The sequence below is a fragment of the Cynocephalus volans genome, chromosome 9 (genome assembly GCF_027409185.1).
Source record: "Cynocephalus volans isolate mCynVol1 chromosome 9, mCynVol1.pri, whole genome shotgun sequence".
Taxonomy (NCBI): domain Eukaryota; kingdom Metazoa; phylum Chordata; class Mammalia; order Dermoptera; family Cynocephalidae; genus Cynocephalus; species Cynocephalus volans.
Genome location: NC_084468.1, coordinates 74,672,666 through 74,929,162, shown reverse-complemented (window position 1 = coordinate 74,929,162; position 256,497 = coordinate 74,672,666). Strand labels below are relative to the sequence as shown.

The following is a 256,497-nucleotide window of genomic DNA, read 5'->3' as shown; positions in this document are numbered from 1 at the left end:
CAACCCCTGAAAAATCTAATGAGTATACTAGGCTTTGGCAAAAAGTACCAAAGGAGGAAGGGGAAACTTAACGACTAATTAGATAGATGCCCAATTGTTACTATGAACATACCAGGGAAAGCAACAAGATGTCTTCATTGAGCCATATAGCCTTCTTCCCTAAAAGAGATGCAGAAAGATTATATCAAATGGTTCAGATGGGTCCCCCCCCCACAATATCTTAGTGGTTTTAAAATGGGAAAAATCATTTTGATGAAGAAAATCACTTTATTTAAATGTAATATAACGTATGAGGGGTCTTCAAAAAGTTCATGGAAAATGCTATCATGAAAAAACTATGCCATAGGTTGCCAATTTTTTTTGCACCAAAATAAACTTGTACTAATTTCTTATAACATGTCTGAATAGGATCTAGTTTGAGGCACTAAGCATGGGACATCAACTTGAAAAGAGCCCCTATCCGAGCAACGTGAATTCTGCTAAAATTGAAGAAAGAAACGTCAAATTGATAGTGAAGCTTGAGTAGAAGAATGGTGAAATCATTGATGCTTTACAAAAAGTTCACGGGGACAACAACCCAAAGAAATCAGCTGTTTACAGATGGATAACTCATTTTAAGAAGGGATGGGATCATGTTGAAGATGAAGCCCTTAGCTACAACCATCTGCATCATTTGTGAAGAAAAAAATTCATCTTGTTGTGCCTTCATTGAAGAGGACCAATGATTAATAGCAGAAACAATAGCACCACCATAGATATCTCAATTGGTTCAGCTTTCACAATTCTGACTAAAAAATAACAGTTGAGTAAACTTTCCACTCGATGGGAGCCAAAACTGTTGCACCCAGATCAGCTGAGACAAGAGCAGAGCTTTCAATGGACATTTTAAACAAGTGGGATCAAGATCCTGAAGCATGTCTTTAAAGAATTGTAACAGGAAAAAAGAATGATAATATTTGCTTATTATGAGAGTGTTTTGAGAAAGTTAACCAAAGATTTAGCAGAAAACACCCAGGAAAGCTTCACCAGAGAGCCCTTCTCCACCATGACAATGTCCTGCTCGATCCTCTCATCAAACAAGGGCAATTTTGCAAGAGTTTCAATGAGAAATCATTAGGCATCTGCTTTACAGTCCCCATTTGGTTCCTTCTGACCTCTTTTTGTTTCCTAATCTTAAGAAATCTTTAAAGGGCACCCATTTTTCTTCAGTTACTAATGTAAAAAAAGACCTCATTGACATGGTTAAATTCCCAGAACCCTCCGTTCTTTAGAGATGAACTAAAAGGCTGGTATCATCGCTTACAAAGTGTCTTGAACTTGATGTGGCTTATGTTGAGAAATAAAGTTTATATTTTTTTATTTTCATCTTTTAATTCCATTTTCCACGAACTTTTTGAAGTACCCTAATATAAGCATAGTAATATTTTATAATCTGAAAAGTTTTACTGCTTCTATCTGAAATATTTTCCTTTTTCGTGTTCTTTTTGTATCATTCCATAGTACCTCCTATAGTGATCTTCAAACTGTAGTCAACCTAGTAAGTGATGTTGACAGTGGAAGTTTGATAATCTTATTTTCCTGCCTTTGGAGTTAAGGTATGCAATTTTACAAAATTTTGTTGAAGATGATGTAGTTTTAGTACAGAGTGTGGTTTATTCCATTTATACAAATATTCTTAAGGCAATGTGCTAGGTGATGGGCCACACTAATAACAAAGACAGAGTTCCTGTTCTCATGAGATTCCAGAAACAAGCAAGTATATAAACAATTCCAATGTAGACTTCTATTGATTTATTTCCTGAATGTTAACAAGTTATTCAAAAATACTTAAAATTAATTTTCTCATAATAAATAAGGAAAAAATGGGATAATCAGTCTAGTGAGGGTTTTTTTCTTTTTCCTTTTTTTGGCAGCTGGCCAGAATTATTTTTCTTAAAGTTGCCTTTCTCCCATTTCTCCAGGTCACATTATGTAAATGGTTAATCAGCAGGCTATTTGAAAAAGTGATTACACTGTATTTAATTTTTTTATTTAGGACATAAACAAAAGAAAAGTAATTATGCAACAGAGCTGCAGACATTTAGCTTCATTTGCTACATTTTCCTGCATCTTCATTACAGGAATTCTTAAATTACATTTTTAGCACACTCAATGAAATTCTAGTACTTTCTTAACCTTAACAACTAGTCATATACATTTCTGATTATGTTTCTGCTAAAGAGAGGCATGTCTCTAATATCAGTGACTTTTTTTAACAACTGAAAAAAAAAATCTCCCTTTTTAATACAATGGCGGTACTTTTCAGCTGCTTCTTTATGTGAGCACTCCTGGGATGTTATGTGACAATTTTACTTAAAACTTAAAAACAAACAAGTGAAACTCCTGGCACTCATAGAAGCCCATAAGCTGTACTGTCAAAGCACCTGAACAGTCCTAGGGGATGAGAACACATTAAGATAGAGAAAGGTGGGGAATGTGCCTGGCATCACAACGTGGACAAACTGTTTGCTTGGCCAACCTGAAGTGTTTCTAAACTCTGCAGTCAGCAAGATCCAAGCATTTTAAACCAGCTGTTTAAATTATGTTATTCCAAAATGACCACATGTATATCTCAAAGGTCATTAATTTCTTTGCCCCAAGTGTAAATAAATCCTAACCAAATTGACTTCTGATAAAAAAACAACCAGCCCAGACTTGGGGGAAGGTGGTATAGATGAGGAGAGGGAGACACTGACACTGAGGAAGCAGGAGAAAGGAGGAAGGATTAGTCTAAGACAGGTAAAGGGCAGTAGAAGAAGAGCCAGTTCCCAAAAAAGGACACAAACCAAGAGGGGGAAGAAGGAAGTCAAGGCAAAGATTATAAGGCAGCAGTGATAAGAAATAAGATAGAAAGCTCAATGAAACTGATGGTGAAAGCTCAATGAAACTGCATGCCAGCCTATGGAGTTTTCCTTTCATCCTAAATGCAGTGGGTAGATTGATTTGAACATGTTGCATTTTAGAAAGATTATTGTGGCTGCCATATGAAAATGGATTGGAGATAGTAAGGCTGCAGTCATAATCCCTGAGGCCATGGAAGAAAATGTACAGAAAGCCAAGCATAGATTGAGGGCAGATAGAGAAATTCCTAGTTATAAGACTCTACCTGGGAAGCAGATACGCAAATATGAACCTGCTGTAAAAAGAATGAGGTGTGCAATTATTATAATTAAAATAACAGTCTTTTTTGTGTGTCATGAACACTGCAGAAAACATGGTTACTAGTGACCTGACATAACTTTTTCTAATGAGTTTCACATTGTGTGTGAGTTTTTACTCACTGCTACACACTACTCCCCAATCCCAGTGGGGATTATGAATGATTTTTAATCATGTAATTGTATTGTTAAATTGATTTCACATTTGAAATAGTAATTTGCAAAATCGCAGTGAATCTGGAGCAAAACACAATGTGAGCACAACCACCATATTATTTCTCCTCCAAAAATAAATGTAAGGATTTAACTGAGTTTCTACAATTTGCCAGACATTTCACACATATAATTTTATTTAATCCCCTTGAAAGTATGTATATAATCTCTAGTTCATCATCGCTTCTAGGCCTTTTGGCTAAAATCAAGTGTAGTATCTCTAGTTCATGTATTACAAAAGAATAAGATCAGAGAGATCACTCATCTTGATCATGATCATACAGCAAAGGCTGGCCAGTCAGCTCAGATGGTTAAAGTGTGGTATTAAAACACCAAAGTCAAGGGTTTGGATCCCTATCCCTGTACTGGCCAGCTGCTGAAAACAAAATCAAAAACATAACGATAATGATTATTCAGCAAGTAAATAGTAGAGGCAAGATTTGAACTCAGCTCTTCCATGACTGAAGGTCATGTTCTTACCACCATACACAGAATTAGATTAGGATAAATATTCCAACTAATGTCTGTTACAGTTCAGTTCACATCAGCAGGCCCAAGGGAGCTAGCAGTGAATTTTCATTCCGACAGTAATTTCATTCTGACAGCAGGTCCAAGGGAGCTGGCAATGGGAGTTTCATTATGAAGGGTAAATAAGAAGACAAGGAAAGCTAAATGATTATGGGGAAATCAAATAGTTGAAAAGTGGGAAAGAGAAAGAAAATAATAGGCAGAGCCAGAATAGAAGAGCCGAGTTATGGCGACCAGCGGAACAGGATTAGGGGTGAGAGCACTCTAAAGACTATGGCACAACTTCAAGAACTAAGTTCTCAGTACTGTGATTCACCCCAACTGATATCTGTTTTGAAAATTCCAGACTATCGCCCTCATTTGTTTTGCAAGGGATTTGCACATGGTTGTCCCACATGCAAAACAAACTCAATGTGTCTAATATATCTAACTCATACCTTATTCACTCTGTCTGCCCATTCCTCCACAACCCACCCAACCCAATTCCTCTTATTTGGTTCCCAACTTTTGTTAATGGTATCATTATAGACCCAGAATTCAGGTTGAATTGTCCATTACTTACCAAGTCATATTTAATTTTCCTTTTAAATATGTCCCTTCCCTTTTTGTCTTATTTATTCTTTCATCAAATAGTTACTAAATGTCAGGTACTAATTCTGTTCAATTCTGGGGCTATGAAGACAAATAAGAGACTGACCTTATCCTTGGAGAGCTCATATCTAGAAGGAGAGTGTGGTCAGCAGAAGTCTAAGAGGGCCCCAAAGGTTCCAACTTCTGGTGTGCATGCATTATTCAATTTTTTCTCCTTGAGTGTGGTGGGCCAAATCAGGTAAGCTCTGTTTTAAAAAAAGGATCTATACGCCAAAGAAGGAGAAAGCCAGAGATTCAAAGCTACAGCAGATGCTCTTCTGTTGGCCTTGCAGAAGCAAATTACCATGTTGTGGAGAGGGTCATATAGCAAGGACCTGAGAGTTGCCTCTAGGAGCTGAGAGTGGCTTCTGGCTAACCAGAAAAAGAAAAGAAAAGAAAAAGGACCCTCAGTCATATGACTGCAAGGAAATGAATTCAGCCAAGGGAACTTGAAAATGGATCTGCCCCTAGTCAAGCCTCCAGGCAAAGATACATCTGGCCAACACCTTAATTTCAGCCTGGTGAGATCCTGAGCAGAGGACCTAGGTAAAATGTGCTGGACTTCTGACCTACAGGAACTGTGAGGTAATAAATGAGTGTTGTTTTAGACTGCTATATTTGTGGTAATTTGTTATGCAGCAATAGAAAACTAATACAGGTAGCTAGCCCAGCAGCGAACACCAAGTCACCGCAGGAAGCACCCCAAGCTCTCCTGAGCTGGGATGGTGGGGGGCCACGCTCCTTGGCCATGCCCCACTGACACATGCAACCAGCCTGGAGATGACCACCAAGCTGCAGCAAGAAGGGCCCCAGGTTCCTGAGCTGGGATGGTGGGGGGTGAGGGCTTTTGCCACAGCCCCCTGACATCTGCACCCAGCCCAGCAATGACCAAGCCACCACTGGAAGTCCCCCATCTCCCCTGTGGGAATGATGGGGGTGCCACAGGCCTCACTCCTGTCCCTCCTCCTTTCTTCTTCTTCCATCACATTTCCTTCCCCTTTCCCCTCTCCCTCTCCCTCCCAACTGCTCTGCAACAGCATCCTAGAATGTAAAAAATATTAGTAAAATTATATTTTCTTAAAAAAAAGAAAACTAATAAAGAGAGATAAAAGAATAAATAGATCATCGTCATATAGTCCACTTCATGCTGTGTTAGAGGCACGCATAGGATGTTATCATAGACAGTAGCATCTAACAAACCCTGAAAACTCTGGGGAAGGCATTCTACCAGAAGTGATACATAAGATGAATCCTAAATGAGAAGAGGGAGTTGGGTAAGACAGGTGTGATCAGGGGAGGGTGTAATGCTGTGCGGGCAGAGAGACTAAACTGGATGAGTCCCAAAGTGATAGAGTTCATGGTGACTTTTGGAAACTAGAAACCCTTCAATCTGTGAAATTAGGGGATGAATGGTAAAAGAGGGGGATAGAGACGTGAGAAGGGTGAAAAAAAAATAGCATTCACTATTTGCTGGTTGTATACTATGTGTAGTCTAGTGTGTCACCTCATCATACCTCCCAACAACCCCAAATCAGATATCCATGTGACTGGTCATTTGCTTGTTTGCCTTAAATCCAGTCTTTGCCCTTCATCTACTTTACCTTGAATCACAGAGCATGGATTCTTGCAAACTACCTTTTCCAGGCTTCTTTGCTGGGAAACTGGCTTCCGGCTAGGTTTGGCTAATCGGAAGAACTGGGAGGAGATTGGGCGTTGAGAAGAAAAAAACTCCAGGGTGTTTCTCTTCTTTGCCGCCTCTGGGCAATGGTTCTGACCTAGCACCTGCTCTTCCACCATAGCTCCAGCTGCTCCTACAGACCCCAGCTCTGCTTCCTGGGCTCAGGTAACACTATGTCCATTAATCCCTGCTTTAGGGGTGGCAGTTGCTTAATCCCTGGGTAGCCTCACATTTCCTGTTTGGTCTTTCAGTTCTTCAGTCTGCACCCTTGTAACTAGTTCTCTGTATTAAATTCTCTCTATTGAGCTGCCTGGCATGAGTGTTATTTTCCTAACCAGATCTTCACCGAATCAGCATGTTTTACCGATAAAGAACTAAGAATCAGAAAGATGGAGCAACTTGTCTGTCACACAGTTAGGACATTGTGGAGCTGGGATGTAAATACGAAGTCTGATCCAGCTGCATTGTCTTTCTGAGCTTGCCATCCTTGCACTGTCAGCTCCTTATTATTTCACTGTTACAGCAGCCTCTGAACTGTTCTCCATACCTCCTCTCTCCTCTCTCTAATCTGTCCTCTACAGTGCTACCAGAAGAATCCTCCTTAAGCCTGTCTCTGGTCATGGGATATATCGGGAATTATAAAGAGAATTAAGTATCAACTCCTCATTCTAGACTCAAGATTTTCCAAAATATTTCTTAAATCAGTTTTTTTGGCTTCACTTTTGTTAGACAGTTTGCTGTACTAGTAACTTTGCTTATACTATTTCTGTTCCCTTTAACTAGAATGCTCTATTTCCACATTTTGAAATATCTGTCCTTTGAAACTTATTTATTTATTCATTTATTCATTCATTCAACAAACCTGTGCAAGGTTCATTCTAGGCCCTCAGGATGGAAAGAACAAGATTATTTCTATCCTCTAGAATAGGGGTTGGCAAACTTTTTCAGTAAAGGGTCACATTGTAAATACTTTAAGCTTTGTGGGCTACATAGTATGTGTCACAAGTACTCAATTCTGCCATTATAACACAAAAGCAGCCATAGACAGTACATAAAAAATGAGTATGGCTATTCCAATAAAACTTTATTCACAAAAACAGGTGACAGGTTGTAGTTTGCTGTAGTTTGCTGACCCCTCCTCTAAAAACTCACAGCTCAACAGATGGAAAAGCCAGCAGGAAATGGTAATGAATAAAACAAGCACAGAGAGATGGAGGATAAAAGTAGAAGTGCCAGCACCAGTACTATGTAAGATGAGTCCCGAGAGGTGAAATTAAAAAGAAAAGGAGGGGCTGGCCCTGTGGCTCACTCGGGAGAGTGCAGCGCTGGGAGCTGTAGGTTCGGATCCTACATAGGGATGGCCGGTGCACTCACTGGCTGAGCATGGTGCAGACCACAGCGAGCCAAGGGTTGCGATCCACTTACCAGTCGAAAAGAAAAAAGAAAAGGAGGAGGAGGACATATTTGAAGAAATAATAGAGTTAAACTTCTTATCATTAAAGATGAACAATTTTAGATTGAAAGGGTTGATAAAGCACCAAACAGAAGACATAAGGAAAAACCCACACTAGACAGATTATAGTGAAATTTAAGAGTATCGTAGATAAAGAGAAAATTGTGAAACCTTTTAGAAAGAGAGAATATGTGATCTATGAAGGAGTAAGGATTATACTGACATTAGATCTCTCAATGGCACACTGGCTGCAATAAGACAAAGGACTAGTATTTATTAAGTAACGGGGAAAAAAACTTTGAGCCTAGAATTTTATATTTAAAATTCTAAATTGTCATTTAAAGCTAAATTCTCATTCAAATATAAAGGCATATAGGGGCCGGCCCGTGGCTCACTTGGGAGAGTGTGGTTCTGATAACACCAAGGCCACGGGTTTGGATCCGTATATAGGGATGGCTGGTTAGCTCACTTGGGAGAGCGTGGTGCTGACAACACCAAGTCAAGGGTTAAGATCCCCTTACTAGTCATCTTTAAAAAGTAAAAAAATAAAGGCATGTAAAACTGATATTAGGCCTCATGCATACATGTTCTCAGAAAATTTGTCACGAAACGACCCACATTGAAAACATTTTTGAGGAAGTACTCAAATGAGAAGAGAAACAAAAATCCAGATGTGCTTTAAAGGAGATATCAGAAGTAAGCGTATCAAATATCAAAGTAAAGTTTATTGGAGCCTTAAAAAAGAAAAAGCAGCTAGGACCAAAGAAAAGAAAGAGAAAATACTTCAGTTATAACTCAAAACTAAAATCCTAGAAAACATTAATATGATGAATACTTTGGGAGGAATTGAAAGGGACATGAGAGCATACTGATATATTTACTTTGCTAGGATAACAATATGGATTTGGCAAGTTCAAGAAATAAATAAGGAGAAAATAAATAAGTTTATGGTCGTTTTACTGAAGAGACAGAAACCATACCAGTAATTGATCAGGGAAAATTTAATACAATGGTCATTAACTAATAAAAAGTGGTTAACTGTTGAGAGGTAAAATAATAGTAAATGTAAGCAGCACTACTACCTCTAAGGTTGAGGGAGAATTTCTAAGGGAGGAACAAACTTGGAAGAGACCTTATCCTCAAGACTTCAATTCAGACCTCCTTGGAGAGGATGGGGTTGCAGCCCACTAAATGGCAGAGAAATTTACTGGACTGCTGCAGCCCAGAGGTGGTGTGCGGCCACAGGCCAGAGATGGTGAGCTAGAGCCATGCACTTTGGTCATGGTGGAAACTTGCTGGAGGGTGAGTGCCACTGGGTCCCCACAGGAGACACCCCAGGAACAAGCAGATGTATAGGAAGGGAATCCTCTGCTGTGCCTTGCGGCACCCCTCCAGTGCCCTCTGCTGATAAGGCCTAACGTTGCACCAGCTGGCAAATGAGAAATGTTCACAGGTTCCAGATCCAGATCAATAACTCAAAGCCAGACAAAGAAAGATGGCTTTGGAGCAGAGAAGCAATACATTGATAACTGGCACAGTCCTCCCTCACCTTTTTTTTTTTTTTCCACCTGTCAGTGCTATATTGTCAATATCTATCCATGTTCTATGTGTGTGGTTCTCAGATATTCTTTTTTTTTTTTTTCTTGGTGGCTGGCCGGTACAGGGATCCAAACCCACAACCTTGGGATTATAAGGCTGTGCTCTAACCAACTGAGCTAACTTGCCAGCCCTGGATATTGTTCTTGAGCACGCTTTCTGTTGTCTTAAAGTTTCATTGTTTCGGGGCTATTTTACAATTCTGTAAGTTGTAAGAAAACTAATAATAGTTTTTAGCTATTGTATTTAGCATATTAGTCCATTTCCGTGGGCTAATATGACTTTAGCCCATAGAAATGGAAATTAATTGTGTCTAGTGAAATACAATTGATTATTTCCCCATGCTTAGAACATTTTGTATCTTTCTGGTAAATTCATTCTAGCATTCCTTGCTGCCTATACATGTGTGGGTTTTTGAATTCTCCTTTAATCTAGTTGTAACATCTTTATGGTTCCCTTATTTATTAATGAGGCAAATAAAACTTCTGACACTTATTCATTTTATATTTATATGAAAGTTATGATTTTACCTTTTTAAAAACTTATACTTCACAAAGGGTGCATATTGTACGATTCCACTTAGATGAGAGAGCTAGAGGAGTCAAACTGGTAGAGACAGAAGGTAGACTGGGGTGGTGGCCGGGGCTCAGCGGGGAGGGCGAAATAGGGAGTTACTGCTTAATGGGCACAGAACTTCAATATGGAAAGATGGAAACGTTCTGGAGGTAGATGGTGGTGATGGCTGAACAACAGTATGACTGTACTTGATGCCAATGAACTACATACTTAAAAATGATTCAATGGTAAATCTCATGTTCTGCAACTTAAAAAATTAAAATAAAAAAATTGTATTTTAACACTGGCTATATTAATTGCTTTTAAAATTCAGCCACAGTTTTACTAAATATTTTGTTACCTAAAGCCTAATTGTAAAGTTAACCTCTAACAACCTGTCTATGAAATAATAATGGAGATAAAGAAGAAAATGGTTAATATTTGAAAATAAGCACATACTTGGGCCAGCCTGTGGCTCACTTGGGAGAGTGTGGTGCGGATAACACCAAGGCCACGGGTTCGGATCCCACATAGGGATGACCGGTTGCTCATTGGGTGAGTGTGGTGCTGACAACACCAAGCCAAGGGTTAAGATCCCCTTACCGGTCATCTTTAAAAAAAAAAAAAAGAAAGAAAGAAAATAAGCACATACATCTAACAAGCAAATAGAAAATATGCAAAGCTGCTAGAGTTCTTGTTTTTATAACTGGATATGAGGCTGTAGTTTCTACTCATGACTTCCTTCATTCACTACCTACTTCATGTTTCCTTTGCCCTCAGCCAGAAGCTCAGCTGGTCAGGTGACCTAGTGGAGTGACCTAACCCTTCATTCCTGAAGGGATGAGTTTTCAATATTCCCACCTCTTTTTGGTTACAGTCTTCTATTAATGCCTACTATTGGGCTTGGAAATATTAAGAGATGCCCCAGGAAATCCCCTGAGTTCCATACACAGTCCTGCACGTACACATGGTTTAGCAGCAACCTACGTTCCTCCTTGGTCATCAAGATCAATCACTCTAGCAGTAGACAGATCCCTTTTTCTCCCTGTTAGTTTGTGACATAAGAATCCCAAGATGGCCAGGTGGCAACCTCATCTTTCAGTTTTAGAGGATACATTGCTGTGTCCCTGGTAGAAACATTCTACTCTTAGGAACAAAGAATTTTAAATCAGCAAATCTCAGGGCCGGCCCATGGCTCATTTGGGAGAGTGTGGTGCTGACAACACCAGGTCAAGGGTTATGATCCCCTTACAGGTCATCTTTTAAAGGAAAAAAAAAAAAAAATCAGCAAATCTCAGAGTGCCAGGAGGGGAACCAAAACTTTATGAGTAGGTTATTTGATACAATAATGAGAGGAGCCATTCTCACTTATACCACCTTGATTCCCAGACCCATGTGTCCTGGCTATGAAGGAAATGGCTCTATATCACGGTCTCTGATCCAAAGTATATACTGTATCTTGCAAGACAGACCCTATCTCATATCTGGCACTGCTATGGTCTGAATGTGTATGTCCCCCCCAAACTCATATGCTGAAGTCCTCACCCCCCAGGTGATGGTATTTGGAGGTGGGGCCTTTGGGAGATGATTAGGTCATGAGGACAGAGCCCTCATAAATGGGATTAGTGCCCTTATAAATAAAGGAGGACTGAGAGGGATCCCTCACCCTTTCAGTAATGTGAAGTTAAAGTGAAAAGAAGGTAGTCTATGAGGAAGAGAAGCGTCACCAGACATGGAATCTGATGGCACCCTGATCTTGGACATCCAGCCTCTAGAACCATGGGAAATAAATTTCAGTTGTTTATAAGCTACACAGTCTACAGTATTTTGTTGTAGCAGCCCAAACAGACTAAGACAGTCACCATACATGAGTTTTGAGTAATCAATCCCACGTTGAAGTTAGGGCAGCTACTTCTAGATGATGGAGTATCTTAATTCCATAGGCGTGAGTTCACTGCTACATTTCCATCACTGTGAAATGAGTCTGATGATGAGAGCAAGCTTGTGTGGAATACCATGATGGTGGATTAGGCATTTTGTTAGTCTGGAGGTCATGGCAGAATCATTGTGGGTAGAGAAGTCATCTTCTCTACCAGAGAATGTGTCTATTCTTTTTTTTTAAAGATGACAGGTAAGGGGATCTTAACCCTTGACTTGGTGCTGTCAGCACCACGCTCTCCCAAGTGAGCCATGGGCCGACCCTCAGAATGTGTCTATTCTAATGAGGATGAATTTCTGCCCTCTCAGTGATGGAAGAGTTCTAATGTAATCAATCTTCTACCAGGTGGCTGCTGATCCTCCTGGGCAATGGTGCCATATCAGGGGGTCAGTGCTGGTGTTTGCTGTTGGCAGATAAGGCACTCAGTAACAGTGTTATCTCAGCCAGCCTTGGTAAGAAGTCCGTATTGTTGAGCTAATGCCTAGCCTCCATCCCTGCCATCATGACCACTTTATTCATAGGCCCACTGAGTAAGCATTTGGATGTCTGACATCCACAGAACATGATATGTTGTCCGCTTGGTTATTTAAGAGCCTCCTCTGCAGTAAATGTCCTTTGCTGAGCATTCACATAGACACAAATGTTTGCAGTCTGTGTCCTTTCCAAGAGGCCCATCCACATACCTCTTCCCCCTGCTTCTTTTCACCAGTCTTTCAATCTTCTCCCTTCTCTGACCATCCAACCAAATTGTTAGGAACTGCACATGAATCAGTGGAGGTACATACTTTTGTCCTCTCACTTCAGGCAAAGGAGATGTATCATTTTCCTAGAGATGCTGTAACAAATTACCACATACCAAGTGGCTTAGAACAATAGAAATTTATTGTCTTCTGAGGCTAGAAGACTGAAATCAAAGTGTCAGCAGGGCGGTGTTCTCTCTGACAGCTCTAGGGGAGGACAGTTCCTTGCCTCTTCCTAGCTTCTGGTGGTTGCTGGCAATCCTTGATGTTCCTTGGCTTGTAGACATAACACTCCAATTTCTACCTCTATAATCACATGGCATTTTCCTTGTGTATCTGTGTCCAGATTTCCCTCTTCTTATGAGGACATCAGCCATTGGATTAGGACCCACCATCAGCCATTGGATTAGGACCCACCTCAATGCAGTATGACCTCATCTTAACTTGATTACATCTGCAAAGACTCAATTTCCAAATATGATTACATTCACAGGTTTTGGGTGGACACGAATTCTGGGGAGACACTATTCAACCGAGTACAGTAGATAATCCTATTTGAAAGATTTTCCTCTACCACTGTCCATTAGGGTAATTTTTTTCTTTCCTTTTTTTTTTGCTAGCTGGCAGGATGGGGATCTGAACCCTTGAACTTGGCATTATAAGGCTGTGCTCTAACAACTGAGCCAACTGGTCAACACCCCATTTGGGTAATTTCTGAGTGAACCTTTGTCTAAACATATAGCAAAGAAATTAGTATTTAGTTACAAACGGATAGATATAATTTTGCATATTTGAAAATTAAGTTACATTTTACGTTAAATTAAATAAACTTTACGTTAAAAAGTATAAATTAATACTTAGAATTAATAAATAATATTAGGTAATATTAACAGATAGATTAGATAATAAAAATACTACATGTAAAAATTTATGGGTCACAGCTAAAGCAATTTTTAGAGGAAAAATGATCATTTACATACATTTATTAAGAAACAAGAAAGTTTTAGGGGCTGGCCGGTTAACTCAGTTGGTTAGAGCACAGCCTTGTAACACCAAGGTCACGGGTTCAGGTCCCCATGCCAGCCAGCCACCAAAAGAAAAAAAAGAAACAAGAAATACTGTCACTTGCAACAACATGGATGGACCTTGAGAGAATTATATTAAGTGAAACAAGTCAGGCACAGAAAGAGAAATACCACATGTTCTCACTTATTGGTGGGAGCTAAAAATAAATAAATAAATTCACACACACACACACACACACACACACACACACGCACACACAAGACGGGCGGGGGGGGGGGGAAGAAGACATAACAACTACAGTTCCTTGAAGTTGATACGACAAGCAAACAGAAACGACATTGTTGGGTGGGAGGGAGGAGAGGGAGGAGGGAGGGAGGTTTTGGTAATGGGTCACAATAATCAACCACATTGTATATCGACAAAATAAAATTAAAAAAAAAAAAATCTAGGCCTTGAGGTTTGCTTGTTTACTAAAAAATATTTACTAGTCTATTCAATTCTGTGTTTCTTCTTGCAATGTTTTTGTAGTTTTGTGTTTTCTCTTGGGTTTTCAAATGTATTTACAAATTCTTATTGATAACACTATTTGAAGTTTTAATTTCTGTTGAGACTATGGTTAGTTTCCTTTTTCATATTGTTATTTATTTGCATTCTCTCTCTCCCCCCCCCCTCTCTCTCACACACACACACACACACACACACACACACACATCAGTCTTGCCAGAGGTTTGCCTTTCTTATCTAATATTTCATTACTATTTTCTATCTTTGAAGAAAATATTGGTGGGTTTTTTTCATAATATTTCTATTATTTATTTTCTTCTTATTTCTTTGGGTATTACACACTTTTTCTTTTCTTTTTCTTTGGCATCTGGTCAGTTGGGTATTACTTTTATTCAAATACAATAGTTAAATGATTAAGCTTCCTTGTATATTCCCAACAGTGGGATAGCTGGGTCATATGGTAGATCTATCTGCAATTGTTTGAGGAACCTCCATACCATTTTCCTTAGAGGCTGCACCATTTTGCAGTCCCACCAACAATGTATGAGAGTTCGTTTTTCTCCACAACCTTGCCAGCACTTATCGTTCAGAGTCTTTCGGATTTTAGCCATCCTAACTCGGATGAGATGGTATCTCAGTGTAGTTTTGATTTGTATTTCCCGGATGCTGAGCGATGTTGAGCATTTTTTCATATGTCTGTTAAGGCCTAGATGTTTATACAGAAAATTTCAACCCAAGTTTTTTTGTTTTTTTGTTTTTTTAATTTAATTTTGTCAATATACAATGTGGTTGATTATTGTGGCCCATTACTGAAATCTCCTTCCCTCCTCCCTCTCCCCCCTCCCTCCTAACAATGTCCTTTCTGTTCTCTAGTTGTATCAACTTCAAGGAATTGTAATTGTTGTGTCTTCTTCCCTCCTCACCCCCCTGGTTGTTTGTGTATTTATTTATTTATTTTTAGCTCCCACAAATAAGTGAGAACATGTGATATTTCTCTTTCTGTGCCTGACTCATTTCACTTAATATAATTCTCTCTAGGTCCATCCATGTTGTTGCAAATGGCAGTATTTCATTCGTTTTTATAGCAGGGTAGTATTCCATCAACCCAAGTTTTAAGATACAATTAATGCATAGCTTAAACTCAGTAGCAAACATGAAAACAAATGGAGAAATCTTAGACGTAGTCTCTTTAGATCAGGAAAAAGAAGAGTGCACACTATTACTGATGATATTTTGTATAGAATTAGAGGTCTTGGTTAACACAATTAGAAAAGAAAAGAAAGAGTGGAAAGGATATAAGGGAAAAGATAAAAACTGATATTTTTGCAGATAATATTGTCATCTTAGAGAACTACCAATTGAATCAAGTCATAAACTTATTAGAACTAATAAGAGTTGAACAACACGTCTGAATACCAAAGCAACACACACAAATTAATAGGATTTCTCTACACTGCAATAACAAACTAGAAAATATAATTTGAGAAACTATACCATTTACAATAGCAGCAATGCCTTTATGGAGAAAAAATTTTAAACTACAATAAAGGACATAAAATATTATCTGAATAAATGAGAAGACATTCTATACTCTTGTGTAGAACAACTTAATATTATAAAGATAATTAATTTCCCCGAAATTAATCTATGAATTTCATACAAACCAAATCAAAATTTCAGTTGAAAATTTTAAGGAACTTGATAAACTTACCTATAAAGATGTGTAAAAGTCCCTGTATAGTTATGTCAACTAGGAAACATAGAATAGAAAGTAGGTCTTGCCCTATCACATATTAGGACATATTACAAGGTTATAGACTATTACAAGGTTACAACATATTATAAGGTTACAATAATAGACAGATAGATAAATGGGAAACTGGGTTGCCATATGGGATAATAAAACTGGATCCCTTTCTAATATTATGTACAAAGGCAGACTACAGATGACTTCAGAGAATAATTGTGAAAGACCAAACTATAGGGCCGGCCTGTGGCTCACTTGGGAGAGTGTGGTGCTGATAACACCAAGGCCATGGGTTCGGATCCCTATTTAGGGATGGCCGGTTAGCTCACTTGGGAGAGAGTGGTGCTGACAACACCAAGTCAAGGGTTAAGATCCCCTTACCAGTCATCAAAAAAAAAAAAAGACCAAACTATATATTAATAGAAGAAAATGTAGGAGTTTTTTTTTGTTGTTGTTGCTTTGTTTTGTTTTGTTTTGTTTTTACCTGGGGCAGGTAGGTAAGAATGCTTTAAAGAAAACTGCAGGGCTGAGCCCGTGGCGCACTCGGTAGCGTGCTGCGCTAGCAGCGCAGCGACGCTCCCGCCGCGGGTTCGGATCCTATATAAGAATGACCGGTGCACTCCCTTGCTCAGCGCCGGTCACGGGAAAAAAATAAAAAATAAAAAAAATAAAGTCCCACAATCCTTTAAAAAAAAAAAAAAACTGCAAAAGCCCAAATAATAAGGCAAATTAATGACAACTTTACACCAAAATTAAGGATTTCTTGCAGACCAGGATAGCATGGGCAAAATCAACCAAGAGATAACATATTGGGAGAGGTATTGTAATGTGTAAAATGAACATGGAACTAATATCATATTAGAATATATGGAGAAATTATGGTAAGTCAATAAGAAACAGGCAGTAACCCAAGAGAAAAATGGGCAAGTCAAATTTCCTGAATAGGAAATCCAAGAGGCTAAAAAAGATGTGAAGAGATGCTCAAATTTATCAGTAAGAAATGTTAATTAAAACAATGAAATAATACTTTGCATATACTAGATTGGCAAAACATTGAATGTAGAGATATGGAAACCTTCATGCTCTGCTGGTGTGTGTTGATTCATGCAGAATTTTGGAGAATTAGTTCCTGGTGCCACAGGTTCTAGCATCTTCTCAACCATACTTCAGTCAGGCTCCTCGGAATCTTCTTCCCAGCTAGGCCTCGACTTTTGGACTTCCATGTCTATTTATGCATTGCCCAATTTCAGCAAGAATCCTGCTAAGTCAATTTAGCTAGAATCCCCCACCTTTGATATCCGGCCAAATTCTTCATCTGCCACCATCTCACAGGTGATGTGTGATCACTCTGGCCTGCCTTCAGCAAGAATCCTGTTAAGTCATTTTAGCAAAATTACTACCCTGTTAGTAATTTCCATTCATTGACACCCTCCTTGGCCCCGCTTTGTTATAAATCCTCATTTTTCCTTGTTGTATTCAGAATTGAACCCAATTCTATATCTAGGTCTCTCTTCCCCTATTACAGTAATCCTGAATAGAATCTCTTTTTACCACATTGCCTACTGTCCAGCTCTGGTATTCTTTGACAGTACATTAAGAATAGGCATTGTCGGGCGAGCCCATGGCGCACTCGGGAGAGTGCGGCGCTGGGAGCGCAGCGACGCTCCTGCCGCGGGTTCGGATCCTAAATAGGAATGGCCGGTGCACTCACTGGCTGAGTGCCGGTCACGAAAAAGAAAAAAAAAGAAAGAAAGAAAAAAAAAAGAAAAGAAAAGGACACATATTAACACCTTAAAATGGTTGTCTATATGAGTGGAAAGGGACAGGTTGCTTTCTACTTGCATGAGGCACACAGCCTAAGAGACAGAAAATTTTGGCTGTATCATCCCTTAGGGATTTGCCTGATATATTCAGAAGTGTCATCATTATTCTGTAGGTCAAGAGGAACTGCTGTAGTGTTTTAGTCAAGAACATAATAACTCTGCCTGAACTTTGGAGGAAGGAATTTGGAGGGCGAGGGTTAACCATAGACAGTGATAGTGGAAATGGAAGCATCAGATGGGTGATATTTAGGAGATGAACAGTGACAGACTCCCATCTACTTGACTTTCCCTTATGCTGCTATGTCAAAATTTAGAGGGGAGAGCTGAAGTGGCATTAAATACGCATACACTGTTTTATAGTATGTAGTTACATGTAATAGTTTTGTGGCACAGTGTTATAATGGGAATAAAATGTCAGGCCGAAGACTTGAGTTTAAGTCATGACTCCTTATTTACTGTGTGACTATCAGTCTTAATTTTCTTATCTCAAAACTTTCAATGTACTAAATAGAGAGCTTAAACCTATCAATATCCTTTTCTTCTACTTGCATATCCTGTATTGTTGGTTTTTTTTTTTTTTTAAAGATGACTGGTAAGGAGATCTTAACCCTTGACTTGGTGTTGTCAGCACCAGCTCTCCCAAGTGAGCTAACTGGCCATCCCCATATAGGGATCCGAACCCATGGCCTTGGTGTTATCAGCACCACACTCTCCCAAGTAGCCACGGGCTGGCTCATGTGCTGTTGATTTTTGGTATACTTCTGTACCTGGGATTATTCTGTCATTCACAAGTCACTGATATAATCCAATTCAAACAGGATTTTTAAAAGTTGGAGGGTATGGATTGTTAGCTCTTGTAGCTGTACAGTACATGAGTTGATCTAGCTTCTAGCATGGCTGGATTCAGGTGCTTGACATGTGTCTTAGGAAGCTGTCTCTCCCCATCTATTGGCTCTGTTTGTCTGGGTCACCTTTGCCCTATCTGGTGATCCCAGCAGTCTCAGGTTTATATCTTCACAGTTCCAAGAAGGAGAGAGATGCTTTTGCTATAAAAGCACAAAAGTTCTGGGATATATGCTGGTTAGGTTAACCTATTCCTTTTTTCACCTCTGATCCAATCACAGCAGCCAAGCAGGTAGCACTTATATTGATCAGCTTAGGGCAGTTTCACATGATCATCCATAGAATTTGGGGTGGGGTCAGTTCCACCCAAACTATGAGTACTAAAAGTGGGGGAGGGGTAGTTTCCCAAGGAAGCACAGGGTTCTATAACAAAAAAGGGTGGGGCGAGGACATGGGTGGTGGACAAAAATAATAGGTTTTTGTTATGCTATCTCTTCCCTTTCTTCTGTCTCATTATTTTGATGACAGAACATACATGGAAAAATGTTATAGGTGACTTGCCATTGGGGGAGCTTGACTTGAATTCAAGAATGGCTGGTATATAAGAGACGAGGGTGTGCAGGAAGAGTGGCTTGGGAATTGAGAAAGCCCCTTCTTTTCATCACACAGTTAGAGGACTGTTTTTCCTAACAATCTTATTGTACATTTTACCCATTTGAAGTGGACAGTTCAATGATTTTTAGTAAATTCACAGAGTTGTGCAGCCATAATCACAATCAATTTTAGAACATTTCATCACCCCAAAGAGAAACTCTGTATTCTTTAGCCATCAGTCCCCATCCCGTTCCCTCATTCCCCACCAGCCTTAGGCAACCATTAATATACTTTTTGTCTCTATAGATTTTCCTGGACATTTAATATAAATGGAACCATACTCATATGATTCTGTGTCTGGATTATTTCACTTAGTGTAATGTTTTCAAGATTTATCTATGTTTTAACTTCATTCCTTTTTATGGCTGAATAATATTCCATTGTATGGATATAACACATTTTGTTTATCCATTAATCGATTGATGGACATTTGGGTTGTTTCCACCTTTTGGGTATTGTTTTTGGGTGGACATATGTTTTAATTTCTCTTGGGCATATATGTAAGGGTGGAATTTCTCAGTCAAATGGTAACACTATGTCTAACTTTTTGAGGAACTGCTAGACTCTTTTCCAAAATGGCTGTGTCACTTCACATTCATAGCAAGTGTATGAGAGTTCCAATTTCTCCACGTCCTAGCCAGACCTTGTTATTATCTGTCTTTTCTTATTATTATTACAGCCATCTTAGTGGGTATGAAGTGATATCTCACTGTGGTTTTGATTTGCATTTCCCAAATGACTAATGATGTTGAGCATATTTTCATGTGCTTATTCACCATTTATATGTGCCTTTTCATACATATCTATATCTATATTTACATACAAGTATATACTTTACAAATATTTTCTCCTATTCTATGGCTTATCTTTTTACTTTTTTGCTAGTGTCCTTTGAAGCACAAATTTTGAAATTTTGATGTCCAAATTTTTTCTTTTGCATCTTGATCGTTTTAAATGTCACCCTTGTTGCTTCTATACCTGTACTTTATATGAAACTTAGTTTTTTGGTTTTTTTTTGTCATTTTTTCGTGACCAGCACTCAGCCAGTGAGTGCACCGGTCATTCCTATATAGGATCCGAACCCGCGGCGGGAGCGTCGCCGCGCTCCCAGCGCAGCACTCTACCGAGTGCGCCATGGGCTCGGCCCGAAACTTAGTATTTTTTTACACATAACATCTCACAATTATTTCAGGTGAGTCCTAAGAATGTTTTAAAAAAATATTTAAAACTGTCATAAGACATACATGAGAGCCTGAAAGAGGTGAGGATGACATCCACATGGGGGTGGCCAGATGGGCAGAGTCAGAACCCAAAGGGGATAGGAGGACATCTATGCATGGGGATGGCCCAGCGCTGGGTGCTGGAGCCCAAGACAGGAAAGGAAGGCATCCGTGCCTGGGCTCAGCCTGGCCTGGGGAGTCAGAACCTGAGTGGATGATGAAGGGTGTTTATGCAGGGGAGCAGCTCAGAGTATATGGTGTGAGAGGGCTTCCCCACAGGGGGCACAGTGGCCAGGCATAGCATAACAGAATACAAGTGAGGTGAGGAGGGTTATCTGCATGAGAGAGAGGGCGGTGGAGGTGATGGGACATTGGTCATGTTCAGGAAGACTGATCAAGTAAGTTAAGGATAATGAAGACCAGGATTCTTACTGTCAGAGAAAAGATTAAAAGTATAGAAATGGAGAAAACTAGAATGAATCTTGTGGTGGTGGATTAGAATTGGAGGTATTGGAGTGAATTCATGATTTTTAATATATAGAGATAGATATAGATGTAAATATGTGTACACATATCTACATATGTGTATTCATATACATATATATGTGCATAAATATATACACGCATATTGATTATGTCTACTGAAAAGACCTGGGAGTAATGACATCTCAATAGCAATGAGCAAAACCCAGATATTGGTTTTGAAATACCATTTTGGGAGCAGGCAAAGCAGTTGGCTCACAGATGAAAGCAGGCATTGATTACTGGGAAACCTATTAATTCCAGGAAGGCAGAAGGTGGAGTTGCTTACGGTTAGAGCTCAGGGGCCTATGGTGATTCACAAACCAAGATCTGAATTCAGACCGAGATGGTTTGATCCCAGCTCTGGGTTTATGAGCTAAATGATGTATGGGCATCAGCTTCCTTAACAATTCTGAGCCTCAGTATCTCCTTTGTATAATGGGATATTATGAGGCCAAAACGAGACAGTGTAAGTAAATGTTGGCATGTTGTGTGCATTCATCTTCTCACTAGGAACACTATGAAGGCATGCTGCAGTAGTGAAAATCAGTCAAAGAAATGAATGAAAACAAAACCCCTGTGAAAACTCTCCAAAATCTTCATCTGAGCTCAGGGACTTGGTGAAACTCCAGGGGCTTTCCAGTCCCATACATCAGCCATAAAATTAATATGCCGCACTTTTATGTTAATTAAGCCTATCAATAAAATTCGAGGTAAGAGATCTGACCTGTGTGTTGGATATTCCTAAGAGTGGGGGTGTCTGATGGGTGGGATGGGAGGAATTATGCCAATCTAATTTTATTCTACTAAAGAGCTGGGGAAATTCCCATGAACAGGCCCTAGTATCTCACCAGAGTCCAAGGTTCCTCCCTCCCCTTGTTGTGAGGCACCCTCCCACAAGAAATGCACTTACACGCCACTCATGCAGAAAAGGGCAGTTTATTCACTCCAGCTGGCCAGCATCCATCTCCCAAGGAGCAACCAAGGAAGAGCGGCCTTGGGCCTTGGTCTTGTGGGGGTTTTAAAGGCAAAAACTCCATCCCGTTGGCACACGGGTTTGTCCAGGTGCACAGAGCAAGCTAGGGAGCTAGGTTGCAGAAGCCAAGAATGAGCCGTTAGAGCAATAAGCATACAACGTTTCATTGTGTGTGTTCCTATGCAATAGTTCACTGTGTATGGCTCCTGATTCTATGCAATGGCTTTTGTTTCTATGAGAAGGTCAACGGTTTCTCATGCAGAAGGGGGGCTAGTCTGCAGGTCAGACGGGGGTTAAAATGGAGTTACTTAGGTTAAGCAAGCAATTCTACAGAAGCAGATAGCATATGTTATGAGGGTGTAGGGAGCTCTATTTCACCCCATGGTGCCTATGTCCAGCCACCAAGCCTCCCTCCTCAATTTCCCCACAGCCATTCTGCTTCTCTGCACCTCCAAGACCACTCCTTGCTTCCAGCCCTGTTTTTTGTTTTTCTATAAACATGATCGGTGAGGGGATCCCAACCCTTGACTTGGTGTTGTCAGCACCACGCTCTCCCAGGTGAGCCACGGGCCGGCCCTCAGCCCTCAGTTCTGACTAGATTAATTTAGGCAAAACTTTCTCACTGTTTTCCTGTCCCTAGTGTTTATGTCCTCCAGTACCTGATCTCCACCGTGCCGTGGAGCGGTTTCCTTTTTCCCAAGCATTAATCTGGTATGTCACACCCACACCGACTCCCCAAATCCTATATCTTCCAGGATAAATTTTGCACTCCATGGAGGACCTCTTGACATATAATTAATGTGCTACAACCAATAGAGGCCATTCACTCCCTGTCCTGTGGGATGATATTTTCACATTTCCACCTAAGCATTTTATCCTAAGTCTTCCTTCCTTTTCCCTTTTGCAATGATTATTTCTTTTCACATGGTTCCATTAAAAATTTTCTTATCACAGTCAAACATACCCATAGAAATACAAGGAGTTCCAAAAGATCATTTTGTAAACAGCAGTCCCTGGCTCCCTGCCCGTCACAATTTCCCCGTCCTCAGACGCTACAACTTTCATTCTTGTTAGGTGATTATTTTTGTATTTTCCTTCATATCTCTAAATAAAATGCTTATGTTGCTACTTATTTTTAAACTTTAGGCATTATGTATGGGCTTCGTATTACTGAAGATTTTCTCTTTTATACTCTTTCTTCCTGTCTAGACATCCTACCAGTAAAATTATAACATGATTTTGCACAAATCAGTATTCATGTAAATGTTATTCCAAGTGGAGTCATGTTACTATGACAACTTTTCCTGTTCTGCATAACTTCCATTTCCTCTAATTCTCTTTCAGTTTTGTAAAACTCCTTTTGTCATCTTCAAATGCATTAGATATTTTTTATAATTTCGTTATCTTGAAGAAATCTCCTCTGGAGCCTTGTGCTCACCCCTTACGGGAATGCCCTCAAAGTCTTGTCCACCACTACCATCCTGGGACCTCTCTTCACCTCTCATGATGGACGTCTTGTCTACTGGATCCCACATCTTCCTCTCTTTTGGAGAAGCACATTCTCTAGTAGCTTCCTAGAAAGAATTCAGTGTAGGTATATTTCTATAGACCTTATATGTATTAAAATATTCTTATTCTAGGGCCGGCCTGTGGCTCACTCGGGAGAGTGCGGTGCTGATAATACCAAGGCCGTGAGTTCGGATCCTACGTAGGGATGGCCGGTTCGCTCACTGGCTGAGCGTGGTGCTGACAATACCAAGTCAAGGGTTAAGATCCCCTTACCGGTCATCTTTTTAAAAAAACAAACAAACAAAAAAACCTTTCTTATTCTACTTTCATACTTGAATAATAATTTGTCTGGGTAGAAAATTCTAAATTGGAAAATATTTTCCTTCATAATTTTGTCAGCTAGCTTCCAAGGTTGTGGCTGAGAAGACTGACTCCTGATTCAGCACGTGGGATCTGGCTCGCTTGCCTTTTCAGCCTCATTTCCCACCGTATCACCTGTTTTAGTTAGGACGCCTTGAGCAGCAAGTGAATGAAAATCAACTCAAAGTGGCTTAAAAAATAAGAAAATTAATCTCACATAAGAAGTTCAAACGTAGCATGGCTCCCAAGATGGTAAATTCATCGATAAGTGACATTATCACTGACCCTGGTCTTTCTACTTTCCAGCTTTACCCTCTTTTTCCTTAGAGTAGTTCTCCTCATGGTTACAAGACAGCTGCAGCTGTTCCAGGTATAACCAATATGCAGACAAAGAAGGTATAGAGAAGGAAAAGATAATCTCTACATCTGTATATATTTTTTAAAGTGAGAAGACCTTTCCCAGAAGCTTCTAGCCCATTTTATTTTCACATCTCATTGGAGAAAATGTCACTTACCCAAGCCTAACTCAATCAGTGGAATGGTACCACTGTGATTGGGTTGGACTAATCACGATTCACCCTCATGGGCTTAGGAAGTAGCCAGCATCCACATAAGCAAATGACCAAGTGCAGGAGAGTAGATACCTGACCAAAACTAGAGCTCTAACAGCAAGGGAAGAGGAATGCTTTTGAGAAGGCAATCAACAATATCTGCCACACTCCTGGAAATACTTTGCTTAATTATTGATCATAATTACAGTTCCTCTAATGCTTATATCCTTAGGCCTCTGACTTTGCATTGACTCCTGCTGTTCCTGGCACCCTCTGTAGAAAGCTGAAGAGTAGGCTTTATTTTTGAAGTCTCCCTAGGAAGTCATTGTAAGGAAAATGTGAACAAATGGTCAGGCATCCTCAGCTGTTCAGAATCTTGCTGAGTGTGATTCAATATGTCTGTTGTAAATACGTTAACTGCGCACGTGTGCTCAGGTGTTCCCTCGTTATCTGACTTAAGTATAAAGGACAAATGGCTCTGATCTACAGTACCCCTGGATGGCCCCCGGGAGGCCACCAGGGGGACACTAGGGCTGCAGGAGGCTGCTGTTACGGGGCTGGGGGCTGAGCTCCTGTCCAAATGAAGCATGTCAACCTTGCCAATGGCTCCCAGGATCTTTCTCCAATTACCTAGCTTGTGACCTGCATATGAAGGGTCTTGTGACCCAGTCTGCACAGCATATGAGGGGTCTGTGACCCAGCCGTAATGGGTTTGAAGGGCTGTGACCTAGCCCAACAGTCATTCATCTCTGTGCACTTTACTGGCATTGGGTTACCATGTGTCCTCTATAAGTAGAGAAAGTCCGAGTGCCGATACCTTTGGAAATGTCCACAAAGTCTTCTATCCTCCTCTAACTTCTTATCTAAGAATGGATCCTCCTCTATGCACAGGGATGGGCCCATGGCTGCAGGTTTGTACTGAAGCTCCCGCCCTCTCCCTCCATCACCACCAAGACTGATTGGTTCGGGGAAGGATGTTTAGCCCAAGTTTAACCAGTTAGGTTTTCCCTATCTGGTATTAGAACTGAAGGAAATTTTCCATGCACTTCAAATTCAAGAGGGGCAGCTGTACCACATCTTGTGCTTTGAAGATAGAGAAATCAGCTTGCAGAGAGAAACAAATGCAGAGAGAAGCAGAAATGAGATGGAGTGGAGTGCTCCTGGCTTTCCACTCCTTGGTTTCCGTCCCTGCCTGAGGGCTGCTGCATTCCTGTGCTTGTGTTCCATGAGATAATCCAGTATCCTTATTATAAAGCCCCCTTTCGGTTTAAACCAGTTCCCTGCAAGTTCTGCTAATTTTTTTGTTTCATTTTTGTGGCTGGCCAGTATGGGTATTTGAACCCTTGACCTTGCTGTTACCAGCGCCATGCTCTACTGCTCTAACCAAATGAGCTAACCAGTCAGCCCAGTTCTGCTATTTTTTAATCAGATCACCTTAATTTAAGGAGTTATGGTCAATTCTTCTGGACTACAATGATGAAATCTCAGTGCTGTGGCTCTATCACATGGCTCAGGGCGTCTCTTTCTCTCCCTTATTGCCAGGTTTTATTTATAACAAATCTTGTGGGGAATCTGATAGGGTTGGGAAGGGGGTTTGAGGTGTTGCAAGCAAGGACTGATAGAACGGTGTGTATTTGGTTTATGCAGAGTTTAGTAGGATGTCTCACTTTCATGTGGTGTATAGTAAGCACTTAAATATTTGAACAGATTAGCATTCCATACCTCATAAATCTGAATCTGATAAAAAATTAAAATTTGAAGTGATTTTTTTTGGCTTTGCTTTAGTTTTTGGCAGCTGGCCAGTAAGGGGATCCAAACCCTTGACCTTGGTGTTGTCAGCACCATGCTCTACCATCTGAGCTAACCAGCCAGCCCCTTGAAGTGATTTTTTTTTTTTTTTTTAAGATGACCAGTAAGGGGATCTTAATCCTTGACTTGGTGGTGTCAGCACCACACTCTCCCAAGTGAGTTAACCAGCCATCCCTATATAGGGATCCGAACGCATGGCCTTGGTGTTACCAACACCACACTCTCCCACGTGAGCCATGGGCCAGCCCCTGAAGTGATTGTTAATGGCTGTTGTGTCACACTGAACTACAAAACTCAGTGATCATCCTTAATTGTTGCACCTGTGTTCACTGTGTTGGGGTATCAGCCTTACATTTATTTACCAGCTGACTTGTACCTTCATGCAGCCAGTTTGCTGTGGGCAAGACAATTCCAGTACTGACACAGGAGACCACCCAGAGAAGCTGTCAGGGAGTTGCAAACAGCTTGGGACCTGAACAAGCACTTTTACTCAGAATCTTTGCATTACCACCCTCAGCCATGGTTGGCCTCCTGGGAGTTCTTTTATCACTTTTTTGGGTGTGTGGCTGGCCAGTAAGGGGATTTGAAGCCTTACCTCGGTGTTACAACACTGCACTCTAACCAAGTGAGCTAACCAGCCAGCCCTCTTTCATCACTTCTTGACCCTACTCCTCATGTGTATGGTAGTTAGCTTGGCCAAACTATAACTACAGTTCCTAAAATCCCCTTCCTTGTATGGCTTGTGTTACAGATGGAAAAAGAGAAGCTTGCATGAGATTTGGTAAATAGGGCTGGCCGGTTAGCTCACTTGGTTAGAGTCCAGCCTTAAACCCCAAGGTCACAGGTTCAGATCCCCCTACTGGCCAGCCACCAAAAAAAAAAAAAAAAAAAAGAGATCTGGTAGGTAGAAGTGAACCAGCCACTGTGCTGTGGGAGAAAAACACAGAGAGATTAGCATATCCCAGCTTATCTCTGCCATACTGAGAGACAGACATAGTGGCAGGTGCCATATGCCCTTGCTCTCCCCTGCTCCACCCAGCTCTTCTTCCCAAGTACAGGCCCTGCTGACCAAGAGTGACCCCAGGCTGCGAGGTTCCACTCTGACAGCTGGAAGTGCCTGGCCTCCCGGCCTGGAACTTGCCCACCTGTGCCAGTGCTTCAGGAGGGTGGGTTAGTGACTTTTCTCTGATCCTCCTGCTTTCAGACCCTGTATTCTCCAGCTTCTCCAACAATAGTGTGTAGTCATCATGTCTTGTTTGCTAGCCCAGAAGTCATTACAGATTCTAGCATATAATAAATTCTTAATAAACATTTACTAAATTAATGATCTTCTTTTTTTTTTTTTTAAGATAACCGGTAAGGGGATCTCAACCCTTGGCTTGGTGTTGTCAGCACCACGCTCAGCCAGTGAGCGAACTGGCCATCCCTATATAGGATCTGAACCCGTGGCCTTGGTGTTATCAGCATCACACTCTCCCGAGTGAGCCACGGGCTGGCCCGAAGTTAACGATCTTTATAGAAAGAAAGAGAAGAAAAGAAAGAAAGAAACTACTTCTCTCATTGAACTGGCTCAGATGGTGGAAATTCTCTTCTGCACACTTTTGTCTCAGAGGAAAAGGTGCTTTCCAATCTCTTATTACTTACTTATTAAAATAATTCCACAAGGCATATTCCTTTAAAAAAAATTAAATAAAAGAGGCACACTTGAAATAGAGAAGTGAAAGAGCTTGCTTAAGATCCCAGGGCTAGAGAGGAAGTAAACCCAAATTAGAACTTGTAGTTATGTTTTCCCTAACTACAGCTTAAGTGTAATCAGCAACGCACTGGATTTTATCTCCCTTCCTTTATCAAACTCACTTTCTTTCTCCACCAACTCTTCTGTCTCTGCACATAGACACACATATATGCTCATTCAAATACTGCCAATTATATATATACACACACACATACATATATATGTTGAAAGTATAGTTCTCCAAAGGGGAATACATTCAGATCAATTCAACAGATATTTATTAAGCATCTATATGTAAGAAAAATTGTGGTGTAGGCAAAGCAAGGCTGTGTAGGGGGCAAATGTGTTGTGGCACTCCTACTGGAGAAACTGTACACATTCGTTGATGTGTTACCATTTTTGGTTATCACCTAATTCACATTCTCAATACCCTGTCTCTTTCTCATTCCTCACTTGAGTCTTAGGGTTGTGGTTTCCTCATAAATGTACCCCCAAAGTAGCTTAATGAGATTCAGCAGAAATAGATCCCTCAGGTCATGGCACATTCAAGAAATCATTTTATTATTCCCTCCCTAAGCAGATGGTTCTTAAAATTTACCTGAAAACTTTTAACTGGGAAACTTCTTTAAAATGCAAAATCCTAGGGCTGGTCCGTGGCTCACTAGGGAGAGTGTGATGCTGATAACACCAAGGCCACGGGTCCAGATTCCTATATTGGGATGGCTGGTTGGCTCACTTGGGAGAGCGTGGTGCTGACAACACCAAGTCAAGGGTTAAGATCCCCTTACCGGTCATCTTTAAAAAAAAAAAAAAAAAAGCAAAGTCCTGGGCTCCCTGTCCCCTACTGCAGATTAAAATTCAAGAAGTTCAGGGAATTTGTATTTTTCGCAAGATTCTGGGTGATCCTCTCACACCAGTGGTCTTCAGGCCGCTATTGGTGAAATGTCCAAAATCATTTGAAAGCAAATCACATGGGGCACTTATTTTTAAAAAGCTGATTTTTGATCCCAGACCATCTGAATCAGAATATTTGGTGGCAGAGCCTGGGAATATGCATTTTAAACTCAATTCCCACTTGATTCTTACAGAGTCCAGAGATCTCCTTTTGACAAGTATTGTTCGATCTCCTGTACATTAAACCCATAAAAACCCTCTGGAGAGAGAAATAGGAAAAAATGAAGGCCCTCTTCTCTAATAAACATTGATTTTTAAAATCATCCTTTCCCAACCTTTAGATTCTGTTCCCAGTTTACTGCTGATCTGACCATTTCCTGGGATATGGCCAAGTTCCCAAGGTCAGCCAGCTCTCATGCCCTCTGAAGTGGTCAGGATTGCTGATGGGCCCATCCAAGCTGGATGTGATTTGCCGACTAAACATGATCTTCATGCCCATCAAACAGTAATCAGAACCTCAGAAGCCTAAGTGGTGTTCAGAACTGTCTTCTGAATGATGGGGCCTGTGGTCTTGCTGGGACCAATTTCAGGTTGTCTGCCTCCCCACCCCACCCCAAAGCCCTGCCTGACATTTCATACCAGATGCCAGCTTGGTAAAAAAATAACTGTCGCTTGGGTCCTTTGAAAGGCACGATGTGGCTGTGTGGAATGAAACAGGATCCTGTGATGGATGTAGCTTTGAATATTGGCCTCGCCCCTGAGTTTGGGGTCTGAGGTTGGACCAGCTACTGGGCCCCAAGGGCAAGTCCGAGTGATAACAGTCCTGGTCAGGAGAGCCACTGTGGAGAGCGTTGAGAGGTTCCACGCTTGGTGCTTTTCTTTTATCCAGATTCCACACTTCCCTTTAACATCTGTCCTTCCTCTTCACTCACCCTCCCTGTCCCCCACACCTGGACCATTTGTGAAATTGGGGAGGCCATCTTTGGTGCCTCCCACCTTCCCTTTTCGAAGGACTCTGCCACATAAATCACTATGTCCCCTCACCAGCTCCCACAAGCAGGACCCCACTCTCTGTCACCTCTACCTCTATAAAACCTGCTTCTTGGATGGAAAGGGCACATTTGCTGAGCACTAAGCAAGGGCCAAGTGCCAAGGACTAAATAAGATATTGCAGGAAAAGTGCTTAGTGTAGTGAACAACTTGTTTAGTACATTATAATTACTACTCATCATACTTCTTTCTCACAATGGCCCTACACAGTGGGTCAGGGCTGCTGGTGGCCCTTTGCAGGTGAAGAAACTGGGGCTCAGGGAAAGTAAGCAACTTGATCCTAATCCAGAGCTAGGAAGTGTTGAAACTGGAATTTTAACCCAGTCTATTCTGCTCCAAAACCCATACTTTTTCAACTACAATTATTAAGACCTCGGTCTGAGGTCTTACATTCAGAATAAACATAGAAAAACTACAAATTGCTAGTTCCAGAGATATACACACATATTTGATTTTTAAATGGAATTAAAGTGATATAATTAATCAATGACTTTTAAAAAGCTACCCAGTGTTTATGGGGAAAGCAACAAATAGTTAAACAAGATTGGAAAGGTGTTGAGAGTTGCTGACTCTAGGTGATGGGGAAATGAAGATTCGTCATATGAACCTCTTTGCTTTTGTTTATTTAAACTTTTCTTCTCTGAAGAGTTAAAAACAAATTCATTCCACATCTGTCCAAGATCTAGTGATCATAGTAGCAGATTATCTGTAAACCTTAAATCGGTGATTGATAGACTTCTCATCTTTGTGAGGATTCTGTTGCTTTTAAAGAGTTTTTTTTTTTTTTTTTTTTTTTTTTGGTGGCTGGCCGGTATGGGAATCCGAACCCTTGACCTTGGTGTTATATAACACCGCTCTCTAACCAACTGAGTAACTGGCCAGCCCCTGAAGATTAACTTTTTAAACTCTCAAAATAATGAGAATTTATATTTGCTACATAATACATGCAAAGCTTTCTTTTATGTGTATTCTCAATTAATGACCAGGATAGTCCTGTGAGGTCAGTATGATTTTCTTCATCTTGTAGAAGAGAAACTGAGGCACAGAAGTAACTAACTAGCTCCTAGACTGGGGCTGGGGGCAGGGTGTGGGGAGAAGAATTTGATCTTGGGCAGTGTATCTCAGGTCCATCCATATACTATGTTGCTCCACTTGAGTGCACCTCCTTTTTTGGGGGGTGTGGCGTCTGGCCCATACAGGGATCAAACCCTGGACCTTCGTGTTATCAGCACCATGCTCTAACCAACTGAGCTAACTGGTCAGCCCTTAGTGCACCACCTCTAAGCAAATATTGATCTTGAGTATCGATTAGTAACGGTTCTACCACAAATAACAGAAAACCATACTGATTGTGGCTTACGTGGCACAGCAATAAAGACTGTTCGGCGCTCTCACTTAACAAGAGTGGCGCAGGCGGGTCCGGTTGCTGCAGCGGCTCAGCGATGTCTCTAAGCATCCTGTACTTTCCCTCAACTCCATCTTCAGGTTTGTCTTCTCACTGGCACAAGACAGTGGCCTCACGCAACCTTTCAAGACACTTTCAAGACAGGAAGATTAGGCAGGGGCAGTGCTAGCGAATGCTCCTCACGTGTGTTTCTCTACTCAGCAGGAAACGCAGTGTTTCCCAGAAGCTCCGGGCAGACTTCCTCTTACGTCTCACGGGCCAGAGCTTTGTCCATGATCCCCCCTAGTGGTGAGAAAAACTGGAGATTGAATGTCCAGTAAAGAAGGATGAGATTCCCAGGGGTGACTTAAACAAGTGGGTCATAAACCTGAGCACACATTAAATGGCTGAGAAGTGCTGGATTATTATTATTTTTAAAGAACAATATAGATCTTTACTTAAAGTTTTTCGGGAACACAGAGGAGAGGTTTATGTCACAGACTACAGCAGATTTTCCTAAATATGCCTTTTAACATCACTCTGTTTTCAAAGTCCCATTCTTTGGGTTCTCCTCACCTTACCCTGTTTCTGCTTCTTTCTCTTCATAACTCCTCTTCCTCTCCATATCTTTCCTTCTGTTTCTCTATCTCTTTCTTATTTAAGAGCAATGTAGCCTTTTGTGTTTGTTATCACAATGTTAAAAATTCCAATTCCAGCATTGGAATAACAAATTACTCCAATTTAGTGGCTTAAAACAAATTATTTTACCTCCCAGTTTCTGCAGTCAGAAATTCAAGAGCAGCTTAGTGGGATGTTTCTGGCCCAGGGTCTCTCATGAGGCTGCAGCCATCTGAAAGCTTGACTGGGGCTGGAGGATCTGAATCTGGGATGGCTCACTCATATATGGCTGTTGGCTAGAGGCCTCGGTTCCTCACCCTGTGGCTTTTCTGTAGTACTGCTCGGCATGGCACTGGCTTCCCCCAAAGCAAGTGATCTGAGAGAGAGAGAACACGCAGGTAGCCACAGTGCCTTTTATGACCAAGTCTCTGAATTATGCACTGTCTCTTCTGCCTTGTTCTATTCATTAAAAGAGAGTCACTAAGTCCAGCTCATACACACGGCAGGGGGATTAAGTTTTTCTTGAAGGGAGGTGTATCAAAGGATTTGTGGACATGTTTTTAAATCACCCCATGTATATATCACTTAGCTTCTTTATCACACATTAGTTTTTTTGAAGGGGTGGGGGACAAGAGGGTAGAAGAAGGGACAAAGGAATGGGTTGGTAGCTGTATTCATCTGCTAGGGCTGCCATAACAGAATAACAGACAGGGTGGCTTAAGCAACAGAAATTTATTTTCTTACAGTTCTGGAGGCTGGAAGTCTAAGAGCAAGGTGCCGGCAGGGTTGATTTCTGGTGAAGCCTCTCTCCTTGGCTTGCTGATGACCTCTTTCTCATTGTGTCCTCAAGTGGCCTTTTGTCTTTTTGGGTACACTTCTGGTGGCTCTTCCTCTTCTTGTAAGGACCCCAGTCCTATTAAACTGGTGTCTGCACAGGTCCAGCTACCTGTCCTAGTCTAAAAACAAACTACTCAGAAATCAAATGTAGGTGAAGTGCCCTGGACTTGTGAGCCAGCATGGTGCAAGGGCTGAGGGCCTCATGTTTGCATGATGTCTGCATCCAGCCCAGTGATGACCACCAGGCTGCCACTGGAAGCGCCCTGGGCTCCTGGGTTGGGGGGATGCCAAGGGCCTCAGCCATGCCCCCCAAAGTCCACATCCAGCCAAGTCACAACCGTGCTGTCACCAGAAGCCCCCTGAGCTCCCCTGCCAGAATGAGGGGGGTGCCATAGGTCTTGACCACACCTCCCCTTTCTCTTACTTCGACCCTATCCCTTTCCCCCTTCCCCTCTCCCACTCCCCCCAACTGCTCTGCAACATCTTAGAATGTAAAAAAATAATAATAATAATAAATAAATATTTTATAACAACGACAAAAATGTTGGTGAAAATGGAAGCCAGCTTTTATTTAGGAATACCAATGACCTGAGGAGAGATGTTAGGCTAACCCATCTCTCCAGTAAACCTGAAGGAGAACGGCCAGACCAAAGCCATCTCACAGACTCAGATTTACTGAGGGGTTTTTAAAGAGTTGCTGAGGGACTGGAATATGGGCAATGAAAAGCAGGAGGGAGGGGGACGTGTAAGAGACCAGGTGCAAATGCTTGCCAAGGCTCAGTCTGGTTTCTGCTCCCGTCTTTCCTGTTATCTCAGGATCTGGGTAGTACGTGCAAGTCTGCAGCTTCAGGCTGGCTGGACAACAACTTTACATTCATGTAAATAATGTCATCTTGTCCTGTAATCAAGGTTCAAAATATCAAATAACAATGGGGAAAGAGGGAACTCAGAGAAATGCATGCCAAGAAAAAAAACTGTATCCTTTTAAAATTTGCCTATAGCCCATGGGGTTTTTTCCCCCCAACATGGCTTCAGTCCTGTTCACTCCAACATTGACTTCATTTAACCTTTTTTTTTTACCTCCTTAAAGGCTCTGTCTACAAATGCAGTCACATTTGAGTAAGGGTTCAACATATAAATCTTGAGGGGGACACAATCTGTCCATAACAGTAGCAATGTGTGGCATGTTGCTGCTTTGCACATTACTTATATTAAGATCATATTTTAAAATAAAATGGCTTTGTAGCTTTTTTGGGCATTATGAATATATTGTACATTTTAATGTTGCAATCAATGAACTTTTAACATTTTTATAAACAATATTTTAAAGCAACAACATCCCTTTCTTCATAGAAGAAATGTGAAAATAATTCTTAAAGCTTCATTTTATTGTAAAAAATAGCACAGATTGAAAGATGCATAAAATGCAAATGTACAGTTCATTTTATTTCCTTTGGCCGGTATGGGGATCCAAACACTTGATCTTAGTGTTATTAGAACCACTCTCTCCCAAGTTAGCCACTGGCCAGCCCTAAATGTATGGTTTAACAAATTATGTGAAAGCAATCATCCCTTTGACTGCTAACCAGGTTAAGAGACAGAATACTGCCTGCAAGTCAGAAGCCCCTACAGGAACTTCCAAATCACAGCCTCCTCTATTCCTCCAAAGGTAAACTGTCTTATCTTGCAGGATATTCACTCTGTTGCTGTTCTTTAATTTTATTATGTAAATATGCATTCCTATTGAGTGTTCAAGGCCCTTGGGACGCAATAGTGAAAGAAGCAAAAATCTCTATCCTCATGGAGTTCACATGCTAACAATAAACGATGATCATATAATGTAACAAACTATAGAGTATGCTAGAAGGTGATCAGTGCAAAAAAATAAGCAAAACAAGGTGAGGGGACTGGCAGTACAGGTGTGAGGAGTGGCAGTTTTGAATAGTGTCATTAGCAAAGGCTTGACAGGGCAGAGAGTGTTGTCTGACTGGAGGAAGGATGTTCCAGGAAGGAACAGTTAGTGTAAAGGCCTAAGGTGGTGTATCCAGTTTTGTAGGGCTGCTCCAGCAAAGTACCATGCTGTGTGGCCTAAAACAATGGGAATTTGTTCTCTCACACTTCCAGAGGCTAGAAGTCTGAGATCAAGGTGTGGGCAGTGTTGGTGCCTTTCTGGAGACTATGAGGGGAAATCTGTTCTTTGCTTCTTTTAGCTTCTGGTCCTTGCCAGCCACCCTTGGTGTTCCTCTGCCTGTAGACGCATTACTCCACCCTCTGCCTCTTTTGTCACCTGGTGTTGTTCCCATGTGTCTCTGTGTCTCATAGGAACATCAGTGATTGGATTTAGGCCCTACCCTAATCCAATATGACCTCATCTTAACTTGATTAAATGAAGTCATCTGCAAAGACCCTATTTCCAAATAAGGTCACATTCACAGGTACTGGTAGGAAGGACTTCAACATATCTTTTTGGGGGCACAATTCTACCCATAACAGGTGGGAGTATGCCAGACAGGCTTGAGAAACAGCCAGGAGGCCAAGGAGGTGAGACCAGAGTAAGCAAGGGAAAAGTGGTATGAGTAGAGGTTAGAAAAGCTCCGTGTGTGTGTGTGTGTGTGTGTGTGTGTTGGTATGAGTAGAGGTTAGAAAAGCTCCGTGTGTGTGTGTGTGTGTGTGTGTGTGTGTGTGTGTGTGTATGTGTGTGTGTGAAGGTAAGATCTGTGGGCCATTGTGAGGACTTTGGCTTTTCCTCCAAGTGGACTGGGAGCCATTGCATGGTTTGGGCAGAGTGAAATGATCTGACATAGGTTTTGAACATATCACTCTGGCTGCTGTGTGGAGAAAAATTGTAATGTTCAGCATTTACAGATCTGACACTAGGTAACCTAGTAAAGTTGACTGATACTCAACTTGTCAGAGGCAGAGCAGGGACTCAAAGCCAGGCTGTCTGGCAGCAGGGCCCATGCATCTACCTTTGTCACTGTTGCTACCTGTTGTGTGCCTTTACTCCTGGTGTTGACCTCCGATGTTATCTCAGGCACCACCAGCAGAATAGGTTCTCTACTCTCCCTGCTTCTTTGAATTACTAGCTTTAGATTCCAAAACCCAGAAGGGAGCCAAGACCAGGCGAGTGAGAATCTGTGTTCTGACCAACAGAGCCAAAGAAAGAGGGGTCTGGTGTTTTTATAGTGTCAGCCAGCCCCGTTTCCTCTCAAAATTCACAGACACATTCTCCAAGTTAAGAAGGAGATTGGGTCTTGGGTAGCCAAAAGAATGAAAACTGTCCACTGTAATTCTGAATGGACAGTGTGGTACTTGAAAAGGAAATGGGAAATTTCAACCTAGAATTCCAATTAAAAAATATCAGGAACTTATTAAGACACCATGGGAAAAGGAATAATCTTCCTTGGCTTTGGGTCTTCTCTGAGATGTCATAAATTAAATGACCTTGAATTATACACAGCGATGACCTAACTCTTAGGTTTGTAGCCACTTCATACTGTGTTAGTTTTCTGTGCTGCAAATCAGTACCACAACCTTTAGCAGTCGACACCACCACCCAATCATTATCTCACAGATCAGAAGTTTGGGCCTGGAATGACTGGGTTCTTTGTCCAGGGTCTTCCAAGCTGAAAGGAAGGTGTCAGCTGGGCTGCATTCTTATCTGGAGCTTAGATAAGAATCCAAGCTCACTGAAGCTGCTGGCAGAATTCAGTTCCTCGTGGCTTTAAGACTGAGTTCACCATTATCTTGCTGGTGATCGCTGGCTCTCAGTTCCTAGAGGCCAGCCTCAGGTCCTAGCCACAACACCGCACTTACTTCTTCAAAGCCAGTAAGAGAATCTCTTGTCTGATATGACAGAGTCTTATGTAACCTGATGTAATCACCCGAGTGAGACACCTTTGCCACGGGACAAAACGTAATCAAGGAAGTGACTCTCCCATCATAGTCACAGGCTCTGCCACACTCAAGAGGAGGGGGCTATACAGGGTATATACACAGTTAGGGGAGAACTTTGGGAGCTGTGTTAGTCTGCTATGTCTGCCACATCGAAGTACCACAGACTGGGTGGCTTAAACAATAAAAATTGATTTCCTTGTCATTTCAGAGGCTGAAGTCCAAGATGAAGATTTCGGAAGGGTTGGTTTCATCTTGAGGCCTCTCTCTTTGGCTTGTAAATAGCTCTTTCCCCGTTTCTTAACATGGTCTTTCTACTGTGCGTGTCTGCGTTCCAATCTCCTCTTATAAGGACATTGCCCATATTGGATCAGGGACCACACATATGCCTTATTTTACACTAATTACCTCTTTAAAGGCCCCATCTGCAAAAACAGTTGTAGTCTGAGGTACCAGGGGTTAGTACTTTAAAGCATAAATTTTGGAGAGACACAAGAAAAGCCATCTTAGAATTCTGCCTACCATCCATACATTTTGACTAGAGTTTTAAGGCCAATATTAGTTCTTATGAAAGTTCCTAGGAAATCATTAATTGTCACACTCTGCTTGTGGGGTTTCAAGTCTTCTTTTAAAGGCTCACAACTTGCAAAATGGAAAGCATTCCCTGGAATGCAAATTATTATTCTGAACATTTCCAATTTCCTGAAGTTTAGAATACCTGATTTGGAAACTCAAATGATTTCCTGAAATTTAGAATACCTGATCTGGAAATCAGGAATACCTGATTTGGAAACCCAAGGAAACTCTATAAAGGTACTTAAATGCATTTGAGAGATTTTGCTTAATGTTAGGATAGAAGTGATCTTGTTCTAGCATTATTTTATCTCTAGTTTCTCCTTTCTCAAATATGCAGCATATAGAAGCTCAACCTTCAAAATTAAAAGCATATTAGATTGCAATGCCTACTAATGAATTGCAGGCGTGTCCTTTGATTTATTATTGGTACTTTGAAACCAGGAAGCTAAAATAATTAAGAATTTGTCTTAGAAAAAGAAAACAATACAAAAAAAAAAAAAGAATTTATCTTAGAAAATCAAGCAGACAAAAAAGAACTGAGTAAAATTCTCAGACATCTATCATTAGGAGGTCAATGCTTGAGCAAGAACAAGAAATTCTACATTTTGAAATACCAATTTTTTTATTTTTAAATTTTGAATTCAGTTAGGCTGATATTTATTGCCTATGGGGACTTACATGCACTCCAATTTTAGATTTTGGCTTAAAAAAGGAATCTTAATTTTTTCAAGACAACTTTCACAACTGACCAAGGCAATCATTTTTTTCTTCATGTATCCCCAACCTGAAAATGTATATTTTTCATTATTGAGAATTAAATCTTAAAGGAAAAGAGAGCCTTTCTTACATACAGGGGTGTAGGCAGGAAGGTAAACAATTTTTAGACTGTAAGAGACTATCACAGAGCCTTATTGTATTAGTCCATTTCTTTTTTTTTTTTAACTTTTATTTTGTTGATATACATTGTGGTTGATTATTGTTGCCCCTTACCAAAACCTCCCTCCCTCCTCCCTCTCCTCCCTCCCCCCCAACAATGTCCTTTCTGTTTGCTTGTCGTATCAACTTCAAGTAATTGTGGTTGTTATATCTTCTCCCCCCCCATTTTTTTTTTTTGTGTGTGAATTTATATATTAATTTTTAGCTCCCACCAATCAGTGAGAACATGTGGTATTTCTCTTTCTGTGCCTGACTTGTTTCACTTAATATAATTCTCTCAAGGTCCATCCATGTTGTTGCAAATGGCAGTATTTCATTCGCTTTTATAGCTGAGTAGTATTCCATTGTGTAGATATACCACATTTTCCATATCCACTCATCCGATGATGGACATTTGGGCTGGTTCCAACTCTTGGCTATTGTAAAGAGTGCTGCAATGAACATTGGGGAACAGGTATACCTTCGACTTGATGATTTCCATTCCTCTGGGTATATTCCCAGCAGTGGGATAGCTCGGTCGAATGGCAGATCTATCTGCAATTGTTTGAGGAACCTCCATACCATTTTCCATAGAGGCTGCACCATTCTGCAGTCCCACCAACAATGTATGAGAGTTCCTTTTTCTCCGCAACCTCGCCAGCATTTATCGTTCAGAGTCTTTTGGATTTTAGCCATCCTAACTGGGGTTAGATGGTATCTCAGTGTGGTTTTGATTTGCATTTCCCGGATGCTGAGTGATGTTGAGCATTTTTTCATATGTCTGTTGGCCATTTGTATATCTTCCTTAGAGAAATGCCTACTTAGCTCTTTTGCCCATTTTTTAATTGGGTTGCTTGTTTTTTTCTTGTAAAGTTGTTTGAGTTCCTTATATATTCTGGATATTAATCCTTTGTCAGATGTATATTTTGCAAATATTTTCTCCCACTCTGTTGGTTGTCTTTTAACTCTGTTAATTGTTCCTTTTGCTGTGCAGAAGCTTTTCAGATTAGTCCATTTCTGTTGCTTATAACAAAATACTCGAAACTGGATGATTTATAAAGAAAATGAAATTTATTGCTTATAATTTCTGAAGGTGGGAAGTCCAAATTCCATCTGGTGGTGGTGACAGTGACCCAGGGTCTCACATTGCAAGATGGTAGAAGCAGAGAGAGCAAGAGAGAAAGCAGAGAGACAGACTCTTTGTGCTCCCCTTTTAAAGCCCTCCAAACCATGCCCCTGACCACCATTTTTAATCCATTCACTACAGTGTGGTCCTACAATCTAATCACCTCTTCAAGGCTCTACCTTTCAATTACCATAATAGGATTTCCCACCCTCAACAGTTACAGTGGGGGCTAAGCCTCAGTGAGGTTGGGGGAGGGGCATCCAATCTATAGCACTTACATAGAGAGAGCTCAATAGGCATGTGTGAAGCTGGCTTGAATCCAGTTGAATTAAAGGATGAAATACGAATTACTGAAATGCATAAAATTAATGAGTATATGGACATGGTAAACCTGGGATATCCACTTTCAAAAGAAGTTGTAGGACAAACAAAATTTATATCCTCTTATGTACTAATTTAAAAATAATTTTTTTTTAACATTTACTTGTACATATACATGGGGTACAGTGTGTTGTTTCATTACGTGCATATACTGTACAAGGATTCGCTTAGGGTAGAGAGCACAGTTTTGTACCCACTTCTCCCCACACCTCCCCCCCTGCCCTGACCTCTGGTAACCATTATTCTACTCTCTACTTCTATGAGAACCACTATTTTTTTTTTTTTAAGATTTCACATGAGTGAGATCACGTGGTATTTGTCTTTCCGTGCCTGACTTAACTTCACTTAACACGATGGTTTCGAGTTCCTTCCATGTTTCTGCAAATGATAGGATATTATTTTTTATAGCTGAATAGTATTCCATTGTGTTTATGTGCCATGTTTTTTTTATCCACTTGTCCATTGATGGGCATTCAGGTTGATTCCATCTCTTGGCTACTGTGAATAGCACTGTGATGAACATGGGAGTGCAGGTGTCTTTTTGATATATTGATTTCATTTCCTTTGGGTATATACCCAGTAGTGGGATAGCTGGGTCATAAGGTAGATCTATTTTTAGTTCTCTGAGGAACCTCCATACTGCTTTCCACAGTGGCTGTATCACTTTACAGTCCCACCAACAATGTAGGAGAGTTCCCCTTTCTCCGCATCCTCACCAGCATTTGTTATTTTGTCTTGTTGTTAATAGTCATTCTAACTGGAGCGAGGTGATATCTCACTGTGGTTTTAATTGGTATTTCTCTGATGATTAATGATTTTGAGCATTTTTTCATGTGCTTCTTGGCCATTTGTATGTCTTTGAGAAATGTCTGCTCGGATTCTTTGCCCATTTTTTAAATTGGGTTTTTTGGGGGTTTTTTTGCTGTCAAGTTATTTGAATTCCTTATACATTCTGGATATTAGCCCTTTGTCTTATGTGTAGTTTGCAAACACTTTCTTCTATTATGTAGGTTGTCTCTTCACTTTATTGACAGTGTCCCTTGCTGTGCAGAAGCTTTTTAATTTGATGTAGTCCCATTTGTGTATTTTTGCTTTAGTTGCCTGTACCTTTGTAGTCTCAATCAAAAAAGTGCCACCCATGTTTTTTTCCAGTAGTTTCATAGTTTTGGGTCTTAAATTTAGATTTTTAATCCATTTTGAGTTGATTTTTGTGTATGGTGAGAGATAGGGGTCTAGTTTCAATCTTCTCTGCATGTGGATATCCAGTTATCCCAGCAGTATTTATTGAAGAGGTTGTCCTTTCCCCACTGTACATGGTTGGCACCTTTATTGAAAATCAGTTGACTGTAAGTGTGCTCTTATGCACTAAATTTAATGTATTTCTTACATAAATCCACCAAACCATAAAATAGGTAAAATCATTAAAATTTAATTAATAACTTATTAAAGCCTTAGCACTATAGTACTTATATGAAGGATATAGACAAATTCATAGAATCAATCAAGAATATTTTAAAGAACTATACATTAGGTTTCATATATATCACAAAGAGGCTCAGAAGTTTTCGGTATTTATGAAGAGTCTACAGATCAGGTTTTTTTGAGTTTTGTAGTTAGACCTATCAGGGTACACAATCTCTTTTTCTGGTCTCTACATTTTCAAGAAGAGTTCAGTTGAATGTGATTTATAATATATTTTAAAAGTAAATAAAATGTGACTTATTTTTAAAAATATTTATTTAATAACTAGAGAGCTCATCTTAGTTTCTAATTGCTCCTAGTTTTGAGCCAATGATATACTCTTAAAGTAACTTATTACCAATTAGCAAGAAATTGAAATTTTAATTGGACTGAAGCAGATAAATCCTTTAATTAGTACTTTGCTGGGCCACATTGTAACACCCCAAAGGCATTATATATTAAGATGTGTAAAGAAAGACCTTTTTTCTCCCATACAACCAGCCACCAAAAAAAAAAAAAAAAAAAAAAAGACTTAAAAAAAAATTTCTTAGAGCTAATGCTTTGTGCTTGTCCAATGGAAGAATTCAAGTATAGCTGCCGGGGGCTGAGTGCTGGTATAAACCACCCCATGGCAGAGGCAGGTTTGATAGTGCCAGCAGGGAACCAGCCAGGGATCACCACTGCTCCAAAGTTTGTCCTCGAGGAATCTCAGGCTGGAAATCACACGCCATCACAGAATAATGGATTCTGACCTGCTCTGCATCCCAAAGAACAAGGCCTCTAGTAGATGGGAACTTCTGCCTCTAAGGAGAGTGAAGAAGCCTGGACACTAGCTGCAGCCACTATTTTCTGTTCTGGTCAGGCAATAATGTGTATAAGGTACAGAAACCCACTCTAGCCCAAACAAAATGGGTTGGGGGTGAACATTATTGTAAGGATGCAGTGAGAATCTCATGAATACAGGAACATGTCTGGTCAGGGGAGTCAGAGAACTCAAAGGAGTAGCTCAGGAGTGAGTAAAACCGACCTGGGTTCAAATTTGGCTCTGCAACTTACTAGTTGTACAATCATAAACAAGTCATTTTATAGAACTTTAAAGTCTTTTTTACCTTAACTATACTATGGAAACTATTATCTTTTCCCTTCCTAATCTGTGAGGATCAGATGTCACGTAAAGTGGCCCAAAATGATGCTGGTATGGAGTGGGTGCTCAGCAATACACTTTGTTTATTTTTTCAGGGGTGCTGGCAGATATGGGATCTGAACCCATGACCTTGGTGTTGTAAGGCTGCCTCCTAACCAACTGAGCCAGCCCCAGCAATCTGCTTTAAAAACAACTGCAATGCTTTAAGCCTGGCTCATGGGAGACTCATGGGCCATTCCCAGAAATAGAAAAGAGGGACAGAGAAGATGGTTTAGGGAGCAGGTGATGAATTACATTTTTGGTTATATTGAAATTTTCATCTGAACAGGATGGACAGATAGGAAGGTCCTGCAAACTGATGGAAAAGCAGGATATGAATTCAGCAGAGAAGCCAAGGCTGGCTAAAGAATCAGATTTGGGACCCATGCAAAGAGAAGTGATAGTTGCATTACTGAGAGCTGCTGAGTGTACTGAGGTAGAAAGAACAGAGGAAGAAGGGACATACACAACTCTGGGCATACACAAATTTAAGGGAGGGGAATGAGGGAAACAAGCGAAAGAGTGTCTAGACAGGTGAGAGAATTAGGAAGATGCTAGTACAGAGAATATTTAGGGCTTTCAGTGCTGTTAAGTTCTTTGGTGATTTTTAAGTTTTTGCAGATGTATTTCTTTGTAATATCTTAGAGTTGGTGTTATAATTAGAGAAGTTTTGGAAAAAGCCATGTAAAAAGTTTAAGCTGTATCTGTATCACATTAAATTAAAAGAAATAAAATATTGCGCTTTAAAATTAGAATGTCTACACATGCGCACATATATATATGAAAAATTATCAGAATATTTAAAAAGTGCAGTTGCAAAAATATTTACAACTATATAACTAAATCCTTGCTGTAATTATAATTCTTGGAGAATTTGTAGTGTAGTAGAGAGCAAAAAAATCAGAATCATGTACTCTTGGGTTCAAATCATGTAACCTTGGAAAAGTTATTCATGCTTGAGGTGCCTCACTTTTATTCTTCTCTAATATCCCTAAAATCACATAATTAAATTGATAGCAACATCTATTTTTGTGATAATTAAATGAGGCAATGTATATAAAGTACATTGAACAGTACCCAAAATATAGTAAATGTTATCACACTATTGTTTTTCTTATGATTATCTTTCACATTCCTCCTTGTACCTTAGTTTTAACACTAGGTGGCAGCAATGCTCTCTCAACCAATTAAAATGAACCGCTAACTTTCTGGAATGGAAATCGGTCAGGACTTACCCAATAAGTGTGTAGGGCACCACCAAAGCAGGGGGAGAGGGGTCCATAGAAATAGAGATATAGATATATAGAGATAGAAAGGGAGGAAGAGGGAGAAAAAGGGAGAGAGAATTTTTAAAGAATGATATTTCAAAGAAAACACTAAGTCACTATGGGAGAAAACCAGATCGTTCTCTTTTTCTGGCAGCTGGCTGGTAAGGGGATCTGAACTTTGACCTTGGTGTCATAACATTGTGCTCTAACAAAATTTGCTCACCAGCCAGCTTAAAACAAGATCTTTATTGGACATCCTTCTAACTTCTAGAAATTTTAGTGTTTTTTTAATTTTTTTTTTATTTTAGTGTTATTTTTGTTTTTAAATACATGTGGGAGAGTGGTGGATACCACATATTTTTTGTGTTGACAGTCTTTAAGGATCTTAAGTGATCCTGGAAGTGATTTAGCAAAATCAGCTACACAGCAAATGTTTGTTAGGCATAATATGTTTTCCTGTTCATTTTTATCTTATTAACCTCAATCATAAAAATATAACTATTTTTCTCTTTTTAAAACATTCGTTTAACAATAAGATATTGAATGGCATATTAAATGTTATCTATTGTTGTGTAACCATTACCCCAAAAGTTTGTGGCTTAAAAAAACCCATTTATTATCTTATATTTTCTGAGGGCCATGAATCCTGCAGCAGCTTAGCTGCGTGGTTCTGGCTCAGGGTCTCTCATGAAGTTTCAGCTAAGATATCACCTGGGGTTGTGGTCAACTGAAGGCTTGACTGAGCCTTGAAGGATCTGCTTCCAAGATGGCTCACTCACACGGTTGGTGTCAAAAGGCCTCAGTTCCTTCACACATGAATTCCGCCATAAGTCTGCTTGAGTGTCCTCTCTGACATGGCAGCCAGCCTCTCCCAAGCTGAGTGATCCAAGGAGAGACTGCACAAAAGAAGCCACATACCTTTTATGACCTCATCTCAGAAGTCATACACTGTAACTTTTACCATATTTATTCAAAGTGAGTCACATAGGAAATAACTAAACACAATTGTTGACATTTTATATATATAGGAAATGGAGTTCCTACATAGAGACATCACAGGCTGTCTGATCTCTTTCAGTGTGGTCCTGGACCACATCTTTCTGGCCCTTGATTTCTTTCTTTCCTTTTTTTTTTTTTTAATTTTGCGAAGTTTATTGGGAGCCAAATGTGAGGATCGACCTGGGAAACACCATCCAGCAGAGCCAGAGGAGTGCTCCCACCCTTGAGTTCTTCATCTATAAGAAGAGGAGAGGCCATGGATCCAGGAGGTACCTTAACTCTAAGGTGGCCTATCTAGATAACTCCTCTGTCTCTGATTTTTCATCTCTAAAACAAAATAATCTAAGGCAGTGGCTTTCAAACTTTTTAGACCCACTGTAAGATTTATATCTTACATTGAACATGAATATATACACAGGAGTATGTGTATGTATGTGCATATGTGCATGAGGGTACTTCAAAAAGTTTATGGAAAAATAGAATCTGGACCAGCCCGTGGCTCACTTGGGAGAGTGTGGTGCTGACAACACCAAGTGAAGGGTTAAGATCCCTGTACAGGTCATGTTTAAAAAAAAAAACGAAAGAAAAAGAAAAATAGAATTAAAAGATAATAGGAATCTTTCCATGAATTTTTTGAAATACCCTCATATATATTATAACAGAAATGAACTTTCCGCTAAACAATACTTCCTTATACTTATCTGTGTGATGTACTCTCATTTAATTCCCCATTCTATGCTAATTAATTAAAAAAAAAATTCAGGTCAAAATCTACTACATTGGTCTCACAATCCATTAAGAGCTTCACCATTCTTTGCATTAAAAACCAATGCCTACTTTCACTCCTTGGTGCTCATTTTCCATTGGTACTAGAACAGAGATGCTGAAGATCCAGTGAGTCCTCACCTTCTAGTTTCTGGCAAGGCACAAGAGCACCTTGTAAAGATGGATCAATCCTGTGAGCCTTATTCTCATTAGGCAGGAGCTAGTATCAGAGGTAGCTTCTCACGTGGAGAGGTTACTGTGTTTAACTTCAAAAGATGGCCCTGAGGGCTGCCTGGTTAGCTCGGTCGGTTAGAGCATGGTATTATAACATCAAGGTCAAGAGTTCAGACCCCCTTACCAGCCAGCTGCCACAAAAAAAAGAGTTGTTCCTGTCACTTGCTATGTGACTCTGGGTAGTCTTTAACTTCTCTTCATTTATACCTTTTCTACACAATTGGAATAAGTAGTGTTCCCCTTGCCTATTTCATAAAGTTGTTACTAAGCTCACAGTTAGATATTAACCTTGCTTTATAGATGAAGAAATTGAGGCTTAGAGAAGGGACATATGCAAAATCTTAGCAAGTGGCAGAGCTAGAACTCCAAACTAGTTCTGACAGCAAAACCCTCATGCAAAGTGGAAATGTAAGCTATTTGCATGTGACGTTAAGTGGTGACCATCTGATGTATTAAAATATAGACTCATACTGAGTCACCATAGTGTAATAACTTTAGAAACTGGTCTATCACCAAGGCCCAGGATTTGATCCCTGTACTGACTGGCGGCACAAAAAACAAAACAAACAAGAAAGAAATTGGTCTATGAGGTCACATTTCTTGATCCCATTGTATTAGTCCGTTTGTTGCTTATAACAAAATACTCAAAACTGGGTGATTTACAAAGAAAACAAAATTTATTGCTTACGGTTTTGGAGTCTGGTAAATCCAAAGGCCAGGGACCACATCTGGTGAAGGCCTCGGTGGTGGCTACAGTGAGGACAGAGTAACCTCGTTAACTGACCTGTTAAAGCCCCTCCAAACCACCCCCTACAACCATTTTCAATCCATTCACTACAGCATGGTCCTATAATTTAATCACCTCTTCAAGGCCCCGCCTTTCAACTACCATAATAGGATTCCCCACCCTCAACAGTTACAGTGGGGATTAAGTTTTGGGGGGACATTTAATCCAAGGCATCTGTCTTGCTCTTAACAGGAACACGTAAAATATCACCCGTGGGCTTCGAGCTCCTGCGTGTCAAACTGCCTTTACTCACCAGAGCATGTGACCCCTAACAATCGGGGCTTCTGCTCCTCCAGTGTCACTAGTGAGAACTGCTCACGGTGAACACGTCAAAACCGGGCACATGTCTTTACCTGGCGCCACCAAACGAAGTCCCCAAATGGCTTCGATACCCCCTCCCTTACATTTGGGGGTGTCGTTTTCAGGGACAGGCCTAGATCACGGCCCTGTCTTTGGCCCCTTGGTTTCGTCGGTCGAGCGTGTGCCCTTCCTCGGCCCGGCACCCGGAGGCCCCCGCCCCGAGCGGACCCGCGGGGCGCTTCTCCGGCCCGGGAAGGGCGGGCAACACAGAGCCCTTTGTTGAGGCCCCGCGTGACGCCTCGGGGGCCGCGCGCAGCTCGCGCCCCAGCTCCGGCCGCCAGCAGGAAGGAGGCGCGTGCCCGCGGCGCGTGCGCGACCACGTGCGCCCAGCCCGGCGCGCGCTCGGCCCTCTTCCGCCGGCGCGACCCACCCGGACCCACGATCCCCGGCAACGAGGCCGCCGGCGCCGCCGCGCGCGCAGTCCGGGACGGAGGAAGGGTGGGGCCCGGGCGTGGGTAGGTGCGGGGTGGGGGCCCGCCCCTTCGCCCCGGGCACTGCTGGCGGCCGACACCTCCGCCCCTCGTGGGAACCGGTTCCGAGCAGGAACGGCGGGTCCCGGGAAGAGGAGACTCGCCCCATCAGCGTGCGAGGGCGGGGACGCGGGAGTGGTGCTCAGAGGTGGCCACTTTTTCAGTTCAGATCTTTGAATGAGGGAGGACCTAGGAAAGATTGCTTCGTTTAAAAAGCTCGGGCTGGGGGCGGGAAGTTCCTGTGCCGGCAGAGCCATTTGTCGCTTAACATGGGCACAATCAGACGTATTTTGGTGATGCGGTGTTTGTGCTGGTTGGGCAGGCTCAGGCAATGACAAAATGCCATGACAGGACACTGACGCTGGTAACCGAAACCTTGTCTCAGGATGACAACTCTTACCTGCGTTTCTCCTTATATGGGGGCAAGATATGATAAAATGAGTTCATAGAAAATAAAAGAGAATACAGTTTTACATTCGGGGTTCAGGTTCAGTGAGCATTTATTAGGGACTTTCTGACATTGAGAAATGCTTTTTCTGAATCATTGTTACTTGGCTATACAAATGTTTAAGTGAAAGAATTAATTAGCTGCGTTGCAATCATTTCAGGCAAAGTGAACAGAGTATCTGTGACATTATATCAGGCACCTATGCAAGGAAATTGGACTGTAATAATTCACCATGGCGTATGGCTTGCCAAGAAAGAACACAGCGAAAACCATTTTGCGGCACAGTTGTTATGAAGTGTAAGTGTTTTTATCATGGTAAGCATTGACTGGGGTGGGGAGAGTCTTTGTTAAAAGTGCTGGACACCCTCATGCTCCTCATAGGGACTATATGAAGTATTTTCAAGTGTCTGGATACTGATTTTTTTTTTTTTTTTAAGGCAACTGCTTTTATAAGAATATGTAAATTATCTTAATTGGTGTTTACAACAAAACACCTTCAAATGAGAAAACTGAGGTTCAGAGAAATTTGAGCAAAGTCACAGTCACGTGGTAAAGAGGTGCCGTAGCAAGAGAACCTGAGCCTTCTTATTCCAAAACAACATTTTCTGCTACCATCCACCGTCCTAAAATACTTCTTTAGGTAGTTCAAATATACCTAAAAATGTCCTGGTGTCAGGTGTATCTTAACAGAGCACTTAATTGGCTGGCACAAAGAGTCAGTTTTGCGTCCTCTACCCTTTGGCAGGCAGTGTATGGACAACATGGGCTTTGCAATCAAGAAGACCTGGGCTCCAGCCTGGTTCTGACCCCGGCTCCCTGTGTGAGCTTCTCTGTGCCTTGACCTCTGCATCTGTCTGTGAGATGGATATAACATGACCCACCTATGTGGTGTGGATTACAAATGAAATAATATATGTAAAGTACTTGCACACTGCCTGGCATATATAATGAACGCATAATGAACGCGTATTGCTATCACATGGTCGTTTTACTCTCTGCTGCCTTTTTCTTTAGTTTTGGGGTTCGTTTTGTTTTGTTAACCCCTCTACCACCGTTTATGATGTATTTACCATTATGAGTCAATTGAATTTTTCTTTTTAATAATATTCTAAGAAGTAAATGGAGATTTCCTATATGGTTATAAAACTAGAGCTATAGGAAAATCAGAGAAAACTCACCATTGCATTTTGTTTAGTTTTGTCAGCTCAGTATTTATTTAGACCAATAACTATAGGCAAGTACCATTACAGTAAATATCATTATAAACATAATTTTTACATGAAGATATTCCTACTTCTGAAGAATGAGTTGAAGCACTGATTCCTAGGTTTCGGTTATGCAGAATTTTATATCATGATTAATCTCTGCAAAACCAGGGCTTTCTCTTTATTTCAAGAAACTATTTGATATAAGAACAGCTCACTTCAAGGGAACAGAATGGTAGTAGCACTCTTTGGAATTCATTTGCTAAGGTAACTCCTTACCTTGGGCTTTTTTTGGTTAAGTGTTTTTAAAAGATTATAAAAATAATATGTTAAAAAATTCAAATAGTATAGAAGTGTATGAAAGGAAAATAAAAATGGTATCTCTCATACCCTGTTCCTATCCCTGAGTCCCACTCATAAGTAAAATGTCTTTATTTTTTTCTAGAATTTCAGCTGCTATGCAAGACACACACACATGTATACACACACACACGTATCTTTGTAACACATAGAGTCATAGTGAACTCTCCCTATGTCCAATATATTTTGTATAGCCTATAGATTAAGAGCATAGATTCTGTAGTCTGACTTTTTGGGTTCAAATCCCAAGTTCACAACCAACAGCCTTGTGACCTTGGGCAAGTTGTTCTCTGCTCTGCAGTTTCCTAATCCATAATATAAGGATAGTAATAGCACCTGCCTGCTTCATAGGGTTGTAGCAATTAAATGAGTTCACATGTGTAAACTGCCTAAAACAGTGCCTAGCATATAGTAAGTGCCGTATAAACGCCATTTGTTTTATTGCTCATCTTTCCAAATTGACGTATGAGGATGGACCTTATTGTTTTATTACATGTATGTACCACAGTTTAACCAGGCTTTTCTTGATAGGACATTAAGGTGATTTTCATGTTTTTTTTTTTTTTTTTTTTTTTTTAGCAACGCTTCAATGAACATTCTTATAAATACATCTTTGTGACTTGTTCATGTACATCTATAATAATTGTAGACTTCAAGTCATTTCTTAGATGATGAAGTATGAAGGAAGGTGGTGGAGGAGTGATGTGTGTGTAACAGGTCACTCCCCTACTTGGACCAAGGAAGATCTTCCATTTTCTTCTTAATGAGGCCTTGATGAGAGGCTGAACTCATGCTGACTGCAAATGAGAAATTAGCCGATATTTTTTATTTCAGAATTAGGCTAAATAAAACAATGTTTCAGCTTCTTCATGATGATTTTTAATGTTGTAGTTTGGAATTTCATCCCCTTCCCCAGATCATACCCTCAAAGCTTTGGAGTGTGCCAAGCATCTTGCTCAATATGTGATTGTGCCCTTCTTTACTTCCTTAATGTGACCATATTTTTGATGAGTCATAAAAGACTTTGGAGCTTACTGTTCTTATGTATATCCTCTTACATGGAAAGGTTGGATTGACTTTAGGGAGGCTGCATTGTGAACAAAAGTATCTGGCATAAATTCTGGTTGTTTTTAAATATATCTTTGCATTAGTTAATGTAAGGTTCCATCTCCTGGATAGAGTTGCAACTCCGGAAAATCCTGAATATCCCACTATAAACCAAAATGTCTAGTGCCAAATGATCTGAAAATTAATGAGATGCAGGTGCTCGATAACTGTTTATTGAATGAATTAATGAATTTTTGCCTCAGACAGGACCCTCGAGATCTTGCACTGCTTACAAAGGCTTGGTACACGAGCCTGGCCAACATCAAGTTGCCTTTCTTAGGAGAAATTGAATTTGGTAGTCCTTTAAAACTCACTAAATGCAACACCATTAAGGATGGTCTGCTCCCTTCAGCAGAATGTAAGTTTCTTATGATTTGCTTTAATAAATTGTAAATTGTGTGTGTCGTTTGCTTCTTATTGGAGAAGTGTTTAAATATGTTTAAATATGCTTATCCGTACCCCTACCTCCTATCTTTGTAGCCCTGTCACCTTTTTTTTATTCAAGAATGTGAATTTTGCTGTATGATATTCACTTTTGACTACATTATGCCTGGTGAAAAATGACAGTCAGATTGCTTTGTACCTTTTATTTTTCAGGCCTCAAACTCGAAAGGGAGTATGAAATGAAGCGACTAAATAAACTTAAATGTCAAGAGAATGTATCTGAGGACATTCAGTTTTCCCTAAGGGAAAGGCAAGTTGGTTTGAGAAGACCTCTTCCACCTAAGTGACAGTCATCTCATAATTGAATCTGTACTCTGTTTCCTGCATCAAAAGGGGATAAAGGTCTCTGAATCTTTCACTGTGTAAAGTTTGGTGCAGACATATGAATGTCCACTGGTGGATGCACCAGCGCCCATAGAGTGGGTTAGTGGACAACTCTGATGGATCTTCTGGGTTCCTGCCACGCTCTTGTTCCTTTGCATCACAAGCAACAGCACCGTAAGTAGATGGAAATGCATTTGGAATTGTGTCATTTGTGCTCTTTATTCTGATTTTTGTTAAATTGCACTTAGGGAAGAGGAGACGTTTTTGTGAGGCATTATTTTGAAGAGACATTTTGAATTTGCATCTTTGACATCCCAAGGAGGGACCAAAATAAAGGTGAGAGAGAAATTCTCTTAAAAAGTGATAAACTTGGCAAATAGTTGTAAGTCTGAAAAAAAAAGATAAACTGAAAAATTTTGTTTGGTCAATAAAAGTGATAGATGTTATTTTAGTAACTCTCCAATTTTCAGTTTTCAGTGAAACATCATTTATCATTCTCATGTGGTACTTTAAGGTAGCAAGTAGAACTTACTTTTTGTTTTTGTTCTCCTGAAAAATCGTCAGTCTTTTTCCTTCTCCCTAATTTTATATTTTTTCTCTGGAATGACCCTGAAGCATATGAAATACACATGCATATGTGAAAGTGACGTGAAAATACACAGAAGGCCTTATTATAAAGAAAACACAGAGTGGCTGGGGAATGGGAAATTGATTAACTGGAAAGTATTGGCTTTAGATAAACTGACTTTCATAGAATTTGAATTCAGTAAATCATACTTGGATATTAATGTTATATTTAAGCACAGTTTAGTGTTTTAAGATGATTCAGTAGGCATTTTAGAATCTTTTGGTATCTTATCCTCATTATGAAAGGCAATAAGCCATAGTGCTTAAGAGTACAGACTTTAGACCTGACTGCCTTTCTTCAAATCCCAGCTGAATTAGTCCATTTCTGTTGCTTATAACAGAATACCTAAAATTGGGTAATTTATAAAGAAACAAAATTTCTTTCTTTCAGTTTCAAAAGCTGGAAAGTCCAAGGTCCAGGGCATGCATCTGTTGAGGGCCACCTTCTTGGTGGGTGGGGTGACTCTTTACAGCAACTTAGGGTATCACATGGCAAGAATAGGCTGAGCAAGAGTGAGCTAACTTTCTATTTGCTCTTCTTTTAAAGCCACCAGAATCATGCCTATTACACCATAAATGGATCAATTCATTCACAAGGGCACAGTCCTCACAATCTAATCACCTCTTAAATGCGCCACCTTTCATATACCATAGTAGGTTTTCCCACCCTCTTAATGTTTGTATAATGGGGGTCAAGTTTTCAATACAAGAACTTTTGGGGGACACATTTAACTCATAGCACCAGCTCACCTGCTTATAGCAAAATGACCAGACATAAGTTACTTTGTCTCTGAGTTTAAGCTTTTTCTTATGTGTAAAATGGAGGTAATACTGGTACCTACTTCTTAGGGTTGTTATGAGCATTAAATGAAAACTGCCTGGCACCCAGTGAGAATTATTCTAGTGTTAACTACTACTGTGAGTATGCCTACCCTGTACCACTGTAATCTAGGTATAGAAGATGAATACTGAGCTGATTCTGTTGTACTTTGTGGAGACCAGAAGTCTTGAATCTTCAAAAATTTGGTTTTGTTCTTGTCAATGTATATGTACAAGGGTACTTCAAAAAGTTCATGGAAAAGTGGAATTGAAAGATAATATGAATCTTTTCATGAACTTTCTGAAGACCCCTCATACTTGCCACAGCACCTGACTTGATTTTTCAGTTCAAAATATGGCTTCTGTACCTATGGCAAATCCTGATAATTTTCATTTAAAAACAATAATCCCTGATAATCAGCTTGCTTCCTATGTCTTTCTTGCATAGATATCAGTGTGTGGTTTGCCCTCAGAACCCACCAGGGAACCTTAAGCATTTCATACTTCACCTCAGAGACTTGCACCCCTACTTAGTGACATTAATTGGGGGTGCAGTTGGCCATCTGTATGAATGGGGGATTGTTTCTAGGACCCCCGTATATACCAAAATTCATGGATGCTCAAGTCCTACAATTGGACCTGCCAAACTTGCCTCTACAAAATGTTGGTATTCTATATAAGGGGCTTTTGCATCCCAGGAATACTGTACTTCTGATCTGCTGTTGGTTAAGTCACGGATGCAGAACCCTCATATAGGTGGACTGGTGCAGTTCAAACTTTCAAAGTTCAACTGTTATAAATTATATGCTTTCATGATACTTCAGAGCTGTTGTGAAAATGAATGAAACGTGTCTCTTTACAAAAAGCTTTCCAGAATAAAACATTTTAATATTCCTTGAGAAAAAGTGGAGTTTGTGAAAGCTTTAGTTCCTCCTCATTTTCTTGAGAGAGCTTGCAGCTTTAGATTCTTCTAATTATGTTATGTTTTTAGGCAGATGTTTTTGAACCTCTTAAAACTGCATGTATTGAAATAAAATTACATTGCAAAATAAACTGAGTAATATGTGTTTATGTGTGTCTCTCTCTCTTGAAATGACATAAGAGCAGGACTTCTTTCATACTTATGTTAGTACTTCATTGTCTAGCTCAATGCCTAACTCATGTAGGTACTCAATATACATTTATTGATTGAAAATTTCCATATGGTCAGGGCCGGCCTGTGGCTCACTTGGGAGAGTGTGGTGCTGATAACATCAAGGCCACGGGTTCGGATCCCATATAGGGATTGCTGGTTAGCTCACTTGGGAGAGCGTGGTGCTGACAACACCAAGTCAAGGGTTAAGATCCCCTTACCGGTCATCTTTAAAAAAAAAGAAAGAAAATTTCCATATGGTCAAAGGTCTGTAACAGAAAACACTTGATAGTTTTATCCTTACTTCTTGTGATAGAATACTTTTTTATCAGGAGATAGCTATGTTCTGATTGAATATGGGCTCAAACAGTTCAAGACAAGGATCAGAATGAACAAATATACAACTTTTACATAAAATATGTTAAAGTTATAACAATTCAATTAAAACTGACAGCAACTTAACAACTTAACTTAAATGGCTTACTAAAACTCTGTTCCTTTACAACACTGTCCTCCCCCACTTTGCTGTTGATGTCACAAATTACATCTTTTTATATTGTGTATCCATTAACATAGATTTGTAGTTATTTTCTATGCTTTTGTGTTAGATCGTATACCAAACTTAAAAGTGATTTACACACCAACATTGCAATACTATTCTGTATTTTTCTTATATATTTACCTTTACCAGAGAGCTTTATATTTTTACTTGGTTTTGTATTGCTGTCTAGTGTTCTTTTGTTTAATCTTGACTCTCTTTAGCATTTCTTGCAGGGCAGATCTAGTGTTAATCAGCTCTCTCAGCTTATGTTTATATGGGAAAATTTTAACTTCTGCAGTTTTGAAGGACAGTGTTGCCAGATACAGTGTTCTTGGTTGATAGTTTTTTCCTTTCAGCACTTTGAATATATTATCCCACTCCTTGTGGACTGCAAGGTTTCTGAGGATAAATATGCTGATAATCTAATAAGAGCTTTCTAGTACATGACGAGTTACTTTTCTCTTGCTTTTTTCAAGATTCTCTCTTTGACTTTTGACAGTTTGATTATAATGTGTTTCAGTGTGGGTCACTTTGATTTATCCTGGTTGGAGTTTGTTCAGCTTCTTGAATTTGTTTATACATTTTTCTTCCTCAACTTTGGGAAGTGTTCAACCATTATTTATTCACCTGAGCTCATACCCCTTTCTCTTTCTCTCTCTTCCTTCTGGGCCTCCCATAATGTATAAATTGTTCTGTTTGATGGTGTCCCATAAGTCCCCTAGGCTTTCTTCATTTTCTTCATTCTTCTTTCTTTTTTCTCTTCTGATTCAGTAATTTCAAATGTCTTTTCAAGTTCACTGACTCTTTTTTCTGCTTCATCAAGTCTGCTGTTAAACCCCTCTAGTGAATTTTTCAATTCAGTTTTTGTATTCTTCAGCTTCAGTTTTTAAAGACAGTTTCTGTCACTTTGTTGATATTCTCATTTTGTTCATGTGTCATTTTCCTGATTTCAGTAAGTCGTCTATGTTCTCTGTTAGCTCACTGAGCATATTTAAGATGGTTATTTTGAATTCTTTGCCAGGTATTTCTTGGATCTACATTTCTTCAACATTGGTTTCTGGAGATTTATTTTGTTCCTTTGATTGGGCCATGTTTCCTTGTTTCTTTGTATGCCTTGTGATCTTTTGTTGAGATTTGGGCATTTGAGAAAACAGCTACCTCTCCCAGTCTTTTGATACTGGCTTTGTGCAGGGGAAGAACTTCACCAATCAGCCCAGCTAGAGTTTACAGGGACCTTGCAGACCTTTGTGGGGATGCATCTTCTCTGGGCCTGTGTGTGTAGTTTCCCAGTTAAAGAGATTTGCCTGCTTATTCATTGGAGCCCATAATCTCTTGGTCCCCCTGGTGTCTGACTGTGTCACTATAGACTCTCTGGTGCTGTAACAAACTGTGGTGCTTGTGTTTGTTCTCAGTGGCACCCAACCTGGAATCCAAACTGCTATTCTGGTCAGCACTCCAAGTCAGGCAAAACAGAATCTAATTCCTTGAGCAGCTCCCTGAAAAAACAGAATATTGGACACACAGCCTACTATTTTTCCCTCCTGAGGGAATAGTGGGAGTTGGGATTTGTCTTCTGATTTTGCCACTCTGTGCAGGGGAGAGGGAATATCTAGGACAGGTAAAATGCCATGAATTTTCCTACCCACTTCAATGCATCTCTTCTTAGCTTTGCACTTACCTGGGGTTCTGCAACCTCTTAACTAATTTTTGGAATTTGGTTTGTATATTGTTGTTAAGTTGCTATTTTCCTCGAGGAATGAGAGGGTGGGCTGCCTATTCTGCCATCTTCCTGAGATTGCTCCACAGGAAAACATTTTTTGATATGTCGATATGACTCTGGGATTTTAGGGTTATGGATAAGTTTGGAGTTGCAAGCCCATTATATTAGTCCATTTCTGTTGCTTATTACAAAATACCTTAAACTGGGTAATTTATAAAGAAATAAACTGTTCCTTTCAGTTTTAGAGGCTGGGAAGCCCAAAGTCCAGGGGATACAGCTGGTGAGGGCCTTGTTGGTGGATGGTGACTTTTCACAGCAACATAGGGTGTTATATGGTGAATGGCTTGAGCAAGAGAGAGTCTAACCTCACTTGCTCTCCTTTTAAGCCTGTCAGAACAATCAATGTCCATGGCTCCATAAATGGATCATCTGTTCATGAGGGTACAGTCCTCACAATCTAATCACCTCTTCAAGGTCCCATCTTTCAGTTACCTTCATAAGATCCCCCACCCTCTTAACCCTGTCACAGTGGGGATTAAGTTTTAAATATATGAACTTTTGGGAGTCACATTCAACCTATATCACTCGTGCATCCCAATATTAAGTAGGTAGCATAAATGAGCAAAGTGTGCCAGTGAAGCCATAAAAGGAGTGCAGACTGGAGAAGTGGGAGCATCTTCTCAGCTCTAGCCTGTTGATGATATGCTAGAGTGGCATCAGTGGGAAAATATTCCAATTCAGTTTCCCCAAGGGGGAAATCTTCCAATTTTTCAAGAGAAGCTGGAAATGAAGATAAAAAAAGAAAAGAACTTGTTAGTGTGGAAATTTTCAAATATGAAAATGAACCTTCATGTCTCCATCCTTTACCTATAATACTTATCAACTCATGGCCAATTTTACTTCACTTAGGATTACTCACTTTCCATACTGCAGTCTCCACCACTGGATTATTTTGAAATAAATTCTGGACATTATATCAATTCATCTGTAATTATAGAAATGCAGATTTTATAAGTGAATATTTCTAATTTTATATATGTATGCACCAGTCAGAGCATATCTAGGGAGGTCCATAATCTACAAGGGCCCATAGTTTGACCTCAGATTAGGGATCTGTGTTTGGTGCTTGCTGCTTTAAAATATTTAAGGCCATTGTCTGAATTATCCCGATAGTTTCTTCCACCTGGGACACGATGGCTCAAATGAGGATCAGTTGCTCTCAGGACTTGTCATGTGAGTGGTTCATTTGATTTGGTGATCCTCAGCCCTGGAAAAAGTTGTCAGGAATCCAGGCTCTATGTGTAGCCTTGGCTGTGTGACTTTGAGAAGGTGGAACTTTCACATTCCTAGTCCAAATTTGCCTCATAAAATTCAAATGTGCTTTGTGTAATATGCTTATCTGCCAACCAGAAACACTTCCACAGTTTCTTGGCTGAAAGTCTGGGGAGTTGGAACTTTTAGTGTGTTGTCTGGGTCTACCCTTTCTTCCCACTTCCTTTGTATACCTGTCCCCTCCTATTTGTTCTTTCTGCCGTTTTGACTATTTTTTCCCTCTAAGGGGAAAAAATAAATATGACAGCTGAGTTGTTAACTGGTTAAAATGTGGAAAAAGACCATTTTATGATTACACAACCAAAGATCAGTGTTTGGCAAAAATTCAGCATGTTTCTATTTCTTTGGAAATCAAAACAAATTCACTGTTTTCTTTTAAAAATTAACGACATCCAGCTGTATCAACATATGTTTTGGACTGTGACAGGATAATGCAGTGTGTTTACTTTTCTAGTGAACATCCTACTGAGTGGCCTATACTCTTCTTTTTTAGGGTCACTGTGACTAATCTATCTAGTCCCAGGGATAATACCTTCAATAGTTTCTTTGAAAACAAAATATTTCCTAATCTAAAGTCCACACATATACTGCATAATGTATCTGACATTGTTGCTGTTAGTTTTAATTTCTTAAAAATCAGATTTAGGTAAGATAGTAATATCTCTAGGTTTTAGTTAATAGATCTGGGTTCTAGACTCTCCCCTCCCCTGATTAGATGTGTATTATTGAGAAAATCTCTTAATTTCAATGAAACTCTGTTTGTTTTTCTTTTTAAAAATTGCCAGTTATAAATGTATTTTAAAGGGTTAAATAAAGATTTGTTTTTAAAAACAGTAGTTTCCTATAACCCTTCCACTCATTTCTACCTCTACAGTGTCAGCTAAGTTCACCTCTTTTACCTATTTTATGTATCTCCGTGTCTCTAAAGAGCACATTGTTATCGCTAGTTCTTGGTTTTTCTATTAGGCATAATCTATTAAATTCCCTGTATAAAAGATGACATTTTTTTATCTTTCCCCTAACCTCCCCTAACCTTACCACACATGCATAACATTTTCATCTCCCTGTAAATATATAGTTAGATTATATTATAATTTTGCTTAAGTCAGTATTAAATGTTAACTTTATTATGACTGTGTCTTAGTCTATTCAGGCTGCTATAATAAAATAGCATAAACTGGGTGGTTTATAAATAATAGAAATTTATTTCTCACTGTCCTGGAGACTGGAAAGCCCAACATCAAGGTGCCAGCAGATTCAGTGTCTGGTGAGGGACTGTTCCTCATAGACAGCAACTTCTAGCTCTGTCCTCACATGATGGAAGGGACTAGCCAGCTCTCTGGCACTACTTTTATAAGGGCACTAATTCCGCTCATGAGGGCTCCACCTTCATGACCTAATCACCTTCCAAAAAGCTCCTAATATTATCATGTTGGGGGTGAGGATTTCAACATATGAATTTTGGTATCGGGGGGAGACAAACATTCAGGCCATAACACTATGTAAACATTTCATAGCTGAGCCATTTTACAACTGAGTTTAATTGTAGTAAACTAGGATGATTTTCCTTTCCTATCATCTTTTTTTTTTCCTGCAGGATTTAGGAATTTAATAGTTGGATTTAGTAATTGCTTAGTTTTCAGTGTATTTATCATAAAACACTTTATTAATTAACCCCAAGTTCTTTGCCAGTTGTGAGCCTTCTCAAAACATTCTGATATGTTTTATCATTTCATTTTCCTCAGAAGTCCCCTAAAAAGTCTTGTTTATTTCTATACTCAGTGAAAGCTCTCATTCTATGATTTCTACATTACCATCATGGGGATTCACTTCACACTCTTCTGGGCAGGTGCCCCTGTTTCCCGTATGTCTGATCATCCTCTTTCTCGATTTACCCCTTTATTTTGATGGAGTATATCCTCCAGTAGTTACCTGAGAAAGGGTGCATGAGAAGAAATTTTTTTGAGGTTTATTGTTTAAAGTCTTTATTTCACTCTCAGATGTCATTGATAGATTGGCTGGGTATAGAATTCTAGGTTATAAATAATGTTCCTCCAAAATTTTGAAAGCTTTGTTCATTTCCTTTGATTGTTATTATTGTTAGCATTTTGAAGCTATCTTGACTCTGGATCCTTTCCTTGAGACCTGCTTTTTCTCTTCGGAAGCTTATGGCATCTTCTAGATCCCAGTATTCTGATAGGAATCAGGGTATAAGTGTATGCACATTCAGTGTAGCACAGTGATTTAGAGCATTGGATGTAGAGAATGGGACACTTGGGATTGAATGCCAGTGTCATCACTTGCGTTGCCATCACTAAACAACAAGTTATTTAATTTTTCCCAGCTTTAATTTCTACATCTGTTAAAAGTAGATAATAATGGTTTTGACAAGCGAATGAGATGAATATGTTAAGTAGTTAGAACAGTGCTTGGCACAGAGTAAGCCCTAACACTGACAGTGTTAGCTTCTCTTAGGGTTATTCACATGTGCTTGGCACTTCTCAAACCCTTGAAATCTGGAAATTCATGTGCCTCAGTTCTAGGAAATTATCTGAAATTATTTTGTGGACATTTCCATTTTTTCATTTTCTCTATACTTTCTAGAAGTAGCATTCATATACTAGACCTCTGTAATGGCCTTCTAATTTTTTTATCTTTTCTTTTCTGTTTTTCATCCCTTTGCCATTTTCTTCAATTTCTGGGAAATCCTTTCAGTTTTATCTTCCAGCTATCATAAGTTTTTCAACAGCTCCATTTCCATTCTATTGCTTAGGCCTGAAGCCTGGGGGTTATCTGATTCCTTGGTATCTCTCACCTCTTCTTCAGTCTAATCCATCAGCAGCTCTTGTGGGCTCTTCCTCCTGAGTATAGCCCAAACATATCAATTTCTTTCTCCACCTCTATCACCCTCATCCAAGACTCCATCATTGTGTTAGTCCATTTCTGTTGCTTATAACAAAATATGTGGAATTGGGTAATTTGTAAGAAAACAATATTTATTGCTTATAGTTTCTAAGGCTGAGAAGTCCAAAGTCCAGGGAACAAATCTGGTGAGGGTCTTTGGTGGTGGCTTTACAGCAATGCAGGGATCTCACATGGCAGAAAATGGTAGAGCAGAGAGACAGTAACCTTCTCATTCACTCTTTTTTTAAAGCCACCAGAACCATCCCCATTATTCCAAGAGTGGATCAATCTGTTCAGGAAGGCACAGTCCTCACAATCCAATCACCTCTCCAAGGCCCCACCTTTCAACTACCACAATAGGACTTTCCACCCTCTTAACACTGTCACAGAGGGAACTAAGTTTTGGGGGGACATTAATCCACAGCAAACATCTCTGGTTTGGAATATGGAGAAAGCCTCTTCACTGAGCTCCTTGCTTCCATTCTTGACTTTTCTACAGTATATCCTCAACAGCCATAGTGATCTCTTAAAAATGGCAATCATGTCATGACAAAAAGATCCCATCACTCCCCTGAGTACTGCCCTTTCCCATGGCCTGCGAGGCCCTGTGCTATCTGATGCTTGCCTTCCTCTGACCTCGTTCCTCCCACGCATCCTCCAGCCACACTGCACTCCTGCACACTGGCCTACTTTCTGTTCTCCGACATATCAGACTCTCTCCTATCTTGGAGCCTTAGCACTCGCTGTTTATTTTCCTCAGGATTCTCTGCCCTCACATTTTCTCAGGGCTGCCTTCTAATTATTGAGGACTTAGCTCAAATAACATCTGCTGAGAGAGGTCTCTGTGACCACCCTACATAAATTGGCCTTTCCTTTTACCCAGTCACTTTCAGCAACAACACCCTGTTTTAATGCCTTTGCAGCACTCATAACCCTATTGGCAATTATTTATTTGCTTACTTAATTGCCTGTATTATTTCTTTGTAGTGTATCTATAATAGTACCTACCCACAGTAGCCACTCTGTCAGTATTTGTTGAATGAATGACTGTATTTCCTTAAACATTGTTGAAAAGGTGACAGTTTTGAACAGTGCTCAGGTGATTTGGATCCTTCTATTCCCTCCTTTTATGCTCTTTGACACACTTATTTTTTCAGCTTTACTGAGATGCAATTGGCTGTTACATAAACTGCACCTGTTTAAGGTGTACAATTTGGTGAGTTTTGACATATATCTACACCTGTGGGGCTGTCCCCACCATCAAGCTAATGAACACATCCATTGCCCCAAGAGTTCCCTCGTGCTCCTTGTAATCCATCCCTCCTCACTGCTCTTGCCGCACCCCCAGCCTCCAAGAAACCACTGATCTGTCTGCTTTCTGGCACTATAGATTAGTTTGCATTTTTGAGAATTTTACACAAGTGGAGTCATTCAGTATGTACTATTTTTTTGGCCTGGCTTATACTCAGCATAATTATTTTGAGATTCATCCATGTTGTTGGGTTTATGTTCCTTTTTATTGCTGAGTAGTAGTCTCCTGTATGGATATAACACACTTTGCTTAACCATGAACTTATTAACATTTGGGTTGTTTCCAGTTCCACGTGCTTACAAATCAAGCTGCTGTGAGCATTGTGTGGTCATATGTGCTCATTTCTTTTGGTTAAATACCTCAAGGAGAGAAGTGGCTGGGATATAGATACTTATTTAATCTGGCACATTTTCAAATCCCTGTTTTAGTTCTGAAGGAACTGGAGGGCTCCGTGAAGGATTTCTAACTTATCCAAGATGCCACAGCTTTTAAAGGAGTGAAAGTGAGATACATTACTAGACCTTTGTGACCTCAAAGTTCATCCTTTTCTGGAAGCCTCTGCTCTAGAGCGACTTTTGACCTGGCTGCCTGTATGGCCTGTTGGTATGTGCTGAGATGCTGCTTAGACTGTTGGCTCTTGTGAAGGCCCCTGGGTGCCTGCTAATGCCTGCGTGTGCTGCTTACTAGGACTAGCAAGTGTTGCTTACTTAGTACTTATGCAGCCAGTATTTACAGAGGCCACTTTCAGCCAGCGTTTTGCTAAGCAAGGCTCCTGCTGGCCCATACCTTTGATAAAGAACTTAATTTTACTTAAGGTGGGTAAGGTCTGTGTGTTGTTTGCTTCAGGCCCAGTGAATGAAGGCTTCCGTAGATTCAGTGATCAACCAAGGTGAGACTCTCATGTGATCAGTGTCTTAGGCTAAAACTGCTTGCCCAGGTCATAGTAGTTAAACATTTAACTGTACAATTATAAAGTTCAGTCTCATTACCCCCTAATAATCTCTGGAAATTTTCAAGGTCAAAATGTCCTGCCCTCTTCTTGAATCCAGTGCCCAAAGCCATATACCTGGCCCCACCGAGATCCTTTGCTATTTTGGTCCCCAGATTCCACCCTAATTCTCAACATTTCTGTTCAAGTGTGCTGGATACTAGAGTTTTGAGCGGGAACTGAAAAGATGATACTCTTGTTCTTTGTCTAGGATCTGAGCCAAATGTGAAGACAAAAGAGTAGTCAGGTAGGAAACCCAAAGATCGGCTTTATTACTGAGAAAGCTGACACTGAAGAATATGGCTGGTATGGGGCAAGTTGGCCCCTTACTAAAATTTGGAATAAGGTAGATTTTCTTGTGCAATTTCTGTAGCCCTGGGCCTTCCAGGCAGCAAGGCTGGTCCTACTAAGTGCACTGAAACCTGTGATAAGAACCTAGTGACCTTGGCTGACCTTGGCTTACTTTATTTGTAACAATGGGCATAATCTATTAGTCTTAACTGATCCCTAGAGAAGAAAAAAGTGTATAAGCCATTCTGCCAGGATGCTCTGGCTCCATTTTGGGATTTTCTCGTAATAATCTCCTGCCTTCCATTCGTATGCTGTGTCAATCCATCGCCTTTACTTCTAATCATCCACTTCCACTCTATAATTTGCTTCTTACTTCGAAACTTTCTCAGCATTGGAATGTAGGTGTAATCTCCTTTGTGGACTTCAATTGCAGGTGTCATTTTTTCCTATATCAGATAAACTCTTTATCATATCAGCTCTCAGTCAAAGCAATTTCTTCCAAGTGCCAGAAGAATACTCCCTGTCTCCTATTGTTTTAGAGATTGCTCACCATATGACTATTTTCTGTTGGAATTTAGTTTCCTGCTCTCACCAACTATGTAGGACAGGCATGCCCTGAGTGCAACAAATGACCAAACATTTCCTGGCCTGGGTTACCTGCACTACCTCCCTCTCCAGGTAGTTTGTTGCATCAAAACTCAGATGTCCCCAGGACAGTGACTGCAGTTTAACAATATTAAAAGGACTTTATACAAGTAGTCGAAATAGCTGACATAATTTCCTTCAAAATAAGAGGAGGGTTATTTCCTAATGGTGGTCTCCTTTCATCATGGGATAACATGATAAATATGTATGTTTTTTTGTTTTTCCATGGCTCTTTTAGTATTTAAGAGAAATTTCTAAGTTTTACTAACAAAGGGCTTTGAAAAACAAATCAGGAAATTGGAAGCAGGAGCAAAAAAGAATTTATTTGTTTTGATTCTGACATTGTTATTTTTCTGGGTTATATGCAACAGATGTTATTAATAACAACCACCACCACAATAGCTAGTATTTATTGAGCACTTAAAATGCCCCAGGCATAGTAGCTAGAAGTGGTCAGGACAGAAGGCTGGCAGTTTGTACCGGATGCCCAGGACTGATCCCTGGTTTTCCGATGAAATTCTTGAGCTCAGCAACACTCTTTATTCTGATTAGTTTTGGCTAAAGTACTAACTAGGTGCATGTTCTCCTGGCCTAGAAAGTGAGGGCGGAGAAAAAAGCATTTCTGATCCTTTGTAGCTGTGGATTCAGGGTTTAACTTCTGGTTGAAAGTATACAGGGAAAGGATGAATGTCCACTTTCATAGGATTGTAAAATGTCTGACTTGCTCTGGTTCCATCTTCTTTTTGGGGGGTGATCGGTTGATGTGGTCAAGGATCTGTTTTGCTTATGTATTCTTTCAGCAAGGCCACTACAAATAGTTCAGAATGTATAATGAATGTTAGAAAATATTTGAATTTAGGATCATGACTGTTTGAATCAGGTGATTACTTCAAAATAAAAGAGTTATCGGGCATGTAAATTAGGATATTATCCTTTTCAGCATGGATATTATTCTTTCAGAATGTCAGTTAATATATATACTGTGCACCTATATTCAGCACCTTGTAAGACACATGAATTAAAGGTTTAGTAAGGCGAATAGCAATGATCAGGATGTGATATTTGAGTAGCAAGAATAATATTTTACATAAGTGAAACTCATGAACTTTTATTATTTTATTTTTATTTTTTCATATATATATACTCAGGAGTCAACTTTCATCATCTTCAGTTGTTGTTTTCTAGCTTAGCCCATGGCAAGTTGTTAATCTTGAAAAGCCTCTTTTCACTCATGCTAAACCAGGGTAATAATGGTACCTGCTCGAAAGGGTCATTGGGGGATCGAAACGAGATATGTAAGGGACCTGTCACAGGGCCTGATACATAATAAGGACTCAATAGATGGCAGTTGTTGTCAGGATTAGTAATTTGCTCATGGCTGAAAAACCTCATTAATCTCATTTATTACAACTTGTAATCAATTTTCTTCTCATAATTCTAGGATTTAAACAGGCTATGAGAATTTCTGATTATAATCTTAATAATGTTTGATCTGGTGAGCTGAAGCCAGAAAAGGTTGTTGGGAAAAGGACAACAAATTCTATTATAAATAGCATGCTGCCGCTGCAGGATAAACGGGTCTTTCCAGCTGGTTTTGTTGACAAGGTGCTTTATTTTCCCCTTTGGTTATTTTGTCCTGAAGGTGGAGCAGGTGCTATTTCAGGATAAATACTTGCCATCCCTTCTCTAGGTCCTGACTTGTCCTACCCGTCATCCCCACTCCCTTTCATTCCATTTTCTGCAGGGATCTCCTACCTGGAAGCTTTGGTATTTGTCAGGTTCCCTCATGAAAACCTAAGAACGAGACAACAATTGAGTCATCTCAACAGTCTGGCTCCTCATGGAGTCATCAGGTTGTTCTCAACTTTTGGGGAGCTACTTGAAATAACCACCACTTCCTCTATTTTTATTCCTTTTTCTTCAGTTCCTTTTTTTTTTTGATTATAAAAATAGTAGTTGACAGCAATTTCAAAGATAGTAGATAGTACAAAAAATATAAAGAAGAAAAAAATCATAATTTTATGTACAGAAGCAATCACTGAAAATTTTGGAGACTTTTCATTTAGTCGATTTCTGGGCTTATTTTAACATAGCTGAGAGCATTCTGTCTATACCACTTTATCTACTTTGCTAAAATTCTGCTTTTATTATCATTATTTTTATTTTTTGGTTACTGGCCAATATAGGGATCTGAACCCTTGACTTTGGTGTTATAAGGCTGCACTTTAACCTAACGAGCTAACTGGCCAGCCCTGTCTATACCATTTAATCTTGATTTTGGGGGGATTAACCTTCAAACATAAGTATTTCTCTTTGTTAAAATGATGTTTACATTTTAAATAGCTCTATAATATTTCATTGTATGTTGTACCACAATTTATTAGCCAAAAAGAGAAATCAAAAGGGAAGTTGGCCAAGGTCACCTTTTTCTCTTCCCCCAGGAGGCTCCTTAAGGCCACTATGCAAATATAGCCCCCTCCTCCCAGCTGTCAGCACTGAGTGCCCAGCAAATCACAGAAGTTCCTGTCACACCATCCTCATCAGGAATGGGGGCGCTTACTAAACTTCAATTTGTATAACTAAATGGGGCCATTCAAGTGACTCTTCCAGGGAACAAAGAAGATCTAGTAAGGGACTTTGACATTATCCAGACAGAAGTATCTGACACCTTTTCTTACGAAATAAGTAAAAAAAAAAAATTAAAGTTTTGCTTTACCAGAAATAGCCACATATGTGTAAAGCACAACCCTGTCACCTGGAAGTGCTCAGGAAGTGTTACATCTCTCCATCCTCCATTCCTTCTCAGTTTGACCACACTTCTGTGTCATTCACTCTGGGAATACAAAGCTTTCCAGAGACCTGACCTGTTCCACAATGTGCGTGAATACACCCTCGTGCTGACCCCTGATGGCCTCCAGTGAGATTCTAGTCAGAGCTGCTTTCAGGGTGTGTTTGCAGTTGATCCTTTCTTCAAATAGAATTTATTCAACTTGTATGTATTCAACTTGTATTTTTACAGCCAACATGCTCTGAGCATTTTGTCATGGAAAAGAATGTGCTAATACAAGAATAAACAGTACATAGCTAGTGTCCCTCTTTAGACAGGTAGAGGCATTTATAAAGTGTGCCTTGTTACCAGCCTGTGCCCCACAAATAAACTTTGTGCTGTCTGTGAGAAAGGGTGTGGCACCTGCTTTCTTGGAGGTTTAGTTTCACGGAACCATATTGTCCTTGTCTGGTTTCGCCAACAGTGCCTGGTTACAATGCACATTGGGCCCCTGGGGCACTGCCATCAGAGGCTGTCTCTGACCCTGTCTCCAGATTCCAGACCAAGCTCTTTACTACATTCCCTTGCAGGATTCCAATCTTCACCAGAGGGCCCAGGGGTGCGGTGTCTCAAAGTAGACTCTTATCTCCCAAAGAAAGTGATTGCTTCCTTGAATTATTTTAGATAAAGAAATGAGTTTCTACAAGTTTCATAAGACATAGATGCTCAATACCATATTATTCTTGCAGGTGTTTGTTAGCTTTGGACAAAAATTCTAATAGAAATAGAAAGAAGAAAAACTGAGACAGATTCCAAAGCTCTTTTGAAATTACTCTTAGTCCCTTCTGATATTTCCTTAACTGGCCTTCTTTTGCTTTAATATTTCCAACAGAAATGCTTTGCTAGCGCTACGAGGCGTGGCTTTGGCTAGGTGCCTTCGTTTTTTCCAGAGTTAGCCTTTTTCTCTACATAACATTGCATCCTGGCTCTGTGAAATCCCTACTGAATTTGGAGAAATTATGTTTTGGCATCCAACCTGTTTTCCTGGAACACAATGTAATGCTGATGACATAGCCTGGTCACTCCACTTGACAATAAGTTTGCTTGTCTCATTTCACTGAAATATTCAGTGGTGAGTAAGAACAGAAGTAGAAAGCCTTACTTATGACAGTTTATTATATGTTTCATGCCTGTGGTAATTACTTTTATAATGCCACTTGTGAATAAATTGATTAGAGTAGGATGAATCACCTGACTGGCCAATAGCTATTGGAATGATTGTCCACACATGACTTTGCTGCACTGTGACAAAACGTGGCAGGATAGACCTGCCGTGCCATTGCTGCCGACGTTCATCTGTAACGCTGCCTTAAGGAAATGAAGAGATGACAGCAAATTGTTCCAGCAGCTCAGCTTGCCCTGCCAACAGTTCGGAGGAGGAGTTGCCAGTGGGACTGGAGGCATATGGGAACCTCGAACTTGTTTTTACAGTGGTGTCAGCTGTGATGATGGGTCTGCTCATGTTCTCTCTGGGATGCTCCGTGGAGATCCAGAAGCTATGGATGCACATCAGGAGACCCTGGGGCATCGCTGTTGGACTGCTCTGCCAGTTTGGGCTCATGCCTTTTACAGCGTATCTCCTGGCCATCAGCTTTTCTCTGAAGCCAGCCCAAGCGATTGGTGTTCTCATCATGGGGTGCTGCCCAGGGGGAACCATCTCTAACATTTTCACCTTCTGGGTTGACGGAGATATGGATCTCAGGTAAGTTACTCTAGGGAAGCTCAGCAGTCTTGCCCTGATCCTGCCTGGGGGGATAAATGACATTTTTGTGTTAAAAATTCTTCCAGTCTTTTGGTAGAGATTCCAGTGAGAAACATTACAAACATTACAGAGACTTGTTCAACCATGGAAGGACTTTTTTCTTCTGATCTCAAAATTTGCTTTGCTAAGATCATCCTCTGCTTTATTGGCAACTACTGCTCTGAGTAGTGGGATTTGGGTTATATATAATAGTGGAGGCAGGTTTCCACCTCACCCAGTGGCCCTTCCTAAGCAGTAGATCATTCTCACCCACACTGGCAACTTTAACCACGATCTCCTCGGATATAAGCCGAGAATCCCAAGAAGCTAATGGTGGTGGTTTGGTAGCAATCTTAGTGCTGGTAGTTGCCTAACCAGAAAGAGGCCCTTGTAGCTCTAATCAGTAAGTGTTGCCTGAGCACCTCCTTTATGAAAGAAGTATTTTGGGGGACTGCATAAAGGAGCTTTAGGGAGGTAACTGATAGACATGTCCTGCTTTAAGTATCTGTGCTGGCCTGTTGATTTGACTTAGCAACATGAAGGCTCCCATGACTGAAATAGTTTTTTCTTGTTTTGCAGATACTTACATTCGTCACTAGGCTCTCACTCCTTTCATTTAAGCCAGTGACCTTATTCCCAATTATGGTGTAGATAAATATCCCTGGGAGACATTAAGCTTTATAATTTATTTATACTTTAATGAGAATGAATTAATCCCATACTTTTTTGAGTACATACTTTGATGGGGGGTGGAAAAAGAGGACATTTGGGGAAAGAATTAGGAGGATCAGACATGCGGGGGAAGAAAGAGCCAAAAACAACGGTTTTTTTAGGTTCTTTGTTTACTTATGAACACAGTGTTTCACCTCCTGCCTGGGAAAGAGCTATACATGCAGTTAAGCCTTTGTTTCATGTGTATGACATTTAGTTGAGATTTACCATACGATGAATGAGAGAATCAGAGTTGATGACTGAGCTGGGAGTTGACTTCAGTGAGAGTCAGCTGCAAGTATGAGTTTCCAGTTTCCTGCATGTGCTGAATGTTTACCATATGGAGCATATTTCACTTATAAATTTTAATGGGTTCATACCATAGAGACTAGTAATTAACTTTCATATGGCAATGTGTTTTAGTTACCCACTTATGAGAGATTTGGGAAAAAAAAATCAATTGATGAATTTTGTATGTTACTACTGAGCTACTAATATGTAATACTGCTAATTCAAATTCAGTAAAGTTGATCAATAACATAACTGGAAAATGCTAAATATTTTTTACACAAAGTTCATGTATCAGTGATAAATTCTAGGACCTGAAGGTTTGAAATAAAATTAATATTTATTAAGTACCCTGATAGGCATTGGATAGATGCATTCATATATATTCTTTTCTTGGCTCTCATAATAACCTTGTAAGTGACCTTTTATTATTCTGACTTTTACAGCTGAGAAAATCGTGATTCAGATTGGTTAGGTAGCTTGCTGAAAGCTACAAACAAGTATGCCGGAACTCAGATTTGAATTCACATCTGTTTTGTATCAGTCTGCAATTTAGGCATTTTTTTCCCCATGGCATTTAGCAACACAACTAGATCTTCTGTTTTGAGTAGAAGCATAAATCTTTAAACAATGTTCTCAAACACTTCTGTTCTGGGAAGGAAAATTTTTATTGCTTTCATCTTTTACTAGTCAGCTTTGTAAGAACACCACCAATGAATAGGAAGTCTATGAAAGATAAAGCTTATTTTTACTTCTCTTTGCCAAGTCTATCCCTAATTAGCTTTTAACTTTGGTCAAATTATTTAACCTATCTAAGCCTCACCTTCTCATCAGTAAAATGGGGTTAAATTATGTATTCTCTACAAGACTGTATTTTAAGGAGGAAATACATACACAAACACACACACACACACACACACACACACACACAGGATACCAGGTACATAGTAGATATGCAATAAATACTAGCCACTTTCTCCCTTTTCTTTCTAAATTTTGATTTTGCATTTCACAAACAAAACAAAATTAAAAAACAAGCTAAAAATAAACTATAGAAAAATAAATTTTAAAGTGGGGAATAAATATTAGATTTTCTTTCTTTTTTTAACATAAATATAACTTTGTATTTGGCTTTTAAATTCTATAGCAAGTCTAAATACATTTTTTTCTTTTTTCTTTTAATTTTTATTGAATCAAAATTGATTATACATAGTTTTGGGGTTCAACATTGAGATATGTAGATCAAATCAATATTACTAGCATATACATTGTTACAAGTCGTAATTATTATTTATGCCCCTTGTCTAATTCCTCCCCATCCCCCTTTCCCTCCCCCCTCCCCCCTCTAATCACCCTAGATTTCTTCCCTCCCTCTGAAAGAATAATGATTACTCTATTGATTTGCTTCCCAAATGATCTGTCCAATGCTGAGAGGCATGATCAGGTCTCCCAATACTATCATAGAGCAGATGCTTCTTCTGTCACTCTGAAATAGGCTCTGTGGAGAGAGACCTCCTCCTCCTTTCTTTGTCTCTGCTGGTGACTCCTTGCATCAATGCACTCCAGTGGCCGGCGGACCATCTGCATGGTGGTTGTGCCGTCTAGCCACCTTCGCTGCAGCCATGGTTATCGTGATGGCTCTGGTGGGCCACCCACATGGAGGAGATGTTTTTGGCATGCTCCTTGGGGCTGGTGATGTGCTTGATTGTGGAGAGTGTCCGATCCCCAGCTCTATGCCCTGGGTCCCTGAGTGGGCCCCGAGGTGCTGGCATGGTGAGCCTGGTTGTGGGAGGGGGGTGCGGTCCCCTTCTCCGTGCCTTGGGCCCCTAGACAGGGCCCTGAAGTGCTGTCACAGTGTGCCTGGTTGTGAGAAGGGAGTCTGGTCCCCAGTTGCTAGCCCCGGTCCCCTGGTGGGCTCCAAGGCATTGGTGGTGTGCCTGGGCTGGAACTAATTTTTTGTCCTTTGCTTACTTCTAACACAGGGGACCTTCCTGTGGGAACCAGTACTTTAGCTGTGTGGTTGAGCTAAATTGCTGCTTTGCTGCTGTTTCCCTAGGGAAGGGTTTTTGTGCAGCTCAGGGTTTAATGGTTGACCTTATAGGTACTTCTGGCTCTCCAGATACTCGGTGCACCTGGGTTGTGTAGAAACTCTGGTCTGGGCCTGAGTTTTCTCATCAAACTGTACCAAATACAATTCTATATCCTTGACCAGTCTGCTGTGCTGATTGGGGGCAGGTTGGCTGTCCTTGCTGTGTCCCAGTGTTCTCCCCGTGGGCCTGTGTCCCCCACTGCCTGTGCTCCAAACACTTCCCATGGACAGGCCCTGCGCTGGTCCCTTGCGTTGACTCACCGGCCTCTGAATGGCTCCCTTTTTTCAGCTATTCTGGCTCCTCGCTCCTGCATAGGTCCATGGGAACCCTATTAGTGATCTTGCTGTCCTGGGAGTGACCGAAGTCCTCTTCTCCTTTTCCACCTCCAAGCAACTCCATCTAAAGGGCACAGCTGCGGCTTCTGCTGGCTCTTGCTCCTCCTCCATGCACTCCGGCATTAAAGTGGCCATAGCCTGAAATGCTGAGAGCTGTTTTTTCTTTCTCTCATCATGGTTTCTGCCACCTTCATGAGTTCCATAGGTCTCTCCTCCTCTTTACCTGAGCTCTAGTGGCCCCAGCTTGGCTGATGTTAAATTTTTAGATTTGTAAATTTATTGATTTGTGGGAGAGAGTGACGCTGGGGACCATCTCTTCTGCCATCTTGACTGGAACTCCTAGATTTTCAAAAGCTTATAGATATGAGACTAACAAAATCTTAATTCTCAGTAAAAGTTTCAAATGGGAGAAAATTCCATATTGTTGAATGAAACAATATCCAAGTTTATTACATTTCTTCACAACTGATTACCAACAAAATCACTTTTAAGCAAAACTCAGTGGACATTCATTCACAGAAATTCTGTTTTTAATGCTGGATAAAATTCAACAGCATTTAATGCAACATCTTCATTTTATAAGTGAGAAAATTGAGGTTTAGTTCTCCACGGATGACCCCAAACATGTTTCTCATGCCTTCACTCTGTGCTTCATTCAATCTACTTGCAGTTCTCCATGTGTTCACCCCAATAGGCATTTCAGAATCAACAGGTTTGAGCCAGTCTCTGCACTGAGTATCAGATGCTGCTGCCAATCTTTCTCCCAGTCAGCTGGGCCCATGGTCGTAGCATTCCCCTGTCACTCCCCTTGTTCCTCACCTTCGTCACCCAGTCCCCTGCCGAGACTTGCAGCCCAGCTCTTGCTCTATTCTTCACCACTCTGGCTTCCTGTCTGTCTCCACTGCCACTTCCTCAGGTCAGGTCCTCACAGTTTCTTTCTTGGCCAATAGCTCTATCTTCACAACTGTTCTCTGCACCTTCAGTTTCTCCATTACAATTTTGTGGTAAGTGGATAAGGCAGGCTCTAGGGTCAGATTGCCTATATTCAAATCTGGACCTTGGGCCTCTTTTCTGTAACTGAAATCATAACATTTCCCTTGTGATACTGTGATGAGAAAATGAATGTGTTATACATATAAAGGCTTCTCAACAATTACTAATTTGGGTAAAAACTACTAAGCCAGTGTACCTTCCTTCTCCAGATTTATTTCTCACTAACCACTTAAGCACAACTGGTTTGTAATCAAAATGGACTACTAATTGTTCTGTAAACACACCCCAAGTTTTTTCAACTTTTCTTTTGCCCATGTTGTTCTCACATCCTGGAATGCTGGTGGGCCTTATTCTGTCCCCTCCAGTCAGAATGTTATCCTTTGTTATATCTGTTCTAGAAAGCAATTGGCTGATATGTATGAAGAGCCTTAAAAATTATCCTGCCCCGGGCTGGGTTTGGTGATCTTGCCTGGGACCTTTCACATGTTCAGGGATGGGTTAAATGTAGATTGGTCTTGGATGGCCTCAGCTGGGACAGTTGGGCTCTCCTCTACATGTCTCTCATTTTCCAGCAAGCTAGCCTAGACCTAATCACACGGCAGTGGCATGGTTCCAAGAAAGGGAAAGCATGCAATGCTTCTTGACCTGGGCTTGAAACCAGTTCATCATCACTTTCACTACATTCCATGGACCAATGCAAATTGCAAGTCCAGCATAGATTCAAGGAGCGGGGAAGTAGATTTTGCCTCTTGATGGGATGAGCTGCAAAGTCACATTACAGAAGGCATGGATAAGGGAGGGGTGAAAAATTAGGGACGTTTTTGCAATGTAACACACTAGAGATGGACAGAATTTCTGCCTTGAGGGTAGGACATGAAAATTAAGATCTGGCAGGACAGTGTCTGATTTTCTAACTGGGTCATCTCAACAGATTATGTAAATTCTCTATGCTTCAGTTTCCTCGCTAGAATAAGGAGAAACAGGGTGAAACAGGGCTGGCCAGTTATCTCACGTGGTTAGAGAGTGGGGCTGGTAACTCCAAGGTCAAGGGTTAGCATCCCCATATTGGTCAACTGCAAAAATAAGAAAAAAAAAAGGAGAAAATTACCTTCCTCATGGGTTGTTGTGAGGAATGAATGAGGTAATATATACAAAGTGCTGGGCCGGCCTGTGGCTCACTCGGGAGAGTGTGGTGCTGATAACACCAAGGCCATGGGTTCGGATCCTACATAGGGATGGCCAGTTCACTCACTGTCTGAGTGTTGTGCTGACAACACCAAGCCAAGGGTTAAGATCCTCTTACCGGTCATTTAAAAAAAAAAAAAAAAAAAAAAAAAAAAAAATATATATATATATACACACACACACACACACACACTAAGTGCTTATAATCTCACCTGGCACAAAATGCTATATGGACTATTATATGCAGTAGGCAAAAGAGCACTGCATTCAGGGTTTGTGTTTTAGTCTCGGCTCAAGGAACTGTGTGCCTTTGAGTAATTTACTTACCTCTCTGGACATCAGTTTCCTTATTTATAAAGGACTCTCTGAGGTCCTTTTAAATACTGTTGTAAAATATACACACAAAAATTTATCATTTGAACCATTTAAAAAAATGTATGATTGACACATAATATTTGTACATATTCATGGGATATAATGTGATATTTTGATATGTGTATACGTTGTGTAATGATCAGGGTAATTTGTATATCCTTCGTCTTAAACATTTATCATGTTTTTTGGATGAGAACATTCAAAAACCTCTCTTCTAGCTAAAAATATAGTGCAATATTGTTATTTTTAGTCATCCTACTGTGCAATTGAGCACCGGAACTTATTCTTCCACTCTAATTGTGGTACCTGCTGACCAGTCCCTCACCCTTGGGCCCCTGCCTCCACTGTCCCCATCACTATTCTGGTAGTCACTATTCTACTCACTACTTCTATGAGAACAACATTTTAACCATATTTAAATGTACAGTTAAGTGGCATTGAGTACATTCACATTGTTGTACAGTGGCCATGGCCACCCATCTTCAGAACTTTTTCATCTTCCCAAATGGAACCTTTGTTTCCATAGGCAACAACTGTCCCCCCCCCCCCCCCCGCATGGGACCTGGCAACCACCATTCTGCCCTGTCTCTATGAATTTGACTATTCTAGGTAATCATATAAGTGAAATCACAAAATATTTGCCTTTTGTGTCTGGCTTGTTTAATTTAGCATAATGTCTTTAAGATTCATCTATATTGTACTTTGTGTCACAATTTCCTTTTTTTTTTAAGGTTGAATAATATTTCATTGTATGTATATAACACATTTTGCTTATTCATCTGTCAGTGGACACGGGTTGTTTCCACCTTTTGACTACTGTGAATAATGCTGCTGCGAACACGGGTGTTCAAATATCTGTTTGAGTCTCTGCTTTCAGTTCTCTTGTGTGTATACTCAGGAGTGGATCTGAGGTTCTTTTAAGTATTAAGTATTTTGTGACTATAGGAAAAGAAAAGCTAATTACGAAGTCGAAATGTCCTTATTTCTTTTCTCCAATTTTTAATGTTTCTCCTGAAACTATTTAACAGAGATGCCTCTCCTCTCTGTCTGCATAATATGTAACCCTTTCTCGTCATCTCTTGGAAGGCATTGCAATCTCTGGGCTACTTTTCTGCCTCACCCAGTAGGTCTGTAAGCTCCTTAAGGACTTGCTCATTTTTGTGTGCTCAGGGCCAGCCTGGTGGTAGTAGGCACTCAATAAATGTGAGTGAATGACTGAATGAAAGTTTCTGATTGCTTCTGTGTATTACAGAAATGATTTTTGAAATGAAACTTTTGATATCTATGAGGTCCATTCTTTCCTGAGGATGCATTTGTGTCTTCAGCTGCAGAGAAAGGATTCTATGGAGTCAGTGGCCAACTTTGAACTTTAGAGTTCTTGGTCCTGGAAATAAGACTTAAGATTTTTCAGGTTTGTTTGATATGGCCTGCCTGGTAGAGAACTGAAGGTCTTCTGTGCTTCAGGCTTTGGAGATGGAACTGAGACTGAATCCATGCAACTTCATGTAAGCTTCTATAACTCCATGTTACCTTAGTTTCCTTGTTTATAAAATGGAAATAATGCTAAAATAGAGTTATCGTGTAGCTGAATAGAGAAGATATATATAAAAGCATGAGGCACAAGACCTAGCACGAAGTGCTCGATACATGCTCGTTATTATTATTGGGAGGCAGGAGCAAAGGGTAGCAACTGTGTCTGGGGATGGAAAACTGGGCCTTGAACTCTTTTCTAAGGTCAAGTCTGTTGATGTGATCTGATAGCACACTCCATGTCCATCTGGCTAGCCAGATAATTTTTTATTTCTTTTAGTGGGGAAGCAAGTATCTATTTTCACAGTTTTGAGAGTCAGAGTTCCTGATTTTATGGGTTTGAAATTAAAAGAACATTTGAATAATTTAAACCCCAATTGCAAAATGTTATTGACTTGCATCTTAATGCAATGTGTATATGTGTAATTTCCCTGTTTTAAGGGAGGTTCAAGATTTACCAGTTTGTCTAGACTTGTTAGTCTGCCTCATTATTCTCTGTAATAGTTTTGGGAGATGATGATGATGCCATTCTTAATGCAAGTGGAATCTTGTTATATTGAAGTCATATTTTGCCAACAGTTTTCCTGTATGTGAACAGTTGAGAGATCTAGTTGGCCCCATCTTCTGCTTATTCTACACTAGAATTTCGTGGCAGTGAAATAAAAGGCGTGACGTGACTTCCCACTGCACTTGCACACATTCACTATGCTTTTCCAGCTTTGTTGGTATTTATAACAGTTGGCAGAGCAACAGGATCATCTACTACCATCCTTGACCATGACCGTGAGCATCCTGGGCTTGAAGAATTTTATGAAGGGTGAAAGCATTACCTAGGTAATCTGGATATAATATCAGTCTGATATAAATCTCACACTTTGCTTCCCACAATTATGAATCTTACCTTTCTGCTGTTCAAGCCAGAGCCATGGGGGTGGGGTGGGGGGGCGGTGAAATGCTGTGCTAATTCTCTAGAAGCTCAAGGTTAAAGTGATGTCATATAGAATTCCCTTCAGGATTTGGTAATATGGAGAACCAAGGAATGTAGCCCTGTCTTAGACCAAGAATTTGGAAAAGCTTCCCAGACACTGTCTTCATGGATACAGAAGTTTGAGAGCTGTGGCAAGTTGCTTTTCTTCCTTTAAGCTGCCCTCTAGCCAGGAAGAGTCATTGCTTAAAGCAAACATTCTTCAGAGGATAAAGTAATTTTAGATTTTATGTGGAATAAAATATATGCAAGATCCACTAAGAAAAGTTTGAAAGAGAAAACTTATGTGATGGTATTTGCTCTACCATATATGAAAATACACTATGAAAACACTGTAATTAAAACAGTCTGGTATTTTTTTTAAAGTCCATAAAACTTTTTTTCCACTTACATGAACTTAATATACATGTTCTTAAAAATTATGCTTAGGTTGTTCGTGAAAATTTCATAAGACATTAAACTAAGCTAGCCATCATCTCAAGTTATTTCCCTGTTAACTATTTTTATAGCATATGCATGTTAGGCAAGTATAAAAAAAAATTACAAAAGCAAAAAAACTTTAAAAAATTAAATACATGGGTTTTTTGTTTTACTGCTGTGCTTGATATACATGAAATAATGGATATCAAGCAATTCATTTTTACTGCATCTTTATTTTTACATTTGTTCTTAGGTTGATTAAGACATCTAAATACAAATAAAAATGTGTATAGCAAAAACAATGAAAGCCAACATCAGGTAACTTTACAAATAATGGAATGTGAACTGCTGGTACCCTTACCCAGAGTAAGTTCACAACTATGTCTAAAGGAGCACTTCTGCAGCTGTAGTCGAAGGTGTGCGCATCGACACTGAGCATTCCACACGTAAACATGGTTCAACATGTAGCATCTGAGGGATATCTGTTCAACCGCAGCCTTCTAAGTGCTCCAGACCTTAAAGTACCCACGATAACTACACCTGTGACTGGAACCAAGTATCCCTTCTATTCTTCACCAGGACAAGCCAACATGTAGGCAGTTTTCTTTGCTTAGAGGATGGAAGCGGTTTAAACACTGGCCCTTGCGAAGCCACAATGTACCAAAAGTACTATGCCCAACAGTTTTAACTTGTATAAAAATCCCACATCCCAATATTGGCCACCTCAAAATAAAAACAGAGAACTCCCTAAATGTCAACTGGCTCTATTCACCTAATACCACACATAAAAACCACATGGGAAGTGTAGAAATTCAAAAAGGAGTAACGTAAACCTGTCTTAAATTATAAACAAAAAAGTATTTGTGGGACAGCATGGCTGACAAATGGTTTACTGTGTAAATTTTATAACGAGGCAGACAAAAGTTGGAAGGCCAGTGAATTTTCCCCTTCTCCTGTTCCAGCTTTGTCTCCTTGGGTATCCGAGGTTCATAATGTCAAGTTGTCTCTCAGTAATTGCGTTATTAGCGTGCTGTCTTTATATGACTCTTCATTTAATGTATCAAGTTTAGCGATGGCTTCATCAAAAGCTGTCTTTGCTCTTTGCAAGAGAGCAGCCCTTCTCTGGGGAGTTCAGAATCTCATCATAGAACACAGAGAAATTAAGGGGCAGACCCAGTCTGATAGGATGCGTTGGCTGCATTTCCTTTTTGCTGATTTCAAAAGCTTCTTGGTATGCTTGTTGTGACTGATCCACAGTCTTCTTCTTGTCATCACCAGCAGCAACCTCAGCCAAGTCAGAGTAGTAGTCTCCTTTCATGTTCAAACAGAAGACTTTGCTGTCTGCTTGTAAAGCACTGGGGATCAAGAATTTTTCCAAAAGAGACAGTACATCCTTGTAGATATCTCTTATCTTGGTCTCAATTTTCTCTGTGTATTCTCGAACCATCTGCTGTTTTATCTCAGCACTCTGTCTTTTGCTCAATACTTGAGACACCCTCCAAGATGACCTATGGACTCCTACAACATTTTTATAAGAAGAAGCGAGAGAAGATTCCTTTTCTCATTGGATAAGTCAGCTCCTTGCTCAGTTGCAGACTTCACGCAGGCTGCTGCATCATCATGTCGCTCAGCCTGCTGGGCCTTCTGCTCCAGCTCGTTTTTATCTATGATTTGGCAGTTCTGTGTCTGGACAGGCTGGTATTTGCTTAGGAAAAAAGAAAGTTATTTATCAGTGGACTAGAATAGAGTTTCCAGAAAATATTTTGAATACATCTGGACATTTAATATATGATAAAGTTGGCAATTCAGTTTAGTGGAAAATAGCTTATTAAGTAAATTATATTGATACACTTGCCTCTCAATATAGATGAAAATAGATTAGACTCATACTTTATACCATACAAAATATAAATTTTAAAAGAGTTGAGAATATAAATATAAAATATCAGCCTAGGAAAAAATAAAAACTAGGGAACAATATTTGAATGTCCTCAGGATGGGGGAGATCTTTAACAAGACAGGAAACTAAGAAGCCATTAAAAAAAAAAAAAAGAGCAGCTTCGACTATATAAATGTTAATTATGGCAAAAGTCATAAGCAAAGTCAAAGATATACAATAAGCTTGGTAAAAATATTTGCATTATATGTGATGGCATGTACTCTGATTTTAAAAGAGGTTCTACAAGTTGAGAAAAAAAAGTCAGACAAGCAGAACATAGAAGAGGCCGATAAGTAGGAAGGAAAGTACAACCTCACAGAGAGCCAAGTGTGTAACAAAATAAGAGCGAGATACAGTTTTCATTGCTCTCACGAGAATTAAAACGGATTGATCACATTCAGAAGAGGCAAGATGGTGAAATGCAACAATCTTTTCAGAAAGTAATCTGGCAGTATCCGTTAAAATAAAAAAACACAGACTTTCGACATAGTGATTCCACTTTGGAGAATTTACTCTACAGAAATAAAAGAATTATTTCCAGTGAAATATGTACAACAATGTTTATTATAACATTAATTAAAATGACAAAAGACTCAAAACAACTTATCCGTCATTAATGAAGTGATTGAAGAAATTATGGCATATTTAGATTATGGCATACTCCCCAGTTCTCTAAAAGAATGAGTTTAAATGTATTGATCTGAGAAAAAAAAGCAACCAAGTTGCAGAGTAAAGCATATTTCCTTTAATGAGAAAAAAAATTTTGAATCCTATTTATAGAGCAAGCAAGCATGAAATAGGACTGCTTACAAGAAAAAACAAAAGAGGAGTAGAGATGTATACAAATATTTGTAAATTATGTAAGTCTGGGTGTCTGAAAGGGGCATCAAATAGCTAAATATTTGCTCCTTAAAATTTTACTCCTTTGTCCTGGGAAGAGCATGATTTTATAGAAAGTCTGTGGTCTTCTGGGTTGCTATTGGAGGTGTCTACCATAAGTGTAAAGGGGTCATTTCACCAAGATTTTCCTGAGGTTCACCTGCAGCTACATGACATATGTGGAAGGCAGAGAGAACATTTTCATAGCACCAGTGCATTGCTGCATTGGCTCCTTCTTTGATCATCCACTTATTCAGTAAGTATTTATTAGCTCTTGCAATGTGCTGCAGCATGAGCCCATGCCAGGTCCTGGGAATGCAGAGGCCTTGCTTTCATAGGCCGGGTAACAACGAGATAGATTGTTTCATAGGCGGGGTAACTAGATAGAAGCATTGGCGATATATTCTCATATTATGAAGAGGAATGATGGATGAATTGTAGGTCCAATAAAGTGCTGGAGGACCCTCGCTGTCTCTGCAGAAGGCCTCAGACTTACGAAGGATCTCCTTCCCCTCCTTTGTAGGGCAGGAGGGTCGTCTGCTTCTCAGTCTGTGGGTCATTTGTGCCATGGACTCAGATTGAACATGTACTATGTGCAAGGCAGACTGGTGTGAGAACTTCAGTGAACATTAAAAAGTTTCCAGACTTTCTGTGCCTGGTGTTAAGGTGAAGAAACTCTTGCTTTGCACCCTGGGTTTGTGTGGTGTGGTGTTCCATTTGTTTTGCCTCATTGGGTAGCACAGTGCTAATAGTGTCTGTAAGCAGTTTGTACCTAAACAGATGGTGTAATTTTTTCCAGCAATTGAAAGATAAAATATATTGCTGAAGGGTATCTCATTTCCACTTTTCTTATTTTGCCTAATTTTAGTCATTCGTTTTTTCACTGGTCTGTCACCCCGATAGGTATAAAAGATAGCCTGAGCTTGGGAGTTGGCAGTGCGGGGTGAGAGATGGAAAGAATAGATTTGGGGTGGAAGGTAGCAAAAACTGGGGCAAGGGAATGGCACTAAGTCCTCTTCTTGGGTTGTCCTCCTCCCTGACGTTTTGTCAGCATTCAGCCTTCATTTGGGAGCTCTCTTTTCTTGGCTTTCATGAAATGTAACTTCCCTTTAATTAAAAACTTATTTTTAATTGACATATTAAAAATTATGTATATTTATGGTGTACAGCATGGTGTTTTGCCTGCCCGCTTCTCTGTGCTTTCTCCACAGGCACCATGGGCTTGTCTTCCTCTCCCCAGTTCAGAGCAGGGAGGCCTTTCTGAAGCTCTGCTTCCTGAAGTTACGTATTTTAATATTTTAAATATTAAAATATTTAAAGTAGTAACTATTGTTATTAGTTAATGTTTAAAATATTAACTATTAGTGTAACGAAGTGCTTTTCTCCAATTAAAAACGTAAAGACTTTAAAAATTATGTACTTAGAAAAAACCCCAGGATATATTACAAATTTATTAAGCAATAACTTAGTTTATATAATGCAATAAAAGTATAATAATTGTCTTAGTCTATTTTGTGCTGCTATAACAGAATACCTGAGACTAGGTAATTTATCAAGAACAGAAATTTATTTTCTCATAGTTCTGGAGGCTGGGAAGTCCAAGATCAAGATGCCACCACTCACATGGTGGAAGGCAGAAGGGCAAAAAAGGGACAAACTTCTTCTATCAAGCCCTTATAAATGACATTAATTCATAAGGGCTCTGCCCTCATAACCTAAACACCTCCCCAAAGCCCCTATCTCCCAACACTGTTGCATTGGAAGTTTCCAACACATGTATTTTGGGGGGTACATTCAGACCATAACAGTAGTCAAGATACACACAGTCTTAGAAGACTCTAAACCAAAGGACTACCCCCTGCCTCTGCCCCTACCAGACATTAGGTACTTGTAAATCCTTAAGATCTGTGACACTTAAAACTTGTTAGCCTTTTTACTTGGAGACAGTTAATTGCAAAAATGACAAATATAAACCAATTGTCTATTGGAAATCTTTCCAGGTTTATTCCTCAAAGACCAAATCTCGGTTCTGATATTCTCATTGGTTTTCCTGGTAAAGCTGTGTTGCATGGCTGTTGGCTGGACTGTTTTGATTTGGTTCATCCAGCTCACAAATCCACATGTTACTTCCCAAGGTGGCCCGATGTGTGTCTTTAGTGATGACGGTGGCTGTGTACTGAGTTTTTCTTTGCCTACCCAGGAGACTTGCACTGGATGTCCTGCTGTCACCTCTAACTTAACAAACCCCTCAAATTGATGCCGAGTGACTCGGTTCTTCTGTCCTTCACTCCTGCTTTCCACCCCGGGTTTGTGTTCTGTGATATTCCTCTTGCTTTTCCTCATTGGGTAGAACAGTGCTAAGAGTGTCCATAAATAGTCCTGAAGCCTAGAATCTACTATTTACTCAAATTTATCGCTCTACTTCAATTCCAGTTTCTAATCGTAGGATCACAAGTCTCAGAATTGGAAGAGAATTTTTAATTCAGCCTAGAATCTCACATCAATTCCTTTTCTCTACGGTTCTGTACCCTCCCTTGCCCTATTCAACTTGCTGTGTCTGAGGGTCAGTGACTGTGGGAATCTTATGGCATGTGGAGTTTGGGTGACTTCTTCCTGACAGATATTTAATAGCACTTCACACTTGGCAGGGACCTCGTCAGCTTTGTGGCATTTTAACTTGCCCAATTCCAATCATCCTGTACCAAAACTAGACAAAGACATCACAAGAAAACTACAGACCAAAATCCCTTATGAAAATGTATGCAAAAATATTCAACAAAATACTAGCAAACTGAATCTAGCAGCGCAAAAAAAAGGATTATACACCATGACCAAGTGGAATATATCCCAAAATATACAAAAATCAATGTAATACATCACATTAATAGAATAAAGGACAAAAAGTCATAAAAAAATGAAGTTCTGATGTATGCTAAAACATGGATGAACCTTGAAAACACTATGCTAAGTGAAAGAAGCTAGACACACAGAAAAGGCCACATGTTATGTGATTCTATTCATATGAAATATATAGAACAGGCAATCCTATTAAGACGGAAAGTTGGTTCATGGTCGCTAGGGGCTGGGGGAAGGAGGGAATGGAAAGTGACTGCTAATGGGGTCAGAGTTTCTTTCTGAAGTGATGAAAATGTTCTGGAAATAGTGCTGTGGTTGTACAATCTTGTGACTATATTAAAAATTGCTGAAGCTGGCTGGTTAGCTCTCTTGGTTAGAGCGTGTTGCTAATACCAGAAAAAGAATCCTATAGCACCTAGCAGAATGTTTAGGGCAAGTAAATGCTCAAAGAAATACGAGTTAATTGATGGATGACAAGAACTAGAACTGCTGGAAATCTAGGCCACAAATATAGCCATTATTTGTTGAATAGTAGGAGAGAAGCTAGCTCCAAGCAGCTTACTCCATGTAATCTGTAAGAAATTGTATCTCAGGAGTTGCTTTTGGCAAAGACTAAATTTTTAATTTCCAACTCTCTCTCCTCCTAAGCCTTACTTTAATTTTTACTTTCAGCATCAGTATGACAACCTGTTCTACAGTGGCTGCCCTGGGAATGATGCCACTCTCCCTTTATCTCTACACCTGGTCCTGGAATCTTAAGCAGAATCTCACCATTCCATATCAGAACATAGGTCTGTATTGGACTTGTGAAATGGGGTAGTGATAGTAATGGTGATGGTACTAATCAATGCTATTGTTAATTATATATATCTCTTCATACAGGAATTTTTTTGTATTCTCTAATTTAATTCCCTGAATAACTGTACAGTATAGATTCTATTACTAGTCCAATTTTCTAGATGTTCAGGCTTAGAGAGGTTAAGTAACTCGACCAAGATTGTGTAGTTGGTAAATGCAGAATTGAAATTTTAACTCTGGAATCTGACTGAAAAGTCCAAGCTCTTAACTCTTAATGAACAAGAGTGCATTTTTGAAAATAAAACCAGAGAATTTTCTTTAAAAAAAAAAAATAGAAAACAAAACCCAAAACACCTTCATATAATCAGACTATAAAGTAATTGGACTCTTTATGATCCAAAGTTTAACTGGATCTAGTGGCTCTAATTAGGCCTTTTTTTGCCACACCTTCACCTTCACATTGCCTGTGAGTCTTGACTTTTTTTTTTTTTTGGAACAGATTGAACGTAAAAGATTCCTCCTGATTATTAAAGTTCGTCCTTGTCACAACCACACCCACATCTCTTTCATTATCTCCTCTTCTGGATGTTTTTCCTTATTAAGCTCTGCCCTTTTTCTAAAGATCTCCATGGACTTGCTAGACTTGGAAGAGAAATATAGTGAAATGATCTGCCTATTCTAGTTTGGTCAGAGCCTTTGGATAGAAACTATGATTCTTAAAACTCTGAAGTGTCAGTCTGGACTCTCAAGCTTACAACCTATGACCCATCACTCAAAATTATGATTAGAGCCATCCCCTGATAATAGCTGGACCCCAGTGAGTAAAATTTGAGTGAAACCTTAATCTAGAAACCATGATTTTATGTACAACTTTTTCTGATTAGTAAATTACTTAATATATTCTGTTTTGATAATCTGTTCTGAAAGGTACTCACAAACAATTAAGACCCAAAATGTTATGAGCAAGTCGTATAACTTTGGAGCCAGTATTGTAGGCACTTGGCCAGATTTGGAAAGCAGAACTGGAAAATGTCACTGGATGGCTCCTATTGGCAAGTGGACAGCCACCTCTGCTCTACCGAGCCTGCCTTCAATCCTTTATTCACTTGTGCTAATTACAAAGGCATGTTTTCTTACCTGGCTACACTTGGAAAATATGAGAAGTTACTTTGGTAGTATAACAAATGTAATTTTTATGTCCATAACAGGTATTGTTTATTTTGTGAAGCAAGTGATCCATTGGCCTCAGATAGGGAAATAATAGCTATGGTTAAGGAAGGTGACACCCATATATACGACCAAAGAATTTCACGGACTTAAAATGGTCCTCTTGTTTTCTAATCTTTACATTTTTGGTTGTCTCCAAAATTCCATGTGATTGTTAGAGGAGAGAAAATGGTGGCCCAGGTACAGTGGCATGAATTAGCATCATATACCCTTCAAAAACTGTCTTTCCAAGATTTTATTCATTTTTTATTTTTGGAAGTGGATGCAGGAGAAAAATGTAGCTTTAGTAAAGCTGTTGAGGTGGCCAGTTAGCTCAGTTGGTTAGAGTATGATAATAGCAAGTTGGTTAGAGCTGAGAATAGCAAGGTCCAGTGTTCAATCCCTGTACCAGCCAGCTGCAGAAAAACAAAACGAAACAAAACAAAACAAAAATAATAAAGATGTTATCTAATTGAAATGGAAATTGTTGAGAAGAATTGGGCAGTTACAGTGAGAGGGATAATGTCTGATGGATTTTCCTTCTCTTTAGGAATTACCCTTGTGTGCCTGACCATTCCTGTAGCCTTCGGTGTCTACGTGAATTATAGGTGGCCAAAACAATCCAAAATCATTCTCAAGGTGAGCAGTTCCACGTCACAGTTAGCACATGCTCAGACTCAGAGACATGAAAGACAGAAGTTGGCTGAGTAAACAAGCTGATCAAATACAGCCCCACACCCAGCAACGTTCCTGACGTGTCCTGCGGTTTTGGATGCAGCCCTTGTGTTTCCTCTGCCCCTGTAAACCTTGTCTTGTTACTCCCATAGGCCCATGTACTGAGGCTTGTGCCACCCTGGATAACATGGGACTGTTGACTTAGTGACAGAAAGCTAAGGCATGTGTGTAAACAGAGAGAGCCCAGGGTCCATCCATTCCCAAGGCTTCCCACAGGTGCACTCAAGGGGAAAACCGAGCAAACGTGCACGAGACGGACCCCAGCATTTACGAACGTGGCTGGTTCCCTGGAAAAGCAGGGCAAAGGGCTGTCTTGCAGAAGCATTCTTGGGGGACAGCTTCAAGTTGTAGTTTATACACATGGCAAGGGCTGCTGGCTACATGAGTAAGACTGTTTAAATGAAATCATCCAGAAAGCACTGAGGAGTCTGTCTGTGGAATGATGGTAACTGGAACTTCCTACCCACTCTTGACTGTGCAGAGTTGTCTTTTGTTTGCGGGAGAAACAGGCAAACGTTCTTGATAAATGGATTTTAAAAATACCTAGCTACAGAGAAGGCATTCTCAGCAGTGATGTCAGTCTCCTAGAATGTTCTTCACTTTTCTGATTATTTATCATTTTAGTGAATGTAAGATTATTCTATGTGCTGCTTTCATGAAGATTTGAAAAATGTTTTAGTTATAGTTTCCATTTATAAAGCAATAAACGTTTGGGTTAACTGGAAGTTCATCAAGTAAATCTCTGTTAATTTTCTTGGGGTTCATGGTTTGGTTCAGGTTAAGCTCTTGCTGTTTGGCTCTACGTGACCCAACGCTGCCACTCTATTTGCCGGCAGAAATGGATGGTGCTTTCCCGGTTTGGCACAAGACTGAACACCTCTCACTGTTCCCCCAGTGAGGTGGAGAGCAGGCAGACGAACAGGCGGGCACAGAGGGCTGGAGAAAGCTGCCGTGCTGTGCGTTTGGATTGCATGTGGATGACCTTAGCACAGAGAGTGCACACTCGATTTGCACTCTCTTTTTCATCTGTACTCATGGAGTAATGTCCCTTCTTTTCTACACTTATTATTATAATTTTCAACAGGAGAAAACAAGAGGAGAGGGTATTATCATGGCAACTCCTTACTTTTCAGGTACTCTATCTTCAATTACATTTCTTTCTTCTCCTTTTTTTTTGGTGACTGGCTGGTGGGGGAATCTGAACCCTTCTCTTTGTGATTTTGATGTTAAAATACTGTGCTGTAACCAGCGGAGCTAACGGCCAGCCCCCAGTTACATTTCTTAAAAGGACATTGAACAACAACACATGATTGAACAACAAAATCATGATTTTGGTGTTTCCAGATCCTCTGTTAATCTACCAGTGTCAATGGAGAAACCAGATAAATTTTCTGTACACCAGTTTTACTATTTGTTAAAGAGCAGATTTAAAACTCCTTTCCTTTGGCTATTCCTTAGGATTTGTGGCAAAAATATTTAATATTCTAGAGCACTTTATTAGTCTGTTTCCTGTCGCTGATAACAGGATTCATGAAATTGGGTAATGTATTTAGAAAGTGAAATTTATTTCACAGTTGATTAGAGTGTGGTGTTGTAACATCAAGGTTGAGGGTTCAGATCCCCATACCCACCAGATGCAAAAAAAAAGAAAAAGAAAAAAGAAAAAGAAATTCATTTCCTACAGTTTTGGAGGCTGGGAAGTCCATGGTCTAGGGGAGGCACTTCTGGTGAGGGACTTCTTCTGGGTGGGAACTCTGTAGTCCCATGGCGACACAGGCAATCAATCACATGGCTAGGATGGCAAGAGCTCTTTCACGTGCTCTCTTTATAAAGCCACCAGTCCACACCCATGACAACACATTACTCCATGAATGGACTAATCCATTCACAAGGGCATAGTTTTCATGATCTGGTCACCTCTAAAGGCCCACCTCTCAACACTGCCACACTGGGGATCAAGCTTCCAAGGTGAGCTTTGGAGGGGACAAACATTCAGCCCATAGCAAGCACCTTAGTAAAAAACTAGGCTAATTTAATCATTATTTTAGGATATGTCCATTCTCTGTTCTTAGTCCTATTTTAATTTTAGATCTGACACATTTTCTGAACAAACTTCAGTTTTTCTCATTTCCTCTTGGTGAATTTTAAACTGAAATTCCTTTTTGGTAGAAAGAGGAAGGGGAGATTTTACAATCAGAGGCTTTCTTTGTGTGTTTCAGCATCTCCCCGATAGGCAGGGGCTCAGTCTGCCCCTGTGTTTGAACAGTAAAACTGGCCCCCAGAGCACATCTATGATACATTTGTTTGTTTTGTTTATTTTTTGTTTTCTTTGGTTCCCCATGACCACCTTCCTCCATACCCTGAATCATTTCAAATCTAGTGTGCTGTTTACATGGCATGAATGGGAGCTTGCCAAGATCTTGATTTTCCCAAATTGTCCCCACCCATGTTTTCTTCCTATTTGATCTAAAACTCAAAGTGCTGGAATTTTGTTGTTGATTTTTTGTTTCAGTTTTTGTTCAACAACATGAATAAGAGAGTATTTATTTGGTAGAGGACACAGGTCTCTGTCAGATTTCTCCTATTACGTTAATCTTAGCTCAGATTGTCTAATGGAGAATAGGTCGTTTCATTCAGAGGAGAGAAGGGCGGGGATCAAAGCAGTAGGAGCTGCTGGTGGTTGCAGGGCTGGTGGGAGGAGAGGCGACCGTCAGGCAGGGCAGACCTGAGACAGGAGCCTGCCAGCGAGGAGTCTTAGGGGTGTGTGTAGGGGGTTTGGATGCTTATTGTCAGATTCCACTTATTTTAGTTTGTCCTATCCACAAAAAACTCTACTATCCAATCCTTCTGGCCAAATCCTCTGCTTGAAGAGGAAAGATGTTGATCATAAAATAAGAAGACTTAGATTTATGTCAAACCCCATCAATTTCTAGTGTAGTCAAGACACTTAACCACTTTGGAGCTCAGGTTTCTCCTGTACAAAATGAAATTGGATTCAGTGGTCTCTAAGTCTCTTCTTTGTTCTCAGATTTCTAAGTTCCAAGCCTTTTGGAGCCTTGATGGATTTTGCCTCACAGAGTAAATAACCCACAATGTTTACATATTCTTATTTTATTGGTTTACTTTAGACCGGGGTCATTGTCGGAGGGGTCCTCCTTCTGGTGGTCGCAGTTGCTGGTGTGGTACTGGCAAAAGGCTCTTGGAATTCAGACGTCACCCTTCTGTCCATCAGTTTCATCTTTCCTTTGATTGGCCATGTCATGGGCTTTCTGCTGGCACTTCTTACCCAACAATCTTGGCAAAGGTACAGTTAAATTATCATTACAAATTGGGCATGTAATTTAGAAATACTGTGAGGTATTAAAAGTGATAATGCTCCATGTTGGTATGTCTGTAATGAGATGAGTGTTATCACATAAGGATGGAGGGGACACAAATTGGTATAAACTCTCTGGAAGGCAATTTAGTATCGTATCAGTAGCCTTATAAGTATTTATAGTTGTTAACTCAGTAATTTTACTTTTATAAATCTGTTCTAAAGCTAGCACCATCAGATATGCTCATGAATATTGATGTGCTAAGATGTTAATTGCAGTGTTTTTTATAAATATAAAAAATGGAAAAAATTTAAATATGAAACAATAGGGAGATATTTAATTTATGATGTAGCCATGTGATGGATATGGTGCATTAATTTTAATGAATGTAGAAAATACTTAAGATATAAATTTAGATTAAATAAGAATAGAAAATGGCATGTATTTTGATTCCCATTTTGTAGAAAAAAGTGAAAAGAGCTCTGTGCATCAAAAAATTGTAGAAGAAATACACCATATGGTAATTGTGTTTAATTTTGAGTAATGAGATTAAGGGTAATTTTTAGTTAATATTTCCTTGGTATATTTTCTAAGTTTTTCAATAAATGGGTACTACTTTTAAAATCATAAAAAAATTATTAAAGAAAAGTAAACTATGCAGTTGAATTCCAAAGGTGGAGGTTGGGAAATTTTTAATTGGCCTTATGCTACTTGCAATCCACATGGGGAACATTTAGGATTGTACAAGCACTGGGTGAGGCTGCCCCCAGTCTATCTCATGTACCTCTTCCTACAACCCTGAGATGCCGATAGTATCACTAGCCTCAATATACTGAGGAGCACACCCTCCAGAGAAGTTAAGCAACTTGACCAAGTTCATGGAGCTAGAACATGGTGGAGTTGGATTTGAACCTAGATTTGTTTCTGAAGTCAACACTTAGGAACATAGACTGCTGAGAGGCTGAAATATAATTGGGTACGTAGAGAAAGTACTCCTATGGCAAGTGAAGTCAGCAATCTTGTCTTTTTCAAACCTGATGGCCTGACAAAGATCAGGACTGCGATGTGCATTTGCCCTGTGAATGGAGCAGATGTGAGTTCCAGCTTTGTAGCTTAATCACATCAAGTTATTGAAAAGGGTCTGAAAGAAGGAAGGATAGTTTGAGGAAAGTGTAGCAAGCAATAGAGTAAGTAGAAACAAAGTGTGAGCCTCAGAGCTTGCCCTGTGCCATCGATAATATTTTCATCCACACACAACACACCCGTTTCCTCCACATTCCAGTCCAGCTTGCACATAGATGCTAGTTTATCCTCTGCAACGCCTCTTTCCTTCCTTCACTTCTGTGTATAAAATCCTGCAGGCTCCTTTTCTAAACTGGAGTCAGATAAAACTGCTTACCCCACTCCCCAAGGTCCTGCCCATGTCTGCCCCTCTCCCCCCTTTCTTTTTCAGGTCGGGTTTATTTCATTTTCTACAATCAGAAAACCAATAAAATATAGAAAAATAGAAAGTAGAAAAAAAATACTAAACCCTTTCACCAAACACAACCATTTGAGACACTTGGTTTTCATTTAGGGTTTCTTATGTGTGCTTGTTTTCAAGTGCTGTTGAGTTTCTGCTGCTTCATATCTCAGCCTTCCATTCTCCTGTCCTCCAAGCCTCTGCCCCGTGCAGATTGGCTCACCGTGTGTGCGGTGCCTCCTGAACAGGCCATGCTCACACCCGTCCCTCAAACTTTATTGTCTATTGTTTTTTTCTCACATTAAATGCCCCTTCCGAGCTTTCCATCCTTTAATCACACTCCTCTGTGAAGCCTTCTGAAATCACTTTTGCCACTTTTCTGAATTTCAACAACATCTCTCGGTCACACTTTGTCTTGTGTTGTTATGGAACCTTTTCTGTGTGTATATCTTGTCTTTCCACCCAGGTTCCTAGTGCAGAATTCACAAGGCCCTTCTCTACTGTGCTTCTCAGAAGACGACCCTACAGAGTAGGCACTCGACAAATAACTATTGAATGAGGGACATTTTTAATGGCTTAAGCTCATAGCTTATGTTTACTGTTATACGGAAGAGAAAATTTAAGAATAGTCTCATGACTAGTATGTAACTCTTGGAAAATGTTTTAATTGGCAGATGCAGAACGATTTCCTTAGAAACTGGAGCTCAGAACATTCAGATGTGCATCACCATGCTCCAGTTGTCTTTCACTGCTGAGCACTTAGCCCAGATGTTTATCTTCCCATTGGCCTATGGCCTCTTCCAGCTGCTGGATGGATTTCTCATTGTTGCAGGTGGGAGAACCCCCTTTCGCTAGACTTGACTGAAAATTGGTTAAACCAACTTACCGATTTCTTTTTCAATCCCAACTTGGCTTGTGCTGCCCCTGTGACACATTTTTAGCCTGATATTTCAGGGGACAATACAGTGCATAAACACTTATTTACTTTGACACAAGTGGGAGTTTCACAGAAATATATAAAAAACCATCTTATAAGTATTAAACAAATATGCTTCACCATAACCAGTGTACTACCAGAACTTAGATTCCGTGACTTGTTAAGACAGGGTCTCCATGAGCATTCAGTGATCAAAAAATGATGTTTACCAAACTTATGCATTTATTTGTTATGTCTCATTAAGAGCCTTGAGATCTCCCAAATGCCAAGTTATTTCAATGTTTCTGTGACTAAGACTTGTGCTGAATGGTTGTGAAATATTTTTCAAATACAAAATATAATACATGTATACAAATAACTATAGACAAATATTGAAATACTATATATATATATCTCCTTACAGCCAAATATACATTATTTTGCAGTCAATTATTATGTAAGTTTATAGAAGGTAAATTAGAAGTATACATATAGGGCCGACCCCGTGGCTCACTCGGGAGAGTGCGGTGCTGCCGAGGCCGCGGGTTCGGATCCTATATAGGGATGGCTGGTGCGCTCACTGGCTGAGCGCGGTGCGGGCGACACCACACCAAGGGTTGTGATCCCCTTACCGGTCACAAAAAAAAAAAAAAGAAGAAGAAGAAGTATACATATATATGTGCACTGTCGGAAGGTGGACCAAAGGCAAAATGTCCACCAAACAGAGAAGGTATCTTGAGACCAAAGAACAAAGCAGGAAATTCCATGCGGTAAAGCAAAGAATTTTATTAAAGGGTAATGCACAGGATAATGGATCGGGTGGGCTATGACCTATGACCCAGAGGTATAGGTGTGGTTTCTCTGTGTCACCTCCTGGTTGAGTCCAAGTTTATACAGGCAGTTCACACAAAGCAGTGGAAAAAGCCAAGAAGTAATTACTAACTAAGGAACAAGCTAACATCTAAGTCCAAATGTCTTATGACAATGATTACTATTTTTGGTGGTCTTGTGACGCAGGTAGCCAGACTGGCTGTTGTCACATCGGTACTTAGTCATTAAGTCCCTTCTTTGTGTGTCAGCAAGCTGTTTCTACCTATTGTTCTAAGTACCTCACCCCTAGTTACTGTATAACTTCTGTGGGCAGGTTCACACAAAGGACACAGCAAGTGTAAGGGCTTCAAGATGGAGTAAGTTATGCTCACAGTGTCACACACATGTGCACAAACACACACACATATCCTGGGCCATTGTAAATTTTTACTGTTATCTGTGAACAGGCTCTGAGTCTCAATGATTACTAATATAACCGATTATATACTGATTACTGATTATTATACACTGAATACTGATACAACAATCAATATTAACAGTGTAAGGAAAACTTGGGGTTTAATTTTCCCATGAGATGAGAGAAATCCTATCACAATAAAACAGCTGGTCTTAGAGCCAAGTTTCAATTCCTTGTCATGGTGAGACCATGAGGGAGGCATCATGTCTGGCTCATTCCCCACTACATCCCAGCACCCAGCACAGTGCCTGGCTCTTAGTAAGCACGCCACAGGGATTTGCCAACTGAATGAATGATCTGTCAGCGACCTGATGAATGTCTCACGAACAGTTCATTACAGACAGAACAGTGATTCTGATACACTGAATCATTTCATTCCATAGCTTTCTCTCTTTTCACCCTCCTTTTTCCTGTGTGTTTTTACATAAATGATGAAAAGTAAACAAACCCCAATGTATACAATGTCACCAAAGTATCCTTTGCTAAAGTGATTTTTAATACTTGTATGTCTTAACACCTAGCATATCAGACATACAAGAGGAGATTGAAGAACAAACACAGAAAAAAGAACCCAGATTGTGCAGAAGTCTGCCATAAGAAGAAATCCACTTCTTCCAAAGAATCCAGGGCCTTCTTGGAGGTGAATGAAGAAGTTGCCGTAACTCCTGAGCCATCAAGGCTAATGGATCGCCACAGGGCTCTCGAGCCTGTCGGGCACATCACTTCTTGTGAATAGTGGGGACTTGCTGGCCAGACTGGTCCCCTGTCTTCCTTGGGGCCAGTAAAGGTGGCACGGAGCTGATGCATGAATGTCATTGGTGGGGACTGTGTGGATATTTAAGTGTCCAATGTTAGAATATTTATATTTTTGTGTGGATTGTGAATTGTGATACGATGGCATTTGAGAATGTTTTTGGCCCATTTCAGGGAGTTCTTTTCAGGGTTTTACACAACATATTTACTAGTTGTTGTGTGTGTTCCTGTCTTCCCATGTAACGAATAGTGCCTGGAAGTAGGAAATACCTTCATTATGTGAAGTCATCCCTTCACATTGTGCATTTTTATCTAACAAGAGTTAGGACTCTGTAGAGGAGACATCACCTCATACTGCAGGGCAAGGCACATGACTTCTTGACTTTGGGTGGGTCCTTTGGAGCACTGGAAAGGAAACACACAGCTCTTTATAATAACTGGGGCCATTTTCTCAAATGATTGTTAATTTTTAAGGACTTAACATCTTTTCTGACTATAAATGTAATATATCATAGAGGGAATTTAAAGAATATATGAGGTTAAAAGTGAATGCCCTGTATTTTCATTCCCTAGAGACAGACACATGTAGATACTTCTAATCTATGTATATACCCTGTACCATGTTAAAACCAGTGAGATCATTCCTTATATACTGTTGTGTAAGTCACTTGATGACATATTATGGAATATCTTTACATGTCAGTCTGTGTTGACCTACCTCATTCTTTAGAACAGTGGTTATGTAGAAGTATCCCATTACATGGAAGGACTGTAATTCATTGAACCAATCCTTATTCATGGGCATTTAGATAGCTTTCAACTCATCAGTATTACAGTGCTGCTACAACCACCCTTGCCCTTGGGGGAGGATTTCTGTAGGCTCACTAACTCCGACTTGCCTTGCCAGGTGAGCGCTGGTTGAGATGTTGGACAGCAGTCCACAGAGGGCCTGATTTCCCAGTCTCACGAGTCCAAGGAATGATCAATTTCGATTTGTTGAAACATCTCATTTAAAATTACATTTAAAAAATTATGAGTGAAGCAGAGTTTTCTTTTATGATGATTTGCCTATTCATGTCCTTTGCCTACTTTTCTATTGTATTTTTTCCTTTTTGATTTATAGAATTAACACAATGATAGGGACTATGTTTTTGTCCAATGTATTGTCAACATTTTACCTACTCTGTCTTTTATCTTTTGTTTTTCTATATCTTTTGACATACAGAAGTTTTATATATTTACATTTTCAGCTTTATTAGTCTTTTTAAAAATGTTTTTTGACCTTGATATCTGCAAAATATTAGAATTTTCATGTTTTGCGTGTGGATTGTGAATTGTGATAGGATCCCTTTGTGAGAGAGTATTTAGCACCCTTTCAGGGAGTTCTTTCTGGGGCTTATATACTTACTAGCTGCTGTGCGTGCTGCTTGTCTTCCCATGCAGTAAAGAGTGCCTGACAGTAGGTAAAGTCTATCTTTTCCTGTTTTGACATTATTAAAAATATTTTCCCATGTATTTTTCTATTACTATTATGGATTGAATGTGCATGTGTTTATTCCATTTTGAATTTATTTTTTCTGTATGGTGTGTTAAGAATCTAATCTATGTATATACCCTGTACCATGTTAAAACCATTGAGATCATCCCTTATTGTTGTATATGTTATGGAACATCTTTACATGTCAATATGTGCTGACCTACCTCATTCTTTAGAACAGTGGCTATGCAGATTAATTATCCCAGCATCATATATCGACTCAGTCATCTTTTCTCAACTAATTTGAAATGCAACTTTTATCACATAACTTCCTATGTAAGGTGGTTTTGTTGGGAATCTGTATGATTCCATTTGGTGTATATTCTCATTTGTAAGTTTTGAAATATGAGAGAAAGTGTATTGTCTGAGATTTAATGCTTTACAGCTTTATTTGGTAAGTATTCCCAGTAACTTGTGGGTTAATTTGATGACAATGACTATTATGGCATTTTCACAACAATTTAGGAAGGCTTTTTGGTAGTACAGATAGAACCCCTTTTGGTCTTGGAGTCACAAGCACTTTTTTTTTTTTGGTGGCTGGCCAGTACAGGGATCCAAACTTTTGACCTTGATGTTACCAGTGCCACGCTCTAACCAAGTGAGCTAACCAGCCAGCCCAATGAGTACTTTTTATATGGAGAAGAACTGTGCAGATTTGTGACATGATTTTAAATTCTTAACTGTTGCTTTACTACTTGGGAATTCCCATATACACATTTGATAAATGTCTGTGTATTGAGGAACTAGTCTGAGCTACGTACACGCACATGGGATAGCAGTAATAAGGCAGCAAGACAAGACCTGGGGATAGCCAAGAGTGACAGCAAGAGACCATCATGGGAGAGGGTCGCCAGTCAGTGAACACCTACAAGGCCTGCAAGAAGTTCAGCGACTGCTACTTGGGTTTCATATCCACCATCATGAGTCCCAACGACTATATGGTATCCAACGTGCACTGCTGCCAGAGCAACAGCTGCACCCGTGACTCAGTGTCCCCTCCTCACAACAGTCATACTGAGAAGGCCTGATGTGCCTGCCAGCATCCAGGAGACATGCCCAGGGACCCCACTGCATCTACTTCGCTGCAGTGTGGTACTTTCAACACTCAATTTGACCCTCAGGGCTGTGCTGCAGACAGTGCCTGCTATACCAAGGCTGGGCTCAGGAAGCCTCAGCCTTCTATCTCTCTTCTTCTGTCGAGCAGACTGCCTTTCAGTCCCTCAGCCCCCCGGCAGGGCTGAGTGAAGAACTGAGAAATATGTGGACTCAGATCCCCATTTGTCCTCAGCTCCCCATGTGCCTATAAATTAAACAAGTAAACAGAAGAAGAAAAAGAAGGGTTGCTGCCCTCACGGAATCGATAGTCTAGTGAGGGAATAGATCGCTGCAATGAACATGGTCAATAGAGTGAACAGAGATTCGCACATCTGAGTATTACCATGAGTTTTAAAGAATCCTTAAAGAACGACTTCCTAAGTTGTTTCTCTACACAGACACCTAACACAACATGGTAAAATCCAACACTGTTCTGGAAGCATTCACAATATGGTCAGTATTTACCACAGTCAGGACATCCCCAGGATGAGGGACAGGTAGGTCTTACCACAGGCCATCTTTTAAGATAGAAACAACACAATTCAATGTAAGGCTTGAAAGCAGTCCTGTCAGAAGACTGCCTGCTCCATAGATGGTTGCGAATCACGCTACCTGTCCAGGAGGCCACTCATTACCTTTGGGACAAAGAATATAACTAAAAAAAGAGCTCTAATTGAGTAAATTGCAATCTAACTGATCTACATGACCATGAGACTTACATAAAACACAGAAGTGGGGCCAGAGGATTAATGTTAAGTAGAACAAGTCTAGCTGTGTCTGGAAAAGAGCCAGCTGAATAATCATCACAGCATAATATAGAGGAAAGAATCCGGGCTTCGCCAGGGCTACCTGTTGTATTCCACCTAAATAGCTAGGATGCCTGTAGAGTGGTGGGTTGAAGCCAGTCAGACCTGAAACTGAATCCTTACTTTGGTTATTTGGGCAACTTTGGGCAAGTGACAATCCCTCTGGACTTGTTTCCTCTCTTAAAAGGGTGATAACGCATTCAATCCTAAACACCCTGAGTAGGTAATGTGAAAAAACCTGATACGATGCATGAGAAGTTATCAGTGTTACGCCCCCTTCTCTTTTCTTGTGCACTCACAAATACCCCTCATGTTGAGGGTCACCCAACCTCTAGGTAACCTCTGACCAGCCTTTGCCAGTATTTTACCCATGAGGAGGAGCCCTGCTTGAATGTCCAGGATTATGATTCTGCAATACATAATTCCCTTTTAAGTTAATACATTGGCAACATGGTTTATCATTCAGTATCCTGACGGTTTGCTTAGCATGACATTTGGGTAATGAATAAAATTATGTTTCTAAACCTGCAAAGCTGAAGACTACTTTCAAATACTTTCTATTCATGAGTCTCTTCAACAGTTACAAATTCAGATACTTCTGCAGCAGGAAGATCTTAAAACACTGACACAATGTTAGCTACTAAGAAATGGAAACCGAGGCTGAACTGGAAAAGCACACTCTGCTTGCTGCTATGCAGTATCCATTGCTTTGTCATTATTAACAGAACCAAGAGTTTGTTTGGGACAGCAGTATCCCTGGCTAACAACTTTCTTGAAGCTAGAGGTAGGCATTTGACACAGTTTTTGCTAATAACATAGGAGCAGAAGTCTACTAGTGATTTCTGGGAAATTTTGCTTTCTTGCCTTAGGCACTGACTGACACTTTCTCTTTGTCAATTTCTATTTTCCTTCTGGAATGTGGATGTAATAGCTGGTGCTGCAGCAGCCATTTCCAGACCATGAATACAAGGCCAGGATAATTACAGAGCCGTTGACATTCTTGAGCTACAGAATCAATCCCAGAACTGCCTACTTCTGAACTTGTTTTCTTAAGGAAAGAAAATAAATCTCTAATTTGTGTAAGTCGTTTGGTTGGTTTTTGGTTACCTGCAGTCACATACAAGCGTACTTCAAAAAGTTTGTGGAAAAGTCGAGCTGAAAGATAATACAAATCTTTTCATGAAGTACCCTTGTACAATCCCAAATTGATATATTAAAATTTAAAATGGCCTCAAAATATTATGCAGGCCAGACCATAATTTGTTATGTTGATCTCCACCATAATAATGTTCCTTGAATATTTCTGAATTGAGTAAAATAGGAACACATTCTGTCACTATCAAAATGTCTATGACTGGAAGATAGCTGTGGTAAGCTGTTCTTTTCTTGATTTATCACATTACATTTAGATAACTAGGCATTTTTAAACCAAGAGATTTGGCAGGCTGTCTGGAATCAGAGATGTAAAAAAATCTGATCTTTTCTCAACAGCCATTTCTCTCCTGTTTATGATAATTCAGAAATATCTCTAATGACATCTACCAAAGTTTTGATTTGGGATAAAATTATGTTTCTAATCCTGCAGTGCTCAGGACTGTACTAAGATACATTCTTCCACAATACGCAACTCTAGTTCAGTTTTATAGATACGCTCCATTACAATTTATGTTTCCTGTAGCATAGATTGTCACGGGGAAACAGCTGCTCTAACTACATTTTCCAGCTTTCCTGTATTCAGGGGCCTTCATTGGGTCAGTTCTTGCTGACAGTGGCAGTGATGTGCTTTGTTTCCAGGCCTGGCCTGGCTCACAACACCTCTCCGTACCTTTTCTTGCAGGGAGAGTGGAGGCAAGTCACAGGATGACCTGGGAAGCCAGGTGTTGATTACACGACTTCCATCAGAGCCTGGGTTCCTAAAAATTGAGGGAAGGAGAGCTGCCCTGCTGAACTGTTCACCTGCTCACAACTGTTAGATCAACTACAGATAAACTATTATGATTGAGCTACTAGATGTTTTGGGGTTATATCTTCTACTACTCAGCTAATACCTAGTGTGTTATGAGCTGAATTGTATTTATGCTTCAGTTTGATATTTGAATGCATCCATGTGCCACCATGGCGGTGTCCTCACCTTGCTTTCTAACCAGAGTGGCCCTAGCAAGTGGTTTTTACCATTCCATGATGTTGGAGCCAGTCCCAGATGAGGCCAGTAACTTTGTTTATTATAATGTTTCCATTCAGGGTTGTAAACCTAAACCTACATTTTCTTCCCACAGTTTCCATTTCCCAGCTACATTCTTTCCAGAAAAAGTATCCTCCAGCTTTGCCCTCTTCCCACCTATGCTGACTTTAGATGGTAGCTAATCACCTCCAGCTGCACTGGCTCCCAGAGCTCATCTGGCTTCCTTTCATACGCCTATGGCAGGAAAACAGGACCTCACGATTCCAGCTCACTCAGAACATGGATTTCCAAATGTCTTTTATTTTTTTATTTTTATTTTTATTATTTTTTTGTCTTTTTCGTGACCGGCACTCAGCCAGTGAGTGCACCGGCCATTCCTATATAGGATCCGAACCCGCGGAGGGAGCGTTGCTGCGCTCCCAGCACCGCACTCTCCCGAGTGCGCCACGGGCTCGGCCCTCCAAATGTCTTTTAAAGGAATAGAAAACTTTTTGCCCCCAAATGAAAATTTTGGCCACAGCCCAATCGACAAAGACTTTTCTGACTGAAGTGGGGATGGTGGTGGTGAGGCTTCTTTTGCCAGATTCAGAGGAAATTTTGAGATAGGATCCAAACTTGTTACCTGGTGGGGAGCAAAACATATTACCATGGAGCTTTATGTATTTACTCACTTTGTGTTTTGCCTTCCAGTAGCCTCAGATCCTCAGGAACAGATCCCAGCAAATCGCTGCACTTTGGGTGAAATCAGAAATTCTGAATCAGAAATTCAAGTCAGCTAGCTCAGAACTGTGCAGTCTTATGCGGATGAGCAAAGCAGTTTCCTGGGCCTTGGAATGGTGCCACTCACGGCTGCATGGAGGAGTACTGTTAGAATTAAGATTTAGTGAAACAAATACTGAGAATCAGACACCTGCTCAGCCAAAGCAGGCTTTTTGAGGCTGAGCTCTTTTCCTTCTTATTTGGCAGAACCAAATATAAACCTCCCAGGTAGTATAATAATGTTTTCTTTGACAACCCCTTGCTCAGCTGAGTATTCTGAGTATTACTGAGAATATTCTGATTTATTTATCAGTTAGGCACAGTACACTGGCACCACTCACAGGGAGACAGAAGGAAGGGAGACAGATTCTGAATTTCTTAGTGGCTGTTAGGCCAGTATGTGACCTTCATAGCAGCCCTTAATGAAGATCTACTGGGATTTCTGACAAAACTCCTGTTCCCTATTACTGGCATGACCAATTGAGGAGATGGGAAGTTGGGGTCTAGAGGTCCCTGCCCTCCCAGGGGCCTGGGTGTTGTTAGAAAATCATACACTCAAAATGTCTGCACAGCTTTGGCTTGTTCGTGTTTTAAGGTGTATATTTATTTACAAAGTGAGATGATGCATTACAAACAGATGATGCAGTTACAGACAGACATCTGATAACTACATTTTTCATGAAAAAGTATATAAATATATTACAGGAAATTCTATATAGTAAACATTAGAAACTGATACAGTAAACATTTGCTATTTTCTTTCTATGCCAATATTACTGTCATTTAAAGCTTAAATACCGGTTTCAAGTATCCCCTATAAAATAACCCTATTTTTATTAAAATACTGGAAATAATTTTTGCTATAAACAAGATTGGTGCATTAAAAATAGACTCAGAATGTCCTTGTAACAATGTCCACTATAATCAAATGCTGCCTTTAATCATCCCTAAGATCTGCATTGTTCAGTTAGTGTTAAAATTTTAAAAATAATGATCGTATGTTAAAGTAGCTGTAAAAATACAGCCTTTCAACAGTATTTATTGTGATGAAGAATACCCCTCTAAGGTAGAGGAGAATAGGCATAATGATGTTGTATGGACTTGCTGCTCTGTGATTTCTATTTGGAATAGAGAGCAGGAGTCTGCTGGAGGCTTAGGAGAGGATGGAAACATCCAGACGGCGGCTCTTTCATGTCATTTCAGAGGCTGAGGCTGCTCTTCCTGCTCTTCTTCAGCTTGAAGACGTGTCAGGACATAAAGAATGACTTGATAGCAGAAAATATATTGATCCTATGGCCAAAAAAAAAAAAAAAGAGAAAGAGATGGAAATGGTGTTTAAATATTTTGAAAATACGGAAAAATTTTCGTAGAATGTTGAATGTAAGAAGCAGGGTACAGAATTGTGTGGTGTCATAAAAATTATAAAAAACAGAAATCAGACTGATAAAATGAGGAAGAAAAGCCTGGGGTGGGGTGAGGGTGAAACCATCCCAGAGTGCTAGCTGTTCCGATTGGTGGGCCAAAGCATTTTTTTGTGCTTCAATAATATTTAATGGAAAAATAACCTTCCTACAAAACTTCTTCTAGATTTATTGAACTCATTCTGATGTTTCAAAATGTCATGAAATTAATAGCTAAGAAGCAATTCAAGATAATTTTCTTTAAATATTTTGGAACAAAAGAATATAGAAAATAAAGTTGTTCGAAAATAAACTCTTTTGGGGTCGGCCCTATGGCTCACTAGGAGCACTGAGGCCGTGGATTCGGATTCTGTATAGGGATGGCCGGTGCACTCACTGGCTGAGCATGGTGCAGACCACACAGTGCAGGGGGTTGTGATCCCCTTACCGGTCAAAAAAAAAGAAAATAAACTCTTTTGGTTAAATTATTCTCCATTAAGTTGGTTGTACAGAAATCCAGGTTCCTTTGTTATTTGGCAAGGAATTAATGAGTTTGAAAATGAACAGAAAAAATCATAGTATATTAAATAGAAAGTAATAAAATAATAACCACAGTTGAATCTCACTTAACATAGTTGCACGTTTGCATAAGGGGTCATCAAAAGTTCATGGAAAGATTTGTGTTATCTTTTAATTTCATTTTTCCTCGATTTTTTTGAAGTACCCTCATATGCGTGAGCACAGATGTGCATGCACATGTGTTTAGGATAAAAAGTGTAAGACCATGTCTTAAAAACATTAATAACTCTCTGAGAGTAGGAATACAAGTGGCCTTTTAATTTCCTTTCAGTTCATCTGTGTTTTAACTTTTCTACATTTTCTAGACAGTCATCCTTGACTCCTCTTACATTAGTAAATCCGCTTCACATAATGTCCTCTTTCACTATGGCCACACACACTACTCTAGTCTGGGCCACCCCTGCTTGCCACTTAACTGACTTCCCTGCTTTGAACCCTGTACCCTCATGCCCAGATCAGGCCTCATTTTAACAAATCAGCCAGAGTGGTCCTTTAAAATGTGTCAGATCATGTCACTCCATGCTATAATCCTATGGTGGCTCCCATTTCACTCAGGATAGCCCTGGCCTCTGTCACCTCACCTCTGTCTCCCCTCCTTCTGCTTTCCTCCTAACCCCCCCTGCACCCCAGCCACATTGGTTGTAACCACTCCTGGGTACACTCCCACCTTGGACTTCCACGCAGGGTGCCGTTTGCCTATAAGGCTCTTACCCCCAAGTACCTACATGACTCCCTCTTTCACCTCCTTCCAATCTTTGCTCAAGCCTTACTTTCTCAATGGTGCCAGACTATTTAAAATTGTACCCCCAATCTGCCATGACTGATTCCCCTTACCTACTCTTCTCTAAAGCACTTATTGCTTTCAGAAATCCTACATAATTTACACACTTAATATGATTATGGTTTGCCTTTTCACCACCCCACTAGAATATCTTTGTTATTCTAGCAGGGGTCTTCATTTTATTGACTGATATGCTCCAAGCACCTGCAAGAGTTCCTGGTACATAGTAGGCACTCCATGAATATCTGTTGAATAAACCAAAGAACGAATGGACTTCCTGGTTCTAAAGAACTACTTATAAAGATTAGTATGTTTTCCTTACCTAAAAAGTGTGACTGGAGACCAGCTTAACATTTTGGAGACTTGATTTGGATTAAAAGGTATATGAAGAGAAAGTAGGAAAATTCTAATTTTAAAGATAGTAAACTTCTATATTTTTCAAGAGGCAGAGAAATGTGCATTTATAGATACGTGAAAATAGCTTCCATGTCCCCCATCCTCTCAATATAAACAAAAGGATAGTGGAACTATTTAGTGAAGACAGACTGTCAATAGTGCACTCCGTGTGAAGGACACAAATGTTAAGTCAGTGGTTGATATAACCATGGTTTCATTTCAGGTAAGAGAAATGAAAATGATCAAAACAGAAAGAGCCACTCATTCGCTCTTAGAGCATACTCAGAGCGCCTTCTCTAAGCTGAGCAGCTCCAGCCTGCCTTGCTATGTTCCAGTCAATGCTGATAAATCCATTCCCTCTTGGAAAATTTCTGTAGCAAGAACGTTACCTTTGTCTTTTTCAGGTTGAGTATGGGGGAAGGAATGCCACTAATTACATAGTGTTTTGTAACACTCCCAGTCTCTGTCCCCAGCATGCTATCCCATTTTCTGTGATATACTCAGTGCAGATATTGTATTTCCTTATTTTTAAAATTAAAAGCCAACACTTTAAAAAGACAGACAAGAAACATTTAAATTTTTTCAGAATTAGCCCTCATTATGTTATAATGTGGAAAGCCTCAGCAAAGAGATGGTTTAATAGGAACTGTTAACATATTAGTCTTTACACAAATCCTCATGAGAAGACACCAACCAAGACTCACCTCTGTCTGAACCATTCCATGTCTTTGTAGTCTCATGCAGCGCACTAAATCGGAAATGTCAAACTGCCAAAGGAAATAGAATGTATGTTAGCTAAAAAGGGTAACAAAATTTGAACCCCAAAAGGATCACAGAGGGAAGGTTTATACAGAATTCTGTTCCTCCATCTTCTTTCTCTTCTAGTAGTCTTGGGAAACTGTCCTGGACCAAATGACCTGGTGAACTGACTTTGTCATCATTTGGTATTCTTACTTTTGATCTTTCTAAGAATTAGGGAAGGTTATTCTGTTTGAAAATCCCCAACAGAAATTCTCTTCCCCCTGAAATTTGACTAATTTCTAGTATTGCAATTAAAAAAAACTATTTTCCCTTCACATTGCTTTTCAGAATAAAATTTCAGATTTTTTGATTTTAGCTGATATTCAACAGTTTGAAACGAGGAAGAAACAGACTATTTGGTTTTGTCTTGCAAAGACAAGATAGAACTGCTTTTAACTATAATCCTTCGAGACAATGATTTTAAGTACATATGAGGAGTCTTTAAAAAGTTCACGGAAAGATTCCACTATCTTTCAATTCCATTTTTCCAATAACTTTTTGAAGTACCCTCAGATCATATATAGTAAGATATAGTAAGGTTTATACTAATTTAGGTGCAAAAGTAAGATTATACTCTTATAGTACTAATTTTTTTAATTGGGAGCTATTGTTTGGAGATAGACTAATTTAGCATTAATTTGTACAACAAAATATGCATTCCCCAACCATAGACAATAACAACAAAAACAACAAGCTTTCTCATTTCAAAAATATACTTTCTTTTGTGCTTCAATGTTTCTATCTTTAAAGTGTGATAACAATATTGACTTTATCTTATACAAGCCTAAAGACTATAAAGAGTAAGATGCAATACTGCATAAGGGGCTTTTGAGCACACGATTAAAGCAAATATAAATTTGAAGTATTATTTCTTCTTATTTACAGCCTATGTAGTTTTGAATAACAATGTTTATGAAAATGCAATTCTATATAGTAAGAGAATGAAGGCATTCATCTGAATTGATAAATAAAAAAATTCTAAGATCACAACACATTATTAAACATTAGATTCCATCATTACTTCTGGCTAATGTTCATTCAGCATATATCTTGTACTCACATCAAGATCTTGACTGATTAATCCTAGAACCACATCTATGCATATCAGGGTCCCAGAACGTCCAATGCCAGCACTGCAGTGTGTGATGATTGGGCCTGATCTATGGATGTGTCTCATGTAAGAGATAAAAGTGAGCAGATCATCTGGCTGAGATGGTGTATCATGGTCTGGCCAGGCAGTGAAATTCAGATGAGAAATATGTCGAATCTCTCCTGCCTGAAATTGTAAAACAGAATAAGCAGATAATGCCCTGTTATGTTTTCACACATACACATAATTAGTTCTTAATATTAACTTGTCCTTTCAAATTTTGACTTGTCCATTGGATTAGATCAAAGAAAAAATTTGAGACAAAAAGATTCCATTAAGAGACACATGGCGGGCCTTTATCAAGAAGGTCACTAGATCCATATTTTAAAAATTGGTAAAAACTACTTTTTGGAAACCGTAAAAACAAATTACATTTTGAGATGGACAACAACGTTTTTTGGTGACCCCATTCCAAATCCAGCCCAGATAAAAGTCAGAGTCATTGCAATGGCCTACAAGCCCTACATAATCTGGCCCTGTTTCCTCTCAGATCTAACTTCCTCCTCTTCTCCCCTGTGGCCACTTTACTCCAGTCAGATAACCCTCTCTGTTCTTTAAATACACTGAGCACGGTTCAGTCGTAGGGTCTTCCATTTGCTTCTTCTGACTCAATGGTTTCCCCCCAGATATCCCTCCAAGGCTCAGTCAACTCCTTCACCGTTTTTCCTAAATGCTACCTTCTCAGGCCTTCCCTGTCTCCCTGTTAAAAATTATAACATATTTCTCACTCTCCCCCAATCAATTGTCTTTCCTTGCTTAATTTTTTCCCACAGCACTATCAACACTAGTACCTCCTCATTAGGAAGTAAGCTCCATGGGATCTGTAATTTTTTTTTTTGTCTGTTTTGTTAATTGCTGAATCCCTCGAGCACACAACGGCCTGAGCTCAATAAACGTGTGGACTAAATGAACATGTCATTTGAGGAATGCTGAACAACTATCCTAACCTAAGTACTGTAATAGGTAAGCTAGTACAAATGAATGAAGAGGTATAATCTTTTAATTCTTTGTAAAATCACAAATCAAAAACCATGAAGGAAATTCCCCAGCTACATTTATATGACACCAATAGAACTGAATTAATATGCTTTATTTCTATAAAAGTAAAATCACTCTGTTTCTTTAAGAAAGCTAAACTTCCAATAGGAAACACATTGCTCACACCTAAAAAGGATTACTGGGGGGAGGGATGTAGTAAGGTGAGGAAGTGCAGGAGCTGAGGAAACAGTATCAGCTTTACTTAAGGTACGACCATTAGATAATTCGAGCTAAATTTATTGAGCAGTTATGTGACTTCAGTAGGAATTATCTGAATGACAACTGTTCATACTACAATTGTCCATGTATTCCTAAATATGTTAAGATGCTTTTATGAAGAAATATTTTCTGAGAGATTTAAAAAAAAAAAAAAAATGGTTTTAATGAGTCTCCATAGAGGTTTGACCTTAAAAAGCCAAATTTCCAGCATGTAGTTTCTTAGTCATTTTGTGCTATCACAAAGCAAAGGATAATGGATGGTCACATTAAAAGTCCTGCATTTTCATTTTCTTCTTTTTTTTTTAAAGTTGACCAGTATGGAGATCTTAACCCTTGACTTGGTGTTGTCAGCACCACACTCTCCAAAGTGAGCTAACCGGCCATCCCTATATAGGGATCTGAACCCGTGGCCTTGGTTTTATCAGCACCACACTCTCCCAAGTGAGCCATGGGCCGGCCCTCATTTTCATTTTAATACAGTACCCACTGCAGGAAACTGGCAGTTCATGAAGGATCACATTTTAACCCTGGTCATGTTTTTGTGTATTCTTTTTTTTTCTTTTTTGGCAGCTGGCTGGTAAGGGGATTTGAACCCTTGACCTTGATCTACAAGGTGGCACTCTAACCAACTGAGTGAACAGGCAGGGTGAAGAGGATCACATTTTAAATTATACTAGATATTTTGAATAGGTGGCATTATTTCCATTGTAATGGGAACCAGAAAGTCACTGACTTTTATCTAGAAATACAGTAGTAAAATGTTGGAAAGAGTTCAGGCCTGGCTTCCAACTAAGAGATAAGTCTTACTAAAGGGAAAGATTAAATTCACTTACCTGAATGTCTTCTAGGGTCATTGCCCTCACCACGAAGCCCTTCAGCTGCTGGATTCGCACAAGAGCCAGCCGAAGTCTGTTGTTGACCATCGTTGTTTTGCCTAAGATGTTAGGCCAATAGCGCTGGCATTTGATTTTTTCTCCTTCTACTTCTTGGGTCATCATGGCTATCACTGTGGATTTTTGTTCCCAAATCATCTGCCAGAAATCTCCAACAGTTGTAGGGAGAGGTCCTTGGCAGGCAATATAAACAAATTCTTCTTTCCCCACTGGTATCTTAATGAAGCTGGCATTGATGTATCCACCTTCATCTCCAAGTGGCACTCTTGTAGCATCATCTGTGAATTTCCCATCACAAAACCATTTATATCATGCATTTTTAAACAAGATTCTTACAAATAGTGTGAGTCAAAGATCATAAGAAATTTCTCATAACTATAGATAAAATCACAAACACATTTTAACAGAAGTATATTTTCAAATTGTAGCACAGCTAAATTATATTTAATCTTTTCAATCATGTTACGAGTATGTCTAAGATGTCAGCTCAGTGAGTTTCCAACATATGAAATTTGGTATTTATTATTTACATAGATTTGGTTGAAGAAATTAAAATTAATAAATCAATACATGCATTTAGAACTTCATAGTAAGTAACTAGAGAAACAAACAAAAACAACTTTGCTACTTCTCCTTTATTATTTTAGTGCTGCTAATAATAACAATAATACTAGATGATAATGCCAAAAAACATTTTTATAGAACAAAAATCAGTATTACAATGACACTATTAAAATACTTAACAGCAAATATTATTGGCACGATTAACTCTTACTCACCTAATCAAATTATATTCTTTTTAATAGGCAGCCAAACAATTAACACAATAAATAAAAAGGCAGCTCACTTTATTCTTCAGGCTTACAGACCCTTGTATTTGTCTAATTGAAATTTCATATCGTTGAAATACAATTTTTTAAACTAGGCTGCCCGAGTGAAAAGTATGCATAGGTTATCTTTTACTGAGGTCATCCAGTCAACGATTTATCTAAAAGAATAAATTTGTATGTATGTGTACATTAGAAGTCATCTGTATTTCAAATATCTATAAATTTAACATGGGATTATTCCAATGATTATTGCATTAAAATTTTTTAATAATGGGTTTCAAAATCCTCCATCAATTGCCTTACATTACTTGACTTCTATCTCTTAGTACATACCGGCTATCTGTTTCATGGAAACAAATCCATTTATTAGTTTTGGATTTATGGCTTGTCCCAATCTAACTAACATACTCATCTGGTGGCCATTTTTTTTTGCCTAAAATAATTCCTATGTACTTTATGCCATGGTCTATTCCATTTTTTAAATGCTGTCTATAATTTACTTCTTACAGTGAAAGGAATTTTGAGTCTTCCATCTGAATTGGAAAAATTCGAACGCATTATTATTCATCACATAATTTGTCATTATTGGGTTTTTTATTTCTCTTTGGATATATGATTTCCTGTCAAAGATAGGGTTACTATGTCATATACTGTAACCCAAAGTGCTAATATGTATAAATGTGGTGGCTAGCTGGTTAGCTCAATTGGTTAAGAGGGTGGTGCTGATAACACCAAGGTCCTGGGTTCGATCTCTGTATCAGCCAGCCACCAAAAAAAAAAAAAAAAAAAAAAAAAAAAAAAATTTGTTACTGATGTAAATAAATCTCTGAATGTATGTGTATGCACATACTTATATATGGAATAGATGGATTAAACTAGCATAAAAATTGTTACATTATACTGAACACACATTCAATTTGAAGCCAGATTGGAACTTACAGGGAAGTATATTTTTATATCTGTTCTTCCTTCTGTTTTCCTTAGTTTGTCCAATTAGACACTGATCCAAAGGTTTTAATTCTTGAAGATTCTATAAGCAAAAAATGAAAATAAATTTGAGATAAGCAGTAACTCAGTAATAATTGCAAATGCTTTCAGTATGCAGGGTGCAAAATTGGTTGATCAGGGCTAACTTTGAGTATTATGCAATAGAGATGTCCTAAATAAGCCTAAAATCAATACTGATTTGATAACCTAGTGTCGAAATACATTGTTGCAAGTATCTTTAATTGAACATGTTGCAGGCAACTAACTTTATGAGATAGCAATCTGTGTCTTAATTTTTAATTTCAGTTTTAAAATGTCTATAATTATATTTTAGAAAAAATACGACTTACAGAAAGAACTTTGGCTTAAAGTAATGAGCTAGAGCACAACTTCTTGACAGCATGATCTTTGAGGTCACAGAATATTCTATGAGGTGGTATTGCGGTCAGATAGTCCTATGTTTTAAAGTCAACTCTTTCTCACTTTTCATTCATTCACTCAAAAAATATATACCGAATGCCTATTATATGCAAGGCACTGTAATAAGTGCTGGGAATACAGTGGTGAGCAAGAAGATATGATTCTGGTTCTCATGGAACTTATAGCCTTTCAGGAGAAAGAGGCAATAAAAAAAGTAAACAAACAAATATTGTAATATATGCCTTAAAGAAATTAATAAGCTGCTGATAGAGAAAAACAAAGATCTGCTTTATAAGGATTGTGATGAAAGGTCTCTGATGGTGATATTTGAACCTAAGACCTTAAGGAAGAAATCACTTCTGCAAAATAAAGATTTGGGGAGAAGAAGAGTATACCTTAATTACTATGCGCTTCAGTTTTCAAATGTACATAATGGAAGTAATATTTTGAGGAATATATACAAAGCAATAAGCACACAGCAAGAGCTCTTAATAAAATTAGCTCCTTTTAGTGGCTACAAAGCTCATGAAAGGGGCAAATAAGCAGATGGTTTGAGGGACAGGGACAGGGGCAAGGTCAACACCATAACCACAGTGGTGCTGCATTTCCTCTTTTGCCTGCTGGTTAATCTGGATGGTGCTATCAGACCACAGGAGCAAGGGATCTGAACTACTTCTGCTTTGAACTGAGGCACACATTACTGGAGCTGTATTAAATTGGAAACTGCTGTTAATGATGAACCATATCTATAATCCATTAATTATGAAGCTCAGTGGACTGTTAGAATTGATACTTGGCTTTTTTTTTTTTTTTCGTACTTCTTATCCTTAAATATGATTAAGGGAGAATAATCTTCAGGGAAATATATTAAACTCCAAGTAGTTAATGTGATCCCTTTAAATAAATACAATTAGAATCCTAATTAGAAAAATTAATTTACTGCTAGATATAAGATGGTGCTTGTATAGTAGAGGTAAGTTAACTACAAGTTGGAAAGTAACAGACATTTTCAAAATTTTCAAAATATCTCCTAACCTTGGGCTAGTAAAGACACATTTTCCTAACAACAAATGCATAAACTTTGTTAGGGGAAGAACCACTGGCAGAAGCCACTTACCTCCAGCTCCTTAGAAGGAATTCCTTGATCTAGTAAACCCCGCAACATGCGAATGACAGATTTTAACTTGGTACCAGTGTATTTACCAGAGGGAAGCACTTTCACAACAGGGAGTGCGGCAAGCTCCTCATTTGTCAGAAAGGGATGAGCTAATAGGAAGACAGCAGTTGATTCTTAAAAAACACATTACCCCCAGAACAGATTTAACCAATAAAGGAATGAATTTGAGCCTATTCTCACCTCATCTATTTTCACAAAAAGTGTGGGAGTGTCTTTAAATATGAGAGAATTAAGAAGGCAGTAGAATTAACAGGGGAGCTGACTACTGCCATCAACACAGGGAAGTCTTTGCCACAGCATGGATCTTGCACCCAACTTCACTGACTGCTCGGAAGTTCTTAAAGGCTCTTGGCTCTCATTTATTTACGGTTTCTAAAGGAGTTTCTTTTTGCTTCTCTTGACACAAATAGCACTGTTTTAATGAAGAAAATATATCTAGTCCTTTTATTACTTTATATTTAAAATAGCTTCTAAGCACATGGGGAAAAGACCAAGTGAGTCACTTCAGGAATTCCTTACAAGGGGAGATTGCTCTAGGGACACTAACTTCTCTCTTCACTATCCCTGACACTCAGCGCCAGTATGTCTGAAATTTGATAGTTTTCTCCATGAGAATGAAAAATTCCTTTGGGTTCTTCAGGAGTTGAGTCAAACAAGTGTCTTAGAAGAGCTTAGTACCTGCTCTATGGAAAGTACTTATAAGAGAAGGCAACTGTTATCCTAGAAAAAAATAAAAGGAGAAATTTCTTGCTATAGCCTGCTCAAGTGTAGCTTTAATTATGTCAATCAGCTGAGGAAAGCATTCTGACAACGCAGCGAATATGCAGGCAACAATAATGCTAGGCACTGTGGGGCTACAAAGCTGTACGAGACACCTTGAGAAGCTCAACAACTGGCTGCGCAAAGGCTGGCTGGGAATACAAAGTTCACTCATATAAGAACTGTAAACTTAGAACTGAGTGTGAATGCAGCAGAAGTGCAAAGGCTGGAGAGATGAGCATGGGCTACGGGAGTTGACAAGAGCACTGTGCACACACCAACAGTCAGTACCTAAGTCAGAAAGTGTTCATTCAACTTTGATAATTTCTTTTAAAAAATTAAGACTTCAAATGATAAAACCATGTTCTTTCGTTACATTACCATAACATTTCCTTATATGAAATAAGAGAAAAGGAACACTGACAGAATTTCATTTCTCCACTGGCTTAGTTGTAAAATGAAAAGGCAGTAAGAGTGACAACAGACCAACTGATTCTTGCCTATTTTACTATAAATAAAATGTGCTTTATGACTTCTCATTCCACAATGACAAAATCATAACTTCCTGTTTCCATTTAAAGTATTTGTACATTTATTTGCATGTTTTATTTACTCCAAGCCACTGAGAATTTTAGTCTACAAATATCTGGTTATACAAATAAATGCTGATGTTTGTCTATGTGATTTAACTTTATGCATAATATCAAATAATGTACACTTATGGTGAAATAACATATAACTCAAATAATGTATGCTTATGGTGAAATAACATATCCATATGTTCTGAAAATTGTCATTTTTAAACACTTAATTTTCCTATCCATTGTTTTTCAGGAAAAAACTGCTAATAAAATTCTTGCCTTTATCCACATCTTCATGGTTTGTTGTCTCTACTGGCAATTCACCACTTCCCCATGTCATTTCATCACCATTAGTCTTCCTTTCTTGTGATTTCTGAATTACGCTATGACAACAAAACACATTTATAATATTTTCTTCATTTTTGTCCCCAAATAAATTTAAATATTATGGCCTCAAACCACTTATTTTCTCCATAATTACTATAGTATCTTAAAATAGATTATCTGATTAAAAAAACCAAATGCACAATTCTCCAAATTCATTGGTAGATATAACTTGAACTGAGGTGCAGAATAGTTTAATATGAGGAGTCCTCAAAAAGTTAATAGAAAATGTGCATTATGAAAAAACTCTGCGTGGATTGCAAAATTTTTTTGCACCAAAATAAATTCATACTAACTTGTTATAACATGTCTGAACAGGATCTAGTTTGAGGCACAAAGGATAAGACATCAATTTGAAAAAGAGTCCCTATCAGAGCAACATGAATTCTGATAAAATTGAAGAACAAATATCAAATTGATGGAAACTTGGGTGGAAGGATGGTGAAATCAATGATGCTGTACAAAAAGTTTAGCCGTCTTCAAAAATGTTCATGAGAAGATTCAAATTATCATTTAATTCCATTTTTCCATGAGCTTTTTGAAATACCTTCCTATCTTATTACAAAAAAAATCTTATATTAGAAACTGTTTTCAAAAACAGAAATTTTTGTGGGATTTAAAAAAGTGTGTCTTCTTTGATTTCATTTGCTTGCTAATAAAAATTTAAAATTTGGAATGTATAAAAAAACAGAGAAACAGAAAAATAAGTTACCCATAATCATAGCAGGGGAAGACAATCACTATCACCACTGCTGGCACATTTCCTTTTAGATCACTCTTTCATTCATTTTTTAGAGAATACTGCTTTCTTGGAGCAATGGTATAATAAAACACATTTTCACATATCATTAGAACTTCCTTTTAACGAAAATTTTAGAACTTTCTTAATATTCAACCATAGTTCCATAATTTACTCAACAATTTTCATCTTATTGTAAAACAAATGAAAATCTTCATAGCATTTCTAAAAAAAGAAAAGAATGGAAGTATTATAGACACTTTGAAAAATTTTCTTACCTTCCACTATTTACTTTTTCTTCACAATATTCTTCACAGCCATTCATTTTGGTAGACTACAATAAAGAAAAATCCAAATCAGATTAGCCCATTGTAACAAATATCAAATGATCTCATGTTTCCTGTGAATGATTTCCTATATTTGCGGTTATTGCTCATCCTCATATTACAAGGACACATATGACATTCAATTAATACACTACAAATGGTGGCAGAGACATCTTCAGTGGCCCAAGAATTTTTGCTGGCCCCACTTATCCATCTTCACACTCATCTTGGCTTTTCATTTCTTATATAAGGAATATTAATAGAAACAAGGTCAGGGGAAAGCAAGATGAAAATCTGAATTAATGATTATTTAGATAAGCCCTTTTGCACAGACTTTTATACTACTTCAACTTTAAAATCTAAAAATGGCTCTCAAGAGATCTTAGTAGTTTCAAATCTTAGTATAGTTTTCTACAATTAGGGGATTCCAAGTTGTATTCTTAAGCGGTTAGTAAATCGTACATTTCAATCTTTATCAGGACGAATTATCTTAACAAATAGGAAATTCCTTTTATGTCCATGCCCTGAATAATTTGGCCCTATCTACCCCTATAATCTCCCCTTTATTCACTAGGCTTAAAACAACTACACCATGGGCGTTTCTTTTAGTTCTTTGAAATCCCTTATCTCTTATCACAAAGCTTTTCCTATGGTACACACTGTACTTCAAAACAAAATTCAGTGTGTCCTTTCCTTCTGAGAATGTTACCTAACCACTCAATCTAATGTAGACCAGGTATTTGCAAAAACAAACAAACAAAAAACAATCTAAAGTAGGTCTCCTGGGTTTTTTCTCTTTTGTGGCATTTTAAAAAACAAAAAATTCATAGGCCTTATCACAACTTGTAATTACATATTTATTTGTGTGTTTGATTTTTCTACTTTCCTCTCTGTTAGACTGTAAGCTCCACGAGGGCAGGAATCATGTCTGTTCACCACTGTGTACCTACACATGTTTATGCCTGAGACATAGAAGGTTATCTCCTTGTTTAATTAAAATAACACCTTTAATAGGACGTTTCAGTTGTAACTTTATACAATTAAAAAGTATCCATAATTAAGTAACCTGATAACAATTTCAATTTATTTGAGGTAAATGTAGAACTTCTATGGTGGACTTCTAAGAATTGATTATGTGTGCAATGATTTTGAAAAGTGCAAAGCCTTTTGTAAGAGTCAACTGCCATTATTACCATGAAAATGGTGAGGTTAAGCTCAACTGGAAATAAGCTACAGTGATATTTGTATTAACTTTTTGCAAAGTTTACCTGTGTATGGGGGAGGATTAAGTTAAGAAGACTGGCCTTCAGTCTCTTTTCTCATTCTGGATAGTAGGCCCTTTGGAAGAGGAGACAGCTGTGGTACTGCCTCAAGGAAAAGATTTAAGATTGTAGTTGTGGCCAGCCCATTTAAAGGTTACTTTAGAATCCTACTGCTCAAAGAATCCAGATCTAGCAACTTGAAAGTAGAGGAGTATCTTCTGGATATAGGACAAACTACACAATTTGTAGTGCCCAGTGTCAAATGAAACTATGGCATCTCTTGTTCAGAAATTATTAAGAACATCAAGGCAGTGATGGCACAGCATTATATATATCGAAAATATGGTGCTCTTCTAAGCACAGGGCTCTTGTGACTCTACTGCTCAAATGCCCATAAAGCTAGCACGGTCTGGATCCTCCAGTCAAGCATGACTATCATATGGGTGATGGGGAGTCACTAAACATTTTGTGTTGTTTTTCTATCAAAAAATGAAAAACATTGTTTTAAAATAACCAGAAATAGAAATAACAAAGGAAGTACACTGATGCACTTCGGCACAATGATGCCATATCTTTGAAGGACATGCCTTCCTTCCCTTCATCCTAGCTCTTTTGACCTCATGGGGAAGTATTTCTGCCTCTCTCAGGAAAGTCATGTGGCCGTAGACACGGAAATACCTAATTCACTGGCATGTCATATAAGTCACTTCATGAACTAACCCCTGCCTATCTCTTCAGCATTAGCTTTCAAGACACCATGTGATACCCTACTTGCAATGACTTAGTGTCCTGAATGTTCCAGACTGATCCAAGCCTTCATGCCTTTGCTAAAGCAGCTCCACAGTATAGAATGCCCTTTCCCATCTTATCTTATTTATCAGATACCTTTAAAATGCTAATTCTCTAGGAAGTTTAATAACTCTATCCATTTACTCCTGTATAGCTCCTACCATTTCTCCCATTCTTTATAAGCCCCTCTGAACTTCATACAAACATTCATCCCCAGCAAAATCAGTCAGACAAGTTTGGTGACAGCAGAATGAATATTTGAAACTATGGACAATAACTTACAATAATGTAAAATTCATTCTCTTATTCATATGTGAGACACAGACATTGACCTAAATTACTTCGTTAAGAGTAGTAAAGTACAGAGACAGTTTATAATACAGAATGACAAATAAAATGCACGAGTAGCTACCAGAGGGATAATCTTTGTTTTTTAAGAAGACACTCCTATACTTTTATAATACCAATGGTTAGCATCTTAACTTTTGGCATGTGATAGAACTTTCAGGGTTGTAGAATACACTGTTAAAACCAATTCAGTGAATAATCTACAATTTGTTTAGGGTGATCTCCAAGTGATGTACTTATAAAAGACTAAATATTTCCAGAAGTTCTAAAGAACTCTTAAAACTAGTCAGTACTAAAATGTAGGTAATATTCTAGAAATATAAGATGAAACAGAAAACTTTTCCAGAATTCTAGCTCACTCTTCCTTTCAGCTATGACAATTAGCCATATTTGTCTCTTTTGAATTTGTCATGAACACAATTTAAAGTGATTTAAACATGTTTAGGGTTTGATACAACAGAAAATTTTTCATGTTTTTAATCTAAGTACCTTGTTTCTCCTTTCCTAAACTTGTTTTCTTACTTTTTCTGTTTTGCTTACTATTAGTTAAAATCAATTTTGAAGCAGGAGCCTTATCTATTCAAGAAATGCTAACTTATTATTTCTAAGGATATACTGGCCCAAAATGTTTGGTTTTAAGCATCATATATTCTCAATGCAAGAACTTGTAGGATCTACCTGTACTTTGATGGCAGGACAAATAATACAGTATTTCCTAGTAACTGGTAGAAATATTCTCCCATGAACCTTAATTTTTAGATTTGTCCTGGGTAGTTTCACTTGCTAATTCTTTCACGTGAACTTTAAAATCACTTTACCAAGCCACCCCATCTCTCATTTAAGAAAAAATGCTGAAATATTTTATGGAACATATTTAACTTACGACTAAATCTAGGGAGAATTTAAACTTTAAGTTTTTCTATCAAAGAAATAGGAATGTTTTTTAAAATATTTCTTTGTAGATTTTTCATAATATGTCTTGTACATACTTGGTTGAATTTATGCCTAAAGCTTTTATTTGTTTGTAACTATTACAAATGAAATTTTACTTAATAATATTTTCTATCTGTTTAAGCAAAGACTTTGTTATGAACAGCAAAACAGTCAACAATCTCAGATTATTTTACCTTCTGGGTTAAAACATGTCATTCTAACAGGGTGTAGTATCCTAGGCTGTTTATCTAGGTATTATTCTTACCTCAGTAAAATCCTCAGGTAAAGGTGAACCATCACAGTCTGTATCTTCTGCTCTCTCTTCTGATAACTTCCCACTTGTCTTCAGTGTACCTGGTAAGAGAAATATACAGACCAAGAGGAATTAATAAAACTACTGAGGCACTAGAACTCTTTTCATTTGCCTGCAAAAAAGGCAGTAAATGGGCCAATATCCACAAATAGTTTCAATGTTCTAACTAAAAAGTTAGAAACTAATAACATGGTACATGTCAGTATAAAATTTCTAGTTAACTTATCTACTAAAATTACAATGCCTTAAGAAGGGCCTTGTATCAACTAGGAGAAAATGTTTGGACTAACATTTCTAAAAGTGAAAGCCATGATATTGATAATACGCTTTTAGATTTCACTGATAAAATATAAGATAACAAATCCTATTTTATTTCTGAAATATTACTCACAAACGAGTAATATGCTAATATATTTCATATTCACTCAAAAAATTTTCCCTAGAGATGTCCTCATACTCCTCAGTGTATCAATTTGTTCATCTGGTTCGTCTACCTGGAACACCAGCATTTCCTGCTGCGTTATTTTGGTTTAAAAGATTCTGGGCTTCCTCATCCACAACATCCAGCAGAGACTGGATAACTTCAGCTTCTTGAGGATCATCATAAATGTCATCTTCTTGTATATCAGATTCTTGAAAAACAATAATTTACATGGGGTTTTAGTTTAAAAATATTGACATGAGAAAAGGACAAAGTGTCAAATAGAATTTGCTAGGTTCTTGCAAATTTTAAGCATCCACTTTGAAAAGCAGTGATGACTGGAAAAGTAGTTTATGCTAACATGACCTGTTTATTTCTGGTTCTACAGCTATTCTGGCTGCTATGACTAAAGTCCACACAAATGCAATTTACAAAGAATACATCAAAATTAATGTTGGTGATATTCCTTTTCATGAGATATTAATAATTTGTTTATTTTAAGTTAATCTCAAATTACAAATTCACAAAAGAAACATAAATGAAGTTATAGTACAAAGGTTATTGAGGATGTAATTGGTCAGACAAAACATCCTCAAGATAAATTTCCTGAACTCTTAGATAGCCAGCCTCTGAACTGCTGCTTCACAGACTATAAGAAACACTATCAAACAAAGTAGCTATCTTTTCAATCATTTAAAAACAATTTTAATCTTGGAGATGAGAATGGATTCTGGACATTTGTACAGTAATGCAGTTAACAACATCAGTTTTACATTGTTCTTTCATTTATTTGAACAATAATCTTTCCTTCTAAAGCTACAGTACCATGTAAGGCAGATAAAAGAGGATACATCATATTTTTTCATTACCTTATTTATTAGGACATTTAGAGTAACTGAATGACTTATTCAGAAAGCTACCTTTAGGCAAAGTCAAGTTTTCTGATCCCTTCATCTGACAAGCAGAACATTTTCCTTCAAGGTACAAAACTTCGGTTCTTTCTTCCCCATTAACCTAAAGTATAAAACCAAAGCAAATCATCAGGTTACTATTTTACTAACTTCCAGGGTTAGGGAGGGACTGCACATTACCCTTCTCTTCTTCCTTAGCGCAAGATCAATTTTACATCTCCCCACCTTAGATCACTGCTTCTAGGAAATACCAGTGAAATGAAATCTACAAAGGGAATGGGGCTTTGTATCAAATATGTCTGGAAACATCAGGTTAAATAAATATGGTTATTCCAGGAGTTCGCATAACCCCTACAAATATAAATTTTGAGTTGCTAAAAGGGAAATCTATTATGTAGTGTTTCTTAAACTTATTTGACTGCAGAAATCTCTTTTTTGAGGCATATTTTATGGGACTTGTCTTCCATAGAACTTTTTAGAAAAGTTTAATAGGACTGCTAACACTTACAAGTTGAGGAAAAGAGGGAAAAATCAACTTTTTAAGTATTTATGAGGCTGTTTGTTACATGGATATCCAAACTTCAATTTAGAAACCTGATCATTTGTTAGGTATAAAGATTTTCAAATGTAGTCTAACTCTTATGTGAATTTAAGAAAAACAACAATGGATTCATAACTATAAAATAATTATCAAGTAGAATGAAATAACATAATGTTAAATTGTGAAGCACTTCACAGAGCATTACCTATTGAAAGAAAAATGATTTGGGGAAAAAAGCAAAACTAAATGATTAGAATAAATTCAAATAATTTTACACAAATAAAAGGTTGTGGTTTGCTCTGAAGGTTTTACTTCTTTTATTAAGATAAAAGTACACATGGTAGATGCAATAGGATTACTTCTTCATAAACAGTGGTAATAAAATGATATCCAAAAGCTTCACTGGAGTGTGAAACTTCATTCTTAATGAGAGAATCACAGTATAGACATTAGCATTCAAGGACAGAATATTGTTTGGGAGAATTCCTGGAAGATTTTAACTTCACCAAAATATGTTGGCAGCCATAAACCACAGAAGTCCCGGTTTATAGGGTTTTATGTCAATTTAACAGAAACTCTACTCTCCTTTCCTTCAACAACATGCCAACATTTAAAAAGAAAATAAGCATTATACAGCATAAATAACATTAAAAATAGATGAAATTTCAGTTGCTTCAGCTATGTGAAATTGAAGACCTTCTGAATAAACAAACAATAGTGAGTGTTGCTCTAGCTCAATCTCAACATATACAAATGACAAGAAATTTTAATTTTTGTATCCCAATCATTTCTGCCTTTAAATTCTTCTCTTGAAATATTTTTTCAGGACTTGCTAAATCGAGTCACGCGTGTGAGATAACTTAGTGAGATGAAAGGCATAGAATTTTGGGCTTCTGGTGACTACATTAATTTTCTCCTACCCTAAAGCCAGCTCATGTCTGGAATCCTGTTGAAATGGTAAGATTTTCAGATTACTAGGAGAGCAATACCTCAGCTATGTGTTTTACATGGAAAGACATTTGAGTGGTGAGGTGTGGAATGGACTGTATGGGGATGTGTGCAGGATAAAACAATTCCACAAAATAAAGGTCCAGCTGTGATCATATTAGAAATGTACACTATACGCCAGGAAGAAAATCATAAAAAGAAATGTTAACCAAAAAACTGGGCATGCAAATAGACTTAGAGAGAGAATGAAGTGAACTAAAATTGAATTACACATTAAAATAGTTTTGTTAAATCACCCCAGATTTCTCTACACTAATCATAAATCATTTAAGTTCTCTCAGTTTATTACATGGTAAAACATTTTCTAAGTCTTTCAAAAGAAAGTAAACCTATTTCTTTTGCCACTTCTATTTTTTCCTCACTAGTAGCATAGATTTGACATTTGAGGGTCACTGTTGGCCAACAATAACTCAAAGTAGCAATTTCACTCTTATTTACATTCTTCTTCTCTTCCCATGATCTAAGAGACAACCAAAAAAAATTGTGCATGTTAATCAAAGAATGCCAACACTAACATTGTCTATTTAAGTGGTTAGCTTATTTAAGAGCTGTATGCCAAATGATCTACTTGTGTGAGGGCTCTATGTTGGGTGCTTTACTTAGCAAGGCCTATTAGTTCACAGAAATACATTCTTACTATAAAATACATGTATCTAAAAAAGACAAATATTTAAATATGAAATCAGTTTGGTTCAAAACACAAACGACCTGGTTATTTAGATAAGAAGGCATGACATAAAAGAAGGCAGCCTTTTACTTACTTCTGAGAACGAATTACTAGGAGTGAGGGCAGGCTGGCCACAAGGCTCCACACCGTGATGACCTGAAAGGACAACCCAGGAAGTAAGGGGATGAGCCAGTCAGAACGACAATAGAGACACTGAAGTAATTAAAGAAAACCCACCTTTCTGGGGATGTTATTATTTCTATTAGTACACTAAAAGAGGTCATATCACCAAAGTGATTTTAAACCAAGTAAATAGAACCAAATATTAGAGAAGAATTTATCCTAAAGAAAAATCCAATTCCTTAAAAGAAAATAGTTTATATGAATTCAGTTTGGGCTGAATGGTTGAAGTGTGAGAAGTTGAATATAAATTATCCCAACCAAATGGGAGAGACATCACAGGTGCTGAAATATATTGATTTTACTGTTTAAGAGAAGATAGCAAGCCTTTATCTCATTTCATAAAGACTATCGATTTAACACAGGAAAATAAGTTATATATACAACTGAAAAGAACTTTAATATATTTCTAAACTAAATGCTAATTTAAACTCATAGCCATTAGTACAAAAATATAAAACATAGTCACATTCAAGGACCTCTATTTGAGACCTAAAAATAATTCTGCCTAGAAAGATGAAGGTTGAGATGGAATTTTTATGGATAAATCTCTATAATTTTATGGATAATGTTATAAGAGCCCAAGGATGTCTTTTAACATAACAATGTCTTTTAACAAAACTTCCAGGAAAATAATGAAAAAGTATACCTGTAATAAACCACTGGTTCAAAAAATCACCTTGGAATAGTATAAAACATAATAGTTTATTATCTGTAGTCTCTCCTTCTTGCTCCCCTAACTACCTCCTTGCCTGTTTCCAGGTAATCACTGATCTGCTGTCTGTCACTATAATTTGCATTATCTACAATTGTGTATAAATGGAATCATACAGTATGAACTCTTTTTTTGTCTGGCTTATTTCACTCATCATACTTATTTTGAGGTTGTTTTAATTATGTTGTTGCATATATCAATAGTCCATTCCTTTTTATTGCTGAGTAGTATTCCAGTGTTTGGATATATTACAACTGGCTTATCCACTCAACAGTTTTCAGACATTTGAGTTGTTTCCAACTTTGGCTATTACAAGGAAATCTGCGAGAAAGATTTCTGTCAAAATTTTTGAGTATAGATATATGCTTACTTTTCTCTTGAGTAAAAAACTAGGAATGAAGTGGCTGAATCATATTGTAGGCATATGTTTAGATTTTTAAGAAACTGTCAAACTGTTTTCCAAAATGGTTGTAACACATTATATTCCCATGACCATAAGAGAGTTCCTATTATGAATACTATATGAATTTTAAAGTCTACAAAGAAATTAGTTCTATGGGAGTCAAGTCAGAGAACCCCATAAAGACAGATCACTAGGCAGTTTCCAAAAAGGTGGCAGGGCACAGCTACTCTCTTCAGCCTGGAAAGTTACAGTCGTCATCCCAGAGGTCACTAGAAAAATGCTGTCCTGATTGTTTTGTGAGATAATCTGATTCTAACGTGAACTGGAACTATATGGAACAGCAAGAAGGATCCCTATGCTTTAGTGTTTGGAAGCTTTACCTTGTAGAAGATGAACAACAACCACAATAGTAAGGTTTCTTTTAGCTACTGTTGGTATTGAAATACTATTGTCTGATAACTTAAAAGATTAGTTATGTATGAAGTACTGAATTTACGTTATGAACGTACTAAGTGCAACCACATTCCTCTGTGCCTAATATTCTTTCTATCATATTAATAACAGCTATAAAAGCTACATTTATTGAGCTCGATTATGTAATAGTATGGAATCAGACTTTCAGGTTTAAATTCTGCCTCTAGCCTTTAATTAACTCTGTGAGCTTGGGCAAGTTATCAAACTTTTCTGTGCTTCAGTTTCCTTTTCTATAAAATGAGGATAGGATAACAGTACCACTAGTCACACAGGGTTGATGTGGGGATTAAATCACTTAGAAGAAATCTTAGTCCAGGATAAGCATTAAATTAATGACAGGTGCTGATATGATGATATCACTACTATTACTATACTGCTATTACTAACTGCTATTACTTCTAGTATTATGCTAGAATGCATAGGTACTTTGCTCATTGTTATAACCACAATGCCCAGAACAGTGTCAGACACAAAGTACAAATTCAATAAATGTCTGAATAAATTGCTATATGACAAGCCATTATGGTAAGCATTTCACATGGACTACTATATTTATGCCTCATTATAACTTTACAATGTAGAAACTAATAATATTCTTATTTTACTGATAGAAAATAGAGGCTTATACACAGATCAAGTAATTTGCTAAGGTCACAAAGGATTTATAAACTCAGGTCTATTGGGCTCTAAATTCCATGGTCTACTCTTTTCTATTATTTCCTATTACACATTGAATTTTAGAGATGCTCCCATTTAAATATAACTTTTTCACTTAGAGAGATTCTGTAAAACATCCTGGAAGGGTAATTAAAACATTTTAGTGACAGTATCCAAACATGCAGTTCAGAAAAAAAATAGTTACCTCTGCATAACTACTCGTATTGTAAAATGAATGTATCCTTACCATTGGCTTTGGTTGACTTTGGAGATGAAAGAGTATACCTCTTGGAACTGGGGAACACTGGATGACCATCCCTGTGTTGTAAAAAGAGAAAATACAATAGGAAATTCTTTAAGATATTTGTTTAAATGTCCTTCGAACTATCTGTCAAGCAGCCTCAGAAGTTTTATTTTGGATGAGCTTTAGGGGGCCCAGGCACCCGCTGAAGCTGTAGACAAAATTTTATGAGAGTCTTCATCTATATAGTTTCTGGAGGGAGATATTCCTGACGCAAAAAAGATTAAGAATCACTTCTTTACATAATCTTACCTTGGGTTTCAGTTTAACACATAACCCTATTTCACCTCACCTCCCATTTAAAATACTGGTGATATTCATGATTTAATAACTTAGTTCACTGTCACTCAGTTGATAGTTCAAAGATAACTGAGAAGTCATAGATCACTAAATTTATATATCTAAAGCCTTTGATACATGTTTTTATTTTAGATTATTTAAAGTAAAAATCTAGATGAAATACGTATATTCAAAGGATTATAAGAATAGTACCACCCAAAGTGAAAAACAGCCAAAAAGATAGCACCTTGAAAACAGGATTAGTATGCAATCTTATTGCTGCTGATACTTGAGGGAAAAAGGAGGTTGCCTAAGGTGTAAGGTGTTGGGAGAAGCAATATGTCATGGGCCCTAAGCCTCCCTGTACATTCTTGCTGGGTAGCCCCAAAATGCAAGGCCCTGCCCTTTTTTTATCTGGGCCATTTCTCAAGGTTATGTTTGCAGTGAGCAAACTTGAGGGATGAGGTAACCTCTCTCCCCAAACAAAAATAGGCTTTCTTACAGGTTGCTACAAAATGGCAGGTTCCCCAGGTTCCTCTTATAGTATTTCTGTAATTCACATTTGTGTCTGTGAATTACTTCTTTCAAAACATGGGAACAACTGTGTATGTGCAGGAATCCATTAGTCCTACATACATCATCTCTATGATGATGTATACAACCCCGTATGCGCAGGAATCCATTAGTCCCATATACATCATCTCTATGGGTCTTGGAAGACATATAGATCTGCCACCAACACCATGCTCATGTTGCTTGTTGTGCTGCTAGTAATAAAGTCTTTAATCTCTGATCTAGGAGTTTTATGTCTTCTGCCATCGTGATGGTTGATTCTAGGTCTCAACTTGATTAGATTGAGGAATATAGAGAAGCCTGGTAAAGCTATCTTTTTAGATGTGTCCATGAAGGTGTTTCCAGAAGGGATTAGCATGTGGGCCTGAGTGGACTGGTGGGAAAAATCCACCCTCAGTATGGGCGGGAACCATCTAATCCACTGGAGGCCTGGAGAGAACAAAAAAATGGAGAAAAAGGGTGAATTGCTCTCTATCTGCTGGAGCTGAGATACACTCTGCTCTCTTGTTCACGGACGTCAGAGCTTGAGACTCCTCAGCTGCTGGGTTCCAGGAATTACACCAATGGAACAATTGGCTTCCCTGGTTCTGAGGCTTCAAACCTGGGCTGAGCCATGCTACCGGCATCCAGTTTACAGACAGCCTGTGGGGGGGACACCTCAGCCTTCACAATCATGTGAGCCAATTCCCCTAATAAATACCCTCTCATATATTTGTATATCTACCCTGACTAATATAGCTAGCATCCATGAAACAATACCAGGCTAGCTTATTAGCTTGTAAGTAGGGTAAATTCCCAGACTCTTTACAGTTCTTGACATAGAGATAATTACTACAAATATATATCCCTCTATTATTGCTACCCTGTGGACTATAAAGAGGGCAGATATATACAACAGTGGAGAGAGAGCTGGAAGAAGAATGAAGGTGAAAGTAATTGTGACTACCACTACTATATCTTCAGTGACTATAGCTAAGATAAAAGCATAAAGACAAAAAAAAGTTACTTCAGGGTTGGGGTGAAGAGTGCTCTGCTAATGTTGAGGTAAAACATTCAGGTTAGCAGAGATGTTCATTTTCACAAAAATATTTTCCAGGTTGTTTGAAGACTTTCCTCTTCCACTAATTAACATTCAGCTAGACATATGAAAATGACAATAAGCCAATACAACTTTTACAAACATGTGAAGGCATCAGGTCAGAGTTTACATTCAAGAAAAAAAGTACGAAATCTAACTTGAAGGTTCAGAAGAAACAAATAAGTTCATTATCAATAATTTAATTAAAAGTTCCCATGTTTTGAAACAAATAATTTGCAGACACAAATGTGAATTTTCCCTTTACTAACTTAAGTCTGTAATCTAGAAAGCCTGGATTCATGTACATTGTGGTAGGCAGAATAATGTCCACCTCCCCCAAGATGTCTACATTCTAATGATTATTTCTAATCCTCAGGACCTGTGAATATGTTACTTTATATGGCAAAAGAGACTTTGCACATGTGATTAAGTTAATGATTTTGAGATGGGGAAATTATCTTGGATTATCTGGGTGGGCCTGTTGTAATTACAAGTGTCCTAATAAGTGAAAAAGGGAGGAAGGCAAGTCAGAGTCGGAGAAAGAGATGTGGCAATAGAAGCAGAGAGTGCCGCAATTGTCGGATTTAAAGATGGAAGGAGGTCATAGCAGAGGAATATGAGCAGTCTCTAGAAGGGGGAAAAGGCAAGGAAATGGATTTTCTCCTGGAATTTACAGAAGACATGCAGCCCTGCTCACACCTTGATTTTAGTACAGTGAGAACTATTTGCTATTTCTGACATCCAGAACTATGAAGAACTATGAAGAACTAAGCTACTAAATTTGTGGTAATTTGTTACAACAGCAATAGGAAACATATATTTTCTCAATTTATTACATTACAAGTGAAAGAAAAGTTGCTATTAGCATTTCTTATAATGTGAGAGTGTTATGAGGTATAGAGGATGTTATGGCTTTATGCCTCATTGGTAGCAGACATAAGGTTTTGGTAGGATTGACTCCATCTCAGCTCTGGGAGTGGGCCATGACTGGCCCAGGCCAATCAGTATATTCTTGTCCCTTAGCCTCAACTAAGGGACTGATCTTAATTTAGAACTAAGGCAACTGGCACACAATACTTGCTTTACCAGTGGTGACTGGTGATTTCTGTTTGAAGATTGCTCTAGATGGGGTGGTATGCAGGTGCGAGGCATGGAACTGTCACAGTCATTTGACTATCAAAAAGGAAACTGATACACAGAAGATGGAATAACTGAAAATAGCAAAGAAATGAAGCCAAAGCCCTGATCAAATTTCATCTGATGCTCACTTTATCTAAAGGACTTTTTAAAGTCCAATATAACCAGTAAATTCCCTTTCTTGTTTAAATGAAGTTGAGTTGTGTTTTGTTACTTGCAGCTGTAAACACCCTCACTGGTAAATGTGGTAACTACCCTATTGACTGTAAACATTTATCCAAACACCCACTTAGTGTTCTCAGATTCTTCTATTAGAAAGTCTGTTCTAACTTTACTAAGTCCTGACAGTTTCGTCTATGAATTACTAATTCAGTAATATCTTTTCAGAGAATATAAGTATAGTCAACAGCCTGAAATGCACACACACAGAAACAAAACTCACAAATAACTGCAGAGTACCTTGTTGCTTTCAGCACCACTGAAGGAAGTGACATGTCTAATGCTCTGTTAGCTTCCTCCAAGGTCATTCCTTGCGTGCTGACTCCATTCACATAATGGATGATATCTAATAGCTGGAGATTACCCTCAATGGCTGCAACTGACCTTGGATTAATATCACTAATATATACCACTTGATGAAGGCTGTCATGACCTCCAGATAAGGAAAAACCTTCAAAGAACAAAAAATATTTGTTTTCTTAGTTACAAAAATACTTACTCTTAATCTAGCCAAGAAAATCATACTGCATAAAGCTTGAATTTTCATTACCCAATTCCCCTTTGCTGCACATTAATGTAATGTCAGGTAACAAATGAGGCAAGACTGGCATCCTGGGTAATTCTAGAACTCGACCAAGAACTAATCTGACTGTCTTGGGTGCAGCTCGGAGCAGATTCACTGCATCTGTGTGAGTCATATTTGTAACATCTGTATCATTAACCTACAAAAATGAGAAGGAGTAAGTTAGGATTATAATGTTTAGAACACAGAAGCTAAATTGTCAAGAAAATACAATAATCTTCCTAACTTTTTATACCATATATTTTAGCCAGTAAGAGATACACAATAAAGAGTGGTATCTAATTTATTGGTAATCTCCTTTAATGTAGAAATCATAAGCACAATGATTGAGCCATTATAAATGAAATAACAACGTAAAACTCTAACAAACGCATCATTATTGCCAATATAGGACGTATATCCTTAGTAATGTAAGAGAACTTCCTGTCCCTGAGACTTGAGATAGCTGTTTTATGCCTTAAAGGAACTTTCAAATTAAAAAGGAAACTTTAAGCATTTCCCAAACTGTTTTAACTATACAAAGGCCTTTACTTTTAAGTGGTGGTGAAGGACAATGTAAGCCAAATAGAGAAATACAGTGTTCTATTTATTCAACCTTCCTTCTCCATCCCTGGCCTGCTCTTTGGCCACATTTGCATAAATTTTCCATTCCTCTCAAATGTCTCACCTTTATGAGCCGGTCCCCAGGTTTTAGCCTTCCATCACTTTTGGCTGGATCCTGTATGACATCATGAACATAACAACCGATACTCTGATTGCCTTTGGTTACTGTAAAACCCAGGCTTCCTTTTTCTGATTTAATTAGGGTGATGAGGAGTTCTACTTCCTAAGGGAAGAAAACAGTAATTCCTTTAGGTTATCTATTTTGCCCTGTAGACAAACAGAAAGATGACTATTATTTTTCTTGCTTAACAGAAGAAAAAACCAAACCTTAAAATGTTACTTAACTCACCTGAATGAAGATGCCAGGTCGGTCAGATTCTATACAGAATGTCCCCCACCACCCCCAATGTAAAAGCTGGGTTTAAGTACAGCAATATGAGTTTGTCTAGAGACAGTAGAGACAGAGTTTACTTATGCTTCCATTCTTGTATTTTCAGGATAAACAAGGACACAATAGTGGTTACATTTTGATGATCAAAGAATACTTTGGGGGGAAAGTTCAGAAAAATTCTTTATATATTTCTAAACAACCAAGATACATGCCAAGAACCACAAAATAAAGCTTTTTTTTGTAAAAATATGAAATCTTCTAGTTATATAAACAAAAAAGTTTTTATTTTTATTTAACATTTTATTTTTTTATTTTATCATTACCAAAATGTAAACATTTTTTATGGCCCTTCACCAATTTCTCCTTATCTTCTTTCCCACCTCTGGTGGACTTAGTTCCACTCACTCCTTTTGAAAATTCAAGGAATTATTATGATTGTTCTTTCTTTCTTTTTCTTCCTTCTTCCTCCCTTCCTCCCTTCGTCCTTCCTTCCTTCTGTTCTTTCCTGCTTCCACTTATGACTGAAGACATGAGGTATTTCCTTTTCTGTACATGGCTTATTTCACTTAACATAATTTTCTCTAAGTTCAGCCATGTTGCCACAAATGAATTTCCTTCCTTTTTATGACAGAGTAGTATTCCATTGTGTAAATACACTACATTTTCCTGAGACTAGAAGTTGCTTACATGGATGATGACAGATTTTCTAAGGAAATCATTCAAAGATTTTCATTCCATTGCTAAGAATAAAACTGAAGATGTAGATGCTACGCACACACATATACAATTACAGGCAAACAAAATGTCTGGAAAAATTAACTCCAAAATGCTTACAGTTTTGGGGTGGTAAGATTATAGGTGGTTTTAATCTTCTTTTTATGTGTTTTACAGTTTTTCTACAATAAACATTTATTACTTGGGTAACAAAAACAGTACTGAAATAGCCTGACTTTCAATCAATGTAAAGGATATTATACTTGGAAATTTGGTTTCCAAACTTAATTTGTAGGTTTAGAAGTTCTAGAACTATTATTACAATGTAAAGGATTCCATTTAAGCACACAAAAAATTGTGGAGGAGAAAAAAATTACATTCAAACTTGATTAAAAGTTAAAATAGATAATTCATCAGAATCTGAGATACAGATAACAATAACATTTACTAAGTGTCTACTCTGTATCAGGTACTATGCTAGGAACTTTACATATGCTATTTTAGTTTATCCTCACCATAATTCTATGAAGTTACGAAGCCCATTTTGTTCACAGGCATCTGCCAAATTGTAGTAAGTCAGTGGTGGAGTCAAGATTTGTACCCAGATCTTTTTGTCTCTTTCCCTAATTTCTCAGCACAGAAACACACCAGATATGTTATCCATTTATTAGACACAGATATGAAGCCACTCTAAACGACAGCTTTTTCTCCAACTAAAGAGAAACTGTATATATGTTTACATCTTCTGTGAGAATATATGGAATTTTTTTAATACAGAGGAAACAACTCACCAGCTCAAAGTCTTCAGGGTGGTTTTCCAAGTCATTTTTCAAAGATGTCAAGTTTTCTTGTCTAATTGGTTCAGAAACTTGGTGTATGTGATATTTATCCATTGGATTAGAGGAAGCAGATTCTGATTGGGGTTGACAACTCTGCCCAGGAGTCACATTCGATGGTAGAGGGGAAGGAAGATTACTGCAGAGAAAAAGAAGCAAGACTATTTTTCAAATACATTTCAATGTAAATCTAGTAAATTTGTGCCACAAACAGAAAATACTTAGCAAATATTCATGTCTGATTTCGACTGAGACCTCAGATACTTTCTGTCTAACTCTGGACTGTGAATTTATTCCACATCTGTCATATGCTAACATTACCAATAATGTACTCTCCATCTAGGTTCTATTTCGAGGAAGCTCTTTAAACTGCACAAAGTCAGTAAGACAGGTTTAATAAATAGATCTTTGATTCTTAGTTGTTAATTCAAGGCTGAAGCTAATGTTATCTGAAGCCTAATGGAGGTTCCATGTAAGGAAAGGAAGAAATAAGAAAAGAATAATAGTGTTACTTTTGTGGTTTCTTTGGAGGACAGAAGAGAAAGGAAAAAAAATCTTGAACAAATGTGGTTGGACCTGGATACACACAAAGACATAACCAAATAGTAAAATGTGTAAATAATGATAAGAGGTATAGATGTAGTCTTTGTATGCTTCTATGCTTTCAATAATTTCTTCTTTCTCCATCTTCTGTGTCTTACCTTTTGTAAACTCTTTCCAACCTCTTTCCCCTTTCCTTAACATGTCTGCTCCCTACTTTCCACTGCATCACTACGTAAATATGTCTTTTCTCTTTCTGGTTAAGTAGGATGATTGATGGTGAAATACACACAACATTCTCAATTATAAGTAAATATGCTCAAGAAGGAAGCAAGGCTCACGTTGACTGGGTAGAGAGCTTGCTGGTTTGCTAACTAAAACTGTCAGTCACAATAGCTAGATATCCAATAGAGTCACCATCTGCCTAACCACGGTGAAATTCACAGATAGACACATTTCATTCTTAGAGAAATACGTGTTGCTGCTATTACTAACAACGACCAGTTGCTTTGAGTGCTACACAGAATATTGATAGTACCTGTCTTCAAATTCTGGTTTATTGGGTATTTTCTGAGGATAGTAAAACATGGTACAAATGGCATCTTCTTGACTGTTGGTTGCTTCATGTTGACTCTGTGCCTCTGATACCATGTTGCTTAGAGTCTGATGCAAAGCTGAGCTCCAGACCATATCTGATATCTTCGCTGGAGTTTTCACTGAGTCCTCTTCTCCACTCCCACTACTGTCACTATAACTGTCTCTCCTGGCTGGGGACTTGCATTGTTTCTTGCTTTTGTCAGATATTTCATTTTCATCTGAACTGGTGCCTTGCTCCGCACACGATGGTTGAGAAGGGTTACTGCTGTTTGGAAGTACTTGTGCTGGAGAGTGCAGTGGGGTCTGTGATGAACACATTTAAAGAGATCAGTGTGAAATTAACTTTAGAAGCACGTAATTAAAAATGAACCTGTTGAACAACAGCACTTTCTACGAAAATATTCAATTTGTTTTCTGATATAGTAAAAAAAAAGTAATTTATGCTCATTAGAAAAAAAATCATATAAAAAAAGCAACTGCTAATATTGAACAATTTATACTTTAAATCAAATTAGAGTTATATTATCTACTGCACTTTGTATCCTACTTTCAAATTTTAGGTTTCTATCATGAGTATTTTCTGAAATCCTTAAATATGCTTTAACACAATTTTAATAACTGTGCAATGGACCTATGGAGGCTGTACCGTTAATTTATTCCAGCCTTCTCCTTTTATTGGATACAGAGTTGTTCCTAGCTTTTCACTATTAACAGAAATCTAGGAGAACTTCTTTGCATGTAAATTTTCACCTGAGTTTCTATTTCCTTATAGTTTTCTACATTGTCAGAACACAGAATGTTTTTAAAAGCCTTGTGAAATATTTCCAAATTGTTTTCCAGAAAGATTGTGTCAACTGATATACTACTCATCAAGAGAGTTCCATTCAGTTCTTCCTGTCTAGTACCCCAAATCATTGTAGTCTCCTAAAATGTATTTATGATGCATCTTTCAGAAATGTTACTTTCCTATTAATGCCCTCCTAATACTTCCCCCTCCCCCCAATATAAGGATTAAGGTATCTGGCCCAGATACTCTTGCTTTTGATACCCAGGAGTCATCATTCACTAATAGTTGAACACTATTTTAAGTAGACAGGCCAAAGGCAGACTTTCTTTAATTATATAAGCATTCATCTACGTTTGGATTCACACCTGTCAGCATGCAATTTTGTAAGTCACCATCAAAATAGATTTTGGATTCCTCAGCTATTCCTTACCATAAGAAAGGGAAATGAACATATCCCTTTCTCTGTGACTTTTAGTTTAAAAAAAAAAAAAAGGCAAAAAATCTTAAATAACTCTCATTTTTATCCCAACTAGCTCAGAATGAGAATCGCACTTCCATGTTTAGTTCAATGAAGAAACGGACAAGAGGTTTTTGTAACCATTATTTTGTCTTTTTCTATTTATGCTTAGAAAACAAATCCCTGAAATCCTATAATTAGAAAGGAGGGAAGAGAAAGTGAATTAAATTTCTTAATATTACAAATATGGAATGCACTCAAAGAGGTTAAGTGACACACACAAGACAACAATCCTAGCTAAAGACATAGCCAGATATGAAATCCAGGAGATCGATCCATGATGAAACCACCACAGTTAAATTAATCATTAAATTGATATTCTATAAAAATACAAATTCCTTTTCACAGGTCTCACCAAAAGAGCAGAATCAATTTCTGGTAGCACACCAGGCGGAGGTCTACAGAGAAGCAAGGATACTTCTGGAGCTGTTCCCCTGAGAGCGGATATGACTTCCTGGGATACCATGAATGACAAAGACACAGTTAAACCAGGATTATGAAAACACCTTGGAAAGCCAATCCATCTCATCATTAAAAATGCTAGAATACACATGCTAGGGGCTTACCTGCTGAGACAGTCCTTTCAAAGAGGCTCCATTCACTTTCAAGATAACATCTCCCACATCAATTTTTCCACTTTCTGCAGCTGGCTGTCCAGGAAAGAGCTTTTTAACCCTTACTATGCTGGCATTTATTTGCTCGGGTATAAGATTATCTTCTCGAGAAAAACTGAATCCTAGGCCTGAGCTATTTTTAAACAATTTTACCTCAAATGTATTTTCTGGGGAAAAAAGATATAAAAATATTTAAATACTCTTAAATGCTGTGTACACATATGAGCATACAAATATATATATATTTAGACACATTTTTAAAAGCCCATTTTCCCATGATATTTATAGCTCTATGTACACTTATTTTGCACCCTATACTATACTCAAATCTTTTTTCACACTGTCATTATGAAAACTTAACCTAATCAACTAACTGCATGAACTAAGCTGTTTGAACAGAAAAGAGAGTTCAGAAAGCAGGGTTCTGAAAATGAAATTATGCTTCAATCCCACATATTTTAAAAGAAAGTATAATACCAGAGAAAACGGAAAAATCAGGGAAAAAGAGGTCTGCAGAAATTCAGGTATACAGTAGAGAGAGATGGCAAGAAGAGTAAAATAAATGTTAGAAGATGTATGGGAAATAAACTGACATTGTAATATTTTGGTAAGGTATAATTTAATCCAGAGAAATTGCAATGGTACGTCGATAAAAGAACAATAACAAGATAAGAATTTAAAAAGATATTTAAAGAAAGAATGATGGGGCCGACCCCGTGGCTCACTCGGGAGAGTGCGGCGCAGGGAGTGCAGCAGCGTTCCCCGCCGCAGGTTCGGATCCTATATAGGGATGGCCGGTTCGCTCACTGGCTGAGCGCGGTCACAAAAAAAGGACCAAAAAAAAAAAAAGAAAGAATGATGGAAGAAATTGGAAGCAGTGTGATAAAGTGGGTATGTTAATTTTTATTTTCATAATCAGAAAAAATAATATAGGCTGGGCTATTTTTTCTCCTTATTTTGGGGACTGATTTGGAGTTGCTCACATGTGTGTCATCAAATAGGTACTTAAAATAAAAGACAAAACAATGACTATATACCATCACCATTACTTATAAAATAAAAGACATATAAACCTCTTAAAATGAAGATGGATGGAATTTCAGAATAAAGGGTACTCCAGTATTATGAATGCATTTAGCCTTATGAAAAACTTATTACTAAATCATTCTCAATTTTCTTATTTTACTGCCTGTTAGTGATACGTACAAGGGCTGGTATAGTTTTTAAGAAATACCAGTATCTGGGAACTGTTAGGTAAATTTCTGCCCAAATTTAGCTTCACAAGTCCATAAAATTGAACAGAAATATAGAAAATTTAAGGGTCAAGGTTTCACATAGGTTTGAAACCATTCTTAGCAATTTATACTAATTATTTTTCTTACCAAATTTCACTTTGAATTTTACATCTATTTAAGGCATTATTAAATGACCATAATTATGCATGACTTCATTATCCCAAGTTTTTTAGACTATATGAGCTGCAAATATGTTTTCATTTCTTTATACAGTATGGTATTGCATCAGATTATTATTTACACTTGACAAGAGTAAAGAGAACTAGGGTATGAATTATAATCCAACATGTAAAAATGAAATTTCGAATAAGCTAGGAATAATTTTAAGGTAAGATGACATTCTCCCAAGGTCTGACCTTCGGTGACAAAGCTGTAGTCTTTGACATGAGTTGCTTTCTTCACCATTTTTTCTGGAGCTTGGTCTTTGGCATTCTGATTTGGAAGGGTGCACTGTGGGGTTACAGGGACATGTTCTTTAGATACTGGAGACTGCCCCTTTTCTAACAACAGATGAACCACCTGGACAAATAAATAGCACTTCATTAATTAACAATAATAATAAGAAAATAGATAAAATTTCAGGACTTTGTATAGTCGATGGTATAAAATCATTTAAAGTAACTACCTGGCCCAGCAAAATATAGGTAGAGAGGGGTGAAAAAAAAGTGTGTGAGTATGTTGGTAGGGAAGCAAGGGACTGAAAGTTTCAAAACCAAGTTTTTATTATTTTTTGTATAAAAAGATAAGTGATTAGGACACATATTCTATATTATGTAATAATGTGTTGCCTGACTTTTGAATCACAATAAAGCCAGTTGAGATATTTAAAAACAAAACAAAACAAAACAAAACATAAATGATTAAAGAGAAAAAAAATTTACTATAAGAACATGCTTAAGGTCTATGCTAATAACATAATCATGTTATAGAAAATTTGGGTATTAGGAAAAAAATTACCACTATAATATAAAAACCATTATAAATAATTTGGTAAACTCCTTAACCCAAAATGTGTTTGAACAAAATTAACTTAGCCTCTGGGCTGAAGAGCAACAAGTAAAAATCACAAGAAATTAGTAGATGTTTTTGAAAAAATTAAAAAATGCAACCTCCAGTAGTCCCCCTGTTAGATCTCTCTGGTAACATATGACTAAATGTGACATAGGAAGCTAGCTTCCTCAGTAAAAAAACTCTTGTCATAATACTTGCTTCTCAATTTGGAAGGAAAAAGAACAACTCAGAATGGTCACAAGATTAAGGCTTGGTTTCTTGATTAACTAACAAATTTAGAGACCTCAATAAGATTGATATTATTCATACATTATTATGTTTTTCTAATGTATCTTAAAAGATTGGTATAATGATCTATTACCTGTCCTGTATTTCTCAGTGTTTCCACAGCTTGCTTATGGGTAGCTCCATCCAGACTCACTCCATTGACAGCTAGGACACGATCACCTATAAATTAGGCAGTTATTTTGAAAGAAACACATCATAAAATAAAAATTCTACATGCTCTTTTCCTACCTTGTGGTCTTATTTCATATTAATTTGTTTGAGGAGAGTTTCAGACAAACTACGGACAAAATTTTGTCAGAGTGTCTTTGTTATTTAATTTCTTTCTCAATTCTGTGGCCAATCTTAGGTACATTTTAGAACAATATCTTTATAAAAATCAATTTAAATCATGAGAAAAGATAAGCTGACCTATAAATTTAGGGAGATTGGAGGGAAGTCCCTAATTAGTTCTTATTAGAAATGTAGATGTCAGTGTTTTTCAAGGGCACTATCTCTTCCCCATTGTGTGGGAATTTGCTTCTTAGCATGTGCAAAACATGAATGAAAACACTGTTTAGATATTTTCTGATACTAGAGAATAAGCTGGAAAGAAGAGTTTTTGGAATGGAATCGAGGAGTTTTTTAATGCTATAGTTTTATAATTGAGTAGGTTCTTATTATGAATTTGAAGGTCTTTTTCAACTTCGTAATTTCTCATTTCTCTATGGTGATATTTATATATAAAATTTTCACATACATACAAACACTATACCTTTGTGAATTCTACCATCAGCCTCTGCAGCTCCCTTGGGAATAACAGCTTTCACATAAATGCCACCATGTCTGACACTGGTATTCACACCTCCCTAAACAGAAAATAATAAAATAACATTTTGTAATATAAAAAATTTTGCACTTTTTCTTTCATATCTGAGCCCTAGAAAGGATTCAATTCTCCAAAGCAGGAGCATCACATTGGCATGTGAAATTATTTTAATACCCAAGAATATCGGTAGCTATGTTTCCCAAATGTCAAAGCAGCTTCCTTTTAGCAAAACTCTTTATTCAATTCAGAAAATAACAATATGCTAGATCTTGACTATATAAGGAATTGCTCTTCCTTTGTAAGTCTAAATCATACATTATGAGCAAGCAGAAAGCAAAATTCATCTATGCAAAATTAGTGTGAAGAAAAACTATCAGGAACAAAGTACATGGAATAAAATACTTCAGATTCATATTTGCTAATCTGAAAGCAAATCCCATGAGTCAAAGAAAAAGAAGTTTTTTTTATTTTAAAAGGCTTTGGTGGAAAAAAAATTTTTATGGTGTAGATAAGATCTAATAAACCAATTTTCTCTCTCTTGTGGACGTAGACCTTTTATCTCACTTTACAGTAAAAAAATAATACAATTTTAAAGAAATTAAGGGCAAGAGGAAAAATGTTATATTTTTAAATGTGCTAGAAAATTAGGTTTTCTTTTGATCTCAATGTATTTATAGTGCTATTTCTACTGTTTCTCAATGGCTTTTTATAATTATCAATATTCTTCAAATGTGATAAAAGATAATGTTACACAAATGATCAAAGTTAATATCACCAGTAATGAGACATAGCAGCATCATGTGCTGTTCATGTTATTAATTGAGAAAGAAACAAAAAGTAATTTCTGTTATGTTCTTGCCCCAAAATGCATAACATGATTTTAATCATCAAGAGATCTCAGATAACCCCAAAAGGATATATTATTAAATAATCTGACAGCACTCTTAAAAAGCATGAAGGTCATGAAGAACAAAGACAGACTGACGAATTGTCCCAGATGAAAAGAGACTAAGAAAATATAAGAGCTAAATATTAGCTTTGAGTCCAAGAAAAGGACATTGGTGGGACAATTTTTGAAATTTTAATAAGGGCTGTAGGTCAGCTAGTAGTATTGTGTCAATGTTAATTTCTTAGTTTTGGCCATTGTATTGTGGTTCTGTAAGATATTAATGTGTAGAGAAACTGGGTGAAGGATATATGGAAACTCTGTACTATTTCCACAAATTTTTTGTGGGGTCTGAAATTATTTCAAAATGCAATGTTAAATGGAAAAATAAAAAGAATTAAACCAAAAAAAAGATAATTACAATTTAGGGATCGTATATTCATTAGCATAACTCTAAAATAATTTTGTCAAACAGTCTAAGCTCATATTTTAACTACCTTAAAAATACATATATTCCTTGGGAACCTCCAATTTTAAGATACTAAAAATGTTTACAAATATTATGATATGGAGAGGAAGGACATATAAATATAAATAGTCTTTAGTTATTCATGATGTAGGTTAAAGATGTATCATCTCATTATTCTATTCTCGTGTAGAAGCTGTAAAATGAATACAAAGTGTATGCATAAATTTTATATTTTGCCAAGTCTTCTATTCAGATTAAGCAAGTATGAAATCTGTGGGGGAAAGTAGGCATTTGTCTAATTTTTTTAAACCACAGGAAAAAAGTGACTAGTACAATCAATTTTTAAAAAAGTTTTAAGATATGGTTCAGTTTTAAAATTGTGAAAATATGTGACAAGTGTTCCTTTTGAAGCAAAATGATTCAATTAATAAGTTGGCATATAATATGCTGCTGGAAATGAAGAGAAAACATTTGAAAACCTTGTCAAACAGTACCGTGACACTTATCCCCAAGCTGTTATCATTTTTAGCCAGTTCAACGTCAAAGATATCTCCAGGTTTAGGAGGTGATGAGGAAAAAGTTTTAAAATTCATTTTGTTGGATGTATTCATTGAGGAGGAAGAGTCCTTGACAGAGAAGAACAAACAAAAAATGATTTCTTGTTAGAGTCAAAATGAATTATTATAGGAAGACAAATAGGTGTTTTTTTCGAAAAATAAAAAAAAAGCAAAATAGTAAGGGATAGAGTAGAGTGTATTCAAAGAACATAAGGGTTGGAAGAGATCTTAGAAATAATCTAGTCCAATGCATTCATATTTGATGGTTGAGGAAATTGATGCCCAGGTCTTGCTTTAGGTCAAACAGCCAGATACGGCAGAAGAAAACCTAGAAGCCAGTTTGAATCTGAACATAATCCTTGTCCAATGTTATTTATATTCCCAAATTTATAAAATATTTCCATTTCCTTTAAAAATCAAAATACAAGGTTACTTCAAAAAGTTTATGGAAAAATAGAATTAGAAGGTATTATGAATATTTCCATGAAGTTTTTGAAGTACACTCATATATCAAGCAGTAGTTTTTAACTTAAACCTCTAAAATGAGTAGGCTTCATGTTTACTTTGCTTATATTTACAAATCCAATATAAACTCAGAAAATAGCTAAACCCTATTTATCAGACCATAATCCACCCGCTTGTGAGGAATGTTGAGTTTTCAGTGAACACAAGATATGTTTCTTTACTAAAACTGCCTGTAAATGCGAGTTTAAATTTATATCATTTCTAGGATGAGCTATTTTCAATGCTATTATTGTTGTTGTCATCCATTCGGAACTTTAGGAGAATTAGACTATGAATAGCAAATTCAATTGCCAATTATGTGGACTACTCAAGAACATTTTTTTCAGATTCTGAAGTTTTCTTATTAATATAAACATTAATATGCATGAGATGAACAACTTGTAAGACAATTGTAATCTGAGTATTCTTTCCTTTGTGTTATCATCAGGCAGCAGGTTCACAGAATGATAGCCATTTTAGAGTTAATATTCAAAGCTTCTAATTTCTCTGAAAGTTAGCATCAAATGCAGTAGCAGTTAGTAGCAGAAGATATAAACTATTCCTCCTTTCCAGAATAATGTAAGCAGTTTGCAGTAGATTACCTGCTTTGTAATATATTTGCTATCATTTGCTTTGTTAAATGAAAAAGAAAAAGATTAAAATTAAACTATGCCTTTTTTGGTGTTTGATGATCCTGACTGCTGGAATAAGTGGCTTCATCCATGTCTGAACCTCCACGATCAGAGTAATCTGTTGCATCAGAAATGCCTGGCTTTTTAGTTTTGCTTCGGTTACTGTCAATGGAAGTCCTCTTTTTCTCAGTGGCTTTGGATACTACAGATGGGGAAGGGCTGCCATGCTGTGATTCCTGCCAGGTTCGGTTGCCTAAATGGCTGGCAAAGAAACCATTGACCTGACTCTGGGACAAGCTGGCACTCTCAGTCCTGGAATCTTGAGAACTCAGGCTTCCTTCCCGCAGGCCCCCAGACAGCCTAAAGGAGCCCTCTGAGATGTGCCTCAGGGTACCATGTGGCCAGTGGTGATCCTCAGAAGAAGAATCTACAGCACTGTCTTGCATGTAGGAAGGCTTCTTCATGTAGTTTTTCATTCCATTGGCAAGATGCAAAGGAGTAGAAGACACTAAAAGTCAAAATCCATCAATGAGTGACACACATGCCTGTGCAAACATACATACCCAACGCTCCCTGAAGATTGCTGGGAGGATTTTACAAGGATAATGCATGCAAAATACCTGACCCAGACCCTGGAACCACTGCAGGAACCCAGCAAATGGTAGATTCTTTGTTTCCTTCACTCTCTCCTTTGGTTGAACTTGTGACAAACTCCATTGAAATATGGTACCCCTTTCACCTTAACTCCCTGTTTCCATTCCCCAAGACCCATTTCAAATCGGTCTTCTCTGTGAAGACTTTCCTAATTCCAGAGATAATCATACTTTCCTTGAGTCTCCGATATCCTTGGTGCTTATTTATAATCATTTGTACACTTGTTTTATATTGCCCTAACAAACTGCAGTTTTTGGACTCTAAGTAACTATCAAGGAAGGCTACTCTAAATTTCTTATCAAAAGCCACTTAAGAAATCATTCTGAAGTAAGAAACAAACCACTGGAGACATGTGGAAAAGAATTACAGATGTGAATTTATAAGAAATTAAAAGTTTTATGTAGTAAGCAACACCAAGGAAAAAAAAAGAGTAATGAGCAATTGGAAAAAAATGTCTGCAACAACAAAAAATAATCAAAGAGTCAGTACAGTAGTTCCCCCTTATCTGCGGTTTTACTTTCTGCAGTTTCAGTTACCTGTGGTCAACTACAGATCGAGAAAAGGTCAGTATGGTACAATAAGATATTTGAGGAAGAGAGAGAGACCACATTTACATAACTTTTATTATAGTAAATCATTATAATTGTTCCATATTGTTATTATTGTTGTTTAATCTCTTCCTAAGCCTAATTTATAAGTTAAACTTTATCATAGGTATGTATGTATAGGAAAAACACGTAGTCTATACCGGGTTTGTTGTTATCTGTGGTTTCAGGCATCCACTAGGGGTCTTGGAACATACTCCCCTCGGATAAGGGGGGACTACTGTATCCCTGACACACAAAGAGTTTCTAAAATTCAATAAGAAAGAGATTTTAAAAACTCCTATGGAATGAGGGTATGATAAGTAGACTGGAAATTTGGAATAAAATACAAATATCTAATAAGTATGTGAAAAGACATTCTCACTATTGCTCAGGGATATGCAGTTTAATGCCATTTTCTATCTATTTGGCTGACAAAAATGAGAATGACTGGTAATTTCTAGTATCACTGATAGTGTACAGTGGCACGAGAAAGGAGAACAGCATTGTTACACCTACTTGGTTAGACTATACATAAAACTTTTTATAAGGCAACTTGGTAGCACTTATCAAAACTTTAATGTACATACTCTTTAATCTAGTTCCAGGGATCTAACCTCTAGAATACATTTTCAATGGTGTACAACAAGTGTATTTGTTGGAACAACATTTGTAATAGAATTATACCTAACCTGGATGCATAAAAATAGAAGAAAAGCTAAATAAATTTTGATACATCTATAACATAAATACAATGTCACAGTAAAAAGATGTGTATGTTCATGGAAGTCCAGAATATATTGAGTAAGCAAGTTTCAGAATGATGTTTAGAGTATAAATAACTGTGTTTTTAATTAAAAAAAGTGCATGTGTGTTGTTTTATATATATCACATATGAAGGTACTTCAAAAATTCTTGGAAAAACAGAATTAAAAGATAATATGAATCTTTTCACAAACTCTTTTAAGTACTCTCATATACATACATATATATATATCACATATACTCATATATCTATAATTCACAGAAGGCTACATACACACCAAATAGTTTCCCTAGGAAATGGGGTGATGAGAATTTTAGTTCTTATTTCACAGGTTTTGTATAAATTGGATTCATTTTAATAAGCTAATATGCATTCTGTAACTTAAAAAAAATTAGCATAAAGAAAAATAAAAACCTTCTTCTTTGGTGGTTGATAACTGAGAGCGATAGCCTGGGATACACACTGGCAATTTTCTAGGTTCTTGGAGTTTTACCTCATTTCGAGTGACACTTCCGAATAGCTATACACCATAAGATTAATCTACTTTTATGAAGAAACAATTTCACAGAACTACACTTTAACAATATGCTTTTAATTTTTATTGAGAATGGATAGCAAAAATATAGCCACACAGAACTCTGCTGAAAGAAAAGCCTTCTCTGATCCCCACACTAGGTAAAGTTCTCTGTTACATGCACTCTTGGCATCTTAGACTTCTTGCTAATACTTACCATAGTTATAATTAAAAATTACTTATCTAGTTAGTTGATGAATACTTGTCTTCCCTGATAAAGTGTTAAGTACCATGAGGGCACAGATTTTTTGTTTTGTACATCATAGGCACTCAATTACTATTTGTTGAACAAATGAATGAATTTTCTATAAAACATGTACTGAAAACAGAATTAAGATGGAAATCCCTTAGAGCTTTATTTAGGGGGAAATAAATTTATTCTGAATTCTTATGCTTCTTTCGCTAAAATAATGGTGAATAATGGAGCCCAATGTTCTGCTTTTTAAAAAAAGTTTTAGACTTGGATGCCTGAATCTCAGAGGTATGCTACGTTTCCAACCGCAGTCATCTTCCTTTGCCCGAGATGACTAGACTACAATTAGAGTATAAGGCTCTTGTGGGCAGTGGTGGTATCTTCTATTTCCCTTCCACGTGTTGTGTTTGTTCACAGTAAGCAAGTGCTTAAAGTATTATTTATATATGTAAATATATATATATATATATACACACACACAGAAGATATGTATACAATTCTTAGTGAATAAAAGAAACCACAGTCAAAATGCCTCATCTATATAGAATTTAAGAAATTTTTATAATGTCACAACAAATTATATGAATGTTTTCATTTTCTATTTTATCATGTATCTAAAGTGATGCCTAAAATTCACTATCTAAACTTGTTTATCTGCTAGTTTTTTATGAATTCTTTTACATATCTCCCAGTATCTTTGGGATGAAAGTAACAAACATGTATCTAGCACTTCATTGTTTTTGAAAAATACCATTAATAATGACAGCTAAAACTCACATGTAAGTTCTTAATATGTACTAGGCAATGTGCTAATTCTTTATATCATCTCATTTAATTTTCATAATCTGTAAGATAAGCACTTTTATAGTTACCATTTGATACATGGCAGAGTAAGGACAGGAAGGATTGGTAAGTTCAATGATTTGCCTAAGGTACACAGTTTAAAGTGGTGGAGACATAATCTAACCCTGGACTCTGGAGCTCCCCATATCGCCCCCTGCACTGTTTTGCTCCACGTGGGCTGCGTGTGCTTCTTTCACAAACACTGTCCCACTGCTTGATCCTCCTAACAACTTTCTGCAAGACAGACAAGGCAGGACAGAGATCATTGTCTACTTTCTAAATAAATTAAAAAAAAAACAACTGGCTCAAGAAGACTTAAGTCATACTGCTGATAAGCAGCATGGACAAGGCTTAAACTCAAGACTTTTGATCTTTGTCAAGTGCCTTTTCTCCCATAACATGCCAATGGCCGGGATTATGAAACAAAATGATATGGTCTCATTTTAAAATTTCTGGATTGTTGTTATTCTTTTCCTTTATATAATCTGGTTTTGGACAGAACTTCATAGATCACTATTATAAAATTGTATTAATTACACAATAATAAAGAATTCTATTTCTGATTTGACCTAACAAGAGATGGAACATGCCAAGTAATTAGAATTTATTTAAGTGACATCAATTTTGCACAATGAATCCATTTTTGTGTATGTATTACTAAAGAGGAATGAGACAGAAAATCTTGGAAGTGATGAATGAAAGTTACTCTGATGCGTAAAATTAAAACAATTAGAATTACACAAGTCACACTGCAGGAAAGGAAATAAGAAGCTTAAATCTAATTTAGTGGGTCAATGAATTGAAGTGTTTGTGAAAAGTGAAATAGAACACATAATTAAGAGACATTCACATTACCTTTGGATATCTTTTCTTTTGGCTGAGAGATAACGAGTGTCACATCTTCAGGTGCATTTTGCAAAATTTCAATTGCAGCATGGTGGCTGACCCCCTCCAGACTTACACTATTCACAGATATCAAACGGTCTCCTGTAAAAATAGACAATCCAGTATTTTCAACAACAAAGAGAAATCCAGACTAAATCTTAGAAATATCATCCCTTCCTCAGTATTTTTGTTTGGCCTAAGTTCCACTTTTGTCTCTGCAAATTCATGCCTGTCAGTAAGTACTTAGAAAACTACTAAAATGTAAAGTACCTACCTGGCTTTAAGCATCCATCCAAGTCAGCTGGTCCTCCAGGGGTAATCGAACTGATAAATACCCCTAGATCCAGTCTTCCCATCTTCTCCCCACCAACAATTTGAAATCCTGCAAAACAGCATATTTTAAAAAGATCTTCATACTGGTGCTTTCAATGACTGATTAGCCTGCTTGAAAAACAGAAATGTGGAGACTGTTGATATCAACTATGATTAATAGGTAACACACGTGAAATGGAACTATCTGTTAAATTGGGTGAAAATATTTCTTGTAGGCACTTCATCTTCAACATTTTGTGACTGGGTTGCTGGAGTGATAGGGTTGTGGGTGGGCAGCCAGTATCCTGATTAGAAGTGGGCTGGTGCCTCAATATCAATAAACTATGTTATAGACTTTTTCTCTTTGAATTCTCACAGACCTTCAAGAATTTCACAGTGACTTACCTAAGCCATACTTTGCATCTTTTTTCAGGTTCACCAACGCGATCTCCCTTTCTGGTGAAGATACTATGCTCCATCTTTTGTGTAGCACATCTATTGGGAATTTATAATTTTAAAACAAAATAAACATAACATGCTCAGGCATTGATTGTCAGCTTGTTCCAATTTAAATGTTAACAAAGCTTGTTAATAGATTTCAGTCATTTAAAATATATATTTTAATGTTGCTGGTGTTATCTTTTATTTTTATCATAATTAATAGTTTACAAGATGACTATTAGTACACTTATTCCCCAAACCCCTTTGAAATAAGTATATTTTAATTACAAATGATTAAATAAATCTCAAGGGGTTAAATGATTTGAGCAGATTTTAATCAGTTAGTACAGGAAAGAGCTGTGCCTTCAATTTAGGTTTTCTGACTCCATGTTTTTTGTTACATCATAATTGACTCCTTGAATCTGACAATGCTCAGCATATTAAGAATTCCCCTCTAATAAATAGTTGACATTTTTCTGTATAACTAGTAAAATATTCTTAGTAATTTCTTGGGTACAACAGCAATAAGAAGAAACTGTATCTATTTTTGAAAATTCCATTAATAATGTTTTGTCTAACACATCTACTCTCAAAGGATTTTCATTTCTTCCACATTTTATTTGTGGAACAATCTCACAAGGTACGTAAACAGATTTTTAGTTATTGTTTTGCATTTGAGAAATAACAGTTTGTGACTTGCTCAACGTTACAGCTAGTATCACTGCCCAGCAGAATGCACGAAGTCAGTACTTGATAAATGCTAGTTAAATGAATGAATATCATCATCAGAACGAGAATTTACTTTTTCTTATTTATACTTAGGTTTTTTTTAAGTGGGCTAATCAGTCACATCTTCTTCATTAAACCAATAAATATGACACTTAATTGCCATGTTGATAAAGTTAATTCATCTTCTTAGCAATTCAAGCATTTGCACACACATATTTCTTAACGTCAATTATGATTTGATAGTTCAAACTGGTCTGTGTGTGAAGGTGTTGGTTGTGGTGGTAAGTGAGTTTAACATGCTCAGAAAGATATTTGCAAACTGAATTCTCAAATTCAAGTCTACATAGTTCTCAAACTTTCTGAAAATTAGAGTCTATGGCTTCACTAAAGTGTAAACCAGAATTTTCTTAAACCTTCATATACATTTTTGTAACAACCAAATCACTATGAACACAGACCTTATTTCTGTATGTCCAACATACAATCACCCGTGGACTTACACTTGTACGAATATGTTATAAAACAACTAGTAGTTTTGTTACACAATGTGTGAGTATTGATACTTAAATGAGGTAAATGAGATACTTCACATTCTAGAAATAAGTTCCTTTCATTTCAGAAAACAGTAACAACAATAATTTAGTCACAGGAGTGAATTAATTGTGTATCTTAAGCACCATTTTAGTGCAAGTTTGCTAGCTCCCTGTAGTGTATATGCTTCCGTTGTTTCTTTTTGACCAAAACATAATCAATAAGAGTGGTAGTAGTTTGGCAATTGTAATGATCTTATTGATGAGATTACAAAAACTATCACTGAACAATGGTCTGAAGAGCCTTATATATTAATTAGTCCTAAGCAGAAGCTCATCCATTATTTAATGCCTAACTCATTGAGGTTATCTAAGTACCCAAGATCCTTTTGTCCTAAAATAGTCAACTAGCTCTAGTTTTCGGCTAGAACAAATACAAAATAACACAGAACAAAACCCATAAAATAAAATAAGATCAAGTAAAATAAAACAAATAAGGGAATGAGGTCACATTTAAAATTGAAATCAGTACAGTGTTTAAGCGACCACATTGGTGAGGTGTTAAGAGGGAACAGGTAAAATCAACGTGCTTTGTAAAGTGATCAAATAATGATGATTGCTTTGCATTTCCATTCTCCCCCAACCCCCTTCCCGTTTCTGATTTAACCACCTGCTGCCCAAGAATTAGGACACTTGGAAACTGATGAAATTCGTTACTCAATGATACCTGATAAGTTCAAAGGCATATAGTTCCTGGAAGAACAAAACCCCACAGAGTATAGACATAATGGGGAAAAAAAAAAAAAAAAAAAAACAGAAGAAGAAAGAGAAAATAGCTTGGGGAGAATAATGGCTTCAGAGTTGCTCTGTTCCTTGTCCCAACTGAGAATAGAAAGATTTTAAATCTCCCGATAAACCCATCCTAAGTGGAAAATACTGTTAAGTTGAAAATGCATTTACCATACCTAACCTACAGAACATCATAGCTTAGTCTAACTTACTTTAGACATGCTCAGAACACCTGCATTAGCCAAGTTGTGCAAAACCACCTAACACAAAGCCTATTTTATAATAAAGCATTGAATAGCTCACGTAATTTATTGAATACTGTACTGAAAGTGAAAAACACAATGGTTGGAAGGGTATTCAAAGTAAGGTTTCTACTGAATGCCTGTCGCTTTTGCACCACCATAAAGTGAAAGAATCTTTAAGTTGAACCATCATACATTGGGGACCATACGTGTTTTGCAGTTTAGGCAATTCAGGAAGCAACATGACAAATTTAGCTAAATGTTACTTTTCAATTATTGTATAATAATTACAGTATTACAAGAAACATTAAAATCAATTTTACATAATTCTTGGGTTTTACACATTTTTTTGTTTTTAAAGGAGTATTCTGTGTGTTTTTTGAAAAGTTGAGCAACTTTTTTTTTAGAAATCACAATTAATCAAGGAACTGAAATCCTTTCCACATCTCTGTTTCAAAGTGTGAGATTAGAAGACTCACGACTTTTTTACCTTCTCTTTCCAAGTTTCACATTCTTTAACAATCTCTGGAGGCCATATAAGGTAAGACTGAATTCAATACATTCGTCCTTGTTCTAAGTGACAAATAATTCAATATTAACATTTATAATTTTCACCTAATATTATCAACCAGCAGGGAGAACACTGAAATTAGAATAAGAAGTCCTATATTTGACTCATGGGCAAGGAATTTAACTTTTTGATCCTTAGTTACCTTATTTGGCAAAACGTACTTGTCATTCTCTATTATGTGAAAATTTGATTCTCAACAGAGCACTAATTCAGTCTACTTGGGCAGATTCAAAGAGAATTTTGAGGAAAACATAGCTTTGTCTTCAAGCTGACTGGGGCATACCTCCATAGGAAGGTGGATTGGCCAACTTTTGGTGGCGGGTGGGAAGATGAGGCTTCTAAAGGTTTATAAAATAGAGAAACTACCCTGCACATGCTCTTGGAAATCCAATGTAAATTCATATTCATTTCCATCAGAAACTACTTTAAAGCACATTTCAAGTTCTCATCCTTGAATAGATTATTATACAGTTTCTTTCAACAGTTTAGTTGGGAGAAATAATGCCTACAAATAAACAGGTGTCATCATGCTAGGAGACAGTCTAGAGAGTGAATCAGAGTGTGGGCATTGGGAACAGATGGCCGCGTTCAAATCACGGCCCCAGCACTTGCTAATTCTGTGACTTCCTGCACAACTGAACCTCTCCATGCTTTGGTTTCTCATTAGTGAAAAAGAAATAACATCAGCACCCACCTCATAGGGTTGTTGTGGGGATTAAATGAGAAATAAACATAAAGTGCTTAAAACAGTGCTTGGCACATAGTTAGCACTCAATAAATGTTAGTCAATAATTATTTCCATTGAATAACTAAACGTGAATAATTAAACTATTTTAGGTATATAATATTCATGTAAGAAATTTGATCATCAGAAAACTATATACCAGGGTCTTAATAACTTAGGTCCAAGTATACGTTCAAAAACTTTTTCTTTAATGATATGCCCTCAGATTTTTTGAGAATTGACACATTAAGAAATAAAATAAGATGAAAAAAAAAACCTTCTTCATTAGCTTTGAGTATTTAAGACACTGTGTATTTTTACTTTTGGAAACAATTTTAATTCCAAGAAAAATTTTCCTCTCTTGAAGAATTGGTATGTGTATTTCTATTATAGAATGAGAATTATACAAAATAGCACCCTGGTGCTTCACAATTGTGACCTACAAAAACAGCACTTCCATATAGTTCAATCTACTCTCATGCATTCCTTTTTGCCTTGGCTATCAGGAAAATTAGAGCTAAACTCATAATTTTATCAAATTTAGCTATATTAATAATTTTTATTAGCATATTTGATTCTTTCTCATTAGGCTTTTGATTATTTTAACTTTAAGAGTCAAAGAGTAAGACTCAAACATTTTTGGAGTAAAGTAGTGTATAGGCAGTAATAAAACATTCTTTTCTGTTCATAAAAGTTGTTAGAAAGATCAAGTAAGATAATGTACATGAAAGTACTTTTCAAACTAAATTCTAAAAATTTTGAATCTACCGACTTCCAAGTCACTGCACATTTCTGTGCTTCTTCCTACAGCAGTTTCTTTGATTACTTCTAAACTATAAATCTCAACATTTATAGTCTTCAAATTCTGACCATAACATTTAGGAGGAGATTTCAAAACTGGTCCCTACTTAGTTCTTAAGCTTCACGCTGGCTGAGAATGTTGCAGTTCCCTGGATCTGTTATCTTCTCTCATGTCTCCGTCTCTGTTCACGCTATGCCCTTGATCTGGAATGCTTATCTCCTCTGTTCTGTCTCAATAAATCCTCTTTTTATTTCAGGATTCAGCTCAAGAATCTCTTTAAAATAACTGCCTCAGTTAAACTCTTTTTAATCAAAATTATCTCTCATCTGAAGTACTATCTTAGCTTCTCAATTAGTGTCTTTATCTGTAATTTGTCATTTCTTTAGTTCATCAACATTAGCCTAATCACAGATCCCATCATGTCACCGCGATGCTAAAAAATACAACTCTCCTTTGAATCCATGTAAAGCCTAAATCCTCGGCATGGAATTGAAGACTTTTCATTGTTAAGTCCAAGACTATCTCGTAAGGTAAAAGAAAAGAGAAAAGATATGATGGAAATGAGGGGAAAACATCTTGTAAACCTACCATTTTCTTTTAAGGGTACTTGGGATGAAGAATTTCCAGAACTATGCATAGTCATTCCTGTGGTATAAATTAAATTATTAGACATTTTATAAAATGGTCAGACACTAGATATAGAAGTAATTTCTTCTATCGGATAAATTCGTAAAAATCAATAAAACACTAAGGTAGCAACATTTTCTTTTATATATCCTGAGAAGAATATGTCTTCCCACAATGGATATGTTTACTATTTTTAAACAGTACTTAAGAATATTAACTTGTTTTGCAGGATAAATTTAAACAAAAATGTACTATTTATGACAATGACATCTTGACATGTAAAATATGAAATGAAACTAAAATGAGTTTTTCATTTGTCTAAATGTTAAAAAGAAGAGTCAATATTCAATTAGAATGAATAACTTAAATAAAAAACCAAATGTAGAAAATAAATTTCCTTTTATGGGTGAGTTTTATTTTATCTGTTTTTCTATGGAATATTTACTACTCTCTTCTGATATGTAATGGATTTTCATGTAGATCAAAGACTGACTAATGAAAATAGCCTAGACTCAATGAGATCCCATTATACGTGAACATACTTTCAAAAGTATTTTCTAAAAGACTGAATCAGTCTCTTAGACTATTTTCACCACCTATGATTACCTATAGGATGAAATCTTGCCTTTTATCTGTTTAAGCTTTTTTTAACTGATTCAACTTAAATTGATGATAATATAATCTCCGAAAGTTGTGGAAGCCTATAATAATCAGGTAATATTGCTTTCTGTAAGTATTTATCAGCTATAAGGTAGACAGCTCTCTTCTAATTTCATTTGTGCCACATACCCCCAACTCAATTTACAGAGTAAAAAAATACATTTTAACTTTGGGTAATTAGGGCTAAATTAACAACTTTGGACCCAAGGAGAGAGTTAAGTAGTACCATTTGGTAAAACAACAGAAAAGGGTATCCTTGTTTCCTTTTTGTCTCCCTGGCTGTTTCATATTTTGAGTACTAGTTCAGATTTCTGTGCTTAAATATCTACTCATCTGAAAGATCGACTCCAGCACATTTCCCTTTTAAGATGAACAAGGCAACATGAAACCTGAACTATTAATCTTGCAAGGTTTTATATATATATACATAAGTTGTGTTTTATATATATATATATATATATATAAAACTTTTCTCATTAGTGAAAAGAAAATAACATTAGCGCCCACCCACTTTTTCTTTAAAAAGTTTAAAGTTTTTCTTTAATGATATGCCCTCAAATTTTTTGAGAATTGACATATTCAGAAATAAAATAAGATAAAAAAAACCTTCATTTGCTAGGAGTATTTAAGACACTGTGTGTATTTTTACTTTTGGAAACAATTTTAATTCCAAGAAAAATTTATATATATAAATTTTATGTATAATAAAATTATAATATATTATATTATATAAAATATAAAATTATATTATATTGTATATAATATATAATAAAATTATATATATATATGCATATATATATATATATATAAAACACACAACTTCTATAGATAATTAAAAGGCCCCAGAAAACTGGGAGAATTTGTAAAAGCAAATCAATTAAGAACTTCTACCTAGCAACCACAGCATATTTCATTAAATTATCTAAGTTTTTAGAGACAATTTCATTCACGCTAAGCTGAAAACATCACAAATAAACCTTTCTTAAAAAAAAATAAATAAATAAGCATTACTAAGTCCACTCACACAGGCTTGTAAGGAAAAGCCAAAGGAAGGCAATCCAAAGCAAAGGTACAAGACTGTCTGGGTTCTCTCAGTACCACTGTCATGGCTACTGTGACCAAGAGGAAGCTGATCACTTGTTAAATCAACTGCTGATTTGACTTGGTGCATATTCACAGTTTGGAAATTAGGACATAGAACCCCAAATAATTTCTTGGTAATTTACATGATCTTGTTCACTTCACTATGGTCGTGAGGTACAGGAGAAAGAAGGTAAGCTTATTTATGCTGACCTATAACATATGCTTGACCAGGGTCTTCAGTGGATGAGTCTGATTCATGTTTCTTCCTTTCAGGACTTCTATTTAAACTTGCAACAGATTTTGAACTAAAGAGGGAAAAGGAAGGTAGGAGGGGAAGTGTCAATGTAAAAAAATATGGTGAAAATGATAAAACGTCAAAACAAAAACAAATGTATGAAATGTAGAATTTACAAATATGTAGTTTGGGTTAGTTAATCATGTTCTTACTTATTAAGTTTTGTAAATCCTGCCAAAGATTCTGTATCAGATCTTGCCATCTGGTGAAAAGGTTTTCCCACCAACTCTGCAACGGTTTGTGATGGGGATTCCATGTTAACAATGACATTTTTCCGATGAGGAAAGAGAGAGGCCTGACTGAGATCATGGTATGATTTACTCATCCCTCTAGGCTTTTCCTCCCAGGAAGGTTTGTCACTCTTCTCTTTTGAACTGTTTTGCAATGGCTGGTAAAGCGACAGCTCTGAGCAGGATAGCCTCTTCAGAATCTCAGCTTGAACTGACAAAGGTCGAACGGCAAGTTTGTTCAGGGTGCTGCTGGCCAGACTGCCAGTGCTGATTGCTCGTCCCATATTAAATCCTCTAACGGACTCTGCTTGGAGATTCAGGCTCCTAAACGAAGCTCTCTCTACAACGAAATAGGATTGCTTTACACGACGGAAACACTGCAGTACCTTTATGAGAAGATTTAATAAATAAAATATAGCATGCAGTTTTTAATCATTTTGATTGCCAGTAGATGCAGGTTGCTTTCAAAGTGTGGCAATCAAGGGTTTTCAAAAAGAGGTTTGAAGATCCTCATTTTCATACCATCTCTCCATCCTTTTGGCTTTCTCTCGCCCATAGCCTACTCAGCCTTTCCTACTTCATCTAATGATTCTCTTCAATCCGATAATATTTGGGGCTCAGGTTTGCTGACTCCAAATCCCTTATGGGCTTCAGTTAGAAATAAGAATGACATTTGACAGAAATTTTCAGTCCTAATAGTGTCTCTACTAAAATATCAGCAAACCGAGGATGGGGAGAGGGAGATGAGAAACCTAGATGGGCTGACATGGCAACCACACACCTGAAAAAGAAGATGTGCAGAGGAGAGTTTTGCCCAGAGAAAAAGTTCTTGATTATTATATTTATAAAAGCTTACAGCAGATGTGGTAATGGTGTACATCTCTGTGAATATACTAAATACCACTCAACTGTACACAGTATGTGAATTATATCTTGATAATGCTGTTACCAAAAATAGTTCTTAAGGCAAATTATTTCTTTGTTGTTTTGCTACTATGCCAATCCCACCTTCCCACCTTGCTGACTTCATGATTTAACTCAGGCAAAAGAAACAAATAGTATTTCTCTATTATAGTATTTCTAAATAGAATTTTCTCTCTATTTTGGTATCTGTAAATTACCATGATCAGGGAGCTGGGGATGTCTTTATGCTGAAATTCCTTTCACTCCTAAATTACACATCCAAAGTTTTCTTTTAGAGGCTAATTCTATTTTGTAAAAACAAATATCGTAGCAGTATTTTAACATTTGAGGTTATTAAAAAAAGCATTGCATAACATGTAAATAAAGGACCAGGGACACAGAATTTCTAATGACTTAGTTGTTCATACATTTGGTGACCCACATTACTAAATGTAAAGGCACTCCCTTTGGTCTCTCCTGGAAAACAGCAACCCTGTGCTGCACTCTATATAGAAGAAAGCTTGACCACTATGTAAAACAGCTGGAAAATCTTCCTTTAAAAAAACAAATGTCAAATGATTACTGACTTAGATCTTTAGATTCTGTTTCATTTGCCTTCTAATTCCTAGAGAGAATAATAATTGATATTTCATCTCTGGCACAAATAGGTAGGAAAACATTGAAAATTTTTAATATTCATGCATCAGAATAAAGCTTAAATACACACGTCTCATTGTCACCAGGAAATTTCAACGCCTTTTCTTTGAAGTAGAAGTGAACAACAAGTTAAAACAGGGCCTTAAAAAAATAAGACCCTAAAAAAGACTTGTTTAAAAATTCCTAGAATCTTGTTTAATTTAAAATATGGAGTTTTTATTAGAGCAAATAACACTACTACTATTTTTTTTTTTTTTACATTGAGAGCAGCCTTTAATCAAAGAAGCAAAATGGAGTCTCATACAGATTAAATTACCAGGAAATGACTTTACACCCAATAGATTTCTTTATCCTTAAGGACAGCCAGTTCAGTTCAGGTTTTGTCTGCTTTGTGAACATATCAGGGATTATGCCATTCAAATCCATTCATAGCCTACTCCTGAACAAGACTTAAAATATTGCATAGAGTCATGGGATGGGATCATAATCTATTCGCTTATTTGGTCTGTCCAACTGTCTTTACCCTGGAAATGACTTCAACGTGGACCATCAGTATGGGAAAGGACATTAGAATGAGCCTGTATCCTGATACAGTGTTTTAAATTTGAACTCAAAGGATTGTTAGTTCCATACTCAGTCTGCAATCTATACTTTCTAATGTCTGTTTCTGCTATTCAGTCCCTTGTACCATTTTGTGCTTCCTCATTTCATTAACTTAATCATATGCTTTTTTGAGGAGAAGGATTTCATTTATTGACAGTCAACAGTATTTAGCACTTACAAATAGTAAGTGCTCAATAAGTGAATATTAATCTTAATTAAATTCCATGCAAATCAGTTATTTGGAAACCCACTGAACAGCACGAGTAAGTACTGGACTAGGAACTAAGAAATCAGGCTTCCAGCCTAATTTGACCTCAAATTACGAGGTTGGAATGAGACACTATCTCCTCTGAACCTGCCTCCTCATCAGTAAAATTTTGGGACTTAATGGCCGGTCTCTAACGTTCTATCTAGCACCAACATTCTAAGACTCTAAAGAAGTAGTATACATTTGTTAGACCTTCAACCTCCTACAAATAACACCAGTTCTTTTAACTTGTGTAGTACAGATAGTTAAATAGGAAGATAGTTACTCCTAAGCCAGTTCTAAGAAGGAAATAATTCCTTTGAATGTGAAAAAGTTCATAGGGCTCTGCTGCACAAACATCTAGTCATAGATTACCATCAACCCAGTCTGATTGTAAAGGGAAAACATTTTCTGTAAGATTTCAGAATGTGAGAAAGTTTATAGGGTTCTGCTGCACAAGATTGTCCATGCTATTACACTAAAATTTAAAAAAATTTTTAACAAAATCTGGGAAAAGATATACATAGCTGTTGTGATCCTAGGGGCAAACCTGTGAGATATGTAGAGTATTCCCCTTCATGGATAAAGAAAATAAGGCCCCCCCCCAGATTCAATTACTTTCCAAAGCTCACTTCATCTACTACTACTACATAGTCGTATAGGATGTATACTACCACTACTACATATAGTATAGTGGCATATAGTGTGGTACTTATAGGATAGTAGTAGTAGTATCCTCTATTGCTGCTGATTACTACCAGTAATAGTGGTAGTAGTGGTAAAACAATGTTGATGATGGTTATGATAATAATAATAATAAATATTTACTGAATACTTGTGCTGGGCACTTTTAAAGTGCTCTCTATATGTCCGAATTCATTTCCTCTTCACAACAAGCTTATGATATAGGTATTATCATTATAATAATCATTTTACAGATGGTGAAACCAAGGCAGAGTTTAAGTAGCTTGCCCAAGGTTTTAGGATTTGTAAGTGACAGAGGCTGATTTGAACACTGGCAGTTTGGCTCCAGAGCTCATGCTCTTAACTACTATACTATATTGTTCTTCAGAGTACTTCAAAAAGTTCATGGAAAAGTGGAATTAAAAGATAATATGAATCCTTCCTCAAACTTTTCGAAGACCCTTTATGTAAGAAATGTTAAGGATGAAAAGGTGGCTTGATACTTTTGTCTTCTGACTTTCTTTGCTATACCACATCTGTAACGATGCAACCTCCAATTGTTTAGTTCTGGTTTGCACTGAATAGAATATTAGTCCAGCTAGGAATGCTGATAGCTCTAATACTGATATTTCACCATACTTTGAAAATACATGAGGGGTCTTCAAAGAGCTCATGGAAAGATTATGAATCTTGTAAATCCATTTTTTATTATCTTTTATAATTCCATTTTCCCACAAACTTTATGAAGTACCCTCATATAAAAGTATATATATCTTTTTGGTAGCGCAAAGCAGGAAAAGAAAAAGAATAATGACATTACTTTATAGCAGTGGTTATCATATTTTAGCATGGGTAAAAATCGTTATTGAGGAAAGCCTCTTAAAATGCAGATTCTAGGGATCCAATTCCCAAAGATTGTTGTTCTCCAAGTTTCAGGTAGGTTCCTGTAATCTTCACTTAAATAAGCATGTGGCCCCCACCCTCATTTTGATTCTGAAAGGTTGAGAAACATCTAGTCACAGATTACCATCAACCCAGTCTGATCCTAAGGGGAAAATATTTTCTGTAAGATTTCAGGATGTGAGAAAGTCCATAGGGCTCTGCTCACAAGGTCGTTAGTGCTACTCCACTAAAATTTTAAATCACATACTTCAGTGTGTTTCATTTATATCTATAAGAATCTACTATGTAGAACTGAATTCTGTGTAACTTTAATCTCTACATGTGGTCTTGCAGAGTAAGCTTTCAATATTTCAGTTCTGATTGAGATATTTCTCTTCAGAGTTGAATTAGTTTCTTCTGCTTGTTCTTTTTCAAAGAAAGTGAAACCACTCTCCTGACCACTTATATTGAGTACTGTGATTATTCATCTCAATCTCAGAACAGGGATGCACCGAAGTAAAACTAATAGGCAGTAAATCTGCTACCCATAAAACTGTATGGTCTGTCTCTTCACTGACCTGGGTGCATACTCTTTCCATCCCCTGTCTTGTTTCCCCTGTTCTTTCCCTCATCTTGAAAGCCATTCTATTTATCTTTAACCTACTTAAATTATTTTTGTCCTTCAAATCCACTTCAAGTGCCACCTCTCCAGTATGCTAGCCTCTGATTTCCCTCCTCTAGTAGTGTAGATCACAGAGAATGTATGACATAATCTGTTATTAAAATCTTGAACATCTGTTGTGTATTATTGTTCTGTGTATGTTGGTCTTGACCTCACGGCCCAAACTTTTATTATATTTATATCAACTAGCCTGTTGCTAAGCACAAAACAGACATTTCATCAGGTACTCTCTGACTGACCTGGGATGCTGTTTTCAATATAGACATGAAGTTGAAATCTCAGCTTCATTTGTGACACTTTTGTAGACTTGATTTAGTCATTAAACATGTATATACCTTGTAAGTTTTCATCCTAAACATGGTAGTTCTTTTAAAATTTGAAGCGAAAGTCATGCATGTACCCTGGAGTTGCCTAAAATAGTCTGCCTCTCCTTACCAATATCTTGGGCATCTTGGTTGCTCTGTCTTGCTCTCATCTGCAGCTGGAACTTATGTTGGGAAGAGCAGAGGTGCAGCAGGTACTGGCATACCTTACTGTTGTCTGTCTGGAAGGCATGTTTTATTCCATCTGATGTATTTTGCAACGTGATTTTCTTTTTCTACAATATTAATCAGGGGAATTCATAATTAGAATGCTTTCCTTTCACTTTTTTACAGGACCAAATGCTTAATTCAGGAAATAAACTAAATTAATATTACTTGCTTCTTTGAGAAATTGTAGTCTAAATCAGATTGTATAATTGTATACCAACATCATGAAGGGAAACAATTTCCTTTAATGAGATTATTGATATTTTGAGTTTATGGCAATGTTACAAATACCAAAACTGTTTGAAAAAGAATTGACAAGAAATATGTGTTCTACTCCCTTGGGTAAAGAAACTGAAGTTCGACAAGAATTGATTTTATATATTAAAATATATAATGGAAGAGCTGTGAATCAGTCCAGTAGAATCTGGGTGGCATGAAGGCTGGGATAGAAGCTGGGAGAAGTTAAAGAAAAAGTGGAAATGAAGAGGTATTGGCAATACACAGATATTCAGATATGGCAACTCCTGAGAATCACAAATCAATTTTGTCTTCCTGATGATTTGTAAAAAATGTGATATCTTGTGTACAAGGGCATCCCCAAATTTGTGACTTATGTGGTAAGGCTTGCAGGTGATTCATATGCCTTAAAACACTAGCATTTAACATGCTGTGGATCTAAGACTGATGTCTCTGGAGAATTGATTAAGTCCGGTTAGATTCTACTCTAGCTCTTGGCTACTGTGCAAATTATTCTCTCTACTTGCTCTGTTGTCTCTACTTCAAAAGCAGAAATAGCTACAGAAAAGTTAAGTTTAATAGGCTCACAAGATACAATAAGAGAATATTACCTAAACTTTAATCATGCAGGTGCCATCTTTATCATTTCTGGTCTTGTTTATTCATAAATTTTTAAACTGACTTTTCTTACTTACATAAATCACTTTAAAGAAACTTTATATCACAACTCTAAATAGAAAAGTATCACTTGCAATAAATAGGATCCAGCTATAAAAAGAAATATAAAATAAATGAAATAAAAACAAAATAACATTGTTAAATTCTAGCTAAATATTGTTGCCAATGAAATCTGAGATGAAACCTGTTCATTCTTTGTTAAAAACAGAAATCAGCAAGTGTTAAAGAAGAGTTAAAGATATAATAGCACCAAATGAGTATCTTGATTATCAGTAGTATACCTAGTAACACTCCAAATAGGAAATTTTTTTCCTAACAAATATACCACTAAACCACTGTCATGTAATTCTCAAGGATCTGAACTCCACAGTTGTAAAGCTATTGGACTGATTGAGGCATTAGTATGGATGACAGAATTTCCTTAGTCTATCAGTCAAAACAGCTGATGAACTGGTATCTATAGTAAAACATCCCAAAGACAACAAAGGGCGGAAGGTAAGCAAAAAAAAAAAAAAAAAAAAAAAAAAGCCAAAGGTGGGTTACAGGTCCATAATAATTATGAAAAGTGATATTATAGATGATTTAATATCTAAGAAATATGTATACAGGTTTGAAATAAATTAGAATAATATTTGATTCTCTCTATGTGTGTTAACTGATGGACTGAACAAGAATTGTGCCTGGGGGAACTCAGTTGTGAGAGATGAGAAGGATAAAGGGTGACTTTTCCATCTCCCCAATAGTAGAAGGAAAAAAGGGGGGGTTAAAAAAGAGAGCTCTAGAAGAAGGAAAAAAAAATAGGGGGGGAAGAGAGAGAGAGAGAGAGCGAGCTCTGTTTTAGAGAAGGAACTTCAGGATAAATGAATGCTATTGAAGAATACAGGAATAGTTTCCATGGGAGTGCAGTCTACTTTCTATTACTGCAAATCTTTGAAAATGAATTAGTCACAGCCAGTTCTCTATTGGGGTCTGGTGTGGTAGCCTGGCAAAAGATATAGAGCTGAATGCTGTATGATTTGAGTTGTTGCTTTTTCAAAACTGGTCCAAACTGGATTTGTATTTAATGAATCTAAGGTTTCCTTTAGACACCTACTCTGCCACCATTTCCAATGGGGGAAGGTAAATGAAACCCAGCTAATTTCCTGATCTTGAAAATCTTGGGAAGAAGAGGGTGGTCTGGGCTTTGCTTAGAGAATACCTTGTTATCTGGTAAACTTAATGGTATCTCTGGGTTTCACAGGAAACCAACCAACTAACCATTAAGTCTAGAACTGATTTCAAAGGTCTCTAGGTTGAAGATTATCCAGAGTCCATTGGGACCTTGATATCCTTATAAACACTGTTCTGGTGAGACCATATTTTAGCCCAAGTATAAGCTAAAGGTGTCAGTAGTCCCTGAATACCGTCAGGAAAATACCTGAACATATTTTTGATTCACTTCTGAGGTTTCCTAATGGCACTTCAATTATCAGATACACTATGTCCAAAATTAAAATATATCTTTATAGCTTACTGTCTTCCATAAACATATTATTTTCTAAAAATTACTTTTCTAACTTTATCTCCATGGAGAGTATACAGTAAAACCTAAAGCTGCAAAAAATCCTGGGACTAGTTCGTAAAATCCAGTAAACCTCTGGACCACTGAAATTCAAATAACAGTTGCTGTGAGGGACCTACTATTGAGTTAGACAAGGCTCACTGGGGTTAAGATAATCATCCAAACCCTTGACCCCGGTGTTATAATACTATGCTCCAACCAACTGAGCTAACCAGCCAGACTTGTTATGATAATTATCTATATCATAAAAGCATTAGGGAGGTTTCTCCGTGAGAAAAGCTGTGATCCTAGAATAAGACCTGACTTAACAGAGAATTCAACTTGGTTGTAATTTAACTAAAGTTTATTGAGCATATAACCAGCTAGGAATGTATGATACTCTTTTAAAAGTTGCTTCCTGAGAAAACCAGAAAAAAAAAAAAAAAAAATCTCAGTAGTACTTCTTACAAGTAAGTTAAGTAGTATTAAGACATATCAGCCCTACTGAATGGTAGAGTCTAAAACTGACGTAAGAAAAGTCAGCTAATATATGTTTCATTGGAAATTGATATCACCCATTTAAAAATATAATAAAAAGAGGTTAAAATGGACATACAGAAAAAGAAATCTTCTTGGTTTCCCTCCATGGAAAACGAAGGACCAATGTGCGCACTCCATTGTGAACTTCAAACACAAGGACACCTTTAGAAGAGACTCCAAGCAATATTCCTGTTTGTGATTTTTTCTCAGGGTGCACCCGGTGAAAATGAACTCCATATTCTGTAAGTCTTTGGCAGACCTGTTGGAATAATACCATACCATAGCAATGCACTTAGATAAATGGAGACATAAAGTTAAAGAAGTTGTACCAATGTAGTTTAATGTGGAAATGTCTTTTCAACAAACATTGCTGGAACAACAGGATATTCATATGTCAAAAAATGAATCTTGACACTTACTTCACCTGATATATATAAATAATGCCAAAATGGATCACAGACATAAATATAGCAGCTAAAAGTATAAAACAGAAGATCTTTGAGACCTTGGTTTAGGCAAAGATTTCTTAGATGGGACATGAGAGCATGACCCATAGGAAAAAATGTAAACTGAAGCTTCGTTAACATTAAAAACTTGCTCATCAAGAGTCAGTGTTGATCAGCCTTTATGGAAAATGGTATAGGGGTTCCTCAAACAATTACTAATAAATTTACCATATGACCCAGCTATTCCACTGCTGGGAATATACCCAGAGGAATGGAAATCATCATGCTGAAGGGATACCTGTACTCCCATGTTTACTGCAGCACTATTTACACTAGCCAAGAGTTGGAACCAGCCCAAAAGTCCATTATCAGATGAGTGGATAAGGAAACTGTGGTATATCTACACAATGGAATACTACTCTGCTATAAAAAAAGAATGAAATACTACCATTTGCAACAACATGGATGGACTTAGAGAAAATTATATTAAGTGAAACAAGTCAGGCACAGGAAGAGAAATACCACATGTTCTCACTTATTTGTGGGAGCTAAAAATAAATAAATAAATAAATATACAAAAAAGTAAATGGTGGGGAGGGGGAGAAGACACAACAGTCACAATTCCTTGAATTTGTTAAGACAAGTGAACAGATATGATATAGTTGGGGGGGAGGGGAGAAAGGGAGGGGGAAAGAGGAACAGGTAATGGGACACAAAAATCTACTACAGTATATATTGAGAAGTTAAAAAATAATAGAAACTTAAGAAATGTGTAGAAACTGTATGAAGGAAATTTTGAGAGTTACTATGGGATATAAAATAAGAGTTTTAATAATAAAGAGACATTTACTTTTTTGAACAAAAAGAGTCAATGTTAAGGCTTCTGGTCAAGATGGTGGAATAGATGGTCCCAAGCATCACTCTCTCCCACAATCAACGAATTTACAATTGTTAAAAAGCAACAACAGCCAAGCTGGGGCCACTAGAGCTCAGGGGAAGAGAAAGAGAGACCTACAGAGTTCATGAACACAGGAGAAGCCATGATAAGAGAAAGAAAGGACTGCTCCCACCATTTCAAGCCCCATCTGCTTCAAGACTGGTCCTGGTGAATGCACAGAGCAAGAACTGGCAAAAGCTGCAGCTGTGCTCTTTCTATGAAGTTGCTTGGAGGTGGCAGGGGAGAAGAAGGTCTTGGTGGCTCCCAGGCCAGCAAGACCACTAACAGGGTTCCCATGGACCCACATATGAGTAAATAAACACAGACAACTGAAAAAAGGAGCCACTTGGAGGATGGTGGGTCATTGCAAGGGACTGGAGCATGGCCCGTCCCATTGGAAGTGTTTGGAGTGTGGGTGGTGGGGGAGCCAGACCACCAGGGGAACATTGGGGCACAGCATGGACAGCTGATCTGCCCTCAAATCAGCACAGGACCACTCAGTGGAGACTGGTCACAAATATAGAACCACAAGGGGTGCAGTTTGCTGAAAAGTCTCAGGCCCAGACCAGAGTTTCCACAGAACCCAGATGTATCAGACCTCACAAGACCCAAAAGTACATACGAGGTCAACAATTAAAACCTGAGTTGCACAAAAAGGCTTCCCCAGGGAATCAGCAACAAAGCAGATAACTGAAGTGCCATTAGCTCAACTACAGGGCTCAAATGCTGTTCCCCACAGGAAGTTCCCCCATTTTAGAAGTAAGCAAAGGACAACAAATTAGTTCCAGTGCAGAGATTAAGTGGTGAGACAGCAAATAATCCAACACAGAACTGAAACAAAACCCAAAATACCCACAGATTAGAGACAAACTTTGATATTAAACATTTAACATCACCAAAGGACACCTATAAAACCTAGAAGGATTGGAAGCCCCCTGGGCTCCCAAGCCGGGAGGGTGGGAGGGCCATGGGCCTTAGCAATGGCCCCCCTGACAACCATACCCAGCCTACTGTAGGAAGCACCCTGGGCTCCTAGGCTGGATTGAGGAGGGTGCCACGGGCCTCGACCATGCCTTCCTCCTACTCCCACCTTATTTCCCTCCCGCTTCCCCTCCCCATCCCCCAACTGCTCTGCAACATCTTAGAATGTAAAAATAAATAAATAAATAAAAATAAATAAATTTTTAAAAAAAGAAAGAGTCAATGTTAAGAAAATGTAAAGACAAGCCAGAGACTGGTAAGTAAATATATGTAAAACATATATCTGATAAAGGAATTGTATCCAGAATATATAAAGAACATGCAGTACTGAACAATAAGGAGACATATAACCAGATACATAAATGGGCAAAAAGTTTTATTAGATATGTCAACAAAGAAGACATTGTACGGCAAATAAACACATGAAAAGATGCTCAACAAAAACAATAGTTAGGCGAATACAAATTAAAATCATAATGATATGCCACTACTCACCTATTTCAAGGGCTAAAGTGAAAAAGACTGAAAATACCAAGTGTTGTCGAGGATGTAGAGGAACTGCAACTCTCACACACTGGTGGTAGGACTGTAAAATTGTACAACCACTTTGGAAAAAACAGTTTGGCAGTTTCTTACAAAGTTAAATATATACTTAGCATAGTCCCAGCGATCCTACTGCTAGGTATTTACTCAAGAGAAATAAAAACTATGTTCACCCAAAATGTGTACTGGAATGTTTAGAGCAGCTTTATATCTATAAATTTAAAAAAGAATAAATAAACTGTATCTGTACAAAGGAAAACTACTCAGCAATAAAAAAAAGAAACTACTGATATACATCACACAATGGAAGAATCTTGAAAGTATTATTTAAGTGAAAAAACCTGCATACTATATGATTCCTCACATGAGATTCTAGAAAAGAAAAAAACTGTAGTAATAGAAAGCAGATCAGTAGTTTCCAAGGGCTGGGGGTGGGAGAAAGAGATTGACTGCAAAGGAACATGGGGGAACTTCTCGGCATATTGGAAATGTGCTATAAAAGGGATTGGCAAACTTTTTCCGTAAAGGGCCAGATAGGAAATATTTTATTTTATTATTATTTATTTATTTGTTTTCTATTGACCAATTCTAAATCTTTATTATTATTTTTCCCCTGCCCCCCCTACCATTTGTTTGTTTGTTTATTTATTTATAGCCCCAGAAATAAGTGAGACCATGTGGTATTTCTCTTTCTGTGCCTGACTTGTTTCACTTAATAAAATTTTTTCTAAGTCCATCCATATTGCTGTGAATGGTAGTATTTTATTCTTTTTTATAGCAGAGTAGTATTCCATTGTGTAGATATACCACACTCATTTATTTATCCACTCATCTGGTGATGGACATTTGGGCTGGTTGATAGTAAATATTTTAAACTTTGTGGGTCATATGATCTCTGTTATAAACACTCAACTTTGTTGTTGTAGTGTGAAAGCAGATATAGACAATATGTGAACAAATGAGTATGGCCAAGTTCCAATAAAACTTTATTTACAAAACAGGAAGGCCACAGTTTGCTAACCCTTGTTCTTTATCATAATTGTGGAGGTGGTTGCTCAGCTATATATATATATATATTTTCAAAACTCATTGAACACTTAAAAGTAATATATTTTATTATACATACTAAATTTTACCTCAGTAAGGCAGATTTACAAAAAGGTATAGATGTCTTTCAAAAGCAATGTGATATATAGCAGATGTTAGAAGGTTGTGTTAACAAGATAAAATAAAAAAAATTCTTTGGTTAGAAGAAAGATGCTGAAGTTAAAGAAAAAAGGGGTTATTGGATATATTATTAGAAGGAGTAGGGCAAGCTAATATGCATTAGGCATGCTATTTACAGGGAGAAAACTGAAACTCAGAGAGGTTAAGTACATTGTCCAAGGTTACCCAGCTAGTTGAAACAAGAATTCAAATGCAAGACTGCCTGCCTGCAAATCTCCATGTAAATTCTTTTCACTGTGTCAAATTGCCTTCTACCTCTATTAATAAAAATGTAACTTGACATTTACTTCCTAAAAGTATAAAAAGTGTAATAAATAGGGAAAATATAAACTCATAATTTCATATCTTTAAATATGAACTCAAACAAAACAAAACACTTTGTCTTTCTTATAATGAATCACAGATTAAAGGTGGTATAAATCTGTGAATAAAACCCCTTCATAGATTTTCTTAGGGCTGGGAAACTTGGCTCCTTCAAAATAGAGCAGCAAATAAAAGACATAGTGTTGCATCCTAGGGAGCCCAAACAGGAGAATATTTTGAAAGTTTCTCTTTTCAATAGAATACTATCTTATATTTGCTATTTGCATTCGAAGTTTACATAGTACTATTTTTCTTGAATATAAATGGCACTACTTATTTATCTGAGGTCTTAGTGGAAGTTGGTGGCAGAACTGTAACCATAAGCCAGTTTTTCTGATTCCCTACACCTATGTGAATTAGTTGGCATTTAGAGGAAAGACCACTTTTAAAGGATATAACTGAATTTTCAGGCTTTTGAGAAAAAGCAAGATGAAACAATTCTAGAATCAGTATGAACTTGCCTCTCATATCCAGCCAGTCACCAAAGTCAATTCTTTTTTCTTTATCATGGATCTTTATTTTGAGAGTATGAAATAGGATAAAAGCATAGAATACACAGCCAGATAGATATGCGTTCAAATCATAGTTTTGCCCCCCACACTAGCCATTGATTTTGGGGACATTACATTTCTTCTTTGAGCCTCAGATCCCTCTTTTACAAAATGAGAATTAAAATATCACAGTTTTAGTCAGGAATAAATGTGATGAGATAACACACAGTATTAGTTATCAGCCCCCTGAGCTTTTAACGTATGTCCTCCAATACTTCTTACTTGTTTGAAAAAGATGCAAAGTTTATAATTTGTAATCTTGCATGCTTACCTTTAAAAATTCTAACTCTGTCTCTTTTTCAGAAGCTCCCACATAGGTATTATGCAATTTGGGTAACTCTTCTTTAATATAGGATAAATCAAGTTTCTCCATCACTCTGGCGGGCAAATAATGCTCCATTCTAAAATAAGACACACCATGAACCTAGAAAGGAGAATGTCTTTGTAAGCAATTCTGTTTGCCTTTTATTGGAGGGAGCCCTCTTCCTTCTACTTTAAAGTTCTTGCCTTGGCCAAGAGATGAATTATTTCGATTTCTACTCTCTGAGGAATGAGTTCTGGAGGAAATGCATCAGCTTACTCTTCTATTCAGTGAGGTACAATAACTGAACTGATTGGCAAGCCTGAGGAGAGTGACATTCAAGGGCATTGTGTCACTGTAGTTAAGGATTAATACAGTGAAGGATGCCGCTCCAGTGGCATAGCCTCCTGTTTTTTGCTTCCTCTTAGATCACTTGTATTTAAGAACATTAATCTTTGTATTTAGGAACTTGTACTTAAAAACATTAGGCTTTGAACATACAGTAAGTTCTCCACTCAGTGAGCTCTGCTAAGTTTCCAGCCTGTCGTTGTGTGGATCCACGTGGAAGGCAGAAGATCCCTTTAATTCATATTTGGATAATATGGATTAAATATCCTAATATCCTGTGTCTAGCCTCTATTAGTTAGAACTTGGGAGAAGAAGGAGTAAGTGCTAGGTATCCCTAAATGCCAAAACAGGATATTTTTCAATAGCAAAAAATTCTCACACTGCATGATTTTATATAACCAATGTACATGGGGAGCTTGGTCATTTTGAGGTACCAAACTCTCCTCAGAAATCCTCAGATCTAAACATCAAACACCTCAACCAGGTTTAGTCCTTAATTAGGCTAAGGATAAGAACACCAATACCAAAGTGGTCCTAGAGAAAAAAAAATAATCCTACCTCTGGTTGATAATCTCCATACTCAGCCTGGAGAGCCAAGGATGCCAGCAACAAGGAAGTCTCATCATCACAGTGCATCCTCTCTTCCAAAAGATCTTTTCGCAGCTGAAGGTAATACTGATGATTTGTCAGAGTATGTCTGGAAAAATAAATACACACACAAACATTTGGGTTTTTGATCTTGAGTCACGGAGTGATTTTTATAATAGGATAAGTTTAGTTTCCAAGATGGTTGTTATTAAGCTTGTTATTAAGCATTTAAGACATAAGAATTCAATAAATTATGTTGAAGGAAATATTTCTTTTATGATAAAGAAGACACTATCAGTGACCAGAATCAAATAACTCAGTATCAGTAAGCTAAAGGGTCAAAAGAGCAGGGGCCAAAAAGATCAAAAGAGAAACTCTTGCATACTCACTGTATTAGACTAACATCATCCATGAAAAATTTAATTCGGAAAAACAATGTAAAATTAACAGCGGCTTTGTTCTTTTTCTTTGGTTCTTCTTTCCACCCCTCTGGGGCCACTTTGGTTAATTTTAAATCAGGATCAACGAAGAAATATTCATTATCTAAAACAGAATGAGAAAAACATTTGGATAAAATAAAAAACCCTTTAACGTTTTCTTCTGATTTCTTCATTTTTTTGGTCAGACTTGAACAATATAGTATTAATTGAGAATAAAACACAACTGGTAAGAAATACAGCAAGAAGTGCTGAGGCACTACATGTGGACGGGAGGCAATATGGCTCAATCTTCCAAGAATGGGAGCTCTAAACACAGACAGACCTGGATGCTGGCCACATCATTTACCATCTGTGTGACACAAATAAATTATTTGACCTCTCTGGACATAAATTTTCTTGTCTGTAGAGTTAGGATACTGCTAATTCCTGCTTTATAGGGTTGTTGTAAGGATCAAATTACATAATGGACATGAAACACTTGGTAAAGCTTATAGTACATGGTAAGCATTCAATAAACATTAACTATTATTTATTATTATTGAGCTACCAGCAGAAACCTAGAGGAATAACAATTGACATTTTAGTTTTCAAAGTCATCATTTAACTATTATTAACTCTCTCCAAATAAAAGGTTATTCAATAAAATCTGACTTTTCCAAAATATTTAAGAAATTAGGTATATTATAAGTAGAAATTCTGGTTAATATTGCTTATCTTTATGTAGATAGTATCACCTGATTAGTCTAAGAAGAAAATTAGTAAAGTAATAGAATATCAGTAGGTATTAATTGAATATTTATTGGATGACTCTATAGACTGAATTATTCATTTTTAAGGCATAAGAATTCAATAAACTATATTGAAGAAAATATTTGTTGTATGATAAAAAACATTATCATGATCTTGTAGGGTTTCAGGATTATTTGACCCTTCAATTGTCACTTATGATACTTTGTTGTCTAAGATTTCTAAGTTAAATTTTGAGGTAAACAGGAATCTGAAGTATTAAAGAGTAATTTACAAATACAATGATTTATTAAAGAAAGATCAATTCTATAGGGCTTCTTATTGCTATGGCAACTCTAGTTGATAAATAGAAGAGGCCTCTACTGAATCTGTGCTCTGAGACCATGGTTGTGAATGTCATGGTGTTCAGTGGACATTATGTTTAAAAGTTATGTGAAATGACTAATTTTCAGTCATCAATGAATAACATTTAAAAAAGACACTGCACGGTTCTAGGATAATAGGCTAAAGAAGTTGATGTGGATATTCAGAAATGGGGTCCTGCTACATTTTCAGATTTATATTAGGATACTAATTTCTAATTAACATATATAATGGTCCCTAAAATATAATAATTAGAATCTATCTTTAAATAGCTACAGGTAAAGAAAAATCTTCATAGATTCAGAAGATGCCTGACAAACACAGTTATTAAAACAATGTGAGTAGTTGGGAAAAGAAAGGGGAGTTCCTAACTCACTTATACTTCTCAATGATGACTTGTTCATTTGGTTAATATTTCCCCAAACAAGGTCAGGCAGGATAACAGATAGAGAAATCCAAGTTATTGCCAAATTTCCATACTATGCTCTGAATTTAAAAGGCCTTGGTACCTTTGAGGGTAGCTAGAGCAAACAAATGATGCTCCACTAAGCCAATATGGGCCACAACCATGTCAAACACATCTTTACATATAGTCTTGGTGTCACAAGTCACTTCCAGTCTCTGCCCACTCAGAAGCATTATGTTTATTTTTCTTCGGGTATCTTCATTCTTCCCTTTCTTGGTCTACAGTTGAAAAAAATGAATGGCATTTATAAAAATAACCATTATAAGAAAACATTTTTAAAAAACAAAATTATTTGAAGTTATTTTCTAAGAGTGACAAAGTTGGTTCTAATACTTACAAGTATAGACCGTGGCAAATCCAAAGATATAAATGGTTCAATCGTCATTTTCACAAACTCAGGGCCAAAGAAATTCTGTAAATCACATAAGCAGAATAAGTAGTTTTTACCATTTATTTTAGCTCTTCCCATGAAAGGAAAATAATGTAATAATAATAAATTACATATAAAACCACTACATTTTAGAATTAGGTGATCTAAAACAAACGTGGAAACTTTCAATGAAGAAGTACACTGGCATTTACCAAAAACAGGAATGTAATGTGCCTTACACTAAGTTTGAATGGAAGGTTTTCCTCATCTTTGTTTTCTACCTGTGATGTCAAATATAATGCCTCACATCATACTGTTTTACAGGGTTTTCATTATTTGCTCTCCAGATAGATTCAGACTCTCCAAAAAAAAGTAGTCTTAATTATCGACGTAATATAAGGTCATCGAGCTCATGTAAGGAATTGCTTTAATATTGCTAAGTCTAAAGAATAAAGTGATTGAACAGAATCTCTTTAGACAATCTCTTTAGAGTGATAATCTAAAACAGGTCATAAAATGTGGTATATATACACAATGGAATACTACTTAGCCATAAAAAAGAATGAAATTCTGCCATTCACAGCAGCATGGAAGAGCTTAGAAAAATGATGTTAAGTGAAATAAGCCAGACACAGAAAGAGAAATATGGCATGTTCTCTCTCATAAGTGGGAGTTAAAAATAAATTAATAAAGACAGAAAGAAGGAAAGGAAAAACAAAACAACAATCACAGTAATATGTTGAACTTTCAGAAAAAAAGAACAGGACTGGTTACTAGAGATGGGGAAGGGGAAGGGGAAGAGGAAAGGGAAGTGGGAGGGGGATAGTGAGAAATTGGTTAATGGACACAAAGTAGCTAGTTAGGAAAAATAAGTTCTACTAATTTACAGTTGAGCTAGGCAGCTATAATTAACATTAACTTACTGCATGTTATCAAATGACTAGAAGAGAGGAGATTGTCCTCAACATATGAAATGATTACATTTTATAATGATGAATACGCTAATTATCCTGATTTGATCATCATTCATTGTATACAGATATTGATATTCAACTCTGTACCCTACAAATATGTACAATCAATATGTCGCAATAAAAAAAAAAAAAACAGGTCATAGCTAAAGCATATCTGCTTTGTAAGTATAAAAAATATATAAATATCCATCTGTAATCATATTCTTGGATCCCTGTGATACCGTACATTTTTGTTTTAAATAGTGACAGCTAGGGATAGTATACATATCACATAGTCTCTGACCTTCATCAGTGCCCCCAGCAAGAAAATGTCTCAGGAAATGGGAGCGATTCAAGGGATGGGGCGAGCAGAGTCCACACTCTGCATTTACTGCTTCTCAAATTTATTCTTTCCTTTTACCTCTTGTACATACAGGGGTTTTGGCCAAGTGGGGAGATAACTTAAAACAAATTAGACTCCAGGCAGGAGCAGGTTATGTTCAAATGGGCAAAAGATAGAATGAAAGCATGGCCAATCTTGAGGCCAAAGATAGGTGGTGTATGTATGCATGTGTGTGTGTGTTTGAACTAACGGAGGTTACTGGTGTTTTGTTTTTGTTGGTTTCTTTTTTGCATTTGGCTTTACAGCTCATTCAGTTGCTTGGTGTGGGAATTCTATCATTAACTGAGTGTGGAACATGTGACATACCATTTAAGTAAAAGTTTAACATTAAGGATTTGTTAATATTCAATGAACCAACAGGACATATTTTAAACAAGAATAGAAGTAGAGTAGAAAAAATGAAAATGGTCTGCCATGGGAAATACAGAATCTAATGAAGACCAACTAGGGAACAGTGTATGAGCAAGTTAAAATGAGCCTGCACCAAAAGGAAACTAGGAAACAAAAACAAAAACAAAAACTAAAAATTTATGTTTTGGGAAAGAATATTAATTCAACTGTGAAATTGTTCCTTCAAATATTAGTACTCTTTTTCAGCCTCAAAAATATAATCCTCCTCCTTTTCAGAAAAAGTATTACGTAGTTCTTTAATGTCCAGTAGTTCAAATGATCTAATCATTGATATGGCATATCTCTGGTGAAAAACTGTTTGCTTTGAAATAGCCAGAAATCATCTGCCTAAAAAGGAAATGCAGGTTTTTAGTAATATAACACACAACAGTGGCATACTGTAAGGCATAATCTATAATTTATGAGTAGCTAATGAACCAAAGTTATAGACTAGTTCTCTGAAACTATGGTTTAGGAGAAAGTTATATATATTTATGTGCCTTTTATACTGCTCATTGAATTACCATATTGGAAGCCTACCTATTTTGTATGACATCTGCCTACTGATGGTTATAATGATAAACTGATGAAGACATTGAGTTTCCTCCTTTCAACTTAAAATAAGTTGTTATATATTTTTTACAATCTAATGACTTTTAAAATTGGACAGTGTCTTATAAATTATAACCCAATTCCATGTTTTAAAAATGAGAACAATGAGGCACAGAGAAGCTCAAAAATTTACATAAAATCATATGACAGCATCATAAGAAATAGAATCCAAGTCTTCCAGTTTGTAGTTCAATGCAATTTTCACCATCCAACGCTGTTTTTTCTCCTTAGAATACTGTGAAGGAAATTTGAATTCTATCAACTTCAGGGCATACAAATGTGCTTTTAAGATGATTCTTTGAAGCAATGAGCAAAAACCAAAATAGCATAGAGTAATGCAATATACTTTCTTAGTGAAGAACTAAAAAGAAAAATTCATTCCAGACTTTATCACTTTAACTAATATTTATTTTGCTTTTGAAGAATTATTTTTAAAGTAACATTACAAATGAGATACTGCCTTAACCTATCAATTAGGGAATGAGAAAAAGAATGATAATATACAGAGTAGGTAAGAATATGGTGAAACAGGTATGATCATAGGAAGCATAAATTAGTACAAACTTTTTGAAGTACCATTTGATAATATGTATTAAATGTCTTAAAAGGTCTGCCTTTAGCTTGGCTATTCTACTTGAAAGAAGTTATTTGAAAAGATTTAGCTATAGGAATGTTCATCAGAGCACTGCTTTCAACAGCAACACAACAAACTAGGAACATTTAAAATATCCAGTAATTAGAAACAGATTAAAAAACTGTAGTACACAGACGTCCAGTCAAGATGGCAGAATAGACAGTCCCCAGTGTCACTCTCTCCCACAAATCAACCAATTTACAACTATAAGAAAGCAACAACAGCCAACCTGGGGCCACTAGAGCTCAGGTGAAGAGGAGGAGAGAACTACAAAGTTCTTGAAGGCAGGAGAACAAACCCTTGATGAGAGAAAGAAAGAACTGCTCCGACCATTTGGAATCTTGGCCCCTTCCCCGCTGGAGCTACTGAGTACAGGGAGCAGGAGCTCGCAAAAGCCACTGCTGTGCCCTTTGGATGAAGTTGCTGGGAGTCAGCAGGGGAGAAAAGGGCATTCGTGCTCTCCAGGCCAGCAAGACCACTAACAGGGTTCCTGTGGACCCACACAGAGTGAGGAACCACAACAACTGAAAGAAAGGAGCCACTCAGAGGCTGGTAAGCCATTGCAAGGGACTGGAGCACTGCCTGTCCCATGGGAAGTGTTTGGAGCACGGGCGGTGGGGGAGACAGGCCCACCAGGGGAACACTGGGACACAGCAAGGACAGCTGATCTGTACCCCAATCAGCATAGGACCACTCAGACTGGTCAGGAATATAGAACTGCAGGGGGTACAGTTTGATGAAAAGACTCATGCCCAGACCAGAGTTTCTACACAACCCAGGTGCACCGGATTTCACTAGACCTGGAGGTACCTATAAAGTCAACCATTAAAACCTGAGGTGCACAAAAAGCCTTCCCTAGGGAATCAGCAGCAAAGCAGCAATTTAGCTCAACCATGCAGCTCAAGTACTGGTTCCCACAAGAATTTCCCCCGTTTTAGAAGTAAGCAAAGGACAGCAAATTAGTTTCAGTGCAGAGTTTAAGTGGTGGGAACAGCAAATAATACAACACAGAACTGAAAGAAAAACAAAGTACCCACAAGCAGAGACAAAGTTTGATATTAACTAGTAAAGGTCTCATTTCACCAAAGTACACGTATAACACCTAGAAGGACCGGAAGTCCCCTGGGATACCAAGCCAGAAAATGGGGAGGGCTGGGGTCCTCAGCTGTGCCCCCCAACACCCACAACCAGTCCAAAGGTGGGGACCTCAGGCCTTGGACACACACCCCCTGATATGTGCAACCAGCCCAGCAACGACCACCAGGCTGCTGCAGGAAGTGCCCTGGGCTCTCTCGAGCCAGGTCAGTGGGGTGCCTGAGGGCCTCAGCCACACCCCTCTGACATGTACAACTAGCCCAGCGATGACCACCAAGCTGCACAGGAAGCACTCTGGGCTCTCCCAAGCTGGGCTGGTGGGGGCCCAAGGGCCTTGACCATGCCCCCCTGACACCCACAACCACTCCAATGACAACCATCAAGCCACAGCAAGAAGGGCACTGGGTTCCTGAGCTGGGGTGGGGGGGGGTGAGGGCTTTTGCCACACCCCCCTGACATCTGCACCCAACCCAGCAACAACCAAGCCACTGCTGGAAGCCCCCTCCCCAGTCTCCCTTGTGGGAATGAGGGGGGTGCCACAGGTCTCAATCCCACCCCTTCTCCTTCCATCACATTTCCTTACCCTTTCCCCTCTCTCCCTCCCTCGCAACTCTTCTACAACAACATCATAGAATGTAAAAAAAAAAATAAAGAAAAAAAAAGTTAAAAAAGTAACTAAAATTTTAAAATATTACTAAATAAAAAAAGAAACCTCAGTATACAGTAAAGTCACATAATGGGTTACTCGATGGCCCCTAAAGATAATATTACAGAAGTTGTAAAGTGTTCAAGATATCTTACATGAGAAAAAGAAAGACTATAATCATTTTTAGCTTATGTTTACAAAAATATATTTAAAGTCATATGTTGAAAGAAAAATACCTCAACTAGAAAAATATACACATAAAAAAAATCCCCCACAAAATATAAGATGCAGACTTGTTCATTTCACTCTTTGGATACTCTAATGTGAGGATATGATGCGTGGAGCTAACGCAATCATCCTTTGACTATAAAGCCAATTATTGTCAAAATTCTGAGAATGGCAAAGCAGAAAGATGGAATGCACTTGATAACATTCTTGAGCTTCTGAATCAATCTTGACATCTCTATCCCTGATCTTCTTGATTCACAGCATAATAAATTTCTTAGTATTAAAAAATAATCTTCTACAATACTGAATAATGCCAGTTGATTTTAAGGATCATGAATATACTTTAAAAATATACAGTTAAGATACTCTGAATCTATCTAATGTTATTTTTTAAATGAAATAATAAAAATAGCTAAATATTTATTTAAATATCAACCAACAAGATATTTAATCCCAATGGAAACTAGTGTGGGATTGAAATTTCACCCACAGACAACTTTAGGATATCTACAGCAATTTTTAAAAGTACTTTGACTAACAATTTCCCATGAGAGCAAGTTTTGATGTAGTAACCTGAAAATCAACTTACCCTCAGTTTTCTTTGGGTCATGGCTGTTTCTAGGGCAATTTCTCTCAGTGGGTCCCTGGTGATGTCAAGCATGGAAGCTTTGATTGTGTCTCCTGGATACAGGCTCAACCGAGACTGTCTAAGGGCCATTCTGGCTTGTAGCTGCATCATTTCTTCTTCTTGCCTTTTCAGCATGATCTCTTGATTAATTAAGCTGCCTTCAAAGGGTGTTTCATATTGTCTGCTATATACAAAAGAGGAAAAAGGTAAGGGTTGGAAAGAAAATTGTTTTAAAGCTAATCAAGAAAACTACATGTTAAATACAGTATCAAAAATTTAAACAAATTTTATTTTTTCATCTCGGAAGAATACTCACATGTCACAGTGTGGCATAAAAAGAAAAAAGAAAAAAAAGAAATATATATATATATATATATATATATATATATATGATTTTTATTCCCGGTTCCTGACAAAGAACTCCTAAAACCCTTGTAACTTCCTGAGTGATAGGGATGATAGGAGAATCTTCTATTCTAATATCTGGTCTTTGACTCTGGTTCTTAACACAGAGATCCTGAAGCCCTTGTAATTTCTAGGGTGATAGGAGTGTCTTTTGTTCTAATGAGGAAACGCTTAGCAGGATCCTAGACAGTTTCAGGTGGAGACTAGTCACCAGAAAGACCAAGCCTTGATTAGAAGCCTAGAACTTTCGGCTGCACCACCCCTAACTTCTGGGGAGGGGAGAGAGGCTGGAGATTGAGTTAATAATTCATCACGCCTATGTGATGAAACCTTCATAAAAGCCCCTAAATGATGAGGTTCAGACAGACATTTCCAAGTTGGTGAATACATCCACATTCAAGGAGGGTAATACACCCTAACTCCATGGGACAGAAGCTCCTGCACCTTGGACCCTTGTAGATCTTGCCTGATGTACCTCTTCATCTGGCTATTCATCTATATTCTTTGTAATATTCTTCATAGCAAACCAGTAAATTTAAGTAAAGTACTTTCATGAGTTCCATGATCCATTCTAGCAAATTATCAAACCTAAGGAGGGGGTCGTGGGAACTCCTGATTTTCATCTGGGTGGTCAGAAGTACAGGAGGCTTGGGACTTGCAACTGGCATCTGAAGTGGGGGCAGTCTTATGGGACTGCACACCCTTAACTTGTGGGATCTGATGCTAACTCCAGGTAGTTAGTGTAGGAGTTAAATTTAATTGTAGAACACTCAGCTAGTGCCCAGGGTTGGAGAATTGGTTGTTGATGTGAGGAAAAACCAGGCATATTTGGTAGCAGAAATATTCTGTGGATAGAAACAGTAATACTTACACAGTAATATTCAGTTATGCTTTTAATGTATTGTTGTAATGCTGTCCTATTTTTAGTGGGTAGATCTATATCCTCCACCTCTTCTCTGAATATTTCGGCATCCTCTGAAGACTGACTACTTCCCTGTAATTCCCCTAGATAGGAGCTATTTTATTTTTACAGGACTGTACCATTGGGGCCTTGGACATGGGAAGAGATTCTCCTTAATCTTTACTTCAGCTTCCAGACCCTTGTTGCCCCTGCTTTAATAACCCCCAGTTCACCTCAACTACATGCTATAAAATCATAACATCTACTACTCTGCTTTGTTCTAGACGTTTATTTTTCTATCAGCCACTGCTCCTTATTACTTAAAGATTTAAGTGCTTGACTCAGATTTTTTCTCCACCACCCCTCCTGTCATCATTAGTGGTGGTGATATACAGACTAAGGAATCTTCCAACACCTTGGACTCTTCCCCACCTCAGCCCACAACTTACTCCTGTGGTCATGCTGGCTTTTAACAATGGCCATGCCATCTCCAACATTTCCTGTCTTTAGAAGGCAGCTATGCTCACCAACACCACCCACTTCCTGTCTTTATCTTCCCATACTCTCTCTATAACCTTATTTTTCTATTCTAGCTCACTTCCTCTAATACCCTTCCCCAGATAATTGATTGACTCTATCAAGAATTTTAATTCATTGAGCCTACCACTTTCTTCTGGCTATTACCCCTCTTCTGTCCCTTACATTGCTTGGATTTTAAGGTCCATCATTAAAATTACTCCTTTGCATACAACCTCAACTCTCATTAAATTGCAGAACCATGCTGACTGATCTCACAGGGCCCTCTGCACTCCCTGGCAACTCATTTTCTTAGAGAATTATTTCATTTCTTCTTCCTTCTCTTCTCATTTCAAAGCTTCAATACTCTCTCCTCTCAACTAATGATTTCTTGCCACTTTTCTTAGTAAAATAAGAAGCTATCAGGTAATAACTTCATCATTCCACCACTAAAGTTTCTAAACTTATATCCAGATGTTCTGCCTTGTCTCCTACTACAATGGATAAATCTCCTGTACTCTTCTACAGGACCAAACCTCCACTGTACATGGGATCACTCTCTCCCCAACTCACAGACTTTGTTCCTGCAATCATCATCAATAATCATGTACACTAGGTTATTCTCAGCAGCATACAAACATGCCGTACTATATCTTACTTAGAATAAAAAAGCATCCTTTGGGTTCTACATCCCCTTTTAGACTCCACCCCATTTGTTCTGCTGTCTTTTAGAGTAAATATCTTCAAAATTGGCATTTAAACTTTATCTTCACTTCATCTTCTACTTTATCTTGGACTTAAACCAACCGAGTTTTAGCTTTCACTCTTCCACCAAAAAGGGTCACAAAAATGACTGACCTCCATGTTATGAAAGCCAAAGGATAATTCTCGGTTTTCATCTTAATTGACCTCTAAGCATCATATGACATAATTGCTCAATCCTTCCCTTTCTTGAAATATTTGATTTCTGGGAAACCATGCTGTCCTTATTTTCTTTCTACCTTTCCGGTTCCTCTTTCTTAGTCTCTTTTGTTAGATCCTCCTTCATTGCTAATTTCTTATGTTAGACTACAACACAAACTCCATTTACATCCCATATTTACATGATCTCATCTAGTCACATGGTCTTAATTGCTTTATATATTCCTGTAATTTTGAAATTTATATTGGCAATCCCATCTTTCCCCTGAATTCAAATTCTATTCTCCTGCCTAGGTGAGTGTTGTAATTGAATGCTAATACACATCCTTACCTTGACATTTCTACAACCAAATTTTTGATACTTTCTCCCCTTTGTTAACCTCTCAATTTCTGGTTGCTTAGGACACATCTTGGAGTCATTCTTGATTCTTTCTTTCTTGCAAATCCCAATCGAGCAGCAAATCCTGAAGGCACAAACTTGAAGATATCCATATCTGACTCTTCCCCACCACTAACAACCAAGTTTGTACTGTACCTACCTCAAATGTATTACTGTAATTGTCTCCTAATTGGTCTTTTATTCTTGCAATCTGTTCTTCCCAGAACAGACCAGAGAATCCCATTACAATGCAAATTAGATAATTGCTCTCCATGCTATCAAACATCCAACGGCTTCCCATTACAATTAAAATAACATCTGAAGTGCCCACCTTAGCTTCTCTGGCCAGATATGATTTGGGTCCTGGTTACCTGGTTACCATCCACTCTGCCCTTCACTCATTCTGCTGTAGCCCTGCTACCTTTCTTGCTACTCTTCTAACACACATCTCCCATACCTCATGCTTTCTGCACTTGCTGTTCCTTTTGTCTGGAACACTCTTCCTTCTGATATCTGCATGGATCACTCCCTCACTTCAGCGTTCTGTTCAAAGTCACCCATTAAGAGAGACTGTCTCTTTTCATACTATCTGTGTAAGATAGAAATTGGACATCATATCCCTGCACTCCCTATCCCCTTAGCCTGCTTTACTTTTCTTCAAATCATCATCATTACCTGACATTGCATTACTTACTTGTTATTTTATAATTTATTGGGTATCTCTTATCTCTAAAAGTCTCTGGAGAGACGTTTTTGTATTGTTCACAACTCTGTCTCCAGTACCTGAAAGTACATGATAGGTCCTCAACCAGTAGTTGTTGAGTGAATGACTGGATATGATTTTATGGCTCACCTTCACTTCACGGGGCTCAAGGAAAATAATAATAACTTGAATCCATACATTTTAACTCAAACCTGCTATTTTCATCAAATATATTAGCTTTCTTGTCATATTATTATTTTACACCAAAGCTACTAAAAGGTACTAAAAATGACTATCATTTTATATCTTCCAACACAATATCTGGTAGAAGCTCCTATAAGGACTGAAAGGTCTGACAGATAAAAAACTAAAATAAAAGCAAACAAAAAAATCCAGAAATTCTTTATCGTTGAGGAATGAATAAATAGATTGCCTGGAGTCAGAAAAAAGGTTACCTCATCAAGCAAATAGTCAAAAAAAACAAAAACAAAAACAAAAAACAGTGGGAATGTACTACGTATAAATTGTACTTCAAAAGTTAACACATAAAAAGGCTTAGAGATGCTCTTGGAAACAGCTTTAAAATCCTTTTTGGTCACTGAAAGACACTTTTGATGGCTCAGAATCCAAAAATTACTCATTCTGTTCCATCTGACTCACAACTTCCTGTTAATCTCTCTCCACCCGCTATGATACAAATCAATAGCACTGTTTGGATCTGTTTTGCCATTTCATTTTAGCTAAAGGGAATGGAAATTTTTTTATAAAGAACCATGCCACATGTTCAAATATAGCACTATTTATAGATTTCACAAACATGTGACCTAAAGAACAAAACAGGACCTCATGATTGTGTACTAGCATGTTAAGGATATTATGAGAGACATTTGTACACATTAAGAAAACTCTGCACTTGAATAAGGAATTTAGACAGTATTTTAGTTAATGCATATTTCCATGGGCAGAAAAAAGAACTAGTCTAAAAGAAGTAGAGTTTAGTATCTTACATTAGGTAACACATACACATACCTAATAATCCACTCTCCTTGAACTATTTTTCTTTCACCTGTACTTATACCACATGGGTTCCCCCACACCCTTGTTAACTATGAAACAAGATATAGTTTATCCTTAAAACACAGATTTGGGGCCGAGCCTGTGGCGCATTCGGGAGAGTGCAGTGCTCGGAGCATAGCGACGCTCCCGCCGCGGGTTCGGATCCTATATAGGAATGGCCGGTGCACTCACTGGCTGAGTGCCGGTCACGAAAAAGACAAAAAAAAAAAACCAAAAAAAAAAAAACACAGATTTGATGAGCTAAGTTGGCCTTTGTAAGATAAATGTGGGACATAGACCTATCCACCCTCTACCCTGGGAAACTACCCCTGGCCAAGGTAGTTTACCCTAAGAAAGTGAAATAGAGCTCCCCACACCCTCATAACGTACGCTATCTGCTTCTGTAGAATTGCTTGCTTAACCTAAGTAACTCCATTTTGCCCCCTGCCTGACCTGCAGACTACCCCCTCTTCTGCATGAGAAACCATTGACCTCATAGAAACAAGAAACAATTGCATAGAAACAGGGGCCATACATAGTGAATTATTACATGGGAACAGGAACCATACACAATGAAAACTTGCATGCTTGACTGCTCGAATGGCCTCTATGACCTAGCTCCCTAGCTTGCTCTATGCACCTGGACAAACCCTAGTGCCAACGGGATGTAGTTTTTGTCTTTGAAAACCCCACAAGACCAAAGCCTGATGCTGCTCTTCCTTGGTTGCTCCTTGGGAGATGGACGCTGGCCAGCTGGAGTGAATAAACTGCCCTTTTCTGCACGAGTGGCGTGTAAGTGCATTTCTTGTGGGAGGGTGCCTCACAACAAAAGGTATGTCTCCTTTAAGACAAATGGAAGACAGTAGGAAGCAGGAGCCCTGAGTAAATTAATTAGCATGTAAATGGAGTTAGAACACTAATGTTAACTACTCTGGTGCCAGGAGGGGTTAACTTATCTACTCAGCCAGATCTCCTGCAAACTCTGAGTCAGGCGAGGGTCTATACATAAGTGTGCAAATGATTTACGCCTCTCCTTTGATCTGTTCACTATATAACTGTTGTATGTACCCCCTGGTGGTGCGGATTTCTAGCTGACTGACTGCCATCAGCACCTCCCGTAAGTCTAATAAGCAGATGTCTCCACCTATCCGCCTGGGTGAGTTCTTTGGAATAGGCGAACACTACGTGAATGGCCTTTCAGATATGGAGCTCCTGTGATACAGCCTTAATGTTAATGTTTCCTTAAATAAAATCTAGAAACAGTCAAAACTAAGATTTTTTTTTTTTATAACCTTGACACTTTGGATTCCTTATCAAGAAAACTTACATAAAGTTCACAAAATTATTTAATTTTGTTTGTAGAAATATGTCTTTAATAGCAAACTAAAAATAAATTGACTGTAAATCAATTAACACATAATCCCAGTAATTCTTCCAGTAGTTACATCTACACCTGCTATCAATCAAGCTAAAAAGGGCATCATATTAACTATTCATAAGTTTTCTCCAAATTAGAGTGACTTCTAAAAAAATTCTCCCTCAATTCAACACTGAGCTTAGTGAAATTCAGTTCTGGCTTCCTATTGCTATTCATTCCCAAATACTTTTGCTTTATTAAGAAAACTGTAATATCAAGCACTGATCTTATTTTGTCTCTTACCTCTTTGTTCAGAATTATCAAAATGGGGTCATCACAAGACAATAGTAATATAAATGCTATTATGCAAATATTCAGGTAACTGAATATTTATTGGTGCTATCCTCAAAGAAAATAAAATATTATAAGCTATTTAAAAAGGCACAGAAACAAAAGAAAAAAATAAGTTTAATAAAAAATTGGAAGATTAATTAAGGAATAACTTTAGTTCAGTGTATTTAATTACATGGACTCTAAACCATGCATACATTGTCTGTTACAATCACATGGCTAGGGTTACCTGGTCTATTAATAGTTTACAGGTGTGAAACAGTGTCTGGCAGAATTAATTAGCTAAGGGGCAAGTTTTTGTTAATTTCCAAATGATACTCTTGTATTTGGTGGCACGTAAATAAACTATCAAATTTAGAAGGTTTCCCATACTTGTGGAGAAAATTCTGAAGAGAACCTCTAGTTCTCTAACATATTACAAATTTGAAATTCATGCTTAGCTAACAACATCTTTTGCTCATGTAAAGGACCTATGTGCAGATGAAAAGCATACACATCAATATATTCACTACTGACTTGACACCTTTCAGTTTAAATGAAGTAAATCAATACACAGCTATAATACTACCACCTAAGCCTAGCAAAAGAATAATACTAACAACTTATAAGAAATTTGCTAAGTCTTTCAGAATGAAAATGAACTCCAAACAGCTCAAATCAGGCTTTAAAAAGATACCAGATAAACTCTTCCAGGAAAGATATAGTGAATAATTAACTTTTTACATAATAGGTTACTAGTATTAACCTGCTAATTATTCATTCAACAAATAACACTCACGAGAGCCTGCTGGCTGAACTTGTTCCAGCCTATTTCTAAACCTCAGAAATCGAGGTTTACTATCTGCTCACAGACTTTTAATGCCACGCTGTCACCTTCCTAACTACTGTTATTTTATATTGATATTGACAATTTAAAAAATCAAGTAAAAACTATAAATAATCAGAGCCAATCCTGATTTTAAAAGATTCCAGTACCTGGTCTTTCACATAATTAGATAAACTTCTGAGAACTTAAAGAGAGGGGGAGCTATGGAGAAGGAAAATTGAAAAATAAAGGAAATAGGATAATTAAAGAAATTCTACCTGATTCTAATAAAAGAAAAAAACACCTGTCACTGAAAATATTTTATTACTACTTTTTCATACGCTGTACCTTGGTCTCTGTGACTGGCCTTGACTTGCAGTTTCATCTACCCCTGGGAGACCACTGCTGGAGTCAAACCTCTTCGAAGCTTCACTTCTTCTCACTAATTGTGAATGAAAAAGGAATAACTGTACAAGTGATAAAACTATGAAAGTAATCTTATCTAAAACTCAAGCATTCGGCAGACATATAAAGTAATTTGTACAAAGCATATTCACATAACCAAATTAACCACATAGTAAACGACATATTAAACTCTTTGGAGGTAAGTCATATTATTTTTAAAGACAATGAATTATTACCTTTATGATAAAAATGACTACATTCTTGTTTGATGAAACTGCTATTAAGTTCCTGTGATACTATTAAAATGACTGGCAGCTCTTTGCAATTTTAAAATTTTATATAGAATTATCCTTTTAGACAATTTATATTTCAACACTACTGAATAAGAATAATAATCGTGGTTTTCTAAAAACAACATTTTACTCGTTTCATATGCCTCTTACCTTGTCTGAAATCTGTTTCAGAGGATATAATAGATGGACTTTCACTGGAGGTACTAAAAATATCACTGTGGTAAGTTTTGTATCTTCGAACTGGTTCTAAAAGGATTATAACAAAAATATTAGAAAGCAAACTGAGCTGTTTCACATAAACCAAATAAAACAGTACATTAAATCTTGCGGGACTTGAACATTTATATACTGCTTTAAATTTACCAATTGCTACACTGTATTAAAACAATGTGATTCCAATTTTGAGGCGGTTTGGCATACTGGTTAGGAGCATGGGCTCTGGATCCAGACTGCTTGGGTCTGAATCTCAGCCCCACCACTTGCTAGTGTGTGACTTTAGGAAAGTAATTTAACCTTCCTGTGACTCATTTTTTCCAGACAAAAAGGAGGTATTATAATAGTGCATACCTCATAGGTTTGTTGTGAGCATTAAATTGATTAATATATGCAAAGCTCTTAGAACAGAGTGTATATTATATAAGCATCATGATTAACATGCAGTTTTTGAATGCTTACTGTGTGTAATTCTCTGTGGTAGGTGCTATAAAAGATAGAAAACCTAAAGACACAATCCCAAAGGATTTAAGAAGATAAGACAAGAAGATATTTATAGAAGATAAGACAAGTACACAAATACTTAATTTGAGACAGGACTTTTAGTTCCACCAGAAGGAGATGACAGGCATTGCAGGTGGGGGTATTGTGCATGTTTGTGCAGAGTGTGTCCCATACAAGAGGCAGAGTCCAGGGGCAAGTGTGAACTAAAATCTAAATCCTGCCTTCTAATTATTTCTGACCCATCCTCTCTTCTTCATCCCCACTGTCCCTATCACTGAGCACTATTCATCTCCTCCCTGGACTACTTCATGCCTCCTAAATCCCCTTTCTGCAGCCTTGCTCCTCTCATATAATAATTCACATTACAGAGAGTGAACTTCCCAGAAATGAAAATCTGAGCATGCCACTATATTTCTTAAACTCTTTCAAACTAGAGTCTTCAAGACACAGTTTAAAACTCTTTAGCTTGGTATTCAAAGCCTTTCATAACTTGGTTCCCAACTACATTTATGGCAGTGGTTCTTCATATTTTGAAGTCACAGATTCATTTGTGAGAATCAGATAAAAAGCATAGACCTCTTTCTCCTCCATCCCCCAAAACTTATATATTCGCAAAAATTTAAATATATATTTAAAAACTCAATTCAGGTAAAAGCTTCATCACCATTCACTTCCCCAAACAAATCCTACATTCATGTTACTAAATTTGCAGATAACCAAAAGCGTATAAACTTTTAGACTCCTTCTTGAAAGATACTTTCTCTGCAACAAGTAATGTTCTTTACTTGAATACCTTTTCTTTTTCCTTTAAGAGAACCCTCACTTTCTACCTAAAAGCTTTTTTGACCACCTATAGGCTGAGTTAGACATTGCTTCTCTTACTTGCATTTTGCCTTATGATTAACTAATTGTAACTCCTGCTACCTAGTAGTTCTCCTCTCTACTTGTTTTTATCCCCTACCTTAATTATAAGCTCTCTGAGAAAAAGGATCTAGTATTTTTTAGATGTACCTCTACTATCTAACAACTACCTGTTGCATAGCAAGCACAAAATATGTATTTTCTGAGTGAATAAGTGAATATAAGCATTATGTAAAAGTCATTGATGACTTTGAAGAGAACTATTTTCATTGCACAAACACATCAGAGGCCAAATCAGAGAGGGTTAAAGAAAGACTAGATGGTAAGAAGTTGGGAAAATGGGCATACACTATTCTTTCAAGAAGCCTGAGGGTTTGAGAAAGGAAAAAAGATAAAATAGAATTATTGGGGTCTTTTTGGTACAGTGGTATGTCTGTGCATGATTTCAGGAAGTGGATAATAAACCTGCTGAGTGCGCAAATTTAAAGTAGCAAGTGGTAGTAGGAAAAACTGGTAAAAAAAAATGTGCTGAAGGAAACAGATGGAAAAAAGAAAACACATGTGATGGTTAGTATGGCAAGGAGGAAAAACCTTTTCTTCTTAAGAGAAATAAAGGATGGACAAGGGAAAGGGTGAAAATACAGAGGAATTCCCAAGATAATCATGTCAGAAAATTGCTTGGTGATAAAAAGTGAATCACTTCCTGGGAGCCTGTTTGGCTGGAAGCTTGAGGAGAGTAAAGAAATTCTTCTGTGAAGAATGTGATAAGGGTCAGCAAAAACCACATGAAAGCTTTCACGTAGCCAGAAGGATTGAGGTTAGGCTAGAATGCAAGAATTTTAGTGGAACTGTTCAGAATTGTTTTGTGGCTTTTTCTTGGCACTGGAGAAAATAAACCAATGGGAAATACATAGAACTGAGGAGTGACATGGTATGTATGGCAACAGATAATCAAGGTGGGGGGGGGATTCTGTTTCACTAGTCTGCAAACTTGAGGATGGTGACTTCACACAATGAATTATTCCTTGTGCTAGAATGTGTTCAGTAGAGATTCTTAAAAGAAAAAGAAATGAATGAATGAATGAAATAGCTAAATGGTACTATAGGAACCAGGTTTGTGGAACCAGGATGAGGATGATGGGCTAGAAGAACTGAGAGGTCACGCTGAGACAACACTTTAAATAAATGGGAGGAGCAGAAGGATAGATGACTGGCCATGGACTTGACGGAGAGGAAATTGTGCATTGTTCATGGATAGTGTTTACATGGAGAGCTAGGCATAGTACAGCAAAGTCGTACTTTGTCCAGCTTTGTGTATAGTGATCACGAATACAAGCAATACTATAAATAATGGAAACAGTTTTAAAATTGAAAATCAAGGTATTTACCAGTACCGTTTTATTAATTGACCACATTCTACTACTGGAAATTCTCATAATAAAATATTTTTTAAAAAATCCTCTTGTTTACTATGAATGTGACTTGAAAGAACTGTGGAAGACTGAAAACAATAGTTTTATCTAATATCACCTTAAATTTAATCAATATAGCACATTCTACACAATTTAAATAGTTACTTAGGAAGAACTGCTATTTTCATAGGGCCCCAAAGAACTTGCATTTTATTGTTACAGAACTCCCGTGCCAAATTTTTTAGGGACTTTTCCAAGAAAACTTAATGGAACTACAAACCTGGTATTGCAAGGCACAGGACAGTAAAACCAACAAGGACAATGAGAGGACCCAAATTTAAAGAGGCAGTACGGTTTTACAGAGAAAAGTAGGAAGTCACAATAAACCTGTTCAGTAAACTGAGTAGAGTACTTAGCCACTTGGATGTTATGCCTTGCAATAACAACTTCACACCCCATATTAAGCAATAATTTACTGTTTCTTAACTATTTCTGCAAAGTGGCTGTAAGATTGTTAATAAATTTTAATACAAATTTCCATTCTTTGGTAGTGCTTCATAATTTTTTTTTCATTGTTTTACGTGTCCATATTTCCTCTCCCTTACTAGCCTATGTTTTGTTTTCTTTCTTTTCCGCTTATGCTGACACCAGTAGTAAACTTTTTTCAATCTCCAGGTTATTTCCATAAGACAAATAAATGCAACTTTGACCAAACCCTCTTAAAAATTTAACAGTGAATAATCTTGCCGCGATGAACTACTGATCTGTAAATGTTGTTTTCGGTACCACACCTGTACGGCAGCATTACCTTATGATGCTTTTCTGCTGTATAGTATAGGCACTGGCACTCCAGAAACACCAACTGGATGACTAGCTTTGCCTGACTATTAGGGATAGAAAGACTTTTTTTTTTCTTCTAAGACTGGGATAGGGGTGGAGGTAACTATGTTAATTGAAGCAGTAAGAATCTTTTTTGTGAGCTTCTTGTATTCTAGAGTGCATCATCTGAAATGTTGTTAGACATGTCTAACAACATTTCATGTAATGGCATGGCAGATATAACCAGATGAAAATTCCCAGGCAATATCTACTACTTGGTCATGCTTATAAGAAGGTTATAATCAGATTAAAATTCTCAGCTAGGATTTACTACTCATTAATGCTTACAAGAAAGGTTAGCCCTTGGAAGCATGAGCTCTTTGCTTCTAAATTAAATAATAAATTTAACATTTTTAGGAATTATTTTAAAGTTATATGTCCTTTACCAAGAGCATCTTGCATTGGTATATATGGAGAGACACATTTTTCCCTGTTTCCAGATCATTTGGGCGGGATCATTTCTTGGCTCTTTGAGATGACCTACATAAAGGTATACAGTAGGCACTAACCAGACAGAGTTGGCTTTCTTCCTCTGTTCTGGTCTGCAGAAGAGTAATATCTAGTTTTCAACAAGCTGTCCAAACATAATTAACAGCTTTTCTTTTTGGAGGATCCAGACCCTACAAATATGTTTTCGATCTATGTTTGAATGTATAATCCTTGTACTTTAGATTTGGTCTGGATCTCAGGAATGTGTGATTAACTAATTTTTAAAAAACTGTTTATTACGAAATTTCCAAACAGACACAAAAACAAAAAGTACAATAAATCTTTAGGTACCCATTTCCCAGTATCAAAAAAAATGGGGATTGTTATTTTAGCTAGAAAGTGTCAGACTCTTTTTTTTTAACCAAAAGGATGCTCTTACATATTTGCAGAATATTACAAAGTTTTCTGAATGAGAAAATTCTTGAATTATGTGATTATTCTTATTCTATTAAGAATATCCAAATATACATTCTGTAAAATGCACATGTGGCCACCTTCACTGAAATGTTATAGTTGTAATAGCAAAATTTTTAAGCTTTCACCATTACAATTGCAGAACTGAATTTGCCTTTTGTGGGATAAAATTAGTCTCAATATCTAATTTGTTGGTTTGCAAATTCCTTTTCTCAGATAGTAAACAACAAAGCTTACAATGTACAAATCTGTATACTAAGCTCCATTTAGAGTCATGATTATCTCTCATTTCACTAGGCAATTTCCTATGAGTAAGGAAGTGTTTTTGACTTCCTATGAGGAGATTTCAGATGCAGAAAATAAAGTTTTAGGACAGAATCGCAGTGATAGACATATTAATGAGCACAAATGAGCAAATGGGTGAGTAAAATCAACCCAGATACATGTCACCAAAATAGAAGTACCAAATTGGGTGTGTGAATATATATATCTACTATAAGCAAATGAAACATATATGAACATTCTCTCCAAAAAACACTTTGTAGAATAGTTGTGAGATAATGAAAATAATAGGACTAAAAGAGAATTGCTTAAAGAATTAAGATTCAGATAGAAGTCTAGTAATAGAGATTCTGTAATCATACATACTCTTAAAATTGGAGATATCCTTTAATTTCTGGTATTATTTTACCATAATTAAGAGTATACCATTTTTTTGGTCAGAATATAAGGTATAAAAATCTGACAAATATATTATTATCCTTTAACTGTAATCTTACCCTCTGAACAAAATTCACACCAACTCTAATGTCATATTTACTCCATTTACACAGCAGCAATAAAAGGCAGTTTTTCAATAGGTTAGTGTTTTTGTTGTTAAGTTCTTGACAGCTAAGAGTCACAACTTCCACCACCACTTAACACACTTAGCACTTTAAACTTCTAAAATTGTGGCATGCGATCATGAACACCATACTTTAAATGTTTAGGAGATCAGATTCCAATTATGGAGATTTGCATAATATTCTGGGCTTACAAAAGGCTATCTCAGATGAAATTCAAATCTACAATCTCCACATTAAAATTAATTTGAGTCAGCACAAACTGTGATCTAAAAACACCATTTGTAAGTCACACATATTCAAGCTCAGACAAGTAACATGCAGAAAGTGAGACTCAGTCCATTGCAACAACAGGAATTAAATAACACTTTTAGCTTGGGATTTCTTTACCTTTAATACATGACTCAAATTACAGACATGTTTCAAAGGGAACTGAACTAAAATGACTGTTTTTGTAGCTCAGAACTATAAAACATTTTTAAAACCCCACATTTTTAAGGATATGGGCCCTAACAAATAAAATATTGTAATTTTTAAACAAAGCAGAGAAAAACAAGTCAGAACATTATATATTCATATATTAAGTGTTCTTCTCTATGGTTCCTTTTTGGAGGATTTGTTTCTGGAGATTAGAGATTGTACTTTTCACTAGAGTCCACTGTCTTCTGTATTACACCATGTTGCAATTAATAGAATATGTTCTGAAATCCCTTAAGAGTTACACATGAAGAATACAATTTTTAACTTAGAAGAACAAAGATCATACAAGTGTGAATGTATCTAAGGAAGGAAGGATATATGAAAAAATGTTCTGTAAACTGTAAATCATTTCACAGATGTAAAATTTGTGCAGAGCAGGAATGGCAAAAAGAAATAACAGTCTCTAATTTCCTCTTTGGGGGTCTTGTGTGATGTGGTAGTCACATATTTGGGCCAAGACTTGGGTCTAGGCTTGCCATACCACTTTTTTAGCATCTTCCAAGATTCTCTGTTATGACTTCACTGTCCCTTCTAAAACTTAAAAAGAGTTCAGAGTTCAATAGGAAATTGATTACATTTGCTATTAGTTGTTCAAGTTATAACTAACAAGTATGTGATTTTACTCTTAGAGTTGGACAAAACAGAGGAGAAGGAGGTAGGATTTCTTCTGACTATATGTATAATTTACCAGAGAATATTGTTGCATCTCATATCTGAAATACCACCACTAAGTATACTAACATTCTTTAATAGCCACATTGCAATACTCGGTTTATATTAACACCTACTACCTATTATATGTCAGGTGTAGTGGCAGATGGTAAGGGTACAGCTACAATTAGACCAGGCAAAATTTCTGAGGTCTACAAGAGGAGAAACAAGCTCCTCAGAAGAAATAATTTCAATGAAAAACATAAGCTATCATTCTAAACTGGAAAGGTGAGAGGAAGATTCCTGAACCAGGCAATGCCTGAAAGCTTTGAGTCTTAAGGCAGATTGCTGCATGAATACAGGCATGGAAATATAAAATGGTCTTTAGATAGGTAGGTAAGCAGGTAGGTAGGTGGGTAGATAGAAAGATAAATATTTCTTTCTTTATATATCTATATCTATACACACATAAAGGATCTTCAAAAAGTTCATGGAAAGATTAATATTATCTTTTAACCCAATTTTTCAATGAACTTTTTGAAGAACCCTCATATATACATACACACACGTGTATTAAAAGTTTGTGGAACTTTTTTTTTTTTTTGTGGCTGCCTGGTACAGGAATCTGAACCCCTGACCTTGATGTTAAAAGGCTGCACTCTAACCAACCAAGCTAAATGTCTAGCCAAGTTCGTGGAACTTTTTGAAGACCCCTTGTATGTGTATATATATTCATTTCTCTCTATATAAACACACATAAACAGAGGGAGGCAGGGAGGGAGGGAAAAGAGAGGAAGGGAGAGAGAGGGAGAAAATGAAAACGTGCACATGGTGGGGGAGTGAGGTGTGAGACAGGAAATGCTAAAGGAAGAGACTAGAAAGATACAATGATGGACAGCCGTAAGTATGATGACTGAAAGGGCTAGAATTTCATCCTGCTCAGGTGATAGAACATTATTAAATGGCTGACAGCAGAGGAGAAATGTATTCAGATTTGCATGGTAGAGAGACAAACTGCAGTGGAGAGACAGAAGGGACCAGGATAAAAGGAGAAAATATTTTGGAGGTTAAAATTGCTGGGTCTTAAAAATGCTATATGCCCATTGCTAGTAAGATCCATTCTCAATCTTTCTTTAAATGTATCAATTCACGTTTCTCAGAAGGTGGCTATGTCAACTCCAAACTGGGTCTATGTAAACCATGCTATGGGTAGATTTAAATTACGTCCCTAATTTCCAATAAAGTAGCATATTATTTCTGTGGATTCTAAAGTCAATATTATGTTATTATGAAAATGGACACTGGAAAGTTTGTATTGTTGTCACCTTTAATTTTTTAGTGTTTAAAAATGCAATTTCATTTTTCCACTTGGATAAATCAAAAGAAAAGCATAAATGTTTATTTCTCAGTTGTATTCTTATTTAAACTAAATAACAGTTTATTGCTCACCTCTTTTCAAATGCATTTAAAACCAGTCTTTCCTCAATTGAATGTTGGTATTTTATACCATACTGGATTAACTTTCTGTGAAAATACTCTAAAACTGTACTGTACAATATGGAGCCACTAGCTACATGTGGCTATGCAAATTTAAATAAAATAAAACATTCAGTTCCCCAGCTGCACTGTCCACACTGCAAGTGCTCAGTAATCACATGTGGCTGGTAGCTACTGAGTTGGATTGTGCAAATATAGAATATTTCCTCCATTGAAGAAGTTCTGTGGACAATGCTAGACTAAAATATAAATGTCCTTAAAATCTAGCCCAAGAAAAATAGTAGACACTTAATTCTTTCTAAGATGTTAATTCTATCTATAATAGTTTGTTCTTCAGAGATACAAAATATATTTGCATTTTGGCAGTATAATAATTATGTCATTAATACATGAAATACATGTGATATTTGACCCATATCACATAAAATCCCTGCTTTTTTGCTTCTGTGGAACCGATAGAAATGAAACAAAAACTAAATATTAAAATTGTTTAGTTTGGCTCATGGAATAACCTAAATAACAACCCAGTCATATCTTTTCTTTTTCTTTTTGCTACTGTATGTGAAATAAGGTAAAGAAATAAAAATTGAAACAGTTCATCTTTACTAGTTTTGGATTTTATGTAAGAAAGATAAGTTTTGAAAAAATGTATCTCTCTCCATAAAATTGTAACATTTATGAAATCATTCCCTTGCTTTTATTTAAACGTTTACTTGTACTTTTTCCCTTGCTTTTCTTAAATGTAATAATATGTAGAATTTAAATTCAATCTTCTCAAATGAAACATTAAGGTGCCTTAATAATGAGAACAGGCTCACATACTTGAGTGTTTACCTAGTCTAGTTGCACAACACAGAGTTTAAAGCTGTATTCACAGGGCCATCACAAGACAGCAAAACTAAGTTAGGACCAGAGGCCACAGCACTAGAAAGAAGGAAACAGTATTTAATTTGATATGAAGTAGACTGCTTTAAAAGTTCATTAAATAAATAACATTTAACCATAGCCACTTTTGTAAAAATTACTTTTATTCTTTCTCATATTTTCCAGTATTGTGCAGAATGCAGAGAAGTTTCAACTGTTGGAAGCAAAATACTATTCATGGTCCCCACCCAGGGTGTGGGAGTACTGTTCATACCACACTCACAGTACTGGTTCCAAGTCAATCTCTCATAATCAGGAATCTACTGCCAACCCACAGAGCAATGGTAAGGGCGTGTATGGTAATTACGTCACAAGAAAGACAGACAGGGACATTTGTCGAATGCTCCTATTAGAAATCAGACAACTCAGATCTTGAGATGAAGTAGAAAGAGGTAGAAAAGAAAATACTAGGAATAAGAAAGAAAGAAAAAGTAGAATTAGGACAGTCCTATGCTGAGGTGAAAAAAAGTGAAATTAAAAGAGTCAAGCAAAAAAAAAAGTGACATCAAACTTTAAAACTAGTTTTCACAAGAGAAACTTAAGTTATGTTTCTTCCTGCCCCTTCCCTACTGCTTAATGTATGTGGAGAACTATCTGAAAGGTGAAGTGTTAACTTACTAACCATAGTAATGACCTTATATTTTATAATTTTCGAACTTCTATTACAATTTCTTTCTTGGAATCTTTTTTATTCCTAACTTTCTCATTTTGTTCCCAAGGAAATTAGAGCACTCAATGCCAACTACTTTTTGTTTACTCCCTTATGTTGTCAGCTATACGATTAACCACTTTAAAGATCCTGTCATAGTAGAGCCCTACCAAAACAGTATCTACCACAACAGAGTACGCAACATAATAGAGCTCCATCTTAACTCTTCTACAGTGCTGTTTATTGAAGAAAGGACCAAATGTACCTCATTTTTAGCTTTGCTTTTATAATATTATCTTGCTTTGCTGTATTAAAATTTTATAAGTTTATTAGGGAAAGACTTAAGAGGCTTGTTACATGGTTAGCTGAACATCCCACTTCCCAGGCAGTAAAAAAGTCTTCCCAACAAGGTACCTGAAATGAATCTAGTCTCTCCTTGAAATCAGGAGGGTAGAAGAAAGAATCCTATAAAGGAGCTCAAGAGAATTGGATTCAAAAAACACCTCTGTTATGAATTATACGTCCCCTTTGGCAAACTAGTCTACTTTTCTGGGACTCTGAAAAATGAGCTACTTGGCTTAATTAATATCCAGATTCCTTCCAGTTCCAAACTCCATGATTTTAAGGTCTGGCCTCCCCGGTGCTAATTGGCTGGTTGATGCTGTTGGCTGAGCAAATGCTGTGGAGGTGATTTAAATGAAGCCTCCTCTCAAGAAGATGGGGCCTTGGGCTAAGTAAAGGGCTGTCCATCTTAGGTTTAAGGAGGCAATGGTGTTTCCTATTAATTCAATGACGCTCCTTGCAGACCCAAAAGGACAAACAGAAATTTAGCAATTTCCTTTCTTCTGAGCATTATATGAGCTCAATGAACACTGGACTCAGCTTTCTTAAAAATTTAGATGTAACATGTAGTGGGAAATCCTTAGACTGGAACTCTGAAAATCCATGATGGAAACCTATAATCCCCCAAATGATGGAAACTCTATCATTAACTAGTTACGTGATCCTGGGTATGTTATTAAATCTTCACAAACCCAAGAATATGTTTAGATAACATGTACTCTAAGACCTCTTCTAATTCTAAAATTACAGAAACCCATTAGTAATTGCTAAATTTAAAGATCACAAAAACTGTACAGAGCACTTACTTTAAAATGTTTTAAAACAAAAATATTTAAAAAGAAAAAAGCAAGTATAATAAAATGTGTACATTAGTGACATCCACTGTTCTGCTTGATTTATCAGACATAAAAAAGGATATGTGGAGATTACTTTTCATGAGAATTAAGTGAGATAAATGGATTTTATATTATTTGCTATTCTTTTTTCTTTGTATACTAGCTAGAATCTTCATATTAGCAATTTGCACTTTTGTTTGCACAGATAACATAAATTACCTCATCTTTAGAAAAAGACAGTATAGCATAAAACCAGCAAGTTACCCAATTAAATAAATAACTAATAAGAATTGCTTTTGAGTTCCAAACCTCAAACATTCCTTTTGAATTATGCTTTTATTCTAAAGCAAACATTAATTTATATAGTAACTTGTAAGTTACTATATAATAATGGAGGTTTACTTAAGGTAGTGTAAGTATTTTCATAATAAACCAACATTTTCAGGGTTTTTGTTTGTTTAACTTGGTTGTAAAATATCCTCTGGGGAAAAAATGCTTTGTGATAACAAATGCTTTTGAAAACTCTTCCATAGCAAAGATTTTGGAATAGAAACTATCCTGTATCAAACAATTCAAAGCATATTTTATTTCTAAAAAGAAAGCTTTTCCTTTGCTTGTATCTCTGGTAACATCTAAAATTTCTAAATCTGGAAATGATGTATTATAACTAGTTACCTTTTGAACAAATAAGACACTACAAAGATTATACATCATCTTTGCAGACATATAAGCATATCTGGAAACAAGTTGGTCTATTTGAGCTCTTTAACACTTACACACATGCACATACATATTACCTGAGAAGATAATAGAACAATATGCTACAGCAGTCTAATATATTTTGTTATAGATGATTTAAAAAACCATGTATTCAAACAAAATATATTAAACAGACTATTATAGCATAATTTAACAGATTAAATATATTTCCATGTTTGGTTTCTTTCCTGTTTAACTCTCAAACCAAGATTCAAGTGTGAAAAAAAATTTCCTCAGACTACTTAATTCATTGAGAGTCACCCCCCCCCCCACAATGGACCAGATTTCTTTACATAAATGTCTCCACTGGAGCATGCTCATAAGAAGGCCAGGCTAAATTATTGTTATATGTTAGCTGTTGTGCAACACTAAATAGACATAAAATATAACTTCTGAAAGGGGAGATTATTTTATTAGGCTATAGGAAGTACCTACTCTTTGCTATCACAACTCCAGAAGTTAAATAGTGAAATTGCACACAAAACAAATTTCATTTTTCTGTCTTTGAAAGTTTTCAGATGAAGATCATATACAACCATCTTATAAAATTGGCTGATGTTTTTTAAAATGCATGTTATATTCAAACCCATAATATCAATTAAGTATTCAGTAATTTCCACCATAATTGCGAATTCTTTACTCATTTGAAATTCCTGAATTGAAAAAAAAAAAAATTGCAAAACGTCTTTTACTAGAAGTAAAGCAGAACTTGGAGAGTATATTCAGCTTCAGAACTATGTTTAAAACTTAAGTAAGAGCAACAGACTTTTAATAGAACACAGCCACACATCACTTAACAACATTCTGAGAAATGTGGTGTTAGGTGATTTTGTTGTGCGAATACCATAGAGTGTATTTACACAAACCTAGATGGTATAGCCTAATACGCACCTAGGCTTTATGGTACAGCTCATTGCTCCTAGGCTACAAATCTGTACAGCATGTTTCTGTACTGAATACTGTAGGAAATTGTAACACGAAGGTATCTGTGTATCTATCTAATAATAGAAAAGGCACAGTAAAAATCAGTCTAAAAGATAAAAAATGGTACATCTGTATAGGGCACTTACCATGAATGGAGCTTGCAGGACTGGAAGTTGCTCTGGGTGAGTCAGTGAGTGAACAGTGAGTGAATGTGAAGACTTAGGACATTACTGTACACTATTTCAGACCTCATAAATACTGTATACTTAGGACACACAAATATTTATAAACAAAACAAATTGTCCTACAACATTTATGACAGCTATGATGTCACTAGGTGATAGAAAATTTTCAGCTCCATTATAATCTTAAGGGAACACTTGGCGAATATGCAATCCATGTTTGACCAAAACGCCAGTATGCAGCACAGGTCTGTACTTCAAAGGCAATTTATGAATCAAAAATATTATACTAAAATGATGACCTTAAAAATGAATATGACCCTTAATTATGTCACTACTCTTTCTGAATTAAAAATCACCTTAAAGTTCCCTTTAATTAGCTATGTCCCAGGGTTTATCTAGGAGGCAAGGGCAGTTATAAAACTTTAATCTTAAAATATGTACAGAATTAGATTGAAAATTCTCTTATTTGTTTTCTCTTGCATCTATTTATATTAAAAATAGCCTCTATACGTATGTCTAGAACATAATTTTATTACATTTAAAATATTGAGTTTTATGTGTAATCAGGTGTTTTTGAAACAGAGCTTTACTCTGGAATAATAAGAATTTACCATTTATAAAATTACTTTATGCTCCTCACACTAATAATGTAATAACTTGATTAACCACTTTACATTCATTACCTAATTACTCTATTTCTGGCAATCTCATTTTACAGTTGAGGTAACTCAGACGTGGAGAGATCAAACCCAACTGCTGAAGTAAAGATCACATAGCTACTAAATGGTGTAATTAATTCAAACCTAGGAAGTCTGGTTCTAAATCTATTAGCCTAAATAGTGATTTTAAAACTTTATTCTAGACCAAACAAATTGTAATCTCTTGGAGTTGTGTCCTAAAATTTGTTTTTTGAAGCAGGTAGTTTGGGAAACACTCTACATCACCCTGCTATTCCGCCTCCCTAAGATTGCTGATTTTGATAAGCTGCTTATTTCCATGAGCCAGTCATTCACTGTCCTCCCATGAGATAATGCATGACAGATGTTGCTGTGGAGGATTAAAAACAAATAGAAAACATGCCATCTGCCCTTGAGAAACTTACAGTCTAAAAATACCCTACCCAAAATAGGGGGCGATTATAAAGTGACTGGACTGTGCATGTTTCATAGGGATGACTTTGTACATGCAGTGTACTTTGATTAGGGTTTTGGAGGAAGGGAGAACAGAAATTGACAAAGAAGAGACTAATCTGGGTACAAAGTTGTGGCAGGGGAAATAAGACTTGTGGAATAGTTTCAGAACCCTTCTTTATTTCAAAATTTTTAAATATTTCAATTCAATTCTCTATCAAACACACAAAATTACTAACCTTCTACATTCATGGCTTCTCTCAGAACCTGAAGTTTCTTTTGTCTCTCTCGGATCCGGTCCAAAGCACTTGATATTGCTGAAGAGGTGGGCAATTCTCGTGTGTGATATATTGGATCCACTTTCTGAGGGCCAAAGAGATCCAAGGCTATGCTTCCATCTGAGTATCTTGCCTCCTTTTTTCTAGGAGTGGTAGAAGTCCGCACTGTTACTGCCTCGGGGTGACAGTGTCGGTATCTGCCAGTATCTCCAGAAGAGAAGTCTCTGTCAGCTATACAGAGCAGGTCCGTGGATGAAGCCCAGATCTTTTTCTTGGGAAGCACATCAATGCCAGGGATAACTTTTTTTTCTGGGCCACTAGTTTTGAACTGCTGAGGGGAGCAGGTGTTTTCAGAATCTTCATGTCCAGAATTATTATCGGACGAAATGTCCTTGAAATAATCTTCCTCATCTTTTGAGTCTTTGATGGACAGAAATCCCATAGATTTACTAAGCCCTTTGTTAAGAAAGGTCTGATGAGAGAATGGAGACTTGTGTACGTCTAGTACATCAGAAGTAGAGCTTCTTCCTGGAATGATAAGAATCTATAATGTATGCACAGAAGTTTTAGAAAATAAACTGGAATGTAACCAACTACTGACCATGAAAGTGGTGGCAATTTCCTAAATTCTCCAAATGGAAGATCAGAAATGAAATGGGATGGTGTTGATGGTAATAGTGGAAGAGAAAAGGGATGCTATGTTTGCATAACTTTTCATAGCCCAATGTTTCTTATCTAATAAAATCTATAATATATTGACCTTACTTTTCTGAGTGGTATTATTTTATATTCATCATAGGTAAATTATTTAGTTTTAAAAAATAGATAAAAGTTTCTGATGTTATCCAGTTTGGCAGAATATTAATTATCCATGAAACGATTTGAGGTAATAATAGAATGTATAATGTACTCCTTTAACATCTAATGGTATAACTCAAACATATATTACTTCAGTATAAAGGCCGGCTATATTCTGGTCTTTTAAATAAATATGTTTAAAGAAGAAACAATGAATTCTTGCTATCTTCTAGATGGAAATAAGATTATAGCATTTGGAATTCTTAAGTATCATGGTTTTATTATAATTAGATATGTTTTCAGAAATTTTATTGTGTTTGAAATCCAGGTCACTTGATTATGTTTAAATTACAAAAAAAACTTAATTTTTCCATTGCTGACCATCATGTACTAAAATAGTTTTTTTCCTCTAGGACATAATGCATCAATATTTGTTGATTAGACTAAACTACCAATTCTTATTTATTCTTTAGTCCTTGATGTAGTTTAAACTAGTAAGCCCTTCTATTTTTTTTAAGGTAGCAGTTTATAAATGCTTTGAGGCAGACCAAAAATGTCCATCCAGAAATTAATTTTGTGAATTCATATTCAACAAAAAAAATCATATATATGTCTAGTATTGAAAAAAATGTAGAAAAATACTTTATAGTTACTAATTCAATAGCCTGTAAACACTGAAGATTTCCTGTGCTACCCTCTGTGATTTCTGTTTGATAATCTACCTGCTATATAGCATAAAATAACTAAAATCTTCCTAGTAATAATAAATGGCTTATTAATTCATTTGAAGATGTCAGCTGCCTCTTCAGATTAACAATGATAAAGATTTAATTAGTGATGACTTACAGTTAAGATGAAAAAAAAGATTTAATTTCCTGACCACAAATTTTACCTTAAAGATCTTAGAAAACTGAATTCATTACAGAATGAAAAGAAATAATTGCTTATTTGAGGATAAGATTTAAACATTGTGCTTTTTTTGCACCTCATCTTCCTCTGATCATGGATCTATGTAAGTGCAAATAAGGATAACATCTATCTTTGGGGCATGGCATTTAAAGAACACTGAGAAATATAGCACACCACATCCAGACATAGATTGTTACAGACTCAAGCTTCTAATCTAAAATAATTTGAAAACTGATAAATTGTGTTACAGTATTTTAGGGGTAAGTTACATTCTTGAGCAAAGTATATTTTGGAACTCATTAATTTAAAATCTTATTGAATGGAGAACAAAGATATTCTTGAAAACTGACCGACTACATTAGATAAAAAGTAAGATAAACTCAACCATCTGCCTTCTTACTATTTTGACTACGAACAAGTAGTCAAAAATTGGGAAAAAAAATCAAACAAGTGGGTATTTTGGCAACACTATAAATTCACGGTCAACCACTTTGGACACTCAACACCATGTGTTAATAATTAGTTCACTCACTTTCTGCAATGACTGTTTTACTCACTTTTCCTCCTACAAATTTCTCACCTTAACTCCCTACTCTCTTTTAGCTAATCATCTTGTCCCATATTCCAAGAAAATAGAAGCTGTCAAAGGAGAGCTCTTTCATTTTTCCATGACTAATTCTACACATCCTCCTGTGTCTACAGATCTTTCCCGTTTCCTCAAAAGGTGACATTTCCTACCAGTTGAAGGTCAATCCCCAGTTTGTACTCTGGATTTCCCCCTCCTTTTACTTTATCAAAGACTTTACTTTTTTGGTTAACTTCTCTGCCATCTGCTTATATATTGATTATTCCCCCTTTCTATTGAGTATTCCCTTTAGCATATGAACGTAATCTAATATCTCCCATGATCAAACCAAGACAAACAACCCCTCCCCCCATTACCACATTTTCCTCTAGCTACTGTCATCTCCAATTTTACTTCCTGTTCATTATTCTACCCTCCTTAGTCAGAGTCCAATTACTCCACACCCTGGCAACCCTCATTATGGATCATCAATGATCTCCATGTTTCCAAATCTAACGGATACTTTGTATCCATATCTTACTTATCAGCAACAACAAACACTGATGACCATCCCCTACTGAATCACTTTCCTCTTTCCAAGCCTTCCTCCTATCTCTCAGGCTGCTCATTCTTAGTCTTTGTTTTTTCTTCCTCCTCTACTGAGTATCCAAATGTTGAATTTCCTCAGGTATCAGTTTTAGAATTCCATCTTTTTTCACTTTTTCCTTATGTAACTTCATCTATTAACAAGGCGTTAAATATTATCTATACCCCTGACAACTCCCAAATTTATATTCTTAACACTGATCTCTTCTGGGAGCTCCAATCTTATATAATCGGAACTTCTAATAGTATATCTCAGAAAAACATCTCAAACCAAATGTGGTTAAAATTGGCTTTTAGTGTCCCACATCCAGAACTTTCCAATCTCCCTGTTTTTCCTATTACAATAAGAACTACCATTTTCCAAATGATTGCTCAAAACCATATTTATAGGCACCATCCTCAAATCCTTCATATTCCTAGTTCCCATATCAAATCCATCAATAAGTACAGGCTATGTAAATTCTCGAAGATATCTTACTTTAGGTGATTATTTCCAATTCCACTGCCATCACCCTATCCCCAATTAACATTATCGTTTGACTAGATTGTTGCAGTAGCCTCTAGATAGGCCGCTCTGCTTCCACTTTTCTCATCCAACTATCCTCCACTCACCAGCCAGAATTATCTTCCTAAAAATGTAAATTCCACAATGCCACTACCCTGTAATAAGTCTTAAAGGCATACTACTGCACTTTATATAAAATCTAAACTCCTTTTTGGTGTGCCACTTGAATCCTTTTTAACCTCTCTACTTCCTTTATTCCACCCAGGCCATGTGTTTTTCTCTGTTAAACTCTCTTATACATCACAGCCTTTGTACAAACTTTTCTTCTACCCTGAATGCTCTACTTCAGACCTTTCTCATGATTAGTTGCTTCTCATCCTATAATTTTATTTTAAAATATGACTTCTTCAAAGAAATCTACCCTGACTTCATTGTAATGTAAATAGATCACTTTCCAAATGTATCATGAGTCTACTGCACTTATAACAGGTAAATTTACCATTCTCTTTCAGGTCTTTAGTGTTTACTAACAATATATTAATGGGTCATGGTATCTTTAAAGGGTCATGCCTTGTAACTAACCATATGAGGCCTAAAACTAATTGCTAATTAGGTGGCTTTTAGATAACTACTGGTTAGTAAATGCTGGGTTTTTATTGTCTCGGTGCAAATTGATTAGATATAAAAATATTTAAGTCCATATTTATTAAAGGTCCAAGAAGTTATTATTTTAAATTTTGTAAGTTAGTACAAAATTAAAATGAAAATAATTAATTTAAAATTCGTACTAACTTTCTACTTTGTTTCTACAACATGTGTCAGATTTAACTGTGGCTCAATTTGCTGTGTAAGTTGGGAAATCACACTATAATAGCTAACTTAAAAAATCTCATGATGGTTGCTTATAATTTTGAGTTATAATTAAGGTTTGTTCTGGTGGCTAATAGGACCAAGAAAGGGATGGTGAAATAGAAAAGGGAGCTAGAAAGAAAGAAGGCTGGAAAGAGTAGTAATACTCCTGAGGAAATTGGTCAAAAAGTTGAGAAAGTGTGAAATAAGATTCAAAGTAATATGTGTATACATGTCAGAGGTGGTCTACAGTAAAATTTTAAGAGCTATGAACCACAAAGCATTAAAGAATGAAACTGAGTGTGGATGAAAGAAGAAAAAGGAAGTTGTAGGAAAAAGACGCTTTGAGCTAAGTGGTTTCTCCAGTTGATCTATCAGCCTAGGACTACTTTTGTTTGCTTTTTGGAGGAAAAAGGAGACACATCTTTAGGTAGGTACACAAGTGCATGGCACAAAGGTGGACTTTTGGCTGGTAAAAACACATCATTCTTAAATTAAATATTCCTAACTGGCAGGCGCCTCATTGCATTTTGTCATGTAGTGATGCTCACAATCTTCAACTACACAATGGATATATAATTGCCTGATTTATACTTTACAAGTTGATATAAATTTTATCTTCTGCAAAAGAGGTTTCTTTATGTAGAATAAAATTTGTAATATTTTAAAATAATAATTCGGTTCTGACAATTACAAATCTTACCAAAGAAAATGATGGTATAATATAGCCTCATAGTTGTTTTATGCTGCTAAAGCATTTGGGAAAAATTAATCTAGGAACTCAAAATGACAGTACAAATATAGAATCTGGCCATATGAATGAGGAGGATCACGGAATTTTAGGCTCCTATTTGTTGGATGTTTGTCTGCCACACCAGTGAAGATCATGTATTGTTGTCAGCTCTAGTAGCAATTAGTAATTGTATTTGAGACGAGATAACATGTAACTTCTTCATCTGCTTTTCTAATCTTTCTAAACATGGGTCCAGGCTATTACAATTATTTTACCTAATTGGTGATAAACACTATTAAAATCATTATTAAAATCATTAATTATGTAAAGTCATACATAAGGGCATATGTTCTGAGAAGTGCATTATTAGGTGGTTTCATCACTGTGTGTCAGAGTGTACTTACACAAAACTAGATGGTATAGCCTACTACACACCTAGGCTATATGGCATGGCCATTATAATCCTATGGGTCCGCTCTGGTAATGTGGTCTGTAGCTAACTGAAATGTTTTGTGGTTTATGACTGTACATCTGACAGCTGTGTCACTGTGCATTGTGATCACAGGAAATTGAGCTAAGGCTTTTTCTGAAAGCAATGCCATTGAAGCTACTCAAACTATTTCAGGTGGAACATTCCTTAATATTTCCCCATCCTAACAGAGTTACTTTCTCCTTCCACTACACTCACAGAATATGCTGGACCTCTATTAGGGCACTTACCTCGCTACATTAAAATTATCCATTGTTTATATATCTGTCACCACTCCCAAATGAATAACATAAAAACCATGTCTTGCTTGTTTTTGTGTTTTTCCAGTTCTTGATAAAATAGATCCAAAAGAATGCGTGTAGAATGGATTGATTACACAACTTTTTGAAACCTTTTAAAAACCAATTTAGGTAGCATAATCTACTGGAAAGATTATTGTCAACAGACCTGGATTTTAATCCTAGCTTTCCATTCAATCCATGAGCTTGGGAAAGCCACTTAATTTCCATGTTTCTTATTTCCTTCATCTACAAAAATATGGATATAAGTTATTATGCCTCCTTCTTAGAGATGACAGGAAAATGAACTAACCCATATGAACTACTATGAGCTCTTCTGAACAAAGGCAACATAAAATTCTAAATTTTGCCTCTCTTTTCTATTTCTCCTTTATTTTCATAAGCATATAGTTATCTACCGAGGGGAGACAAAAGCACAGATCAGAAGATCTTCCATAGAAATTTTAGATTTATTCTATAATAAAAAGTATCACATTGTTCAAAATAGGTTAAATGGTGACTCTAATTTTCCATCTCTTGGGGAAGCTCTGAGTTCAGAGAGAGTTTACAGACAACATCAGATTACATACAATTATAAGCATCAAATTTAAAATGAAACCATAAACATTTTCCTTTTGTAGAAAGCATAGCTTGCTGAAAAATAAATGGGGAACAATAAGTATACTGTGAAGAACTACAAATAAAGGATTTTAAGAACATAACAAGTCTTTGTAATAGAACACATTTATTTTAAATTGAAAAAAAATCCTCCTTGTAAAGTACATAGTGTTTTAACTATTTTTGTTATATATGATTTAATATTATCCTTAACTGGATATCATCATACACCTTTCCCCTCACATACAGACTCAAAAATTCACAGCATCTTTTAGAAGTTAACTGCAAAATGACATTTCAATGTTAAAAGAGGCTCCCCGATTCCCCATGTGTCCTCACAAATGTGTTCAGTACATAAAAAAGGAAACATGATATTATCAATACACTCAAAGTCTGAAGCACTATCATGCTGATCTGATCATGGTGTAGGTTTCCACTTTAAGCTTGGCAGGAAATGTTTGATTTTTTTCTGCTTAGTGAAGCCATTCTATCATCATGGGCAGTTTTAAGTAACAAAGTGGGGGCAGACAGCCCACTAGTTTAGGTCTTATAGCTTCTGTGATAGATCTCAGAGGTAAGATAGAAGAAGAGATCTTTTAATGTCATTTACTTATAGATGAAAAGGTTTATTAAATTTTAGTTGAACATTTAAATCACCAGATACAAGGCATTATCCCTAAAATTGCTTACTTCCTTTCATCTAATTCTGCATCTCACTGCCCATTTTGGCATTTTCTTTATTGAAGACTGGTCAGGAGCCTAATAAACTAAAGCTATCACTACATAAAGGTTTTAGGTTGGCGCATATTCAAGAGAATGCTTTACTACTAATGTGGTATGACAGTGTTGCTTTGCTGCAAGTGACCACTGACTGTTAAGAACTGGCACTGCCTAAAAAGAATATTTCTTCTTCAAGAGATAATTTTTCTTTTTCAATCTTAAACTTTTAAAATTAATGTATGCCATTGGCTATTAGCTGCTAATTGCTTCTGCCTGGTAGTGAGCATAATTAGTATATTTATATTGATTCTGTCCTTGAAATGAGGTTTGATAAATTGTTAAAATTAAAAGAGTACCTATGCGATACTATTAATGAAAGTAATGGCTAAGAAAGTCTGAAGAATCTCTTCCATTATACTTGATTCATGCAAATCTATTGTTTAAGTATAAGGCCCTCTAATTCTATCCTAAAATACAAACAAAAATAAAATTTGGTTTATCCTGAGTGACTAATTATAATTCCTTGCAGATTCTCTTAATTTAGATTTGGGGGAAATTTTATTTCCAATACAACTGTTAAAGAATAAAATCAAAAGTCTATTTAAGGATTTCTCTGTTAATTTTGTAGAATTATTACAGTCGGTTCTTCATTATATGCATTTGGACAGTCCTAAGAATCTAAGAATCATAAGAATTCTAAAGAGCTATTAGATAATAATACTAAATACTATTAGCATTATAAAAACAAAGTCAAATAAAAGGCATTAAAATTTGGCTTTAGGGCCGAGCCCGTGGCGCACTTGGTAGAGTGCTGCGCTGGGAGCGCGGCGACGCTCCCGCCGCGGGTTCGGATCCTATATAGGACTGACCGGTGCACTCACTGGCTGAGTGCCGGTCACGAAACAACAACAACAACAACAACAACAACAAAAAATTTGGCTTTAAACTTCTGATGTTTTAAAAAAAAAATAAGTTAAAAAAAAAAATAAACTTCTGATGTTTTTATTGTTATAATAAGAAAATGGTCTAATAATATGAGCCAAGATAGTAACTATAGTTTAATTTTGTTTCCTTTTCATACGATTTAATGTTTAAAATAGGCTAAATAAATCATAGTCTCACATATTTCTTTATGAAACTATTAAAGAATTACATTACAAATATATTATATTACATTTATATGACTATATTACATTTCAAAATCAAATATTTTAAAAAAACCTTTTCTCATACCCAATCAACAAATATTCATTGAACACCTACAAAAATGAATGTATTTAACATACTAGTACATTTTCCCTATCACTAACATCTATATATCCAGAAAGCTTAACTTTTGTAAATGTCTTTTAAAAATATATGTATATATGTAGATGACAAGTAAATAACAGCTATTTAAGGTATGTTATAGAGTAGGTAGATTCAATTCAATCTCTAATTGCTGCCCCTAAAATACTATGTAACAATGTCTGTAACATTAAGATTCTGAATCATTGGAAGTAATATAATAGAGCTCGCTGGTTAGCTCAGTTGTTCAGAGCACGGCCTTATAACATGAAGGGCACGGGTTTGGATCCCCATACCAGCCAGCTGAGGAAAAAAAAAAAGATTTACTTTGAAAGTAATATAATCTAAACTATGTTCACATTTGGTAATCTTTAAAATTTGATAAACTAAGTATGGCAGGAATGGTTTTTTTTCTTTTCCATAGACCCATGATGGATAGGGAATAGAATGGTAAATTCACATATATTGAATACTTTTTATTCTTAGAATAAAACATAAATTGTTCCTAAAAATTGATTAATTATTAATTAATAAAATTAATAATGATTAATTTTAATTATTAATTAAAACTAATATAGGTTCACACTATACCCTATCTCAAATCCTAGTATAGCAAAAAGGGAAACAGACTTTTACCTACAAAAAAGGTGTGTCTATACATACGGCGATATAAGTATAGTAAAAAAACACTTGCCAGAAAGGATTAAAAATACCTTTTAATTGCCATCAAAGCATTGCAAAAAGTAAGTTAAACAGTCTCCCTTGTGTTTTTTTGACCCACATTAAACTAATAACATATATTTATGATATGAAAGCTAAAATGCCTTTTCAGTAAAATAGTCCTTATTCACAGTTAGTAAAATGGAAGCACCAAAACAGACACTTAGCTAACTGCACCATTACAGAATCACTCCATTAGAAATCTCAAGATAAGCAGTACACTTGCTTACGGCACATTCTTCCCTCTCAGATGTGAAAGTTCTGAATTCTGCAAAACACTTGGTCTGGATAATCAAGTGTCTATATTTAGTTTTCACAATCAGAGTTTCTCATAGGTTTTAAAATAAGACAGATGTGCTCTGCCTGATTAAATTAAAAATTAAGCATCTTAACTTTTAAATCTATTTTTTTAGACTATTATCAATTAGAATGTTTTATTAGAATATATTTAAGCAATCTTTACACTTACTTCTTGCTAGAGCTAAAATCTAAGACAATACAGTATTTCACCCACAAAATATTTATGTTAATGTTTAGATTATCATGATTCTTAGTATTTCTTGATGAGAAGTAAAAGAACAAAGATAATCAGGAAAATCTAAAGTTCCTTTTATAAAGCCAAGCCTGAAACTTAACACTGAAAAATAAATTGTCAAGTAAAAATTTATTTTTCCTACTGTTATTTTAAGTGTTTGGAATTTTCACTCATTGATTTAAAAAAAATCAATTTAATAATTATCATAGGACCCATAACTATATAATGCTAATGGCAAATACCAAAAGCACCATTCATCCCTTTTTTTTTTTTTTTTTTCTGACCGGTAAGGGGATTGCAACCCTCAGCACGGTGTGGTCAGCACCACGCTCAAGCCAGTGAGCTCACTGGCCATCCCTATATAGGATCTGAACCCACGGCCTCGGTGCTCCCAGCGCCACACTCTCCCGAGTGAGCCATGGGACCAGCCCGTGGCTCACTCGGGAGAGTGTGGTGTTGGTAACACCAAGGCCCTGGGTTCGGATTCCATACAGGGATGGCTAGTTAGCTCACTGGGAGAGCGTGGTGCTGACATCCCTAGTTTTTATTTACTAAGCATCATATAACCTAATGCGGTATTTAAATAGTGCAAGTCATTAAATTAGTCAGTCACGAAACCATTTTAGTGAGTGACTAGCATTAAAAAACATAAATAGAATAGAAAATCTCAGAGTGCAGTAAGAATAATGTTGTTTTCTGAAACTTTTTTCCAGTAGTACTTATGTTCTTAAACAAATATATGTTTATTTGGTCATGCTTTAAAATGTATTTTTATGATGAACAAGTTTTGGAAACAGGTAGAGGTAGAGGTTGCACAGCATTGCGAATGTAAGTAACTCCATGCAATTGTATGTTAAAGAATGCTTAAAATGGCAGTCCTTACGTTATATATGCTTTACCACAATAAAAAAATGGAATAAAATGTATTTTTAATATAAAATACCATGATAAAGTCAATAAATGATGATATTACTGATATAATAAGAGAAAGGGAAATAATTTATTGTGGGAGTCCTGACTTCTAATAACATTTCTGCACAACTTTAATGGATTTGTTTGTTAATGTAGTTAGTGTTCCTGTCTGTTCCCTGCCTACTTTTTGCATGCTAATGTTCTAATCATAGTCACAATGATCAGATTTCCAAGCCAGGTAAACATAATTTCATAAAGAAAACAATGGAATAAGGTAAAAGCCTGGAAATCTCTTATTAATATACTCTTACCTGTTGGTAATCCTTTTCCTCTCAATCGGTCTCGAATAGCCTGGCTTCGATCAGACTTTTGTTCACTGTTACAGGAAAATTGATGATCCATCTGTATACAAGCAATCAAAAATCAAGTTTGACAAAACAATCTACCTTTTGTTTTTACAGTATTGTCTACAGAATGACTCCACTTAGACAATTTTTGGAGGGTACAGCATTAAGTAAAGTGAATCTATGTCCTATTGTATTTGTACAATAATTTGTATTTCTTGAATCAGATTTACATATCCCAGTATTGGCCAACTCATTTTCAGGAAATTAAAAAGGCAAGAAATAGTTACCAAAGATTAATCAGCTAACTAAGGAACACAAACAGCCAGATCAAAGGAGTTAAAATGAGTTTCATTTGAAAGCAATCAACTTGGAGTATTCTTTTTTTCCCAACTGATAACTACTTTTATCTTTCAAGTTAGATTATAACTTAAAAGCCACATTAATTCTGGTAAAATAAGGCTTTCTCCTGATTGCAACTACGCATTGAGAGTACTTATCTAAATTATTTTCAGAAATAATTTTATAGATTTTGCCTGCCAGATATTACATTTGAGCAATGTTGAGTCCTTAAATGGATACATCGGGGGATGATAATTAAATTTAAATCAATGCTCTTTTGAGTCTCTTTTACAACAAAATATTTAAGTATTCCTAAACATTAGTAGCTTAATCAAGAGTATTTGCTTAAAATAAAGTATGTCTAATTAGGTCAAACTCCACATTATAAGCGATGAAAAGTTAGACAGAACACTGGTTTATTCAGATGACTAATTAGAGTAGAAATGTCAGGATATAAATGAAAGGAGAGAAAATGGTGGAGAGAAATTACTTAAATCTGGCACCAAGAACAGGCATACATGTTTGTTTATTTACACACACACACGCGCATGCACGCACACACACACACACGTTTTAATATTCCTCCATCAGTGAAACTTTTTTGAGTATGGATTAAAAACTATCTAAGGTAGTCTATTCAAGGCTCAAGCATTATGTTTCCTACCTATAAGACTTAAATGGAGAAATTTCTGAAATGTTATCATTTGAATTGCACAGATGTTAGTCCAGACTACACTGTACTGTCTGTGACTGAAAAAAATAGTGAACATCCTGCATTTTTGGGAATCTTTGCATTGAAGCTACTATTGATAATAGCTACCATTTATTGAAGTTACTATATGTGAGGCACTGCCTTAAGTGCTTTACATTCTTTATGTTATTTAATTGTCAAAACAACCTCATTTAGTAGATATTATTATTATTCCCATATTATAGACAAAGAAACTTCTAAGGACCTTAAAGCGGCTCATCCATTTTAAAATAATTATCTTCACAACTGTTCAGTAAAATGGGTGGGTAGTATGTACTATTATTCCTATTTTATAGATAAGTAAAGTTGAGGTCAAAATATAACATTAAATCAGTGGAAGAACCAGGACAAGTAAGCTGGCCTGCTGACTTTTACTCTATGGTAATTAATTTTAATTGAGTAAGAATCATGGTCACTTAGAATAAATTTCACACTACTAGAAGACTACCTCATTCTGTCAGCTACTGGAGGCAACAACAGCTTCAGAGGAGCATAATGGCTAAAAGCATAGGCTTTGGGGGCAGAGAGACCCAAGTCCCAGTGGTGTCTCTTGTCATTTACCATTTGTGTGGCCATAGGCTAGACTTAGTTTCATCATCTGTAAAGTGAGCATAAAACTATCTCTTTTAAACTGGGATTGTTACGATGAGTACATGTAATAATGTACATAAATCACTTAGCACAGTGCCTGGAACTAAGTAAACACTTTAAAAAAGGTAGCTGTTGGAGTACTTCAGCCCGATGATCCAGGAGAATAGGAAGAGCAATGGAAATGTGGGGGGAGCGTTATTATAATTAGCAAAAATTTGCTTTTGTAAAGTCAGGCTTTCTACTTGTTGATTCTAATGACCCTTTTAACCTCTTGCGCAAAACCACCCCACAACACACCCCATGCCAGGCTGATTACAGTTTCCCAAACATATCCTGCTCTCTCCCCCATTTTATGGCATTTATCCAGGTTCACTTACATCTGCTGAGATTACTCTTTTTACCTATCTAGCCTACAGGATCTGGTTCAAAGTGCTATTTTTCAACTCAGTCAGAGCTTGTATCCTTTCTCCTCAAACTCCCATAGATTTTAAAATTTTTACTATGTTATTTTTCGTCGTCTTCTTTGCATCTTATAATTAAGCAAATGGTTATAGAACTTTAGATAAGAGCTCCTAGATCAAATATTTCATTCAAATTTGTATCTTCTGCAGTCTCTAGCACAGGTTTCACACATAGATGAGCAATAAACATTTATTATAATAAACTGAACTAAATGCTAAACCTTAACGGGATGGCAACCTTTCATTAATATGGGCAATTATTGGAGAGATAATAGAATTTCTATAGATGAATATTTCTTCAAGCAAAGACAGATAAAAAAGTTTTTTATATTTTATATAATATTAGTGTTATGAGAAGATCTGTGAAAAAAGACCTCTGACCAAATAAGTTTGGGAAATGTTTCATTTATATGCCTATCCCACTTGAAGGTTAGTAATAGAATCTATTGTTTTAAAAGCTCTGAGAAGTTCTGCAATGAAAATACATTCAATTTCCTTTAGTTTTTTTCTCAAACTTATTTGATCAGAGAGGAATTTCTAAAACAAAAATGTACTGGATATAATGTGGGAAACTGGTCTGGATAGAGCTTTCATAGAATTTTAGTAACTTTACTTTTGTTCAAAAAAAAAAAAAAAATCACATGCAGAGATCTAGAAGATCTCCTAGCTTGTTTCTTATCAACTGGCAAAGTGGAACTGGGATATACTTCTGGAAGCCATACAACATCTTGGTTAAGAAGGGAGAACTAAACCCCTACAAATGAGGAATTAAGAGGAAGCCATCAAGAACTCAATGTGACAGTGGCAAATTTGTAAGCCGCACAAAGGAGAGTTTCTACTCAGGGACCAAACCCTAAAGAGTAAGAGCAGATAAAGTATAGATCCAGATTAGATATCAAAAACCAAGCAGTATCCAAACTAGGGCAAACAGGATAGAATACAGTATAAGATAATATATAAATTCACACACACACACACACACACACACACACACACACACACACACACACACACACACACACACACAAAAAAAAAAAAAACCCGGGGGGGCAGGGGAAGAAGATATAACAACCACAATTACTCGAAGTTGATACGACAAGCAAACAGAAAGGACATTGTTGGGGGAGAGGGGGGGAGGGAGAAGGGAGGGAGGTTTTGGTGATGGGGAGCAATAATCAGCCACAATGTATATCGACAAAATAAAATTTAAAAAAAAAAAAAAAAGAATACAGTATAAGAAATGCAGAGCAGAGGTGGGACTATCAGATATAGCATTTGTTATTCTTGGGATTCTTCATACCCAAGACAAGAGAAAAAAATGGAAGAGTCCAGGTCTTGGGGCAGTGTGGCAGGGATGCAGCATGAGTAGCCCCTACACACCAGGTACCAGTGTCCAGAGAAGATGGGAAAGATTTAGGGAATACTCAGGAGAACCAGACAAATGAGTGGCCAAGAAAGAGGTATAAAGCAACAGAAAATGCATTTAAATATTTCTAAAACATGTTTTGCATTTTAATGAATTTTTCCCTAGGTGAAAATAGAACCATTTGCTAAAAGCACCTTAGGAAAAGATCTAAGAAAGAGGCAAGAACAGACATTTCTAGCTCAAACATGCTATGATTCCATATTTTCTGGAATTAAGTTCTAAAAAAAGACTAACTCATAAATTCTAGGAGACTTATTGCAAAGGGCTTCTAAGTGTTACATACTGTTCAAAACAATTTACATTAGCACAAGAAATTCACTTTCTCATTTCTAGTGTTGATTGAGAAAATGCTACCTACATGGTATCTTTAAGGAAAATCTTATAATATGCTATTAAATTTTAAGATATGACTAAATTTACCAATCAGAACTGTAGCTTACCCCAGAAACATTTCCTAGAACCAGTTTTACCAACTGTTTCACGTAGGAAAATGAAGGTGCACAATTGCTGTTCCTAATGTGGGCACTGCAAGCATCCAGGACAGTCCGAACAGAAACCCGAGCGTAAATAACATCCTCACACATTCCAAGCAATATGCTGTTGAGATGATCTCCAAGCTTGATAGGCTAAACATAAAGGAAGATATATATAAAATGGAAAAACCATTTTAATAAATGAGGGTAAATCTTTCTAATATGAGATAAACCATTCTAGGAATCACAGAAACCATACTAAACAAACTTCAAATACTTGGAGGAAATGAATTCCTTCTCTATTAGCATATATATCCTACTGTTTTTTACCTTTTTATGGTTCTGAAAAAATTATTAGCAAAAGATGATTAACTTATGCCTTCCCAAACAAGAAGTATTATAGAAAAACTGTGGGATTTTTGTTTTGGATGATAGAGAAGGTAAACATTTTTGTTATTCAAGTATTTTGATAAACAGTTTCTATATATACACCATTTGGGGGGAATAAACTATACCTCAATATTCAATAAAATGTAATACATTCAGTATGTATAAATATAATTAGATACTCCCATGATAACTTAAAGGAGATTTCAAATATTGTAATGACTCAAGATCATTTAAATTATTAAAATTATTATACTTATTAAATTTATTAAAATTATTAAATTAAATTAAATCCCATTATGCTGGTGAAACAGAGAAGGCAGAATGTGAGTGTTTTTATTAGTTAACATAATTTATAATTTATAATTTAACCGAATGGCCAATAAGCATATGAAAGGGTGAACAACATCATTATTCACTAAAAAATACAAATAAAAACCACAACAAGAAGCCACTACACACCCAATAAAATGGTTAGAAATAAAAATAATATAAACTATTAGTAAGCAGTAGAGCAACCGGAATTGTCATCCATTGCTGATGGGAGTTTAAATTGTTACATCCACTTTGTTCTAAACAAATGCTTTCCCTATGGCCCCTCCACTTCTTCATTTCAATATTATTTTATCCTTTAGATGTCAGCTTAGATGCCATGTCTTTTAAGAAACCAGTTCCAACCCTCCAAGACTAGTCAGAAGCCCAACTCTGTTTTTCCATAGCACCCTCCATTTTCCCTAATGTATCATTCATCGCATCACGTTGTAATTGGGTATTTAGCTGTCTGTACCTTCCATTAGACTCCACAGGCATGGATTACTGAAGTCCTAATGCCTAGGACAGTGTCTGACACAATGTAGGCTCTTAATAAATACTTTAAAATTGATATTAAATATTTCTAAAATGATTGTTTTTTATGTAAAAGTTTACATTTCCTCTCTAATTTATATATTATTGATATAAACTGTATATCCAGTTATCAGAAAAGACTATAAAGTGTTAATTACAGACTATGATCACATTTTATATGTAAATTAGGTTGCATAATATATGACACCAATATTTCCAGTAATAATTTAACTCTCTCATTTATATTTACATAATTGAAACGGAGGACAGAAGGAAAATATACAGTATTTTTCAAGATGTAAAATGAAACTTAATGAAGTTACAGAATATCATTCATCTTTTACGAATCTTAAGATGTTTGAATTTCAGAATAAAATCCTAAAATGCTTATTACTTCTTATACAGAATAAGAAAAAACACACCTAGTTATTTTTGTTTCTGATTTCTAAATGCCTAAAATTAAGTCTAATTCTATGTTGCATCTTCACTTTGATGAAATATAGCTATTTTAAAATTTTCAATTACTATTTACTACTATGTTTGTATTGGGTCTTCAGGAATCAGAATGATTTTAGAAAATAAAGACTAGAAGCAGACCAATGGTCATTAGAGCCCAATACTTCAGAAAGTGTTAATTTAATATCTGTGTCTGCTGTTGCAGGGGTAATGAAGTATGATTCCAAAGTGCTGAGAGAAAAAAAGCTAATGAAGTTCTTTCATATTATACTCTGAGACATAGAGCTACAATTCTTACAGTTTTGCATCAAAAAAAGGTATCACTTTTGGTACAAAAATCATTCTTCAAAAACATTTACAATCCCTCTTATCAATCTTTAAGTTAGAAGAAATAAAGTATACGCTCATTTCTTTTGCTATAATTTTTGAAGAGGCCAGATCCACCTCACAGACTGAATTGTCGAAACCTGAGTAGTGATTGCCACAATTCTAAGAATATTTCAAAAATAATTTCTTCAGTACTTTATTATTAGTTCATTCTGAAAGTGTGACATCAAGTGAACGCACAGCATAGAAATAAATCCTGGTGTGCCTGACAGCTTGCTGTAGAACACACATAAATACATGGAAAAACTTTTTTAAAAGCTTGAAATCGTACAAATGCAAAAGGTGTGACAAATGTAGAAACTTGACTTACTTGGCTCTGAGGCACTTCATGATCAGCCCCCCAATACAATGTCATTCCAAGAGAATAAATATGGATCTAGAAATAGAATTTTTTAAAAAATCATTTTATGGTAAAATAAAATAAAAAACTTAGCAAGTACTCTATATTCAGAACTTTTTGTTCCAAAGTAAAACACACAATTTGAGAAAATCATTTCATATTTGCATAAAAGTATGTGAGAGCTTAAAAGAGAAAATAAGACTGGATATTATGAGAACAAACTTTTTTCCAATTCCCCAGCCCATCATCTATGAGTAATTATTATTTTTTTTTTTTTGTCTTTTTTTTTTTTTTTTTTTTGTCTTTTTCGTGACCGGCACTCAGGCAGTGAGTGCACTGGCCATTCCTATATAGGATCCGAACCCGCGGCGCGAGCGTCGCCGCGCTCCCAGCGCCGCACTCTCCCGAGTGCGCCACGGGCTCAGCCCTATGAGTAATTATTTTTGTTAGCTTCTATTTAAAGTTTATTATGCAAATTCAAACAAATATGAATATATATTCTTATTTCCCCCTTCTACAAAATGTCAGAAACTAAAAATTACTAGGCAATTTGCATTTTAAATTTATCAATAAAGATATTTTCATATCAGTGCTTGAAGATCATATCTTTTTTAACGGCTGCACAGACTTACATTATGTGGTTGTAGCATTGTTTATTTAACTATTTTGTCATTAATGGGCAATTAAGATTTTTCCAAACTTTTGCTAATGCAAATATTGATGCAGCAAACAGCTTTGTGGAATGTCATTTTGAATATGCTGGTATTTCTCTTGGACTGATTCTCTTAGATTATGGATAAAAAGGTAAATGATCTGTAGTTTTGATACATATTGTCAGCTTCTCCTACGTAGAAGTATCATTTTCCACTTCTATCAGCAACATATAAGAGTTTCTCCACAAGCCTTGCCCATAGAATGTGTTATGAAGATAGGGATTTTTGCCAATCTGAAAAGTGAGAAAAAAAATCCCACTGCAGTTTTGATTAGCATTTTTCTCACTATGAATGTGCGGGGTATTACAAGAGAAGGAAGCTGGATCAAAGGAGTTTTCTCTTGTGTTGTTTTCTGTTTGCTTCTTAAAGACTGGGAAAAAAACAACATAGGAATGATCCAACAGGGAAAACTGGAGTGCAGGAAAGAGTAGAGATTGCTGGAGGAACACTGCTAAGTAGGCAGCAGGAAATGGAAACTAATGCACAAATGTTGGGGTTGGCTTTACAGAGGAGCATGGATAGTTCATCTGTACCAAGGAGGCAAAGAATATGGAAATTTCCGTGGGAAGCTCATAGAGGGATCCTAGGAAAAGGTTCTCCTGATTGCTTCTGCTTTTTTTCCTGTGAAGCAAGAAGCAAGATTATCACTGAAAGTGAGGGTAGTTTATCTTATAAGTAATCATCTTTCCTTTTTCCTTCTGTTAAGAAATTTAGAGGTAAACTTCTCAGCCCATCTCTATCAATACCGGATCCTTACCATGTGCCTTTCTTTTTTTGGCACCAAATTTACTCCAGATCCATCTTATTTTCTTGTCTTTATCTCACTCTGTGCCTGTTTTTTCACCTTTAGTTTCTAATTCTATAAATTGTCTCAAATTCTCTTCAGAAATCAGTAAGATATATATAATCTACTCCTTAAATTGCTTCTTAAATTATTCCTAAATTGCAGATTAGAAAAAATTTTCCACTTTTCAAATATTTTCATGGCTCCCAGTTTTTAAAAAGTCCAAATTCTTTATAATGGAATCAATCCAAGGCTCACTCTGACCTCCATCTCCAATTTGCAGGCAGATTTTTGTTTTCCTTCTGTCATCAGTCCTTCCCCTATCAAAACCTTTATTAGGATGGTTTACTTCCAACACTGCTAGGTAATTCTCTGTTGGCAAAACACATCGTTTCCTTTCTCAACTTTTCTTGAGCTATTCTTTCTACTAAGAATAGTTTGTCTTCAATTCTGTCAATGAAAGTCCTACCCATTACTAGGCCAGAGATGAAGTTTTCCTTTATCTAAGCCATATAAATCCTTTCAATCAGAATAAAGAATTCTCTCTTATATGATAGTTATATTTCATTTGTATCTCTAATAAAGCAGTTAACTAAATACTACCTTGTAGTACAGTTAGATGGGTTCCTGTTTGTCCTTCTTGAGGGAAAGAGCCTTTTTTACACATGTTAGTATCCTTCTTAGTAACTAACACAGAACTTGTACATAGTAGTTATTCAATACACGTATACTTAATACAACTAAATATGCATGAAGTTCATGACAGCATAGTGCAGACTATTTGTATCATATTTCTCTTTAGGTTTTTTTTTTTTTTTCAGAGCCTCATATGTAAGCACCTTTTTAAAGAGCTTCATATATGAAAAACATTTTTCTTAAGTTTTAGCATAAAGGACTAACTGCAGATTCAATTATATTAATTTTGATTTGTGATTCTTTGAGATATGGCCAGTGCTTTACAATTATTTATTATATTTACTTTGCAATATGCCAAATGAGTAACTATATGTTAATAATTTTTATACATGACTACATAAAATTGATAAAATAATTCTTGAAACTAGTTTATAAAATTGTGCACTTGCTGATCACCTGAATATACAGTGTAATGGTTAATCATAAGCATCAACTTGACTAAACTATGGAGTACCAGGAAATTTGGTCAAACATTATTCTGGGTGTTTCTGTGAAGGTGTTTTTGGATGAAATTAACATTTAAATCCATCAACTGAGTAAAGCAGATTGCACTCCCAAATGTGGGTGGGTCTCTTCTAATCAAATGAAGGCCTGAAAAGATCAAAAAGGCTTACTAAGTAAGAGAATTCTTTCTTTCTGATTGACTTCGAACAGGGACATCAGCTTTTTCTTATGCTCAAACTGCAACAGCTCTTCCTAGGTCTTCAGCCGACCAACTTTCGGACTGAAACTACACAATCAGTTTTACTGGTTCACTAGCCTTTGAACTCAGACTGGAACTACACCATCAGCTCCCCTGAGACTCAAGCTTGCTGACTCACCCTGAAGCTCTTGGGACTTGTCAGCCTCCGTAATCACATGAGCCAATTCCTTATAATAAATCTCTTTACACACACACAAACACACACACACACGCACACGCACACGCACACGCACATATCCTATTGGTTCTTTTCTCTGAAGAACCCTGACTAATACATATAGATATGAAATACCTATATAGAGAAATAAAATATGCAAAAATGATAACTGCTACTTTCTCAGGATGGCACTTTATGGGCTCCAAACTTTTACTAATATTTTTAAATCATTTCCATTTTATCAAAAACATAACTCCAGGAATGTCAGATCTTTGTTAAAATAACATATAATAATATCATCTTGTACCTAACACTAGAAAAATATTTCTTATAGAATACAAAGAAAAATGCATTATTTTTACATTTATTCCAAATAACCTGTACAGTCAAAGTGGATGATACTTCCAGGCTTATTATTCATAAACTAAAAGAGTTTCTGCTGTTGGTACAGCCTGAAAAGACACAGGTATAAAGATTACTGATACCATGGTGTAATTAAGTTAATACAGTAACACTGACATTACTGAGACAGCTTAGTTTGTCTTGTTGATAAATCTCTATAAGGAGACTGACTCATCTAGATGAACTCATAAAGATACTGTAGAAAGAAGGAAGGTGACGTATGGGAAGGATTATTCAAAAACAGGCAAGTATTTGGTCTACATATTTTTCTTTGCTTTTTGCTTATTTGTTTGTTTTACTTATTTAACATGACTTTATTGAAATATACAGGCGATCCATGAATATATTTAAACCATTTTTTTTCGACTTTAAATTAATCCCCATTTAATTTTCTATCAAGTGAGGCAATGGCTATTACATAATTTGCTCTTTACTTAAAGACAGAAAAGGAGAATACAATGGTTTACATACCCAGCTAACAAATACCTTCTATTAAAGATATCAGCAAGCCCAGGGCCTAAAAGAAACCAGGCAATAGAAGTTTTAAAAATGTTTTTGATCTCCTTCTCATTTCTATTGCTTATTTATTTAGCTTCCTAGGGAATCTACATCTTTGTGACCTTTGATTAGGCCCTATTTGTATCAAAACTCTAGGTACCTATCTATACTGGATGAATAGCTCAGAGATGATCTATTTCCCTTCCTTAGTATAGTAGTATAGCAGGCCAGGGCAGTTTCCTGCATAGGTGGGTGTTTTTGAAGGTGATAATTCATACACACAGGGTTCTATGAAAAGATGGAAGAGCTAGTTCTACAAGATATGCATTTATAGATGAGATGGTTAACCACCCATTCAGTTACTCAACATTTTTTTTGAAAGTCACTAAGCTAAGGAATATGGTAAGATACAAATATCCCATCCTGGTATCAATTCCACTATTATTATATACTAATATATTATATACTAATTATTATATACTATTAGATACTATATACTATTAGATATTAATATATTATATACCAATTATTATATATATTATTATATACTATTAGATATTACATACTATTAGTATATATTATATACTAATATATTATATACCAATTATTCTACATATAAGAATATTGATAGCTAGCATGGACATAATGCTTACTGTGTGCCAAGCTTACATTATATATATTAGCTCATTCAATCATACAGACAGAAGGTAACTTGCCCAAGTAGTAAAGGCAGGATTCAATGCTCAGCTCCATGCTTGTACTCTCTAAGCCAGGGTTTCCCACCTTCAGCACTATTGACATCTGGGGTTGTATAATTCTTTGTTGCAGAAGGGCTGTCCTGTGGATTGTAGGATATTTAGTAGAATCCCTGGCCTCTACCCACTAGATGTCAGTGGTACTATCCACCTCCACCCCCTCAGTTATAACAACCAAAAATGTCTCCAGACATTGCCAAATGTCACCTAGGAGGTAAAACTGCATCTGGCTGAAAAGTATGACATTAATTTGTATAAAATTTCTCAGAATTAGAAGTCTAACAGGAGAGATATATAAATACATTTGTATGCATCTATGCATTAAACAAAGTAGAAGTGGTGAATTTGTGCTAAGGAAATTCAAGGAGACGAAAAGATTACTTTGGATTATAGAGGAGTCAAAAAAAGCAGAGGGGAATTAAACTGACAATTGAAATGTAGATTGTGTCCCCTCTCTGCTCTCCTAATATTCTGTATAGATCTACTGTCATTGTTATATATTCCCTGCTGATGATCATTATCATCATCATTTTTCTTTTTGTCTGTTTCTCCATTAGCTACCTGGCCCTTTCAGAGTTAAGGACTACTCCTTATTCGTCTTTGCATCTCCATGGCCTTTTATAGAGTTGGACATATAAGTCCTCAATAGACCCTCATTGAAGGAATGGTTGGTACATAGGATACGGATAAACAGAAACAGTGGAGAAGGGCAATGTTATGCAAAGGAGTGAAGCCAGAAAGCCCAGGAGCTGTTTAATAATCACTGGCTATGGCCTGTGCATCTGACACAGATGAGTCAGAGGTAGTTTGGAGAGCTTTTCATGTTAGGTTAAGGAATCTGTACTTCACTGTGTAAAAAAGGAGCAACTCAGTGAAGGTTTTTGAGTAGAAAAATGACGTGATCAGGGGGATTAATCCGATAGTAGTAGGGAGAAGAGTCAAGAAGCAGAAATAAGAGTAAGGAGACCATGACAAAAGTCTGAAAGAAGGGAAATGAGAACTGGCCATAGCCCTGGAAATGAGAGGAAAGGACCAGAATGGCTGGACTTAAGATGAGGACTTGAGAAATTCAGGCAACTGAGTGCATATGTGGAAAGGGAGGAGTCAGAGATAAAGATACAAAGAAAATGTGAATCAGCTACAATGTATATCGACAAAATAAAATTAAAAACAAAAAAAAGAAGAAAATGTGACATGGACAGAAGAGTGTTGAGGGAGCTCATTAATATAAATCATCCCCATGAAATACATAGAAATATGTTTTTGTCTTTACAGTTATAATGTACTGGAATGTAAACTCCAGTTTATATTCACAGAGGGACTTTGTCCTGTTCACCACTCTATCCCAGGGCCTAGGACAGGATTTGATATGTAATAGTAATAGTTAATATTTATTGGGTATTTACTATATGCTGGGTACTATTCTAATCACTTTACAAATATGATCTCATTTAACTTTCTAATAACCCCATGAGGGAAGTATTGTTATTAACGCCTTAATAGATAAAGCACCTGAGGCACACACAGGTTAAGCAAATTGCCTGAGCTCATATATCTAAGTGACAAAGTCAGAATTCTATCCAAAGTCCACACCTGATAAATATTTGTTGAAAAATAAATAAAAATAAAATAGTATAATAATAACTTTATCATCATTGAATAGGCTTACAGAATACTTTCTACTCTTACATCCATTCTCTAAGGAGGAGGTCTGCAAAGATTTGGCTCACTGACAACAAGGCACAGGTTGGGTGAAATGCAGTCTGATGTGCAGATACCTCCCATCCAGGCATCTCTCTGAAGAAACAGAGCTGCTTTACGTGTGGTGTATAGCTCCTTTTAACAACACACCCTTGAGATTGTGTGGCTATTCACTGGATAGCAACAAAGCACAGATACCTTTGGGTAAAAAAAAAAAATCCTTAATTATTTTTACTCACTTAACAGATGTTGACAGCCTCGTAAGTGGCAGATACAGCACAGAGCAATCGTTCTCAAACTTTGTCATGCATCAGAATTACTTGAAGGGCCTGATAAAATACTGGTTTCTGGGCCCTACCTCCGAAGTTTCTGATTCACTGGGTCTGACAGCTTGCTTTTCTAACAAGTTCCCAGGTGATGGTGATGGTGATGCTGCTGATTGGGGTACCCCACTTTGAGGGAATAGAAAGTGGGTAGGACAAACAGGTTCCCCTTCTATCTCAAACCTTTACTATAGTAAACAAGATGAGATAATGTGACATATAAGAGGGATACACAGAAAGAATAATAGTGTAAGAGAAAGCTTTAGATCTACAGTCAAAGTTAGCCAGACAATGAGGGGATGATCTGAGAGATGAGATGGCATAATGGGTATGATAAGAATATCTGAGGCTGAAAGAAGAGAATGCATAAAGGCTAAGAAGAAAGAAAGCACCTGGCACCTCCAAGACATGGAAATAAATTCAGAATGACTAAACATAGACCTTGAGATAAAGACTGCTCAGAGACAAGGCTGGGTACAGTGAGACCTTGAAGTCTATGTTAAGGAATCCAGAATTTATTCAAGGGAAATGGAGAACCTAAATAATTTTAAACAGGCAAGGGACAAGATCGTAAATAGGTTTTCAAAAACGCACTGAGTGCAGTTTAAAGAACAGACTGAACAGGGGCAAGACTGGAGGCAGGGAGATTATTAGAAAGTGTTCGCAGCATTAGTCATTTGTGATGGACTGAATTAAGGTAGAAGCAGTGAAAAGTAGAAGTAGACTGATGTGAGAGATACTAAAGACTAGAATCAATAGGAATTAATTGCTGTTTGGATTTTAAAAAGTGGGCCTGAGGTGAATGAAAAATTAGGAATGACACCTTAGATTCTTCCTTATAAAAAGGGGAAGTGATGGCCCATTGATTTACAGGAAGCACACAGCAGAAAGTTTTCAGGATGTGAGAAGAAAGAATGACTTTAATTTCAGATCTATTGAGTCTGAGATGCCCATGGGACATTCCAGTGAAGATATCTAATAAGTGGCTGTATACATAAGTAAAAGCTTTGTGTTAGACATATACACTTTTGGAAGTTGTCAGCATATAGTCACTCATATTTAACCTTTTACAAACAATCAGATAAAAAGAGATAAAAGCTATGAGCCATCTGGTCATAAAAATACATACACACACAATTTTTTGTATGCACATAATTTCTAAATTTTTAATGGCCTCCTGAGCTCATTCCTTTGACCTCTGAGGGTATCATGGAACTTGGGTTAAGATCTCCTGATATATAAAGCAATTGTACACATTTACTTGGTCATAACTCTTTTCGTTTGGTATTTCCTAAGGGAGAAAAAACCTCCTCCAAAATTATTTTAAAAGCTTGAAACAGCAAGCTGTCATTTTCTAATTTTAAAATTAACCCCCCCCCCCCTTTATCTTCTACATTGCCTCATACTTAACATATCTGAGAAGAATCCTTGGCTGGTTTCTGAGATATACCCAAATATCTTAACAATACATCTGACAACTGATTTAACCCTAAACTACTGTAGAGCTAGGAATACTAGTATAGTTGTACATAACTACAAACCAAAATGTGTTTTCATGCTTTAGAGGGAACCCACCAATTGTAGAATGGCACAGGGATCTGCCACAAGTAGGATGTTTTAGGATCCAACCTGGTCCCCTATATCTCTTTCTCATGGAATTAAGTTTCATAACAATTATTCCTTCAAGTTAAGATTCTATATATTTAAAGACTGATATGATGATACATGACAAGAGTAACACATTAAGCAATTGACACTCAATAACATATTACCAGAAATTAGTTTTTTAGCTAGTGGAACACAGTACAGTAAAGTGATACTTAAAGAGCTAAATTCCTATAATGCTTTTGTACCTATCAAAACCCCAATATTTGGGGGCCAGGCCATGGCTCACTTGGGAGAGTGTGGTGCTGATAACACCAAGGCCATTGGTTCACCTCCCTATATAGGGATGGCCGGTTAGCTCACTTGGGAGAGTATGGAGCTGACAATACCAAGTAAAGGGTTAAGATCCCCTTACTGGTCATCTTTAAAAAAAAACAACAAAAAACCCAATATTTGGGTGTCTTTTTTTTACTGTGGTAAAAAAACCCATAATGTTAAATTTGCTACTTTAAGTGTACATATCAGTAGTGGTATATATATTCACATTGCTGTGCAACAGCAAGAATTTGATTCAGGTTCTATCCTGTCAAATTGATTTCAAAAGAACTGTCAAATAAGCACATCGTGTGCTAAGCAAACAGGAAGTAGAAAATCACCCAGTAAAAGGGAAAAGCCAGGGAATCAAAAAGCTTAGTGTAGCCTGTATAAACCTGTCTAATTATTTAAAATGATGTTATCTTGAAAAGGAAAATTTTAAGATAAATAAATGAAAATGCCTATTTATATAGCTGGTAGTAAGGTAAATTTTTTTCATACAAATGTACATGTACAGTTTACAAAAGACTTTTAAGTCCCATTGAATGAAAGGAATATTTTCATGTGTCAAGATCTTACTAAACACTCACTAGTATTCACAATACAGCACTAAACACTGAGCATCATAAAAAATGTATGTGTCATCAACAGCAAGCATTTACTGAGTGCTAGTTAATTGCATATCCTTAACTCATGAAAGTTATTAGATACAGTTACCATCTTGTTTTTCAAAATGTCCTTGCCACTTTAAAACCAGAATAGTAGAATGTATGGCTATTCCTCTGACGTTTGCTTTATGTCTATGTTGTAAACTGAATAGGGTCAAGGAACTTGTCTTTGATTTTCTTTATATTTAGAATTGCACTGGAGGTTTTAAAGTTAGAAGTTCCAATTAGACTCACAAGGAAATCAACTTTATCATGGTAATGGCAAAAATCCCACACCCATCCTATCCCCAACACTTGCTCCTAAACACTTAACATAATAATAGAATATTGAATAGCTTCAATCACTTTCCCAAACATGTGGTCTAACAGTTGTTCCTAAACACAGGATTTACTTGTTTGGGGATCTTGACATTAAAGCAAATTGGGAAACCCCTCAGCTACTCACAAAAGCACCTGGGCACCTGAAATTTCTACTAAGCACTTTTTTTATTTATTGTGTATACTAAATGCCTACAGAAAGAATTCATAGATACCTATGCAAAATTATTCATAATTAGAGAATGAAGTCTCCTATAATTCAGTAGAGATTTTTAAAACAAAGATATCCATGGCTTTGCTATATTGCAGCAGTTTTTATTTTTTCTGAGGTTACCGGACCCATCTGAGACTGATGAAGTTATTTACGGATACCCTGCCTTCAAAGTGCTCAAACACACATAACTTAGTATGTGCCATTTCATTGGTTTGTAGACATCCTGAAGCTCAGTTAAGACCCAGAAATTTCAGGGGTTAAATAATTTGTACTCACACCATACCTATTTCTAACTTTCTAATTGCCCTCAGTTTTTACAATGTTTATTATTAAATGAATCATATGATATACAAAATGTATGCTTATTGTTTAAATAAGAGTAAGAATGAATAACTACGTATGCAGCTTAGTAAAACAGCACCAGAACATTTGAATACTGTCATGATACCTAACAAAGGCCAAGACTGTATACACGCTATAGTATACAAAGTCCTTTTCAAATACCTCATCTCATGTAATGGGAAATTTCTTAGGGCTAATAATACCTTAAGCATTACCTATACCTCATAGCTATTGTCTCCTTTCATTGGTTGCTTGTATCTCTCAAAATTCTTAAGTAGTTCATGGAATATGAAAGGCAGATAAGCCTGGATTCACACTACCAATTCTTGTCAGTCTTTTTTTCAGACACACAACTGATGGCTCAAATCAAAATGCATTCCTCCAGCTTAATCATCATACACACACACAACATACATACATGACACACACACACACACTCTCTATCTCTGAAAAGGGAAACATTCTTCTGATTGTCAGTTGAAAGATAAATTAGTATGTTCCTTTGGATAGGAATTGTATAGCAATGTATATCAAAATTTAAAATGCACATACTTTTTGATTTAACAATTTTAATATTGGGAAATTATTAGGTTAATTTTTACACTTATGTGGAACAACGTATAGGAAAGGATATTCATAACCAGTTCTGAATTCACCAGAGCTCCATATCTAAATTACCCAAAGCCTGCTACACAACACAATGTATATTTGTCTGAAGTTTTTGTTTCATAGCATTGACAATGAAATTAGATCTTATTCTGAAGTTAATGACATCACCATAGTCAGATTGGGTATTTCTATCATAAAATTTTTCCTTCTTCATTGTTCCATGAAATGAACTGTCAGACTGTTAGTATTGCCTCCACTGTATGCCATTCATCTACTCCTTTATATGCCCAAGGCATTACATTGTTGTCAGTTCAATTTCCACACATTATCAAAACTCCCCAATTAGATTCCCATGAAATCTTCTATCTCCACCAGTTATTCACTTTTGTCAAACTTAACCTCCAAAATCACAAATCACATCATATCATGCTCCTAAAAATATGACAGATTCCCACTGCCTATGAAGAAAGTCTCAAGTCCTGGTATTCAAAATCTTCCTCATTCTGACCTATATATAGCCTCCCTTTCTTTCTTTAACCTCAGCCCTACAGATAGTGAATGCTCTAGCCTAGCTGGTCTGCCCAACCATTCCCCAATCACAGTGGACAATTTCTTACTTCTTGCTGTTGCCTGTACTAATAAACTCTGATTGGAATTTCCTTTCTACCTATTTTCACTTACCTAAATTCTAATTCTTCATAGCCCAAAGCAAATGCAACCTTCTCTATGATATCATTCTATACTAAAAATTAGTTGCTCTTCTTGTAGATTCTCAAAACACTTTATTCCTCTACACAGCATTTATTTCATCCTGCCAAATGTTATATAGATTGTTCTATACTTGCTAATCAGGGTCAACTTTCTATTTTGTATCTTCCTCATGAACAGTGTTTTATACACAGCAGGCATTTAATATTTGTAAACATGAATTAATAATGGCTCACATTTTTTTCATATTTTTTCTAAGATCCATAAATTTTTATAGAACTATTTTGAATTCTTTAATAAAACAAATATAAACTTCTTGGAATACATGATCATTTAAATTCAACAAATATTTTCAGAGAGTTGAAGTAGGTGAGACCATTGTCTTTACTTGCCCCCATGAAAATAAAAAACAAAATCATACAAAAAAGATTTAACAGTTACCTTTTCAACATCTGAGAGAGAAGCTAGTGATTGATTTTGAAGAACCTCTGGTGCAGTGAATGCTCGAAGATCCTGATTGGAAATATTTTCATCTGTAAACGACACACTACCAGACGGCAGCAACAGCAGAGACCACGGAGAAATGATGAAGCCAAGAGCAGCAGGATCAGCTAGGCTTACTTTGTAATTGCACCAAATAAAAAGAAAAAAGAAAGGTTAATTGCTGAAAATTATAATCAGAGGAAAGAGAAATCACTTCAACAGATATTCCAATCTGTTCATATAGATGTTAACGTAGTTACATACAATAAATCAACATGCGACAAAAAGAGAGTGGGCTTCATACAAATACAACTGCTAGCATTATTAGCAACAATGCCTTGATTTGGCTTAATCTTTCAAAATCTGGAATTTCTAGAAACTAGAAATTGAGAACTCAGATTGTTGGTCATAAGAATTAAACTTGGTTTGACAACCAGGCAAGCAATGGAGCCAGCCACCTGGGATCCCGAGACAAGGACTACAGGCTTCAAGCCCCACCACTGCCCACACAACCAGGCAAGCAACAGAGCCAGCCACCCAGGGTCCTAAGAGAGGAGCCCAGGGCCAGCCCCACCCTCCCTGCAACAGCATCTTAGAGAGTTCGTATTAGCCATGTGTGTTTCTTTGGGGTGTGTAACTTTTCTGCTCATGTCCTTCACCAGATTTCTGCTTAGATTTTCTGATTCATTTTTAAGAGTTCTTTTTGCATTAAGGATGTTAATCTTTGAGTGTTAAATGTGTTCCTTATCAACTGACTTTATTTTTATTTTATTTTATTTTATTTTTTTCATGAGTTATAAATTTAACCTACCTATTTTTTTTTATTTTTATTTTTTATTTATTTTTTATTTTTTTTAAATTTTATTTTGTCGATATACATTGTAGCTGATTATTGCTCCCCATCACCAAAACCTCCCTCCCTTCTCCCTCCCCCCCCTCCCCCCCAACAATGTCCTTTCTGTTTGCTTGTCGTATCAACTTCAAATAATTGTGGTTGTTATATCTTCTTCCCCCCCCCCCGGTTTGTGTGTGTGTGTGTGTATGTGTGTGTGTGAATTTATATATTAATTTTTAGCTCCCTCCAATAAGTGAGAACATGTGGTATTTCTCTTTCTGTGCCTGACTTGTTTCACTTAATATAATTCTCTCCAGGTCCATCCATGTTGTTGCAAATGGCAGTATTTCATTCGTTTTTATAGCTGAGTAGTATTCCATTGTGTAGATGTACCACATTTTCCATATCCACTCATCTGATGATGGGCATTTGGGCTGGTTCCAACTCTTGGCTATTGTAAAGAGTGCTGCGATAAACATTGGGGAACAGGTATACCTTCAACTTGATGATTTCCATTCCTCTGGGTATATTCCCAACAGTGGGATGGCTGGGTCGTATGGTAGATCTATTTGCAATTGTTTAAGGAACCTCCATACCATTTTCCATAGAGGCTGCACCATTTTGCAGTCCCACCAACAATGTATGAGAGTTCCTTTTTCTCCGCAGCCTCGCCAGCATTTATCGTTCATAGTCTTTTGGATTTTAGCCATCCTAACTGGGGTTAGATGGTATCTCAATGTGGTTTTGATTTGCATTTCCCGGATGCTGAGTGATGTTGAGCATTTTTTCATATGTCTGTTGGCCATTTGTATATCTTCCTTAGAGAAATGCCTACTTAGCTCTTTTGCCCATTTTTTAATTGGGTTGCTTGTTTTCTTCTTGTAAAGTTGTTTGAGTTCCTTATATATTCTGGATATTAATCCTTTGTCAGATGTATATTTTGCAAATATTTTCTCCCACTCTGTTGGTTGTCTTTTAACTCTTTTAATTGTTTCTTTTGCTGTGCAGAAGCTTTTTAGTTTGATATAATCCCATTTGTTTATTTTTCCTTTGGTTGCCCGTGCTTTTGGGGTCGTATTCATGAAGTCTGTGCCCAGTCCTATTTCCTGAAGTGTTTCTCCTATGTTTTCTTTAAGAAGTTTTATTGTCTCAGGGTGTATATTTAAATCCTTAATCCATTTTGAGTTGATTTTAGTATACGGTGAGAGGTATGGATCTAGTTTCATTCTCTTGCATATCGATATCCAGTTATCCCAGCACCACTTGCTGAAGAGGCCGTCCCTTCCCCAGTGAATAGGCTTGGTGCCTTTGTCAAAGATCAGATGGCAGTAAGTGTGTGGGTTGATTTCTGGATTCTCTATTCTATTCCATTGGTCAGTGTGTCTGTTTTTATGCCAGTACCATACTGCTTTGGTTATTATAGCTTTGTAGTATAGCTTAAAGTCAGGTAGTGTTATGCCTCCAGCTTTATTTTTTTTGCTGAGCATTGCTTTGGCTATTCGTGGTCTTTTATTGTTCCATATAAATGTCTGAATATATCAACTGACTTTAAATTTGATTTATGATGTTATGTTTCAAAAAATAAATAGATAGGGCCGAGCCGTGGCGCACTTGGTAGAGTGCTGCGCTGGGAGCGCGGCGACGCTCCCGCCGCGGGTTCGGATCCTATATAGGACTGACCAGTGCACTCACTGGCTGAGTGCCGGTCACGAAAAAGCGACAAAAAAAAAAATAAAAAAATAAAAAAATAATAAATAAATATATAAATAAATAGATAAATAAAAATTTAATTGTTAAAAAAATAATTAAACTAGGTTCAAGTATTATACCACAGTGATATATAGATATGAATAAGAATCAGTAGTTCTTAAACTTTGTGTCATGGATTCCTCTGAGAAATTGTTGAAACCTATGGTCTCTCTTTCAAGGACACTACCCACAAACATAAAACTCTGTATACAAATTCTAGAGTTCATGGATCCATTTATTGCCCATTTATGGACTCCAGGTTAAGATTCCCTGATTTAGACTATACTGTTCTGAAACTGACAGAAATCAATTCCTTTGAAAATTCATCAGGTTTGGATTAGTAAGGTTTCTAATTACAAAGTTTCTTTTTAGTCAAAACATATCTTTGCTTGAATTTGGATTTTGTCTTGTTTGCATTTGTTTATTGCTTAACTAGTAAGTCAGGTGGTTTGTTCTATACTACCAAAGTGATCAGTGGGGTCTCTTAATTTTTTGTTTTAATGTTTGCCTGTATAGGTGCCTATAAGCTCATATTTAAGAATATTAAAAAAAAAATTCCTTAGACTTCAGCAGGCCTCCTCCCAAAAGTAAAGCTACACATTAGGCTCAATAAAACAGACCTATTAGACAAGGATGCCCACTCTCACCACTCCTATTCAACATAGTGTTGGAAGTACTAGCCAGAGCAATCAGAGAAGAGAAGGAAATAAAGGGCATCCAGATTGGAAAAGATGAAGTCAAACTGTCCCTGTTTGCAGATGACATGATCCTATATATCGAACAGCCTAAAACCTCTACAAAAAAACTGTTGGAATTGATAAATGATTTCAGCACAGTAGCAGGATACAAAATCAACACACAAAAATCAGTAGCATTTCTTTTCTCCAATAGTGAACATGCAGAACGAGAAATCAAGAAAGCCTGCCCATTTACAATAGCCACCAAAAAAATAAAATACTTAGGAATTGAGTTAACCAAGGAGGTGAAAAATCTCTATAATGAGAACTACAAACCACTGCTGAGAGAAATTAGAGAGGATACAAGAAGATGGAAAGATATCCCATGCTCTTGGATTGGAAGAATCAACATAGAGAAAATGTCCATACTACCCAAAGTGATATACAAATTCAATGCAATCCCCATCAAAATTCCAAAGACATTTTTCTCAGAAATGGAAAAAACTATCCAGACATTTATATGGAACAATAAAAGACCACGCATAGCCAAAGCAATGCTGAGCAAAAAAAATAAAGCTGGAGGCATAACACTACCTGACTTTAAGTTATACTACAAAGCTATAATAACCAAAACAGTATGGTACTGGCATAAAAACAGACACACTGACCAATGGAATAGAATAGAGAATCCAGAAATCAACCCACACACGTACTGCCAGCTGATCTTTGACAAAGGCACCAAGCCTATTCACTGGCGAAGGGACTGCCTCTTCGGCAAATGGTGCTGGGATAACTGGATATCCATATGCAGGAGAATGAAACTAGATCCATACCTCTCACCGTATACTAAAATCAACTCAAAATGGATTAAGGATTTAAATATACACCCTGAGACAATAAAACTTCTTAAAGAAAACATAGGAGAAACACTTCAGGAAATAGGACTGGGCACAGACTTCATGAATACGACCCCAAAAGCACGGGCAACCAAAGGAAAAATAAACAAATGGGATTATATCAAACTAAAAAGCTTCTGCACAGCAAAAGAAACAATTAAAAGAGTTAAAAGACAACCAACAGAGTGGGAGAAAATATTTGCAAAATATACATCTGACAAAGGATTAATATCCAGAATATATAAGGAACTCAAACAACTTTACAAGAAGAAAACAAGCAACCCAATTAAAAAATGGGCAAAAGAGCTAAGTAGGCATTTCTCTAAGGAAGATATACAAATGGCCAACAGACATATGAAAAAATGTTCAACATCACTCAGCATCTGGGAAATGCAAATCAAAACCACATTGAGATACCATCTAACCCCAGTTAGGATGGCTAAAATCCAAAAGACCCTGAACGATAAATGCTGGCGAGGCTGCGGAGAAAAGGGAACTCTCATACATTGTTGGTGGGACTGCAAAATGGTGCAGCCTCTATGGAAAATGGTATGGAGGTTCCTCAAACAATTGCAGATAGATCTACCATACGACCCAGCTATCCCACTGTTGGGAATATACCCAGAGGAATGGAAATCATCAAGTTGAAGGTATACCTGTTCCCCAATGTTTATCGCAGCACTCTTTACAATAGCCAAGAGTTGGAACCAGCCCAAATGTCCATCATCAGATGAGTGGATACGGAAAAGGTGGTACATCTACCCAATGGAATACTACTCAGCTATAAAAACGAATGAAATACTGCCATTTGCAACAACATGGATGGACCTCGAGAGAATTATATTAAGTGAAACAAGTCAGGCACAGAAAGAGAAATACCACATGTTCTCACTTATTGGTGGGAGCTAAAAATTAATATATAAATTCACACACACAGACACACACACACGCACACACACAACCGGGGGGGGGGGGGAGAAGATATAACAACCACAATTATTTGAAGTTGATACGACAAGCAAACAGAAAGGACATTGTTGGGGGGGAGGGGGGAGGGAGAAGGGAGGGAGGTTTTGGGGATGGGGAGCAATAATCAGCCACAATGTATATCGACAAAATAAAAAAAAAAAAAAAAAGAAACAGCCAAAGCAAAAGCATGTGGTCAGGAAAGTTGTTTAGTTTGTACAAGGAACAGCAAGGACACTGGGCAGGGGAATGGTGAGAACAGTGAGAAACAGAATTACCAGGGTGGGTCATACTTTTGCTTGTTAAAAAAACACACATACAGAAATAACGCAAATGTTTTCAAAGGTGATTTTTAAATGCCTTTTAATAAAGCTAAAGCAACTATGACAACAAACTTTTGCTCTCCAATTTGCAAAACACACACGTGACAGTTAAATACCAGATTCCTGAGAAAACATAGTCAAACCACAAAATATATTTTTAAATAATTATAAAGTGCTATGCAAACCTACAAATGACAGAATTTAGAGTTGTGGCTAGAATCAGTCTTTAATTCACCCTTCTTGTCTAACTAAAAGAAAGGAATTTAAAACAAATGTATTCAAAAGCCTTCAAAGAATGCTAACAAAAGAATATTTAAAAATAAGATTGTAGAATCTTGTAATTTTATGTCCTATATTTTAGGTGTGTGCTGATTGTATTCAAGAATGCTATTGCTATGAATAAGTATATCTGATAAGAACTGATTTAAGTAGTCAAATAGTTCTATTTATAGACTTACCAACATGCCATAGAAAAAGCTGCTTAAACAGAATTTCAAGCAACTAGAGGCAAAGTTAGAATCAAGGAGAAATTTGATATGCAAAGAAACAGCTCAGAGCTTCTTTCCAATGTTCTCTTAAACAAAGATCCATATATTAATGTTCATATATATTTTTCCTGAGAGATATTTCTGTTTTCTTTAGATTGTCCCCTAAATTTTGTTTATTCCCTCCATTTACAGTATAAAAAATTAGGGACATGATCATAACTGGGTAACAAACGTGGTAAGGGAATGCTAATTAAAAGTATCAGAAAATCATCTTGAGACTTAGAAACAACACCATTGTTACCTAAAAAATCCCTTTGCCTATTCAAGCACAAGTAAAGAAATTGTAGTCCTATTTTATATGTTTTGTTAGGATGCTTTAGAAAATCTATACAGAGGCCACTGTTTCAAACCCTGAAGGATACGATGAAGTCCTTCTGTAATATGAAATTCTCTCAAAAATTCAATTAAAATGTACATAAAAATATATACATTGTTAAATCAATCATCTGGTACGACTTAATGCATAAACAACAAAAAAATGGTTTAAAATAGTTCCCCTTTATTTTTACATTTTCTTCATAGTAAAGTTTTGTGATAAATTACCTGAGGTTCACAGGAAATTATAGTTTATACTACAGGTTGATTTCAAATTAAAAATTTATTAATTCCTCATAAGTTTTGTACTACTTTTAAAAACTTCAATACCTCCAATATGAAACAGGATGGAATAGCAATCCTTTTCTGAAAATAAAATTGTGTAAATGACTGGAATTGATATCTATAATAATATAAATTTATAATGACAGTCTCTTTAAAGACATGTTACATCATGTAAGTTTTCTTGATCTAGCCAATCATTCAACAGCATTTAATAAACTCCTATAAGCCTTCGGTTCTCACGAACTTTTATTCTGGTACAGAAGCTATGAGATTTTGTTAATCATCCAAATCCCTAAACTCACCTAAGAGATTTGGAAAGATATTAGAGAAACTGTCAGCTTCATTTTGTTCTTTTTAATATGCGACTTTGTTAATTTAGTATGCAGTCTCATGTCATTAAGAGAGACAGTATAGTATAACGGTTAGGAGTATCGACTGAGCCAGAATCCCTGGGTTCAAATCTTAGGTTTGACATCTATGGCTTACTCTGTGATCTTAAGTAAGTTACTTAGCCTCTCTGTGCCTGAATTTCCTTATCTGTAAAAATAGTTCTTACATCATAGATAAGGTTGTTGTGAGGATTAATTAAAAATAAAAGGCACTTAGAACAGTTCCTGGCACACAGTAAGAGCCATATAAAAGTGGTAACTATTATTAATAAAAAAAATTTTTAAAGATACTGGTTGTAGACAACACACCTAAGAAAAGTCACTACTCACATTCATCCTCAGTGACCTACTTAACTTTTATCCCTCAATGGATGACAAGGAGTGTAAAATACATAATAAGCACGGTAGTTTCAGAATAAGAGATGAAATTCTCAAACTTCTCTATTCTTGATCTTTGGGAATTTTTTTTTTGGTACCTCTTACCTAGATGTCATATTAGAAATACAGATGATTTAAGGTACAAAATATCCTAAAACACTAATTTGATCTTTAATTAAAATTAACTCCTTGAGAAATTCCCTTCTATAAGTATTCTATTTATTACATTGCATTGCTAGTTATCATAGATCCCCAATTCAGAACAATTGGTTTAAAATTTGATAATCAAGCCAATAAGTACTTATTAAGTAAGTACACTTGTCCAATTAGTGTTTTACTGTACCTCATCATTATCTTTAGGTATAATATGGACTCTTCCATGAAGATATTTATTTGAATGTACACATTATCACTACAGTATCAGCATATAGTTTTAGAAATTTTTATTTGTAATAGAAGTTGTAACATTCTGATAAAACAAATTATGCAAACTTGACACTCCAAATTGATCTATTTTATGAACTTTCCTTCACTGGAAAACAGAGGTTAAAGATATTTTTATTTCTTAATGGTGACTCTTAGTAACACTAACACACAAATTTAATTTCTTTTTTTTTAATTGACTAACCACATGCCACTTGCCCAAACCACAACCACTGGAATCTTGGTAGGGCTTCTGATCAATTAGGCTTCTAGTAGTTTTGTTTTGTTATGTACTTGCAAGACTCTTGAGGTAATTCCAGAACTGTGCAACTTGGTAACAAAACACTAATGAGATCTGAGTTTAATAAATGATATATAAGCATTCTATATTAGTAAAACCACACTGGTAATTATTATTAAAAGTAACAAGACTTAAACGACTGGACAATATGGATAGAGGGAAGCAGGTATCTTAAGAGCCTCCTTGGCCACCTTATTCAAGCAGCATGAAAGAAATTCTAGCAGTTCTTTTCATTTCCTCTTTCTTTATCATATTCTAAGCAAACTGCTCCCTTTATTCCTTTGATATACTAAGGTCCTCCTTTTTGATTTTCCTTTGGCTTCCACCTTTTCCACCAACCATCTTTACTTTCTTCATCAACAAAACTGTGCCCCATAAAGTTACATGCCAAAATGCTGAACACAATGCTTTTGTAACTCTGTTTTCACAGAATATAAATGGTTTAAGGATAGAAACCATGAATTCTCTAAAGATCAAGTACAATGCCTTTATAATAATGTAACTGAAATACTTGAAAAAATGAATTTGTTTACAATTTCAACTCTATACTATAGGTTCATACCTTTTAAAGGTGTTCTTCTGCCTTGCTCTGCTATGACAACAATTTATCAATTTAGACTTTTCTGGTCACAAAAAAGGTTATTCTGGAGTTCCATTATGAAGAAAAGCAAAGTTTTCTTTCAACTTTCAAATACTCTAAATTAAATTATTCACTCAGAGCATACCTGGATCTTTATTCTATTCCCCAATCCCTTTTAGTTATATTTTCAAGTGTGATTCAAAGTAAGTGTCAGCTTTGGTAATCTGAATATTGAAACAAACTTATTTCAAAGTGTCTGACTTTGAGGGGCTGGTATAATTAAGAAACCACACAGGCCTTCTGTCTCCTAAATTGCTGAGGATTTTTATGTGAATTCTGGAGATGTGGCATGAGTTTTTACACAGTATTTTTTAAAAGCTTCCTGGGGATTCAGATGTGCATACCAACCTACCCTAGACACAAATAAGAACAACTGCCCTAATTAGGGGCATTTAAATGGTATGATAGCTCAATTAATTCACTTCTTGATCTTGTATTTTCTTCAGTTCTGTCAATTAACTGATATTAAGTACATCATAAGATGGAGTACGTATGACTTTATATCCTTCCCTAACACTTAAAAAAATTTTTTTTTTGCTGCTTATAGACTACAAGTGAGGCATTTTACAGGAGAGATGCCTTTAAAGTGTTTCAAGTAATCATTTTATCCAAATTATAATAGTCATTATATTAGAAAGGCAGAATAACCATCAGAAATAATTTTATACTAGAAATGAGACCCAAATAGCTCTTTTCTATTTATGAAGAGGCTGATTAAATGGCACCAACCTGAGGATGCCACTTATTTCTGATATTTAGAAATAAATTGCCTTACTCACTGGTGGAGTTCAGGACATTGTAGGGAAAATATAGGAAAATGGTCAGGGCCCCTCAGATGTTCAGAATGTTGTTGAGCATTTGCTGTAAAGATCCACGTGCACCCAGGTGTTCCTTGGTTATTATCTAACATAATTGCTTATGGGCATCCAGGCATCCTGGGTTATGGACCTAAGTATAAAGGACTAATGGCTCTGATACACGACACTTCTTGTGACACTCTGGGAGGCCACTAGGGTGGCTGTTCCTAGCTCTGAATAAAGCCTATTAAATTTTTACCCACGGCTCCCAGGATCTTTTCCTATTACCTAGCTTGTGAATCTACATATGAAGGGTTTGTGACCCAGTCTGTACAATGGGCTTGAGGGGTCTGTGAGCCCTATCCCTAGCTTGACAGACATACTACCCCAAAATATGGCACCTTGGCATTTGAGAAAACTGCAGAAACAGGAAGGTCACTCTCTGACCTTACCACCCTTCTCCCCTGAAGTAGGACATAAGACTCTGTTGGGAAAATATAGGAAAATGGTCAGGGCCCCTCAGATGTTCAGAATCTTGCCGAGCATTTGATGTAAATATGCATGTGCACTCAGGTGTTCCTTGGTTATTGTCTAATGTAATTGCACATGTGCACCCAGGTGTCCTGGGTTATGGACTTAAGTATAAAGGATGAGTGGCTCTGATCAACAGTGGCTCCCCACCCCTGGGATGTCCCCAGGGGGGCCATGGGGAGGCCACGACTGCTGCTGGAGGCAGTTGCTATAAGATACTGCTGCCGCCATTACTGAGGACTGAGCTCATGTCGTCTGCCAACGTCTCCCAGGATCTTTCCCAATTACCTAGCATGGACCTGAGTGTGAGGGGTCTGTGGACCCAGTCTGTACAATGGGTTTGAAGGGTCTGAGCCCTCGCTCCGACAATATAAATGGAAACTTAGTATAATTAAAATAATGAAACATTTTGGCTTTAGTTATGACTTGCCTTACTCGACAACTGGCATAGTTGTGTAGCTTTACAGACCTTCATTCAAGAGGTGCCTGCCCTACACCCAGAGGACAAGCACCTCCTTATCTCTGAAGACAGAGGGACACAGAGAAGAATCTGAATAAAAAGGTCTTGCGTATTCCCTTCAGTTTACTACCATTAGATCATACTTAGTTATCCAATAATACTTCTCTATGACTACCCACTTCTCCATCAAACCTGGCATAAAAAATTCCACAGGTTTACCTGTTTCTTTAGGTCTTCATTTCCCAAGGCTCCCGTGTCACATGTAACTTATATTAAACAAATCTGTATGCTTTTCTCTTGTTAACTTGTCTTTCGTTATAGGGGCCTCAAGCCATGAACTTGACCATGGGTAAGAAAAAGATATTTCTTTTACCTTACACTATCTAATATCATTTTCTTCACTTGGCTTTTTCTATCTCATTCCCAAAGTAAAGCAAACTACAAATGAACTTCCTATGCATTTTGTTTCTTCTACAACACTTTTTACAAATCCAATAAATACCTGTATTTTACGGACTCAGGCCTTGGGATGAGCAATTTTTCTCTTTCACTTGTCTGATACATGAATGTTTCATTAAGCACACAACCAGTATCTAGAAAAGGTCCTGGGATAAATATAAACTTTTATATTAATGAGTATCCAAACTTTGAGAGCAAAACTATTCCATATATACATAATATTTTAGGCTGCAAACTTCTAAAAAGCTATTTGTTAGGGTTTTTTTTTTTTTTTAAAAATACAACAATCACATCTTGTTTGACCATCCTATTTAAGCAGTTGTAACAATATTAGTTTGAATGGTAAAGCTTATTTAAAAACCTGATTTTATTGCTAGCTTAACAATTTTGTTTAAGCCATTTGGGAACTAAGTGCTAAGCCTCTTATAGCGCTGGCATTTCTGTTGTCACCTAACAACTTTCTGACAACCTATGAAGATCACACAGCTGCCACATTACAGTTTGCCAGACAAAATAAACTATAACATAAATCATTAGCAATAAAAGAAAGTTTTATAGCAAAGGCCTTTTATAAAGCAACAGGTATTGTTAAAAGAGATCTTATTCTTTCACCTCTGCTATCTGCATAAAAGCAGGGGGGAAAATACAAGATTTAGAGTAAACTCCCCAACCTCATTTTACTTTAAAGGACCTGGAATTTATACAAAGAGTGAAAAACCAATAATATCAACGGTGACTGGCATTTACTTCATTTTTGAAGAATTTGGATGAAAATATCAAGGAAATGAGTGTACACTTTTGTTTTCCAGAAAGTAACTGGCTTTGTTTTGTGATGACATGATTCTATATAACTATAATCTGTAGCAACTTATGAAAAATATTTTAATGATCACTAATGCCACTCTGCTGCTCTTTAGATATCAACCCCCTGCTTACATTATAAAGATCTTTTCCCTCTCAAAGAGAAAAGTGAGAAGGATTATTTGAATGGTAAACTATTCCATTTTAAAAAAAGAAATATTAGTATAGTGTCTTGTAAGAATGTTAACCGTGACTGATACACATCACCACAAAAAAGTAAAAATCCTAACTTGTTTCTAAATGATAGAACGTATAAAGCCCCCTTTTAATTTCTGTATTTGAGAAAAGAAGTTGAGAAAAAATTGTAAAATGTTTTGTTTAAATAGCTTAGTTACATAATATGAATAAATCTGTCAGAATGCTGAGTAAAAGTGTCAGACACAAGAGTTCACATTGTATGATTCCATTCATATGATGTTGAAAACCAGGCAAAACTTATCTGTGTGATATGTCACAGTAATGATTACCCTTGATAACCAAGAACTGACTAGGAGGAACCATAAGGGAGGCTTTCAGGTGCTGGAAATGTTCTGTATCTTGATCTGAGTGGTGATTACATGAGTGTGTACATTCACAAAATGCTGTACAATTAAGAACAATGCTATTTAATTTATATGTTATACCTCAACATTAAAAGAAATCCTGTATGTATAAAAATTAAAACAACAAATATAGTCTAGTAAGTAAAATTACATTTATCAGCAAGGATGGGACTAGAAAGCATCACCTGTAGCAATTTTTCCCTCTAAATGTATAACTCTTTAAATTTATAAAATTGTCTTTATAATACCTAAAGTCAAAATAATTTAAAATTAAAATAATGTATTGACTATATGTTTGCAAAGAAGGGATAGTTTATTATAAGTACTTGATACACTTGTCAAACAACCTACATTATTCATTTAAGAATGCTAAATATTAAATTTAGCTTCATGTTTTATAGTTTGTTTCCAGAAAACAAGCGGGGTAATTTTATCTGGTTCAACCACATTTAACTGGAAGGACCTGTCTGGCCTTTTGAGTGCAGGGCAAGATGTAGCATGTCAAAGACAACTGATACACCCTCGTAATCAACAAAATTATGACTGTAGATAATTAAAAATGTAATATAAAGGGACTAGTTAGAATTTGATCTTGTAAAAGCTGCATACGCTATTCAAAGAATTACTCAAAAGCTTTTAATCCACAAAAATTTTCTATATTTCTTACAAAAGCTTATTAAAAACCCCAGGATTTCAATTGGAAGCTCAGTGCTTTGTCTCCTTTCTTTTGCATTGGAAGTTTTACATCTTTTCTCTCTTTTTCTTTTGTAATAATCGTCACAAACTTTAAGGATGTTTGACATGCAGACTCTAAAGTCAATATCCCATCATTCTCATGAACAGAACCAAACTCTTAGACTACTTTAACTCCAATCACATACAACAGTCTTACAAACTATTATTTTATTTATAATTTTAAAGTTGCCATCATTACCGATGTTCTATACAGCCAATAATTATTTAGATTTACCATCAAGTTAACTAATTCTTTTGCTTATCATTCCTTCTTAAACCTTTCTTCTTCCTTCTAGATTAGAATTTCTGGGTTAAATTTTCTTTTTCCTGAAATACATCTTTTAGAAATTTCGTTAGTGAGGGTCTGCTGAAGGTAACAACTGCTAGCTTTTATATGAAAATGTTTTGTTTTAACCTTAATCCTGAACCAAAGTTTTAGCAAGACATCAAATTCTATATGAACATTCCAATACAGCAGTCATTAGCCATATGTAGCTTTTAAGAACTTGAAATGTAGTTACTATAATGGAGGAACTAAATCTTTTATTTATTTTACTTTTAATTTTAAAATAAATATTTAATCAGATGTCGAAAAACTTTTAAGTATATGTGGAACAACTTAGGAATGTAAATCTTTCTCATCTGTATATTTTATGAAATCTAAATATTTTTTGATGAGATTTAGAGTCTCAATTGAGATGTGCTGTGAGTGTAAAATAGATTTTGACAACTAAGTACAAAAAGTGTTCAACATCTTGATACTTTTTCATATTGATTATATATTGAAATGATATTTTTAATATATTGGATTAAATAAAATATATTAAAATTAATTTCATCTGTTCCTTTTTTTAATGTGGTTCTTAGAAAATATTAAATTGTATATATGGCACATATTATATTTCTATTAGACATTGTTTCAGTCTAGGTTGAGTTATATTTTTTGGTAATTTTTTCTCTTTTTTTATTTTAAAAATATGCAAGGGTTTGGATCTCTGTGCCAGCCAGCCCCCCCCCAAAATAATAATAATTATGAAGTATTCTCACAGCAGTTTTAAGATTTGATTTTTAAAGAATTAAGCAGTTTTAAGAATTTATTTAATTCTACCAAATTCTAATTTTACTGTTGCTGTTAACACGTCTGCTATTAGCCTAATTCTTTTTTATTTGTAGGTAATCCATCTTTCTTTTTCTCTGTTTGCTTCAAAACTCTTCTCTTTGTTTATGGTGTTATGTATTTCCAATCCCATGAATTTAGGTGTAGATATATTTTTATTTATTTTGACCATGATGTGAGTTTCCAGAATCTGATGATCTACGTATTTCATCTATTCTCAAAAACTCTCAACCATTATATCTTCATTTATTGTTCTGTTTCTATGCTCTTAGTTTTCCTTCTGGAACTCATATCAGAGGTATGTTGGACCTTCTCATTCAGGGCTGGGTTTGGAGAGCTTCCATATAGCTGAACACATGGAGGTTTCCAGAGGGTGGCACACCTGGGGAGGGCATGGAAGCTCCGTGCCCCTTCCACCTATGCATCTCTTCATCTGTATCCTTTGTAATATTCCTCATAATAAACTGGTAAACATAAATAAGTGTTTCCCTATCTGTGAGTCACCCTAGCAAATTAGTAGAAACCAAGAAGGGGGTAGTGGGAACCCCAATTTTGGTCAGTATAGGCGACAACCTTTTACTTGAGATTGTCATTTTAAGTAAGAGAGGAGCAGTTTTGTGGGACTAAGCCCTTAATCTGTGGAGTCTGATATTGTCTCCTGGTAGACAACATCAGAACTGAAATCAAATTAGAGGACACCCAGCTGGCATCTGCTGCAGAATTGGTTGCTGATGGGAAAAATCCTCACACATTGGGTCACAGAAGTGTTGACTGAGCAAGTGAGAATATAAGAGATACTGAGTTTGTTTTTTTTCTATATCTTTGTACACTTTTTTTTTCTGACATAAGCTATGCTTTCTAATCAGTTAATAAGATGTACTGAGAAGCATATAATTAGGAAATCGTAATGTAGTAAGACCCTTAATGAAATTTACCCAGAACTTTTATTTCAATGACCACATTTAACTTCCTAATTAAAGAATAGCAACTCCTTTGCTAGGAAAAAAGTAAAATCCAGCTATTTATTATTTACAAAACATACCTAAATTACAACACAGAGATGTGAAAACAAAGGAAGGAGGAGAAATATCTATTAAAATGCCTATACATTACTACATTTGCGTGGATTCAAGGCACAGCACTAGTACTTGGCACACAGCAAATTCAAGTCTTGCTTTTGGAACTTGGTGGTATTTTTTCCCCCAATATAGTTGGCCCTCTATATCTGTGGGTTCTGCATCTGTAGATTCAAGCAACCTTGGATAAAAAAGTATTGAGAAAAAAAAAAGGATGGTTGTCTCTGTACTAAACACATACAGACTTTTTTTTCTTGTCATTATTCCCTAAACAATATAGTAGAACAACATTTACATAGCATTTACATTGTATTAGGTATTATAAGTAATCTAGAGGTGATTTAAAGTATACGGGAGGATGTGTGTATGTTATATGCAAATACTACATTATTTTCTATCAGAGACTTGGCGAATTTTATCAGCACTGGTGGATTTTAATATCTGTGGTGGTGGGGGTGTGGGAGGGTGTCCTGGAACCAACACCCCAAGGATGCCAATGGATACCAATGGATGACTGAATTTTTGATCTGTGGTTGGTTCAATCCACAGATGTGGAACCCACCGATACAGAAAACTTGACTATATACAGAATTATTTTATTTCAGTTTATTACAAGAATCAGGAGAAAAACTTGTGGCAAAAAGACATTGTGTCATCAAATACAAGGAATGAAAAATCATAGATTTCAGATAAACTAAACCAAATAAGCTGTTGTTTCCTCCAAATAAATAGAAATTTCCAACTGGCAATCATAATGATTGGTAATTTCTAAACTGCCAAAAAAGTCAAATTCAATTTCTTTGTATTACAGATATTCATCTGTGAATTAGGCTGGGGGCCTTGTGGTAACCAGCTCCCATTGTACAGTATTTAAGACATAGTTGCCTTACAATTAATTTTATAACACATCCAATAAGTCTCTTTATTGTAATGTGTCAATATGTTATACAATAATTACCTTTCAATGACAAGAATTTTACATTCAGACATTCAATCTGCATTATCATTACGAAATTTGAAAGGAGGAAAAAACCCTGAGGTACTTATAATATGCAAGATGCTTTATATTCTATGAGTCACGAGCTGGGCAAGGATCCTGCTGTTAGTATAATAAAAAGAGATGTTCCCTCCTCTGAACATCTGCAGCACTTACTGTCTCCGTCATTCACTTGGCACATTGTTTTGAAGTAGTAAACTTTTCACATGCATCTATCTGGTCTGAATAAATCCCTTAAGGGCAACAGTGACACCTTCTATTTATTTGGATCTTCCACACAATACCTCCCATGTAGGAGATGTTTCTTAATTATTAATTGACTAACTATTGTCAATTAACTGAGTAATGCTACCAACGTATCTTTCCTTAAACAACCACCTTTGAAGCATGGCTACCTGCTCTATACCCTGGAGTACTTTTACTTTTGAATTTTCTGAAAATTTTCCTTAAAATTAAAGTGAAGTGAACAGAGCAATAAAGGTAATTTAAAACAGCCAGGTTTTTGGTAAGTGATATTAGATAAAATGAATAAATTTTCTTTAGATTAATCTTAACTCTAATCAAAGATCTTCAAACATCTAGGTTGTAGCAGTAAGGGTGGGCCCTAATGCTGTTTTGTTCAAGTTCCTGTCCATGAATTGGAAAAGAACAACATCTACAATAACAATAAAAGCTTTACCATCTGTCCCCAAACACTCTTCCCCTGTACTCTAGACATTCTTGTACTCAATCAGTGGTTATCAAACCTTTCCAAAAGGTTCTTATGGCTCCTGGTCTTTAGCAATTCTATCCTGTAAATGGTTCTCAGACTTCAGCATGCATCAGATTGTCCTTGATGGCTTGTTAAAACAAATTGCTGAGCTCTACCCTCAGAGTTTCTTGTTCAGTAGGTCTCTATTGTGGGCCTAAGTATTTGCATCTCTAACAAGTTTCCAGATGATGTTGATGTTGCTGGTCCAGGCACCACACTTTGAGAACTATCACTACCCTCAATCCTCACCTATTTCTATCATGTTTACTGTGCCTGATTTATTCATGCAGTTCAATTTCAAAGACTGATTCTTCCTTTAGATGAAGCTTGGTTTCTTCACCTACTATTCTTAATAGGTGTTGGCCTTGTGGTGTAAATAGCAAACATCATCTTCATGTGGAGCTTTTCAGCAAGGTATCAAATGTTTTCAGAAAACCAAAGGGTGACTCACTAACTTTTCTAGCTCCAAAATGCCACACAACCATTTGGACCAAATAACCACCTATAGAGAAGCACCAAACTAGTTATTCAGCTTACATTAACCCAATTTAGAGAAACAGGGATGTGTCTATTATTCTCTGCCTGGAATGTTTTTTTCCCTCCCTCTTACCTGCTTAACTTCTACACTTCTTTTAGGTCTTAGCTCATTGGTGACTTACGCAGGGAAGCCTTTCTTTTCTTACCCATGACTAAGTCAAATCCTCCTATTATGGGTTCTCACAGAGTCACTGAAACCCTCCTTTTTAACCCTTGTCATGACTACATTTTTTACATTTGTTTATATAAATATTTTGTTAATAGCTATTATATTCCACACTGGACTATAAGCTCCAAACAGACAAGGAGTGTTTTTGGTTTTAATCGCCGTTACATTTTCAGTGCCTAGCACAATATCAGACACACAGAAGATGCTCACATGAATGTAGACAACATCTGGGCTTTTTCGGCCCTATGAGAGATAAGAGAAAAGTATTCCTTTTCATGCTCTGCTAAAGGTACAGGGATACTGAAACAAAAGTCTAATCTCTGACCCTGTATCTGTTTTTCAGCTATCCAATATAAAAAAAAAAAATTTTTTTAAACCCCAAAAAACAAAACTTACCTTTTCTGAATAATTCTTGGAGACTTTCAGCACTTTGATTCAATACAGCCCATATTTCTTCCTCCTGTAGTGGCCCACCCCGAACCTCCAGGGCCTCAGCTAGTGACACGTGCATATTACCTGGAAAACAAAGGCAGCAAATGATGTGCACATCAGCAACTTAACAGCACTTGCAGTAGCAAATGTTCTACATCAGTATGACAGACTATGAGAGCCCCTGTTTACCTGCTCTCTCAATATGGCCTTTAAGCTAAATATAATCCTACAGTCTTAAACTCCTAGAAGTTAAAGGAATTATAGGAAAAAACCCTCAAAACGACCACATGCCCTCACCCAACAGGGTCAACCTCAGAGACAGAACTGGAGAATAGTGGTGTTGACTACTACATGGAAAAAGACAAAGCCCCCAGGTTACTGAGAGGTACCAAAATACAGATGATTAAACCAAAGCAGTTAGACTGAACTGAAGGCCTTCCAGATTTCAGTTCCAGGTTTCTTCCTATCCATAACAGATATAAAGAGTAGAGTGAGGTAGAGAAGAGATCCTATAGCCATTGTAACGGAGGTTGGGAATAAGATGAAACACATTTCTTCCACTCATTAATTGATTTCTATTAGCTCCAAAATATATGCTATAACTGTAAATTTTGCATTGAATGGAATTAACTATTTCTAGACCCAGCTTTGTTGCCAACTCACCATTCACCTGAGGGAAAGTCATTTCACCTCCAAATCTCAGTTTCCCATCTGTGACTTGTGAATAATAATAACAATATAAATGCCATTTTAGGGTGGCTATGACAAGGAAAATGGTTATGCCTATGAACATTTTTAATCTAAGACTCTACAGACGGTGAGTTAATAAAAGATCAGAAAATCGTCTCTATGGTGGTATTTTTATAGCATCAATTTTTCCAATGGTCTTCAATTAAGTAGGTGATGTATTGATAAAAATTTAAATTTTCTACACAGCTCAATAATCCTTTTTTTATTTTGCAAGGGGAAAATGCAGCTAGTCAAAATCTTCCTATATAAATTTTCCAGAACTGACACTCCCTGAAAAGAAAATTGTTCTTTACAGTGATCACTAAGATTTCCACCCAGACCAAACCAATTTAAGCATAACATGTAATGTGTACCTTTTGGTAGGCAGAAGCAGATGGCTTTGGAAAAGAAGCTAGAGGGAACTGAGAATGTTAAATACTTATTTTCTATAATTAAGTCCCTTATTAAAATTTAAAATTAACCTATAAAAATATCTGTTTTAGACAAAAGTTGATTTTTTTTTTTTTACTCAACTCACAAGAAAAGCTAATATTTTCCTTTAATTTACATTTATGATACTAATTCAGACTGAAAAAAAGCAATTCCAACTGTGAGGCCAGCCTTGTCCTTTCACTTTCCTTCTCAAATATTCACTATAACATTTTATGCTTACAGTCTGCCTCTGAAGTTTGTCTATTTTTATAAACAATGTGGTAGTTAAGAGGAAAGCTATAAGATACTGCTTTGAAAAAGCAAAAGGGTTTTCATTTAGCTTGTACAAGAAATGTGATTATTTATTCAGACCCCCTGCCCACACCAAAAGCCTCTAGGTTCTCATGTACTTATAAACAATAGCACACTTACATTCAAGGGATAAAAAATGAAGCTCCATTCCTTTCTAAGAGATATATCAGTTATCCTCTTACATGAAATATACTAACAAATCAGAAGTTTCAACAGAGGCATCAAGATACTATTAGCCTTCAGATACCAACACTACTTGTGAGAAAGAATACCCTGTAGCAAACTTCCAAAGTAGTATGTCTGAGAACCGGTTTGATAGCTCCAAAGCCTACACACAGAGTATAAAGAATAGACAGAAGATTGCACAAGAATTTCTTTGAAGAGAGTTGTTCTGATTTTCATGTCTCCCCCAAAGTGGGAGGGGTATGGGAAGGTGCCGTCGTTTCACCACAAGCCAGTGAAAGAAGCTTTAATGGGCCCCTTGTAGTGCTTGATATGTGTTCCGTGGACTCAAGGGGTACACAGTAGACTGGTGCCCGATACAGCTTTAGGAATCTAGGCCATCAGCCTGAGGCAGCAGCAGGAGGGAGAGGGGGGAAGGCACCCAGGAGTGAGGAAGTGTGCTGTGGGGGAGTCAGCTTCACTTCCACAGGTGGGGGAGGAACAGGCCAGGAAGCAGGGACACGCTGAGGGCCAACTTGCCACTACAGAAAATCCTCCCGAGAGGATGAATATATCTAAGAGTTAGGTAGTGGTAATAGCTGCACAACTCTGTGTATATACTAAAAACCACTGAAGGTACACTTTAAAAGGATGAATTTTATCTCAAAAAGCTGTTTAAAAATCCTACCCAGAGTTTCATCTAAAGTACCAAGGGCACCACCAAGAAAAAGAAAGAAAGGGCATGGAGCACAAGAAAGAGAAAGAGGAGGAGAAGAAGAATTAGAATCAATAGAATTAGAACTATTACTACTATGGAGTGGCCTGAGAGAAAACCAGGCTGAGAGCCAGAAGTGTTAGGGGTCACTGGTTAGTTAAATGAAAATTTTCTGGAGTGTCACAAGTAGTGTCACAAGCTCCAATGAAGGACTCTAAAACTCATAAAAGTACACACAAGAGAAAGGAGCAGCCCTAAATACATATCAAGTTCAAAAAGAATAAAGCCATTTCACAACAGAATTTGGGTCAAAAAAAAAAGAAAGAAAAGAAATAAAATTGCCTCTCTACTTCTCTTTCTTCCCTTAATTTAAATCCTGATGGGATCAGATACGGCAAATTGCCAGTGGGTGAGCAGGTAAGCAAAGAAAAGAGTAGTTAACCACATTGCCTCCCACCTATGCTAATCTTAGCTAAGGAAGGGAAAAGTTCTAGCTCTGAATGGAGATTAAAATGTTGATTAATATACTGACTAGGGACTTCTAATATGGAATTGACATTGTGTTTTAAACTTAAGTGACTGTAATTATTATTATTTTTTCTTTTTGGACTATGAATTGGGAAATGACTGTAATTATTATTATCAAAGGGGAAAAAGAGAAATACGGACCTGAGTTTTTATATAGAGGCAGAGGAAGAACTTCCCCTCATGAAATAAACAAACAGGAAGGAAGGAAGGAAAAATAGTGATGGACAAAATAAGTTGCTTATGTATCCCATTGTAAAGCCAACGTACTGTATAAATATAAATATACAACACACACACACACACACACAAAAGTTTTAAATCTTAAGAGAGTGGTTTTTATTTTTTAAAAGAAATTGGTTTTTAAAATATAATTATTCCCGAGGCTGGCCCGTGGCTCACTTGGGAGAGTGCAGAGCTGATAACACCAAGGTCACGGGTTCGGATCCCATACAGGGATGGCCAGTTTGCTTGCTGCGTGAGCATGGTGCTGACAACACCAAGTCAAGGGTTAAGATCCCCTTACCGGTCATCTTAAAAAAAAAAAATATATATATATATATATTTTCTTATATATATATATATATAAGAAAATGAAAAAGTAAAAGTAACTTCTCATACAACATAATTTTTTCAGTGCTGATTTTCTATCTAGAAAAATTACTAATTATACCTCTGTTGCTTGACTCAGGTCGAATTATACTTTATTAAACCTCTGTTAATTTTTATTTTTAAAATTTTTGTCTATTCAGTATAGGATCTCCATGCATCTCTGGTTGGAACTTGTTAGAACTCTAAAACATAGAAGGAACATTTGTTTTTCAGAGTAATATCATTGAGCTAACAGAGTTGATTTGATATTTTTAACTTACAGCTTTGCTAGAAAAGAGATTTAAGATTTTTAAAAACTGCCTCACCCTGATCACCCAATCTCAGGACTTAATGTAGTGTTAGTAAAACTTTCAGAGAACAAACATCACCAACAAAGCCATAAGCTAATAAACTGTCTACCGTCATCATCTCTCTTAGTTATTGTAGTGAACTGAATTATGTCCCCCCAAAACTCATTGGAGCTTGAATTGTGTCCCTCAAGTTTTATGTATTAGAAACTTAGCCTCTGCTGTGACTGTTAAGAGGGTGGGAAATCCTATTATGATGATTGAAAGGTGGAGCCTTGAAGAGGTGATTGGATTGTAGGACCATGCCATAGTGAATGGATTAAAAATGGTGGTCAGGCGCATGGTTCTGAGGGCTTCAAAAGAAGAGAAGAGTCTCTCTCTCTCTCTCTCCCCCCCCTCCCTCGCTCCCTCCCTCCACTCTCTCTCTCTCTCCTTCCACCATCTTGCAATGTGAGACCCCTGGGTCACTGTCATCACCACAGGACGGACTTTGGACTTCCCAGCCTCAGAAACCATAAGCAAATAAATGTCATTTTTCTTTATAAATCACCCGGTTTCAGGTATTTTGTTATAAGCAACATAAATGGACTAATACAATTATCCACCCTTACTATAACTCCTTAGATCATTAGCTCTGAAAGCAAAGACAAGAAGACAAAGGAATGAAGGAAATGTAGAAGTTGAAGAGAGATGCAAGAAAGCAGGGCTGGCTGGTTAGCTCAGTTGGTTAAAGTGTGGTGTTGTTAACACTAAGGCTGAGGGTACAGATCCCCTTACTTCCAAGCACCAAAAAAAAAAAAAAAAAAAAAGATAGAAAGAAAGAAAGAAAAGGAAAAAAGAAAGTGGAGAAAAAAAGCTTAAGAGAACAAATAGATAAGGGAAAGAATTGGTGATGAAATTTTTTAAAAGTTTATTACTTCAGTTATTTCCTTTAGACACAGTACAGATAACTTGGGGTACAGACATATGACGGGAATTATTTTACTATTACAAATGTTCTGCTTTACAATAAGCATAATCATATCACTTTTATTTCCTTGAAGGTTTTCTGCTATATGATAACTAGAAAGTTTCTGGAAAGAATTTCAAATAAGAAAAATTAATTATATTATAGAACCAGACTCATTATACTTTTGGTTAACAGAGGTATTGTTGGCATAACCTTAGAAGTCCACAGAGTTAGACAAAGACACACGGGAATTCTAACAGATGTCATTTTAATACGGAAGGATTGTAGCACTCAAAGATAGGAAGCACATATATGATTCAGAACAGAATGAAATAGTTATCAGATTAAACGAATCCAATCAAATAATATAATAACCTGCGTAGTGGTAGACTAATGAGGAATGTTTAACTCAAAACATAGCATGTGATAGTACTTTCTTTTTTTCAAGGCTGAAAGATATAACACATTTTCTTTATCTAGTCATCTGTTAGACATATTGGTTGCTTCCAGCTCTTGGCTACTATACAGTGCTTTGATGAACAAGGGATATCAAAGAGATCCTGCTTTGAATTCTTTTCGATATATACCCATAAATAGAATAGCTGGATCATATGCCAATCCTATTTTAATTTTTTGAGGAACCTCCATATTGTTTTTCATAGTGGGTGCACGATTTTAACTCCCCACCAACAGTGCGCAAAGGTTCCAATTTCTTTGCATCCTTAACAATACGAATACGATTAGAGCTCTAGAAGACTAAGAGCTAATCTCCCTAATAAAACAAATACATTAATATTTTTATTAGGAATAGATATAGATCAGGTAGTAGAAAAATATATTGCCTAATATTGTTAAGAAAAAATAAAAGAATTGGGATTTTAAGGAGAAAAAGAGATAAAACTCAGTGAAGTTTTAATTGGATGTTGCCTCAAGGTAGAAAAAGGCAATGATCTAAATATTTTTATTAAAGTTAGAGCGATGCTTACTATTTGTCAACTTTTCCATTGTGTTTTCCCTGTGAAAGAAAAGAAACTAAAATAAACAAGTATAAATTGCCTTTCTGGGCCTCTGGTTCATGTCAAGTACTAATCTAAGTAGAAATCATCTATGCCTATTCTCTGCTATCAAAAGACAGCTTCAAAAAACAAAAAAGAAAACTCTGGTGTTATTCAATCCCTCTCTGCATCATTCAAACTTAGGAGAAAAGTAAAATCAGGGAAAATCCCTAATTTCACATTTATTCTCTTCCTCTTCACCAATTAGGCAGTAACAACAGAAAACAAAGTAATAGCAGAATTTTGGTTTTAAGTATCACCCCTTGTCTTTACCCACTGACTTATGTTAAGGTCATTGCTTTAGGATACTTGATGATCTTTCTCAAGAAATGCAGACTTAAAATGTCTGAGTAGACAGCCGCCAAAGAAAATAAATACAGATAAAGCATAAAAGACTAAGTAAAAAAATCATTTTTGTCTTTTATATTGTAAAAGACCCGAGTCAACAACCAGCAAGAAACTAGTCCTACAAGGAATTCTTCCAAAAAGTAGTGAGCTTGGCAGAGGGCTCTGAGTCTCGGATGAGGTCGCAGTCCTGGCTTACACCTTTATTTCAGGCTGATGAGATCCTGAAAAAGGAGAACCAGCTAATATGTATCCAGACTCTTGACCAACAATAAATATGAGATATTAATTTGGTGTTTTAAGTCACTAGATTTGTGCTAATTTGTTACTTAGCAATAGAAAACAAATACAGATTTTGGTACCTGCAAGTAGGATGCTGCCATAACAATAATTAAAAACATGGGGTTGGCTTCAAAATTGGACAGCGGGTAGAGACTGAAAGAATTTGAGAAACATGATTTTAAAAAGCCTGTATTGTCGTAACCAGATTTTCAGCAAACACCTGGACTTTAATCAGGACACTACTGGTGAGGATTCAGAAGTAAATGAGGAGCACATTATTGGAAAGTGGAGGAAAGGAAAACCTTGTTATGTAGTGGCAGAAAAGTTAGTGACATTATGTCCTAGAGTTATATGGAAAGCAGAAGTCGTAAGTGACAAAGCTGGATATATAGCTAAGATTTCGAAGTGAAATATTAAAGGTGCTGCCTGGTCTCCTCTTGCTGGGTATAGTAAAATGCAAGAGAAGAAAGATAACACGAGGAAAGAGCTGTTAAAGAAAAGTAACCAGGACTAGATGATTTTGAAAATGCCCAGTCTGTCCAGGTAGCAAAACATGCTAAAATAAGTAAATGGATACCAAGAGCACAATAGAGAAAAAGATGACCTTTTGTTAAAATTTCAGAAAGGTCAAAAGGTTAGAGGATTCAGTTACACAAAGGGCCTTTCAAAATGCTAAGGGCCTCTAGTAAGCCTAAGAGTTGTCCCTTAGCCATCTCAGCAGGAGGCAAAGACAGAGAAAGGATTATTTTGAAAAAATTTGTAGGAATAGCTTTTGTCTAACAGAGTGAATCCCTGTGAAATCCACACAAAACCCAGAGTTCTTGAGAAAATTGTTTCAGCATAAACACCACCAGCTTGTACTAAAAGGGACAAAGGAATACAAAAAGAATATAAAATGAAAAGAGGCTGTTGGATACTCTCTCCCCTCAAAAATTACTGTCAGGAAGAAGGCTGATAAAATTATTCTGTTTCAAACATGTACTATTTTCTAGAAAAAGAAAGAATGATTTAGAAGGCAGAACCAAGACTCAGACGACAGAGTTGAGAACCTTGAAAGACTATTCCCAGGCCTTGGAACCTAATCTAAAGAACTCCAGCTGGAGTCTGCTCACCCGGATTGCAGAGCTGTTATGGATCGGTGACTCTTTTTACTTTCCATTATTCTATTCCCCTTTATGAACCAGAATATCTACAATTATTACTCCATGCCCATCCCACCATTTTGAGCAGGGGCAATCTAGTTTCACAGATTCACATATAGATTATACCCAAAAGCCTCATCTACACCAATTTAGATGATTTAGATGAGATTTTGGACTTTGAGCTGATGCTTTAATGAGAACCTTGGGAACTGTGAGAAAAGGTGTCTTTTGCTTGTGTGTGGTGGGGGAGGCAGGGAGACATGAATTATTGGGGGCCAGTAGGCAGATGGTGGTAAACAGAATTCTGAGATGGTTCCCAAGATTCTGCCCCCTGGTGTAACCACCCTGTATAATCTCCTCCCCTTGAGTGTGTGTGGAAGCTGTGAGTATCATGGGATGGTCCCTACCTTGATTAGTTTATTTTATATAACTTTACCAGAGCAGACTGGAAAGAGATTTAAAGACAGGGAAATTTCTCCTGCAGCCTTAAAGAAGCAAACAACCATGTTGTAAACTGCCTATGGACGTAGCCACATGGCAAGGATCTGACAGGAGCCTTGATGAGCTGAGAGCAGACACCAACTGATAGGGAGCAAGGAAGTGGGTACTTCAGTCTATAGCTGCAAGGAACTGAATTCTGCCAACAAACAGTGAGCTTGCAAGAAGCCTCAAATGAGCTCCAGTCCTGTCTGCCTTGATTTCATCCTGGTGAGACCCTGAGCTGAGGAGCCAGCAAACCAATACTGGGCTCCTGACCCACAGTCTGTAAGATAATAAATTTGCATTGTTTTAATCTACTAAATTTGTGGCAATTTGTTATACAGCAACAGAAAACTAATACAACCAGGGTATTGATTTTAAAGAAAATATAACCAAGTAAGCCCCCTTATTACAGTTAGACTTAGGTTTTCTAGATAATGCTTTCAGACCATTACAAAGGATTTCGTAAGAGAGGGAACATTCTGGATAAATTAACCACTATCTTTCTAGTTTCTGTCTCACAAAACTATCACTTCATGTTTTAATTGACAAAGCAGTTAGCACTGAGGTGTCTTTTATCATATTTGGAATGTAATTAGATGTCCAGGAAGGTTGACCAAATCTCACTCCACCACAAAATGAAGTAAAAGGAGACAGACAGCAAGAGCTTACAAAAGAAGTTCCTGCTGCTTTTCTGATTTTCTACCACTTAGCATTCCCAAGATCAGACAATATGTCTGGAGTTATGGTCTTACTAAGGAGCAAGAAGCCAGCTATTCAAGGTATTAGAAGGCAGAAAATAACAAACACTATCTGCTCAGTAAATACCAGAGTTGAATATTAAAGGTTAAAGAGATGTGTGTCTTTTCTTCCTGTCCTTTCTTAAAAGTCTACTAAATCTAAGAAGTTCTCGGTAAATTTACACTGTGATAAAATAAAGTAGCAGATGTCATTCTGTAGTAATGAGTAGCAGAAACAACTTTAATTCTAGAGAAAATAAATGAAAGAATAAGCCTAACTCACTTCCCAAGTCCTAGATGAAGCATAATAAATCTATATGTACTCCACTATATATCAATTACACTTTAATAAAGCTGTTTAGAAAAATCATTTAAAAATAAATAAATCAGAAAATTAAAAACTCAAAAAATTTTTCCAAAAAAAAAAAAAAAAAAATCTATTTGTACTCCAGTAGTTGCAACAATTATTTCAATTTACTATTTGGAGACTGTCAAAATTCTACTCAAATTGCTCCATTCTAAAAATTTCCATTTTGAAATGTTTTATACATTTCAATTTTTTTAAATCTTATTTTCATATCTAAGCAGTGACATGAGATATTCATACTGAATATTGTCCCATTATGCTACTTTCATATTACATCACATAATTGTGACAGCTAAATTAGGTTATTGTTTATAATTTAAATACTGACAGGACTTGCAAGAGCTCATAAATTTAATCTCAAACAGTGGTTTGGGCTAATCTCTTATTTTGTGGCAATTCAACTAACTGTATAAAGATGTTTCTCAAGGTATAGTTTTTATACCTACAATTTTTATTTTAATTAAATACACAGTACTCTTATGCAACTGTCATAAATAAGAACGACTAATAGGTAAAAGTAACCGAAGATTTTTTACATGAGAAGAAAAAGGAATCTCTGGCTTATAGGCAAATAATAGCAAGATAAGTTATTCAAATTTGATAAATTATTCAAATTTAATATTAATCTATTACAGATTTAAACAATGTTAATAATGTACTCTTCTACAATTCACATCAAAATTTTGACTTTAATTTCTGATATCACATCATGTCCTTTAACTCTAATCAATGTCTCTCAATGTCAAAATTATTTTTAACTCATATAATTTCTACCCATTCTCATAAAGCTAGTGTCTAGTCTCTATATCCAGTTACTACTGGAGAATGCAACTGCTGCCAAGACTTTACCTAATCACCTTAGGGCAGATTATTCCTAAATATATATCTATCCTTGAGATGGCCTTATTCCATATCCCAGGTTTGCAATTTTAACTATGTGCTACACATTTTAGCCTAGATATATACTTCCCACAGTGTATCAAATTCAATAAATCTAAAAACTAAAACAATGTTGTTCTCTGAATTAGCCATTCTCACTATCCCAGACAGATTAATGGGACTACCATAACTACTAAACTCAAAGTTCCTCTCCTCTGGCTTCTTTTTTTTTACCACCATCACCAAGAACTGTCACTTATCCATTCTTAATCGCTCTCAACTTAATCTCTTTCTTTCAAGTCCCACTTTCTCTACCATCCATTCTTTCCCCTCGTTTTGTATGTATAGATATTTTGAGTTTTTTAGAAAATAGTAATTACTCTGTAAATATGCTCTGTTAGTTGTTCTTTCATTCCAAGTTATTTTGTGAGTTTCATCCATGTTCATCTGTGTTGTATATTTGCTATCATTACTGATTAGGATTCTACTGTTGAAATCTGGGTTGTTTCTAGCTTTTTTGTTAATAAAAATAAATGTTGCTCTGAACATTTTTGTACCAATATTCATGACAATTGAGTAGACATTCTGGGTCATATAGTATGTACACCTTTGACATTTAGGTAAAGTCAAGCTGCTTTCGAACACGATTGTACCAACTTAGCATAAGAGACCTTGTTGTAAGACATCCCAGTAGTAGGTATTGACCGAGTTTTTGGTACCAAACTGGTGGGTAAGAAATGATATCACACTGTAGTTTCAATTTGCATTTTTGTAATCACTAATGAGGTTAAACATTAAGTTTCTGTGTTTGGTTGCTGTACGAGTTTTCCTGGGTTGCCATAACAAAGTATCACAGACTGGGGGGCTTAAACAACAGAAATTTATATTCTCACCGTTCTATGGAGTAGAACTTGGAACTTCAAGATCAAGGTGTCAGCAGGGTTTAGTTCTTCTGAGGCCTCTCTCCATGGCTTAAACAGCCATCTTCTCCCTCTGTCTTCACATGGCCTCTCCTCTGTGTCCTAATCTCCTCTTCTTATAAGGGCACTACTCAGATTGGATTAGGCCTACCTAAACCCCAATTTAAACTAATTACCTCTTTAAAAGCCCTATCTCCAAATACAGTCACATTCTGAGATACCAGGGGTTTGGGTTTCAGTATATGAATTTGGAAGGTGGGGGCACAATTCAGCCTATAACAGTTCCATTAGAACTGTAATATACATATGCCTTGGTTTCTGGATTTATCTACAGATGCGTCACTAAAGAAGATTAACTTAGTATAATCTACATCCCATCTACTTCATAATCCTAAATGAGCAATTCTAAAGCAGAGCTGTCATCAGATCATTACTCTTCTCATAAACCTCCGCTAAGGACATACTGATTACCAAGTACATGCCAAGTATATCCATAAGTTCATTAACTTGCTATTTAAATATTCATCAAATACCTCTCACACGGTAAGTTTTACACTGAGTCTGAGACAAAAAATTGAATAGGCGTGGTACCCAACATAAAAACAAAAAACAAAACGCAAACAAGAAAACAAATAAAGCTCAACATTTAGTCAGTGAGAAAATAAATCATTACAATATATTGTGTTAAATGTTACAATGCTTGAAGTGCCATGGGATTCCCAGAAGGGCATTTAATCAGACCAGAAAGAAAGATTCTAGAAATGATTCTGGGGTTGGGGTGGCGAAGGATGACTTTGGAGTTAATATGGAGGGATAAATAGGAGGAAGGTACACAAAGAGGATACGAAGAGGTTATAGTTAAGGACTTCCAGGCAGAAAAAATGACCTGTTTTCAGAGAGAGACATGAAAACAATAGGAGGTGTTCAAATTCTGTAGATTATTTCAAGAAAAGGGAGGGAAGACAAGAGATGAGGCATAAAAGTGGTACATAGGAGCCAGATCATGAAAGGTGTCTTTGCAATTTGCTAGGTAGTTTGAATTTTATACTGAAACCTATGAGAGGGCATTGACAAGTTTTATGGGGAGCCATGAAATTTTTAAAAAATCATTTCAATTATAGAGTGGAACTAATAAAGGTCTTAAACTATATAGATTTGGAAATGATCAGTATGTAGGTAATGAACAAAGTTATGGGTTTGGATAAAGCCACTCAAGAAGAGCATATAGAGAAAAAGAGCCAAAGACAGAAACCTAGAGGAGATTAGCATTTAAAAGTTAGAGGAAGAAAAAGAAACTGCAAAGGTAACTGCAAAGAAATGGCCATAAAAAGAAGAAAAACAGAAGATTGTTATGTTACAGACAACACAAGAGAAGTTTCAAACAAGAAATCAGCAGAACATGAGACTAAGAATGTGAATTTTTATGCCAGGTTGTATAGGTTTAAATCACTAGCTCTGTACTTTTTGCCAAATTATTTAATATTTCCAGGCTCAGTTTTCTTCTCAAAACAGGTTATTTATTAACAGTTCCTATTTCACAAGATGTTGACAAGAATTAACTGAGATGTACACGATATCCTTGGTCCAGAGCCCGATAAAGAATAACCAATCAATAATTGTTATTCATCATTGTCAATATCAAACAGTGCAGAGATGCCACATAACATAAAAGCATATGGATTTGGCTATATGGATATCATAGGTAACTTTATCAAAAGAAGTTTCAGTCAAGTAGAAGACAAGAAAGCAAATTAATGCAGAATAGGAAGGAGACAGAATTTTAAGTGTTGACTAATTTCTAGAAGCTTGGTTGGTGATAAAAGGAGTAAAGTTAGGATGACAGATTTGAAGGTGGGGGTTGGATGATGTTTGCTCTGATTTTAAAGACGTAAGGAACTTTGTAGTTATATGCTGAGGGGAAGAACGAGTAAAGAGGCTGGGGGTGCAGGAGGAGGTGGGTGACCAGTAGGTAAGGTCACAAAGGTTAAAAGAGTGATTACCTTTCAATGATTCTTCACCTGGTCCACTGAAGTCAAAGGAAAAGAAGCGTGTGCAAATAGAAATGTTAGGTGGAGGACTTTTTACCTAGTGGCCTCATTGGCTGAGTAAAGCAGTCTTTATGACTTGTTTCAAATGTTTCATAAACATGCCTCTTGCTTCCATACCCCCAAAGATTGACTTTCTTTCAGGGTATATTCA

General features: G+C 36.8%; 3 protein-coding genes, 1 non-coding gene and 1 pseudogene across 7 annotated transcripts; 2 read left to right on the top strand and 3 right to left on the bottom strand.

Moving 5' to 3' along the window:
• Positions 1–26,060: 26,060 nt before the first annotated feature.
• TRNAV-GAC (transfer RNA valine (anticodon GAC)) lies at positions 26,061–26,134 on the bottom strand. The gene has a single exon. It is a non-coding gene; the product is annotated as a tRNA-Val (tRNA).
• A 21,556-nt stretch (positions 26,135–47,690) lies between these two features.
• Positions 47,691–50,861, top strand: C9H4orf36 (chromosome 9 C4orf36 homolog). Its single transcript, XM_063107376.1, has 3 exons — positions 47,691–47,755; positions 50,334–50,488; positions 50,728–50,861. Exons 1-3 carry the CDS (start codon positions 47,691–47,693, stop codon positions 50,859–50,861), a joined length of 354 nt encoding a protein of 117 aa, XP_062963446.1.
• Positions 50,862–67,361: 16,500 nt separating this feature from the next.
• Positions 67,362–92,842, top strand: SLC10A6 (solute carrier family 10 member 6). The gene is made up of 6 exons (XM_063107230.1): positions 67,362–67,738; positions 83,036–83,154; positions 84,918–85,006; positions 88,231–88,406; positions 90,556–90,713; positions 92,607–92,842. The coding sequence occupies exons 1-6, from the start codon at positions 67,362–67,364 to the stop codon at positions 92,819–92,821; spliced, it is 1,134 nt and encodes a 377-aa protein (XP_062963300.1). The 3' UTR covers positions 92,822–92,842.
• LOC134386326 (14-3-3 protein zeta/delta-like) lies at positions 77,593–82,930 on the bottom strand (annotated as a pseudogene).
• A 7,201-nt stretch (positions 92,843–100,043) lies between the features above and the next one.
• On the bottom strand, positions 100,044–243,444 carry PTPN13 (protein tyrosine phosphatase non-receptor type 13). Of its 4 annotated transcripts, none has more exons than XM_063107629.1 (47): positions 243,330–243,444; positions 225,135–225,313; positions 213,153–213,218; positions 210,734–210,919; positions 206,690–206,780; positions 195,815–196,381; positions 181,735–181,830; positions 181,235–181,328; positions 173,454–173,676; positions 167,871–167,945; positions 167,577–167,751; positions 165,907–166,060; positions 165,488–165,626; positions 164,552–164,704; positions 159,309–159,491; positions 156,143–156,305; positions 150,972–151,389; positions 150,735–150,829; positions 148,743–148,799; positions 143,732–143,821; positions 143,289–143,396; positions 142,985–143,116; positions 138,557–139,023; positions 137,302–137,448; positions 135,414–135,507; positions 134,736–134,821; positions 133,720–133,882; positions 132,021–132,235; positions 131,810–131,908; positions 130,092–130,453; positions 128,969–129,152; positions 127,137–127,295; positions 126,437–126,608; positions 126,127–126,337; positions 122,547–122,617; positions 119,965–120,026; positions 117,664–117,757; positions 116,817–116,954; positions 116,275–116,363; positions 112,630–112,685; positions 111,508–111,611; positions 109,829–109,977; positions 108,244–108,334; positions 106,411–106,752; positions 104,235–104,446; positions 103,078–103,140; positions 100,044–100,507 (listed from the first exon to the last, which is right to left on the bottom strand). In XM_063107629.1, the coding sequence occupies exons 1-47, from the start codon at positions 243,442–243,444 to the stop codon at positions 100,412–100,414; spliced, it is 7,485 nt and encodes a 2,494-aa protein (XP_062963699.1). In that variant the 3' UTR covers positions 100,044–100,411. The 4 variants fall into 4 exon arrangements, with proteins under 4 accessions (XP_062963699.1, XP_062963698.1, XP_062963700.1 ...); XM_063107628.1 differs by having other exon boundaries at positions 137,317–137,448; XM_063107630.1 differs by lacking the exon at positions 148,743–148,799 and having other exon boundaries at positions 137,317–137,448.
• Positions 243,445–256,497: the final 13,053 nt, after the last annotated feature.

Bases quoted from the DNA above. Each gene is read 5' to 3' on its own strand.
- C9H4orf36 (XM_063107376.1), top strand. From the start codon at position 47,691: ATGGCGTATGGCTTGCCAAGAAAGAACACAGCGAAAACCATTTTGCGG. The intron at 47,756-50,333 runs GTAAGTGTTTTT...TTTTTGCCTCAG, and splicing joins CGGCACAGTTGTTATGAAGT to ACAGGACCCTCGAGATCTTG. The intron at 50,489-50,727 runs GTAAGTTTCTTA...TTTATTTTTCAG, and splicing joins TCTGCTCCCTTCAGCAGAAT to GCCTCAAACTCGAAAGGGAG.
- SLC10A6 (XM_063107230.1), top strand. From the start codon at position 67,362: ATGACAGCAAATTGTTCCAGCAGCTCAGCTTGCCCTGCCAACAGTTCG. The intron at 83,155-84,917 runs GTCTGTATTGGA...CCTTCTCTTTAG, and splicing joins CATTCCATATCAGAACATAG to GAATTACCCTTGTGTGCCTG. The intron at 88,407-90,555 runs GTACAGTTAAAT...TTTAATTGGCAG, and splicing joins ACCCAACAATCTTGGCAAAG to ATGCAGAACGATTTCCTTAG.
- PTPN13 (XM_063107629.1), bottom strand. From the start codon at position 243,444: ATGCACGTGTCACTAGCTGAGGCCCTGGAGGTTCGGGGTGGGCCACTA. The intron at 206,781-210,733 runs GTAAGCTACAGT...GCTTGTATACAG, and splicing joins TTCTAGGAAATGTTTCTGGG to ATGGATCATCAATTTTCCTG. The intron at 111,612-112,629 runs GTAAGAAAATTT...TTGTTGTCATAG, and splicing joins GAAAAAGTAAATAGTGGAAG to CGTAATTCAGAAATCACAAG.